This window comes from Podarcis tiliguerta (assembly GCF_965153285.1).
Source record: "Podarcis tiliguerta genome assembly, chromosome: 2".
Taxonomy (NCBI): Eukaryota; Metazoa; Chordata; class Lepidosauria; order Squamata; family Lacertidae; genus Podarcis; species Podarcis tiliguerta.
Genome location: NC_139535.1, coordinates 116,776,434 through 117,061,171, shown reverse-complemented (window position 1 = coordinate 117,061,171; position 284,738 = coordinate 116,776,434). Strand labels below are relative to the sequence as shown.

The 284,738-nt window shown below is 46.9% G+C and overlaps 7 protein-coding genes and 2 long non-coding RNA genes across 33 annotated transcripts in view; 6 read left to right on the top strand and 3 right to left on the bottom strand.

Moving 5' to 3' along the window:
* Window positions 1–10,640, top strand: part of MBD6 (methyl-CpG binding domain protein 6) — a 29,111-nt gene extending 18,471 nt beyond the window's left edge. The window contains exons 7-13 of the mRNA XM_083428195.1: window positions 964–1,502; window positions 2,428–2,569; window positions 3,474–3,655; window positions 4,575–5,066; window positions 5,906–5,955; window positions 6,065–6,140; window positions 9,037–10,640. Of these exons, the coding sequence (XP_083284321.1) occupies window positions 964–1,502; window positions 2,428–2,569; window positions 3,474–3,655; window positions 4,575–5,066; window positions 5,906–5,955; window positions 6,065–6,140; window positions 9,037–9,111 (1,556 nt within the window). The 3' untranslated portion in view covers window positions 9,112–10,640. The remainder of the gene's footprint in view (window positions 1–963; window positions 1,503–2,427; window positions 2,570–3,473; window positions 3,656–4,574; window positions 5,067–5,905; window positions 5,956–6,064; window positions 6,141–9,036) is intronic.
* Window positions 10,641–12,651: 2,011 nt separating this feature from the next.
* On the bottom strand, window positions 12,652–51,685 carry DCTN2 (dynactin subunit 2). 2 transcript variants are annotated; one of them, XM_083428301.1, is made up of 14 exons: window positions 51,511–51,685; window positions 49,607–49,675; window positions 25,123–25,219; window positions 24,227–24,288; window positions 23,299–23,397; window positions 22,855–23,015; window positions 21,165–21,318; window positions 19,085–19,150; window positions 18,336–18,374; window positions 16,919–16,996; window positions 16,742–16,813; window positions 15,358–15,460; window positions 14,581–14,672; window positions 12,652–13,175 (listed from the first exon to the last, which is right to left on the bottom strand). In XM_083428301.1, exons 1-14 carry the CDS (start codon window positions 51,544–51,546, stop codon window positions 13,089–13,091), a joined length of 1,215 nt encoding a protein of 404 aa, XP_083284427.1. In that variant the 5' UTR covers window positions 51,547–51,685; the 3' UTR covers window positions 12,652–13,088. The 2 variants fall into 2 exon arrangements, with proteins under 2 accessions (XP_083284427.1, XP_083284428.1); XM_083428302.1 differs by lacking the exons at window positions 49,607–49,675; window positions 51,511–51,685 and adding an exon at window positions 47,432–47,454.
* LOC310671950 lies at window positions 17,003–17,951 on the top strand. The gene is made up of 2 exons (XR_014508309.1): window positions 17,003–17,478; window positions 17,548–17,951. It is a non-coding gene; the product is annotated as an uncharacterized lncRNA (long non-coding RNA).
* A 6,817-nt stretch (window positions 51,686–58,502) lies between the features above and the next one.
* KIF5A (kinesin family member 5A) lies at window positions 58,503–126,422 on the top strand. 5 transcript variants are annotated; one of them, XR_014508264.1, is made up of 30 exons: window positions 58,503–59,085; window positions 91,440–91,527; window positions 91,646–91,719; window positions 92,060–92,164; window positions 94,702–94,750; window positions 94,943–94,998; window positions 96,278–96,365; window positions 97,728–97,852; window positions 98,057–98,161; window positions 100,179–100,327; window positions 101,279–101,427; window positions 103,665–103,840; window positions 104,025–104,093; window positions 105,380–105,586; window positions 106,821–106,967; window positions 107,779–107,967; window positions 109,262–109,379; window positions 109,963–110,021; window positions 110,262–110,371; window positions 111,239–111,340; window positions 113,036–113,096; window positions 113,202–113,273; window positions 114,172–114,276; window positions 120,603–120,819; window positions 121,801–121,954; window positions 122,631–122,713; window positions 123,033–123,060; window positions 123,275–123,401; window positions 124,907–125,293; window positions 125,584–126,422. XR_014508264.1 is itself a non-coding variant. In XM_083428221.1 (30 exons), the coding sequence occupies exons 1-29, from the start codon at window positions 58,957–58,959 to the stop codon at window positions 123,351–123,353; spliced, it is 3,114 nt and encodes a 1,037-aa protein (XP_083284347.1). In that variant the 5' UTR covers window positions 58,503–58,956; the 3' UTR covers window positions 123,354–123,401; window positions 124,907–126,422. The 5 variants fall into 5 exon arrangements, 3 of the variants coding, with proteins under 3 accessions (XP_083284347.1, XP_083284349.1, XP_083284348.1); XM_083428221.1 differs by adding an exon at window positions 118,741–118,761 and having other exon boundaries at window positions 124,907–126,422; XR_014508265.1 differs by lacking the exon at window positions 58,503–59,085 and adding an exon at window positions 84,591–84,731.
* On the bottom strand, window positions 125,149–204,155 carry LOC310671915 (rho guanine nucleotide exchange factor 11-like). 5 transcript variants are annotated; one of them, XM_083428371.1, is made up of 5 exons: window positions 129,881–130,155; window positions 129,314–129,417; window positions 128,691–128,866; window positions 128,531–128,571; window positions 126,364–126,480 (listed from the first exon to the last, which is right to left on the bottom strand). In XM_083428371.1, the coding sequence occupies exons 1-3, from the start codon at window positions 129,904–129,906 to the stop codon at window positions 128,697–128,699; spliced, it is 300 nt and encodes a 99-aa protein (XP_083284497.1). In that variant the 5' UTR covers window positions 129,907–130,155; the 3' UTR covers window positions 126,364–126,480; window positions 128,531–128,571; window positions 128,691–128,696. The 5 variants fall into 5 exon arrangements, 3 of the variants coding, with proteins under 3 accessions (XP_083284497.1, XP_083284496.1, XP_083284495.1); XM_083428370.1 differs by lacking the exon at window positions 128,531–128,571; XM_083428369.1 differs by lacking the exon at window positions 128,531–128,571 and having other exon boundaries at window positions 128,701–128,866.
* PIP4K2C (phosphatidylinositol-5-phosphate 4-kinase type 2 gamma) lies at window positions 135,249–172,114 on the top strand. 3 transcript variants are annotated; one of them, XM_083428304.1, is made up of 11 exons: window positions 138,524–138,657; window positions 139,534–139,628; window positions 145,419–145,516; window positions 148,007–148,103; window positions 153,308–153,451; window positions 155,933–156,079; window positions 161,940–161,978; window positions 162,987–163,100; window positions 167,287–167,542; window positions 169,538–169,641; window positions 170,200–172,114. In XM_083428304.1, the coding sequence occupies exons 3-11, from the start codon at window positions 145,452–145,454 to the stop codon at window positions 170,278–170,280; spliced, it is 1,047 nt and encodes a 348-aa protein (XP_083284430.1). In that variant the 5' UTR covers window positions 138,524–138,657; window positions 139,534–139,628; window positions 145,419–145,451; the 3' UTR covers window positions 170,281–172,114. The 3 variants fall into 3 exon arrangements, with proteins under 3 accessions (XP_083284429.1, XP_083284430.1, XP_083284431.1); XM_083428303.1 differs by lacking the exons at window positions 138,524–138,657; window positions 139,534–139,628 and adding an exon at window positions 135,249–135,519; XM_083428305.1 differs by lacking the exons at window positions 138,524–138,657; window positions 139,534–139,628 and adding an exon at window positions 139,831–139,915.
* DTX3 (deltex E3 ubiquitin ligase 3) lies at window positions 173,405–192,666 on the top strand. 3 transcript variants are annotated; one of them, XM_083428314.1, is made up of 5 exons: window positions 173,405–173,831; window positions 179,905–179,979; window positions 185,228–185,961; window positions 189,452–189,669; window positions 190,195–192,666. In XM_083428314.1, the coding sequence occupies exons 2-5, from the start codon at window positions 179,967–179,969 to the stop codon at window positions 190,268–190,270; spliced, it is 1,041 nt and encodes a 346-aa protein (XP_083284440.1). In that variant the 5' UTR covers window positions 173,405–173,831; window positions 179,905–179,966; the 3' UTR covers window positions 190,271–192,666. The 3 variants fall into 3 exon arrangements, with proteins under 3 accessions (XP_083284440.1, XP_083284441.1, XP_083284442.1); XM_083428315.1 differs by lacking the exon at window positions 173,405–173,831 and adding an exon at window positions 174,467–174,489; XM_083428316.1 differs by lacking the exon at window positions 173,405–173,831 and having other exon boundaries at window positions 179,978–180,418.
* A 3,800-nt stretch (window positions 204,156–207,955) lies between the features above and the next one.
* LOC310671952 lies at window positions 207,956–224,631 on the bottom strand. The gene is made up of 3 exons (XR_014508311.1): window positions 224,581–224,631; window positions 208,859–209,203; window positions 207,956–208,597 (listed from the first exon to the last, which is right to left on the bottom strand). It is a non-coding gene; the product is annotated as an uncharacterized lncRNA (long non-coding RNA).
* Window positions 210,435–282,388, top strand: ARHGEF25 (Rho guanine nucleotide exchange factor 25). 12 transcript variants are annotated; one of them, XM_083428245.1, is made up of 17 exons: window positions 210,435–210,484; window positions 215,463–215,610; window positions 252,827–253,140; window positions 257,634–257,711; window positions 259,198–259,325; window positions 259,842–259,908; window positions 264,917–265,020; window positions 265,387–265,456; window positions 267,083–267,172; window positions 268,136–268,243; window positions 269,536–269,586; window positions 270,827–270,904; window positions 273,125–273,319; window positions 274,155–274,335; window positions 276,432–276,652; window positions 279,898–280,002; window positions 281,886–282,388. In XM_083428245.1, the coding sequence occupies exons 2-17, from the start codon at window positions 215,499–215,501 to the stop codon at window positions 281,994–281,996; spliced, it is 2,013 nt and encodes a 670-aa protein (XP_083284371.1). In that variant the 5' UTR covers window positions 210,435–210,484; window positions 215,463–215,498; the 3' UTR covers window positions 281,997–282,388. The 12 variants fall into 12 exon arrangements, with proteins under 12 accessions (XP_083284371.1, XP_083284367.1, XP_083284363.1 ...); XM_083428241.1 differs by having other exon boundaries at window positions 210,453–210,601; window positions 268,136–268,228; XM_083428237.1 differs by having other exon boundaries at window positions 210,455–210,601.
* The last annotated feature ends 2,350 nt before the right edge of the window (window positions 282,389–284,738 follow it).

The window sequence follows — 284,738 nt, the reverse complement described above, 5'->3', positions numbered from 1 at the left end:
GCGTATTAAAAGGAGACCATGTAGAATTAACCTTCCAGAAATTCTTGAAATGAAAATGCTTTCATGTCATGCTGAAATCTGTCCAATGTTGGTGCTTGCCTCCCTCCCTTCCACGGGGCTCTCTATTGCAGGGCCTGCTTCCCTGAATGCTGTTATGAGTGTAGAGAGTTTTGATTTCTAAGTTCAACTCCTGGCTGTGATGTAGCTAGCCTCTCCACCCTACCAGGTGCAGGAAATGGAGGCCTCCAGATGTTGCTGGACTATAACTCCCATCATCCCTGACCATTAATCATTCTGACTGGGGCTGATGGGAATTGGAGTCCAAGAACATCTGGAAGACCACTGATTCCCCATCACTGCTCTATACCACGGTGACTCCAATTAACAGGGGGGCTTTTCTGAGCTGGGAGATGAACCTTGCCGCTTGCTAATGTATACAGATCAGACTGCTGTTAAGGGGCAGGTTTAAAGGCTGGCTACCCTAATGGGGAGCCCAACAGAACTGAGTGGCTGGATGGTGGTGTCTCAGGAGGTGCTCTGCAGTGTCACAGAAGACTTCATAGCCAGACTGTCTATCTGATGCCTCAGAAGCAGGATTATTATAATTCCATGGGTTGGTGGGGAAGGTCTCTTGAGCCTGAAATAATTGCATGGCAAAAAATGTAGAGGTGCAGGCAGTGCCATGCTGAGATAAGCATCCTCTGTTGAATTTTGTCTGCCACACAACTGCAAAGAAGGTGGTGAATTAAGGCTGCAGTCCTGCACGTGCTTAATGAAGGAATAAGTTCCGTTGAGCTCAGCAGGATCACCTTCTGAGCATACATGGAAGCCAGGCCTCTCGTGGGCCTCTTCTGAACAAGCCCTTCTGGGAAGGGGCAAGCTGGGACAGTGTATTGGGGAGAGAGTCCTTGAGGCGCCTCGTTGCTCTTCCTCAGTGTCTGTGCCTTTCTTGTCCCTTTCCAGGTGCCAGTTCCGCTTCACCTCTGACTCCCAAAGCCCCGCCGGCAGCCAGCCCTGTCCCCACCAGTGCAATGGAAGGCGGGGGCCTGGGCTGCCCTGTGGCCTCGGGCCCCGACCCCTTCCCCTTCCTGGCACAGGAGCAGGCGCTGCCTTTTGGGAACGCTCTACCTCCCGGGCTGCTCCCACTGGGCTCCTTCCCCTTCTCGCTGACGCTGGGCCCGGAGACACCACTGCCGCCTCTGAACCTGCAAGGGGACCCCGAGGGGCAGCCCTTGCTGCCTCTGGTGCTGCCCAGCCTGGATTTGCTGCACCAACCCAGCGGACTCCTGGCATCGCTGCTGGGGCTGCCAGAGGCAACGTGCGAGGTGGAGAGGGAGGCAGCCGCAACGGAGCCCCTGCTGGAGCCCTTCGCGGGCCTCCATGAAACTCTGCAGCCCCTGCTCTTCCCAGCACTTTCCACCCCTCCAGCTGTCCTAGCTTTAAACTCAGCACTGCTGGCGACCAGCCTGGGCCCTTCTGACCCTGGGCCAGGCCCCCCACAGGTAAGACAACTGCAGGCGGGGTTTGCCGGGGGCTGCTTGTTCCTTTTAAGAGGAAGGTAGAAGTTGCACAGGTGCAGCTTCTCCTCTCACAGGGCACTGGGGAGGAGGAAGGAACTGCATTTAGTGAATACCAGCCAGGCTCAAAACTCTTAAAGGGGCCTTTTGCAATGTGGCCACAGATTGAAAGCAGGTGGGAGGAGGAGATGACAGCTGCAGGAAGCATGGGGCTTGCACACACCTGAAAAGCAATGTTTTCTGTCTTTCTTTCAAACTAATGGTGGAACAGTTGTTATTGTATTTGGTGTCACTTTGCAGAGGCCCATAAACAACATCCATGGCTCAAGGAGTTTCCATAATTTGTCCATCGCCATGTGGGTGGAGGTGGAGTGATTCTATACCCCTCAAATACCACAGAGGGGTGCAGTGCAACTCTGCCCACAGAATCCCTGCCAATCATTGCTAGGACATCCAGCGTCAGGGGGTGGGAGGCTGAGCTCTGCCCTCACCAAAATAGCATCCCAAAGTGTAATACCGAAGTGCAGCATCAAAAGCAGGAGGACAGGGATTTACTCTCTAGGGAGGGGCTAGTAAGCAAAGGGCTCTCCAAGATCCATGTGGGACTGGGAGCCACATGCCCGCTTTGCTCCTAGTGCCCTGTGTCTGGGTCTCATTCTTGGTCATGCTGTAGTGTTATAGAATGCCAGGAATTAATAATGAAGAATGAGATCGACATTTGCAGGCTCGGCTGACCTGCCATATTGCAGAGATAGGAGCAAGCACGGCTGCTCTAAAAGAACAGAAATTCTGCAGAGGGTGGGATGCGGCAGCACTGAGCCATAGCAACAGGCGCTCTCCCCAAATCAGCTGCTGGGCTTGCCCTGCCCCTTGGCTCCCCCCTCACCCTCCGCTGCTTCTTCCGCCCCAGACTGGCCTGGCTGGCACTCCTGTGGCACCTACCTCCACCAGCGCAACATCGACGACTACTGAGGGCGCCCCCAGCACCTCAGGGCGGCTGCATCCCCTGATGCCTCAGCTTGTGAACCCATTGCTGAGCACCACACTTCTGGGTGAGTTAAACCCCTTCTTTCTGCAGGGCCAACTCCTGGGAAGGTGAAGAAATTAAGGCACGACAGGGCGGGGGGGGGGGGGCTAGCAGGAGCTGCAGCCACATACTAACCTGTCTGAAATGGTGGGACTGGGATTGAGCAGGGCCTGGATGTAGCTGTATCACGGCAGAAAGAAACAGTCCTACTTTTACAGCTTTGTATTGTCAGCCCTTCCACACATTCTGGTTTATTATTTGGACCTCTAGTTGAAAAGGAATCACAGCCACTGATACTACACATTCATTAATGCTCCACATAGGTCACCCCCCACCCCGGCAACAGAAACCATGCAAGGAGCCAAACTGACAATAAAAAAACCTGTGGCCAAGGTCACCCAGTCAGCTCATTGAGGTGGTGATGAGGAAACACCCCTCTGACTTCTGTTTACTTGCATTCTCACACTCGATCCAAAGCTGGGAAACTCAGCCACCCCAGAAGTTTGGACTCCAATTCCCATCAGCCCCTCTCAGCATGGCCTAGGCTCAGGGATGATGGGAGCTGTAGTCCAGCAAGATCTTGAGGGGAACAGGCTCCCCCCCCCCAAAATTGGGGTATTTTGGGCTCTCACGTTTTCAGGCTTTGGATTCCAGAAGTATTTGAAGGCGGAAGTGTGGAAGAGCTACATGCAGCTGCACATGTCTAAATTATTCCACTGCAGTTGACAGCAGGTGTATGTGTAGAAGTCCCTTTCACCCTTTTGGAGGGACAATCCTTTAGTCAGTATATATTGGTCAGGGGTAGAGAACATACGAAAACAGGTGATGTTACTACAGCTCTTGGGGTGAGGCACCTTGGAGCACCCCTGGGGACGGTTGTGTGAGAGTGACATTGTTCACGGCCTGGCCTCCTTCTCTCCACCATGTAGGTGACCTGTCAGGGCTGAACCCAGGCTCCGGCCCCTCGCTGATTGGAAACCCTCTTCTCCAGGCCCAGCAGCCGCTTCTGCCACCCAGCCTGCAAGGGCCACTGGGACTCCAGCTTTTCCAAGGGCAGCTGCCCCTGCTGGCCGCCTCCAACCCCCTGGCCTGCCTCCTCCAGAGCTTGCAAGTAAGTGGAGAGCCGAGGGCTGCATCCGGCTTCCAAGGGCGGCATTCAGAAACACCCCAGATCCAGTACTTGGGGGAAAATGCTTTTGAGTGTTCTTAAACTCACAAATGTACACAAATATGCTGCATTAGCATTGCTTACTTTGCTGTATTTGGGCTATTTTGGAATGTTATAGGATGGGTTAGGAGTGTTATGCTTGCCATTTTTTAAAATTGCATCTTTTCACCAAGTTGTGTGTCCTCCCCCCCCACTTACTTCCTGGTAGCATCCTCACAACTCTGTGAGGTGAAGAGTGAGTGCCAGGGGCAAGGCCTAAAGTACATAATTGACAGTAGTCAACAGCTGTTTGAGAAGGAAAAGCTGATTTTGGTAAGGGTGATCAGAAGTGTGAGGGTGGGGAGTTGCCACCCATCAGGATAGGGTTTTCCTGGGCTCTTGTTCATGTATGTTTACATGTAACATGTATTTTAGGCCAGAGTGGGGATTAGACCCTGGATCTCCTTAGTCAAAGCCCAACACTGTCCAATAGGCTGGTTCACTGGGATGGCAAAGGATTAAAAAGAAGCAAGGTGAGATGAGCAATTGAAGCAGGAAAATAGAGCCCCTGTCCTTTGGGGAGCAGGGGTAGGCACACCCTGGGTGCTGTTGCACTCCAGCGCCCATCAGCACCAGCCAGCAGGACCAATGGTCAGGGTTGATGGGAGTTGGAGTCCAACATCTTCTGCAACACCACAGGTTCCCCACCGCTGGACTTTGTGAAAGAAATATTAACACAGGGTGCTGCTGAAAAGACGAATGTTTTGAATACTGAGGCCAGCTTTAATGGACTCAGCAGAAGTGAATTTAAACACGCTTTTGGAGAAGCAGTCTTTGCACAGTTCTGACGGATTTCCTCCGCTGCCTTGTCTCTTTTTGCCAGCTGAGCTCCAGCTTTGGCGTCCCAGAGAAGTCCGTGCAACCGAGTGAAGCCCCAGCCCCAGCCTTGGCCAGCGGGGCCCCTGCAGCAGAGACGGAGCCCGGCCACAACACTGCGTTGCCCCCCCCTTGCACGGACGCTGCCCCTACAAGTGCCTTAGAGCCGCCCAGAGCCCTCGAGCCAGCCAGGCAAGGACAGCAGGAGGCCCCCCTGGGGCAGGAGGCCAGCGGCTCGCGCTCCCCGCTCAAGCGGCCCCGTCGCGGCACGGAAGACCTGAACGGAGACTCCGGCAGCAGCCTCTCTCGGGGGCCGGGGCGGGGCGGCAAGTCTGGACGGCGAGGGGGCGGGCGGGGCAGGGGCAGGCGGCACTTCAACGGCCAGCTTCCCGACTTGGGCGCGGGGCACCCGTCCCATCCTGCCTGGCGCTGCAACGGGGAGATGGTGGCCAGCAGTGCTGAAAGCCAAGCGGGCCCTTTTGCTGTCCAGGAGATAAAGGTACGTCCGGTGCCAAAGCAAGGGGGACAGGGAGTCAGGGGGTGGCTGGGAAATGGGCTCCACCCTGACTTGGCTAAGGGGTGGGGGAGGGAGCACGGCTTCAAGGCCCCCTTGCTATTCAGAGGCAAGCTGTCTCCTGCTTTCCTGATGCTGCGGACAATGGGATGGCTCCGCCATGATGGACAGCTACCCATCCATATTGCTGGCCATCTGAGTTGGACACCACATGCTGGACTAGGTAGACCGGAGGCCTTTGTGCACCAACGCACTTCTAACGCTGCTGTTTTCAGTACAGGGAAAGCCTCTGGTTTGAGCCCTTGCTTCTGCATTGGCTATGAAGGGCCTGTTCCAGCTGAGCAGCAACAGTGTTCAGTGAGGCTGCTAGGGAGCTTCACACACAAGCCTCAACAAGACTGAATGAAGCATTGGGTTTGCACACTCACACTCACACACCCGACACCCGACACCCTTGCATAGCCAGGAAGAGGGTGTCCATCAAGTCTGACTTTTATCTCAGTTTAGCATTACATTCAAACTGGGGGTTCTGATTTTTAAAAGACAGACCAGTTTAATAAGTTAGTGAGTTTGAAGTTAGCTTGTTATGAAACTAAAATTGACAGAGCTCTTCAGGGCCACTTGGCAAGAAGAGGTCAGGGGAGCACATGAACCTTGTGGGATATTCAAAATGGCCTTTGCATAATGGTCCTGAGGAGTCCAGAGATTGGAAGATGGACAAACTGGGTGGAGCTGAGTGGGCAAATGGATGGCTCCAAGGACACTGGGAGCAGGAGGAGGGGGTGGAGATGCAGATGCTCACCTTCCAGTCATCCTTCTTGCAGGGCCCTCCTGGAAGGCGACCAGCCCGACGAGGCCGGAGGAGAAAAAGCAGGTGAGGACTATGTCCCAGAAAGGATGGGGCTCATGGCAGAACCTAGAGCAAGGTTGGGGGCCGCTGAAAGCTTCTTCCTTCTCTTTAGTCCACCCTTGTTTATTTGCAGTGGTGCCCGGCCCAGCGCCCGACCTGAAGCTACACGGATCCGGGGTCCCAGTGCTGATCCAGGGCCCAGCCCATTGGTAAGTGCCACCCCACCCCACCCCAATGCCACCTCCTTCAGAGTGGTAGGCACCAACCTGTCTTGCAGCCAGGCTGTTTTCTCCCTCCTCCCGTGTGCCTGGACACCACACACAGCCCATGCATCACACCTAGCGGGAAAGGGTTAACCATGCACTTCTCCAGGCCTCCTGTCCACATTTGTAGGTCGCAAAGACTCAACCAACTGCTTGGGGTGAAAGAGAACCCAAGGGAGCAACCACAAGTCACCACCTCATGCACCCCCCTGCGTGGCACCCAAGTCAGAGCAGAGGCAAACTATTTTCTCGGCAAAGTGCTTCTCAAAGTCACAGAAGGCCAGCAAGGGTTCCTCCAAGCTGCTCCCTGGGTCCTAGAGCATGATAGACCTTTTGGCCCACAGTGAAACACCACTGGGTGGCACCAAGGAGGCGTAATAGAGCAGAGAACCCATTGCACTCTCAGCCACCATCCCTGCTACACACAGGGGCAGGCAATGGCCTGTATTCTGTCAAACTAACCCCGGGTCTTCCTCTTGCCGCTCCCCTGTGGCTTCATTGTGGAGCAGCCATGTGTCCTGCCTTACAGAGGTCAATCCTCTGGGTGAAGGGCGGTCTGCTCCAAGGCCAGTTTAAAGATGAGAAACTGTAAGGAGGCTTCTCCTAACAGGATTTTCTAGAAGATAATCACATTGAAATTGCCCATGGAAGGTTGGCACCTGGGCAGCTGACTGAGCAGGCACACACAGCTCACATGATCACAGTCTTGTCAAATGCATCTGACAAGATGCATTTCTGTTTCAATAACAGTAGTTCCTAAATTTGCATTGGTACATGTTAGCACCTGCAATGTTTTTGCATAAATATGTACCCTCTTTTGTCCCCCCCCCTTTTTTTTGGTGGTGAGGGTGATGCCTTTCCTATTTGGGGGCAATGCACAAGTGGCCACCCCCCACTTCATTGCCACAATTTATGTCTTCAGATAATCATTTCCTTTAAAGCACTTACTGTCGCTGAAAAGCAAAAATATCAATACACTGTGTGGATCTGATTGTGCCGCAAATGGAAGAGTCTGGCTTCTGGTGTCCATTGGCTTCATCAGGATTTTTGTGTTTTCAGTTTAAAATAAACAATTGATCAAAAAGCTTTCTACATTTTGGAGATGAGCAAAAAACAAAACAACCGGAGAAAAGGCAATGCAAATTCATCTAAAATTGAAGACTTAAAAGGTGTCCTGCAATTTTACATTATCACTCCCATGCCCTGGTGATTTTATTCTTTGTTTAAAACATTTCCATGTCACTTTTTGAAAGTGCTTAAGGCAGCTTAGAACATGATGATTTTAACTATTTTAAGCTCAAAGCTGTGTGCACAAAAACAGGGTAGAAACCTGTAGCTACAGCAGCAAAACCATCATACCTCTCCCCCTGCCAGCCATTACCTCCATGTCCAAAGGCCTTTTAGAATAAACAGGCCAACACACCCATCACTGGATATCAACCGGACAAGCCCAGAGCAGGACCTCTGAGGAGGCAGCAACGTCAGCAGATCCCAGGACGGGCAGAGGCTGGGATAAGTGGTTCTCTGGACATCTTCCCTAAAACCACAGGGCAGCAGGACCCAAGAGAAGCTGACAGGAAGCTGATGAAGTCACCAGGGGAAATTCCCAAGGGAGGGTGACTCCAGGGCACTGAGGGACTATGAAAGCAGCTGGAGGAACATTGGAAGCTTGCCCTAAGTTAGAGGATTTTAAGTTCGAGCCTTTGCCTTTCCTTTTTGTTGCCAAGAGGGAGAAATTGTTTGGAGCAATGGCTGACGTAATTGCTCTCGTGACAACGCTCAGAAGTGGAAGTTACTTCCTTGTGCCCCAGCCCAGGAAAGGGAGGCACAACTTTTTGCAAGCCCTGCTTCTCCGCTGAGGGAAGGTGGAATAGGGCTGTTGAAGATGATCTCAACAGCAGAGATGGGTAGAGTATGTCATTCTTGTAAGGACACACTGATGGGAATCTGGATTTCCCTGAGGGGGGAAATCTGCAATCTACTAAGTAGCCATTGCCACAGTCTGCCGAGAAAGCTTCATTCACTTCAGTGGGGCTTGTGCTGGAGAACTGGATTGTGCCCCACTGGCAAGATTGGTTGTCCTGTCCCATTCTGCCAGCTGCAATGACACCTGCATTGACTGCTTCACCCCTCCCACCTCTTGCCAAAATCCATTTAGTTTTCCACTCTGCTACTGTACAGTTTTGCCAGCAGGAAAGAGTATTGGGTGTTCATTATGTGTTCATATTCGCATCAACCCTCCGGAACAAACCAGTTTTTTGTATCAGCAATTGGCAAGGAGAATTAGCAAGGCCTTTTCTGTTACAACCCCAAAGCTGAGAAGAGAGTTCTCCAGAAAGATACATCCTCAGCCCGCATCTCTTCTTGGCCCTCATCGTAATGGGAGGCTCACGGTTCAGTGGTAGAAGGCTAGAGACCTTTGACATGCCAAACATATGCTCTGCCTCTGAGCTATTACCCTTCCCCTTAGTTTGCTGCCTGGACCCAGGAAGGGATTTCTTTTGCACTCCATCCTATTCCCACCCTTTGTGCTATTATCACTGGACTAGGGCTGTCCCAGCTTGCCTTAGCTATACCTTTTAGTTTTAGTACCCACTGCAGAGTTTAGTTTTATTGTTGCATGTACATCCTCCTTCTGTTTTATGGGGCGTTTTGCCTGCTGCCTCTGCCTTCCTTCTTCCACACCCCTTCCCTCTTTTTACGCCCTGGAAATAAATGGACTTTATTTATAACAGGAGCGCCCCCTGCATTGGCATAGATGCAGCGCCTGCCTCTGAGCTCTGCCCACTTAGCAAGCTGAGCTTTAAACACCTCCTTCACTCTCTTTCTCTTTTTCTGTTAGGTTGACTACACTGTTGCTCGTCGGCCACGGCCTGGCCGACCCGTGAAAAACAGGAGGAGGAAACTGCCCACATAGCACCACCTGAACCGGAGACCCCCCTCGCTCCTAGGCGATCAGAGCTTAGGACACCTCTGGCTGCTCCCTCTCTTCCCCCCCACCCCCCTTAATCTCTGGTGCCCACCCCCTGGACATGGGGCGAGGGGAGGGAAATACCAGCAAGAGGATCGGCTGCTGCTGCTGGGCTCTTTGCGCCTTAGCCGTGAATGTGTTGTAGCTTCACCAGTTGCCTGGGTCCCAAATCTCTCCTAAAAGGGACCCCTGAAAGCACAAGGTGCATCTCTGGTCACAGCATTTGTTTTGGGATGTGGGTGGGTGGGAGCAAAGGCTGGGATGGGAGCAAAAGGAGCACTAGAGCTGGACACACCCATAGCACTTCTTGGAAGCTTTTCTTCTTTCTTTCAATGACCTGACGGGGAGTCCCTTGCCGCTGTGTAGTAGCTGCCCCCTCCCCTGACGCTGGCGAGATTCCCCCCCCTCCCCCCCCCCTCGGTTGAATCTCAGAACCTCAGCAGGAGTAGCAAGGGCCATGTGCTCCAGGAAGAGGACATCCTGGCCCTTTCACTTCCCACCTTACCTCAGACCTGTGTGCGCTTCCGCGCCCAGGTGAGAACCAGCTCAGGGTTTTAATACAAGAATCAGTCTCTTTCTCTTTCTCTGCCTTGCCAAAAACACACACAAGATCCTGGCCCCTGTGCTAAAGGTACAAAGCAATAAGGAAAAAGAAGCCACGTTTTTGAAGGGAGGATTCGTTCCCTTCCATACTTCAGCAATTCATTCACTCCCCGCCACCACACTCCCCCCCCCCCCACCTCCATTGAGACGCTACTGAAAGAGAGGGGCCACGAGGCAAAGTCCGGCTGGTCAGTTGGGCTTGCTCTTCTCCTTGGCTCCTGGGACTGGTAGGGCTTCAAGTTCTCACCCCCCCCCCTTTACACACACAAACAAAAAAGCAACCTTTGCCTACATATTTTTCTCTCTCTATAGAAATCCTCAAAAGAACACTCAGGTCCTTGCCCAGGGAGAGGAGTTGTTTGTGCTCTAACTAGAATTGGCCCAGCTTTGCCCCTGCACCTGCTTCTCTAGCCCCCTCCCTGCAAACATACACACTACAGCCTTCATCTCTGAACGACCAAAACGCTCCACGCCCCAAGTACACCACCACCTGCCCCCATGTCTGGTTGAGAATCTTGACGGATTATGCAAAAGCACTGTGTAGATACTGTACAGTTCGCGCTGTCTCCCCCTCCCCTGTGCACTTCAAACCAACCAACCAACTTCGGCCTTTGTTTTGTATAAATAAAATTTTTAAAAAGGAATTTGGAGGGGGGAACTATTTTCCTTTTTCGAGCTTAAATTTTGTTTTGTAAAAAAAAAAAAACAATTACACAATTGTGAATTGTAGCTTTTCTATGGGAGCGACTTTTAATTTAACAGATGAAAATATTTTGCCGCTTAGATCGAAGTTACTGTTTCTTTACTTGTTTATTTTTTTGGGGGGGTGTGTGTGTTTTGTATCAAGTATTAAAATATGTATTTAAAACAAAGTCTTGTGGGGTTGGTCTTTTGTCAGCTCAGCTCACAGCTCTGGAAGCAGGGTGGTGTGCAGCCCGTATTTTTAAGAGGCTGAAAACACCCTGCCTTAAACTAAGTCAGACCGCCGGATGAGATGGAAATAGGGTGGTGGTCTGTGTGCAAGGGAGAGCCGAAGGAAGGAGGAGCAAGAGAAAAGGAAGTGAAGGTGAAAATGATATGTGCATGCAAGATGCACAATAGGAGAGAGGCTACAGCATGGAAACGGGTGATTTGTGTGCAACACAGAGTTGAGAACAGGAAGGGGGTTTCAAAAAAGCAGAGCGCAGGAGGCATGGGAAATGAAAGCAAGTGCATGCAAGGGCCTGAAGAATAGGAAGAGATGGTGGTTTTGTAATTTGGCAGAAGGTGAAAAAGGTGCTTAGTCACGAAGTAGTCCAATGTGGAAAGAGGCAGATGCAGGAGTTTACCATGGGAGTGGATCGTGTGCAAGGCGGGGGTTGCCTAAAAGGAGGAAGAATCAACATGGGTGTGAAGGTGAAAATGGGCGCAGAGGGGGTGTTGCAGAATAGAAGTGGCTTCAGAAATGGGGTTTGGAAGGTGAAAATTGAGCTTAGTTATGTGAGCTGCAAGAGGTCATTTTTGCACATACTGTAGAGGGAAATGAGGAGTAGATTGGGCTCCTCAGCCTCATCTAGAAGGAAAACACTGATCCTAAACCTCTGCTGCCTTCCGGGACATCTTTGGGAGAAGAAAAGGCTAAGGAGTAAACCCGACACAAATCTTAAGTGGAGTCCCTACGGCGGCTGGATGGCTCCTTGTCTGCCTCCTTCCAGCATCTCCTGCAGCCAAGCTGATGCCAAACCTATTGCTCTGCTTTCCTTTGGAAAACATCAGTGAGGTGGGGGGGGGGGGTCTGGGCAGCCCAGGACCTCCAGACACACTGCCCAGGCTTGTGCCCCAGGGAGGTCACCGTTGGCTTCAGTGCTGGTTTCACCCCTGGCGGCACACTCCCTTGTTTCTCAAGACAGAACGATGCCAACCACCATAGTTGCACGAGGGTGGGAAGGGGAAGCTCTAGGGAGTTAATGTGGGGGTTAGTGAACACAGCAGGCAGGCGGAGGCACAGCTCCTAGTATATTTGCTTATCTCATGATATATGATGGATGGGGAAGAAATTCAAACATAATGGAGTGAATGCACTAGTCAGCCACAGCCCAAACAGGGCTTCTGGTATGTGAGTCTTTGAAGCTGTACAGTGGTACTTGGGTTAAGAACTTAATTAATTCTGGAGGTCTGTTCTTAACCTGAAGCACCACTTTAGCTAATGGGGCCTCCTGCTGCCGTTGCGCCACCACTTTGCGATTTCTGTTCTCATCCTGAAGCAAATTTCTTAACCCGAGGTACTATTTCTGGGTTAGCGGAGTCTGTAACCTGAATTATCTGTAACCTGAGGTACCACTGTATATCTGTCCTTCATCACACAACCAGTATCTGCTGTAATAACAAACAGCTTTAGCAATGACCTCCTAGTCAATGCGACTGCTACCCAGCATAGATTATTCCGAATGAGCAGCAGTGAATGAATCCCTCCACCCTGAATGTAATATGTGAAGTGGTGTCACTTCAGTTCTGGGAGTTCAGTGTAGGCTGTGCTATTTCACTAAAGGAGAGGAGATTGGAAGAGCTTGTGCAGACTTCCCAAGGGTGAAATGGGACAAGAACTTAAGAAGAGCTCTCTGGATCTCACCAAAGGCCCATCTAGCCCTGTTGTCCACAGAGGGCATTAGATGTCTTTGGGAAGCCCAGAACAAGAGCAAGGGAGCAACAGACCTCACCTGATGCTTGTCTCCAAGCACCTCATACTCATTGCCAAAGTGTTTCTGGGCAAGCCAAAAGCCATTGTAACTAGGAGCCACTGACAACCTTCTCCTTCATGAAGAGCACAATCTGGAGACTACAGAAAGACAAGCACATGCAACCTGTTCCACACACACACACACACAAAAACCAAGTACAGAGCACTAAGCATAAGTGTTTAATGACAGTAAATAATTATACAACAATACAATCTGCTTCCATGCCAGGCTGAGAGGTAAGATAATCTTTCCAAGTGGAAGGCTCCGAGCCAAGCAGCAGTGAGTACAACTTCCCAGGTGGATACCCAAAGTTGGTTCCCTCTCTAGCACACCCTCCCTCCAATCTGGAATGCAACACTGCCCTCTGCAGTCAGCATCAATTGCCACAGGGGTGCAAAGCATTGCAAGAGGTGGGGGGGGGGGCGCACACACCTGCCCTCTAACAGAGATAAGCACTCAGTCCACCAGCCCTCATCAAGGCTGAACTCCCACTAAGTGCACACGAGAAAAGGGACAGAGGTAGGGAAGGGACGGAGCGGTTAGTGCTTATTTGGACAGCAGGCAAACCTCAGTTCCTGCCTTTGTAGACTTTGTTAAGGGGATTCACTTGGCAAGCTTCTGCACCCGTGCGTTAATGGTGGCAAAATTGTCCTCCACGGTAGCCAGGTTCTCCTTCATAGTCTTCTGAACCTAGAGAGAGATGGAGGGAGAGAACATGGATAGACGCCAGCCATATGGAGGGCTTTGCCTGAGCAGATTAATAATAATAATAATAATAATAATAATAATAATAATAATAATAATATCTTTATTGTCATTGCCCCCTTTGGGGACAACGAAATTACTTTACTGCTCCATAAAAACACTAATTAAACAATACAGTATGATACAGCAAGGGAGATTAGTTGACTTTCAAAGTCCGGGCTTCCCATTCAGGGCCGAGATCGCTCTGGAGAAGAAGCTGTTCTTAAGACGGCTCGTTCTTGTCTTCATCGTCCTGTATCTCCATCCCGACGGCAAAAGCTCAAAGAGACAGTGACCAGGATGCGATGGATCTTTTACTATGTCCAGTGCCTTCCTATGGCACCTTGTGGTATAAATCTGCTCTAAGGTGGAGAGTGGGCAGCCAACAATGCTCTCTGCTGCCTTAACAACCCTGCACAACCCCATCCTGTCCTGGGTAGTACAGCTTCCGTACCACACACATAAGCCATAAAGTGAGCACGCTCTCAATGGCACAGTGATAGAAGGCAAGCAGCAGTTTCTGCGGAAGATGGTTTTTCCTTAGTATTCTCAAAAAGTATAGTCTCTGCTGCGCCTTCTTCACAAGCCCCCTTGTGTTGACACTCCAGGACAGATCCTCTTGTAATTCAATGCCCAAAAATCTGGACGTTGTTACCCTCCCCACACAGACCCCATCAATCAAGGGAAGATGTTCCACCATGGCTACCTACCAGCATGTGAGCCAGACCAATGAATCACCTGGCTCTATTTAGGACACACAAATGCCGCAAGATGGTTTTCAAAGTAGTCCGCATACACTTTGGTTTTCAACCTGCTGCCTCTCAGGGTGGCAGTACTCTCTACAGCAGCGGCAGGGAAGCTGCAGCCCCTCCCAACTCCCACCAACCCCAGCAAGCGTGGCTAAGTGGCCAGGGATGGGGGAAGCAGAAGTCCAACAACGTCTGGAGGGCCACAGGTCTCACTCCCGCTCTAAAGCAGCTAAGTTGCCATTTTCTAAACGTGTGGATGGCAGGACAGTTTCCAGCAAAGATGTGCTCCCCCAAGCCCACGTTCCCAGCATGTTTACACTCCTGTCCCAGTGACATCTATGCTGGTTTGGCCATGTCCACAGAATGGACAATGGCAGGATCCCGCAGGACGTGCTCTGTGGGGAGCTGGCTTCAGGCACGTTGCACTACGAAGTCTACATCTCATAGTTGTGGTAAAGGGATCTGTGCTGCAGTTTATTCTCAGAAACAGTGGAATATACAGCTGGGTGCTCTCCCCACAACTAGGTGCACCCATGCGATCCATACTGGCCAGCTTGTAGAGACCCGAGTAGTCCCACCAAAGCCAAAGCCCCGAAACCCACCTGTGTCAGCAAAGAAGCGTTGTCCTTCAACGAATTAGAAATCATCTGTTGGGTAGTGTCTAAATGAGTCAAGAGCTGCCCAAACTGCATGGCTGTAACAGAGAAGAATCAAAAAGTCAGCTTGGGGACAGGAAGGACAGCCACCCAGTTCACTGGGGCAATGGGAGGCCCAAAGTCTCGAATGGTGGAGGGAAGAAACAATACCAACAAAGGAAGAATGGCAGACAAAGTTAACAGAATATATAGAAATGGCAGGACTGAAAGACAGAAAAAGAGATCAGGATAAAAAAACTATTTGAGGAAGATTAGAAATGTTTTATGGATTATGTAGAGACATAGTGTAAACATATTAAGAAGTTAACAGTAACATAATAAATAAGCAGAATAATCGGAAGTCATAATAGAATCTGTTGTGTATGAATCTTTTTTTTTTCTTTTCTTTTTGTAATATGTATTGATCTTGGATTGTTTTTGTCGATTGTTTTTTTGCGATATAAATTAAGCATAAAAAATGAATAAATTCAGCAGTAAATGTGAAGACGAGGAAAATGAGATATAGGGAGAAATTAGAATATGGGGGGGGGGAGGAGTAATAAAATGCACAATTGAAGGAGGGGAAGGGGAGTCAATATCAATTGTGTATTTCTTTTATTTGAAATGTTATTGTTTCAAGTGTAAAAAAAATAGAAAAAAATGAGAATGACAAAATAAACAAACACAAATGGGAGGCCCAAAGGCTGAGTTACGAGAATGCCCCTGCCTGGCTCAGAGGCTCACCTTGCTCATGCAACTGCCGCACAGCAACCAGGCGCTGCACCACCTCGGGGAGGGAGCTGGCCAGAGGGTTCCAGCGCTGCACAGTCTCATAGAGCTGATGCACCTGTATGGGGGGGGGGGGAGGCAGAAAGTTATCGGGGGGGGGGAATCCAAGTGGGAACCTGGTCTTCAACTTTAGGCCAATCATCTTCCTCCATCACCATCCCTCCAAAAAACTCCCCATGTGTTCATGAACACATACACATACTGACGACAAAATGTAATCTAGTTTTGCTCACAATCTCATTGCTTGGCTGGCAAAAGCAGAAGTCTGTCAACAAAGGGCCAGTGCACAAATCATGTTGCATTCATCCCTTGGTGACACAGCATCAAATGCTGACTTGCTCAGGTGAATGAGCCAGCAGAGCTCTGAACACCAGACAAAATGTTCACATCACAAAATGCGGTGCTGAGGTCCTGCTCACAAGCTTCTTGTAGGGAGCTGGCTGTCGAATATGAGAACAAGATGCTGGACTAGATGGGCCTGATCCAGCACAGCTCTTAACGTTATGTTCTTATGCTCTATGGTGGAGCTCAGCTCACACAATAAAACAGGCAGACATCACATGTTGAGTGATCAGATGATGCGCACACGTGGGAAAAAAGACATAGGCTGTGTGGTAAGCCATTCCCAAATGTCACCCCCTTTTCTTTATTCAGGATTTTCTAGGGCACAGAAGAGCTGCAGTCTTTAATTTACCAGGGTGTTGTGTTTGTGTGTGAATCACCAAGACATAGCCTGGCAGGGAATTTATCCCATTGGCTTGTTCAGAACATCCACAACTGATAAGTCTCTACCCTTCTTCCTCTTCCAGAGTTGGCAGAAGCCTTATGAACCCACAGTGCTCTTTGCCACCGGGATCAGGAAATCACACTGACCTGATCGGTAATGGCAGGCCAATGCTGCCCTTACTACTACTGCTGCTGCTACTACTACTACTTTTATTATTTATACCTCACTCATCAGGCTGGGTTTCCCCAGCCACTCTGGGCGACTTACAACATATATAAATCATGGTAAAATATCAAACATTAAAAACATCCTGACACAGGGCTGCCTTCAGATGCCTTCTAAATGTCATGTCGTTCTTTACCCCCTTGACATCTGAAGGGAAGGCGCCACTACTGAGAAGGCCCTCTGCCTGAAACTTCACTTCTCACAGTGAGGGAACCAGCAGAAGACCCTCAGAGGAAGACCTCAGGGTCTGGGCTGAGCAATGGGGGTGGAGATGCTCCTTCAGGTATACTGGGCAGAGTCAATCAACAAGATGCTTTCATACCAATACAGAAAGTGGAACTGTGGGTTTTATCGTTTGCCCAGTTACAGAGAGAAAACACATCTGACCTTGCTTTGAGTGTCTGCATCCTCCACCGTGGCCTTGTGCTTGGCAATCTCATTCACTTTTCCCAAGACGCTCTACGAATGAAGAACTGCCATTAGGAAAGCTAGACCCTGCCAGAACTTTCAAAATCACTTAGTCCTTTCCACGTGCCCTAAATGCTGTGGCTGAAAAAGACTCACCTGTAGCCTTGCCTCCACCTGGTCCAGGGTGGCTACGTCCAAGGAGCTGACTTTGGCCTGCAGGATCTCTACAGTTTGCTATGGAGAGGATGTGACATGGGGAAAGCGTTTTAGAGGGAAAAATACATGTAGGCAAAACTTTAGTTGGCTAACTCAAATCAGTGTGTGGAATTAGTCCCGGCCCTCAGGCTGGCCTTTCCTACCATTGGCTCTTCCTGCCCAGGCGACATTTGTCCCAGCCAGATCCAGTGAGCCCCCCCCCCCCCCCCCGGAATATCATCAGCTCTTTGAGGTAATACATGGGGATGCGTCTATGCTGCAATTGTACAGAACAACAACCAACCACCAGTGGAACACAACCTTGGATGGAAATTTCAGCTACTCAAGAATCTTGTATTTTTTCTTAAAGACAGCATATTTCTAGTTTTCACTGTTGTGAATATATGCTTCATACTGCATGAATAATGCAAATTGGAATCTCAGGTACCAAAGGCGTAGTTTAAATAGGTTTCTGATGGTGCTGTGTTGTGTGTGTGTGTGTGAGAGAGAAATTTCAGCAGGTGCTGTGTTTTGTGTGTGTGTGTGTGTGTGTGTGTGTGAGAGAGAGAGAGAGAGAGAGAGAGAGAGAGAGAGAAATTTCAGCAACCTACATAGCTCCTCGGCCTTCTTGAAGACTAGCAAAACTAGAATAGATTATGTAAAATAGCTTTTAAAGACAGAATTTTGCAAAACATGAGAAATATTTAGTAAATTTGCAAATATTGTTTAGGTTGGAAAATTTCAGTTTTACTTGGCACAGATTACCTCAGCTCAGTAGTCAAAAATAAAGAAAAGGAACTTAATCCACAGAGACATAGAACATTTTGTCTAGAACAGGGGTAGGCAACATAAGGTAGGCAACCAGATCCGGCCCAATCGCCTTCTAAATCCAGCCCATGAATCAGCATGTTTTTACATGAGTAGAATATGTCCTTTTATTTAAAACGCATCTCTGGGTTATTTGTGGGGTGTAGGAATTCGTTCACTCCCACCCCCCCCCCAAAATATAGTCCAGCCCACCACATGGTCTGAGGGACGGTGGACTGGCCCACGGCTGAAAAAGGTTGCCGACCCCTGGTCTAGAACATCTTATAGAGGGAGGTGCAAACCTATTTCCCTTAATCCTGGCCTAGAAGCTATTTTTCCCAACGTTTCAGCATAGTATCTCATTCCTTTCCATTTACAAACTAATGTGCTTTGTACATGTACACACACACACTTTGCACAGCACTCATCAAGCCCAACCTGGCCTCCCAGCAGCTACAGGATAAATTAAGAGACAACCTTCATGCCCAATCTGTAAAAGCAAACATCCCCTTTAATTCCTTTCCAATCCCAAAAGGCACAGGCCACTTATAAACTTCAGCCAACAGCTTACCATAAGACTAGCTCCTTGCAGTCCGACAGACAGAGGATTCTAGAGAGAGAAAATGCGAGGGGGGGGGGGGTTGATTAGGATAGTGCTGGCCAGCCTTTGGCAAGCATGGCACAAGCCAATCTGCAGTGTGAGGCAATGCCACTGCATCACACTCAACAATAGCCATGTAGTTCCTGCACTCTGGGCTGGAGCAGCTTCTAGTCCAGCAAGTCTGACTCTATGGCACGGCCAGGGCATTCTGCTCTCGCCCAGGAGTGCTACAAAGTCAGCTGCCTATGCCACTTGTGGATTTTCAGCCACAGGCTGCCCATGTACAATTTAATTCATTCCGGCCCTGTAACCAGCTCCAGGCATTACACCTCCTGGACAATTTTACAGCACGCCTACAGGGCCAAAGTAGATGCTGCTCTAAATGCATCACTGGAGAAAATCTCAGGAGTGGCTAACGAATGAGGCCATGGAGTTCATCATAAAATCTAGCCTGCTGTTACACCTGTTCCCATTACCCCTTAAGGAGCCTGCCAAGTCAGGCATTGGTCCATCTACCTCAATAGTGTCTACACTGACTGGCAGGAGCACTCCAGGACTTCAGACCAAAGTATCTCTCAGGCCTACCTGGGGATACTGGGTATTGAACTGAGACCTTCTGCATGCAAAGCAGATGCTCTACCACTGAGCTATGGCCTCTTCCCCCTTGTCCCCATCACCTTCTCCGTGGACCCAGGGCTTCCACTGCCTTTCGGCCTCACCTGGACATCCTGCTCACAGCGAATTGTTGCTTCCAGCTCAGCCAATCGCTTCTCCAATTCCGCAATCTGGAAAGACCAGAGGGAGCAAATGAAGATGCGTTGCGCTCCCCTCCCTCCCGAGAAGCCTCTTTGAATTGCAGGGCAAAGCACTTCTAAAATTCCCCCTTGACCAAGATGTGTCATTTTCAGGTGCCGTTAAGGGCAATTTGACCTATGGGGTACAACATGCCAGGAAATTGCCCATCACAAGCCCCATTGAAGTGATCAAGACCTGTGCAAGAACATGGCGCCTTGACTATATTCACTTTCATGGGGCTTGCCAAGGAAAACTTCCTGGATGGATTGGACTGGGTGGTGGGTGCACGTGCCTATTTAGATTTCATACATCAAGGCACAAAACAATTGTAAGTGTGGATGGATGGCTCAAGGAATCTAAAGCCAGGTGAAAATTCCAGAAGTTGGAAAGCTTGAAAGTTTGTCCAGAATGAGATTATATTACCTACTATACATGACTATGACAGAAATACACACCAATCATTTCAAATCAGCCACAAAGGTTCCCCCCCCCCCAAGAAAAAAGTTCTCCACTGAGACTGACACTCCACTACAACTTCATTTCTTTCACTTAGAGGTTGCCAACCTTCTTGGGCACATTTGGAAGTTTGAGAAGGTGTTAGGGGCACCATCACAAAATGACTAATGTGTTGTGTGTGGCATAATCCGAAACTGGGAAAATGAGAGAAAGGAATCCAAAATGGTGTGGGCATGCCCTCCCACCCCCACCAATGGGGGATGACAACACCTGCTTCAGCCACCACTGCACTTGCTTACAGAGAGAAGAACAGATGGAGGGATGGGTGTCTGATGCTGGCATCCAAGGAGATATGGGCATGCTTAAGGGAGAGAGTATTCCACAGTCCTCCAGCAAAATGAAAAATCTTATCTGGATTTCTGCATCCCTGTGTCCCTTGCTCATCTGCTCAACGCTACAAGACTTTGCCTATCACTCCCTCCACTTCTTTTGAGCTCCTTCCTAGCCATTTTAACAATGGTATTTTTGTGTTGCCTAGAATGGACGGCCAAAAAGCAGGGTACAAATACGATTAATGACACCTTTTCCCACCACCACTTCAACCCCAGCATGAAGTACCTGGACCTGAAGCAGGCTGGAACCTACAGCCAGATATTTCTTTTCAACAGTCCCAACAGAGTTGCAACCCACGTTCTGGGGAACCCTGAGCCCAGACTGTATAGAATATTACCAGGAATATATTATCACTGTTTCCCACTCCCGCCTTCCTAAGCTTTCATGACTGTAGAATAAGTAAGTCAATAACCCCATTAACTCTAAAGCACTCAGAATGAAGTCACCGAGACTGCTGGGTGATGCAGATGTTAAAGGATTACCGAGAAAGTGTGGGGAAAGCAAAGGAGCCAAAATAAGGTTCATTACTCTATGATGCTCTATTCTGCTATGGGGTGAGAAAGGCTCAAACTTTGTGTGCAGTGGGGAGGGAAGGAGAAGATTCACAAAAATGATCTATGCTTCAAGATCTCCATGAGCCCTGTATATACATGCTGTGTGTGGGACAGGGAAGCAGCTTAGGAAAAAGGCTCTGCATTCTGGAAATTCCTTTCTTCAGTATCCAATACATTAGCTTCATACAGACGCACAAGCCAAGTTGATGTATGTCATAAGTCCCAGAGGAAGGGAACTATTCCTAGACATTACCGAGACCCTGATGCTCCCAGTCTCCAGCTCTCTTTAAGTGAAGACACATATGGACACAAAAATGCTCTGGAGCTTTGGGTCCTTGTGACGTCACAAGTACTAACCAACCAGTGCTGTGCACAATAGGCGTTTCCCCACTCAAATCAAACACCCCATAAAGCAACAGAATGCTCTCCTGCCCCCAGAGCTGAGCTTGGAGAGAGAAAGGCACTTGGAGAGAGAATGGCATACAATGAGGGCCCTGCTAAAGCACCTTGCTGCTGTACCAATGTAGCATCAGCTCATCTTCCTAGCGATTTCCTTATAAGTCCCAGAGGGGTCTCAAAGATCAAATACTCCTGTTCTTACCTTGGCAGCATGAGAGAATTTGTCCTGCTCAGGCCGGGAGTGCAGTTCATAAGTCACCATGTTTCCTGGGCCAGCCGCAGTTTTCGCTGGGCTCTTCCCACTTGCAGGGGGCACCTTAGTACTCTTGGCTGTTTCCAGTTGAATGAGCAAACGCCTGACAAGTTGAAGAGGCCACAAATGTTTAGAGGGCACATGGTTAGGTCCCCACTGACTACACTGGCTAGAACAGCTACCGCCTGCTGCAATGGATTTTGGATCAGAGATTGGAATAATGAGGGGCATGAGCATAATTAGAAGGGATGGGGAAACTTTTCTCCTCTGTATGCTTGCAGCCGATGTCAGTTGGGAAATGGTCCATGTTTAGAAATTTACTTTGAACACGGTATACAGCAACTGGGCAACTCATCAAATCTAGAATGGTTGTTTTCAACTTTTTCAGATGACCATCCCTAGAAAGCACATATATTTCTGCACGTAGCTCTTCAGGCATGCTAAAATTAGTATGTTAACCATTTTCCCTGCTTATATTTTCTTCTTAAAATCTGAATAATGGAAAGGGAAAGGTAAGCTATTGTGCTGCCATGTATTTAAATATTTACAAGTATTCCAATAAAAATAATTTCCAGGTAAATCTTTGAAAATAGCATTTAAACCACACTAAGTGCACTTTATTGATTTCCTTCCCTGCGGGAAATTTATACAGACTGCAAAACTAACAAGACTAAAAAAGATGTTTTACTAAAAGAAAAGTCAAAAAGATGCACTGCATCTGATCCCCATCAATTTAGAACCAGTGGGAAATTCTCCAGGCAATTTCCCCCAGTTCACACCCAAAAAATCACAACTCTCTTTGATGGTCTGCATTATGCAAGTTTATCTATAGGTATAATCTACTCCCTTAAAGCAAGGATGGGTTGCCTTGTGGTTGTTGTGGGACTCCAGCAGCCCCAGTCAGCCTGGTCAATGGTTAGGAGATGATGGGCCAACTCAACTCTCCACCCTTGCCTTAAGGGGATGAGCTGATGGCTCCATGGCCCCATCCAGTCCTATGATCCCATCACAATCTCAGCACTCCTGCTAAATGCAGACAATGTGCTCCACAGAGAGATGTACAACTGATCTCAAGCTTGCCCTGAAGTTGACACTCTTGGCCTTGCGTGGCCTACTCTGAGGTGCAGAGCAGTGTTAAAAACTGAGATATGAAAGCTAAGAGCCCCTTAAACCTAGGTTATGGGCACAGCAACGGAATGTCTAGGTATGCTTTTTTATAAGAATACAAAGCTGAAAATGAATGAACTGCAGCTAAAACATTATGTCCACTTTCCACATGGTCCCCTGCCCACCCCTGTAATATTCTTAAGAATGGGTCTCTTCTCCAGTCAGAGAGTAGCTGGAAGTGGGGAGGCAGAAAATATCCCCCTTTCCTTCCACTCTGCAGTTTTAATATGAAATCTTAGGTGCAGTACTGTGCCCAGAGCTCAGACACTGCTCACACTAATTAAATTCCTTGTTGCAAAATGTGCCTAAGAACAATGTGAATTTCGAACACTGGTGCAGAGGGCCTGAAGGCAGTAGTCAAGGGTGAAGGGCTGGTTCAGATGGACTCTTATGAAGACATGTTTTTCCAGGGCTAAGCAGCTTGTGGGACTAAGCCCTGGGCAACTGCAGTGCTGACTCCACCGTGACTTACTTGGCTAGAGCACCATCAGGATCTGTTAAGTTGATGGCTGCATCTGGCCCCAGCAGTTTCTCCAGGTGGGTGGAGACAAGTTGTTGTTTCAGGCTGGCCACCTGCTTAGCAAGGGCAACTGGTGTCAGTTTCTCCTCGGCAGCCGACTCCTTCACGGTGCTCTGTGGAAGAAGGGATAGAAGCTTTGAAAGCCTGGCATTCAGTAACTGTTTGGGGCACGGTCCTCTCTGACCCTGGGCTGCTCCCCCTTGTACTGATACTAACCACAGCAGTAAAGCACATCGTCTCAAGGCAAGGACAACATATTGGATAACAAAGGCCTTCATTTTGCATTTGGGCCCGAGGACTAGACCAAGAAGATGGGTGGGTCCAAATCAATAGGGCCCACAGAGGAGCTGCAAGGGGGCCAGAAGGAAACAAGAACAGAGACCACCTTGATCTTACCTTGATCTTCTCTACTTCGGCAGTCAGCTCCTGAACTTCATGCAGCAGACGCTGGTATTTCTGCTGGGGAGTCTCCTTCACACCAAGGCCTTCCCCTAGCTTAAAAATAAAATAGGATTCTCAGGTCAACAGCAACACCAGAATTTTTAGGGGGAAGCACAATTCCATCTCACCCCATCTCCTGTTGCAAGGCTGGCTCTAGGAAGGGCCATTCTCAATTCTTTCTGTGAGAGAGTTCTTATATAGTCTAGATCAGCAATGAGAAGTCTTTTTCAACCTGAGGGTCACCTTCCCATCTGGGCAACTTCCCAGAGGTGACACATTAGTGGTTGATGCGGCCAAAGGCAGAACTGAGCAGGGCAATTAATGGGAAGTTCAAGAATGCCATGGATTCCTGCTCCTGTGGAGCCCGTGCCACGGGCTGGTCATCCATGGCAATGGCTAACCTGAGGAAGGCTGGTGAATGGGAGGTCTTGCCTCCTAGCAGATTTGGACTACAAGCCTTTCCTGGCCCTGGGCCCTTAGGAAAATAGGTGGTGGATATAGAGGAAGCCCTATTTAAGGCTCAGTCTGGGCTTGATGCTTGTTGAAGCAACATCCAAACCTGCCATGTGTAACTTCCATCCCAGGCTCCAGCTGGAGCTACTGAGAGTTCTCCCTGCCTTGCTTGTTGGTGAACCTTGACCTTGCTTATATGAACTGACCCCTCTATCTGAACTTGCCTTGCTGGATCCTGGGCCTTGGCTAGACTTGACTTTTCTTCTTGGATCCTGAACTAATACTGGTGCCACGTGACCTCCTGCCCTGACTGTGTGCCTAGCACACGCCTCTACTTAAGGCTACAATCTCATTCTCCAGCTGAGATACAGCTTGGTACAGAGCAAAGGTTTTCCTTTCCGTCTACAGTTCATCTGAGTTAGTTACTTACCATTTCATAGTCTCCAGACTCATAGCCAGTTCTCTTGGTTTTGCTAATACGATCAGAGAAATCTAGGAATCAAAAGGAGGAACGGGGGAAAATCTTTCTGTACTTTTAGACTGAACAGCCTCAAGTTTCATGTTTTCCATTAAAATTAAGTCACAGGATTCACAATTGGAGCTAGTAGTTCTTTGATCAGCAGCTCATATTTGTAGAACGGCCTTTTGACTTTTCTACCAACTTCTCACAGACTTCATACCAGGGCCAAGACAGGCCCGGCTGCACTACTGTGCCTTCAAGTTTTAGGAAGACTATAAGAAGCTTTCTTATACCAAGCTAGGCCTGTACTATATTGTCTATACTGTTTGGTAGTGGCTCTCTGGGTTTTCAGACATGGGACATCACCAGCCTTACCCAGAGATGTCAGGAATTGAATCTGGGACCTTCTGCACAGAAAGCAAGGGCTTGGCTAATGAGCTTGATCCATCATCTGTAAGGACCAGTGTTCAAAACTGCAAAAGAAACCCTGTTGCTTCCTCTGGTTCAGAACAAACCTGAAGATCTCCATTCAAGGGCACACTAACATCTTGTACGTCCAACACACACACACACACACACAACCACTGAAAAATAGTCATGCATGCATTGTGCTGCATCTCACATCTGCAGGCAATGAGACAAATGACTGGCAGACATAAGCTAAACTAGGAATAAGTTATTTGAAATGTTCAGTATGTATATAACCTTATTATTGTAAATTATTAAGGCATTTTAAACAAGGATCCTTGGGTTCTTTTGAGGATTGCTTTGAATGTTTTTCTTTGGTACATTTTCTACTCCGGATCTACTGCTCCCCCACCACCCTGGACACATACTCAAGAAAGGGCCTATGGAGAAACACTTACCTAGTCCTTTAGTGCCCACTCGCTTGTCCTTAAATTTGTCATAAGCCGCATTGGGGTTGACTATGATATGTTCCACACTGGTGCTAGTTAGCTCCTCCTGTGTAGAGAGAAAAACAAACAAATATCAGAGCACCCAGCCTTATTTTTCTCCACCTCCCCAAACCACCCTCCCAACCGCAATCAACAGATTCCAAGCAATCTTCACAAGGGCCAAGCAGAACAGAGGAGATGCTCTGTTAGCAAACCTGACACTCTTGGTAGTCCCAGCAGGCAGTGCTTAGTCCACAGAAACCACTAATGGTGCTGAGAAGCAAGGAGAGCTATTCCCCCCCCCCCCCACTGGCTGGAAAGAAATAACTTGGGTCAAACAGGAACTTCTCTCCCCTTAGGTCAGGAGCCTGTTTTGGCTCCTGAGCTGTTCTGAAACATGGAGCAAAGAAGATGAGTACTGTTTGAGGTAGCACTTCTGCTTCTGAACTGTTCATTCTTGTGAACCTTTTATGAAAGGAATGAACACACATGAGCCACTCAAAAAAGGGAAGATGTAGACGGCCTGCCTGATGTGCAGGGTGGGTGGTGCAAGCTGACATACCACCTAGACATAGGAAAACTCAGCCATGTGACTCTCTGGTTCAGAGCATGGAGGTCTGCAAAACACAATGCAAAGCTGCTGGGTTCTCTCTGTAGGTGAAAGACCTGCTGGGATTGCCTGTGGAGAACTACATCTGCCTTCTTCACCCTTAATAGGCAAGGATAACATGGTATGCTAAAATCAAGTACTGGTGGGCACCTCCCCATACGCAAAAACATCCATATAACATTAGGCCCAGGAATGCCCCAAAGGATGGAGACAAGAGTGTGTTATGAAAAGGCTGCTGTTACATGGCCAGGCAGATATTGACCTGGTAAAGCAGAGTGTTCATTTAAAACAGGAGTGAGAAGGGTTAAAAGGGGGATTATATTAATAAGACTAACAAACCATCTGGCCTTTCTGGAGGGATTATGTGACAGCCCCTACCCCTTTTTCAAAACAGGGGGGAGGGGAAAACAGCAAGGAAGGGGGTGGAATTCAGACAATATCCAAGTATATTTTGTTTCCCAATAACGGGTCTCACAGCTCCCTGGGTGAAGTGGCTATCAAATGCCAGCCAAAGCAGCATTTCCATTTTCTTTCTGTGAAGGAGATGTGCGAGAGCCAATGCCAGCAATCAACATACAGGCAATCAGGAAACTGGTTCAAATAAGAATTTAATTAAAGTGCAGGGAGGAGGAGAAGGCTGGTTAATTACCCACAGAATTTCCATTACATTTAATTGCATTAGATCCCACTCCAGGTGAAAAAGTGACACGCAGGTTCCAGAGGTATGCAGGGTTACAAGAGAGCAGCACTTTGCAGAATATTCACATGCCTAATCTAGGCTGCTGCAAATGTAACCAACCCAGGGGTGATAAAAATACAGGTTTATTAGTCATGACAGCTTAATATTACCTCTGGTATCAGAAAGGCTGTCTGCCTCTTAATACCAGCAGCTGAGGACCCTGAATGGGAAGGGGCTTGTGGGCACACATATACCGTATTTTTTGCTCTATAAGACTCACTTTTTCCCTCCTAAAAAGTAAGGGGAAATGTGTGTGCGTCTTATGGAGTGAATGCAGGCTGCGCAGCTATACCAGAAGTCAGAACAGCAAGAGGGATTGCTGCTTTCACTGCGCAGCGATCCCTCTTGCTGTTCTGGCTTCTGAGATCCAGAATATTTTTTTTCTTGTTTTCCTCCTCCAAAAACTAGGTGCGTCTTGTGGTTTGGTGCATCTTACAGAGCGAAAAATACGGTACATATACATATTACATATACATGCACTGCCCTTCACCTGAGGATCACAGGATGGTTTACAATATAAAAACACAAAATACGTAGCATAACAATAAACCAAACAATAATTACTCCCCTGCCCAGTTTAAAAGGCACAAGATTTGTTTAATTAGCTGAAGTCCAGGAAGAAGAGGAAGGTTTCCATCTGGAAGCTAAAAATATGTAATGAAGGTGCCAGGTCCCAGGGGAGAGAATTCCACAAACAGGTAGTGATAACAGAAAAACCCCTGTTCTCGTGCTGCCACGCCCTGGACTTCTTGTGGACTGGACACACAAAGAAGGGCCTCAGGTGATGACTGCAGGGCTTGGGTCAGTTCATATGGGGAGAGGCGGACCTTGAGGTATCATAGGCCTCTGGTTAGCCCCTATGGAAAACAGGATGCTGGACTAGGTGGGCCTCTGGCTGGTTCAGCAGGGGCTCTTCTTACGTTCTTACAGCTGAGATGGTTCCACTGAAAGGATTTTAGGGCTATCTTTGTGTCCTGCCACAGAGTTCTGCAAAGGAGCAAGCTGTGCATAGCAGAAACACCAGGTGGGGCTAGGTTTACATGGTGGCTTTGCTACTTCAGAGCTTCCAATCAACACACTGACAATGGTTTTTCTGCAGTGCTTGCAATTCAGGCTGTGACAGAATTCAGGAGGGTTACTTGCCAAAAGGCACAGGGGTTTTAAGGTGGAACCTGGCAGAACCAAGAGCTATCCAAACTGGAAGCAGCTTGAGTACAAAGAGACCTGAGGCCTGAGGGAAGCAGAACAGGTCAGAACTTAGCTCCCAAACACCCAGCGTCTTGCTCCAAGAGGGGACAGCAAGGGAACAAGACAGCTATGTGTACATTAGGATGACTAGCCATTGCCCTGCTAAGGTGTGGCAAACTGCCATAAATCAATGAGGTGTCTCTCCATTGTTGTGGCTGGGTGCATTCATTAACCCAGAAAAACCAAGCTGTTGTGAATCAGAGGCAGCTTTGTGCCATATCTGAGATGGGTCCTCAGCAACAACCTCCCACGCCAGCTGAGGCAATTGTTGAGGGTTGGTTTTTGTTGTTGTTGTTTTTACAAAAATGCCAAAATAACCGTGATTTTTTTTATTGACTTGCCGCCTTTTGGAAATCCCCCCCGACATCAATTCCGCCTTTGAAATCCTGGTAACGTCAGCCCTACCCTAGAAAAGAAGGTCCCTTCTCACTTAAGGGAAGCACCACTCCCCATCTGAGCTAGAGCGAGCTCTGCTATTGACTCCAAGTCAGCCTCTCCTCTTGCTAAGTGCTAGAGAGAGGCAGGCATTCTGCCAGTGCTCTTGGAAGCAGCGCGGTGGCTGTAATGGGCTCTGATGGGAAATCTATGGCTGCATCAAGGCCAGACTCTTTTTGAAGAGCTATTACAAGAGCCTCCCATCCTTTGGTCCTGCACATTAAAGACGCTGGAAGAGGCTGTTCTCAAAACAACGGCAAAAAATAGCTGCATCAGATTAAAGTGGCTCTGAAATCACAGCACAGGAGGCAATTGCTACAAGCAAACGAATATATGTGCTGCACCAGGCAGGTGTTATCTCTACATGACCTTTAAAGGACGCCTTGAGATCACTGCATCCAAAGACTTCTCACCAGCGCCTACAATGTTGAACACCTTTACTGAAAGCAAGGTGCAGATACAGCCTGAGGACCTTATCAGGCCCTTTGGGACTCGCACTTCACCCCACCTTGCTCTGTGGAAATGAATATACTATCATCTGTACTGACAAGTGGGAGTTTGGAAATTTCTCATCACAGGAAATTACTTTTACTTTATCTTTAAATCTTACAGTAAACTGTTTTAAAATGGCAACTCAGTGGAAAATTCATAAACTATTAAATAATTAATGGCAAATGTTGGATATTGATGTTAGAGGTGACCTTGTCCCGTGATGATGTACAAAGGCAAATAAATACTGGAATATTGCTATCCACAACAATGAACTGTCACCCATCTACAGATTACCTACAAATCATTTCATGGACCATTGAACAATACAATACGAACACTCAAAATACCATATTTTTCCGTGTATAAGACGACCCCTATTTTGTTGAACCCAAAATTAAGAAATCAATATTTTGAACATCAAACAGAACAACTTTGATATTTTATTAAATATTCAAAGCACCGGTATATTTAGTACCATATCTTTAAACATCAAACAGAACAACTTTTTTTTCTTCATTTAGAATGCCTGGGAGTGCTCTTGTTCTGCCTAACCTGGCTTGCCGAAACGGTCCGCATTGGTTGGCGGAAGTGGTAAGTGAAATGAATGGCAGTTCCGGCAGCTTCTTCACAGCAACTGGGGAGGATTTCTTTAATTTGGCACATGTCCAGGGTTTTTTGTACTGAGTGGGTGCACTCCCTTTGAATGGAAACTGGGAGTGGAGTGTGCTGGGTGGTAGAAGCCCACAGGCGAGAGCCAAAGTGTGTGTTTCTGTGTGCAAGTGTGTGTGCAAGTTAGGAAGGGAGGCTGGAGGAACTGGGAGCAGCAGCGGCGGCAATGGCAACATGTCAAGCTCATGATGCCCGGCAGCTGTCCTGCTCTGCTGCCACCGCCAAGGAAGCACCAGATGAGAGATGAGGAGCTGCTGGCTGCCTCTCCAGCCCTCTTGGCTCTGGTCAGCTGCTCCACTTGCAACCTCCCAGGCATGTACGCAGCGGGTGCCGTTCCTGGGCCTTGGACGAGGAGGGAGCAGCTGCAGGGCCTGCTCAGCCCCCTTTTGGTTGGGTGGGTGGGTGTTTGGGGGGCACCCCCACTTTTTGGTGCATTGTCTGGAGTGCCTTTTCCAACCTGTGCTCTGCTTTTGCCCTTTCGGTGGTTGTTTGTAAACCTCCCACTGCAAAAGTGACCCTCCTCATCCTCCTCCCTTGCAGGCTAATTTAGATAAGGTGTGTGTATGTATGTGTGTTTCCTCCCGAAATAATATCTTGAAATATCCCTAGGCTTCCTACACTACTGGTAAGTAGTGTTTTTCTTAACCATCCGTGTATGAGATGACCCCCAATTTTTTAAAGCAAAAAACATCTGTCTTATAAATGGAAAAATATGGTAATTTATTGGTAGCAGCGAGCCGGACATCTACTAACTATTAGAAATTAATGCACAGAAACTATAAAGGAAGTGGGTAATGAAAATCTGGAAGACAATTTAGTAACATTAGTATCTACCGTATTTTTCCGTGTATAAGACACCCCCATGTATAAGATGACCCCTATTTATTTGAACCTTTTTTTTTTTTTTTGGAAAAAACACACCCTAAAACAGAAGTGAAAGTCTGGATGATCGGCGCCGGCAAGTTGTTGATCTTTTTGGGGGCAATTGCCCTCATAATTTCCAGCATGAGGTGCATGCAGTACACCATGGAGCAGAAGCAAAGGCAGCAGTTGGGGCACCGCAATGTCCCCCTTGGTGGCAGCTGCTGCTGCTGTGGGGAAGCGAGGGGAAGGAGGCTCCCAAACAGGATACCAAGGAAGAGCCGGGGGAAGGCAGCGCCCACTCTGCACCATGCCATTGATCAAACTGAGCTGAGGAAGGTGGTGAGCGGGCTGGGGGCAGGGTGGGAGTTTGAGAGGGGAAGAGGGGGAAAAGGAAAGAAGGACAAGGGAGAGGTAGCTGAGGCAGCTCTCGGCGGTGGCAGCTGCTCTTGATCTGGTGGTCGAGGCAGCAGGAGCTTCAGAAGGCGAGCATGCAGTCCAGAGGGGGAGGAGAAAGGGGGGACGGCAGCAGGAGGGACCGCCTCAGCCCCCCCCCCAAGCCAAAATCCCAGACATATGCTTAAATATTTAAAGAAATCCCCCCAGGTGCCCATGTTCCGTGTACAATATGACCCCCAATTTTTTACTATTTTTTTTTTTAGCAAGAAACCTCGTCTTATACACGGAAAAATATGGTAATATGGTAAAAGGTCACCAGTTACGTTATGGGCTGTGAATGAGCTATGCACACCAGTGATTTGCTACATAAATGCTAGAACAGGTGTAGCTGACATGGTGCTCTCTAGCACAGCACATGGCCATTGCAGCAACTGGGAGGAACATCACTCTCAGCGATTTTCAAGCGTTTTGTCAGAAAAGAAGTTTGGGAACCACTAGCCCTAGGTTATTGCCCAGAATCTAAGCTATGTGCTTCTGAATGCAATGCTCAGGAGCTTGGTGGCAGAAATGCATGTGTTCCTTGGAAGAAAAGCCATTATGGCAAGAGTGTCCTCATGGGACAAAGCTTGAAAGGCACTGCTCCATGGTATCACAGCTCCTCCCCTTGTTTTCAACAGGTCTACTCTTTTACCAATTCCTCTTTTTAGAACATAAAACTAAGCCTCAAGGCAACTCACACTTAGCCATGGTTTTATAAGAGGAGGCAGGCAGCAGCAGCATTTCACAGCAGGCCCTGCAAACTGCTGGATTTTAGCAGCAGTTGCTAATATTTGAAAAATCTCCTCACCCCCGATAAAGGACTTAAAGCACTATTTAGAAAACCCAGTTCATCTTAGGGGTCCTGGACTGTACAAGCTTTGATGCACTACAGTAACATGTCAAGCAGCAATTACAAGCAAATCCCAAAATGCCTTGGCGTGGATTCCACCTAGAGTTCACAGGCCATATCCGAGCTAAGCAGCCATAATGACTTTAAGATTAATACAACAGTCTGGAGGAATCAGCTGCATGTTGATATTTAAATGTACGCACTGAGTCCTCTTAGCAACTATATAGTCATTTCATGCTACTGGCACATGTGCTGTTTTTGTTTGAAAAGATCAGGATGCTGTTCTTAGAGAATGGCACACAGAGCTACTGCTCCTTTGGTCCCAGAGGAAAGAATCTCACTTCACCCATGATGTTCTTAAGGGTACCCCCAAACAATTTTAAGTGGACACCTTCAAATGTGACGTGTGGATAAAGTGTTGGGAAACCCTTCTCTGAATTTTAGCAAATGCTGCCTATCCAATCACTACACCATATTTCTTTTTAAGGAAACTGTAAGTTCTGTTTCAATAGCAGCCACTGAATTCTGCATGAAAGGCCCTATTACCATATGTTTCGCTCTGTAAGACACACCCGACCATAAGACACACCTAGTTTTTAGAGGAGGAAAACAAGAAAGCAACGCAAAGCCTTTTGAGTGAAGAGGGAGGAGCGCTCCCACTGCGCTCAAGAGGCTTCAGCGATAGCTGCACAGCCAGCATTTGCTCCCTAAGACGAACACACATTTCCCCTTACGTTTTAGGAGGGGGAAAGTGCGTCTTATAGAGTGAAAAATACGGTATGTGTGTCCCAATGCCTCAATGGAGCCAACCAGAACGTGACAGCTGCACCAAAGTTTGTGTGGCAAAATACAATTCCATACAATTGTAGAGTTGCAAGGACACTCTAGTCCAACTCTGCTCAACTACAGCATCCCTGGCAGAAGGTACTCAAACCTCTGTTTAGATACTTCCAGCCAAAGAAGAGAGCCTGCCATTTCCCAAGGTAGGCTACTGCACTACCAAACAGCTTCTACAGTTATGGAAATTTATCCTGAGGCAGTCTCTCTCAAACTCTTCCCCTGATCCCTCATGGACCACTTGGAAACTGCCAGGTGTCTCAGTGGATCACTTAATAAACTTTCTCTTTTGTCCTAGAAATTAAAGCACAAATGTAACTCATGCTTTAATAACATTCCCCCCTCCAGTGCTGCTTTATGACCATCACAGACCCTAGGCTAGTCTTGCTAGCCTGTTTGAGAGCATATGCCCTGGTCAAAACAGCCTAGATATCTGTGTGTGTGTGTGCGCGCGCGCGCGCATGCGTGCATAACTGATCAGGTACAGAGCCAAGTACAGCTATTCTCAATTGTTCCCCTTTTTTATTTGTTGACTACCTGCATGGAGCCCATGGACCACCAGTGGTTTGCACATCACTGTTTGAGAACCTCTGTCTTGATATTTAGCTGAAATCGGCTGTCATTTCCGCCCACTGGTTCTAGTCCTACCCATTCTGAGGATTGCTTCCAACCCAGGGCTAAACCTAAGAGGACACAGCACCCTCCTGAGACATAACCAAAGTTGGCCATGCCTACTCTGGAGCACCAGAGACTGTCACAACTAGACAGTCCAAGCTGGAGGGAAGGCATTTATGTCCCCCAAATGTTTCCTTTGGTTTTACATGACAGATGGAAATTTTGTTGTGGACTGATCAGTCTGACTCATCTCTGTATTGTTGGGATGGGGATTAGAACGTGATGTCACCCCAGATCAGACTAGCTAACAATCTTGATTATTCATCTGATATTTGGAACAACGCACATGGTTTTGGCCACCCATCTCAAAGGCTGGGAAACGTGCAGGAAATGACTGCCATGAGATGTTGGTGACTGCCAATGACCTAGATGGATTTACAAGGTTCAGGGGGGAAAATCATGAAAATATTTAGCTAAGTGGAGTCTCCATGTTCAAAAGCAGTATGACTGTCAAATAGTAATTGCAGGGGGTCAACACTGGGACAGGGGGTTATTACACTCTTAGTTTGCTTATGGGCTTTCCAGAGGCATCTTGTTGGCCACTGTGAGACGCTGAACTAGATGGACCTTCAGTCTGATCCCATAGGGTTATTATTCTCTTTTGCTGAAAGTGAACTTTGCTCTGAAAGACTGATAAGATCTAAAGGGCATTTCTGCATTTTAGTCATTTGTCATCAGCGTATACAAGATGACATCCTGCATATTACCAGCAGCTAGGAGGAACTGTTATCAGAATTCTACCAGAGCCAGCCCAACCATTAGGGAGAGTGCAGCGGCAGATTTAAGAAGCCACAAAAAGTGGCAGATCAGCCAATAATTTACTTTATTAGAAGATGTTCATTTTACTCGGGTGAGCAGGAAGCCATTTGGATTTTGTGTCACAAGCCACAAAATGTCTTTGCAAAGGCCATGAGAAGCAGCTTACTGCAACACACAGAAAACCGCTTTTTTCAAGCCCTCCAGAGTGGCAAGATTTGGCAAAGACAAAAGGTTAGCAACTAGAAGTTTATCAGCACAAACACCAAAGCAGACGGAAGGCGCAGCTCCTTACCAGCTCCTTGTGTTTCCACCAGAGATGGAAAAAGGAAGGGGGGAGAGTTAAGAAGGAGAGGGGGAGAGAGATGGGGGAGAGGAGGGGAAGAAAAGACAAAAATTGTATTAGAAGGTTGTCACATGCACTACACACCAAAAGTTCAAACATATTTGCAGCACAAGAAAACCCATCTCTGCCAAGCCTGATCCCCCACTCCAGTGTTTTATTGCTTCCAGTACCTTTGGTGGTACTTTTGGGGAGGTCGCAGCAAAGGGGGTTTCTTGAGAAGGGAAGTAATGAAGTTATGCATTCCCATATACCATGCAAGACTGCTATACGGTTACTGAGTTAAGAAATACGGCAGCGAGATGTTAAGGTGAAGCCGCTATGCTCAAAGCGCATGGGGGGAAATGAGATGGAGCAGTGAAAGTGGCATGTTAGTGCTGGCAGAGAGCATCCAAGCAACTGCTGTCTCCTCCTCCTTACCCTGCTGTAAGAGTCGAACAAGAGCCTTCCTAAATGCCTCTCCTTCCAAGAGGGTGGGTGGCCTTCAATAATTAACAGGGAAATGTTGGTTTTGCTGCAGTTTTAGATGGCGCCCCAACAGATCAAGCACAAAGGCCCAAGACTTTGAAAGAGAGGCATCTGAAGGCAATTATGGAAAGCAGAAGGTGGGAGGAAAAGATCCAAGAGAAGAACTGTCTCCTTTCATCCCTCTAGTTTGGGGAAATGAGATGCCAGTTTTTAAGCAGGGAAGTATCTAAGGCTCTGGAGGGGAGGTAGAAACTTCAGGGGTGTCTGGCTGTAATTCTCACTCTTATCTGCTTGCTTGAGGTTGAAAAGAACCGGTGAAGAAGTGATACTGCTTAATTCACACTGAACTTTAAACAGGTCTAGAGCTGCCAGATGCGCCCATGTTGCCTTTTCCATTTGCCCTGCTGCTTTTCCCTGGGGAAACCCTTGGTTTAGCACTGAATTGGAACAAACAAGAAATCAGGTTTTCTGCAGATTACTCATTTGTTCTGAGCTAAAGAGCAGGTTTTCCAGGGGAAAACAGCAGCACAAAAGCAAAGCCACTCAGATCCGTGTGGGACAAGTGGAAAACTGCTCAGACCCATACTTTCTGGGCACGGGACAAGCAAAAGTGTGGGGTAATAGGATATCCTAGGATGCAGTTCTTCACAAATACAAATACACTGAGAGAGCTAAAAAGGCCTTCCAACTGATAGAACGATGATGCGCAAGTGCTTAACCTCTGGAGACTTCGTTCTGTTTGTGTGTCCGTCTGTCTCTGTCTGTCTGTCTGCCTCTCTCTCTCTCTCTCTCTCTCTCTCACACACACACACACACACAGTGTGTTAACTTGCTCCCAGAGCAAAACAAGCCTTTGGTTAACCTAAGTGAGGCTTTGCCTTGGTTTGCCTTGCTGGCAAAATGCTCAACATACTCCAATTCTGGTTCAAATCCCAGTTTATCACTGAAGGCTGGGATTGAGAGCATGTCAAAAGTGTCCTTGTGCCTCAGTGCCAGACAGGCAGTGGAGAGAAACAAGCAGGTCCTTCAAACTGGTTTTTTATTCTCTCTACTTTAGCAAGCTGGCCACAGAAGCCAGCATCATCTTCCTAACTCTCTACAAGCAGTGACACAGCTATGTGATTTTAGACTTTGCACTTAATGGTACTGGATGGCAGCAGGTGGAGGGAGAACCTATTTAGGGGGTAATTTGTATTACTTCAGAAGTGGTGACCTGGCCTTGCTGTATCTGCCAGCCCCTCCTGCAGCCCATTACTTCTGCCCCAAAGCCTGGTGGCACCCACTGCCAGCCAAGGATTCAATTTGCCTTTATTAATGTTAGTCTCACTAGCTACCCAACTGACAGGGTGGGCTGGAAATGACTCGCAGGTGGCAGAGAAAGCCAGCTTGTTTTTTAGGAACCAGAGAGAGCCCTCATGCTGCAGTCTCTCCAGATGGCAAATGTGAAAAACTTCAAAGAGCATTGCTTGTCCCAGAATACCCAGGGGACTGGAAAAGAGCCTCCTCAGGAGCATGCAGATGAAATGTGGAGGGGGTGGAGAGAGCAATCAAAGCACGTTTTACAGCAATGTGAGCCTCTCGCATATGTATGCATGGCTGCAGTATATCAGCTTAGTATTATTGTGCTCTTCCCCATCTTCTGGTTGCCTCTCCGCCCCCCTTCTTGTTGAGGTAACAAAGCACCCCACAGAAAGTTGCCACTTCTGCCTCAAGCACTTGCTGTTGGCAGACACAAAAGTGCCCTCACATTAGAGAGGCTAAGTTGGAAGAGGCCCAGTGCAAGCTCTTCCTCTCACCTGTATATTCCTTGGAGGAGGAGGAGCCAGCAAAACAGAGTGCTATTTGGTATGCTAAAGGTGTTGAGGATTCTTCCATACAAGTCTATTTAAGTCCTACGGAAATCAGTGGGGCACCCACACTCTTAAGCACACAGGTCCCACAAATTTTAATGGGCATCTAATTTGACCATTCACGGCTTCCCTCCCACACAGAATCCTGGAAACTGTAGTTTACCCCTAACCAAACTACAGTTCCCAGCACCCTTTTAACCATGGTTCCCAGGATTCTTTGCTTGGGAAGCCATGTGCATAAACTGTATGCTGTGGATATGATCCTCTCTCTATCCAGGCGCTTCACTGGGCTCCAAGAGTCTTTTTCCTTAGTAGAAAACCTATTGGCATCATCAACCCAAACACATAACAAGATTACAGCATCCTTGTGCTACCTCGGGGGCATCTGCACAGGTATTATGGCCTACATTGCCTCAGCTGTGCATTTCCAATATAGGGCAGCCATCAGCAAAGCCTTCAGTGCCACTACAGTCAGAGTCTGCCCAAGGCTTCCCCACCCAAGGCAAGCAGAGAGGCAGCTAAACAGAGGCCACGTGACCAAGCAAGGAGTTGTCTGTGGCAGAGGGAACAAAGAAGAGGCTGGTATCTGCCTCCTGGGCTGTGAGGTAGGCTTGAAAGGAGCCATTTTTCTCAGCCTGACATTTAGCTGACACAGACATGGATCTGAATAACAGCAGTTTTAAGCCTGTGCTAAACTTTCCATATTGAAATCAATATGGTTGGTGAGGGGAAGGAATGCTTAACTTTGGCAGAATCGTGCCTAGCTTTCTTTTTAAGTCCTAACAAAAGCAATAATGGGATGATTAAGACATTTGACAGTCTCAGTTTTTTTGCTTCTGCTGAAATCATCCCCAAATTGGAGCGGGGGGAGGGGACCCTGGGGAAAATAGGAATAAAATATTAAGTGTTCTAAGAAAGGATGGGCTGCGTCTTTCATCTTCAGAACTTCCCTTCTACATTCCACTCCCTTGTGCCCTTTCACCTCCGGGCACACAAATCTCCCACAATGCATTTCACATGCAGTGATCTTATAGAAAAGCAGGATTAAGAAAAAGGATTTCAAAATTTCAAGGACCAGTATTAAAGATTTAGGAATCAGGCCTGCATAGGAATGTATAACACATACCCTTTAAATTGTCAGATATATGTATATGTGTATATTTAAATCATAAAAATGCATAATCAAAATAAAATTTTAAAAGTAAAATTTGTCAGATACCCTTAGAAATCAGGTGTTTAGGATTTTTCCAGCCCTGACTTGACATAGTGACGCAAGAGCACCATAAAGGCAGCTTACAGATCAAGCTGGGTGGGAAAGACTGTCAGGAAAATCAGTGTTTCATCAGGTTTGGGTCTCCCTCCCCTCCAGATTTGATTTTGCACACTCAGGGCAGGCTGTTACACTTTCAACAGGCTTGGAAGCTGCTCAATTCTCAGAATGAAAACACAGTTATCTTCCTACTTCACTTCTCTTCTACTTCCTTGCTCATTATTCATTCTGATATTAGCCTAGCTCTAAGAGGGGTTGGCAGGGATGTGTATGCAGGGGCGAGGGGTGAACCTAACACGGCTGAAATGAGCGAGTCCATCACGCAGCTCCTGCTCATGGAACTCCCAGGTGACCTTGGGCTAGTCGCTGCCTCTCAGCCTAGCCTACCTCATAGGGTTGTGCCAAGGATAATATGGAAAGGAGGGGAATCATGTGTGCCACTTTCAGACCCTTAGAGGAAAGGTGGGGTAAAAATACAATAATATATAAATAGCTAACATCTTGTTAGAAACAGATTGAAGAAGTCTTAAAGAACTGTAACTTATGATCTGGTGCAGATGCAACAAGTGTAATGATGGTTCCCTGCCAACCATGCATAGTTTGCAATTGGCAATCCAGCCTCATGAAAGCCTGCCCTGTCCCCCACCTCCTCTCAAGCACAATTCCCCCCCTCTCTTCCCTTGTCACCTTGAACCTCAGTTTAACTGCTAAACTTCAGTGTTCTATCAGCACCAGTATCAACCATGGCTTGCAAACCCAAAACAAACCTCGGTTTCAATCTCCAGGTAAGATGGGAACTCTAGTCAGCAGGACATCATTGGAGATGCAATTAGAAATCGTGATTAAATCTGACAACAAGTATGGAAGAATCCACACTGGAGAAGGGAGGAGGGTGAATTCCTAAGGCTGGCTCCTGCAAACCACAATTTTGATGAAGCCAGTATTATATCTGCATTGGGTCTATTTAGTCTTCTTCTCTTATTGCCATGTCATCTGCATATTATATGGTGGCAAAACCATGTAATTTTAAAGCCAGGGTTTACCACACTGTCCATGGCACGTGCATTCCTATCACAGATAGGACGGAGAGCTGAGAAATGAAGGGGAGCCATTGTACTGTAAGAATTGGAAGAGAAGGCTGGGCAGATCTAAACTCTGGGCAATGCCTTGCCCTACTCTTCAGAAGCTAAAACCATGATCCAAAACATTTGATAAGCCATGTTTTGAAAACAGATCAGTGTCTTATTTTCAAAAGCAGCCTAGAGTTATACTTATGGGGGTGTTAATCTGCATTTACACACAACGTATTTATGGATGTACCTGAAATACTTGTCTCTGAAATGCTTGTCGTAACGTTTACGAAAGCCATTGATATAAAATTGATTTCCGTGCATAGATACAGATTTCAACCGGACTGCAACACTATACTCACTTAACCTGTGAATAAGTCCCATTGAACTCAACAGGGATTACCTCTCAGTAGTCTCATGTAGCATTCCACCATAAAAATTACTGTCCTGAGGCTTAGGTGTTTCCTATGTGACATGCCTCAGACCCACCCAGGGTCATGACTCTAATTTTGCTGAATATCTAAACTGATCAGTCAAGAACGAGTTTTGTAAGGGAAGGAACACTTGCGAGATCCAGTGGGTTTAAAATGCAACAGACCAGGCATTCAAGCCAAACCATCCCTTCCAAGTTGGAAACCCTGATCCTAAATATCAGATGTGGAAGTGGAAGGAACTTGGCTGTTGCTTGTATGGCAAGGAGTGGGAAGAGCTCAGAGGCATGCATCTGACATACTTCAGAACTAAGAACCAGCACTCCAATGCAGATTCCCAGCCATGCCTCCATCCTGCAATGCCTGATACATCCTGCCCCTGCCAACCAACCTGCCTGGTTCTCCTATAATTTGTGCCACTTCAACACAAGCTACCTTTATTCCCCAGAATAAGGCTGGGCGATAACTGGTTTTCAATATAGTGATATATTACCAGCAAACATCATGATATATCAATATAGCATGATATCTGAAATAAAGAAAGAACTACGCAGAGGCGAAAATGCCAATGTCCTGCAACTGCTACTACTTAAGGGTCTAAAACTGATAAATGATTATATTACCAATCACCTCATGGTCACTTTCAGCACCAGGCAAGCCAAAATGCATCCCAACAGGACTTTCCATTGTCCTGAATACCACCATTTGGTTGTTGTTGTTTAGTCGTTTAGTCGTGTCCGACTCTTCGTGACCCCATGGACCAGAGCACGACAGGCACTCCTGTCTTCCACTGCCTCCCACAGTGAACCAAAAGTCCTGTTGGGATGCATTTTGGCTTTCCTGTTGATGAAACTGAGTGTGTAATGATTGATAATATAACCTAAGTAGTGGCAGTTGTCAGGCCATTGTCCTGTTCAGCTCTGTATAGTTCCATCCTTATTTCAGACATTGCGGTAGATTGCAATGTTTAACTGGTGACAACATTGAAATGTTTAGCTGGTGAGTTATCACAATTTTGAAAACCAGATATCACCTAGCCCTTCCACACATTGTGACTTGTGATATATTGCCAGCTCAAATATTATGAAACACTTCAAACCGATTTTGGACAATATACAGTGGTACCTCTGGTTACGTACTTTATTCGTTCCGGAGGTCTGTTTTTAACCTGAAACTGTTCTTAACATGAAGCATCACTTTAGCTAATGGGGCCTCCCGCTGCTGTCACGCCGCCGGAGCACGATTTCTGTTCTCATCCTGAAGCAAAGTTCTTAACCTGAGGTAATATTTCTGGGTTAGCAGAGTCTGTAACCCGAAGCACCTGTAACCTGAAGCATATGTAACCCGAGGTACCACTGTATTGATATATCGCCCAGCCCTACCCCAGAATCTACCATTTTACCCTTCAGAGTGCAAAAATAAGTATATTAATACAACTTCTATTATACTTTTCCTTTTCTCCTGAATCAACAGGTTGAAGTAAAATGAGGCTCCCTACTTCTCTCTCTCTCTCTCTCCTTTTCTTTTTCTTGAAAAAGCCTAAAATCCTGAATTTATTGCTTTCCTCTGCTCTGTGCAAGAACCCCAGTGAAAAGATTAGAAACCATGAATCATTCACAAATATTATATATAAAAACAACTCTTGATTAATAATCATTGTTTCCCCACTGCCATATTATAAACAGGGATTTTAAAGTAATTAAAGAAGAGAAAAGTGCACAGTTACCCACATGCAAAACACAAAAATTCTAGAAGCATGCAGAGAAATAAAATAAGAAGAAGCATTTTTAATGGTCTTACTTGTGCAAACTAGTGTCCAGGCAAGGTGGTGTGAGGGGTGAAGGGGAAGAGCATTAGGAAAACTCAGATAAGTTCAAGTGTGCAACAGTTCAATACAAACACAGTTAAAACAGTTATCAGGCAAATTCACAAAATCATAAGGCATCCTCTAGGCAGCTGCAAAGGAAAAAGCCTGTGGAACTAATAGCAGAGGTTAACAGAGCTGGATCAAAGGCCCCAAAAACCTTAGCGATTACATAACCTTCAAAAACAACATTAAAAACACACAAATGTCTTGCAGGTGCTTGTGGTACTCTCACTATAGCAACATTTAGTCCCAACTTTTGTGTCACAGTACAGTATGGGCAGAGATGTATTTGGAAACTGGGAGTTGCTAAATCAAAATGCAGCATTGTTATTCTCTACCTGTCATCCGAAGTGGTACAGCCTATTTTACCACCTCATTCCCAGCATCTTCAGGGCAGGCCTAATTCTGAATGGGAAACCCACCTACCCACCCTATCAGTTTCATGGAGCTCTGCTCAAGCCCATGGGTTTCCCATAGACCAGGAACCACACAACCATAAACCAGGGCTGTGTGTATTCTGCAATCCTACACCATCAAATATTTTAGCTGTGTGCAGAATTCTACTTCCTGAGAATCTCCATTTTTGTTTTGAGGGCTGTTTCTTTGTCCTTATAACTGTGAAAATATAGGCTGAAGGTATGTGGGCGATGCTTTAAGGGCAAGGGGCACACTGGATAGGATATGTTGATTTGCATTATTTAGACAACTTACAGAATTCAGCTTGCCTTGGGCAAGAGTAGAATACATATAGCCATGCCCATAATGCAGGAGCAGCCAACATGATGTCCTGCAGACATTGCTGGACTGCAACTTCCAGCAGTCCATGGCAAGAGATGATGAGCGCTGTGTCCCAAAGCATCTGGGAGGCACCACCCTCCCTACTCCTGCCATAACCTATTCTTTCCAAAATTGGCCTCAAATAGCTTATACCCTCACAGTACATCCACATCCAGAATCTGACATATGACCAATCACACACACAAATGGACATTCATGCTGTGAGCTTTTAGAATTTCCTCAGAAGTGGACATGTGATTCTTGCTTCTTGCCACTTGGCTGCCATTTTCCTCATTGAAAGGATTTTTTTTTAACAAAAAATTGTAAAGAACGTCATTAGAATTTTAACTTTAAAGCCCAGTGACTGACACCGAATGATAAATACCTACGTGGTTCTCTTCTCTCATATTTCATATTCATATCTTGTCCATGTCCTTCTCTCCCCCCACTTCATTCCTTCTAGGAATCTCTTCTATGTTTATACTGTAAAATGTCATGTCCACTGGTGACATTAATAGTAAAGCCTTCCAATACAAAACATATTCATTCTGAGAAAACAAAGTGTTATGAGTTCATGCCATAAACTCTTCTTCACTCAACCTCCCGCTCCTCTCCACACCCCAGAACCCTCAGAGAAAGAAGCCCATGCTCCACCAGCCTGTCCTTCCCTGTAAGGTTAGCAAGCAGTGATGCCTGCAAAGAAGAAAGACTTTGCACACCTCCCCCAAGCACTGACCTACTTTCAAGGAGTGAATCATTTATAGGACGAAACCTTTATGCCAGCTCCCATCAGAGGAGCTCCTGTGCTCCCAACTTTTCATCTGGACATCTTTAATGGCAGCCTCTTAAAATCCGTAGCAACTAGCAAAAAGAGCACTGCTTCTCTCTTTTGCTTTCTCAATGGCAGCCTTCTACCTCTCCCAACTCAGAGATCTGTCATTTTTGAGCATTTAGAAACTATTCAAGTGAGGAGAACAACAGTTCCTGTCATTTATTTTCATGGAATAGATTAAAAACTGTGATTCTGTCAATTGCAATCCAATCTGCAAGCAACCCAATCTGCAAGCACTGCTTCAGTCACCATGAAGCAAGCAAAGCCTTGAGCCTGTGCGTAGCCAATGTGGTGTTTTCCAGGTGAGTAGTGGGCTCCGATGTGTGGCCCTCCAGATGCTTTTGAAGTTCAACTCCTATCCGTCCCAGCCAGCATGACCAATAGTCAGGGGTGATGGGAGCTGGGAGTCCAATCACATCTGTGTCATTAATGCCCAGGTAACCCAATGGATTGAATACTGTTGTGTTATATGGGGCTGCCACTCCAGATATTGTTGGACTCCAACTTCCAACAACTTCAGCCAGAATGTCCAACAGTCAGGGGTGATGGAAGATGGAGTCCAACAACTCCTGAAGGTCCACCAGTTCCTCACCCCTTCCCTTGCTGTAGATTCAAAAGGGACCCCAAGGGTCATCTAGTCCAACCCCCTGCAATGCAGGAATCTCAACACATGGTTCCCATCTAATCCGAAACCATATTGGAACTTGCTTAGCTTTGCAGATGTGCTAGCAGTTTTATTCCTGCCCCAATGGTCGCCCTCCCAACTCATGAAGGGGAATTGGAACAGTGACAGGGCAGCAGAGCTAGTACACGCTCCCCTGCTTTTATGTGTTTACTTCACACACATAAATAATGCCTTCCCACACACATCTTTGTACCCCTCAATTACCTTTACCTTTAACCTGCCACCATTCCCCTCCCTGGCAAAACAACTTTCATGCAGTATAAATTCCAGCCCAATATGGGGTTTAAAAATCAAGTGCAGTTTTAGTTAGTGCAAAGCACATGATGCTATGTAAAAAAGGTGCAACTTTCCTTAAACAGCTATGTTAATTATTCACGCTAAATATGGAATCTTAATTTGATATGGTGCAAGATTAGCAAGATTCTGAATCCTATGCAGAAAACCACATGTTCCAGCCATAAGGGCAGGGTCAAAATGTTATATATTTGGAATAGGTAGCCACTAGTATCAAATGTTTAGGCACCCAGGTGCTGGGGATATATGTCAAGACTACGTAAGGGAACTGGTGCCTCAGCTGTTCCCCTCAGCTAGCATTGCCAAAGTAATGTATTATTCAAACCCTCCTCCCTCACCCTCCCCTCCCCACAGCCAGTTACTATGAGTTACTATGTACCTCATGCAATTCCTCTCAGGAGTATTGCATGCTTAGAAGGAAACACAGCTTCCGTGCAGCCCACAGCAAAGCATTTAAGGGCAAGCAATACCAGGTTGCATGGCTGGTTTTCACAGGGAGATAGGACTAAATGCTAAAACACAAACCATGACTGCTGGAGTTCAGCATCTATTTACTAGTATCCCTCCTTGACAGAGAGGGTGGGCACTACGGAAAGCCACAAACCAAACATTTTGTAGGATATGCAAGAGGAAATCACATCCAAGACTCAAATATGAGCAGTCATCACATCTGAAACATCTTGTCTACGCAGCAGCACTCATGGAGAAGCATTTCCACAAACTGCAAGGGTAGACATGATAGAGGCTCTTAAAAGTACGACTGATGCAGAAGAAAGATTTTTTTTCTCCCCCCCTTTTCACAATACTAGAATTTGGGGTCACCCACTGAAACTGGTTGGCAGTAGGACCAAGAAAGACAAGGGGAAGTAATTGGCGTGTGTGTGTGTGTGTGTGTGTGTGTGTGAAGTTATAATTCCCTGCTGCTGAACAGCTCCCACACAGTGTGTAATTTAACAGATGGAATTCATAACCACAAGAAATGGTAATGGCCATGGCCTTAAGATGCCTTGTAAGAGTATGCTAAATTCTTCAAAGATAAGTCTATCAAGGGAGGTTAGGCATAATAATTAAATTGACTCTCCATTATCAGAAACTGCATAGGCTACACAGGCCAACAATTCCATGCCCCATTTTTAAGCTTCTTAGAAGCAAATGGCCGGCCATAGCTGGAAACAGCATTATAGACTAGATCAGTGATGGGAAACTGGTGGCTTTCCCACCAGGTGATGGACTTCAGGGGGTGGGAGCTGTCCATCAGCACCAGCCAACATGGCCAATAGCCAGTGATGGTGGGAGCTGTAGACCAGCACTATTTGGAGAACCTTAGGCTTTTCACTTTATGAATGTAAAACAATGACCCAAGTTCATCTGGTCTAGTGTTGCCTACTGCAACCTTTCCCTTTCTGATGCCCTCTAGATGCTTTTGAGTACAAGTCCTAGCCAGTATGGTCAGCAATCATGGGAGTTGTAGTCCAAAGCATCTGGAGGGCACCAGATGGGGAAGGCTCTCCAGGGTCTCAGGAAAAGAAGAGTCTTACTCAGGGCTAGGACCAGAATTTCTTTAATTGGACCTGCAGGAACAGAACCTGAGACCATCTTGCAGTGCTACCATTGAACTATGGTCCCTCTTCTGAAAAGCCATATGGAAGACAAAGGCTGGCAAACAAAAATTCTGTCTCAAACTCATCATGCTTTGCATTTTTAGCCTGCATCCGCAGCATTTCCCTCGAAAGAAAATGCAATGTATCATTTTTCCAGCCTTAATTTTTTATTTAAAAACTCACCTTTCCTCTAAAAAGGTTAGGGTGTCAGAATTAGGAGTACAGGCAACTCCCAATTTGTGCAGGGGTTGCATTCCAAGGTACCACACATTTCAATGAAATTGTGTATATTTGAAACACCATTGAGAAACCCTGCAAAGACCCTGTTCCAACACTGCCCCGCCCCGCCCCGCCCCTTTTTGTGACGTTTTCAGGTCACTTCTGGGTTCGGCATGCTACATAGTTGCACACATACTGAACACGCACGAATGGGGAGTTGTCTGTATTCCATTGCATCCAGTATGGCACATGTTCTTAATAACGGGGGGACCCAAATGGCAAGATGACTTTACTGCAGATGTGGCCGACCACATTCAAAATAGTGATGCACAGCTTGGAAGGATGCCCACAACCATTCGGGGATGCAACTGCACTGAGAGACATGCTTAAATAAGCTGCATGTTGATTTCTGGACTATGGCAAGCCATTCTTGTACATCCACTGCCATATCCAGGAGCCTGCTTTGCGCACCTTAGTGTAGAGTTTGGATTTGGATTTGATATCCCGCCTTTCACTCCCTTTAAGGAGTCTCAAAGCGGCTAACATTCTCCTTTCCCTTCCTCCCCCACAACAAACACTCTGTGAGGTGAGCGGGGCTGAGAGACTTCAAAGAAGTGTGACTGGCCCAAGGTCACCCAGCAGCTGCATGTGGAGGAGCGGAGACGCGAACCCGGTTCCCCAGATTACGTGACTACCTCTCTTAACCACTACACCATACTGATTCCTTCATGTACAGCCACAGCTGCATGGGGGCTGTTTTTCCATTATGTTCAATTTGAACTCAAGCCAAAAGATGGGTGTCCATCACTCATTTTAAATCGGATGGCTGTAGACTGCAATTCTAAGCATTATTATATGGATCTAAGTGACCCTGAAATCAATGGGAGTGATTTCCAAAGTTCACAGGACAAGGAACCCAGAAGCTATAATTATAATATTTAGATTTCAAATAAGAATTTAGCTACTGGAGAACTATTCTTCCCCATTCTGATGCACATCCAAGGAAAGTCATACTAGTGAGTCTATGTGCTGCTTTCATGGAAATGGTCTCAGACCTCAAACAGCTTGAGAGCTACTACTTGAAATGGCTGAAAATCATTGCAGCAGAAAAAGTACTAAAGTCCAGGATTCACAGGAATAGGGATACTTGGCCCCCTAGTCCAGCATCCTGTTCTCACAGGTGACATGCAGATGCTTGGGGGAAGCCTGCAAGCGGAAAATGAGCACAATGGCCCCTCTCTCTACCTGTGAAGGCACACCTGACCCCTCAAGGTCATGACGGTTGGCCATGACCGATGGTGGAGACCATGCACAACTGTAAAAGTTGGTTCACAGGTTGGGGGAGAAAAGGTCTCCAAGCCAAAAACTGTCTCACACCCCTGTCCAAGGAACTAAGGAGCAGTTACACATGGGAGTATCCTATTTCATCTTCACTTTCTGAGACAGATTAGCCTAAAAGAGAGAAACTGGTCCCAAGTCACCCAGCAAGCTTCCTGGCTGAGTCATGTCCCTTACCTCTAGTCCGGGGTCAGAATCCTTTTTCAGCTGTGAGCCGGTCCACTGTCCCTCAGACCATTTGGTGGCCCGGACTTTACTGGGGGTGGGTGGGAATGAACGAATTCCTATGCCCCACAAATAACCCAGAGATGCATTTTAAATAAAAGGGCACATTCTACTCATGTAAAAACACGCTGATTCCCGGACCGTTCGTGGGCCGGATAGAGAAGGTGATTGGGCCGCATCCAGCCCATGGGCCTTAGGTTGCCTACCCCTGCTCTAGTCCAACACTCTAACTCACTACACTTCATTGTTACAAGTAATTTTAATTTTTTATGGGCCATTTTTCTCAAGTTTATTTTTGTTTATTTTGTTCTCTTAAGATTGGTAATCCAACACAAGATTTTGAATCTTTATTCTGTCCTATTGCGAATAAGGGAACGGAAGACAAGACCTGGAATATACCAGCATGGAGATGCCACTGCCGCACTGACCCTTGCAAAGTTCAGACCAAATAATGAAGATCAGTCAGCCCAGCTAGTTAGTTGTGACAAATCATTCAATGCCAATTTAGGAGAGAGGGAAGCATTTTCTTTACTATGGAAAGCTTAGAGCAGAATTACTTGTTGAAGGAAAGTGGCAGCAAGTGAAAGGTTAACCACCCACTGCTTCTCCGCAGCAAATACACACACTCTCCACTTTGTGCCTTGGTGAAAAACCCAGAATTGCGAATCTGATGCTACAGCACTACCCCAAAACAGCTGGAAGGACATACCAGTTTTCAAAGGCCACTGTTCAGATATTGCCTTCTCCTTAGCTATGAAATCCAGAAGCTCCCCGCTACCCCTGAACATAACACCCCTTTTGTAAAATGAAAGCTGAGATTATTTTCCTTAGGCTTTTCTCAGAATAACCAAATTTCATGTTGCTTCATATTATCTGTAGCCAAACAAGCCACTCTATACAACTACAGTTGCAACAATCCAATTGTGTTTAAAACTAGGGACAAACAGCCTCACCCATAAAACACACTTTTTGCCCATCCTTATGCAAACACTGTAGCTAAACTATGATGGATTCAGATCTTGGTAGAAATTCTACTAAAGACCACAATGTAGCATAGGTGCTGTTCACTGCTCATCTGGACTGAGCAAAGATTGATCCAGGTGAGTAAACAAAGAGAAGCACCCACCTACTGCTCCAGCCGATACAGCACCTGGCCATCTCACATTCTCAGAAAATTAAGAACAGCAAATACTGTAAATGAAATTAAAGTCTACACAAATGGGGGTGGACATAACGTATAGGCATGGCAGCAACAGTCTGATGCTATTGCTGGTTAACTGTAAGAAGTGCTGGAAACACTTTTCATTATAGATTTTAGATTTCATCAGAGATAGATTGGTGTTAAAATAGAATTGTTACCAATGGAAGAAGCACCAAGAGATGTACGCATCACAAGAGAACTAATGTTCAAGGAAAACTCACAGCACAACTCTATACATGTCTACTCAGGAATATATCCTACTGAGCTCAATGGGACTTCTAGTTCCTCTTTTAAAGTCATCCAAGTTGATGACTATCACTGTTTCTTTGGAATGACATACTTGTGCCTATTTTCTCAGCTCTGGACAGAGCCCTGATTCCAAAACATCTGGTGTTTGCTCCTGAAATCCAAAATATTTTCCAGCCATGAACATGCAAAAAGATTTATCCCCCAATATACATGTGAAAACAGCCTAGCTTATACCACGTGCAAAACCAAACCTCACTCCTGGCAACACTGTTGGGTACAAAAGTCTAGAACTAGACTGTCAGGATTTAAGGTTAGTTTGCCATTTCTAATTTCAGATACCAAACTGATGTTGATATATGAACAAAGGGGGCACAAGTCATCTATCACTCTCTTACAAGCAATTAATGTATTTTTCTGTATCTCCTGAAATCCATTTTCCTGGACCAGGGCTGTCACCATAGCATACAGTTGTTAATACCCTATATTCATTTCAGCAAGGGTCCCATAAAAGAGTTGCTATTTAAAATCAATGAATGCCTCCAGCATATGGTTTTTGACCAAAATCTTCAAGATTACTTCAGAAGGGCTTTGCACTCTGAAGATAAAGGCATCCAATTTCATGTATTTTGTCAAAGGCAAACACAGCTCTTTCCTGGCAAGCAGGAAAGTTCAAAAGCTTTCAAATCTTCAACTTTTCTACTAATAATTTAAACATCTAATCTCAATTTAAAGGAATGTTATTAAGGAGCAGCACGAGCCCTCCTTAGATATCCATAGTTTAGAAATATTTTGTAGAATCCGATTAAGAGGAAATTATTGTCACTGGGGAGGATAGATGTTCACAAAATGCATTATTTTTTGGGAGCTGCTGAATGCTTTCCACCTTATTTAACCTTAAGAATGATTTAGCTATCCAGATCCTTTTAAAAAAAGATTTAAGCTACCAAATTCTATCACATACCCACCCCATACACCCTTTCACCCAGTCAAATCCACAGCAGCATTAAGTAGCACAAGTCACTTTGGTCAAAAGAAACATTTGGAGATGGTTTGGGGGCTTGGCACACCCACATAACACAACCAGAACACTACTGAAGACATGAATAAGTGTCACATGATCTTACCGCATCAAACTCCGCTTGATCGTCTTCTGGGAGATCACTTGTTTCATAAACATCAGGCTCATTCCTGGCCTGGAACACACAAAGATAATCCAGTAAGGCCAGAGACAAAGAGACAGAAGGTCAGAACAGACCCAAAAGTGTTCTAGGCAATGATATGCCCTCAAAGCAGGAATGAATAAACTCTCATCATCCAGACAATCAGAGAACAGAAGTAAACAAGTAAATCCACAAAAGTCACAAACATTGGTACTAGCCCACCGGCCCTTAACTTAAAAAGAACATCTATTGCCTAAAACTGTAGATTTCAAAACTTCTATCTTAAGGGAATCCTTTCACTGTGGACACATCTTTTGAGGATTGCTGGAGAACATGCTAGGATGAACACTCAGCTCATTCGAGAAGCTGGTCAAGCCTGTCTGAACTTTGAGAAGGTCCTAAAGCACATTAAACACTGCTTTCTTCCTTTCTAGGGAATAATGGTAGTGGTGGTAAAGTTCTCATTATAGGATACCTGTCTACTACTACTGAACTTACTACTAAGGAACCTGATTAGCCCACATTAAACCCCAGGGGTGAGCACATATCAATCTCTGATGGGTGTCACTAGAATATAACCTTACTGTACAAAGAATCATACCATTTGCTCCGACAACTTTTGCATCTGAGCACGCAGCCCCTGAAATATTCCCCACAAAGAATGTGGCTCTCGGGTTAAAAAAGGTTCCCCACAATATAAAATAGAATAAAATGGATGGGACATGTATAGATAGGATATGTTGCTCTTTACATGGGACCTCAAGTCATGCCACTGTCCTTCCTGAACAACTGAGCTGCTCTATCACACACTCCATAGAATGTTTGGGGAAAGAACCAATTCACAAAACTATCGTGAATAACGTTCTAAATTCCCAGGGTACAGCATCCCTAACTGAATAAAAACACAACTGTCCGGGCATCAGCAAGAAGCAGTTCAGCAACTAATCACAGGCCCCCATCTACTAACCCTTTACTGAATGTGGCCAGTGGGTCACACTGCGAGGCAAAATGATGCTCAAATGCTAACAGTTACAAGCTTACAGAAATTGGGTAATGGGTGAATGCACCCAAGTTTCCCTCAAAGGATGTGGAGACCACCAACCTTAGGAAGCTATTTGGCTGTGGATAAAATCCACAAGGAAATCCACATCCCAATGAAAGTGGAAAAAGCGAATGGGGGTGCTTTTGGAGGGGTGATGGCTAACTTGGGCTAGGCTTCCCCATGGCTCATCAACAGAGCACCTGCTTTGCCTGTTCATATCCCTGTCTGAAATCCTGGACAGCCACTGCCAGTCAGTGTAGGCACTACTGTACTATATGGACCAACCGCCTGACTCAGCACTGTATGTATTTGCTTGTTTTTATTTTGTAAACTGCCCTGTGATCCTCGAATGAAGGGTGGTGTGTGTGTGTGTGTGTCTGCGTGTGTGTGTTTTTTAAGGCAGCTTCCTATGAGATTTGTCACAGCCTCTCGCGGCTGAGGAGAAAGGCACTCTGCACATCCTCTGGAACACTACTGTGAACCACCCTGGGATCTTCGAATGTAGATACAAATATACATATAAATATAATAAGAATGATTATTATTCATTACACCACGTGTTTTTTTGATAAGAGTCACGGACTTAGCCCTATTTCGGCTCCCACTCAGGATCCAGGCCCCTCCCGCCCCCGCCAGTTTCTTCCCTCGCTCCCTGAGGGCAGACCCCACCCCGCCCCGTCCCCAGGCGGCCGCCGCCGGCGCCCCAACCACCCCCCCCCACGAAACAAAGCGAAGCGAGGCGGCCCCACCCGCCGCCGCCTTCTTCTTCTCCGCCCTCCTCTGCCCTCGCCCCCCGCCCACCCCGCTCCCTCCCTCGCACACTCACAATGCCGGGCAGGTCCGCGTACTTGGGGTCAGCCATGGCCAGGTAGACCAGGGATGGGCAGAATCCGCCTAGGCCGGGCGGTGGTGGGGGCGGGGAAGGAAGAAAACCCAAATATCGCGAGAACAGGCAAAACAACCCAAAACCACCTCCCAGTATAGTACAAAGGAACAATGAGGTAAGGGCGTTCGGCCGCGCAGTGCCTTCTGGGAGTTGTAGTCGCCGAAGGAGATGCGGAATAGGCGTTTTTCGCTTGCGTGTTGCTAGGGGACGGAAAATGTACGCTGCTGCTATTATTCTCGACGTATGCTCACAACTGATAACGCAAAACGAGGGTTTTAATTTAAAAATAAAATAAATCAAATTTATGTTTTCCTTTCGGCCATCGCAGGTATTCAGGGAGCCTCACAAGAAAGCGACCCCTCTGCAGCGACGCGGGGAGCGTGACCCGTTTGGCTGCCCTCAAGGGACCCCGACTCTGCTCTGCAATGGCGTGCGAGAGGCCGTGAGGCCCCAAAGTCTGCCACTGCTTCCACTATACTAGACCATTACGCTTTCCCCGCTCCCCATTCCTCTACAGGTTTTTTTTTCCTTTCAAAAGGAAACATTCCCTGTGGTCACTGAGCACACTCATTCCCTCCAACATTTCTCCGAAGAAAATAGGGACGTCCTAAGGAAAAGCGAGACATTCTGAGATCAAATCAGAAACCTGTAAATCTGGGACTGTCCCTAGAAATAGGGACACTTGGAGGATCTGCACATTCAGCTGTTTTTGGGTCGTTGTTCCCCGATTTCATACTTTTGCCAAACCTGAGGTTCCCTGAGCCTACTTATGCATGGATGGGGACGATGCTCTGCACTTGTAGAATGAGTTAGCTTTTTAGTACATAAAAGCAGTGCTTTTTCCTTTAAAAATGTTTAGGGGTACTCTCATTTTGACTCAAGAAAATCACCATTTTATAGGAAGAATAAACACAGGATATGGACAAAAGTACAAAGATTCACAAAATGTTTAGGGGTATGCGGCCCCCCCCCCCAGTAAAAAAGCACTGCATGAAAGATTCTCAGTCCTCTGCATGTGAACTTAGGTACAGTTATTTAACAGGGATGAATGACTTGAGACACCCCAAGCCTTTTAATAAATTATTCTTTATATCAATTATCAACTCAGGAATATACCCTTTTTGTGTTATATATATATATATATATATATATATATATATATATAAAATAAATGTTCATAAATGTACCAAGCAAACATGTACATAAATATATAAACCACATGTCTCAAGCAGCACAGGAAAAAAGCCCTAGAACCATTTTGACTCCTGAACTGACCAAATGATTTCTCTGCAAGGTCGAAGGAAAATGGAAATGCCTCCCCATTGCCTTTTCATTCACAAATCCTGTCTGAAGGGTATGTCTGTGTATGAATAGGCTGAGCCTGTGACCTGGCTCAGGAACTAAGTATTTATCATTACAAAAGACTGGCCAGGCTCCCCAGGAAATCCAATCAAGCAAGCATTAGCAGGTAACCTGCCAGACAGGAGTTAAACAACGCACTCAGATTTCTGTTGTAGACTGCCTTTTCTGTGATGTAGGTATGATGTCTCTGGGGGTGGGCTTGGACTTCAGGGCTGACAATTTAAAATGTCTATATAAGGTTGGACACACCTTGGTTCTGGGTCCTCCTCCTTCTCCTGCGTGTGATGGGGGCACCCTGTTGCAACAGTTCAATAAAGATCAGGCTTAGTAGCTGCTTTGCTTCTCAATATTCTCTGGTTGGCCTCTGTTATTTTCTCCGACCGATGGAGAACCTGCAAAGGACTCTATAAGGGCTCTTGTGTCCCCCATTAGGGAATAAGGGCAGATTTATGTTTATTACAGGGTCAACAGCTTACACTCTTCAGGTCTCTAGCAAGCACAATCTGTGCCTCCCAGCCTGCTGGGTACAGAGGTAAAGGAAGATACTTTGTTGGGTCGCACCCACAATCAACATGCAGCCCCAACAAAGTACCTGAGACAACAACAAAAAAGTTTGTCCACCACTGATTCAATATTCAGCTCAGCAACTCATTCAAAAACAAAACCAAGACTGAGCTCTTAGAAAGTTGAAGTTACAGCCACACCATACATTTGAAGCACATCTTTCCCCAAAGAACCCTGGGAACTGTTTTCTAAGGGCACTGTAGTTCTGTGAGTAGTAAATTGTGGTTCCCAGGATTTTTATTTTTATTTTTATTGCATTTGCTTTAAATGTATGGCGTGGCAATAAGGGATGGTATTAATGTGATAGGTATACTGTTACTCAGTGTTCCTCATCAGGACTGGAGGACAGGCTGTTGAGTGAAATGTGTCATCCATCCTTCATTTTATATGTCTTTTCTCATTTTGTCCTTCAGTTCTGGTTTGCTGATAGTCAAGAAATAATGCAAGACTAATCCTTTTAAGACGGCTTATAACAACATATGATACTTGCACCTTTTCCTCTTGATGTATGCGCATTGTTAATTATTCATTATGACTTTTTATTAGATCTGTGCATCTAATACTTTTAAGCATTTTTTTTTTGTAAATATAAAATACATTAAGTAATATGTTTGAATGTTGAATATGTAATTGTATAATGGATAAAACAAACACCATGAGCTGTACTGCTGAATAAGTGTTTAAAGGTTATTGTATTTGTATTTTTAAAAACCATTAAAGTTTTGTTTTGTTTTGTTTTTTAAAAAGTAATACGAGGTTTGTGTGTTGAAATTAATTCAAATGACCAGAGCTTGCCAGACAAACAAAGCCTGAAGTTACATATTTCACAACAGATCCCATAAAATACTGAGCATGTAAGCAAGCTTCACTGAACTCAATGGAACTCACTTCTGAGTAAACATTGATGGAATCACACTGTAAGCAAAAATATTATCTCTCCTGGAACCTGCAAGGCTCTAATTGTTTTAACTATACTTTAAAGTCTTAAATTTAAAACAGAATATAAAGAGGGAGAAATATATCCTCAAGAAACATTTTGGACAGCTGGACACAAATTTGATCTTGGTATCAAATACATGAGCAAAAAACATTTGAGAACAAAAAAACCACACCCCATCATGAATTAGGAGTTGTTTGTTTTTATTGCCTCCTTGTTTCCGACCTCCATCCCCTTTCTTGTAGCATCTCTTTAACTATATTTCTACAATACTGAGGACTCTCTCCCCTCATTATTCTCACAACAGCCCTGCATGGTTGGTTAGTCTAAGAGATGGTGCCCAAGGTCGCTCAGGGGACTTGATAGCTTAATGGGGGGTCTGAACCTGGTTCTGCCCAGTCTTGGTCCATCACCACACTGGCTCTCAATGCACCTCTTTTCCTCTATTAAGTATTGGAGAGAATGACATAACTGCTACTGACATAACTGTGGTAAAACATACAGAGCACATCCTATGAATTGCCTTGTTGGTTCAGATCAAGGACCGTTTAATCCAGCCTCCTGCTTCCCAGGAGAAGCCCAGACAGGTGCCTCTGGGAAATTGACAAGCAGGGCATGGGCCTGACCTCCCTTATCCTCACCCGCTCCTTTTTAAAGCTTCATTCAGCTCAGCTCATCTGGAAGGAAAGGAATCTACTTTGCAAGTCAGTGCAGCTGCTGCACCCTCGTCTTGCTTGGGGCCTGATGCAAGAAGTGACTGCACTTCTGGTACTGCTTTCCCTCCACACGTCAGCCTCAATTTGATTTCTGCAGTTTTTGCTGCGTCTGTCCAATTGGCCCCCAGTTTCCTGGAAGAGTAAGCAATGTTGATGATTCAAAGGTTTTACCAGATATATATCTCCTGGGCCAGGGCATTATTCAGAGGCTTAGAGAAGGCAGATATGGGGGGGCGGTGTATGGGGAAGGGATGTAGCTCAGTGGTAGAACACCTGCTTTGAATGCAGAAGGTTCAAACTCCAACATGTCAAAGTAGGACTGTCTGAACTTCTGGAGTGGCTCTGCCAGCCAGTGTAGTTACAATACTGAGCTAGATGGATCAGTGATCTAATTATAAGGCAGTTCCCTATGTTCCTGACAGAGGACGACTGCGCTCTATACATGTATCTGATACCAATGAAGGATTAAACATATATTAGAACTATGAGCCAGCAGAAGATCAGACTCTAAAAGTCATACCAAGGGTCCACAGAAACTGCAGGCCAGCACACAGAGTTTGATCCGGTGCCTTTTTCTGCATGCTTTGTTCTCATATTGTTTCAGAAAGGGTGGATTTGAAAAACTCAGCTTTAAATGCAAACCAAATTTCTCCCTCAACTAAAGTTGGTCTGGAGCTCTTACACAACAAACTTGTGCTGCTGCCACCACAAGTGGAAAGCAGAGTCTGTAAACTGTCACCATTTTAGAAGGCCTTCTTAGGAGATCTTGCCCGAGGGCACCCTAAAATTTGAAGCCAGCATTGGTTATAAACTTATAGGACATGGGCACACATTAAATAGGCAACAGTAGTCCCATGAACATCCATGGGGGGGTATGCTGAACCACAACCCCCAGATTTCCACCTTTCTTGCATTGGTAGAACCTGAGATATGAGGTGACATGTACTGTACATTTATCTTTTCCTCCAAGAAACTAGCCACCTCCATCCTCTTAGTGTTTTACTTTACCCCTCCCCCAAAATAACCACAGACACCCATGAGTAGTTCTGAGAAAGGGGAGTCCTTCAGAACCACCATAATTATAGATCTCACGGGTCAAAACCCATCTGAGCAGAGGGCTGAAGAGGTTGGGTGCAAAACCAAACACAAACATATACCAAGTAAGAGCCATTGGACCAAATAGCTCACTACTGTGTACACCAGGAAAGCAGAATCTGTGGCTCCTGCTGTTGAGAATCCAGCTCCCATCATCCCCAGCCAGCATGGCCCAACGGTCAGGGGTGATGGGAGCTGGAGTCAGTCAAACAGCAACTGGAAGCTCACAAGGACCTGGTCTCTGGTCTACACCGATTCCTTTCCTAGGTTACAGACAGGAATCTTTCCTGATCCTATGCTGGGGAATCAGAAAGCTAAGACTTTCTACTCCATCAGAATTAGCTGTTTTGTGGGTGCTATATTTAATTTAGAGAGACAGTGGGTGGATCTAGACAAAGAGGAAAACCCCCGCTATTAATAAGTCAGAAAATAAACAAAGGAAAAAAAACCTATGTAAAAATAACATAGAAAATTTGTTTGCTCTCTGGCGCCATCTGATGTTGCAGGTTTATAATGCATTCATTTTTGACGAATGTAGCCGAGTCCACTAGTGTTTAATTTTCCTTTTAAAAAGATAATCCAAAGCAGGATTTACTTTACAAAAAATAAAATGAAACAAATAAACAAATTTGAAAAAGCAGCCAACAATATGTTCTTATGTTCAGCTCACCCCCTTCACATTTTTTCCTTCCTTGTAGGAAAGGCGTTTAAGTCCCCTAATAGTTTAGTTGCCTTTTCCTGCATTTTATCTGGTTCTGTGCTGTCCATTCTGAGATGGGGTGACCATATGTGTACACAACACAGTTCTGCTTTCCCCATCTCAAAAAAGAAGATATTTATTGTTTCTCCAGCAGCAATCTTGGCCTTCAGGTAGTAAGAACCTGAGAGGCATGAGAATGTGGCCTCTCCCATGGTATTTGTGGAGGCAGTCTTGGTTTGGGTTGTTTGGGTGCTTTGGAAAAATGAGAAATCATATGAGCAAGTATAATGCATGTCACCTAGTATTTAGGTGGATGACATCTTCAGTCAGACTGACATTTATTTTAACCTGGGGTAATTTCAGACCATTGCTATTGTCAAGTGGGATTCAATCGCGCGCCAACAAATTCAAGATGTGCAATTAAAGCTGATTTGGCGCTATTACACAACAAACTGACTTCCTTCCAAAATCAACCTTTTCGTGATTAGGAAAAGTGACAGGGAAATGCACTGGAAAATGTGGGATAATATTTCTTTGACGCAATGTTGTCTATCCTCCCTGCAAACAGAACGAATGCACAATAAATAGGCAATGACATCTAACGTCCCCACAAACTTTGTGCAAACAAATCAGGATGAATGCTTGATGAACAGGATGCCTGGAACTGACTCTGGCCTCAGCCTGAGGTCATGTGAGGAGGGGCCTAGAGCTCAATCAATGGAAAAACACCTACTTTGCATGTAGAAGGTCTCAGATTCAATCCCTGGCATCTCCAGTTTAGAAAAGGATCATGAAGATGAGGGAAAATATTTGTCTGTGACAGACTTAGGAAAGCTGCTGCCAGCAACGCAGACACCACTGGTCTAAATGAACAAATAGCCTGATCTGTTACTAAGCAGCTGCCTCTATTCCTATATACTATGGAGTGATAATAAAGAAAGGGCATCTGAATGCATGCTAAATGTCCCCCCCCCTCTCAGCAGTGAATAATCATAGCCAGTGCCAACATAGTAGGCATTAGGGCAGTGCAGAGTGCTTTTTGAGACATGGAGTCTAAATTAAATGAAAGAGTGCCTAGGAAAAGGGTGCAGATCCTCACTTTTATTATTTACTAATTCATCCCATTTTTACCCTGCTTTGCCTCCCAAAGAAGCCCAGGGCTGTGTATAAAGGGGAATTTTGGCAGGTGCTGTTTTCCTAAACCCAGCAAGCGAATCAGCACTTGCCCCTTGCCTCCAGGAGTCCAGCCCTCCTTTGCACCAGGTCAGGGTTCAAAAGGAACAAAGCAGCTGCAATTCAAAACCCGAGGAAGGGGGCACTGGCTAAGGCAAATGTGGGGAACATCACACCCAGCAGCAGAAAGCAGCCCTCCAGTCTTCTCCATCCGGCGCTGGGGACTCTCCCCAGGCCACAGCCTGAGTCTTTTTGCCTGGCAGGATTCAGGAATGTGTCTTGCTTGCCTGGATGGAGGTCAGCGGAGATGCAGGGAGGGGGGAATACATTTGTTGCTCCTCCCGCTTTTGCGTCTGGTCCCGCCCACCCTTGACATGTGGCCCTCAGAAGGTTTCCCAGAAGGGAATGCAGCCCTTATTCTGAAAAAGGTTCCACACCCGCGGGCGAGGACCAGCATGTTTGCCTCCACCTTAAGTCATCAGAACCCGCTCCACCTTAAAAGCTATAGCATCCTGGCTCCAGCTGCCCATCCCTTTGCTCGCTGCTGATGCTGCCGATGCCTGCAGCACGAAGGAGGGAGATATAGGCACTGCAAGCAGCATCCCAAGGTAACGCAGGCGCGGAGGACGCACCAGCCCAGCTGAGAGAGCCCCATTGCTCTGCTGCTGTGGGGTGACAATCCAGGGATCTCGCTCTCCCGTTCTGCAATCTGCTGAAGCCTCGTTGCACGACGCCTTCACCTTTCTCTGCCTCTCGGCTCCCCTTGGGAATTGCTTCTCCTCCACCTCTTCGCCACAAAGGCTGCCAGGACGAACAGGGAGCCCAATTGCCCAGCCAGCATGACGACAGAAGTCAATGAATGTAGCATCAAAGTGCTCTGTAGGTTCCGGCCCTTGAACCAGTCGGAGATCATACGGGGAGATAAATTCATCCCAGTTTTCCAGGGGGATGACACCGTCATCATTGGGGTAAGCAAATGCTGGGGGGGGGGGCTGGGGGAGCAGCTGCAGGGATGCTTCTCAAAAGAAGGGGCATCACCCCCTCCATCACTGCCCTGAGCCAGGCCTGTTCAATAAGGTGGGTCCATGTCCTTCAAAATCTCCCGGATCACAGCAAAGCCCACCTGTAAAATAACCTATAGCGTATCCATTTGCCTAGAAAATGGGTGCTGGTGATTGTGACTTTAGAGTTTATTTCAATTGTTTGGCTGCTACTGCTCCATCCTTAGTGCTGCAGCCTTAAAACCACTGGGTGTGGCTAGATGAGCTGTTGGTCTGGCTACTCGGAAGAAAGGAGGGATCCCTGGGAGCTGGGAGGAAAACAGCAGCAGCAACCATGTCTCTCCCCCCCCTACACAAACCCTTTGTACCCCATGAATTTATCTTCTGTTCCCAAATTTTAAAACTTAAATCCTCTGAATCTGCCCAAATTATGCTGCCTCCTCTGAGGTTATTCTCTTGAAGGGCTGCAAACTGACCGGTTGAGATAATCTTGTTTGATTCCCACCATCATCTGTTTTAAAACCAACCCCCACCACTACCACAGTGACTTACACCATGTTAAGTTACACCAGTGCAGTGTAAGGATGGGGGTTCAAAGTGATGCAGGTGGCTTGCTGAGGAGCCTGTAGGTTGTTTACTCAGAACTGGCAACGCCCCGTCCCCATAGTCTCTGTGTTCATCACTTGGTACAACGCTTGGCTTTTGACCTCATGATGCTCACTTCTTTCAGTTGCTAAAGACAACCTCCATTTCAGGAGGGCAGGAAGTGGGAGTTGGTTCTCCTGGGAAGGTGGCTAGTGACGTTCATGTCAGCCTCCCATGATGAGCCATGGCCACGGAGGTTTTTTAAAATATCTATCAGTGGTTCAGTATCCTGTGGGAGGTGTTGCACAGTCTTGGGTATGTGGTCAAAAGGGAGGGTGTTCATTTTGTGGGCTGCCCAACAGATGGCTACCTACCTCACCCATCATGTTTGAAGAGACTGATCTGCTAGTGCAGTCATGAGCAACTGACCCCATTGATTCTTGTCCATAAAGTGAAAAGGGTAGGCGTAGGACCTCCCCAAGGTGACCCCAGCTGTTGAAGGCATATGCGGGAATAAGAAACCACTTGCCCATCCCAACTCCAAGTCTGTTGCACAACTCTCTGTGGTTTCTGGGTGCCTTTCAATCCCTCTGCTGCAGAGAAAGTTATTAATCTGTGCTAATGGGACTGCCTGACTCCTCTCTCACTGCACAGGCGAATGGAGCCCTGGGATATCAAGTTTATTTTCCACCTGGGTACAAAGGGTATCTTCTCATGCCTGGGCTTGGAACAAGATGGTATTTTGGAGAAGCCTCTTGATTTAGCACAGTTGTGCTGCAAAGTCATTCCTGCGGGTGTTTGAGCAGAGATTTTCCATGGAGCTTCTTAAATATCAGGGGCCTCTTTCCCCCAATTAGCATAGTTTATTTCCCTTTCTCTTGACAATTCCTGGCCTGCAGTTGCTACTTGGCCACTTCAACCCGGCTCAAACCATTTTGAATGGTTCCCCCACCCTGTCCGCCCACCTGCTTTGTTTAAGGCCAGCCTCAACACCAGAGTGTTTAAAATCTGCTTATTTTAAGAGGAATTCGGGTGTGCAAATTAGCCACAGTTGGGTTTTTCTGCTTTTTACCCTGGCAAGCAGCAACCCTGTTCTCTTCTGCCTCTGGAACAAAGCACCAGAAAGGCACAAAAGCCGCTGCAGGGAGCAGGCAGCAGGATGCGGTGCCGTCTTGCTTGCCTGCCTGGGCTCAGCTGCTTCGTCATCCCTCAGAGCAGTGACAGGGAAGGAACTGCCAGCTCCTTCCTAGGAACCACTCCCCTCCATTGTGCTTGACTGTGGTCCATCACTGGGCAGCCTGTTTCCATGAGGATCCCTTTCTTCAATGCCCTCGGAATCTGTACTCCTTCTGCCTTGCAATACTCCTTTCCGGACTAGATTACACAAGCGATCTTGTATAATTTGCAACCTTTGGATGTGGTGGCAGCCGAAGCTGCTCGGTGTTTTGCAAACAATGGCTTCTCACTGGCTCCCGGCTCCATTACCAGCTTCGTACTTTAGGGTTCTTGTGATGGATGGGCTGGAAGGGAAAGTGTGGGGCGGGGGGAACATGCCATTCTCATCTGGTTGATCAGTGTTTCTTTTCCTTTTGTTTTGGCTGAACGATTTTATCCATCTGGTGCCAAACATATCCAGGCTGGAGGTGGCTCTTGCAGGGAACCACATCAGCTGCACAGGGGGAGAACTGGCTGATTAGCTGCTGCTGTTATAACTGGGAAATGTATTATGGGGAACCTGAAAGCAGCTCACAATTTTGTGGCATTCCTACTGACCCTAATATTTTCTAATGGACCAGTATAGCTACATGTCTCCTCTTGCCATCGTGTATCAGGTTGGGGAAAACTGGGCCACAGCATCTAGATTGGGTTGGGAAGCCTGTGGTGGTTCTTACGTTGCTGGACTAGAGCCTCCATCACCCTTGCCATGCTGGCTGGGACAGATGGGAGTTGGAGTCCAACAGCATCTGGAAGGCCACTAGTTCCCCACCCCTGACAGAACAGCTACAGTGAAATCATAGTTGGAAGGGACCCCAAGGGTCATCTATTCCACCCCCTGCAATTCAGGAATCTCAGCTAAAGCATCCATAACTGATGGCCATCCAATTTCTGCTTAAAACCCTCCAAGGAAAGAGGGGGCCTGCTGCTTTGGAAGGGCCTCTCTGTTTCCAGAAGGAAACATTTTGGTTTCCTGGCTTAGCCTGGCTACACCGGCTTCCAGTGGGACACAGTCATGATGTGGGAAAACCATGCATTCAGAGAGGTGTGTGGTGGGGGAAAGGATTCTGGTCTGCTTTGCTATGGTACTTTTGGTATCTTACTCATTTCTCTACAGCTCTTTTTTTATATACAAAACACTTTCACAACTCTCATCTTGTTTATCTTTGCAACAACCCTGTGAGGCTAGAAAGAAAATGAGGAATCGCCTGCCCAGCCAGAGTCTGTTAATTGGTCCTTATTTTATTCATTCTCAGAGCAGCCATTTTAGGTAGGTTGCTTAATAGGCCCTTTTTACAGGCCGGCAACTAAGGGTGAGCTGAGAGCAAGAGTGTGACTCAGCCAGCAAGAGGTGGAACTACACATACACACAAGGTTCAGTGTAAAGATGCTTGAAGAAGTCAGTCTTTGCAAATCCCTGCACAAACATCCTGAGCATGGATTGGAGCTTACCTCTCCAAGAGACCTTTGTCTGTGTGGTAGGATCACTTGAAGACCCTTCCACTGTGAAACAGATGCCAGCCTTCCACTTTGTCCCTTTGATGGCATTCTTTGTGCACTCATTGATGTAACTGCCTAAAGCCTACACTTCAGATTGCTTCGTGTTACAGAGAGAGAGACCCTAACCTGGTGTGGAGTTAGCTAGGGAACAATACCTCTGTAATCAGAATGGCAGGGCCTTGACCAGCCTATGAGCCCATTTAATGACCCTAGATCATTAGTTTTCAACCAGTGTGCTGTGGCTCCCTGAGGTGCCTTGAATGATGGTCACGGTGTCAAAGGCAACACTGGCCTCTGTCCCTCTTTCTTTCTCTCCCTCCTCTGATGCCCTCTTGCGTCTCAGCCTCTCAAAGTCTTGCACAGCTGTTCGTTGCATCAGCCCTGGCTACAAGCTCCCCAGGCCAATAGTGCCTCTGGGGCTGGCCAGGGGGGGCTTCCCAGGCCCTTGTGGGGCAGTGTGAGGAGGCACCTCTCTTTGGGGGCAGAGTGGAAGCTCAGAGACCAGGGGCAGCAGCTGTGGCTGCCCAGACTGCAAAGGAGAGGGGGACAGAGGGGAGGCTGAGGGAACACTCCACAAGGGATGGTGTTCAAAAAGAGGTGAGGGGTTGCCAGCTCTGCAGGCAAGGGGTGACATAACTGGGCTCCTGAGCCCCACAGGGGTGCCCCAGCAAGAATGTAGTTGGTCAAGGGATCAATGGACTCAAAAAGGTTGAAAACCTCTGCCCTAGATCTGGGGATGTGCTTTTGCAATCACAAGATTTCAGTATAAGTATGGCCTACTTCTCACAGGGCTTGTAAGCTTACATCTGGGCTATGTCATTGTAGCCTACAGGTGGGAGGGTTCTTTAATTTTATTTCAGTCTCTGTATCTTGCCTTTCTATTTAAAAAATAGAATAAAATTGAAGGCAGCAAACAAAACACACAAAGTAAAATAATTACCCAGAATCATTACAAGTCACAATAAAACAGCATAACAATTAATTTAAAAAAAATGGTTCCAACATGAATAATCAGAATCTGGTTTAGAAAGTAGTGCCTTGCTTGGCAGCCTACCAAAAGGGGAGCAGTGATGGGGCCAGTTTGGTACAAGATATTGCAAGATCTTGGAGCCTACCTCATGTACTTCAGCTGGCAGGGGGCAGGGACAGAACTAAGAGGCAGAATTTTGGTGTTTCACATACTGAAATGATCCTGTGCACATATACAAATCCCCACATAGACTAGAACATTTCCACCTGGTTCCTAGTTTTCTAACTTCCCCTTGACATGCTAGTTTTCATTGTGCGGGGATCTGTACGTGTTTGTACGGAGGAACATTTAGGCAGGGGAGCTCCCAGTTGAAATCTGAAACAGCTCTGCTGCTTCAGACACAAATTGACCATACTGCAAGACGCCTAAAAACAAACAAATCCCAGGTCTACTACAGATTTTTCAGTCATTGCTCTTGTTCTATAAACTGCACGTGGGATTGCAATTGTATTATCCGCTCTACAGAGTCCATAGGGTTTTTTGTGTTTTTTTTGGTGCATACAGCATTCTGCTGTGTTTGCTCCAACTGCAATGGCAATAGTGACATACATGGCAATGTATACATTCCTGATCACCTGCCTGATACATTGCTGGACACATCAATACCATCCTTCTTAGAGCCAAACCACCTTTGAGCTGTATGTAGCTGCTAATCCATCTGTCCTCCATTTGAATTAGACCAGAGTAGTCCACACCCACGTGGATTTGAATTGTATGAGGAGCAACTTTGGTCTTTCCCTCTTACTGGTAGGCCTCAGCCTTCCCTTTCTTATTTGTCTCTGCCATCTGATTGGTTGATTCTAACATGCCAGTTGTATGTTGAGTCTAACATGCCAGTTGCATAGGGATAGGGCATGTGTGCACACCTTGTTTTTTGTTGGTAAATCCTGACCAAGAAGTGTGTAAAAGCACACAGTGGGGTGTTGGAAATTTGCTTCTGCAGTTTTTTGGTTTTGTGCAAATCTGATAAAGAAAAAACCCAGATGTGCTGGAAGCAGTTATGTACACAGCAAGAAAATAAATAAGTATTTGAGGAAGGAGAATAGCAGAAAGTAACAATTGAGACACCTACACCAAAATGCCAAAACAACTTCTGTGATTCCAAGTGCAGTGGTTTGGAGCCCAGTCCGTCCCCCCCCCCCACCGCCCAGTTTCTTGGATCATCCCCTTAATTTTCAGGCAAATAGTCCCTTCCAGTTCTATGGCTGTATGAGATTGGTGTTGTCTGAGGGTAATGTCATGTGCACTACACACATGAAATAGGAACCAAGGCAGCTGCAAAGACATGGTGAACTCTGGGGGCATAGTAGACAAGCCCTAGTTGTGGTATTATGCTTATGAGTGGCTTGGTTTCTATGTACTAACTATCCACTAAGAGAAAGGAGACAATGGACTGGGACTGTGTAGGCTTATGCCCTTTACTTTGCCAGAGAATTGCTTACCCGCGTCCCCAGGACCGAGAAGAGAATAAAAAAATTCCAGGAAAGTTTCTTCTTTGGAGAAAAGAGTTTTATTGCAAATCTGTGCACAGAGACAGCCAGCAGAATATAGTTTCTGAAATCTGACTGTGCAGCAATACGCATCTGCAAGCCTTCTTATACTTTAGAGTATTTACCCACCTCCCAGACCTCCCCCCAAAACTTCCCCAATCAGCTGGCAAGTTTCCATCTTATTCCTTATATGGCACATCTATATTTGCTGGCTAAGGCCGCTAGCTAAGCACTTCTTAAGCACCCCCTCCCACCTCCTTGTACACGTGTTTGCTAGTTAAGCATTCCCTTCGTATCTCTTCTTATCTAAAGCAGAAGCAAAGCAGGAAACATCTTGCTAGTGGTTTTTAGTTGACAGCAGTTTTTGGCTAGGCAGGAAACGACCTTCTGACCTTTAACTAACATCAGCAGTTTCAGATAGCTGGTTAGACAGGAAACGGCCTCCTGACCTGTCTGATTTAGACTTTGCAAATAACTGCATTTTTGGGTTTGAGCTTGTGTAACCATCCTAGCAGAGTGCCGGAATTTACTATGTGTAGATAATATTAATGATTAACCGTTCCCCTCTCCCTTCACTCCCTCCTCTTCTTCTGAACAACCTAATACTTAGGTTCGTTCTGGGGTATGGGCCTATACTCCCTCATCACAGCGATGACTGTGGGTCCTAGCTTCCGTGACAGGAGTCTTTGCATCATTTGCTGCAAGCATTGCAATAAGCAGGGGATACAGAGGCAAAGAAGCAAAAGGATTAATAGCGGTCCTGCTAATAATACTATAACATTCCTGAGCCAACTGCCATCAGGGAGCCAGGAATACATCCAACCCCATGCATCACTCCCTGTGGCTTTCAGCGGGTTTTCAGCTATCATTGTTTCCATGTGGTTGATGGTGGCTGAAATATTTGCTGACTGGTCTGAAATGTACATGCAGCAATGGGAATGAATTAAGGCACAAACTCCGCCCTTAGAGGCAAGGACTACATCCAAAGCGTAACGATTTTGAAGGACTACCTCCCTTATCTCTGACATTTCCTTATTAATTGCTTTTAAGGCCGAGATGGTGGAGTTAAACAAAGCCTCGGTCCAGTTTGCCAATCTATGCAGATCCCGGTAATTCATGGCTACACCCAAAGGGGGTAGAAGGGACCTAGAGACGGCTGTGCCGGTATACTGGTTAATAGGTGATTTCGCGTCCCTTTTGTTACGCAGACGGACTGTTGGGAGCTTATCCATCTTATACACCAGGGGTACGACTACTCCTAAAGTACAGGTTCCAGAAAAGGCAGAGGGGATTTCTTTGTAGGCTCTTGTGCCGCAGAGCAACCACAAATCAGACTGGAGCAGGCAGTTAGATCTGCTGCGCGCCGTCATCCAGGTAAACCAAGTATAAAAATCGACACACATAGCATCATAAATGGAAGTACCTTTTTGGAAGCAGGAGGATCCGTTAATATACTCATAAGTCCAATTGCAATATGGATAGTGACCTAAAAAATTGCTGCTGTTATGATTGAAACGGAGACAACGAGGTGCCTGTTCCATGAGTGACAGAAACACTGGGGGTGAATAGGTGCGACCATCTGACATAAGATTACTAATTCTAAATGACTCATTTATTGGAATACTATGCAGTAGTATGCCAGGCTTCTTAAATTGTGGAGGGATATGCATACAAACCCAGCATTCAGAAAGATTAAGCATAGAAGAGAAACGATCTATATCTCTAACATAGGTATTATTACTCCAAATCTGATGATAGGGTTCTGACCGGCCGGTTTTCCGTATATGTGAGTCATCTCCCAGACCCAACCCAAGTAGGGCTAGTACCAGAAGGGTCAAGGGGATGGGGGCTGGTTGTTCCCTCCCACAAAATCGGTGACGCTCATGCCAGCAAAAGAAAACACACATCCATATGACAAGAGCGGTTGAGATAACCCCTATCCACCAACCCCAATCCTTCCATGGTTCCTCCCACCAATATTCAGGGGGTGTGCTCATTGTTGAAGAGCTCACTGATATTTGTGCCCGACTATCTGTTGAGTCTCAAGGATGAGAGTCCACTGGTGAGCTGATACTCCCACTACGTGGGTCAACTTTTCTGCTAACCCTGATGGGTGGATTGAACCACTTGTTTAGCAATTTCAATGCACACCTGGTTAAGGCTCCCACCCCTGCAATACTTGCATTAAGATAGGTTCCGTCCCATCTATCGCCTGCATTAAGAGTAGGACCTGGTCTATCAAATGAGGTTGGTACAGTGCTCTACCTCCCATATAACAGTTGACTACCCTCCCACAACAGCAAAAGCGGTCCAGAACTCGATAGAGTTCGAGCGTCTCTGCAACTTCCCGTATGAGCACTATCCACGCATGCCGGACAGTGGTGTGGGAGAGGAGCCACAACGGGGCAGTGGGGTGTTTTAAGACGGCAATCTCATCAAATCCCAGTTTCCAATAGCCATAGAGCACACCATATCTTACCACCGGTAAGACGAACCAGTCGTAGCAGAGTCCATCAGGCCAATAAATGCGGTATGGCTCAGTGGGGTCAGGGCTGTGGGACATAAAGCAGATAACAAAAAGAAAAGATAAAGTCCCTATGGAAATATTAAATGTCCTGGTGAGCTTCCTGGGTTAGTCCTGGCACGGAGTTGGGGACGCTGCCCGCGGGCGCCCCTCCCATCCAATTCTTCAGCTGTGCGTTGAGATATCAGCTTCCGGTGTGATATCAGCAGAGCGGTCGTCTGCCAGGCGTCTGGAGATGGTCAGCCGAAGGGAGTTCTCTGGATCTGGTGTTACTGTCCAATCCGAGATGGCTTTCTTCACTCGAGTATGGTGGACCCACGGGGTGATGCCGGCAACCTTCACAGCAGTAGGAGTAGAGAGTAGCACGGTGTATGGTCCCCTCCAGCAGGGCTGTAGGGGGGCTCGCTGCCAGTCTTTCACCCACACTTCATCACCTGGCTCGAACTGATGGAACGGTTCAGTCAACACACATGGGGTGCGAGCCTGGGTCCACCTGTTGAGATAAGAAAGAACTCGGGAGAGTGACTGTACATAATTATTCAGTTGCACATCTTGGCTAACATACGGATTTAACATTCTAACATATGGGACTGGTCTCCCAAACAGGACTTCAAAAGGTGACAAGTGGGTCCGTTTTGACGGAAGACTGCGGACCCTGAGTAATGCCAAGGGCAACATGGCCACCCAATTAGACCCGGTTTCCTGTGTCAGCTTGGACAGCTGATTCTTTAGAGTTCTGTTCATTCTCTCTACTTTTCCAGAACTCTGGGGTCTATAAGCAGTATGCAGCTTCCAGTTGATCTGGAGCGCTTTTGCCAGTCCCTGTAGGACTGCATGAACAAATGCTGGTCCATTATCAGATCCTATGGACCTTGGCAATCCATAGCGAGGGATGATTTCCCTAAGCAGGCACCTGGTTACTTCAAATGCCTTTTCAGTCTTTGTGGGCCATGCTTCGACCCATCCGGTGTAGGTGCACACTGCTACCAGCAGGTAGCGGTGCAGTGCACAACGGGGTAATTCAGTAAAGTCCACGACAAGATCTTCCATAGGTGCCGTTCCACTGTGCTGAATCCCTGGGGGAGCCAGTGGTCCGGCTCTGGGATTATTCTTCTGACACAGCAGGCATTTCCTGGAAATCTGGGCTGCCAGTTGGTAGAGGTGGGCTATATAGAAGCATTTTTCCAGCTGCTTGGTTGTAGCATCGGGTCCTATGTGGGTTGAATCATGGTACCTCTGAATTATTTGCCGCGAAAGAGACTCTGGAATCCATATCCTGTCATCAGGGGTAAGGTACCATCCTTCTTTGGTCAATGTCAGTTCCTGGGCGTCTGCAGTGTCCTTTTCCTGCTTGGTATAAGCTGGCTTGTCAGCGGTGCTTAAAATCTCTTCTGGGACTAGTGCTCCGATAACCGGGATGGGGGCTAGTTCCCGAGCTGCTTCCTTGGCCACTTTGTCTGCCAATCGATTTCCTCTGGCCACTTCCCCTGGTCCAGTTGTGTGTCCATAACAATGGATAACCGCTACCGCTTCAGGCTCCCATACAGCATCCAGAAGGTTCAACAAAGCTTGTGGGTGGGCCACCTGGTTTCCTCTGGAGGTAAGCAAACCTCTCTCTTTCCATAAGGCTCCGTGGGCGTGTAAGGTCAGGAATGCATACTTAGAATCAGTATAGATGTTTATCTTCTGTCCCTTTGCCAGGCTCAGGGCTCTGGTAAGCGCAGTTAGTTCTGCCAGCTGGGCCGATGTTCCAGGCGGGAGTGACTTTGCTTCGACCACCTGGTCGTCCAGGGCTACCACTGCATAGCCTGCTTTTCGCTGCCCAGCCTCGACAAAGCTGCTTCCATCCACAAACCATGAAAGCCAGTGGGGGTCTGCTTTGTCTTTGAGATCAGGCCTGCTGGAATATACTTCGTCCATTACTTCAATGCAGTCGTGCGTCTGCTCCTCACCTTCTCCTACCGGCAACAGGGTAGCTGGGTTGAGGGCGGTGGTGACCTGGAACTTCAAACGTGGGTGCAACAATAACATCTGACACTTCCTCATCTTCGCTTGGGAGAGGAAATAGGTACCCTTCATGTCAAGCAGTGCTGGGACTGCATGCGGAGTCACACAAACAGTGTCTTGGCCAAAAGTAAATTTGTCTGCTTTGTTCAGTAGGGTGGCTACTGCCACAACTGCTCTCATGCACGGCGGTAAGCCTTGTTCTGTAGGCGACAGGCGCTCAGATAGGTATGCCACGGGCTGCTGCCAGCTTCCCAATTTTTGGCATAGCACTCCCTTTGCTGTTCCCTGGTCTTCATCCACAAACAGGGAGAAAGGCTTCTCAGGATTTGGGATACCCAGCGCTGGTGCTTGCTGCAATGCCCTTTTCAGATCCTTGAAGGCCTGCCGTTGCTCCTCTCCCCACACAAAGGGGTCCTTTTCAGTTCCTCTGGTTGACTCGTGCAGAGGCTTGGCAATTGTGCTGAAGTCAGGGATCCATATTCTACAGAATCCTGCCGAGCCCAAGAAACCACGAAGTTCTCTGCGATTCTTTGGCTCTGGAATCTGGATAATGGCTTGCTTCCTTTCTTCTCTAAGGGTCCGTTGCTGATGGGATATATCAAATCCAAGGTATTTTACAGTGGGTAGGCATATTTGGGCCTTCTTCTTAGATACCCGGTATCCTGCTTCAGCCAAGTGATTCAACAAATCCTTGGTGGCTTTCATACACGTGTCCTCGTCTGAGCAGGCCAAAAGAAGGTCATCCACGTACTGTAACAAGACCCTGTGTGGGCTGGTGGGGAAGCTAGACAGGTCCGAGGCCAATGCTACCCCAAAAAGGGTTGGAGAATTCTTGAAACCTTGTGGAAGTCTCGTCCACGTATATTGCACCTTGGTGCCTGTTCCTGGATCCATCCATTGAAATGCAAACAGGGGCTGACTTTCCTCTGCCAGACGGCAGCAGAAGAATGCATCCTTCAAGTCCAGTACCGTGAAATAGCAGGCAGTAGGAGGTATTAAACTCAACAGTGTGTAAGGATTGGGCACATTGGGGTGGAGGGTTTCCACGGCTTGGTTGACCAATCGGAGGTCTTGGACCGGACGATACGAGTTATCTTCCTTCTTCACCGGCAAGAGTGGGGTGTTCCACTGAGATTGACACTGCCTCAGGATGCCATGGCGAAGTAACCGTTCCAAATGTACCCATACTCCTTCTGCAGCTCGCCGGGGGATAGGGTACTGGTTCACAGCCACAGGGTTGGCGAAGGGTTTGGGCTTGACTATTATAGGTGGGATGTTCTTTGCCATTCCGGGCGGGTTGCCTTCTGCCCATACACCAGGGTTTACTTTTTGCAGGAGGTCTTCTGGAATAATCCCCTCCTCTTCTTTTACCATCATTAAGCGCCAGTGTTCCCTTAAGGGTACTTCTAAGGAAAGCTCTCCTGTTTGCCCTGTAGTCATTGTCACTTCTCCTGTCGGTTGAAAGGAAATCTGGGCTTGCAATTTTGATAGCAGGTCTCGGCCCAATAATGGGATGGGACACTCTGGTATATATAAAAACTTGTGTTGGACTACTTGGCCACCCAGGCGACAGACAACAGATTGCAGGAATGGGGCTCTTTGTGATTTGCCTGTAGCTCCTATTATGTTAATTGTTTGCTTGGTGGGCTTGGACACTGGTACTGGCAAAACAGAGTGGGCGGCTCCTGTGTCAACCATAAAGGGGATAGTTTGGTTCCCTGTTTGTATTTTGACCATGGGCTCACGGGAACCTAAAGCAGCTGGGCCCGGTCTGTCCTAGTATTCTTCCTCCTCTCTCAGGCTCATCATGCCGGGCTGCCTTTGGGCTGAGGGGTACCAGGGAGGTCCCTGTCCACGTCCTCTACCCCTGCTGGCATTTGTCGATGACCAAGGTCTCAGTTCCTGTCCAGGTCCCCTGGGGGTTGGGCCTGGGGCTCGTTCTCCTCGTCCTCTCCCTCCTAAGTGGGCCTGTGGGCATTCTCCTTTCCAGTGCCCTTCCTGCCGGCAGATGGCGCACTGATTCCTCCCCAGGCGGCCTTGCCCTCCTCCCCGGGCACTTCCTCTTTTCTGAGGGATGGGTGCGGTGGCCTGTAATGCCATCAACTTCTTTGCTTGATACTTCTCCTTTTTCTTTTGTTCCTCTTCTTCCCTCTGATTGTAAGTGGTTTGAGCCAGTTCTAACATCCACTCAAGGGTGTGGCCCATGAACCCCTCGTGTTTTTGAATTTTTCGGCGGACATCGGGCGCTGCCTGAGCTACAAAAGCAGCCTTTACAATAAGGGCGTTGGCAGCCTCATCTGGGTCTACAGGAGTATACTGACGGTAGGCTTCCTTCAGGCGTTCCAGGTAAGCCCCTGGGGCCTCTTCATTCCCCTGCACTACCTCTCTGACCTTCACAAAGTTGGTGGGTTTCCTGGCTGCCCTTCTCATACCATTTAATACGTTCTGGCGGTAGGTAGTGAGGGTTTTCTGGCCATCAGCAGTCTGATAATTCCAATTCGGGGTACTATCAGGGTATCCTGTTATAATGTCTGGATCCGGTGTTCCCTGTGCTCTCATGTGTACTCGAGCTTCAACATGGATTCGCCTAGTTTCTTCTGTGGTTAGCAGCGCATCCATCAAATACTGCACATCATCAAAAGTGGGATTATAGGTTTTAAAAATCCCTTCAAACAATTTTATAATTTTAGCTGGATTCTCCTCAAAGGAAGGATTTTGATTTCTCCAATTACAAACATCTGCACTTGAAAAGGGTATATGCTGGACCGTGTAGGTCCGTGGTGCCTCCGCCCCACCAGGCCCTGGAGGTCCCGGTGGGTCATAAACCCTTCGGAGGGGCATTACTCCGACCCCACCCTTTTTCTGTGCCTCATGGGACTTATGGAAGGCTGCCCTGGTTGCTGCTTCTATCCATTCCTTCTGCCATTTCTTCCCTTGTGCTGAGGAGCATCCTGCTGCAGCCAACACGTGGGGGCTAACATCCACTTTTTCCGCATAGGGTTGTACATACTGTTGCAATCTCAAAGACTGATACTGAGTCCACTCTCTTCCCTTCTTTGCTAACTCAACCAATCCCTTTACAAATTCCTCATCATCCTCTTCTTCCTCTTCTGATTCATCAGCCTTGGGGGGTTCAGGCTGGGGGCTAGCTCCTTCCGGTGCTTGGGGACCTGGGCCTGGGGGAATTGCTAGAGGGGCAGTTGGTGGAGCATAGGGTGGTGGCGGTTTGATGATTCCCCCCTCCTCATCTTCTGGGTCTGGTATCACCGGGGGCTTTTCTGCCTTCCCTGCCGGTCGAACTGTACAAATTGTATTTCGTGGGGCGTCGCCTTGGCAGGCTTTCAACCACGGTGGATTCTTTTCTACATTGGTTTTCCAAGTAGAAATGTAAGGGATTTGGTCGGGGTGGACATTCAATATGTTCTGGTATAATGGGCTGATTAGTTGCAAATCAAAGCTTCCTCCTGACGGCCAATTAGTTTGTGCGGGCCAGTCAACTTCACATAATGTCCTCATTCTCTGTTTTCGCAATCTGATTCCCCAATCATCATGCTTTGTGGCCGCTTTCCAGTTCTTTAAAAAACATTCCAGAGGACTACATTGGCTTGCCCCAGACCCCATTTTTATTTTCAGATACTCCGCACCTGACTGGGCTGTAAATTCTTTCACAATTCACACGATACAGATTGTGGTCTGCACGAGGTCGCCCTGGCAGAAAACGCACAACCCTGCAATCGCTCGGCCAAGGGGAGCGCTAGGCCCCGACCCACACTTGACAACAATTCAGTCACTGGAGTATCTGACATGCAACATATAACATACAAATCACACCATTATAATTTCAACATGCAACACACAAAACACACCAATACAACTTCCCCTCTGTTTCCCTTTTACCCAACCTTACTGGCGGCAAACTACTGCAATCGGCCAGTTCTCCCCTCTGTTTCCCTTGTACCCAACCTTACTGGCGGCCCTCTGCACAACCAGGTGAGGCTTGATCAGACCTCGCCCCCCTTTTCCTTGGGGCCCACGCCCTGTCCCTTGGGCTTACCGTTTTCCGCTGCGGATTCCCTCCTGGCCAGTCCTCTTTTCTCCCTCGACCGAGGTCCCTACTCAGGAGCGGTGTGGCCGGCTTCTCCCACGAATCAGTAGGGTGCGCGCTGAAGCCTGCGGACTCCGGTCCGAGCTGTTCACCTGGTCGAGCCTGGCTCTTCCCGGCCCCCTTGGGGTGGGGCAATTTCCCGGCCAATGCACCAAGCTGTAGGCTTATGCCCTTTACTTTGCCAGAGAATTGCTTACCCGCGTCCCCAGGACCGAGAAGAGAATAAAAAAATTCCAGGAAAGTTTCTTCTTTGGAGAAAAGAGTTTTATTGCAAATCTGTGCACAGAGACAGCCAGCAGAATATAGTTTCTGAAATCTGACTGTGCAGCAATACGCATCTGCAAGCCTTCTTATACTTTAGAGTATTTACCCACCTCCCAGACCTCCCCCCAAAACTTCCCCAATCAGCTGGCAAGTTTCCATCTTATTCCTTATATGGCACATCTATATTTGCTGGCTAAGGCCGCTAGCTAAGCACTTCTTAAGCACCCCCTCCCACCTCCTTGTACACGTGTTTGCTAGTTAAGCATTCCCTTCGTATCTCTTCTTATCTAAAGCAGAAGCAAAGCAGGAAACATCTTGCTAGTGGTTTTTAGTTGACAGCAGTTTTTGGCTAGGCAGGAAACGACCTTCTGACCTTTAACTAACATCAGCAGTTTCAGATAGCTGGTTAGACAGGAAACGGCCTCCTGACCTGTCTGATTTAGACTTTGCAAATAACTGCATTTTTGGGTTTGAGCTTGTGTAACCATCCTAGCAGAGTGCCGGAATTTACTATGTGTAGATAATATTAATGATTAACCGTTCCCCTCTCCCTTCAACTGCAGTGTTGTGGCAGAGGGGATGATGGTTCCTCATCATCCTGGGAAAAAGTGACAAGTGGGGTGCCACAGGGTTCTGTCCTGGGCCTGTTGTTGTTCAGCATCTTTATAAACGACTTGGATGAATGAATTGAGGGGATGCTCATCAAATTTGCAGATGACACTAAGCTGGGAGGGGTAGATAATGCCGCAGAAGACAGAATCAGAATCCAAAATGACCTTAACAGATTGGGGACTGGGCCCAAGCTAACAAAATGAATTTCAATAGGGACAAATGTAAGGTTCTGCACTTAGGCCGGAAGAACCAGATGCACAAATATAAAATGGGGGACAGCCTCCACGACAGCAAGGGATCATCAGCGAACAAAAAACAAGGATGACGGGTAAATCATCCTTGCAAATTCCCTCCAAGGACAGGGGGAATGGGCATCACTCACAGTCTGTCTTGGTACCTGGCTCTCGGTCAGGCATGGAATGTGGGAGGCCAGGAGCCACTGAGTGCAAAAACCCTCCTATGCAGCCCTTAGGAATCAGAGGTTCTCTGTTTAATTGGATCTTTAATTGGTTTAAAGTACTGGCACATGAAGGGAAATGGCTGCAACAACATACTTCGGAATATATCAGCTACATGGATCAAAGGTTTGAACTGAGATAAGATTTTCTTCGGTGTGAGAGTTGGTTGGAGAGAAGGAAGCCCATGGTTTGTTTATTCTAAGCTTCTTTTAAGATTTAGCAACCCTCTCTGGAATATAAGATAAAAAGATATTTACAAGTGAGGAAGGGACGTTGGCGTAACATTAATATTAACAAGCAAAAATGGAAGCTGTGTGTGATCTGAAATGAAGAAAAGAGGGTGAGGGGAAGCTCAAGTATGACTGTGTTGGAAAGACAGAGTAATTCCCCTCACCTCCATTTAAAAACAACAGACAAGGAAAAAGAGACTGAGATTCGTGTGTGTTATTGACAGAATGTAATCTAAGATAAAGTTTGATTGGGCCATAAATCTCTTGCTGGAAGGAAAAGAATTTGGGGGCTGTGATAAGAACGCTGCAGAGATTCTGAGAGTTGGAAAGGAGTATTAAATCTTCAGCGCATTGGAAACTGCCCACCTTTTCCTAGGCTGAGGGGGAAATGGCAAAAATCTGTGACATGTTTTACTAGAGAGACAGACTGTTGCCTGTTCCGAGACAAAAGCAAGGGACAGAGAGATAAGACCTCTGAGAAACTCCAAGATTCAGTTCCACCCCAAGCCATGATGGGAGAAAACAACAGCTGTCCATAAATGGACAGAATGAATCTCCATGGATAGAACAGTTTTCACACGCAGGGCAGAATAAAGAAAATAGTTTGCCTTCCTCACTTGAAGCTTTATAAATTAATATATTGTAGCATCACGAATGGAAATCATTAATTATGTAGCTGTGGACTAAGGGATCATTATTATAACTGAAATCTAACTGACATTAATTAAGAACACAGTGATATAAAATCGGAAATGCACCCAAACCATCATGTGGGGAGCCACTTTAATTAAAATGTATTAATTTGATGTTGATTGGCATTTTGTATAATTGTTGATTGTATAATTTGGGAATTAATTGTGATTTTTATAATTTGGCTATTAGTGGGGGTATAATGGAAAACCAATTAAAAAAAATTAAACATAGGGAAATACTTTCTGACAATATGAGCTGTTCGAGAGTGGAACAGTCTCCCTCGAGAACTGGTGGACTCTCCTTCCTTTGGGCTTTAAATCAGAGGTTGGGTAGCCATCTGTCATGGATGCTTTAGCTGAGATCCCTGCATTGCAGGGGGTTGGACTAGATGACCCTTGGGTCCCTTCCAGCTCTGCGATTCTATGATTCTAACTCACAACCACAGCTGCTGTTTGTCCCTAGGAACTTTATTCCTGGGGCAAATAGCACCTGTAGGGGCTCCAACCTGAATTGGGACACTGGTGGGCCAAAGATTCGAATTGCTTCTCCTCTATACTGCAGCCCCAACCTGGATCCTCCCCCTTGAAGTCACTATTTAATAAATAACAAAATAAACATGCAAGGACCATTTGTGTACTTAACATCACTTCTAGTTTTGCCTTTAAAATACAGAAGAGGAGTGCTAAGGCAGCCTCCCCAAATCTGGCACGCTTGAGATGTTGCTGGATTACACTTCCCATCACCCCTGACCACCAGCCATACTGGGACTGATGGGAATGGTCATTCAACCACATCTGCAGAACATCAGGTTGAGGAAAGAATTTTGTTTGGGGAGCATCTGCAACTAGCAGGCTGCAGTTGTAGAAGCAGCATTGTCAAAAAATCTCTTTCTTACCTCTGTTAAAAAGGCACAGGAGACCTGGAACTTTTCCAGTTGTAGCAAGCTACAAATTTGCTAATGCTGTAGTGGAAAAGCTCAGGAGGAAAGGAAGTGTCCGATTCACCCAAGATTGTCCCATCAGACACCCAGGACCTGGAGACCTCTTAAGAGAGCTGGTTTCAGGAATACATTTTTATAATCCATCTCAAATGCAGTCCCACCTGGTTTAAATTCAAGTCTGGCTTTGCCTCAGATCATACAAATCTTTTGCCTTTTAAAATCAAGTTATTTCCCTTTGATCTTCTTCTCTGTTATATAATATCGTCAATTTGGATAGTGACTCACAACGCAGGTCTAGGCATTTCCACTCAGAACAAAGTCCTGTTGAGTTCACCAGGACTTTCAGACACGGGCACAAGACTTGCATAAGATACCCGATTCTCTTGTGGGTCATTCATACAGATTAATATGAAAGTGGAGAGAGAGGGGTGGGTGGCTCTATGGGGTGGTCTTTAGCAGGGCTGGATTAGTTGTTACATTAAATGCACTTCAGATCAGAGCACCAGCCCAATTAGGGTTCTTTGCTGCAGTTAATTACTGCAGTGTGTGAAATGAGTGCCCACTTTTCACTGCGCTGGATTTCTTCAATATTCTGTGCAAACAGAATATTAGGCTGCTCTAAGGCAGAAGAGCAGGGGCCATATCCTACTTAGATGTTTTTTAAAAAAGAATATTTGTAGCCTAGCAACCACAAAGAGATTACTCTCTATGCTGCAGATAATTTCACAGTCATGTGGAGGGAAAAAGGTGAGGCTGTGTGGCTACACATTTGTAGCCACCACGAATGATAAAATGTGCCGATAAATGATAAAATGAAACCTCCAGGTTTCTCTGCACTTCCAGCATAGGTGGTCATCATCATCATCATCATCACTTTTAATTTGTATACTGTCTTTCTATATTACAATACCCAAGGCGGTTTACAAGCTGAAGAAACAAAGAATGTACACCTTATAACCAATCTAATACAATACAAAAATATGATACTAAAACATAACAGTGTATTTTTGGTCTTTGTTGGAAGCCGCCCAGAGTGGATCCTATGTAAGTAGTTCTCTTTTAGCGCGTAACTAGCTGTGAATTTTAAGTTTATTTCCCACAATGGTTCCCACAGGTTCAAATCAATGTTATGACCCACATCTTGTGCCCATTTAATTATAGAAGATTTCACAAATTCTTCTTTCATTTCCCAATCAAGTAATATTCTATACATTTTAGATAATAATTAACTCTAGATCTTAATATATCTTCTTAGAATTGTGATGTTTTTTCTGCAAATTGCAATTTCTTGTCTACCTTAAATTTTGAATTGCTTTGATAATAATTTTTAGCCACTCCAACACATATTCTTTAATCTCGTCCTTTTTTTATTTTTTGGTTCTCCCAGAAGATACCGTGTTGACCATGCACACTAGATTAAGTGGCTGTAAAATGGAACAAGCGCATGGAAGATAGCTATTGTGGCTGATAGCCGCTGATAAATCTATTTAGCAATTTGCCTCTGAGGATCAGAAGTCAATCAACAGGGCTGCTTTCTTCATGCCCAGCTGACAAGGGTGTTGGAAGCATTTGCCTGGCCACCATTCCAGGAAGAGTTCTATGATGTAATCCTCCAGGTGTCATCATATTCTGTGACTCATAAAAGGAATACAAATATAGAATCTGGCTTATGGTGGCAATGCATTTGACTTCTACAGGCACTGAGGACCAACAGTTATGTGGACAAAGGCACTGTCAACCACAAGCACCAAGGGATTATTAGAGGATATGGTGGAGAAAAGCCCCAAGACAGCTTCCAGGCTCAGTCCCAGTTCCTTCTCCACTCCACAGCTACAGGCTGCCTGCCTCTCTGTGCATGTGCAGAGTACATTTCCCCTCCCCAGGGAATAACTGCTGCCTAGTTCCAATACGTACATCTAGGGTGAGAGTAGACTTGATCCTCAGCACTTTTCACTTTCAATTAAGTGGTTGTCTGTGCGGAACAAGGTTCACTCGCCCAATAGAACTTTCCTTCCTCCTCTATACCCATGAATCTGCTCTGTAGGATTGGGGGGCATGCGGGGGGGGGGATAAAAGGGGGAAATTCTGGTTTCGTTTGTGGATTTCGTTCCTGTAATAAACATAAATCTGCCCTTATTCCCTTATGGGGGACACAAGAGCCCTTATAGAGTCCTTTGTAGGTTCTCCATCGGTCAGAGAAAATAACAGAGGCCAACCAGAGAATATTGAGAAGCAAAGCAGCTCGTAAGCCTGATCTTTATTGACTGTTGCAACAGGGTGCTCCTGTCACACGCAGGAAAGGAGGAGGACCCAGAACAAAGGCGTGCCTGCCCTGATATAGACATTTTAAATTGCCTTCCCTGGAGCTCAAGACCACCCCTCCATACATCATACATACATCACAGAGGGGTGTAACCCAAGACCACCCCCCCACAAACATCATACCTACATCACAGAAAAGGCGGTCTACAACAGAAATCTGAGTGCGTCGTTTATCTCCTGTCTGGCAGATTACCTGTTAATGGTCACTTGATTGGATACCCTGGGGAGCCTGGCCAGTCTTTTGTAATGACAAATACTTAGTTCCTGAGCCAGGTCACAGGCTCACCCTATTCATACACAGAGATACCCTTAAGAAAGGATTTGTGAACGAAAAGGCAATGGGGAGGCTTTTCCATTTTCCTTCGACCTTGCAGAGAAATATTTGAGGTCAATTTGGGAGAGACAAAATGGTTTCAGGCCTTTTTTGGTGGGGTTTCAGACATGTGGTTTATATATGCAGTTATGAACATTTATCATATATATATATATATATATATATATATATGCTTTCGTAGATTTTCACGGGTACAGGAATGCAGGTTTTGGTGTCCTCGGGTGTCTTCCCGTGTAGAAGTTGGGGTGTCTAGGCGACGTTTCGACGAGGTCTCACTCGTCATCTTCAGGCTGGTGCTTTCGGCTTCTTGTTACTGGAACAGAGCAGGATCTCAGTGTTTGAGTTCCTATAAATACTGTTGAGGAGGTGTGGTGTATAGCCTCCAATGTTCTGGGCAGAGAGGAGGTTCCCAGGCTAGTGTGCCTTTTCTTCTTTTGTTCCTTAATTACTTGAGGGATATCTTGAGTGATTTCTTGAGTGATTTCCTGAATCCCACTTAGGTGGGTCATTAGGTGTGGATTAGTTGCTAAAGCCTTCGTGTCTTGAACTCTTGAACTTTGTGAAGAGTTTTTCTGAGAAGATGGCTGTACTGCACTTGGTTGTGCTCTGGCTTGGCTTCGTGTATAGGGGCGAGCTGTGGTTTTGTGGCCTGTGCCAGCCAGATCTGTGTAGGGATTGCAGGGGGGTGCAGCATCCGGAGGTGCCACCCTGGTTTGGCTACTGGATGGTGTCTGTAATTTATCTGTGGAGAGGGTCTGGGTTTGGGTCTGGTGTGGTTGATTGGTGATGGCGTTCTGTGTGCCTCTGGATCTGGTGTCAGATTTTGTGGGGAGGGCTAATTTCCAGATGTCTGGCAAGCGGGATGTGTCGTCACGCTTGTTCATGTTGTGAGGGTGTTTCTCTATCTCGATGGCTTCCATGATTATTCTCTTGTGGTGATGTTCCATGTTAAAGAGCAATTTGGAATCTGCAAAATTAATTTCGTGTCCTGTTTCTTTCATGTGTTGGAAAAGAGAGGAAGTTTTTTCTTCTTTTTTGACGGCATTCTTGTGTTCTGCGATCCGTGCATTTATTCGTCTGTTTGTTTGTCCAATGTACGTGGCTGGGCAGACTTTGCAGGGTATTTCATAGACCCCTTGGTTTTCCAACTGAATTACGAAGCTAATCCAAAAAGAAACACCCCCCAAAAACCAAGACACAGAAGAAAACAATGGCATAGCCCTCCTTCCTTATATCAAGGGCACTACAGATAAAATTAGCAAAATCCTCCATAAACACAATATCAAAACAGCCTTTTGCACCAACCAAAAAATAGCCAATATCCTCAGAAACCCCAAGGATAAAATTCAGTTGGAAAACCAAGGGGTCTATGAAATACCCTGCAAAGTCTGCCCAGCCACGTACATTGGACAAACAAACAGACGAATAAATGCACGGATCGCAGAACACAAGAATGCCGTCAAAAAAGAAGAAAAAACTTCCTCTCTTTTCCAACACATGAAAGAAACAGGACACGAAATTAATTTTGCAGATTCCAAATTGCTCTTTAACATGGAACATCACCACAAGAGAATAATCATGGAAGCCATCGAGATAGAGAAACACCCTCACAACATGAACAAGCGTGACGACACATCCCGCTTGCCAGACATCTGGAAATTAGCCCTCCCCACAAAATCTGACACCAGATCCAGAGGCACACAGAACGCCATCACCAATCAACCACACCAGACCCAAACCCAGACCCTCTCCACAGATAAATTACAGACACCATCCAGTAGCCAAACCAGGGTGGCACCTCCGGATGCTGCACCCCCCTGCAATCCCTACACAGATCTGGCTGGCACAGGCCACAAAACCACAGCTCGCCCCTATACACGAAGCCAAGCCAGAGCACAACCAAGTGCAGTACAGCCATCTTCTCAGAAAAACTCTTCACAAAGTTCAAGAGTTCAAGACACGAAGGCTTTAGCAACTAATCCACACCTAATGACCCACCTAAGTGGGATTCAGGAAATCACTCAAGAAATCACTCAAGATATCCCTCAAGTAATTAAGGAACAAAAGAAGAAAAGGCACACTAGCCTGGGAACCTCCTCTCTGCCCAGAACATTGGAGGCTATACACCACACCTCCTCAACAGTATTTATAGGAACTCAAACACTGAGATCCTGCTCTGTTCCAGTAACAAGAAGCCGAAAGCACCAGCCTGAAGATGACGAGTGAGACCTCGTCGAAACGTCGCCTAGACACCCCAACTTCTACACGGGAAGACACCCGAGGACACCAAAACCTGCATATATATATATATATATATATATATATGTATATATATATACCTTAAATTTTTTATTTCATTTCCCCACATAAATACCCCACTTAGTGCTATGTATAATTCCACCCGTAGAAATAAAGGGTGGTATTCGACTAAGATTTGCTCAGAGTAAACCCACTGAAATTGATGAACATGACTGAGTTAGGCCTATTAATTGCAGTGGCTCTGCTCTGAGTAAAACTTGGTTGAATCCCACTCTAAATGTTGCCAATGTGCCCATGACTGGCCTCCCACTGCTCATCACGGGGCAATGCTTTCAACATCCCTCCTCTGTGCTTGTGTATCTTCTCATTCTCTCCCAGCTCTTCCTCTGGTTTCCTGTTGCTCCAGTCAGGGTCTCTGTAATGCCACACCCGCCTTGTCCCCAAAGCCACTTTCCTGCGCCAGCATCCCAACACAGCTGAGCTCTGATTAGGCCACTCAGCGCCAGGCGCCTGGGCTCTCGCTAAGCAGATTAGAGGATTTCTGCCGCTTCCTCCATCCCTGGGAGGAGCAGGCTAAGAGGAAATTGATTCTAAGCTTAGCAGATCCAGCTTTGGGTGCCACAAAGGAGAGTGGTGGCAATGGCAGCTGCAACTGGAGAAGGGACCAGGAAAGGAATTCCACCACTTCAAGTTAAGGCAGAAACAGGACACAGAATAAGCAGTCTTGTATTTGTGTCCAAAAGGAATAGTATTCTCATTTGTTTTTTTGTCTTTTGGGCCTGGTGTGTGTGTGTTAGTTACAAGGTATTTGAAGGATCTGAGACACAAAAGAAATGTGCATAAGTGTATAGAGTTCCTCTGGTCAAACTGCAGCATGCCCAGCTGTTCTGTGAGCTGGGGATGGAGAACCTGTGGCCTTCAAGAGGTTGTGGGACTCCAGCTCCCATCAGCCCCAGCCAGCATAATAGCCAGGGATGATGGGAGTTAGACTCCAACAACAAGTGACAAGCCACAGATTCCCTGGCATTGCTGTGAGCAAAGTAAAAAAGGATGGAATTCAATGTCACACTATTACCATTGTTCCATCAGCACAAGCACTTTGTTTGCCAGACAGAACAGACTCCCCTCTCCCCTCTGGAGCACTGCTCTGGGTGCTATCCTGCCTCCCGCAGCCAGCTGGGGGCACATGGGGGGAAGAGGTGAAGGAATGCCTGTTGCACTGGCTCTTGGTAGTACAACTATTTAGTTTAATTTATACCAATTTTTTAAAACATTTAAAAGAAATGGATGAGGGGCAGAACATCCGTGTCTCAGTACAAAATAATTTGGGCCACCCCTTTCTCATTCTAGATTTTTTTTAGCAGTATTTCTATTATAAAATATGAACAACTTCATAATAATCAAATTAGATGACATTCAATATTGCTGAGACTCATTACATCCATATGCCTCAAAATCTTCTCAAAATCCAATTACGTATTCCAAATTCATGGTTGTTACCCATCTGACTAAACTGACGACATTTGTTGCATTCCTTGGGAGATTCTGTTTTCAGCTGTTGCCATTTTATGGTGCCAGAAGGCGCATAATGGTTAGTGCCACTGCAAGTATCCTATGGGCTGGGCAGAAGGCTAATACATGGTTCAGAATGGATGCCAGCTTCTTAGTGTGCCAGACCTTTGGGAGGGGGCACATGTCAGTGGTGGGTGGGGCCAGAGGCAAAAGTGGGTGGAGAAACTAACACAAATTTTACCTGTGTACTGCAGGCCAGTTTCTCTACACATTCAAGACCTGCCCCAACCCAGAGGTTTTTTCAAAGCTGAAAGACACACTCGAGCCAGACCAGAAATACAGTTAAGGAGAGGTGTACGAGGGGTGGTGCATGGTGTGGCCTGGGGAGAATCCTAACAGAGAACTCTGGAGGTGCTGAGCCCCTGCTCTTGCTCCATGCCCCTCCCTTAACCTTCTTGCTGCTGCTCTCTCCCTCTCTTTGCGGTTCTGCTCATCTTATTGCTGTAGTATAAGACTCACTTTTTCCCTCCTAAAAAGTAAGGGGAAATGTGCATGTGTCTTATGGAGCCAATGCAGGCTGCACAGCTATCCCAGAAGCCAGAACAGCAAGAGCGATTGCTGCTTTCTCTGTGCAGCGGTCCCTCTTGCTGTTCTGGCTTCTGAGATGCAGAATATTTTTTTCCTCCTCCAAAAACTAGGTGTGTCTTATGGTCTGGTGAGTCTTATATGGCGAAAAATACAGTATATGCTGCCCTTTATCCAAAGATCCTAGGGTGGTGTACATTAAGAACGTAATTTAGGCAGGATAATAATAAAAACACAATACACATAATGCAGCACAATAATAACATAATCATAATAACAGCCCCCCCCCCATTTAACAAGCCATAGATTATTTAATGGCCAAGGGCCTGGGTAAAGAGGAATGTTTTTACCTGGTGCCTAAAGACGTGCAATGATGGCACCAGGAGAGCCTCTCTGGGGAGAGCATTCCACAGTCAGGGAGTCACAGTAGAGCCAAGGGCATTGCTTTGATAAGGCCCTGACTAAGCATCTGGTTGGGTGGCAGCTGTGGCCCGAGGCTCCTCCGCCTCCAGTTGCTTAGATCTGGTCATGCAAGGGAGCCAGTCTTTCAAAAGCTCAAAGCCCTAGGAAGATCTACGCTCTATTACTCTGCTAGTTCCTGCCTGCTGGGTGGCTGGGCCCAGTTGCTGCCCTACTCAGCAGCATCTGCGGCAGAGGCAGATGAGAACCAGCTGGCTGCTGGCTCTTTCCCCTCCTCTGGCTGGACACAGGCAGCAGCATCACAATAAGGAGGCAGTGTGTGCTGCTCTGACAAGGCTGCTACCATCACAATGGCCTGGCTGTCCTGCTGCCTTTTACTGTTGTTGCTCATCCCATCCAGCAGTGCCAGTTTAGATGCTGAGAAGCCAAGCGAGCTTGAATAGACTTGCTTCCTGCAAGGCAGTGAGAATTAGTCAAGCGCTGAATTATCTCATCACTATCAAACATCCCTGGGGGAATCGCATTGCTGTAAGTGATCTAAGTGCTTATTCCCATTTTAGTGATTACAAACCAGATGATTCTTTTGTGACCTTTTCCCTATGGGGTCTACCCCAGCCTGGAAACGTAAGTAAGCGCCAGAAGCCCAAAGGAGCTTCCCCAGCTGCTAACCTCCTCTGATGATCCCAAGAACTCTTGTGCTGACAATTTTCCAATGAAAGACGGCAAAGAGGCTATGGAAGAGTTCAGCACATGGTAATGGGAATCTCGGTGGTCTGAGGCTGGCGCCTGCCTAGCATGGTGAGCTTTCTGGACACAGTGTGTCTCCAAGCCACAGAAGGTTGGTGGGGAAGGTTATGCAACATCAGCCCTTGCCACTGGCTGGCTGGCTGGTAGTATGAAGCTTCTGGATTGGTCAGGCTTGCTGTAACTGCTGAGTGGCCTGGCTTTCTTCCCTTGCTTTTTTCAATGAAGAGTCGCACTGCTACAGGCACTTGCTACATGAGGCTGCTTCCATCTCCTTCATTCACAAATCCATTTCATCACATTTCCAAATTAATCTGTTTTTTTAAAAAAAATTAAAAATACAACTTAAGTATGTATTTTATTAGAAAATGCATATTTACATATGTATTTTATCTCAACGCATTTCTAAGGGTTGTAATCAAGTCCTACTCAGAGCAGACCCACTGAAATTAGCAAACCAGTGGCCAGCCAGATACCCCAAAGGGAAGCCCACAAGCAGGACATGTGTGAAATAGCACTCTCCTCATTTGTTATTCAATGGGTCTACTCTGAGTAGAAGAAGAAGAGTTTGGATTTGATATCCCGCCTTTCACTCCCCTTCAGGAGTCTCAAAGCAGCTAACATTCTCCTTTCCCTTCCTCCCCCACAACAAACACTCTGTGAGGTGAGTGGGGCTGAGAGACTTCAGAGAAGTGTGCCTGGCCCAAGGTCACCCAGCAGCTGCATGTGGAGGAGCGGGGAAACAAACCCAGTTCCCCAGATTACGAGTCCACAGCTCTTAACCACTACACCACACTGGCTGAAGATGAGCATTGAATACTACCCATTTTTAACATGGTGGGGGAGGCATTCAATGTCATGTGCAAACATTTCCACTTGTCTGGTGGAACAACAATATCACCTCTTCTCCCCACGCACACACACCTGAGCAATTGGGGAGGTGTGGAGGGAGAAGAGGGAGGGAAAAGCCCCGCTGTGCTAGAGGAAGGCTTTGCACAGGCTTTTGCTAGTGGGACCAGTTAGCTGAATCCACCATTGCATGGCTGTAGCCAAGGGGGAACAGGCTCATAGGAAACTGCACCCAGCTTTGCTCAATTTCAGAACTGGTAGGTGCAGGGGACAGCTTTCTTGGCTTTTTGTAATTGATGCAGGAGTGGCTTGCAGATGGGGCACTGTTGCTTACCAAGAGGGACTGGCGCAGTGCAGTTAAACCAGTGGAGCCAATCCAGTGCTCCTGCCAGTGCATTGACACCAGGATGGCCTCCAAGTCATCTTGCCCTTCTTCCTCCCAGTGAGCGCCAGCAGCCTACCTACCAGGAAGCTACCTGAGCAGCTCTGCCCCACCTGGCAAGCCACTTCAGTAAAACAGAGCATTTTTGTTCTTAACTCACGGGGTTTGTTTTAAATCAGGGGTGGGAATATTGTTGGACTCCAGTTCACATCATCCCCAACCAGTGTGAGCAATGGTAAAGAATGATGCATGATGCATTTTTTAGTCAATGTTTGGAGGGCCACAGAGTCCCCTATTCTAAAACATGCCTATTTACTAGGAATAGTCTAGAGGACATTCCCCCCCCCCCCCCCGTTCTTGTGAATCAGCATTGTCTCAGCTATCTGCATCGCTGGTTGTCAGATGCTAGTTTTAGTACCCTACAAAAACTAAGCATCTGAGCCCTATTCTGATGATGGTGGGGGTTGCCTTGCTCTCAATAAGAGCGTAGCATGGGAGCATATTTCTAAAAAGCAAAATAAACTTTAATCATTTGATCATATCTAATAATACAGGTTGGTGTATTAATCCAGGAAATGAAAGAAGAAAAAGTCAAGGCTTGTGTCAAGGTTGTGTGTATTCCATACTTCAGGATCACACCACACTATTGCAGAATTCAACATTGGGCACAATGCAATATCCTGATAATTGCTGCATAAGCCCTCCCTCAAGCATATTCTAGTCAAGCTCTTACGACTGTGAGGATAGATAGATCTGAAAATGTGTGGGCGATGACTTGCGAAATCTTAGAAGCCAGAGCAGGGACTAGTGTCTCTAGATACCTTCTCATTGCTCTATGTGTTACATTGCTAGTTTATGCAGAAATAAATTATGCAAACTTGCTCCATTTTCACTTACAAAACTTTAGCATGTTTTGGTACAGAATTCATTGTGAGCACAGTCCTCAGTGCATCTACTTTTAAAGCTCTCAATTTTTCTCCTAATCTAAATTTAATTATTTCTCTGGCTCTCTTGCTAGCTGTAATTTTTACAGCTTAGTCTGAACGATTTTATTCTTTATTTGTTGTACTCTAGACTATCTTTGTTTGGTATTTCAGTACAAATTAATTTTTTTTCTGCATGAAGCAGTATAGCAGTTGGTTTGCACGTTGTGCCTCTTTAAAAATTATCAATCAATCAATCAATCAATCAATCTCTGATTATGGGATTAGTTGGGGAAATAATTTCACAGATTCAAACTTCAATTAGAATAGGACGATTGAGCTGTTCTCATTATTTCCCATTCCAGCTGCAAAGGATTCCTAGAGGATAACAAGGATTCCAGGATAAGGACTTACTGAAGGTTGGAGGATAGTTTCATCAGTGGCAAATATTAGGTTGGGCTAATTGTTGTCTAGGCTTGTTGGCCTCAAGCAAGCTTACTTTCAAGTAAGTCTGCTTGTGATATTGCCTAACGGAGAAAAAAACATCAACCTTTCTGATTGAGGGGGTAGGAATATAAGCAGATTTGAAAAGAAGTGGAGAGCCTGTAAGAAGCTACAATGGGTGAGAGTATCCAAGCACGGCATGTTTGTTGTTGTTGCTGTTGTTGTTGTTTAGTCATTTAATCGTGTCTGACTCTTCGTGACCCCCTGGACCAGAGCACGCCAAGCACTCCTGTCTTCCACTGCCTCCCGCAGTTTGGTCAAACTCATGCTGGTAGCTTCGAGAACACTGTCCAAGCATCTCGTCCTCTGTCATCCCCTTCTCCTTGTGCCCTCCATCTTTCCCAACATCAGGGTCTTTTCCAAGGAGTCTTCTCTTCTCATGAGGTGGCCAAAGTATTGGAGCCTCAGCTTCAGGATCTGTCCTTCCAGTGAGCACTCAGGGCTGATTTCCTTCAGAATGGATACGTTTGATCTTCTTGCAGTCCACGGGACTCTCAAGAGTCTCCTCCAGCACCATAATTCAAAAGCATTGATTCTTCGGCGATCAGCCTTCTTTATGGTCCAGCTCTCACTTCCATACATCACTAGCACTGCATGCATGTTAGAGAATCCATTTTCTCTCCCTGCCTCCCCTGCCTTCATTGCTTTGACAAGGAAGTTGAAATGAAATCAGTGATTCACTCATCAGGCTGTAAATAATGAAGAGCTTTTCCCAGGCTAGTTAGTTGGAAGGGGGCTGTTATCTCAGCTTGTCTCAAGCTGCAGTGTAGCTGTCTCAAGAAAACTGTACGGTACATCAAAGGAAAATCACAAGAGCATCACTTCCTATTCTTCTACCCCCTTGCAAAAAAAAAAAAAAAAACCCTTCTTTCCCAAGTTTATTTAAATAATGTTTCTCCTAAAAATAGAACAGAAGACTTCTGCATAGCTGTCAATGTTTCTCTTTTTTTAAGGGAAATCCCCTTAATCCGAATAGGATTCCTCACAAGAAAAGGGAAAAGTTGACAGCTATGGACTTCTGCGTCCACAAAATGTGATAAGGAAAGGAAGCAGGTGCAGAAGAATGATAGAAAATAGTCTACTAAATTTGCAGAGAATGAAGTGTTTTCATGGGTTTGTGCTCAGATGGACTGTGTGATGTTAAATGCTTCAGAGTCCATGGTCTCCAAGGATAAATAAGTTCAAAAACTAAGCCCCCAATGCAGACCAGACAAGCCAAGTGCAGCTACTTATGAGGTTTCCCATTGCATACAGGATCAGGCTCCCAACTCTCACCTGCCTTTCCTAGGTAGAACAATCACCTCTTCCCAGCTCATGCATCCCAAACCATCATTGATGGCCCCTTTCCCAAGGCTCCAGTGTTCGTAGTGAAAGGTCTGGGGTTCTGCTGCTGGACCCTTTTTAACATAGCCCAAGGCCACCCTCAAAGGCCAGGTCATCCCAAATCCTAGTGCAATATAGTTGGGGAAAACTGGGGAGGTCTTTTCTCAGGGCTCTCTCTGCAAATGGCAGAAGGGACTGTAGTGGTGGTCTCATTCTGGGTCTCCCCTTCTCCAGCAGGCCACTTACCACCTTCCCTCTAGGGTATTAAATTCCTGAGCCTCCATAGCCCTTCAGTAGGCCCTAGTGATGGCAGCTGCTCCCATCCCCACCTTGCTTCTGCCTTGAGTAGCAGCAGGTTTGGCTCCTGGAGAGGCAGATTGGTGGCACCTTAAAGGGAAAGTCAGACAAATAACTTGCCCATGAGTGCATCTGTGCTGATGGGAAAACATCTGACTGTGTCCAGCTGTCTTGTGAAAACAGAGAAACCAAACTTTCTAAAGGGCCCACTGTTGTTAAGCTTCTTCATTATTCTAGCTCAGTTTCAGTTCAGGCACTCAGATTTTTAATAACAATTGTGACACCTTAAAGGCTAACAAATTTATTGTATCATAAGCTTTCATGGACCAAAGTCCACTTTTTCAAATGCATGAAGTGGTGTTCTGAGTTGAAGATATCTATATGCAAGTGTTTCTCAACTTACACAGGGTTGCGTTTCAGGGGTCGTGCCAAAAGGCAAAATAGTGTATAGTCAAAACAGAATGCATCAGATTGTTAAGCAATTACTGCACAGAAATACTTCAGGTACATATTATCCTGCCACAAGTCATATGAACAGAAGGAGAGTCTTGCTGGATGAGGCCAGTGGCCCATCTGGTCCAGCATGTTGTTCTCACAGTGGTGAACCAGTTGCCTGTAGGGAAGCTTGCAAAGTGAGCCTGAGTGCAACAGCAGGTTGAAGTGGACTGAGTGCCCCAAAGAGCTAGTAAGATGCTTGAGCTGTGGCTGTGCTGTAATCGTCACAGGGTGGAGCAGCAACATTGGTACTGGGAAGTTTTACATTGCGTGTGCCTGATTTTAAGAGTCATCTTTTGGCAGTTCTTGGGAGAACCATATCAGAGCTACAGCAAATGGAGGGACAGAGGCCACTACAAAGAGGCTTGGCGTTAAGAACAGACACCAAATCTATGTTTAAAGGCATCTAGCAGTTGGACAGCTCCCTGTTCTCAGAGCAGTCTGTGCGCAAGGGCAGAAACTCAGCCAGTCCTTCCCATGTGCGCTCCTTGACACACGTCTTGTGGCCTGGCCTGGCTCTGCTGGACCCTTTCTGATGCATCAGGGAAGAGCTGCAGACCCAGAGGATCATTTTACACAAAAAACCTGCCAATTGTCAGAACCATAGTGTCTAGACCAGCCTTTCTCAACGTTGGATTCCAAACGTATGTTGTTGGACTACAAATCCCATCATCCCAAGCTAGCAGGACCAGTGGTCAGGGATGATGGGAGTTGTCATCCAGCAGCATATAGGGGCCGAAGGTTGAGAAAGGCTGGTCTAGACTGAATAACACATACCTTTGGTAAAGTAACCCTCTGGTGCCTTTGTAGGATTTCACTGGATTCCCACCTCCTTCTGGCTAGGGGGGAAGGGACTTGCTTGCACAAAAAAGAGTGTGTGGACAGTATATAAAAAATGAAGCATCTCCACAAAGCACGTAATGCTGTTTGTTTTGTGGCAAGACTTAGCAGAGTAGCATAGCACCAGGGATAGCAGCAGGACAAAAAGGAAGTAAGTACTGAGGGAATGGGGGCTTTTTAAATCCACTTTTCTTATCCAAGCTCTGTAAATAATTAGATCTCCCAGAGGCGATCTGTGGTGTAATACTTTGGAAATTCCAAGGTAAGACTATCTAGGAGGAGTGGAAGAAATATGTATGTATGTATGTATGTATGTATGTATGTATGTATGTATGTATGTAATTATAGATCCCCTATACCTTCCATTGCATATGGGTGTCTAAATAAACAATGTAGTCATAAACAGTAAGTGGGGAGGGGGGGTAACATAAAGCATCTGAACAGCATAAGCAAGAACCAAAATCAATCACAATTTAAATTTTCATAAAGCCCTCCCACATCTAAACAGGTTCATAGTGAGGTGCTTAAAGATGTAACCTGCCAGCTTTCATGGGGTAGAGAGTTCCATAGCCTAGGTGCCCCTGATGATAAGGCCTTGTCATGACATTTGGAAAACAAAAATAGGGTTGGGAGGGTGATTGTAGTAGGGGACCCTTCCATATTCAGGTCTGTGCAGATTTACTTGGGATTGAGGCACACTGGAGTTGGGTTTGCGAGTAAGAATGCATGGGATTTGGTTGCTGTTGAGCTGGTTGAGTATGGAAACAGAATAGGTGGAGGGTGAGGTGTGTGCTGCGTGAGTTAGATGGAATGGGCATTTCCTATAAGCCTCTGGTGTTCCTAGGCAGCCCTTGACCTCTCTTTTCTCTCCCCTTCTAGGGCAAGCCTTATGCCTTTGATCGTGTCTTCCCACCCAACACTACCCAGGATCAGGTGTACCATGCCTGTGCCATGCAGATTGTCAAAGGTTAGTCTGGGTGTTGGTAAAATGGTGGGCATTTAGTAGGAGTTGTATAAAGGAGCAGGAAGGGCGAGGCAGAAAGCCAACTGGGGAAATAAATGAGTCCTCTTTCTTTCTCTTGCAGATGTGTTGGCTGGGTACAATGGCACCATCTTTGCTTATGGGCAGACATCCTCGGGAAAGACTCACACCATGGAGGTGAGAAGGCATATAATATAATATAAGGCATGGAAAAAAATAGGTCATAGCTAGGAAGCCACTGACAAGATGGCCCTGTCATAAGTTCAAGAAGCAAAAGTGGAATGGGGTGAGGAACCTGTGGCCCTCAAAATGGTATTGGACTTCAACCCTCATCAGTCTCAGCTGGCATTGTAGTCCTGGGGTTGCAGTACATCAACAACATCTCGAGAGACCCCTGTGGTAGGGGATCCTTGCCACTTTACCACCTGGAGATGGGACTATTTATCCCCTAAAAGTTTAGCTCTAAAACATTTGAGGAGATCCGTTTGGCTCATTCCTGATGTTTCTGTTCCTCCAGGGTAAGCTGCATGACCCCCAGCTCATGGGAATCATCCCTCGCATTGCCCAGGACATCTTCAACCACATCTACTCTATGGATGAGAACCTGGAATTCCACATTAAGGTCAGAGGCATACGGAATAGCGGTGGGGCCAGGGGTATGGGCAACAGTGGTGGGTACTGGGAACAAAGGGTCTGTATTTGCAATGGGTGGGATGCTCAAAGGAGATGGTTGGAAAGGCACATCTTTTTTATATATATAAATAATTTTTATTAACTGGCCAATCAAATCAAATCACATCACATCACATAAATTCCAAATTACAAAGCCGAATTTTAAATTTTGTTGAGGGGACCCATATTTCAAGATCCGAAGGGGGATTCTGATCATCTTCTTGCTACTGCGTTAATGTCCAAATCAGTCCAAACAAAGTTCATAATTCTATCCAGTCTTATCTTGCTGTTTCCACATCACATCTTGTTCATATATTGTCTCTTTTTTCTTTATGATCTCTTCTGATAGTCTCCTTAAGCCGATAAACACCAATAATAATCCTGTGTGAATTTTTCCGTTCTTCCAATCCTCAAATCGAGATGGTTTCCATATATCATCGCCTTCATAGATAACATCGCTTTTTCCATCTTTAATTACAGAACTGTCGTTCTTAAGTCCCTCTGAGGAGTTTCACCCACAATATAAAAACAACTCTATTTCTCTATTTCTCCTCCCAGACTTAAGTCCTCCGACAGAACTTCCCAATATGGCGACGGCACTTTTAACCGCGTCATTCCAAAGCCCTTATACATTCCACGCTCTTCTCAAAACATGCTTTGGTTCGAAAGTTTATCTCCACACAGCCTTAAATCCACAGCTTAAGTCCTTAAAATGACATTTCTGACTTGGGGGGGGGGGTTCTTGTTTAATCACATAAAAGAAAGAAAGGAAAGTTTTTTCCCCCTCCCCCATCAGTCCCTTTGCCATACTGAGTCTTGGCATATCTTCTCATGATTTATACTTGCTCCTCCGACTCGTCTTGTTTTATCAGAGATCTCTTCTGTTAGCAGTCTTTACTCCCCCTCCTTCCTTGAAATATGTGCATTCGCTTCATCCAAATTGTTTCTTTTGAAGTTCTTGCAGCTAGTGGCGCAGATCAGAGACGGCGTCCAGGAGCGCCAAAATCCCACAGGAGGGCATTGTGCCTAGTGCCCCCATCCCACAAATTCGGGGGTGGTATAGGGCACAGCAGGCAAGGGCAGTCCCACCCCACAATCCTGGGGGGCTGGGAGGCTATTTACTCCCATCACAGCCTCCAAATTACCTCGTGTGGGTCGGAGAGATGTTATTGTCAGCCATCTTCTGATGCGCCCCTAGTGGCCCCTCCGGAAAGGCACATCTTGGTCAGGGAGTCAGATCCTCTGGTTCCAGGGCTGGCAAAGGACCTCAGGGAGTTGTCAGCTGGCGAACGTGGAGGGAAAGTTCAATAATATTTCTTGGGCATGAGCTACCCAGACAAAACTAGTGCAGAGGATCCAGAAACTTTACAGGAACCATAGCTCAGTGGAAGAGCACATGGTTTCCATGAAGAAAGTCCCAAGTCTGATCCCTGGCATTTTCAGTAAAAAACAACAACTAAAAATCAGGTAATGGGAAATATTCTCTGCCTGAGATGATGGAAGGAGCCACTTCCAGTCAGAGCAGACAAAGCTGGGCTAGACAGGAAAATACCCTGGCCTGGTATAAGGCAACTTCCCATGTTCCCATAGGCAGCAGTGACATGGGACAGGTGCTTTGGGGTCCTAGGATCAGAAGGATTTGGGTCTTATAGGGTCCTGCAAATCAGCTAGCAAAAGGTTAGTCTCCACTCCTTTCACCCTCTGGAGCAGGGAGCCAAGGCCTGATACAAAGCATTCCAGGGAAGAAGGGCTTATTCATACTGGTCTGTACCTAAAAGCTCTGTGTCCATGTGTGTGGTTTATTTCTTTTAGCTTTCCCCTTGAAAACCCACTATGTAGTGCTCAATTGGAGTAAATACCAATTTGGGTTTTCCATGGGTGAATGTTTCTTCTGAATCAGCTTTAAAGAACAGGTTTTAATGGGGAAAGCTCTGGAGCAACAACCACCACAAAAGCAGGGATGCTTGGACATGGAGCTTTAAAGCATGGACCTTTGTCTGGAGAGAGTGGGGCAAAAGGTAAGTGTGGAGAAGCCCTCAGTTCCACTGTTGTATTTAAAGAGGCTATAAAGGTCAGGACTGAACAAAGGGGCCAGTCCTCAACCACAGGGCTCAGGCTCCCCCTCTGTTTTCTCAAGGAATTGTTGGCAGTTTCATCCACACCCTACATGTAATGCATATGGCATCCCCCAAAGAATCCTGGGAACTGTAATTTGTTAAGGATGCTGGGAATTGCAGTTCTGTGAGGGGTAAACTACAACTCCCTGGATCCTTCGGGGGAAGTCATGACTGCTCAGAAACTGCATAAATATGATTTAGATTAGATGTAACGGTGTAGATGCGTGACCAAAGTGTATTACTTATTCTCACTTTGAGCACAGTGGTTCTTAGAAAGGTATGTGTTCACAAGGATGATAACTGAGGGAAGATTGAGGACCCCCACATCTTAATGTCTGTTCTATTTAATTACTCTCTCTCCCCATCCCAGGTTTCCTACTTTGAAATCTACTTGGACAAAATCCGTGATCTGTTAGATGGTGAGTTATCATGTTGAGGGGAAATGGTACGGGCAGGGCATTGAAAGAGTAAAGGAGAAGGGCTTGATAGGAAATAGTGACATGGCGGGGGGATTTTGTCAGGGGCGCTGGCCCTGGTGAAGGACTGAAGGGAAATGTATGCTGCTGGATCAACTGTGCCCTCTCTGAATGATCTCCCCTCCTTGCCCATAGTGACCAAGACCAATCTTTCCGTTCACGAGGACAAGAACCGGGTGCCATTTGTGAAGGTGAGATTCCTGGGAAAGTGTCACACAGGGCCCACTCCTGGCCAGAATGGAAGGGAGAGAGCACGAGTGGCCTGAGTGTTGGGTCAAGCCAGTGGTTACCAGGGTTTACAGTAAGATTCAAAGGCTTGTGCTTGGATACATCCAAGTTTAAGTTAACAAAAAGGCAGTGTGTTTTGAAAGCAGTTACTGTGCTGGTCATTAAATCTCATAATAACTAGAGGTGTAGATACTTCTGTATAATTATCATGGTCTAACCATTTTGTGGGGTAGAAAAGCAATCCCCACAATTTTCTCCCTTTGTGTATATCCTAAGGCCTCCTGCCCCAACTTGTGCCTTACAGGTAGTGATGAACTCCAGCTCCCATCATCCCTTGCCATTGGCCACGCTGGCTGGGTCTGATGGACATTATTATCCTAAAAAATGCAGAAGGGCACTAGTTTAGGGAAACTTACCCTAGGGCTAGGGACGCAGGTGGCGCTGTGGGTTAAACCACAGAGCCTAGGACTTGCCGATCAGAAGGTCGGCGGTTTGAATCCCCGCGACGGGGTGCAGTGGCGTTGCGTGGGTTGTCAGCACCCGGGGCAAGGCAAGTAATTTGCGCCCCCCCCGCTGCACTGTCCCTCCCCCAGATAGTCCCTCGCTCTCTCTCCGCACCGCACCGCACGCCTGGCACCCTCCCCTCCACAGTGGGCGGCGACCCGGCGGCTCGGATCAGATTTGCACAGCCAGCACTGCAGTGAGAGAGAGTGAGAGAGCCAGGTAGGGACAGAGAGCTGCGAGTGTGAGCGCCCCCCCCCAGATGTTGCGCCCAGTGCGGCCAGCCCCCCCTGCACCCCCCACGCTACGCCACTGACGGGGTGAGCTCCCGTTGCTCGGTCCCAGCTCCTGCCAACCTAGCAGTTCGAAAGCACATCAAAGTGCAAGCAGATAAATAGCGGGAAGGTAAACTGCATTTCTGTGTGCTGCTCTGGTTCGCCAGAAGCGGCTTAGTCCTGCTGGACGCATGACCCGGAAGCTGTATGCCGGCTCCCTTGGCCAATAAAGCAAGATGAGCCCCGCAACCCCAGAATCGGTCACGACTGGACCTAATGGTCAGGAGTCCCTTTACCTTTACCTTTACCCTAGGGCATCTGTCTACGGCCAGAAGACAGGGAAAGCTGCCCAGGTTGAGCTGCATGAGGCATGGTGGTGGTGGCAGCTTGGATTAAAAAAAAAGAGAGATGAGGTCAACATCACCATATATACTATGACAAATGCCCTTTTCTTCTCCCCCCTCAGGGCTGCACTGAGCGCTTTGTCTCGAGCCCTGAAGAAATCCTGGATGTCATTGATGAGGGGAAATCTAACCGTCATGTGGCTGTTACCAGTGAGTTCTGAGGAATAAAAACAGGCCAGAGGGATTATGATGGTGTGGTTGGGTGCATGGGGAGCTCTGAACTAGTTCAATACAACCACATGGGCTCTCAGTCAGAAGTGATGGATGCTAGCTCAGTCAGTGGGGCATGAGACTTTTAATCTAAGGTTTGTGGGTCCGAGCCCCAAATTGGGCAAAGGATTCCTGCATTTCAGGGGGTTGGACTTGATGACCCTCATGGTCCCTTCCAACTCTACAGTTCTATGATTCTTTATGGAAAGGATGGAGGTTCCCATCATGGACTTTGGGATAAAGAGGGCCAGTGAGCTAGACTGTGATAGGTAAGTAACATACCAGGGAGCTGTGGTGGCAATGGGGCTTCTGTGTAGCATCAGTGCTTTGAGAAGGTGTGTTCTGGCTTCTGCGAATCTCAGCCAAGTCTTAACAGAGTCTCTAATCCAACTGTGAAGTCATAAACAACAATCTTGCTGCACCCTAGAGGCAGTGTGTGGTGTTGCAGCCTCTTGCTTCCAATCATGCCTAAGTCACAAAACATGGACCTGCTATTACACAAATAGCATAGAATGTGATAACATTCGTCCTGGGCTTACAATTTCAGCTGCAAGTCTGCATGACTGAATATTCCCCCGTTTATCAAATAAACCCTTTATTTTTCTTAGAAAAATAAGATAAGCGTTCTAATATAGCCTCACATTTTGTGTTTTCTGAGCACAGTAATTCCATTCTCACCCCAGCCTTTGGGAAGTAAGAAATATCTGAGGAAAATGTTTATGCATTTGTATGTGTGGATTCCAGGCCACACACAATACCCCCTTTATCCAGAGAGTTGGACAAGACATGATCAGGCCATTGTTGCTCATACTGTGCATGCAGTGGTTCGCAGTTGGAGGCAAAGTGCCTCTTAATACCAGTTGCTGAGAACTGCAAGTGAGGAGAGTGGCTGAGGCGCTCAGGCCTTGCTGTGGGCTTCCCACAGGCATCTGGTTGTCTATTGTCAGAACAGTGTGCTGGAGGACTATGGTGAGCCTTTGGCTTGATTCCCCAGGGTTTCCTCATGTTCATCTCATTCTTCTCTCTGGTCAAATGGCTCTTTGAGTGGTTTTTTCCTAATGCATTGACATCTGTTTTGTCCAGAGACCACAGTGAAAAAGACACAAGTGTGTGTACAAACAATTGGGTAACAACACCTCTATTCTGCCTGTGAAACTATTTAATTGAATACCACCCTAGGCCTAGATAGGCATCGAGTTGGGGAATTTTTTTTCCAGCGCAGGAAATCCCTGCTCAGAATTTCCCTATAGGGAACCGGCTTGGTTCTAGCGCTCCCATGTTCTCACTGTTTTGCCCCTGCAGACATGAATGAACACAGTTCCCGCAGCCACAGCATCTTCCTCATCAACATCAAGCAGGAGAACATGGAGACTGAACAGAAACTGAGCGGGAAGCTTTACCTGGTGGATCTGGCTGGCAGTGAGAAGGTGCTGGGGTTTTTTTCAAGGGGGTGTAGGTGCCAGGTATCCCTGGCCCAGTTGTAGAGTCAGGCAAGGTCTAATTTCTCCCATAAACAGAAGATTTAGCTGTCCCATGTTGGAAATCTATACAGATCCCAGCAATGCCTCAAATAATTATACTTATCAACAATTATTCAACACAGTAATCAAGCTTCTCTTTTTTCCTGGCAGGTCAGCAAGACTGGAGCTGAGGGAGCTGTCTTGGATGAGGCCAAGAATATCAACAAGTCCCTGTCAGCGCTTGGCAATGTCATCTCTGCTCTGGCTGAGGGCACGGTGAGCTCTGGCTCCTTGGGAGACAATAGCTGTGCACTATTTAGACTGGAACACCAAACACATGAAGCTGTGGTGTCTGAGCATGTTCAGCCAGCCTTAAATAGAACAAACTAGAGCAACATACAACCAGCAATGCTCAGCAAAGCAGGGCAGCGGTGCTTACCTGACCTCCTGTTACTGCCTCACTGTGGCGTCCTGGGAGGGATGAAGTGGTGGAGAGTTTGGTGAGGTGCAAATGCGTCTGTCGGAGTGCCAGATTGGCCTCACTCACCAGCCTGTTTGCACCATGCTGACCTTGCCACCACCTCTTCCTTCCTCCTCTCCCTACCAGTAGTACACTGCAAGGACTTGGATAACAGGAAGTAAGCTAAGCCACCTCATGGACCACTGCTGCATACATCCTGTAAGCTCTCCACAAGACTCTTGTATATCCTGCAGGCTGCTATTAGAGCTCTGAGAGTTTCGCAAAGAGGTAAGTGTGTAAATGTGGAGGCAAATGTGTTGCATTCAGGCACAGGAAAAGAACAGTGGGGAGTCTCCTTAACTACAGCCCAGCTTTCAGATGCCCACTTAGACCAGGATAAACCCTGCTGCAGGCTTGTGTTGGGAGGTCTGTCAGAGAGCTGTATATAACCTAGTAAGTAAATAAATAAATAAATAAATAAAGTCACCAACATTTGTATATAGCCTAAATTTAGTAGTCAAAGTTCAACAGGCAAAGCAGCAAACTAGTTAAAATCCAGAATCAACAAGGTGTTATATCATTAAATCTCTGTATTATTATCTGAAGGTAATTGGAAACATAACCAACATACAAGTGGATGTTATCTTGAATTGTCTCTCAGCAGCAAAAATATTGGTACCATGATATTTGAAGAGAGCACATATGCTTTCCGTTAACTGGAAAAAAGCAAGAATGTGAAAATTAAGTGATTATTCAAGGTTTCAAGAGGGAATGTTCTCCACCATGGATTCATGGCAAAGGCAGCAGGTGCCTGTGAGATTTAGGGTATAGAGGTTCTACAGTTGTGGGGAGTTCCCCCTTAGGATATATTTTCTATTAAAAAAACAAACCCAAATAAATTAAATTCTGCAAACCTTTGATTCTCCCAAACCTGTTGACCCCTCTGTCTTGTGCATGGATTATGCCATTTGGCTATATGGACTGGCACTTTGAGATCACTATGAATATACAATCCTAGAATTCTAAGAGTTGGAAGGAACCCAAGAGTCATTCAGTCCAACCTCATGCAATGCGGGAATCTCAACTAACCATCCATGACAGATGGACCTCTTTTTGCTTAAAAACCTCCATTGAACAATGTTTACTGGTCAACAACTATAATGAGCTAGCGGCTTAATACTTGATGTTGTTTGGGTTGTTTTCAAAAAGAAAATTGCCATTTTGAAACCAATGGTTAAAATCAGTGCAGTTTTGAAAGGTTCGGTCTGGCATCTTGATTTAAAATGGTTCCCAATTGTATACAGAGATGAAAACCTGCTGTTTTATCTTAGGAACCACCATGCAAACTTACAATATCTTTTTTTATTATTTTAATAAATTTTATTAACAATTTCAACATAACAAATTATCAAAACAAATCATCTTCATTAATTTCTCCCCCCCACCTCCCCAATGAACCCTCCCTCCCTCCTTCCCCTCCAAGACGTCCCCTCAGCTCATCTCACTGATTTCTCAACTCATGTTTTTCTCTGCATTCTGTAAAATGGGTTACAATATCTTAAGAGGTTTATTCAAATGCATATTGAATAAACAAAAAAAGCAACTTTCCAAAATATGTAGTAGATTAACTACCATTGGTTGAGAAATATCCAAATTTTTATGGATAAATTTATATTCAGTAGTAGATTGATTCCAAAATGACTTGGGTAAAATGAATTTTCCTTTCCCTTCTAAGAGGGTGCCGTGGTGTGTTTTGGGGTGTCTGGTGGCCAGTTTTGCCAGTGCATGAATGCCAGTAAGTCAAATGTGCCTGCTTCGTATTGTCTTATGCAGAAGAGCTACGTGCCCTACCGGGACAGCAAGATGACTCGCATCCTCCAGGATTCCCTTGGTGGAAACTGCCGCACGACCATGTTCATCTGCTGCTCACCTTCCAGCTACAATGATGCCGAGACCAAATCTACACTCATGTTTGGGCAGAGGTAACTACCCAGCCACATCCTGCTCCTTTCATTGAGTTCTGCTGCAGGGAAAGACAAAAAATGAATTGTTAAAATGCTCGGGCCGTCTCAAACACCTCAGGCCCACAGAGGCTGAGGAATAGGCCCCGCTTACGCTCCTGTGATACTTGCGTCAGCTCGTTGGCTTGGAGGTAGCAGTCAAACCGAGCAAGGTAGGAGTCCCAGGATTCAGAGGCTGGCGCAAACGGCGGTAGAGGCACAAGTGAAGCCATGATTCCGATGCCGGTGTGAAGGGCGATGGATGGAACACCGAGCTCTAGCCAGAACAGTCAGCTCTGAATTGGTTCTGTTCAGTGATTTCGCTCAGTGATTCAGCTCAGTGATTCAGCTCTGCTCAGAGGGTGGCTGCATCTGGCTGTGCTCTGATGTCCATCGATCCCACCTTCGTCGCCAGTGTTAAGTTGTGGGCGAACATATCAGACGACACAGTGATTTCTCCAGAGCAGCTCTTTATTGTAAGCTGGACAGACTGAACCCAAACAGCTCAGCCGGCCTGCTTTTATAGGAGCCGGCTGTCAACATTGTAGCAACAACAACCAAGGGTTTCCCGCCTAAAATAACTGACGTGGACCTGAGTGAAAACTATCTACAGTATCCCCCTGCTGGCCCAGGGTGAGAACATCAGTACATAACATGAATGTTGCTGGAAAAGTTGCAAGTCTTAGAAACACACACAGTTTTTCTTCAGGCTCAGGGAATTTAAGAGCAAAAGTTTGGGGGAAAGTAGATTTTTCCCTGGCAAGGCAAAATTCCTAATCACTTGGAATATATGGGGTATGCACTACAGCTGGAAATTTATCTAACAATAATTCCTTCTCTTCAGGGAGCCCTGTATCTCTGTGAAGGGTATTTGGCATCCCTAACACAATTATCTGCGTAAAGGATCTTACGCTTAGTTCTGCCCCACTGCAGGGCCAAGACAATCAAGAACACAGCATCGGTGAATCTGGAACTGACAGCTGAGCAGTGGAAGAAGAAGTTTGAGAAGGAGAAGGAGAAGAACAAGGTCCTGAAGGAGACAATTGCCAAGCTGGAGGCTGAGCTAGGGCGCTGGCGCAATGGTGAGCAGGAAATCTGCAGGCTGTGTTTGGATTGCAGATCAATCTACTTCTGTTTTGCATCTTTTTAAGAAGGCATGGGACTTTCTTTTTTTATAATGCTTTTTATTAGTTTTCTTACATTTTACAAATTGTTCCATTTCGTACTAACAAATAACAGACACACACAAAAAATTAAAGAAAGTAGGAAAATAATAAAAAAGGAAGAACATACATACATCCGTAAGTTCTTAAAAGAAAGCTTATGCCACCATATTCTGAATTTCCAATTACTTAGCTTTCCCAATAGACTTCCGTCTTCCTCAATGCAGGTCTGTCTTATCTTTTTCTTAATCTGCTTCTTTGGTCATTTCTTCATTTTCTATGTTATCTATTTGCTATACTTATAATCCGTCTTGTAATTTGCGAAATTTAATCAAAGCTTGTCCAGGTTTTTACTTGCGGACAATTTTTTAAAAAAAATATTCTTTATAAGTTTCCCACTCCTTTTTGAATTTTTGGTTTGGCTGTCTCCTAATTGTCTCTGTCATTTTTGTCAATTCCAGATAATCAAATAATTTATCCTGCCACTCCTCTTTTGTTGGTACTGATTCTCCTTTTCATTTTTTGGCAATCAGTATTCTCGTTGCTGTTGTAGAATATAGAAATATTCTCCTTTTTTCATCTGGAATATCTGAATCTAAAATGCCCAAGAGGAAGGCTGCTGGTTTCTTTATAAAAGTTTGCTTAAACATTTTTTTTCAATTCCTCATAAATAATATCCCAGAAATACTTAATTTTTTTGCAGCCCCGCCACATATGAAGCAATGTCCCTTCTGCCTGTTTACACCTCCAGCATGTATTAGATCTCATTTTATACATTTTGGCCAGTTTGCTGGGAGTTAATTACCTATAGAACAGCTTCAATAAATTTTCCTTTAGTGTATAACAGGCTGTAAATTTCCATTCTTTATTCCATAATCTTCCCCATGCCGACAATTGGGTATTCTTGCCAAAATCTTTTGCCCACTTAATCATTACTTCTTTCACTTCTTCATCTTACACCTCCCACTCTAAAAGAAGCTTGCATATTCTAGATATTACTCTTTTTCTTATTTCGTATTAATTCTTTATCTAATTTTGATTCTTCTGTTGCAAAACCATTTTTCCTGTCTATCTTAAAAACCTCATTTAATTGGTAATATTGTAGCCAGTCTGTTAGGTGATGTCTGATTTTTTCACTTACAATTGATTATCTTCTTCTAATAGTTCTTTGTACATGGCCCAGTTTGTTTCCATATTTTTTCTTTTCACTGCAATGGCCTCCAGAGGGGATAGCCACCACGGAGTTTTTGGTTCCGATAAATCTTTATACTTCTCCCATAACTTATATAGTGACTTCCTTATGATATGATTCAGGAAGCCTCTATGAATTTTACCTTTTTCATATCTCAGGTAGGCATGCCACCCAAAGTGATTATCGAAACCTTCCAAATCTAGTAAATCTGAGTTCTGCAATGTCATCCATTATTTTAGCCAACATAAGCAAGCCGATTCGTAATAAAGTTTCAGGTCTTTCAAGGGACACATCGCCATCCACATCCACCCCATGTATTTGGAGTGGGAGGTGTCTTCTGGCACAAGTGGGCTTGTTCTTGTTGAAAGTTTCCCCTTTGGGAAACTGCCCCACCTTCTTTTAAAATGATACAATAATAATTGCACATCCTCCCATCATAAGCAGCCATCACACAAACCAAAACAGTGATGGTGGAGAAACACTTGTAGCAAGAATTATGACCACGTCTGCATCTGGGGACAACCACAGCTGATCTTTGCTCCCAGCAACCTACTATCAGTTTCTTTCAAAACATAGTACAACATTCCACACAAGCACTTTGTTACAGCACTACTAACAGTATAACATTTTAGATTCACTGTAAAATAGGTGATATTGATTACTAGAACACATATCAGTTGATATTGTTTAAGTTGAAATAAATAAACTAGAGTCATATATGATAGCACTTTTCAGGGTACGGGTATTAATACAAAATATAACCACCTTCCAATTCTTCAAAGTGCCAAAGGCAGGAAACAGCAAACAGATTTCTTAGGAATGGCCAATCTTGTGGGGTGGCACTGCGGAACTGCCTTCATGACAGTATCCAAATAAGGTGCTTCTGCTTATTTAAATCATGTGGGGATGGGACACAGTGGAGTTTTTTATTATTTTAATTGCTGTTTTAAAACAATCCTCCCAGGTGAGAATGTCCCAGAAACAGAGCAGCTGAGTGATGATGAGAAGGTGGTGCCTGATACCTGTGATGAGATGCCTATGAATGATAACAACTCCTCCATTGTCATCCGGATCTCAGATGAGGAGCGGCACAAGTATGAGGAGGAAATCCGCAAACTCTACAAGCAACTTGATGACAAGGTCTGAGGCCTCCCCTCCTTCCTTTATGCTGTTCAGCCTCCCCTCCCCCTCGGGTCGCTTGGATGCTTGGAATTCTACCCTCACCTCAGACCCTGAACTTTTCTCTCCATGTCTGGTATCTTGTGTCTGTGGCAGAGCACGTGGTGGCTACCACCACTGAAATGTTTGTTTCCTCTCCATCTAGGATGATGAAATCAATCAGCAGAGCCAACTGATGGAGAAGCTCAAGCAGCAGATGTTGGACCAAGAGGAGGTGAGCAGTGCTGCATGTGTTTGATTACAAGAGTTTGCTTATGTGTTGCCATGTATGTGCATGTGTGCTGGTGTGAACGTTGTCTCTCTCATTGCTATGTTCTTTCTATTGAGTATATCATCTTTATACTTGCATGCTGCATTCATACCTGTGTCAGCATCGCCCTTGAGCCAGTGTCACCAACTGGACTCATCCACCTCAGCCCCGACTGGGCTAGGCGAGCTGGGTAGCACTTCCAGAGACCACCTTCCTCACAGGAACAGGTCTAGGTGCCGTGGACTCACAACTCAGAGCTGTGAGCACCGCAAATCACTCCAACAAGAAGACAGTCGTTGTACAGCAGAGTACAGCAGAGCATAAATCACTCGGACGACAGCGCTGAAGAATATCTTCTTTTATTCACTAACAGCTACTGTACTATACAAACTATATACAAATGGAGATGCTGGACTGCACTGAGTGTTACAGCTGCTCTCTGCAGCGACCTTATCTACACAGAGATAACACTCAGTCTTTTCCTCTCCCTGACTGACTCACTCACTCACTGACTCTCTCACTGACCGACTCACTCATTGACCAACTCTCTCTCTGATGTGGTGCTGGAGCAGAATAAGTAGATATAAGAACACGCCTCCTCCTCTCTGCAGAATCAGCAGACTGCTCAGGAGATTCTTGGGTATGGGAGGGGTGAAATCTCCTCAACCTGCCCTGCCCTTCAAGGAACTTATGGTGCCCCTTCCTATTTTGCCTTCACAAGAACCCTGTGAGGTAGCTTAGGCTGGGGGATTTGAACTCTGGTTTTCCAGTCCAATATGCTAACCACTACCCCATTCCAGCTTGCATGCATTCTCTCTCATGCTCACTCGCTTTCTCTTCATCTTCGGGCTCATCCACACTTACCGTTGTGCCACATTTCTAGGCACCTGTCTGAGCATGCTTTTTTTTTCCCCCTGGAACTTTCTCCTCAAATCCTCACTCTTTACCACTGAATCAGAGCAAATGACAATTAATGGAAAACCTGCATTGCCCTTTGTCCCAATTCAGAATTAGAGAGCAGATTGGGAAAGAGCAGAGCTGAGTGTAGAAAGCATGGGGCAAAAGGTAAGAGTGGACGAGCCCTCTCTCTCGACACTCCTCTATCTCGCTCTCTTCGGACACCTGTCTATCCCACATCATCGCTATTTGAGCCTCCTGTTCAGTCCGTCTTGCTTCTTTCTTGACTGCCCTTGACAACTTTTGGCCTACTGGGTCCTTCCTTATCCCATTCTCTGCCTCTTCCCCACCAGCTGCTAATGTCAACTCGTGGGGACAATGAAAAGGTGCAGCGTGAGCTAAGCCACTTGCAGTCAGAGAACGACTCAGCCAAGGAGGAGGTCAAGGAGGTGCTGCAAGCTCTGGAAGAGCTGGCTGTCAACTATGACCAGAAATCCCAGGAGGTAGAAGAGAAAAACCAGCAGAATCAGCTGCTGGTGGATGAGCTGTCCCAGAAGGTGGTAAGTGCTGGGATGCCAGGTCCTTCCTTGGGGTTAGTAAACCTTGAGATCCCTTGGTAGAGGAGGATCAGGACCACATTGAATCTTGGCTTAGTCCTCAAGAGTATAGTGTGTGTGTGTGTGTGTGTGTGTATGCATATACTCTGCAATTCTGCAAAAGCATAGGAAAAGTGCACAGTGCAGAACTGGGTGAATTCACCTTCCTGAAAATTTCAGCTTTTAAAATAAGAATCAAGTATCTACCCCTTATGGCTGCAAAAATATTCTTGAAAGCATCTGACCAAGGTCTGCTAAAATCTCTGGAGTCTGAAGAGCACTTAAATAAAATTTCCTGTTGTTGGGGATTCAGTCCTCCACATAGCACCTTACTCCTCAGCATAACTAGTACTAGCAGTATAAATTACTCAAAACAGTAAAAAAGAAATACTATTAAGAGTATGAGAATCTGGAGCTTGATTTGCATAATTTATACAGATTGCAGAATTCATTTATTCTTGGTGCAGAATGCTAATCTTTCTTCTTCCAAGTGTAGAATGTACTCAGTCCTGCCTTTGAGTGAACTCACAACAGTCTTTCAGTGAGGCAGAGCTAGAGCAGAGAAAGCCCCCATTCACCCTTAGTCTTCTGATTGCTGAGGCACTTCAATTTAGATCCAATTTCAGGTCCATTGCTTCCAGCCAAGCGCTCCTTGCAAGTGCTCCTTTGAAGGCTTTGTCCAGTGGCGGACTTTGGGTTCTCAAATTTCAGTGGCATCCTGCGAGACGCTAAAATTCAGTGCTCCTCCACCTCGCACACTCTGTTCTACAGCATTGTTTTGGTGCCCCCTGCAGTGCGACACCCAGTGCGACTGCACCTGTCACACTACACTAAAACGGCCTCTGTTTGTCCTGCAACATGTGACTCAAGAGTTCCGTAGAAAATGTTGACCTAAACTTTCAGGAATGGATTGTACTAGCATTGTGATATGGCATTTATTTCCCTCCGAGGCTTGTGTTTGCAGAATCTGGTCCACTTCAAATGACAGAGCTGGGAGGGAAGCTTTAACCCAGCCTTTGCCAACCTGGTGTCCTCCAGTTGTTCTGGACTATGACTCACATTGCCCTAGCCATCCCATCAGACTCTGCTGATGGGAGTTGTAGCCTAACCCTTTATCCTGCCAAAAGAGAGGGTTCTGGGTTTGCAAATCAGAAGTTCAGTTTTCTTGGGTTGGCTGAACCATCTTCTCACCCTGCAGGCCACCATGCTGTCCTTGGAATCAGAATTGCAGCGGTTGCAGGAGTTCAGCGCGCATCAGCGCAAGCGCATTGCTGAGGTCCTCAATGGCCTCATGAAGGATCTGAGCGAGTTCAGCGTCATCGTGGGCAATGGTGAGATCAAGCTGGTAAGAAAGAGGGGAGACACCTGGGAAGAACACCTGGTGAGAATATACAATATTGTATGTATTATGGACCTGTAAGAGATTCCTAGCTTCAGCATTGGCCCTTCCCAATTTTACTTTTATTGCAGAAAATAGCAACACAAGGGTTAACTGGAGTTGATGGTGCTACCTCTGGGCAGGCTGGTACTATAACTGTGTGTTAAGCTGTGAGGCGGGATTTCTACATACCAGGTCTGAAAAGAAACAGGACAACATGGAAAACCATTGGAATCCAAGTCTTGTATCACGTGTTAGCCTTAGAGTAAAACTCACTGAAATTAATAGACATGGCTAACTTAGGCCCATTAATTTCAATAGTTCTCCTCTGAGTTAAACCATTCCCAGCCCAAAAAGAGGGAATGAAGGGTGGCAAATCCATATTAAATAGCTAATGTGGAAGCAACCAGTTTGAATGGCTCTGCTTGCAAGGGTCATGTGGTTGAACTGTGTGCCCCAGACAGTGGCTGCTTCAACACTGTCGGTATGTTGCAGGGTGGTTTTCAGCCATATCCCTGCAAATTTAGGGTATTCAATTAAACTGGTTTTGCTGCTCTTGTCCATCAAGCCCACTTTTTAAAAAATGAACTTTTTGTGGTAAGGAAAATGATAGGGAAATGCCCCGGGAATCATGGGATAACAATTGCTTGAAGTGATGATTTATACCCTACGGGCAGACATTTTGAAAAAGAGTCAGGGTGAATGCTCAGCAAACAGATCTGGCTGGAAGAGGCTGGTCAGTGTGTTCATACCCACTCTCCTTCTCCCCCATTCTCAGCCAGTCGAGATCAGTGGTGCCATTGAGGAGGAATTCACCGTTGCCCGGCTCTACATCAGCAAGATCAAATCGGAGGTGAAGTCTGTTGTGAAGCGCTGCCGGCAACTGGAGGGACTGCAAGTCGAGTGTCACCGCAAGATGGAGGTGACAGGGCGAGAACTGTCTTCCTGCCAGCTCCTCATCTCTCAGGTCAGACCTGTGGGAGCCAGGACAGAAGAACTGCAGTCATGGGGAAGGGGGGCTTTGAGAATGTGGAACAAGTTAGGGAACCTTTTTTGGCTTGGCAGGACAGACCTTGACAGGTTGGTGATCCTGCCCACCATTCAAAGCTGGCCTGTGCCAGGAGATTGTGATCAAGGAGGACTGATCTCCTGCTTTCTGAAGGCTGCACCAAGAGTCCCTTGCAAATCCAAACCAAGTGGATTGAACTCCTCATGCACCTGCAGATGTATGAGGAGTTAAATCCTGTTTCCTGCTGCATGAGCAGCCAACCAGCCATGTCTCTACTGCTACACACCTGACAACAGGTGTGGGGCAGCTGGATGTGGTTTGGAGAAAATGGCCTCACAAGCTGATTGGGCCAGATCTGACCTGCGGGCTGAAGATTCCCCACCCCTGAGGTAGAAGGATTGGGGGGAGGCCCTCAGTGTTTCCCAATACTAAAAAACAAAAGCATCCGGAAGCATAGGCACTGATTGCCCTTGCCTTGACCCAGGGAGACAGGCTGGGCTTTGCTTTGATCCAGGGCAAATGGGGGCAGCTAGGGTAGTGCATCTTTCTCTAATTCAAGAGCAGTGGTGGGGCTCCTGTGGTCCTCCAAGTGCTGCTGGACTCCCAGCTCCTGCCATCCCCAGCCAGCGTGGTTAGCAGTCAGGGATGATAGGAGTCTTAATCGCTTGAGGGCCCACAAGCTCCCCCTTGCCTGTTCCAGATCCTTATAAACCAGAGTGCAAAAGGAAAGTAAATCTGACCAAGAAGATATCTGACTTAACAGGCTTCCTCTTTCCTCCTATTGGGGGCAGGAAGGAGATCACTTATAAGGTGGTTCCATCCCATCTGCTCAGGTGACTTCTACCTAATTCTAGCAGCTTTTGTGGTCTTGGATGAGTTCCTTTCCAATTCAGAGAAAGCATTCCAGCAGGGTTGGATCCGTTCGCTTACCTCTCAGCTGAAAGGGATACATTTGGTTGCACTCCACAAAACTAATGTTTGGGGAGGCTGGCAAGCCTGTCTCCCCAATGTGAGGACTTTGAGAGCCATTGCACACTCAGGTTTGCTGTGGGGTACACCCTTGACAGTAGCTTCAACCTTGCTCTCTGAGAAATATGCTAACACCTATTTGCTGTCCTGTCCTGACCATGGGGCATGGCAGGTGCTGTAGGGTGGCTCAAGGTCAAACCGGATCGGCTGTTAAATGCACCTTTGTATTTGATGTACCTGTAAAAGTTATCTCTTGCTTGTTCTTCTCCCTGCAACCCCCCAGCATGAGGCAAAGATCCGCTCACTTACGGAGTACATGCAGAGTGTGGAGCTAAAGAAGAGGAACCTGGAGGAATCCTATGACACTCTGAGCGAAGAGCTAGCTAAACTGCAAGCCCAAGGTTAGGCTGTGCCTTGGCTTATATCTGATGCAGAACATGTGAATGGTTGCAACATTTGTGCCAGAAAATGGTGCTTGTGTGTGTGTGTGTGTGTGTGAGAGAGAGAGAGAGAGAGAGAGAGAGAGAGAAAGAAAGAAAGAAAGAAAGAAAGAAAGAAAGAAAGAAAGAAAGAAAGAAAGACGGAGACAGCTGCATAATGTGTTTGACTGTTAAAAGCAGAATCCTTGATCATCTGATTACACTGGGGTCTGCAATCTAGTTTGCTGGCAAGCAACCTTCAGCAGATTCAAGTGCTTTTTTCATTTTCAAAGTGTTTTATGGTCTTCATTATTTACTCTCACAACAACCCTGTGAGGCAGGCCATTTTAATTTCTACTGTACAGATGAGCTAGTTGATTAGGTGTGTTATTCTTTAAATGGACATGGACTCCACCCCATGGCTGCACAGAGGCTGAGAGATTAAGCTGTGACAGTGACTTGCACGCTCAAGAGGTCCCAGGGTAAATTCAAGGGATAAGATGGCCATGTCTCTAATTCTGGCTGTACCCCAAGGATTATTTATCCTCCTCCTTCTCTTTCACAGAGACTGTTCATGAAGTGGGCAAGGAGAAGGACTTGATCCAGGATACAGATGAAGTGAAGGTTCGTATCACAGCAGTGTCCTGCCTGGTTCAATCCCCGGCGTCTCCAGGCAGGGCCGAGATAGCCCCCTGAAGAGCCACTGCTAGTCAGTGTGGACATTACTGAGTTTAGATGCACCAATGATCTGAATCAGAATAAGGCAGCTTCCTCTGTACTTGTGGAGAGGACCCAAGGTGTGTGCTGCCATGTTCCTGGGTTTGGCTTTCTGCCTTTCTGACCTGTTTCATCCCTATCACACAGAAGGCCCTGGAAGTGCAACTGGAGAGCCACCGTGAGGCCCACCACAAACAGCTGGCGCGACTGCGTGATGAGATCAACCAGAAGCAGAAGATCATCGATGAGCTCAAGGAGTGAGTCATCCTGAGGATGGGCCAAGTCTCTTCCATGGGTGGGATGTGGTGCACCACGTAGTGTGGGTGGGTCTCGTGATGAGACAGGCTGTGCAGACGTTGGGAGACTTGGCGTACTAGCAGGGCCTGGGTGGGGGGCTGTTGTGGGTTGGAGCTGAGGCAAGGCTTGGAAGGTCTGGGCTTCTGTGAGAAGTGGAGGAGACAAACCAACCACAGCCACGTAGCTTATAGGAGGTAAGAACCAGAAGGAAAGTCAGAACCAGGAGTGAGGCAAGAGCCACTTTGGGGCTAATGGCAATGCAGCTCAAAGCTGTTGTGGTGTGTGGGATGCAAGTCCAAGCCCCTAGTGTGATACAAAGCTAGCTGAGTGGAGGTGTTTAGGAAGCACAAATCCAATAAGGAGCTCCAGGCAGCCAATTCAGGGCTTGAGCCAGGCTCTCACAGCTTGGGACATATGTGCACCACAAACTTGAACCAATTTTAAATGTGATTGTTCCCCCTTCTAAGAGTTGGGGTTCTGACAAGGAAGCTGGGATTGACCAACCCCCTCCCCTGAAACAAAACACCCTCCACTTCCCAAAGTTATTGGGTTTAACCTGGTTAAAAATCAGGTTGTCAGGGCTAGGAATGTGTCCAAGACTGGTAGCGGTGGAAAGGCTTAAGCAAGTGGGTGAGTCAAGCAGCAGTGTCTGTGCTTTGTCCCAATTTGGGGGCTCTTTCGTCTCTCTCTGCCTCAAGCATTTAACATTTGCTTCCTGTGTTGATCTGAGGGGGATAAGACCTTTAACAAAGCACGGGAGTCAAGTGACGTGTTTGCTGTCCCTGAGTTAGTGTCCCTGTTTTTCTCTCTATTCTATCCCTGCTTAGCTTGAACCAGAAACTAGAGCTTGAACTGGAGAAACTGCGTGCTGACTATGAGAAACTCAAGAGTGAGGAACAGGAGAAGTCCCAGAAGCTACAGGAGCTGACGTGAGAAGACCCTCCCGCCTTTCCTTTCCCAGACACTTTCAGCAGACTCTGCTCATCCCAACCAAGGAGCAAACCACAAGAGAAACAAAAGCCAGCATCTGAGAGCAACCACCTCTGTCTAGACCAGCCTTCCCCAACCTGGTGCCCTTCCAGGTGGTTTGGACTACAATTCCTACCAGCACATGATGCTGTCTGAGGCTGATGAGTACAAAACATCTGGAGGGCACCACAGAGGGAACGCTGATATTGACCTACTGTGCTTAGAGGGTGGAGGGGGCAGAGCTAAGTGGTGGAATGCATGCTTAGCATGTAGAGGTTCCCAATTTCAAGCCTTCACTTTAAAAAGGAGAAAGTGTTGGGAAAGACTCTCTGCCTGAGACCCTGAAGAGCTGCTGCCAGTCAGAGTAGACAATACTAGCCTAGGCAATCTCCTAGATTTCTCCTGCTTTGACATGCCACTTCAAAGGCTGATTTCCCATGCTTGACAAGGTAGTCTGGGAATGAGAGAAACGTGTTCACAAATATGGGTGCATTATATAGGAATACTTACCACTGAAGCAGAGTTGCCTGCAAATCTCTTTTGCATGCATACTTGGTAGCAGACTTGTGTGGAATGGTCCTCTATTGCAGTTACAGATAGGAAACTTTAAAAGGAGGAATAGAAATGGGTGTAAGATTGATCATTTTCCTGGTAAAAGAGGAGACCAGTGCAAAGCACTGAAATTGCTCCTTGATGTAGAAGCTAAATGTCAGAATGCTCTTCTCATTTCTCACTCCTGCTATACTGTGCACCTTTCTCATCCCACCGCTGACCCAATTGCAGGAAATGTGATGAGAGCTGACACTCTTTCTTCCCCAAGCATTGGCCCCAGTGTTGACAAACTCTTAACAGATTTTAGGAGCGGGCATTAGCCAAGATTCCGCTTTCCTAAACCATTGTGCACAATCTCCTCCACTTCAAGCACCCCTAATTAGAGATAAGCACATAGCTCCACATGCAGGTTCTGTGCCTCCATGGAATAGGAAGAATGCTCTGTAACATTCTAGAGCTCTCGCTAGGGAAGTGGTAACTCAAATCCCCTCTCATGAGAGATTTCTACCTGCCTGTGCATGCCTTGAGACTAGGGGTAAGCAGCTTCCTGCTCAGTTCTCCATTTTTCTTCCACCACCAAGTCCCCCCCCTCCCCAATATCCATGCCCTCATCAATGGGTGATAAGGACCAATGGGCGAGTCACCAATATGGAGGCTGTGGGCACACATGTGTCTGCAGAAGCTTTCATTGGTGCCCGCAGGGTCTCCTCCAACTTGCTGGAATTAGTCTCAAAAGAAGCTTTCTTCTACCAATAGATTCCCCCCACCCCAGCCTAATTTGGGAAAATTCGGGGGGGTTACAGGAGGGGAGGAGAGAGTTACAGCATGTGTGTGGCACCCGCCACAGTTTATCTGGTTTGCAAATATGTCCAGGCCCCTCCTAAAATTTGCCCACCTCTTGATCATGGTGATCAGGGGCCTGATTTGTGCCTGCCTCCCTCCCTTGCCAGATGCTGGGGTCTAGTCCTTGACATATGGGACAGCAGATCCTTGCACTGCCAGTTCTGCTTCAAGGAGCGCAGCTGGACCCTTTCTGCCATGAAATGACTTCTTCCCCACACTCCACATACCCCTTTGACCATCACTGTCCATCTTCTTCACAGATTTCTGTATGAGCGACATGAGCAGTCCAAACAGGACCTCAAAGGGCTGGAGGAGACTGTTGTAAGTAGCTAAAGGAGAGGTGAAGGATGGGGGCAGGGGGGTGGGCTGAAGCCCTCAGTCTTGTCTCACCACTTCATCCCTGCCTTTCTTTTCGTACCCCTCCAGGCCCGTGAACTCCAGACCCTCCACAACCTTCGCAAGCTGTTCGTTCAAGACGTCACGACTCGAGTTAAGAAAGTATGTTGTCGTTCTTTTAGCCAACTTCATTGTTTATTCAGCATTTATACAGGGTTCCCTAGGGAAATCTGTTCCCCTCCTGACTCCCACCTCTCATCAGCCTTAACTTGCATGGGCCAGTGATCAGGGATGAAGGGAGTTGTAGTCCAGCAATATCTGGAGGATGACAGGCTCCCCACAAACACTTTAGAGGGTTGAGAACCCTTCACATACACTCAGAAATCCTTATAACAAATGTTTAAAGGCATGTGAGTGGTGCTAGCCCTATGTTGCACCCTGAAGGAGTGGGCTAAGCCTGGGAGATGGTGGCTCACCTAAGGCCATCATGGCAGAGGCAAGATTTGATCCAAGCACTTCCCGCTTCACAGCTCTGCTCTACACTAGCTGCTTACTTCTGAAACCCTTGGCTTCTTTCAGCAGCACAAAAGGAAATCTGGTTGAGCCCTTAGTCAACTCTAAAAGTGACCAGTGCTCTGATTTTAAAGAGGGAGCTATGGGGCCCCAAACCTGCCTGCAGGCCACATTCCCCAGGAAACCCATTTCCATTCTTACTGGAAATTCAGCAAGTCACTCCACATGCTCTGGCCCATTCAGAGCCAGCTGTGTCTCCCATTCCAGGATACACCAGTATGCTGCAGCCCTGTCCTTAATCCTATGCTAGCCTCATTATATCATTAATAACCACCACCACCACCACCACCATAATAGCCTCCTTATTATTCTGGAGCAAGCCACCCAAGGAAGCCTCCCAGAACCCTGCCTATTTTGGGGCTGGCCAATCAAACGAAGGGACTGGGTTTGGATTCTGGTTGTGTGGCTGCATAACTTTGGCTGGGTTTTCTATCCCATCCCATTCACGCTCCTAGAGGTACAAGTTCACTCTGTATTTGCCTTCCAGAGCGCGGAGCTGGAACCCGAGGATAGCGGGGGGGCTCATTCCCAGAAGCAGAAGATTTCCTTTCTTGAGAACAACCTGGAGCAGCTTACAAAAGTTCACAAACAGGTGAGTGGGTGGATGGGAGCTGGAGAACCATCATAAGTGGGGTGGGTGGATGGGGGTGGAGAACCATCTGGGCAAGGTAAGACAGCTGGTGAGTGCAGCCCTGTTTGATTATTTATTTATTTATCTACACTCAGCCCTCTGGGTGGGAAGCCTCCCCCCCCTCCTTCCCCACTGCGCATTGTCTCTGTGTATTGTAGCCGCTGTGAATGTTTCTTCATGACACCCTCTACTTTGCTGGAAACGCTATCTGGATTTTCTCCCAGTCCCACCCCCCTCCACTCGCAAAACTGGCTTGGCAGAAAGCACTGCATGGGTGGCTCATACACTCATCCTTGCTAGATATATTGTCTCTGTGGCTATCCCCTTCCCCGATCAAAGCTTGCTTACACCATTTAGTACGGTTTCTGCTTAGTTCAGGGACCAGGGGACCAGGGACCAGATGTTGTTGGACTCCCAACTTCTATCAGGTCCAGCCAGCATGACTTATGGTAAGGGATAATGGGAGTTATAGCCCATCAACGTTTGGAGGGTCACAGATTCCCCATTCGTGAATTAGACCCTCTCCCCCTTCCACCATACCAGAGCCACTCCTGCCAGCGTGGCTCTGGTATGGTGCCAGATTTAGATCCTGGGCAGCTCCTAAAATAGGCACAGACTTCCAGTTTGTGCTGAGCTATCTGCACGTTTGTTTTGCCCACCTGCAACATTCTGCCCATCTTACTGTGCCACTGCCGAGAAATGCTTGCCAAGCAACCCCCCTGCAGTGGTGGTGTTTGGGCTGAGAGTGGCGTTTGGGTCTAAGTGGGAAGGCTCTGTGTTGTTTAAGTATCTTTCTTCTGACTGTGTGTATGGGGTGCTGATGTGGGCAGGGGTGACCTGTCCTATTTTGCAACCTGAGGTGAAGCGGGAATGTGCCACCTCCTGCCCTACTGCCATGCCGCAAGATTGCTAGACGTCTCGGAAGTAAAACCCACCCTCTGGCTGATTGACACTCCAGGCTAGCCAGTGGTTCGAAGAGAACGGGGGAACTGTTTCCTGGAGCAGCAGCTTCAGCCAAAGAGTGACAATGGCAACAACTCATTCAAAGCCAATTCTTTGCTTTGCCTTCTCAGTAAGCGGCTCCCCCTCCCCCTCCCCCCCATTTCTTTCTCACTCACACTGGCTTTCTTTTGCTTCAAACATAGTTAGAGAGCTCATCTCAGCTAAAAGAAAAGAACTCACCCAGAAACTCACAGATGGTACCTAACACCACAGAAACCAGTGCTGATATGCCCAGGAGCCTCACCAAAATGCTGGATAGGCTGCACCTCCAAAGGCCCATACCTTCCCATGTGGTGGGAATGCCCCATAATCCAACCCTTTGGGGCAGCAGTCCTACAAAATAACTAAACAGGTATTAGAAGTCGCCCCAGTACTGGCCCTATTGAACATTTCCCAATATAATAATGCCCACTCACATTATAAAGAGCTTATAACCCACCTACTCTCAGTAGCCAGAAACACCATAGCCGGGCACTGGAGAGACCTGTCAGGAGTGAACATGGACCAATGGTATCAAATAGTATGGGAAATACCCTTACTAGAAAAGCTAACCAATAAACTGAAACTGACACAAATATGGATAAATAGGAGAAGATGCCTTCACCCCAGTATGGTTCCCCTTCATCACACAGCCCAACAAGACAACAATAAGAATACGCTGATAGCATATGACTCAATATGGCCAACCTGATCCAAAAATCCATCCCCTCACACACATATAAACAAATCTCACTACAGCCAACCAAAGGCAACCAACCAAATCCTAGGCCAGTCCCAACTTCTCTCACCACCAAGGAAATACAACAGGTTAATAGTAAGAGACAGTAGTGATGTATGGAAGTGAGAGCTGGACCATCAAGAAGGCTGATCTCCAAAGAATTGATGCTTTTGAATTATGGTGCTGGAGAAGACTCTTGAGAGTCCCATGGACTGCAAGAAGATCAAACGTATCCATTCTTAAGGAAATCAGCCCTGAGTACTCACTGGAAGGACAGATCAGGAAGCTGAGGCTCCAATACTTTGGCCACCTCATGAGAAGAGAAGACTCCCTGGAAAAGACCCTGATGTTGGGAAAGATGGAGGGCACAAGGAGAAGGGGAGGACAGAGGACAAGATGGTTGGACAGTGTTCTCGAAGTTACAAACATGAGCCTGACTAAACTGCGGAAGGCAGTGGAAGACAGGAGTGCCTGGCGTGCTCTGGTCCAGGGGGTCACGAAGAGTCGGACACGACTAAACGACTAAACAAAATAGTAAGAGAATCCACACAAATGACGCTGACACAAAACCCGGCACATACACTAAGTAGAAGAATAGAAGCATTACCATCCCACCCTACCCTCCTCCCTTTCCCCCTCTCTTCTTACCAACCTTATACTGTATGCAACACTAATATCCCATAACAAATGAAACTGATCTATAGGAAACACAGCTTGAAAAAAATAGACAATGCACGTATTTTTGTAAAGTAAGAAATGTTTAATATTTTTTTAAAAAAACAACAACAACCCATAGAGAGCTTTCTCTCTAACCTAAACTTGCTGAGGTAGCCAGTGGCAGAGAAACCCTCAAAGGAAGCATGAGGTTGCCCACCTACACACACACACACCCCGGGCCAACTCTCTCTCTCTCCAGATTCCTCCTAACTGTCCCTTATTTTGCCCATCCAAAGGTGGCAACTCTATTTAGAAAAGTGAAGTGTGCATGTGCTTGCTCTCTCTCTTGACCGTATGTGTAAAGTGCAGGGACAAGGGTAGGGAAGTGGTCAGAGAGAGTGCTGCCAATGTCACACATGAAAAAATCCAAATATTCTCACTGGCCTAAAAGGTGGGAAACCTCTGGCGTAATAGTCCTGCAGCCACAGAGACAGCATTTGAGCAGCTTAGTAGGGGAAAGGTAGAATATACACTTTGCCTGCAGAAAGACCCATGTTCTTCAATTCACAGTATCTCCAGGCAGCTTTTTATATACCAGTGGGCATGAGGGTAATAGGCTTAGAACATGTAACCTGGTTGCATGCATGTGTGCGGTCAAGAAGGCATCTTTTGTTCTTTTTCACCTCTCATGGCTTCTTACATTTTATTCTGTACCTTCTCCAAGGCTTCAGAGTAATAAACATGGGGTCAGGCCTACACGGTTGAGCGAGTCCAAATTCTATATGTGGCCTGAAAGAGCTTGCCAACAGCAAGGGAAATAAGATTCACTGGTGGAAACTTGCAGTCTGAGGGGCACTGATGCCAGGGCAGCCTAGGGACAACACCAACCCAGTGCTGATGTTACAGATGTGAAAGGGGGTTCTATGCCAAATCCACATGCTCCTCCCATCCACTTCCTCTCCCAAAATGTTGTTATCATCTACAATCACCTGTGTTTTTTTGAGAGGGGGTTGTAGAGAGGGACACTAGAATTGCTTCCAGACATCCTGTTTATTGAGCAGCCAACCTGATTTGTTTGCATAGAGATAAGTCAAAACTGGCTGCTTATTGAGCATTCATTCTTATTTGTCTTCATTGATGTGATGCTGCTTCAAGAGTTACCCCACCCCTTTCCAATGCTTTCTCCCACCACTTTCCTTATTGCAAAAAGTCATTTTTTAGGGGAAGTGAGTTTGTTGCACAGGAGTGCCAAATCCTCTGTAACTGCCCAACCTGAATTTGCCCATATGTGATAGAATCCCACCTGAAAGCAGTGGCAGTCTGGAAACACCCCAGGGCTCCTCAATTGTCCCCTGGCTGCCATGTGATCAGCCGTTAGTGATGACTAATGTGAGTCAGGCCACCTTATTTTCTTTCTCTATTACAAACAAGACTCCTGTGCAAACTGGAGGGGGTTTTGGTAGCTGGGCAGGCTCCAGATCCTGAATCAAATGATGGGGCAAGGAGGAAGTGGATATTGATCATGAGGGCTTGACATGTGTTTAGAGGTGAATGGCTCTTTTACAGTTCTACCCCCTTTGGAGACTTGTGTGCTAACCACTGGAATGGACTGCTTCAGTCCAAGGTTGGGTGGGAGCAGGAAAACAATGAACCTCAGAATGGATGCTGAACTGACATTTGCTGTATTCATTTCCTGCCTTGCTTCCCAGCCCAGACTTTCTCTGGATTGTTTGTGTGTCTAAGCTTTCACATCCTTCCATTATCCCTGCTGTTATCTCTTTCCCCCATAGAATTCTCTGTACTTAGCAGATGTTGGGCTGGTGTGTCCTACCCAACAGTTCAGCCCCAAAAAGAGGAGTTCCCTTGCTTGCAGCTCTAGGAAGGAAGGTTGGGTACCGTCTTCATACAGTCAGCCATCGGCACACTCTGTTGCTGGGGTGTTTAACTTGTCCCTCTCTGAGTATACAGAGCAGGGTTTGGCTGGGGACTCTGTCAGGGTGCTCAGTCACTGTCTGTGTCCCCCTTTTCCCCTCGCTGCTGCACCCTAGTTGGATCGCTGGGTCTCCAAGGTACCGTATGGCCTCTCCCCCATGTTTATCTGCCTGCTGCGCTGGGCAGGAAATGTTTGCACTTGGTGACCAAATTGGGAGCACATGCATATGGGGGGGGCAGTCAGGTGTCTGTTTCCTCCTCACCATTTCACTGCCATGGCAAGCCTATCCACGTTGACAACTGTGGCATCATCTGGTACTAGGCCTCTCACTGCTACCATGACAACCCCAGTCACTGTGGCCTGCATGGCTGACACCATGGCCCCATTCTTGGCAATCTCATGTGTGTGACTTCTACGGCATCTGGCAGTTCTGCTGCCATGGCAACACTGACCAGTTTTTGCCTGTCCATCAGCAGCTGCTACAAGGGAAAGAAACAGTGAAATAAAAGTGAGTTGCTCCTTTCTAAATTCTCAACAGCGGCTCTCTCTCTCTCTCCTCTGCTTCAGGAATAGGTGGGGGTGTTGTAAAGATTGGAAATAGCTAGGTTTGGACTCTGGAGAAACTCACAGATCAAGGCCCTGTGGTTTTCTGGAAAGGCATGATTCATAAGCCCCTAGCCCTCCCCACACCCCCAATATCAATCTCTCAGATGTGGGAGTCAAATGTTATCACCTCAGATATTTTCTCCCTCTCCCTTGGAGGCTGTGCTACCCAGTGGCTCCCCTGCTATTTTTTTTTATATATAATCATGCTGGTGGCTGCCCCCCCCCACGCTTATTCACCTCTTGCTGCCGCGCTCCTGACCTCCTTGCATGCTGCTCACCCACCTGCCTGTAGATTATAGAGTTTGTGTTTGATGGGAGAGCTAAAGGATTGCTTGGGCCTGGAGAAGGGAGGCGCTCACCTTCAGACCCTCAATTTGCACCTCATGGTATTCTCCTGTGCTGCAGCATGGCGCACGGCTTGGATCTGTGACACTTGGGCAAAGACTGGGACCCACCAGCTTAGAGAGAGCAAGGGGTGGACGCTACTTTGAATGGACGGGAGCTTGTCACCAGCATCCAGGCTGAATATAGGTTCTAATGAATACAGGTTCATATGTCTTTGATCACAGATGGAGTACATTTGGCACTCCAGGTGTTGTTGAACTCTAGCTCCCACCTGCCCAGGCTAGAACAACCAGTGGTCAGGAATTATAGAAGTTGGAGCCCAGCAATATATGAAAGGCTATAGATTCCCCAATGCTGCCTTTAATACAGAGGTGGCTAACCGGTTACTCTCCAGATGTTGTCAAACTCCAGTTCCCATCGTCTCTGACCATTGGCCATGTTGTTGAGGTGCTGGTGGGAGTCTAACAACATCTGGAGGGTGACACTGGTCAACCACCTCTGCTTTAATAGATGTGCAACAGGAGGAATGTTCCCCCCCACCATATTATCATAGCCCTGCTATGGTGGCAGAAACTATATTTACTAAAAATGCCCTTCTGTGCAACCCTTTCAATGTCTGAGAGCTCTGCCATCTCTTCAAACTAGGAGGCCCAAGACTAGTTCCACAGTATGGTCTCACGGATGTGGTGGATTCACTAGCTGGGTGTTCAGACACAGGACAAGAGTAAGAATCCAGATGCTCAGAGGCCACGGATGCCTTCCCAGAGATGAGGGGGGTGTTTAACATTCTTGCAGAACATATATGGTGTGAGAAGTGGGCATGTGAAGCTTCTGGGACCGGGTCCAAAACAGGGCGCAAGGGTTTTTCTGGAAATGGGAGGCAAATGCCTGGAGGACTGGCAGAGTAGAAATGCATGGGAGTGAGGGCAAGGGCCAGTGGTTTGGGTCTTCAGAGGCCCCTCTGCCTCCTCTTCTTTATCCATCCTCCCTGTTTCTCTTCTCTCCCTGTGAACTCATGGGGCTCAGCTGGTTCGCGACAATGCAGATTTGCGTTGTGAGCTTCCTAAACTGGAGAAACGTCTTCGGGCTACGGCTGAGAGAGTTAAGGCCCTGGAGGGTGCACTGAAGGAGGCCAAGGAGGGTGCTATGAAAGACAAGCGCCGCTACCAGCAGGAGGTGGACCGCATCAAGGAGGCAGTGCGCTACAAGAACAGCATGAAGCGCAACCACTCTGCGCAGATTGGTAAGCAAGCAAGCAGCAAGTGGAGGGGGGGTTGCATGTGGAAATTGCTGGTACTGTGGTAACCTTATGTATGCACATTCAGATGTTGCATCTCACTGTGTTCAGTGAGGATGGCTCTCTGATAAGAATTGATTATTTGATTTCTATTCTGCTTCATATATTTAAAATATTTCTAAGTGGTGTACAAAAAAGAAGCAACAACAGACAACTTAAACATCTTACACAAATAGGCAGGTACATATAAAAATGTTACATTATTACAAAGTTAATAATATATAAAAATCAGTATCAGTTCATTTCCATCCCAGCCTCTGGGTTCTCACCCAGGGCCAAACAAACTCAGCTCACCCACAAAAGTCTCACAATGAGATGGGTTCCTGGAGACAGTGGAGATCACCCTAGTCTTTGATTCTAGACTCTCTTTTTATGGGCAGTTTAAGGTGGGAGGAGATGGAGGGTAAGTTCTGTTGCACAAGTGCAAGTCCTTGTACAAATGGGATGACTTGTTGGCTAGAACCCTGAAGTTCTTGTGGTAGCTTACGACACATTTAAAATACAATAAAATGGACAAGAGTTATTAGAGTGTGACATAGGTACTATTGACATTCCCGCTGAGTCTTCTGGTCTGTTAATGGCTGCCAAAGCAATCAGAAGCTGAGTACTTCACAGGGCAGGACTTCCTCATTGGGTTGCTCCAGATGTTTCTCATTGCGGCTCTGGTGTCAGATGCAGGAGGCACTGGAGGAGTAAAAGTGCTAGAGGCCTCCCCCCCCCCCCTCTTCAGATGTTCCAGCTAGGAAACTCTATAAAGTACCATGTATGTTGATGCTGCTGTGGACATTGATAGCTGGTAGGAAGGAAGAAACTTGCACACTGGCTGTTCTAAGAGCCGTTGGCTAAGCTACACGGGGGAGGAGAAGCACAGAATGAATCAATGAATTAGTATGTTGTGCTATGTCTGCTATCTGTGCCCCTTTGCAGCCAAGCCGGTGCGGCCAGGGCACTACCCAGCTTCATCCCCCACCAACGCCTATGGCGTCCGCAACCCTGAATGCATCAGCTACACCAACAGCCTCTTCCAGAACTATCAGAATGTCTACCTGCAGAATGCTGGCAGCACCGTGCCTGACAGCTAGTGAGTATCCTTCGCCTGTTCAGAAGAAGAATGTGCAAACTACTTATGGCTCACTAAAATCCCACCCTCTGGCTTAAATCAAGGCCTACTTGATAGGCTTGCCTAGTCCTATTCCCAGGCCAACCTTTTTGAACCAAGAGGCAAGGCTTTTTGTCCTCTGGTTCATATTCTGTTTTCCACCTCACATCAGATCAGAAACTCTGGCTCACCAGTAAGCAGCTGCATACCAAGGATAAAAGAATTTTATTAGACTGAGCTGTTGCTGGAGATGATTAAAAAACCTCAGCTTGTATAGTTCAACCTACTTTAAAAAAAAAAATCTTAATAAATGTTCGTGGAGATATGAACTATTGAAATAATTATTGCAGTCAGGAAGGAAAATTGTGAAATGGACTTTCTTGCTCCCACTGATGATTTTATGAGATGTGTACCCACCCCGTTTCCAGACTATATGCAGTGACTCCCCCAATGGGCATATGGTCTCCTTCTATTTGCTAGTCAGATCTTGCAAGCACTCATACTCCATGCCTTTCCTCCCCAAGCCCATTAGGAAGCACTTTGCTTTGGAGTCCTCCAATCAGCCCTTTCCCCCCTCCCCACCAGACCATAGGTGGAAAGAGTCCCAGACTTCCATTCAGCCCTCACAAATCACTTTCTCTGCTTTCCACCCACCCAGCTTTACCAATGCCTCTTCCAGCAGTGGGAGCAGCTCCTCCAATGCCCCTCTGACCTCCTATCAGAAGCTCAATGTGGATAACGGTAAGGGGCTGGGCAGTGAGAGATGCATGTACAGTCATGGGGCAGGAGAGTGCCTCGGGGAGATGTATACATTCACTTCTTTGAACTGACTGTAGTTGCCTCTGATGGCTGCCTGGGATCTTTGTAGAGCCCACCAAACCAAGAGTAAATTTTTGTACAGCAGTATTGGGTATATTGTGGACAGCGTTTATCCTCTTGGGAGTGGGACTGACTTCTCTTTGCACACCTCGGGGTCCCTTCCAACTCTACAATTATGTGATTCTAACTTTAATGCTGCTGTTTTTATCCTTCTATGTTATTCACCTGGACCATTGCCCAGGAAATGCCACAGACATCAATGATAACAGGTGAGAAACTGCAGGGTGGAACTCTGCTGAGGGAGGTTCCTTATAGATGGAATTATAGATTGGTTCCTTATAGATGGAATTATAGATTGGTCATTCAGGGTGGCTGGATACCAAAAAAAGACTATCACTTTCTGTGTGTAGGCATAGGGGGAAAGTTGAATAAGTGGGAGAGGGGATGTCTGAGCTGCCATGCATTAAATTTCCCTTCCTGTAGAAGTGACCTGCCCTGTGGGGTTGAAGCTGATGAACAAGCCAAGCTCTTCCCACTTCACCAGGAGACTGCAGCCAGCTAATAGCAGCGGCAGCACCAACTTCCCTATCGGGCCTCAACACACCATCAGGTACAGCCTCCTCTTTTCTCCGCAGCAGCTCATCCCCTTTTCTGGGGCTCTTTTAAAACTCTGTCTTCTCAGGAATCTAGCAAGCCTTTCTTTCAACTCTCTCCACCTATGCTGTTACTTTCTCTCAAGATTTACCAAGCTGCACAGGACCATAGATAGGAACACAAGTACTCTCTCATTGTGTGCAACTTTAGAGCCCAAACTAACTAGGAGACCGCTTCATTAAAAAGAAGCCTGGCACAAGTAGGACATCCTATACCTAAAGCATCCTTTAAAAAGGACTCCTAGAGATGGTACAGATCCCACTATTAACATTTCACAGCTTGCCCACCATCTGACATCCCACCCACCTACCACACAAGCAGGAAGCCACAGCATGACTATCAGCAACAATGCAAGTGTTCAAATTTTCTCTTTAAATGTTGCATCAAAGGTAAAATTACAGAGAATGTGTACATAGGAATATAAGGATATAGGAAGTTGCTTTTACCAAGGCAGACCAATGGTCCATCTAGCTCAGCATTGTCCATGCTAACTGGCTGGTGTTCTCCAGGGTTCTAGACAAAGGACATTCCCAGCCTTATTTGGAGCCATTTCCATCCCTACAGTTACTCCCTGAAAGACTGGGGAGGGGTATATATTTGCCCTCTCCTTTATTTTCTTGTTAAAAAGCTCTCTGCCTGAGACCCTGGAGAGCCACTGCGAGTCAGAGTAGTCCATACTCCATCTTGAAGAAGGTAGTGGTGCGTTCCTTCCTTATGAAGACTTCCCTGTACCCATAAGTGTTAAATCACCCAGTAGTGAATACCTCATTTTGAGTAAGGTGCTAGAAAGGATGGTGGCAGCACAGCTTCAAGCTTGCTTGGAAGAAATTGAGTATGCATCCCAGTATGGCTTCAGGGCTGGTTATGGCATGGAAACTGCTTTGGTCACCCTGGTTGATGACATTTGTCAGGAGAGAGATGTGGGGAGTATGGCCCTACTCATTCTCTGTGATCTCTTAGCACTTTTAATACTGGTGACCATGGTATCCTTCTGGAGTGGCTCAGGGAGGTGGTGCTGCAGACGCTGTACTTCAGTGGTCCCACTCTTACTTCCAGGGGCATTTCTAGAAAGTAGGTATGGGGGGGCACCTTTCTGTGCCATAGGAGCTGTCCTTTGGTGTCCAGTAAAGTTCTATCTTGTTCCCCATACGCTGTAACATCTATGTGAAGCTGCTGAGCTGTCATTAGGAGATTTGGAGTGATGTGTTACCAATATGTGGACCCAGTCTAGTTGTGATTGCAATTTGATTTGAACTGTTGCTAATACTGTATTTTTTATTACTGTAACCCAGTGGTGGTGGGACTAGTAGTAGCAATAATAATAATAATAATAATAATAATAGTAATAATAGGTGGAACCTTCCCCTTTTCCTATACATGCAGCTGGAGTGCAGGAGCCTGGTGTCTTGAGGCCATCCCTACTTACTCTTCTCTTTCCCTTCTTTTTCTCTTCTCTTTTAGTTTCTAAATGGGACGGAAGCCTCAACTCTGCATGCTGCAGCCTGGCTTTCCATGACCTCTGCTGCAAATGGGCCCTGTTTGTGTGTCCTGCTCTCTCCATGTCCTGTATATTTATCCAGCTGCTGCTTCACTCCCACTGTTTCTCTGTTCTACTCACTTAACTCGACAATGATATATTTGCTTCTTTCATCGGGCCCCCTGCTCCTTAGTCCAGGAGCCTGGTGCCCCTTCTTCTTTCCTGCCTCAGTTGCCTTAAGGGACTGGCTGCCACTGAAGAACCCAGACATAGAAGCACCCTGCTGTAGGAACAAGTTTCTGCCTAAGAGAGGGACAATAAGGCATCCCCCTCAAAACTTACTGATCCTAGCCTGGCAATGCTGGACCCTGGTGTCAACTAGGCCTTGCCGTGCCCTAGGAGAATTGATACTCTCCAGGTTACTAGCTAGATGGGCTGAAATCACCATTTGTAGTGTTAGCTGACTCTGCAAAAGAAGGCCTGGAGCTTCAATACCCAGCTGTTAGTCCTACTGGATGTTCCCCAAAGTGGATAAAACTTGGGCAAGTACCTTGAGCTTTTTTGGAGCCCACTATGGTGCTTGAGCCTCAACCTTCAAGGGATTTGATTTCCAGTTTCTCCTGCATATGCCTACAGGCTGAGGGTCGTTGTGGCACTTTAGGGATGGCTAGGAAATGGTTTTCTGCAAAACAGAGCTGCTTACTTGTTGCTTTCAAAGCTCTGCTTGCCATCTCCTTCAGTAGGTACAATACAAATGCTGCCTATTCTTTGAGAATGAGCTGATCCCTTGTTAATGAGGAAGGGTGATCAGCTGATGTTTTACCATTAGGAACAAAGGAGGGAGCACATCATGGGGACTGTACGGTGGAGGAGGAGATGGGCAGCCCCTGCTTAAGCCTGCAACTGGGCATGAGGAACACAGGGGCTCTATTCCATTCTATAAAGGGGAGACAAAGTTGTTTGGGGGGGGAGTGGGGGAAGAATACAGTTTCCAGAGCAGACAGACTGGATGTGGTTGTCAGTTCTGTAACATGTCCCAACCAACCAGAAACACTGCACATCCAAGTAGGCAGGCTAGGGGGTCTAATGATTCTTCAAAGTGGGACAAAAACGAGGCTGCTATCAACACATTTTTGGTTGCTCCTTTTTTGTGTCTCTTGATAGCTGGGTCAGTGGCCTTTAGTCTGTTATTTCTATTTATGTCCCTAAGGGGAACAGTGAGTCCACTGCACATCTTCAATTAATGTCACCACTTTTGAGTCACGCAGAGCAGACAGGGTTGTGGGAGCAGTGGGGAGATGGCAGCTCTTATGGGGGACTTACAGGTCTCTTTGCTGTCAAAATGCTTAATGGCAATAGCCTTGTTTTGGCTGCCTTGCTGGAGCTGCTAACACCCTGTAACTTTATTCCTGTCTGCTCAGATCACACCAAATGTTGCATGTCAGAATATTAAGAAGTTTATTTAAAAAATAAATGAACAAATATGTTAAAAAATAACAATTTTGCATTCTGTCTCTTCTTGTACATAAGTTGAAGGAGTATAGCTGGACAGGATGAACTACAAGAGGAACAAAAAGGTATCTAAGGTGTGCGAGACAAAAAATATCAACTCAGTAGGTAGTCTGGCTGCAGTCTGGCTAGTCAGACTTAGGTTGCTGTATGAGCTTCACAGAATTCTTCATGCTACGTGATGGGCATAAACAAGTTTTGAGATATTCAAAGCATAAGAAAGATGGTGCTGGCTTCCCTCCTCAGGAGGAAGATGGGGAATTCCCAACATAGAATTATATTACATTGCCAACTAAGTGCTCCACACAATGCTATACATCCTAGAACAGGCATAGGCAAAATCGGCCCTCCAGATGTTTGGGGACTACAACTCCCATGATCCCTAGCTAACAGGACCAGTGGTCAGAGTTGATGGGAAGTGTAGTCCCAAAACATCTGGAGGGCTGAGTTTGCCCATGCCTGTCCTAGAAGATAAAACGAAACAATGGGTTCACTTGGAGACAGGCACAATCGAAAACACCCCCACCACATTTCTCCAAAACAAACTAAAGAAAATCCCCACAACACTAAGCAGGTTCACATGAAAAAGTAGGTAAACTGTCCCCAATCCCATCCCCACTAATCCCCCTCGCTCATCACCCACTATTCCATCATGCAGCACAAAACCTCCAAATAAAGACTTGGCAAGCCAAAGGCCTATATTACCTAAAACACCTACAAAAATAACATACCCATATCAACACAAGAAATACAAGACAAAATAGGGGACACTCATATACCTTTGCTAACACACCACCAACTTGCACACTTTTTTAAACAATCCCACAGTAAAATCAGTAGTCATTGGCCCTTGACCACCTTCAAAAACTTTCTCCTGGCAGCAGAGGAATATGGCAGGGGCTTGGTATCCATAATATACAAAATACTGCTTCAGAATCCCACAAACCCCCTCAATGCAATAAAAAAACAATGAGAGCATGACATAGGCTATGAAATGAACCCTATCCAATGGACTTGAATGTGGTCTACAGCTCCCTTTAAAGCCATCTCATCTGATAAAGGATATCACATTGAAACTTGCTTACAGATGGTACCTAACGCCACAAAACTGGTGCTGATACACCCAGGAACCTCCCCAAAATGGTGGAGTGGCTGCACCTCTACAGGCCCATACCTACACATACGGTGGGAATGTCCCATAATCCGACCCTTTGGGGCAGCAGTCCTACAATAAATATACAAAATAACTAAACAGGTATTAGAAGTCACCCCAGAACTGGCCCTATTGAACATTTTCCAATATAATGCCCACTCACATTATAAAGAGCTTATAACCCACCTATTCTCAGCAGCCAGAAGCACCATAGCCAGACACTGGAGAGACCTGTCAGGAGTGAACATGGATCATTGGCACTAAATCATATGGGAAACACCCTTACTAGAAAAGCTAACCAGCAGGCTGAAACTGACCTGGGGACAATTAAAAGAGCGTGCCTTCACCCCAGTATGGTTCCTCTTCATCATATACACAGCCCAACACGACAACAACAAGAATCTGCTGACAGCATATGAATTAATATGGCAAACCTGATCCAAAAATCAACCCCCCCACACACTTCGAATGTAACTGATCTATTTTAAAAAAAGACTCTATGATTAATAAAAAATATTTTTAAGAAAAAAGAAAGGTAGTGCTGAATTCCCAAATGCAGATTGAAACAAATCTGCATAAGCAATACTGTTCTAGAAAATAGTAGTTGGGAGTGGGCAATTTGCACATTTAAGTTACAAATGATACAGTCCCAGGGTATGATCTGAGAGCACATGAGACCACTTTGTATGTTGAAGCTACGCAGGTCTGGGTCCAGTCAAGGCTTAGATGAGGTGACCTGGGAACTGCATGCATGCCACCTTCGGTTCAATGATGGGAGAAAGGTGGGATATAAATGTAAGGAAATAAGATAAAGTGGCTAAAGTCATTTACACTGTTGATAATGGACATCTTACAGAATGTCCCATATTTGCAAAAAAAGAATTATGATTCCAAAAGTGGACACGTGGGTGTGTCTTAGCAGGAGAGGTTTTTTTCTTCCACTTACCCACAGTCTTCTTTTTGCTGCAGACGCCCCTCCTGGATTAGCTGGTGCTCCATAAGGTCAAGGTTTTGCACAGCAGGGGCAGAAAAAAGGCAGCAATTCACAGAGGGGAAGAGCGGGACAAGGCCAGGGATCGGAGGGGAGGGTGAAGGGGAGGCTCTACCTGGAACTACCTGGCCAGTGGCTGGCTGCTCTTGCACAGAGATCGGTCGTCCAGGCAAGTCTGTTGGTAGACTTGCAGCTGCCAGTGGTTCTCTGCCTGCCAATCCTGAATGTCTTCCAGGATCTCCTTGACCTCATTGCGGGCCAGGCAGAGATACTGGTGCTCATAGGTTGACTCTGAGCGAGGAAGGTGCAAAGAGAGAGAGTGGGGCACAGAGGCTGCCTGCAAAGTTGGTTTTATTTAAAGCAACTCCCAGCACAAACTAGGAGCAAGGCTGCATTTAAAAGCAAACAGGTCTGGAAGGCAGATGAGCAGCAGCAGCCCAGATGCATAAGGCAAACAGATCCTTGTTTGCTGGTAGGAACAAAGTGGGCTGCTGAACAACACCTATGCCCTACAGCCTCAGGGGGCACTAATGCAAGCAGATGGGGGTTGTATAAACACAGAGCATCGTCTCCCCCCCCATCACCCTCTTAAGTGCTGGCTTACCCTAGTAAGGCAGGCTCAATGCAGCTCACAATCTCCCAAAAATAGAAAGCATATCAACATGGAATCATGGAGAGATGCAGCTCTCCTGGGACACCCTCCCCACCACACAAAGACATGGAGAAAGAGAGCTATACCATTGGTGCGCTGGATGATCTTATTCAGCAGCAGAGGGTAACTGGCCCGGCACTGCATCTCACAATCCAGGAAATCGGTCAGTTGGTGGTCGTGGCATTCAGGGCTGCTCTCAATTTCCAGGGAAAGGGAAAGAAGAAAGCAGACAACATGTTTCTGGACACCAGAGAAAGTCAGCCACCTCCAGGGTCACAAGCAGCAAAACCAGTGGGGTGAGCCTTGCTGCTCAGCTCCTGCCTGCTTAGGGAATTCTCTGTTGGGGCAGGTGGGTTGCTGCTGTCAGAACAGAAGGCTGCCCCTCATTCCAAGGACACCAAACCCAGGGAAAGCCCCCAGAACCCCTGCAATCTCGCACCACCTGGAGATTGGGGTTACCCCCTAACCTACACCATCTGGCTAGTTCTCCTGCACGTTTGCATTTGCCCAGGGAGTGGGCAGCAGGGAGAAGAGGACAGGCCTCCTGCCCCTCCCCTCGCATGGGAAAAGAGCCCCCCCCCCCGGACAGTGGCCAGCTAGCAGCTGAGAAGGCCCCTACCGTGAGCTCAGCCTCCTCTTCTCACACAGCTTACCTGGATGACACGCCAGAACCGAGCATCCCTCTGCTACTTCATTTTAAGGATCTCCAGGGCCCTGGCCTGCTGCAAGCTGCACTTCAGGGTGGCCTGCCGGAGCTCCTCACTTGCAGCCACACCAAACTGGCGGGAAGGAAGGCAGGAGGGGGGCAGGGGAGCGGAAACACGCCTGGTGAGCATCAGGAAATCAAGGGCCAAAGTCCACTGGAGACCCACAAGCAACCCCCTCCCAGTTGCCACCAGCCTCTCCGCCCTGCTCTGGGATCCTTACCTGTGAATGAGAGGCCCTTTCTCCTGCAGATCCTTCATTTTCCCCAACAAAGAACCTAGGAGGAGAGGGAAGAAACACGGGAGGGGAGGTTGAGCAAGGCAATGGGAGTGGGGGAATAAAGAACAACCCCAGCAGGGACAGGAGGGGGATGGAGACGGCCTGCTCTTTTTTTAATACCACTTTCTCAGTGCTGGAGAGACCAGGAATCTCATTTATTTATGTCATTTACACCCCACCTTATCCTCCAAGGAGCTTAAGAGGGTGTCCATGGATTCCCTTCTCATTTAATCCTCACAACCCTGTGAGGTAGGTTAGGCTTAGAGGCAGCAACTGGCTGCCACCTCCATCCTCCCCTGCCCAAGGATGCCTCTGAACAATCCCCATTCCTGGGGGGGGGCACTGTGCTTGCACTCCTGCCCTGCTGCTTGTGGGCCCCCCTGAAAACAGGCTGCAGGTCTAACTGGGCCCCTTGGGCCTGATCTTGCGGCAGAGCTCTCTGGGTGCTGTGCTTCTATTTTTGTCCCTTCTCCCTCTGCTCCTGACCCACCCAGGAAGAAGCAGAGGCCTGGGCCAGCCACAGAATGGGGACCAGTCTGGAGGGGAAGCAGACTTACTATGGATCTTAAGGAGTTCTCGTAGATTGGGGACAGCTCCTCCTGTGATTGGAGTTTATCCTGATACATCCACTGGTAAAACAGGACCACCAGAATTTCTTTATTTTTAAATTTCTATACCGCTTTATATTTTTACTGAAAAACTCAAAGCGGTTTACAGCATATTAAGTAAATCAATCAATAAAACAATAGCCAGGCGATGTTCCTCTGGCCTCATGAGGAGCCTCTTCAGTGGGGCTGGTGAGTGTGGGCCCAGCCCCCTGGGCCAGGTGGAAAGGGCCTTAAGGGGAGCAATATGAATGTGCAGTGAGTGCAGATGGGAGGCCTCTGTCATAAACAGCTCTGTGCAAAGAGGGCAGAAGGGGAAGAAGGTTAGGTAGAGGCTGAATCCCAGCAGGGTCTGGAAAAGAGGCAGCTAAAGCGGGTTGTTCTTTCCAAAAAGACTTGGGCTCTGCCTGACAAGGAGAGATGGATCCTGCTCTCCTCCTGAACTGGGAGCAGAGCCAAAAGAGTGGCCATTGGTGGGGTCCTCCTTGGCCCAAAGTGACCTCCACACTGTCCAGCAGGTGACTCTCCAGCACCTCAGGAAGGGAGTCTTTCCTTCCCAGGCCATCCTGGAGATGCTACTGCACTTGGGGCTCATGCAGGCAAGGCAAGTGCTGCACACTGAGCTATGGCCATTTGCCAGCCTGGACACCAGGAAGCAACCAGTAGCTCTGGTGACTTTAGGGCGGCATGACCGGTGTGGCCACGCTGGGCGCCGCACTGCAAGGGGTGCCAAAACAATGCTGTAGAACAGAGCGCAAGAGGCGGCAGTTGGCTGGGGGAGGGGAGGAGTTGCACAGGGTGGCACTGGAATTTGAAAGCTCCAAGGTCACCACTGCCATTCTGGGTCTTGTTTGGAGAAAAATTATCTCCTGGCCATTTTTGAGAACTCAAAGGTTGCAGGCTCCCCTTGGGAGGGAGAAGGACCCATTTCCCAGCAGATCGCCCAGGCACTCCCTCCCTCCCTATGCTTTAAGAAAGTGAAGATCCCCCTGGACTCCCTTGCCCAATATTTCTGAGGGAGACCTGAGGAAAGAGCCACAGAAAGACCCTCCTCACCATGGATGGCTTCTTGGCGGAGGGCCTCCCGTGCCGGAAGAGAAGCGGCAATCTCCTGTCTCTCTCCATAGCCTTTCATCGCAGAATTCTTCTTCCAGCTGCGAGGGGAGGGAGGGGTCTGCCTTGGCTCTCAGGTCGGAGACTCTGGCTCTTCTGTGGAGGAAGGGAGAAGCAGGGGTCTCAAGTCTGTGCTATAGGTCTCCAGCCCTTGTTCAGGGCCAAAATAAACCTCTGCCCAGTCACCCAGTGTTACGATGCTAAATTACCCTGATGTCTTCTACATCAAGCCTCCCCAAACCTGGTTCCCTCCAGATGTTGCTACTGGACTCCAACTGTTGCAGTTCTGTTGCAATTTGGATGGTGACAATAATGAAAACTCAGAAAATTCATCTGAAAACTCCTTGGGGAAATTGCTGGCTCATGTAACACACAGCATGGGGGTTAGAAAGGTCAAATAACCAAGGAGCATCTTTAAAAACTAGGCATGTGGCGGGGGCACGAATCTTCAGGATGCCTCCCTCCTTTCCCATGACTTTACCTCTATGCCACCATTATGCACATTATGCAAAAGATCTTCAGAACCAAAAAGGCCCAGAAAGTCAGTCAAACAGCTTTCAAGACAACAAAAGAAGAATGGCTGCTTTATGGGCGGCTGACTGATTCAACTGGCTTTCAACTGACCCAGGGATCCTTTTAAACAACTCACCTGGCCTCCTAGGAAACCAAACATTCTGCAGGATTCCACAGCTGGTTGTGAGGTCAGAGCCTGAAGAAGGACTGGAGCCAATGGGCTCTGGGATCCAGGAACGCTTTCCCTGCCAGGCCCATGGCACCACTGGGCAACTTCAGGCAGCTGCCAAGCGTGTGGCCCACCCCTGCATTTACCCCCAAGCAGAAGGCTCAGGAAGCTGGATCTAGGCTCCCCTTAAGAGTTTTCCCCAATTCTCCCAGCTTTGCATCCCTCTGGATAATCAAGAAAATAAGGCAGGCCATGGCTGGGGTCCAGTTTCTGGCCCCTCCTTAAAACTCACCTGTTTGCCCAGGTGTTGGCTGGCTAGTCGTTCATCATTAGGTCACGGTGTATTATAGGTTCCAGTGGGCTGAATCGTCTTTAAAAAAATGGGGGGGGGGGCTTTATTGTATTATGAAGCCACCTTCTCTGTCTGCCTAGGTCAGGGGTCAGCAAACTTTTTCAGGAGGGGGCTGGTCCACTGTCCCTCAGACCTTGTGAGGGGCCGGACTATTTTTTTTTGGGGGGGGGGGGAATGAACGAATTCCTATGCCCCACAAATAACCCAGAGTTGCATTTTAAATAAAAGCACATATTCTACTCACGTAAAAACACCAGGCAGGCCCTACAAATAACCCAGATATGCATTTTAAATAAAAGGACACATTCTACTCATGTAAAAACATGCTGATTCCTGGACCGTCTGCAGGCTGGATTTAGAAGGCGATTGGGCCGGATCCGGCCCCTGGGCCTTAGTTTGCCTACCCATGGCCTATGTGCTCACCCACATTTGCCACCTCTAGGTATCTTTTTAAAATATGTTTGTGCAGCTAGAGGCCTTTCTTGGTGCTTTATTGTATTATTAAGTGAAAACTCTACATCTTCTCCACGGAACTCAAAGTGGTGCACAAGATGCAATCCCTCTCTCCAAATTATCCTCACAGTAATCCTGTGAGGTAGGCTAGGCTGAGAGCTCATAACCTGGTCCAAGGTCACTCAGGGAGCTTGATAGCCAAGAGGGGGCTTGAACCCTGGACACCTGGGTCCTAGTCCGGTCTGGACACCACAGTATATTAACCACTTGGATGGCTTTAAAGGAGGATCAGACAACGGAGAACAATGGCTACGAGCCGTAGTTGCAATACTTTGCCTTCACAATCACAATCAGTAACACTTTGGAACAGGGCCGACCCAATACATTTTGGCTGGGGAGGGGGGATTTTCCGTTCTGTCACTCTGGATGTTGTCTTAAATCTTGTTAGTTCCTTTCCTTCCCCAACAGCAACTTCCTGGAAGCAATGCTGGCTTAGAAAATAGAGAGTGGAGGGACCTGCCCCCAGCCTACCTCACAGGGTCGTTGTGTGGAAAGCGTAATGAAACAATACCAGCCATCCAAAACCTACATTAAACCAGCTAATCTGAGACAGGGAGGGCAGGACTGTAATGCGTGGACTCGGAAGTAGGCTCCCGCCCAGCGCTTACGGAGCGTGCAGCCGTCTCCCTCAGCGGAGACAACGGCCCACCTGCCCTGGCTCCACGCCAGGCTCCCCTTCAGGAATGGGTGCGAAGGCTGGGCAGGTGGGCGCTGGTCCGGCCTTGCACGGGAAGCGAGGTGCAGCTCATGGGCCTGCGAGTAGATATATGATGGGTAGGCAAACTAAGGCCCAGGGGCCGGATCTGGCCCAATCGCCTTCTCAATCCACCCCGTGGACAGTCCAGGAATCTGTGTTTTTACATGAGTAGAATGTCTCCTTTTATTTAAAATGCATCTCTGGGTTATTTGTGGGGCAGAGGAATTCGTTCTCCCCCCCCCCTTCCAAAATACAGTCCGGCCCCCCACAAGGTCTGAGGAAAAGTATATGATAGCCATCTTCCAATGTCTAAAGGGCTGCCACGTGGAGGGTGGAGCGTGCTTGTTTTCTCCTGCTCCGAAGGGCAGGACTCGAACCCACGGCTTCAAGTTACAAGAAAGGAAATGCCGACTAAATATCAGGGAAAACCTTTTGTCACTACGAGCTGCTCGGCAGCAGATCAGATTCCTCGGAAGGTGGTGGGCTCTCCTCCCTTGGAGGTTTTTCAGCAGAGGCTGGATGGCCATCTGCCCTGCCCTTAGAGGAACGGCTAAGGGAGCTGGGCATGTTTAGCCTGGAGAAGAGGAGGTTAAGGGGTGATATGATAGCCATGTTCAAATATATAAAAGGATGTCACATAGAGGAGGGAGAAAGGTTGTTTTCTGCTGCTCCAGAGAAGCGGACACGGAGCAATGGATCCAAACTACAAGAAAGAAGATTCCACCTAAACATTAGGAAGAACTTCCTGACAGTAAGAGCTGTTCGACAGTGGAATTTGCTGCCAAGGAGTGTGGTGGAGTCTCCTTCTTTGGAGGTCTTTAAGCAGAGGCTTGACAACCATATGTCAGGAGTGCTCTGATGGTGTTTCCTGCTTGGCAGGGGGTTGGACTCGATGGCCCTTGTGGTCTCTTCCAACTCTATGATTCTATGATTCTATGCCCTGTATGGTCTAGTTGAGATTCTTGCATCTGTAATGAACTCTCTCATTCTACCTATGATTCATCTGCTACCGGAAGTGCAGGTCATTCTCCCTCCCTCTGTGCGTCACTTCGCGCTTTTCCTCTCTGTCCCAGCCGACTTCCTTCCCTCCCTCCCTCGGGTCACGTGACGGCGGCATCAGCTGATCGCCGCTTCCGTTGCCGGCGGCGAGGCTGAGCGAGCGGCGGGCAGGGCGGCTGAGCGGGCGAGGCTGGCAGCGGCGGCGGCGGCGCCCGGGGATGGCAGCCTCGGTGGGGCCGGGGACCCGCACGAAGACCAAGAAGAAGCACTTCGTGCCGCAGCGTGTGAAGGTGCTGCGCTCAGCCGACCCTCTGCTGGGCGTGCTGGGCTGGGGGATCAACCACCAGGTAACGCCTCCCGGTCAGACCCCAGAGTGGGATGGCTCAGGGGGTAGAGCGTGGGACTCGTAATTCAGGGTCGTGAGTTCGAGCCCCACGTTGGGTGAAAGGGTCCTGCAATTGCAAGGGGTTGGGCTGGATGATCGTCGGAATCCCTTCCAATTCTACCCTTGACCCATGTATGTGGGATGCGGCGGGCAGCTACTGAGTTGGGGCGGGGCGAGATCTACTCCTGGTAGGTGGGAGAAGGAAGGAAGATTCTTGTTTAGGATCCATTCACAAAACTGTCCTGAATTGCAATAATTTGCATTTTTCTATTGTGATCTTTGGATGAAGGACAGTATACAAATTATGATTATTTGCATGCCTAATCTCTCTGTAGCAAAACAACAACCCCCAAACTCCTTACAGACCATAAGACGTTATTATGGCACATGCTTTCACGGGCCAGAATCCCCTTCATCACATGCACATAAAGCATTATCCTGATCCAGAGGTATTTGGCAACTTTGGTATCCAACACATTCCTTCCCACCACCACTCATTACCTCTTTCTTTTTATCACTTCACCATCACCATTCTTCAAGATGTAATAGCTTATAGTAGCTGCCCTCTTCTCTTTTCAGTTAATCTTCCCCAATACCTGGTGCTAAGAATTCTTCACTGTGTGAATACACTGGCTAGCAATAATTTCTGCTTTGTTACAGTTTATATTGGCTTTACGTTAATGTAGGCACTTCCTCGGCTATTGTGAGCTGTTTTAAATGCGTGTTAGGGAAGTGTAGTATTTGCTTGAAAATGAAGCATTCCAAAGGCAAATAAACAGCATCAATAAGTACATTAGTCAAATATTGATATTAAACTTATTTCTCCATGTTCTCTGGGGACAGTGCTCTTGATGGCTAGGCTGAAGCAATCATTGTGTTGACACTGAAGGGGTGAATCAACACATTCATCTCTTTCCCCTTTTCTGTCTTGTCCCTTGCTTCCAAATCTGGTGGGTGAGGACTGCCCACCTGATAGGAGGGTGGCTAAGAAAGACTCTCAACCATACATCGCACAGGTATCCTATTTGCCATAGTTTCAGGGAGATTTTCCTTATTTACTTCAAGGCTCACCCTTCTTACATGCCTGTGAATAGCCCATGTGCTTCTTCAAAATGTGGAGGAGAGACAGGTGTTCTGACCACTTTAGCCTTGCAGTAGAAAAAGAGAACATTTCTTCAGTTGGAAGAGTGTAGTTGCAGGTAGCAGGCTTCTGGTAACCAGATCTGAAACTTTCCTGTATTCATCTGTTGCTCGGTGATAATTTCCTTCTGCCTGGGACTAGCAGTTGGAGTTTTGGAAAGCAGTCAGGTAGCTGCTGTGGGACTTTCTTGAGATCAAACAGGTACCTTCGTTTGTTTTGGTTTGATTATGTGTTTTGTGTCTTCATTTTGTGAACCAGCCTGTGATCTTCAGGTGAAAAGCAGTATACAGATATATATACCATAAATAAATGAATACCCAGGTTGTAGTCCTAAACACACTTAACCGAGCAGTAAGCCCCACTGAACACAGTGGAGCTTACCTCTCACTGAACGTGCAAAATATTACTCTTTCAGTCATGTATTTGCGGACCGGCTCTCAAGGAACTCTCTGGGTGAACCTGACATCAAAAAATATTTCCCTCCATTTGAGATCATAATCTTGGAATTTTGCATTAAAGGATTTTCACCAGCGAACAGAAATGAATGAACAAAGAAGTAGACGGATTACTTCTCAAAATGTCACTTTTCATCCTCCAAATACTCATCCCCTTCACTTGCTTGCTTTTTCATTTGATTCTTGCAGGGTGTTTGAGCCCCTGAGTCCCTTCAGACTCTATGATTCTGTGGCTCTATAAAGTGATAGCTAATGTGGTGCCCTCCAGATGCTGTGGACTACAGTTCCCATGGTCCCTGACTGTTGGTGATGCTAACTGGGGTTGATGGGAGTTGTAGTTCGCAATATCTGGAGGGCACCACATAGGCTATTCCAGGTTGATACCAGCACTTCTTAGTTTTAATCTCTTACCAAACAATGCCCTTCTCCCCATCAGACTCTCATCTTTTGAGACCGTAGTTTGGGGAATCATCGGAGAGACAGAGATGCTGAAATGTCATCAGTTACTCAACATTGACTATCCTGCCATTGTTACTGGGCAAATACACTTCTTCCTCTGGGACCTGCATAGTTTTTTGCTGTCATTGTTAGGTATCTGTACTGACGTATCTGAAGATTGCCTTCCCCATTTCCCCCCAATCATTGTTGCGTCCAATTCTATGGTTGGTCATCTATTCTCTTAACATTTACCTTTTAGTCTCCCTTGTGGGACTGAGAGGCATGAACAGCGGAGATGTGTTGGGACTAACAGCTGAACTGTTGTCTTGTGGAATCCTCTTTCCATCCTCCATTCTTGCTCTTTTTATTCTGTGTTTTTGCTCTTGACCTGCTACCAGTATCCTATGCTAGTCCTTTTCATTAGTGAGTGGTATGCTTTCTCAACTCATAGAAGCTTTGTTGGGAGTGTTTGTGATGGCAGTAGAGATTATATAAACCCTCTCACCATATTGGGGATTTTTTATAGGACTCTGACTGGCTGAAGATTGATTGGCCAGTTAGGCTCCCTCTCATGCATCCAAAGCTTCTGGCAAAGATTATTTTTAGACAGTAGACAGAACAGCAAAACTGTTATCCACACTTAATTGGGTATAAGCTTCACTAAACACTGTGGGACTTATTTTCAAGAAAACGCTTGTAGGATTGTGCTCCGACTGATTTCTCTATCCTTTGTCCTTTTTGTCACTTAGATATCTTTTCAATTTTTACTTTAGAATGTTTACATGCTGTCTTTTAGATTAAAAAATTCATCCAAGCTGGCTTGCATGTTAAAAGTGCGTCATCAGCTGTGACAGAATAAAGCACACATATGCACACCCAACCTGAAACTCCTGAAAGGCAATTCAGATGACGCATTCTATACAACATACTGCTATATGTTATATAACATCAGCAGTAAAAGATTCCTACAGCTGAATAATGCTGCCTGTCCACAAGCCACCTGAAACTGTTCTCACAGCACAGCTTTCCAAAATGATTATTGTTGTGGACTTCTCAAGGTCAACAGGTAAGGCTTTCCAGAGTGCCATGCCTTTGTTAAGGCAGTACTTCCCAGGTGACTACATATAGTCTAAAATTCAGGATGGTAGTCAGCATTTTGCTCTTCAGCACCATTATTTTCATATTCCTTGTGACAAGGGGTTCACCAATACTATTTAGCCTTGTTTTGGTCCCATTGGGAGGTGTGGTGTTTCCTGTTCTTTACTGAAATCCCTTGCTGAAGTCTCCTGCGAACTTGCATCAGGTTCTTTTCTTCTTCTGAGTTAATAGGGGAAGGTATAGAATGAACTTTACATGTCCAAGTATGGCTCAATCAAAATTTACTTACTTTCTCTTTAAGAAGAGGATTTGTGGCTATGAATATGGAGATTTGCGCCAAGTACGCTACATGTAGATTCTTGGTGTTCTTGGCTTCTGTCTCCACAGTTGGAATGCACATGTGATGGAATGACCAGGTCAGTTGGGCCACGAATGCCCTGGTGTGCTCTCATATTAACAAACTGGGATTGCTTGCTGAGGGACTCCTTTCCATGGCTCACAGGAACATGAGTAGCCTGATTTTGGGCACTGCAAAAGTGTCAAGAGTGCAGTGCTCTGATAAATGTATTAAAGCATCATGAGTGGAAGCTGCAGTTCCTGTAGCACACTCTGCAACATCCTCTGTGACGAGCCTGGCTTCATTTTTCAGCTCCAAAATAATGTCACTCCCCAGACCTTGGATGTGAAGGGAATTAACCAACACCTATAGGCCTAGAGTGTGTTTTCTGTAGAACAATAGTGGCATCTCTTTGTGAGATGCTTGCACAGGTCTTAAGCTGTCTGGCTGCATTCCTTTCTTTTCCCTCCCTAAGCTCAACTGACCCTTTCCCTCTGATTCCAACAGTTTTACGACCCCAAAGTATTGGGGGAGGGCGGAGCATATGAGCTCTATGGCACAACACCAGGATAATTCAGACTCCGGAATGAAGGAGGCGGCTGGTACGTGGGCCTCATAGCATGCCCTTCTGCCTTGCAAACTGTCTTGATTGCCGCAAGCATAAGCCTCTTGATGAACAAAAAGCCAGTTTGCTTCCTTCCGTTTTGCCCTTCAGTGCTTCCAAAGTGTGATTGCAAAGCTTGTATTTGTGCCTAAAAATAATATGCTGTGTGGCTCGTGTTTCCTCCCCTTCTCTCTTTTAAGAAACGAGATAAAATAGAATTGGTGAAGTTAAGTCTGCCTTGCGTGTCTTGGGTCCTTTTCACTTGGCCTGGATGGAAACTTTCTGGTAATATATCTTGGCTTAGGTGTTTCCAGATCATTCTAACCTCTTAACTCTGTGTGTGCAGTCTTCTTCTGTATGGCTATTAATGTTGGTGGGAGATAGCTTCCATTTTAGAACTGGCTTACTAAATTGCAAGCTGCATTAACTCATTTAGAAGCATTGACTCTGTTCTGACCCTCATTCAGTGCTGGGAATGATACCAGAGAAACTTGATAATTATGTATGGAACAGTTTAAATATGCATAGCATCATACAGTCCCAATCTCTCTCTTTCTTCCTCGCAACAGCCTTATGAAGCAAGTGGTGATTTTTCTTACTGTTTGAGAAAGTGAAGCAGTCTTTGCCCTTGGACCACATTGGATTCACTGGCATTCGCAAGGCATTGCCTCTTGACCTCCGTTCACCATCTCTGCTCTCAAACTAAATGACTGAATGTGCAGAATAGCGTTTGTGGGTATAATAGTAATAATAATAATAATAATAATAATAATAATAATAATAATGATGATGTACAGTCGTACCTTGGAAGTCAAACAGAATCTGTTCCAGAAGTCCGTTCAACTTCCAAAACATTCGGAAACCAAAGCACAGCTTCTGATTGGCTGCAGGAAACTCCTACCACAAATCGGAAGCCACTGAAACTTCCAAAAATAGTTTGCAAATGGGAACAATCACTTCCAGGTTTGCAGCATTCGGGAGCCAAAATGTTTGAGAACTAAGGTGTTCAAAAACCAAGGTACAACTGTAATGATATTTATACCCCGCCCATCTGGCTGGGTTTCCCCAGCCACTCTGGGCGGCTCCTAGCAGAATAGTAAAAATACATCAAACATTAAAAACTTCCCTAAACAGAGCTGCCTTCAGGTGTCTTCTAAAAGTCAGATAGTTGTTTATTTCCTTGACATCTGATGGGAGGATGTTCCACAGGGCAGGTGCCATTACCAAGAAGGCCCTCTGCCTGGTTCCCTGTAGCTTTATTTCTCGCAGTGAGGGAAAGGCCAGAAGGGCCTCAAAGCTGGACCTCAGTGTCTGGGCAGAACGATGGGGGTGGAGACACTCCTTCAGGTATACTAGGCTGAGACCGTTTAGGGCTTTAAAGATCAGCACCAACACTTTTTGAATCGTGCTCAGAAATGCACTGGGAGCCAGTGTACGTCTTTCAGGACTGGTGTTATATGGTCCTGGCAGCCACTCCTGGTCACTAGTCTAGCTGCTGCATTCTGGCTTAGTGGTAGTTTCCGAGTCACCTTCAAAGGTAGCCCCACATAGAGCGCATTGCAGTGGTCCAAGCGGGAGATAAGCAGAGCATGCACCACTCTGGTGAGACAGTCCACGGGCAGATAGGGTCTCATCTTGCGTACCAGATAGAGCTGGTAGACAGATGCCCTGGACACAGAATTGACCTGCGCCTCCATGGACAGCTGTAAGTCCAAAATGACTCCCAGGCTGTGTACCTGGTCCTCAGGGGCACAGTTATCCCATTCAGGACCAGGGAGTCCCCCACCCCTGCCCACCCCATCCCCCCAAAACAGTACTTCTGTCTTGTCAGGATTCAACCTCAATCAGTTATCCGCCATCCATCCTCCAACCAATTCCAGACACTCACACAGGACATTCACTGGTTCTGACTGGAAGGCGAGGTTGAGCTGGGTATCAACTACATACTGGTGAACACCCAGCCCAAACCCCAATAGAACTCTCCCCCTGCATACACCCCCCCATCTGCTCCAGATTCCCCCCCCCCCCAAAAAAAACCTTGTGTAACAGATTGGGGGCAGTGCATGGGGAAAGGAAGGGCTGCACATACAGTGATTTAGTTAGATACAAACCATAGTATATTTTAACACTGGTTTATTATGATGTTCAAATCAATGCACTGTTTATGTATTTGATAGGTCAGACTGCCCCATGTCAGAAGACTTCCAGCTGAATGAGCTTGCAGTCACAACCCTGTGCAAATAATTTGCCTGATCATTTTGCTGCAGTTACTGTTTTCTCTGAAGCATATTGGGTCTTGCAGTTTTTTTGCCACAAAGGATCTATCCCAGATTGGTTCATTCCTGTAGGCCCGATAAATAGCTTTGATCTTTCCCAGAAACCTGAAGTAAGGAAAAGCTACAAACTCCATTGGTTCTCTTGGTGGCTGACAATAACTGGAGTGCTCTCAATTTGAGTCTAGTCCAAAGGCACATGACACAGTTCTGCGGTTTTGAAGCCAAGTAGGTCAGGCCCTTTTAGGTATTTTGACGGGAGACTGCATGGGAACTGTATGTAAACAGCTATGTACTCTTTGGAGGGAAAGTGAAGTGAAAGTGGAATAAAGTCATGAGGAATAGTGTACTGCAAGGATCAGGAATCTGGACTTCCAGATGGGACGAACTCCCATGACCCCTGACCATTGCCCATGGTGCCTGAGGGTGTTGGGAGTTGAAGCCCAACAGCAACACTGGAGGACCACAGGTGCCCCCTCTTTGGTCCTATGTATGCAGGGTCGTCACACCATATTCAGCATTAGTCAGTATACGATACCTACTATTTTGTTCTCTCTACTCAGTCATCCATGTGTATTCTGTACCCACTGACTTGGCCTATGCAGTGTGTATGCTGTGATTCTGGGGCAGCACAGAGAACATGCAGAATCCGGTGGGATTCAACTTCCTGAATATCTAACCTTTAATGTTTGTAAAGACAAGTTTCTAGACCCTATGGTTGCAATTACATTCTTGAAAATGTGTAGGTGATGCCTGTGGAAATAACAGACGCCAGCAGAGCTTCCATGTCCTCCAGTAGACTTTTTTTCTCCCCCTCCCCCCGGCAAAGACAGAACATTTTGTTTTTTCTTTCTTTTTTTAACCATTTTTTGCAGTTTAAATTTACAAAACGATATTGAGCAAATTTGCTTAATTTGTGTAATTTATATGTGTTGCAGACTTGAACCCTTCATTCCATAATACACAATCCCCAACAAAGCAGGCATCACAGTCCGGTCCCCCCATAAACAAGACATGCTGGATGCCTGCAACCGGTCAACTCATACATATCACTTCAGCTTAGGACTGGTTTTAAAGTTACCTCAGCACTGCAGCTTCCGCTGCAGAAGAAAGGGCTGTGGCAACTGAAATTCAGGCTGGCCCCTCAGCATTGCCATCTCCCTTGCCAGCAAACAGTCTCTCACACAGAGGCCAGGCCCAGATATGTATGCCGATGAGTCACCTTCACTCATCTCTCCATGATCATATCAATACAGATCACTTCCTGATCTTTTGTAGCAGCCCAGGCTGCTGGTACATTTTCCGTGTTTTTCCTGGCTTGTGAACTGGAGGGTGCTTAAAAGAAACTCCCTGTGGGAGATTCACTCTCCTAAATGTGGAAGCCTACACAACAATCAGTTTAATCCTTCTCTTTTGGACTCATTCTCATAATCAAGTTTCAGAGGTGATTAACTCCAGACTGTTATCACAGAGTTTTTATCCTGGGATAAGTCCATGGACAAGAATTGACAGTCCAGTTTGACCATAGCTCCTGAGTTAGTGACAGATCCCTAAGAACTGCCTTGCCAAAAGGTCTTCCTAGCCTGGGATTGTGTCTCCTGCAGTGGCAAGCTAGGTGCCCCTAAGGAAAACTCACTGGAGGAGCACAAGGTGGGGGGAGACATCCTGAGAGATGCTGGTACTTGGGGTGATGAATGTGGGCATAAAGTTTAAAACACGCCCTCTACCCTTCTGATTGAACACCGCTTCTAAATGCTATCTAGAACAAAGGAAACTGTGAGCTGTGGTGGATGGGCTTGTGAGGTACAGAAAGACAGATGTATAAAAGAGAAGCAACTGTATGGGCAAAGGGCGACCTCAGGGCAGCAGGGTGGGGTCAGTAATGGCAAAAAACCATGGATCCTTATGACTTTTTAAAGGCATCTCCTCCAAACAACCATCAAATTGAACCTGCCATTGGTTTCTGTGGCTTGCATTGTAACCCACCCTTCCCCAAGCTATCCAGCACTTACTGCAGCCACTATAGTACGTGGATTTGTTCCAAGGGTCCATGTTTTGTGCCATGATGGCATTGACAGGTGCTGAATATGTACTGTATTTTTCGCTCTATAAGACGCACCAGACCACAAGACGCACCTAGTTTTTGGAGGAGGAAAACAAGAAAAAATATATTCTGAATCTCAGAAGCCAGAACAGCAAGAGGGATCGCTGCGCAGTGAAAGCAGCAATCCCTCTTGCTGTTCTGGCTTCTGGGATAGCTGCGCAGCCTGCATTCGCTCCATAAGACGCACACACATTTCCCCTTACTATTTAGGAGGGAAAAAGTGAGTCTTATAGAGCAAAAATTACGGTAGTTTTTACAGGTCATTCCATGGAGGTAGGCAGGGCTTTCTTTTAGCCAGAACTCTGTTCCGGCACCCCTCAGGTGGGTGCCATTGCCATTTGAAGAGGACAAGAGAGGTGTTTGTGGTGAGTTCCAGCACCTATTTTTCTAGAAAAATAGCACTGGAGATAGGTACGATATTTCTTTTGATGGTGGCTTGGAGTAAATCCCAGGTAAAAATTATGCAAATACAAGAAAATCCATTTTTCAACCCTACAGTCTTCCTTTCCCATGCTTTGAGGCAACCTATTTTGTGACTATTTGACCCCTGGACTAAAGCAACATTTTCTTCACCGCTCTTAATCCTCACCATAACCTTCCTCCTTGGTTGTCTCCATCTGAAGCCCATTGTCTTGACTGGCGGTTCCCTGCTATGAGTCTCTAGCTTAGTCTTCCTAGGCTAATCCTGTCTGAACTGCTGTATTAACTTTGTTGATAACCCAAACGTTCCTGAATGCTCTTCCTGTAAGTATATACTGTATACATTTTCATAGGTTCTTGATGCAACTTTGAACTTAATTTATTGTTGGTTGTACGCCACGCTAGGACCGCATGAAGCTGCCTTAGAAAGATGCCTAGTACTGCGCCAGGCCACTGGTTAGTCAAGCTCAGTACTGCCTATGCCAACTCATAGCAGTCCTCCAGGATTTCAGACCAGGATCTTTCCCACCTGTACCTGGAAGTGCCAGAGATTGAATCTGAGACCTGCTGCATGCAAAGCAGGTGTGCTGGTACCCCTGAGCCATGGCCCTTTCCCAAAGGTCCACCCTGCTGATATGCTTTGACAGGCTTCCTCAACCTCGGCCCTCCAGATGTTTTTGGCCTACAACTCCCATGATCCCTAGCTAGCAGGACCAGTGGTCAGGGATGATGGGAATTGTAGTCTCAAAACACCTGGAGGGCCGAGTTTGAGGAAGAAGCCTGTTCCTGGAGAAACTAACAGCATAGCTTTAGTGCCCAAGTCTTAGGTTGCAAATGGCATGGCATTCGGCCAGATGTCACTTCCTCCGGGGGCTCTTGGTAGACAAGAACTCTCCTCTCAAGGCCTTGCCTTGGTGCTGTTACATTCTCCTGACATGTGCTGCTTTGTACAAGAGAAGCCAGTGGCTTCACATTTGCTTTCCTTCTTTAGATCAATGAGCTGAGTCAAGTTCCCCAGCCAGTGATGCTGCTTCCTGATGACTTCAAAGCGAATTCTAAAATAAAGGTGAACAATCATCTCTTCAACAGGTGAGGACCGGTGGTGCATATGTCTAGGAGCAGAAAGGCACATAGTCTTCCTAGCCCAACTTCAGATTCCACCCCTGCTGCTTGAGATCCTTTAACTGGAAGTGCAAGGTATTAGGCTTGGGACTTTCAGTCATGATGGCTATGTATTACCTCCACTATCAGAGGCAGTATACCTCTATATACCTGTTGCAGGAGGGAGCTGTGGTGCTCAACTCTTTCTTGTGGGCTTCCCTCAGGCATCTGTGAGAAAAGACTGCAGATGCTGTACCCCAGGGACATCGTTCCTCCGAATGCACATGCTATAATACAGGGGAAGCTAGCATAGCACCCTCCAGCTCTCACCATAAGTCAACTATTAGCAACACTCTCATTTTAAGAGCATAGCCTGCACATGGGCGGCGGTGTAGGTGTCTAGGTCTCCTATGACTGTGCCGCAGGGGAGGACAGGTGTTTTCTGTTAAGGGCCTCATTCCTTCAGGATAGCTGGTTGGGGACTGCATGTTAGCGATGGATGGAGGGCACTCCAAAAATGTTATGGATTATTGAACCTGAATGATGACTGCCCTTCTTCCATCTTTACCTTCGCTCAGAATTTCTAGTCCCAGGCCAGCCTACTTACTCTTGGGAAGAGTAGTAAGCCCCCACTTGGTTTGAAAGGTTTACTCTCAAATAACTGTACAGAGATTATTGTTTTTAATTCAGCAGACCAGTGCAGCTACTGCTCTAGAAAGCATGTGAAAATAATTCTTTTCTGACTTTGGTGTGACCGCACACAGAGAGAGCAGAAACCAAGAAGAAAACGTCTTTTTCCCAAGCTTTGATACCAGGAAAAAGATTTGTTAAACACATCAGTTTACTTCTGTCAAATAATATATGGCCCTTTTTATTCTGAATCCACACAGGAAGAGAGGGGTGACGGTGGGGAAACAGCTTTTTAAAGCTATGGAAATTACCGTATTTTTCGCCCTATAGGGTGCACTGGCCCATAGGGCGCACCTAGTTTTTTTTTTTGGGGGGGGATAAATAAATAAATAATTATTCCCCCCCCCCCCAGCCATGGGGCTGGGGCAGAGTAAGCCCAAGCTTCCCCCGACCCCAGCCCCCAGAACAGGCTGCTATCTGCAAGCCTTCGGAGCTTCCTAAAGCCTGGAGAGCGAGAGGGGTCGGTCAGCGAAAGCCTGCATTCGCCCCATAGGACGCAAAAACATTTCCCCTTCATTTTTGGAGGAGAAAAAGTGCGTCCTATGGGGCGAAAAATACGGTAAGGAGGAAGGTAGGACCGCTGAAGGGATGGAAGGGTGGGGTGGTGTCAGAAGGTATTAGGAGCTGCATGTGGCCACAGGTTACCCACCTCTGTTGTAGCACTCCAGAAAGGCCAGCAATTGCTTGATTTGAACCTTCCTCCAGGAAAAGTACAAAAAAATTGAATAGCGTATGCAAAGCTGGACAAAAAAATCATTTCCCACTCACACACTGTCCCCTCTGCCTGGTATTTAATGCTTAGTATTAAAGGAAGATTGTTCTGCCCGTCTGGTCATGAGACCATTTGCATAATAATGGAGGATTACACCCTGTGGTAGAGGATACTAATGGGCAGGGGATTATGGGGCTTGGGTCGCAGATTACTGAGATAATGCCCAGATTGACTTGGTAGCTATTACTAGGCCTTGCTCACTTGTCAGAAAAACTGGCCTTCTGGTAAGGAGGCAGAAGTAGCTTGGTTGCGTATAAGACTGGGTTGTAATGGGCTGCTTCTGATGGAGAGCTGGTCCCATCTACAGCAGGAGAAGGTGAGGCCTGGACCACAAACATAGCAGAGTCGGAGGTGATGGTCTGGGCTGTACCACTTCAAACTGCTGCAAGGTGGGCAGAATCAAACTTCATCATGCTTCTTTATTTGTTGAAACCAAAACCCACCCTGTAAATAGAAACTAGCGCAACAGGGAGCGAACAGGCTGGGCTGCAGTCTTCACTGATGCAGTGGCGGTGCAGGGGGGCCGGCCGCACCGGGCGCAACATCTGGGGGGAGGCGCGCTCGCGCTCGCAGCTCTCTGCCCCTACCTGGCTCACTCACTCTCTCTCACTGCTGTGCGAATCCGATCCGAGCCGCCGGGTCGCCGCCCACTGTGGAGGGGGGGGGTGCCAGGCGTGCGATGCGGTGCGGAGAGAGAGCGAGGGACTATCTGGGGGAGGGACAGTGCAGCAGGGGGGGGGCGGGCGCAAATTACTTGCCTTGCCCCGGGTTAGGGGGCGCAAATTACTTGCCTTGCCCCGGGTGCTGACAACCCACGCAACGCCACTGCACTGATGTGCTAGGTTCTTATTTTTGTGCAGAAGGGGGGAGGCTTTTCTGTTTTTGTTTTTTCATAGAAGTGCATTCAGAAATGTGATTCTCCCCACCCCAGTTCAGCTCCCTCCTCCAGCTCACCCTGCTGCATGTGCAGTCCGAGTTTTGGAGTAGCAGCTAACTCTGTCACTCGACTCTTGCAGAGAAAACCTGCCCAGCCATTTCAAATTCAAGGAATACTGCCCGCAGGTCTTCCGCAATCTTCGCGAACGTTTCAGCATTGATGACCAGGATTACCAGGTATGTGGGCCTCGTCTTACACTTCAGACTCTTACAAGCCTGCCCAAAACTTTAGGTACTCAGCTGCAGTGTGCAGGCAGTATCTCTGCCTCCGACCCCCTTACTGCTGTCATATACTGGACTTCAGAGTGTAATGCACGAGGCTGAAAGCCTTCTTGACCAAGGCAGCCTTGTTGTGGAACTCCTTTCCCAGAGATGCCCTCCAGGCCTGCTTTTGGAGAATCATAGAATCATAGAATCATAGAGTTGGAAGAGACCACAAGGGTCATCGAGTCCAACCCCCTGCCAAGCAGGAAACACCATCAGAGCACTCCTGACATATGGTTGTCAAGCCTCTGCTTAAAGACCTCCAAAGAAGGAGACTCCACCACACTCCTTGGCAGCAAATTCCACTGTCGACCAGCTCTTACTGTCAGGAAGTTCTTCCTAATGTTTAGGTGGAATCTTCTTTCTTGTAGTTTGGATCCATTGCTCCGTGTCCGCTTCTCTGGAGCAGCAGAAAACAACCTTTCTCCCTCCTCTATGTGACATCCTTTTATATATTTGAACATGGCTATCATATCACCCCTTAACCTCCTCTTCTCCAGGCTAAACATGCCCAGCTCCCTTAGCCGTTCCTCATAAGGCATCGTTTCCAGGCCTTTGACCATTTTGGTTGCCCTCCTCTGGACACGTTCCAGTTTGTCAGTGTCCTTCTTGAACTGTGGTGCCCAGAACTGGACACAGTACTCCAGGTGAGGTCTGACCAGAGCAGAATACAGTGGCACTATTACTTCCCTTGATCTAGATGCTATACTCCTATTGATGCAGCCCAGAATTGCATTGGCTTTTTTAGCTGCCGCGTCACACTGTTGGCTCATGTCAAGTTTGTGGTCAACCAAGACTCCTAGATCCTTTTCACATGTACTGCTCTCAAGCCAGGTGTCACCCATCTTGTATTTGTGCCTCTCATTTTTTTTGCCCAAGTGCAATACTTTACATTTCTCCCTGTTAAAATTCATCTTGTTTGTTTTGGCCCAGTTCTCTAATCTGTCAAGGTCGTTTTGAAGTGTGATCCTGTCTTCTGGGGTGTTAGCCACCCCTCCCAGTTTGGTGTCATCTGCAAATTTGATCAGGATGCCCTTGAGTCCATCATCCAAGTCGTTGATAAAGATGTTGAATAAGACCGGGCCCAAGACAGAACCCTGTGGCACCCCACTAGTCACTCTTCTCCAGGATGAAGAGGAACCATTGATGAGCACCCTTTGGGTCCGGTCAGTCAGCCAGTTACAAATCCACTGAGTGGTAGCATAGTCAAGACCGCATTTTACCAGCTTCTTTACAAGAATATCATGGGGCACCTTGTCAAATGCCTTGCTGAAATCAAGGTAGACTACATCCACTGCGTTCCCTTCATCTACCAGGCTTGTAATTCTGTCAAAAAATGAGATCAGGTTAGTCTGACATGACTTATTTTTCAGAAATCCATGCTGACTATTGGTGATCACAGCATTCCTTTCTAGGTGCTCACAGATTGTTTGCTTAATGATCTGCTCCAGAATCTTCCCTGGTATTGATGTTAGACTGACTGGGCGGTAATTATTTGGGTCCTCTCTTTTCCCCTTTTTGAAAATAGGGACAACATTTGCCCTCCTCCAGTCCGCCGGGACTTCGCCTGTTCTAAATTTCTGGAGAAATTGCTAATGCTTTCCCCGTTAGGCTTCTGCTGTTTTAGAAGAAAGCTAATGAGAAGGTGTTTTCTTACTGGGTTCATTCAGATTTTATAGTTGCTGTTATTTTATTATATATTCAGGTTTTATAGTTTTGTGATTTTGTCCAGGTTTTATAGTTTTTTTAGTACAGTATGTATCTGCTAGTTTTAAATTTAAAATCATCCATGTTTTTCGAACACTGAGAATGCTGGTTCGAAAGCAAGTTTGAAATTCAGCTAATAAATCAGAGTGTAGACTTCCAGTGTGGAGCTAATTGGGAGGGTTATAAATTGCTCAGCTGGACACACTGCAGGAAGATTGCCGCATAAGGCGCAATCATAGGCTACTAATAAGCTCACTGGAGGCATTGGTTGCAGGCATGTTCCCATGAGAGAAATTGATGTTTGAGGTGGGATAAGGCCAGTGTTCTGACTGCAGCCATAGATTACTGCCTTTGTTCCTGAATTTGCTTGCCCAGGCACAGCAGTAGTTATGACACCTGTTACAAATAGCCAGTTGGGTACTGAGTTGTGTATGAACACCCAATGGGAGTTGGAAGGCTTAAGAGAATGAGCTATTACCGTATTTTGCGCACCATAGGACGCACCGGCCCATAGGACACACCTAGTTTTTTGGGGGGGAAATAAAGAAAAAATATTTTATTTCCCCCTCCAGGTGCGGGGCTGGAAGAGGAACAGGAACAGCGGGAAGACGTGCTCCACCTCCCCGCTGACCCCCGAGCTTGTGGGGCTGGCGATGGGGAGAAGTGCGCTGAGCCCGGGACTGGAGGCAGCTCTGCGCAGCCATCGGGAGCCGGGCGGGACTTCGCGCCCGGCTCCCGATGGCCGCGCAGAGCTGCGCTGAGCCAGGGACTGCAGGCAGCTCTGCGCGGCCATCGGGAGCCGGGCGGGACTTCGCAACCTGCTCCCGATGGCCGCGCAGAGCTGCGCTGAGCCCGGGACTGGAGGCAGCTCTGCGCGGCCATTGGGAGCCGGGCGGGACTTCGCGACCTGCTCCCGATGGCCGCGCAGAGCTGCGCTGAGCCCGGGACTGGAGGCAGCTCTGCGCAACCCTCGGAGCTGGTCTCCCGAGGGTTGCATAGAGCTTCCTGAAGCCTGCATTCGCCCCATAGGATGCACACACATTTCCCTTTCATTTTTGGAGGGGAAAAAGTGCGTCCTATAGGGCGAAAAATACAGTAATTACAAAGTCCGCACTCTGAACCTTACCTCTGCCATGAACTGCTCTCTAGATAGCCCCGCTCCTGTCTGCATTGTGAGGGTAGTGAGGCTGGCCTACTGCATATAAGATGGTTGCACGAGTTGCATCAAATGGATGTTTGTGGCTAGTGATGTTAAATTCTTGAGAATAATCTTTTGGAGAACATTCTTGAGAATATTCTCGATTAATGAGAATATTAGAGAATTTTCATTTAAAATAGGAGAATATTCATTTTAATGCATTGAAAATGATATAATTACTTAATATACATGTTTGTTCATTGGTAAACCTGTTCAGATGGCAACCAAAAACTGTACAGATACTTTTATTCAATGGGGCAATGCAGTGAATTCACATTCTTTGATTTTTTGCACCAAACTTGAAATTGAAAATGCAACGTGAATGACTCATGTTAATCACTGAGCCTGCCACTAAACGTATATTTACCATCCAATTTGAATTCAAATTATGTTGTGTATGCATGAAATGTAGCTTTTAAAGTAAAAGGAATATTTAAAAATGGCACTGCAAAACCAATTACTGGCACTGAATAAAAATATAGAAACGTCAACTGTTTAAATCAAGGCTACCTCGCATGCTGTTACACATAATTGTATAGGCTTAGGTACTTTAAGTGTATAAAGCATTAAAGCTACTTTCCTTTTTTTTTTTAAAATTACACTGTATGGCCAAGGGTATACAGTTTCTAAGAATAAGGTCACACCAAACTAGAAAAAAAGGCTATCACATATAGTTGAAATACATACAGATTCAAATATTCATCAAATTAAATGAATGGCATTTTTAAAACTTAAAAAAATATTAAAATGTTTTCTGTAGCTCACATTTCAGAACTGCCCATATTGAAAGACACAATGCCTAGTAATGTAATTGGACCAGGAAAAAAAAATCATTATTCATTACTTACACTGGCAATATCACAGCTTGACTTATTATTTACTAGATTTCTTTAATGTGGGTTATAAAACTGGTTCCTACACTAGAATTTACAGTTTGTGGAGAATATTCTCCACAGAATTTTCTAGCAGAAAATATTCTCAAGAATATTTGCATTCTCGAGAATATTCTCACCTCACATCACTATTTGTGACTTGCATTCTCTCTATTGGAAGAGGGAGAAGAGGAAAGATAGCATATGAGACATCACAATAGAAGGGGAAAGAGCCCCCAGCAGCTCCCACAGACCCCTTGAACTGGCCATTTCTCTCTGCGCATTTTAACCCTCCAAGTTTCCTTTTCTTTAAAGGGAGCCAGAGTGAGACTTCTGGGATGCAGCATTTGAGTGTACCCTCTTTAATGTGTTCTTGGTCTGGTTTCCATCATGTGAGCAAGGGTAACAAACATGGGGCCTTCCAGATGTTGTGGACTACAGTTTCCATCAGCCCCAGCTAGCATGACCCAATGGGCAGTTTTGTGGCCCAAAAACATCCAGAGGGCACCGCTCTGGCTTTGCACTGAAGCAAACTGAAGCAGGCAGCAGAGCTTCTTTCCTGGACTTCATAAAAATTATTGATCGCTCAGTTAGTAGAACATGAGACTCTTAATATCAGAGTTGTGGGTTTGAGCCCCACCTTGGGCAGAAAGATTCCTGCATTGCAAGGGGTTGGACTAGATGGTCCTAGTAAAAGGTAAAGGTGCCCCTGACCACTAGGTCCAGTCGTGACTGACTCTGGGGTTGCAGTGCTCATCTTGCTTTATTGGCCGAGGGAGCCGGCGTACAACTTCCAGGTCATGTGGCCAGCATGACTAAGCCGCTTCTGGCGAAACAGAGCAGTGCACGGAAATGCCGTTTACCTTCCCGCCGGAGCAGTACCTATTTATCTCCTTGCACTTTGATGTGCTTTTGAACTGCTAGGTTGGCAGGAGCAGGGACCGAGCAACGGGAGCTCACCCCATCGCAGGGATTCGAACCGCCGACCTTCTGATGGGCAAGCCCTAGGCTCAGTGGTTTAACCCACAGCGCCACCTGTGTCCCTAGATGGTCCTTGTGGTCCCTTCCAAATTGATGATTCTATCATTCAACATTTCCTGCACCACCTCATTTCCCTAAGAGCCTTTTTAAAGGAACGGCTGCCTTGAGGGTGGCTGTCAAAGGGGACGTGAGGGAAGATCTGGAGCCCAGAAGTTTTGTTCAGCTTTTTGCTACTCCATTGCTAGGGAAGGTTTATCTTTAACTCCCTTGTTGCCCACCCTTATCAAAAAGATAAATCAGCCATGCCAGGGTCATCGGTACAGAGCCTTGTTGTCATTGGTTCATTCTCACTTCTTCAGGTCTCGCTGACACGCAGTCCGCCCACTTATGAGATTGAGGGTGGGGGGCGCTTCCTCCTGTCCTACGACAGAACGTTGGTGATCAAGGAGATCTCCAGTGAAGATGTGGCTGACGTGCATAGCCTTCTGTCTCACTACCACCAGGTAAGACGAGAAGGCAAGCGGGCTTCTTTGTATGGGGTTGCAGGCATGTGATGTGGACTCTGACTTGGAGCGTAAAATAAGTTCACCTGAAGGATGCTCATGGAAGCAAAGGGCCACCTGTGCCTCACCCCACATCTGTTCAGTGGGGCCCATTGATCCTCCAGAGTGACTTATTGGTGTGCAGGTAGCTGCACGACGGGAGGCGGGGACAGGAAATGGTCTGTCTTCCTGTGAACTTTTTAAAATTAACTTGGGATCCAAACCTCCAAACTAACCTCCACGAGAATATATTAAATAGCAGTAAATATAAAATCTTAGTGCACTGAAGAGCAAAACTAAGCAAGTTTGCACAGTTCTTTCTGCTAGCCACGGACAGGGAAAAGGGCTTCAGGGTTCTGCGTGGCTCCTGCCCCCTGACCACTGGAGGTTGTTCTCCGTTCCTCACCTACTTCTGAGATCTGAGCAGGCATTGCTGCCATGCTGTCAAGCTTCTCTCCATAGCCTTAGGAGCAATTTTCAAATGGAAAAATACTGAAAGCTAACATTTAAGGAATGCCGAGTGCCCTGCTAGCTAAGAACAACACCAGTGTTGTTTGTGAAGCACCTCACAGATGTGGGCACTGTACTGAAGTTCAAAACACAAAATAGGCCCTATCCTCAGGCTGCCAAATTCTTCATTTGGGCCAACTAATAATAGGTGGAAGGAATACAATGAGACCTGTTCATCAGTATTGGTATGGAAGCATTCCATATAGACAGCCATGTTGGTCCACTAGGATGAAAAAATCCAAACAGCAACATTATTGCAGTACCTTTAACATAACAAAGTAAAATTCGTAAAGTAGTGAGTAAACCTTTGAGTCCACCACGACTCTTTTTCAGATTACATGTTAAGCATTTATAAAAAAATGTGGTGAAGAATATTGCTGGCCATGATGAAAAGCCCTAGTTTGTACTTTATAATAGCTTTAGGATGAATTGTAATAATAATAATTTTATTATTTATACCCCGCCCATCTGGCTTTGTTTTCCCAGCTCATCTGGGCAGCCTCTAGCACATATAAAAACATAATAAAATGTCAAACGTTAAAACTTCTCGATACAGTGCTGCCTTCAAATGTATTCTAAAAGTTGTGTAGTTCTTTATCTCCTTGACATCTGATAGGAGGGTGTTCCACAGGGATGGCACCACTACCGAGAAGGCCCTCTGCCTGGTTCCCTGTAACTTCACACCAGCTTCCTTAGGTTAGGTTATGATGCAAAACAGATTGCAGGTTGATGTGTTCCGGGGTGAAGAAAACAATGGCTGCTCTCCTTTAAAAAAAGAAAATCAAAATATTGCTGACTTTTTATATATGTCTCTAGTGCTCACCAGCATGCGCAGGACTCATAAGGCAGAGTGGAGAAGTAAAGAAAAGCATGGCAATGTCTGTATTAGCAAGGCCAGAGATTAATTACAGATGATGCACTAGGAAAACTGACTGGATTTTCACTGTCTGCCTCTGTGTGAGTGGATGGGTGGGTATTAGTCCCCCTTGAGCCGCTGTGATGGAAGATCTAGAGTGCCTTTTAAATCTAGGCTGGATATACTGTATTTTTCGCTCTATTGGACGCACCGGACCATAGGAGGGGGAGAACGGGGGGGGGGGGGGGAATTTCTTGTTCTCCCCCTCTAAGTCAAGGTGCGTTCTGTGTGTTCAAGGTGCGTTCACCCGAAGCCTCCGGAGCCCAGCAGGAGTTCCCGCTGGGCTCTGGAGGCTTTGGGTTCCTTTTGACCTGGTCTTTGACCGGGGCTGGCGGGGGGGGGGGGAGTGCTGCTTTCTCCCACCTCCAGCCCCAAAGACCAGGTCGGGGAACAGCGGGAAGGCGACGCTCCGCTGGGCTCTGGAGGCTTCAGGTGAACGCCGAGCTTGTGGGGCTGGCGGTGGGGAGAAGCGCTGCAGTGCACCCCAGGCTTCGGGATGCAGGCTGCTATCCCAGCGGGCACTCCCGCCGAGCTCCCAAGGCTTGCGGATAGCTTCCTGAAGCCTGCATTCGCTCCATAGGACGCACACACATTTCCCCTTCATTTTGGGAGGGGGGAAAGTGTGTCCCATAGAGTGAAAAATACAGTACTTGGTGCTCAAAAAAAGACAGTGGTCTTGTGATCAAGAGAGGATGGAGGTTAATGAAGAGGGAGTAGGACCCAAAGAACGGGATAGCAAGCCAAGTGCTGAGGAATAGTCCTCATTGGCAAAGGATAGCTAGCTGAGTCTGTTGCACCCTGACCGACGAAAGCCCCAACAAGCCAAAATGCAGGAGAATTGTGGTTTGGGGACTGGGACTCCAACAGAGAAGAATACAATTCCATTTTTGGATTTGCCTTCCTGAAGTCGTCCTCCTACTGTGCATAAGTCTTGTCTAAGCTTTTGGTGATCTTTGTTCTGGGCTCACTAGACTTAGCAAATGGTACTTCCTGAACATCTTGTTTCCTTCTTGCAGTACATTGTGAAGTGTCATGGGAGCACCCTGCTGCCTCAGTTCCTGGGTATGTACCGGCTCAGTGTGGACAACGAGGAGAGCTACATGCTGGTCATGAGGAACATGTTCAGCCACAGGCTCACCGTGCACAGGAAGTACGATCTGAAGGTAACGGGTAGTGGAGGGCTGGCGGGAAGTGTGCGCCAAGGCTGAATCTAGACACATCAAAGAAGCATTTCAGTTAAACGCGTTGCAAACTTTGTATGAGAAATCAGGTTAGCAAAAACGGAACTCCACAGCGCCATCTGGTGTCACAGTGTTAGAATGCATAAACAACACATATAAAGTGATTTTTCTTTGCCAATGTAGCTGAGTCCCAAGTCTTTGGTCCTGTTTGTCCATCTTTTTCTCCCTCATTTGCCCATGTATGTGCATGATGTTTGCTCCGGAAATCTCCAGAGCTTTACCAATTAGCTGTGGAAGTTGCAATATGTAATGCGTGGTAGTTGCATAATGCTGTGTCTAAAATGCTAATATGTCAGACAGAGCAATGCTGGGTTTTTACACCAGAGGCAAAGGTTGTCATGGAATTATGTCACCAGTTTCTTATTATTGGCCCATATTTATTCAAAAGTTTGCAGTCTCCCCCCACCTTGGCACGCCTGGCTTTCAGAAGATGCTTGAGTAGATGGTGTCATTATACGCTTTAGTCACCAGGTGGCACTGGGTGTAGTTGTATCTAGGTGGAGTCAGTAATTGCCTGTGTGTCTTCTGTTCTTCTTTTTAAAAGGCCATAAAGTTCTTATCTAGCTTTCTGGCACTGTATGCCTTCCATGACATTACTGAATTTCAGATCATCCTCACTTTGCCCTGAGAGTACAGAGCCAGCGCAGGAGATATAAAGGAAATACGTCATCAGGCAGGAAGCTGGAAAACACAGTGCTGAGTTGCGGCATCCAGGTTTTCTCCTGAAAAGCCTTGTTTGCAAAAGAATTCTGAAAAGCCTTGTTTGCAAAGAATTCTGCGCCTCTGTTCTCCATCTGTAAAGTAGACATGATAGTCACTACATAGTTGTGAAAACATATGAGCATGCGTGGAACTGTTTATAAAAAGATTTCGCACACACTTTTCAGCATCAGGTCCCAGAATCTAAAATTCAGTCATCTGAACTTTTAAGTGTTCGAAACAGTTTAAAAATGAAACAGAGTCACTGAAATAGGCTGGGTCCTGTGACTGTGATTTGCACCATTCCCACCTGCTGTGTGAAGTGGCAGCCACAGAGGCCATTGTTCAGAGGCAGGGTGTGCAATTTGCACCCACAAGCTCCCTTCTTCAGCCCTCCATCTCTTTTAATTATCTCTGGTAGCAGGAATGAGACAGACATCTGCTTGTAAGACATGAGAAATTGGCTCAATTCAGGTGATCCTCTCTCTGCTTATTAAGTTGAGATGCCGTTAGTTCCAGGCAGAGTTTTTGGCTGGATGTAATTGCAGCCTGATGGGTTCATGTGTACTGTAGGCAAAAGTTTGGCTTCCTCCAAGGCAAGAGTGGGGAACCTCTGACCCATGAGCCAGCCTTTGCCTGCCAAGCCATTCCCCCTCCCCAAACCACATGCACCCATCAAGTGATGGGTGGGAGAACAAGGTTTCAATCTGTATTGGCTGCACAATCCTGTTCTCAGCAGGCTAGGCAGCAAGATTTGAGTGGAGCAAGATCTGGGGATTTAAAAGGGAAGGAGGAGGAGGAGACTTGGCAAAAGAGTCCCCTTCTTTTAAGTCTCCTCCCACTTCCCTTTTAAGAGCAGCGCAAAAGGGATTTTGACAGGTGGGCACCCCCATTTACCTGTCAAGATTTGACCCGTGAAGCAGATCCTGATACGGGTCTGGCCCATGGAGCCAAAAAGGTTTCCCACCACTGCTCCAAAGGGAGCAAGACAAAATCAAGCACAAGTTCAGATTCTGGTAAGGCAGAATTCAAGCAAAGCAAAAATCAAGTTCCTGGAAGGCAAAGTCAAATAAACTGGGTAGCACCCTGCATAGTTGGGCCTGAAGCTCAAGCCTGAGAGGCATATGAGCAAACTCAAATATTGCTTCAATAAAACAGTGAACAGGGTGGTGATACAATGACTACTGCCATCGACACAATATCTGTAAACAAACAATGAAAGTCCATAAAAATGGCAAAAGTAGTTTCTTTCCCAAATAGGTTTTATCTTAAAGAATAGCAAACATAGTACTAAGAGTCCACTTGTAATATACCAATGGTTCAGAGCTCAGACGTTGTTCCAGTAATCCTATGTTTCATTGCTGAAGAGCTTAATCATCAAGCTTTGTAGCAAATAATATACAACAACAACAATCTTTATTATGGTCCAGAGACCCAACAAAAATAATATACAAGAGAAGACAGAATGTAAATGACTTAAAGCAGGGGTATATCTGTCCCCATCTGCGTGTTTCCTTTGGGAGGAGCATAGAAAGAGGACGACGTCCTTCACTTTGTTAAACCTCCTTCAAATATTGCTTCAGCAACCTTCAAACCTAGACTTAAACAGAGGCACAGCTTTGTCCGGGTGACTAGCTCTGGCTCTGGCCAGTGAAGCATCTTCACTTGACAGGGCCATGGCTTCAATAGCCATTAACCCTGGTGCAGAGGGAGGCTGAGGTTCTGCTGAACTGTACTCTAAGGGCAACAATGTGACTTCCGCAGGCTAGCGGCTTGCCAACAAAACAGAGAAAAAAGCAGTATTTACAAATGTTGAATGACTGAATAAATAGCTTGTTCCTTCATCTCTCCTGTCTTGAGCTGCCTGAGGCTTTCCTGACAACTTGCACTCCCCTTACTACAAAAGCCTCCCCTCTTTGGCTTGCAACCCCAGTTCCAAACTCTCCTCTTCTGGACATCCTTAGTCCTCATTCCCACCTGAAATGAAGCCTATGTGTGTTCAAAAGCTTTTGCTTCTATTTGTTCCTCGTATCTCCTTTTCCCTCCCTCCCCACCCAACCAGGGTGCCTAAATATAGATCATAAGCTGCTTGGAGCAAAGGACTGTCTTTTGCTTATGCTGCTCTGCAAAGCACCCTTCACACTGATAAATAGCTCCATCTCCAAGGCAGGAATCCTTTGCTTCCCTCTTAGTTTGATGACGTATCACTTCTAAGGTCAGATAAATTTTGGTTTGCTCCGGTCAGGAAGTTCCCTTTTGGGCTTCCACCAACCATCTTGATCAAGCCAATTAAAACATATTTGGCTGAGTTGCATCTCCCAAGAAGGGCATCCGCTTCTGATTTGAAGGCAGCGCGTAAGAGAGGATCTATTCCTCCTTCCTTGACAATCTGAAGGCTCCTGCCAGCCTGCTGAGCACATTCTCATTCCACAGCCCTCCTCGTGTCCTTGCCTGGCAGAGGCATTGCCCAGCATTAGGCGGACAGTTAAAATAGGTTGTGGTACAGACCTTCTCTGATAGCTCTGTGCTTCACGCTCTGCTCCCTCTTCCAATTCCTATTAAGCAACATGTGGCTTGCTGTGCTGATTAAATGTTCTGATATTGCAATGAAATGGCCCCCTCAGGGTATTTGTTCAGTACATGGACAGTATCAAACTCAGGGTCTCTCTCTCTCTCTCTCTCTCTCTCTCTCTCTCTCTCTCTCTCTCTGTGTGTGTGTGTGTGTGTGTTGGAAAACCAAGCTAGGAGAATGAGATGAATCATGTCTGCCCCTATCTTCCTTCAGCCTGGCTGCACATCATCAAACTGACCCAGAGCAAGGTTACATAGATCTTTTATAGTGGAGTTAACTAGGCCCTTGTTTGCAGTTACGAACATTTTAGAAGATGCGGCTGGAGGGTTGAACTGCAATGAGGGCCACAGTATAAAAGCAGCTTTTGCTGGAGGGCCACAGCTGAGGTGCTTATTATAAAGGAATGCAGTTGGAGTAACTTGGATATGTTGTTAATCAACCTGGATGGCTGATTATTTACTTATTAAGTTTCTATACAGCTCTTCGTCTGAGGACTGCAGGGCAATATACAATATAAAAACATGAAAATACATAACATGGTAACAAAAACAAACAATACACCCACCCACCCACACAGTTTAAAAGGCCATATATTGTTTAATTAGTCAAAGACCTGGAAAAAGAGGTATATTTTTGCCTGGTGCCTAAAGATATACAATGAAGGTGCCAGGCGAATCTTCCTAGGGAGCTCAGTCCACAAGTGGGGACCCACTGCAGAAAATGCCTGTTCTCTTGTTGCTACCTCTGGGCCTCATGTGGAGGAGGCACACAAAGAAGGGCCTCAGAGGTCGGTTCATATGAGGCGGCCCTTGAGGTATTGTGGTCCTGGGCTTTCTAGGTCAAAACCAGCACTTTGAATTGGGCCTGGAAGCGAATCGGCAGCCAGTGCAGTCGGTCTAGGATTACAAAATAGGCATTGCCTGTGAGGTTTTCAAAATAGGATCTCTCCTTTCAGGGCAAAATACCGGATTTAACCCACTGAGTTGCTTCCCCTTCTGATGCCCAGGCTCTGCTGTTTGTCAGCTCCACTTTTAGGGCCAGCAATGTGCTAGGTGCTGCACAGAACATAGCAGCAGTGTAGCCCTGGTTGAGAAGACAGATGCTGTGGCCTGCAGTGGAATGCTGCAGTGTGGAGTGTTTCTGTTCGGTGCCTGCAGGACAACTCGTATTCTATTCTCCCTCTCATGTTGTTTCCCCCTCCCAGTCCCTGCCCGCAAGCAGCCAGTCAGCGTTCTGTGGCCACTGAGCATGATTGGACCTCACTGTGTTGTTTTGCTCCCCCCATGGTTTTTTTTTTTGTGTGTGTGTGTGTTTTAATAGTTCTTGTGCAAGCCTTTGGGGTTCCCCCAGACCTGCTGATACCTCCATTCTGTACTTGCATCAGGCTGCAAGTACCATTGCATCCTTAAGCCTGAAACAACACCCTTGTGGTATAATTTTTGCGTTTTGAAAAATGCCAAGAAAGGTTTCCATCCTAGCATCTGAAGTCTTATTTAAAAACAAACAAACAAACAAACAGCAGCAGCAACAACTCAGCTACTTTACTGCCCAAGCAGAGCTTTTGCAGCAGGTGAGACCTACCTAGGTTCATATTTTGGCTACATCAAAAACTCTCTGGGTAGCCTTGGCAAGTCATGCTTCCTCAGCCTCTTGCCCTCCTCCTATGAAGTGGGAGAGAATATAATTGCTTGCCTTATATGGTTAAAATGAATAGTCTGTAATTTGCACGGTGAAGGGTGTTATGCAGAGTGCCATCGCCGCTGTTTATGTTGCAGCCTTTTGATTCCTGACTGTGCCCTCTGCCTATCCTGATGGAGACACAGATTTCTTGCATCTGAACTGGTGCCTTTGTGGTCGGCAGATGGTGGAGGACAGTGTCCGTAGGTCTTATCTTGCCCATTGTAATAGCCCCTGGGGACAGAATTATGGCAGGTATCTCTGTGAAACTCAGTTTCACAGAGGAACAGTTTGAACAATATTGTTTTTATCTCACATCTGGTCAAGGCAGGACAACATCATAATGTATAAAAACACTGCTTTTACTGTTACTATTACTTGGATTTCTTACCCACCCTTTGCCATGAGGAGCCAGGGTGTATCACAACAATATAAAAATAAAATATCAAAGTCAGTTGCTTAAAATACACACACTATGAAAAATAGAACATTGATCTTTTGGTTTCCAGCTTGTTTAACTGATGTTTATTCGAACGCTGTGGGCTGGATTCAACCAACGGGTCCTGGTAGCAGAAGCCAGTGCTGGCACAGCGGGGCTTTCCCCACACGCCTCTTCCTATGTGCCCCTTGTGCCTCCCTCATCTGCCTTGGGGGGTCGGGGGGAACCCCCAAAACAGCACATGGAGTGAAGAGAGGGAAGATTGTCTTGTCGAGCCCTGATGGAACAATCTCCTTAGCACAACACCCATTGATTTCAGACTTGCCCTGAAGGCCATGTCCATTTGTGTTTATGATCCATGCTCTTAATGTTTGTGTTTCTGCTTTTTTTCCCAGGGCTCCCTGGTGTCCCGTGAAGCTAGTGATAAAGAGAAGGTAATTTGAGATTATGGCTTTCTGGTGAAAGGTGGTGGCTCTCCCTCTGTTTTGATGTGTTGCGAAGTGATTTTTGGCTTGCTGGCTTAAACCTCAAGATGATGATAGACCTTCGTCTTTGCAAAGGAAGATAGAGGCATGACCTGAGAGCATATTTATCTCTTTAAAAAATTAGGCAAGGGCATATATGCATTTACATTGCACTCCTGGTATCTGCATGTGCTAGGAAGAATAAACAGACCTTGACTAAACTAGAAGAAGTGGAGACTATGGAGGCTTAAAATATGAGCAAAGGGGTATTACTGGCGAGTTGTTTCCTTGGAATAAGTTTGCAGGATTAATGTTTGCATTGACATCAAATTCCAGGGGGTTCAAAAATGGAGATCAAGAGGGGAGGGGCTATAACTCAGTGGTGGAGCATGTGATGTGAATGCAGAGGATCCCAAGTTGAATTCCTGGTATCGCTGGTTTAAAAAAGGTTCCATTAGCAGGGGATGGAAAAGGACCTTAAAAAGAAGTTGTCACAGGCAATTCCAGGCTTAGGTGGACCAATGGTTGGCAGCATCTTATGGAACTAAGTAGCATTTAACATTATAGTCAGGACTTCTGTGGGCTGTGATTCTGCTGGAAGCCCAGCAGAACAATGTAGCCATGGGCACAGAATTCAGCTTCCTGAAAATCCTTTTGAGGCAGGGGGTAATTCTGCAGTGATCTCCTGGCCAGGAGATTTATTGCATAATAAAAGTCCATGTTGTTCTTGAAAGTGATCTTGCTGAAAACTGGGAGTTAGTTATGTTTTATTATTTATTTAAAATAGTTAGATGGTGCCCCATAACCATGTTGTGCAAGGGCTTGCAAGAAGGTTGAAAGCAAAATTTAAAAAAATTCTTTCAGTGCGCTTCTTCCTTGTTTTGGCTCTGGTTCTGCCCTCCAAGTCTAGATTCAGCCAGCTGTTGACTCAGCTCCCAGCCTCCTCTTCATTCGAAATATGTTTCTATTCCTTTCTAGGGCAAGGAGCTACCAACCCTCAAGGACATTGACTTTCGAAACATGAACCAGAAAGTGTACGTTGACGAAGAAGCCAAGAGGGATTTCATGGAGAAATTAAAGAGAGATGTGGAGGTACTGTGGCTTAGGGGGCCTAGCTCTGATACAGTCACAGCAAGACAGGAGTAGCTGGTCAATGCATATCAGTAGGAAATGATCCATGGGCACAGAAAGGGATTTATTGACAGAACAGGGACTTTTGCAGGAACTACACAGCCACGCTTTGAAACAGGCTCCATTTTTGAGCAATGTTCCCTGATAAAGAGCTTATTCTAGCCCCAAATGTGTTGAGTTTTAATAGGCTTTCAAGCTAGTGTCAAGAAACAGGGGTGCTAGTGCAGTGTTGCATCCCTGCCCCCCTTTCCTAAGAGCTATGTGTAACTATTTGTTCAGGGATGGAGAGTTGGATCCGGCGAGCGGGATGGATTCTGATCTCCCACGCAAGCTAGTGGGCAAGTTTGACTTGACAGTTGCCTGTCCTCTTCATGCTCGTGCAGTTTGGAAATCAAGTTGCTCAGGCCAAGGTGCTGTGCTTTGCAAGGCCAAACAAACAGCGGATTGCCAGGGCTGGCATAGGTCGTCGGGGCTTCCCAAGTGCTGCATGTTGGGCTTTCTCAGAGCTTTGCAAGTGTCGCCAATCAAATATGTTACTTGGTGTATGGCTGCAGTTCCCAGAGTTCCCTGAGAAAGATGATTGAATGTCAAAGCACGATAGGAATTGTAGCTCTGCGAGGGAAATAGTGGTGTCCTAATAGCTCTCAGTGGGACGTGGGTGGCGCTGTGGGTTAAACCACAGAGCCTAGGGCTGCCGATCAGAAGGTCGGTGGTTCGAATCCCCGCGATGGGGTGAGCTCCCGTTGCTGGGTTCCTGCTCCTGCCAACCTAGCAGTTCGAAAGCATGTCAAAGTGCAAGTAGATAAATAGATACCGCTCTGGCGGGAAGGTAAACGGTGTTTCTGTGTGCTGCTCTGGTTCGCCAGAAGTGGCTTAGTCATGCTGGCCACATGACCTGGAAGCTGTACACCGGCTCCCTCGGCCAGTAAAGCAAGAAGATAGTCGGCCACGACTGGACCTAATGATCCGGGGTCCCTTTACCTTTAACAGCTTTCAGCTGTTACCTCAGCTCTCACCATGGACAAATTACAGTTCCCAGGTATGGCGGAAGCCATACCATTTTAAGCCACACCACTTTGGGGACCACTTCAATCTGTACAGTGCAGATAGAACTGTTTTTGGGGATGGCAGATCTTCCCCACCCGCCCCAAACCAAAATTTGCTGCAATGAGATGAGGTTAGGTTCCAAGACTAGAAAAATGCTCCCAGCCACTATCTCATCAGCTATTATATTTCCTTGGGGACTGAGTCTGCAGAACTGAAAATGCTTCTGCAGTGCAAGATTCACCCTATTAGCCTTAATGACTGCTAATAGCATGTGTGGGGGGTGGGAAGGCTGCAGCCGCTCGGAGTCTAATTTCTAACCCAGTATTCTGCGCAGCCTTACCCCCTCCATCAGCTGAGTCCCACCCTGACCTTCCCCCCCACCCCACCCCAGCTTAGAGCTGAACATCGCTTGTGACCCAAATCAGGGAAACGATAGAAAATTAGGTTTCGTGATTTACAGAACTTGAAGCATTTTTGAGGACAGAAATTGGAGTCGCCTAGTGACGGCCCCTAGGAATAATCTGCCTGGAATTTTCCTCAGCACGGATGCCCTTCTGCTAGTTGGTCTCTGTGAAATCGTCTGCACAGGCCACATGAGCAAAGAGAGGGGAAGAAGGCCTTGAATTCTTCTGTTTGAATGCCCTGCTTCTGTACTCTGGTGTCATCTCATATACATAATGCTTCCAAAAAGGGTTTACAAAGTGGCTTACACCAAAATTCCCCTCTGCTTTCCTGAGGGGGACACCTGGTAGCGGCAGCGTATGCCTCGCATTCAAACTTACCTCAGCCGCAAACACCCAATGGTGTGTCGACCTTGGCTTCCCATGTGCAATAGAAATATTTCATTTCATTTCAGAATGAAATGAGGTTGGTTAGACTGGGAGAGAGAAGTAATAATAATAATAATATTTTTTTATTTGTACCCCGCCCATCTGGCTGGGTTTCCCCAGCCACTCTGGGCGACTTCCAACAAAGATTAAAAATACATTAAAATATCACACATTAAACTTCCCTGAACAGGGCTGCCTTCAGATGTCTTCTGAATGTCAGGTAGTTGTTTATCTCTTTGACATCTGATGGGAGGGCGTTCCACAGGGCGGGCGCCACTACCGAGAAGGCCCTCTGCCTGGTTCCCTGTAGCTTTGCTTCTTGCAATGAGGGAACCGCCAGAAGGCTCTCGGCGCTGGACCTCAGCGTCCGGGCAGAACGACGGGGGTGGAGATGCTCCTTCAGGTATAACTGGCCCAATGTCACCCATTGAACTTTGTGGTTGAGTGGGGGTTTTTAACCAAGTTCTCCCTGGGCCTAGTCTGGCACTAACTACAACTTTTAATACTTGAAATGTGCGTAACTTTATTTATGATGATGGTGACTTCAAAGATGGAAGCACAAGGGGAAACTGAGCCATATGATGTTAATATTCGCATGCACAAGGATTTACGGAGTATTAAATTTTATTGCATTTGCATTTTCCCCTTCCTGTAGCAGAGGTAATTCTTCCCTCCTCTGTTTTATCTTGACAACAATCTTGTGAGGTCGGTAAGGCTGAGATGATAGTGAGTTTCATGGTTGAGAGAAAACTTGAACGAGCCGTACAGTCCCTCCACCGAAAGAGCTGTTGTAGCATCCTGGTTAAGCACGTGAGATTTGAGCCAAGAAGTCCTTGGAACAAAATCTCAGATATGAATTCTTACAGCCTTGACCCAGCACCTGGGATCTGCAGGTGCTGCTGACCTGATCTGTGTGTAGTGCCATAAGGATTACTGAGGTAATTACATGAAGCGCTTTGAACATTCTCAAGCACTGTAGAAATGCAAATTATTAGCACTAGTAGTGGTACTGTTATGCCAGGGTGGCATAATGGTTACAGTGTTGGCCTATGACCTGGGCGACGAGGGTTCAAATCTCCACTCAGCCATGAAGCTCACCTTGGCCCAGTCACCATCTCTTAGCCTCACCTTCCTCACAGGGTTGTTGTGAGGATGAAATGGGTAGGAGGGGAACCATGTGCACCACCTTGAGCTCTTTGGAAGTACTAATAATAGTATTGCATCCATTAATACAAGTAAATGCTTTCCAAATAATCCCTACTCCTTCAGTGCTTTAACTTCTCTCTCAGTGAGCATGAGAATGCCTTAAGCACCTGAAGAACTGAGGCACATATTCACACAAGCGTGGACTGAGACCCTAAAGTAAAGCTCTCTAGGTCTCTAAGGCCCCATACTGGGGTGTGGGATGGTTTGTGGCCCCTTCCCTGCCTCTTGATGCCAGTCGTGTCACTTGCGCATGACATTTTTGGCTATCATTGTGTAAGTGTTCAGTCTGTGATGCTGGAGAAGTTTTGGTGGGTTTGCCAGCTTTCTCAGCATTATGAAGAAAATACGGATTACTAATGGTGCTTCAGTCAACTGAGCGGAGGCAGAACAAGGACAGGAGTCTGAGAGTCAAAACCTGGAGGCATTCCAGTTACAAAGGAGGTACACAGCTTTGAACAGCCAAGGCAATTAATCATGGGGACAGGCTGCCAGGAGAGGGTGGTTCTCTTTTCTCCCCCCCCCCCCCAAAGAAACACCACATGCCACCTTTGGATTAAAACTGCACTCCCTTTTTAAAGAAGAGGAAATGGTCTTTATTTTTCCTGATGAATCCAAAGTAAATTCTGCCCTCTGGGTTTTGCACTTACGATCAGTAGCTGAAAAGATCAGTAGCTTACAAAAGGTAATTTAATCCGTAGTTAACCCTTGGTATGTTTATAAAACAGGCAACCCTCGATTTGCACAAGGCTTTCATTCCGGATCATTGTGCGCAACGGCGGAGCATGCATAAGCCCCTTATGCTTCCTTTTCCAGCCACTTCCAGATTGCCACAGTGTACATGTGCACATGTTTATTGGACATGGGTATCTTGGTCGTTGCCTGTATTCTGTTGGAAATTATTATTCTATTATTATTCTGCATTGCACATGGGGTTGTCCGTTTTGCTCATGCAGAGACAGCACTGGATAACAACCAGTTTTTTAGAGGCGTTCCACTTGTAATAACTAGAAAGCAAGCCCATTGTTAACTTCTTAGTTTACTGACAATTGTGTCCATATGTTCAGTTCCTAGTGCAACTAAAGATTATGGACTACAGCCTACTGTTGGGGATCCATGACGTGCAACGAGCTGAACAGGAAGAAGATGAGGATGTGAAAGAGGAAGAGGAGGATGGAGAGGGGGAACCTGGGGGTGTGGCATCAGTAGGTTCCTATGGAACTTCTCCTGAGGGTATTGGCAGCTATCTCAACTCCCACAAGCCTTTGGGACCTGGTGACTTTGACCCGTACATTGATGTCTATGCCATAAAAAGTGCTGAAAGTAAGTAAGGACAAGAGGGAACTTCCCACAAGTCAACTTTGTCTTTAGTCAAAACACCTTAATTATCCTCTGTGACACAGGAGTCAGTCTGCCTACTTTGTGCCTTTGATTGCATATTTCACGGAAGGGCAATATTCCAGTCAATTATTTACACATTGCGGCAATCTATAACAGCTCTCCCTTTGCCCCCACCCTTGTGGAAGCTGCAAACCACAATCCTTGTTTTAGGTTTTGTGTCTCAACTAGCTCGTTCCCCCCACCCCCAAACAAACCATGACAAGAAGCTAAGGTTTGTTTTTGACTTCTATTTGCTATTTGCTTCTGTGAAACAAACCACATTCCCCAATTCAGATAAAACACTAGACCTAACCCAGGGATCCTGGTTTGTTGCTCCCGCTTGTAGAGAAGTGAAGTAGGAGTCATTTACACACTCATGGTTAACTATGCTTAACGGTGGTGCTGTGGGTTAAACCACAGAGCCTAGGACATGCTGATCAGAAGGTCGGCGGTTTGAATCCCCGCGATAGGGTGAGCTCCTGTTGCTCGGTCCCAGCTCCTGCCAACCTAGCAGTTCAAAAGCACGCCAAAGTGCAAGTAGATAAATAGGTACCGCTCCGGCGGGAAGGTAAACGGCGTTTCCATGCGCTGCTCTGGTTTGCCAAAAGCGGCTTAGTCATGCTGGCCACATGACCCAGAAGCTGTACGCTGGCTCCCTTGACCAATAAAGCGAGATGAGTGCCGCAACCCCAGAGTCGGTCACGACTGGACCTAATGGTCAGGGGTCCCTTTACCTTTACCTTTTACCATGGCATGCAAACATGGCTAAAAGAGAGTTTTACCATGAATGCTGTGGAGTTAACTGGGGAAGAAAACTGCAGAAATCAGAGACAGAACTTGACTAGATTGTTGTGTGTATGCATGCATCAGCAAGATTGTAGTGCAAGTATGTTATCTACCCTTTGGCACCAAATTTCAACGCCTTTTAATTTTTAATAAAAGTTTGTAGCCCTTGGGGGCGCACAGAAAAGCTGTATCAGCTAGTGCCTGCTACGATCTGAGATGTCAAACAGATTTACACAAGATACCCATGAACAAGCTTCCATTTTTTTGCCTTATATGGATCCTGTTGTGATCCTGAAGAGCTTCATAGGACACAAGACACAAGAGCTTCATGAGAGACTCTTCCGTTAAAAACTAGGTCTTGGAAGTCCTGTCTGGCCCTCTGAGCCAGACTTCTCTTCTTTCAAGTCATCACTCCTTCCTCCTTTGGGTCTTTCTTAAATGTGGAATCTAAATGCCAGCTAAACTACACACAAATAAGAAGATGTGTACATCTGCTCAACTTGCTTAGTTTTGACTGCAGAAAATGTGGCTTGTGGGAGAGAGGGTGGCACGCACAGCCCTTGCTGTGGGCGAGCCAGGTGGATATCTGCTTCCTGGAGAGGAGTCAGATTTGATAATAGGGATTCTGAAGTTTACTTCCTGCCACTGTAGTATTTTCTGGATAATGCGGTGGCTTCATCTGTAAAATGCAGGCTTCTTTAGGAAGAAACATGTAGAAGATGAATTAATCATTCTTGAATTGTTTGCTATACTTGGGGCAGGAAGGGATTCTTCCCAAATTTAACTGATATAATCTAATGTTCCTTATGTGGCTTTTTTTGTCTTTCCTCCCAGCTTGAGCTTGTTTCACTTTCTTGAGTTATTGGACGTTTTTCAGTTCTTATGCTACTTTGGTTTGGTGCATCCTATTAATTCCTACTTACGTCCCATGTACCCTTGACTGTGTAGTTTTATGCATTGGGGGGGGGGGAGTGCTGACAGGTTCCCTCCTGCCCCCACCCCGTCCTAAGATTTGGTAACTCGCATTTTGCCCTGTTGGAATCCAGTGCAGAAAGAGCCTCATGGCATGAGGTGTGTGTGTGTGTGTGTATGTGGTGGAATGCAGAGGGTAGCAGTGCCCATGAGCTTCATCGACTCTCTTTACTTTTCCAGATAGCCCCCAGAAGGAGGTTTATTTCATGGGCCTGATTGACATCCTCACACAGTATGATGCCAAGAAGAAGGCTGCCCATGCAGCTAAGACCGTCAAGCACGGGGTGAGTCTGGCCTGCACAGTTCTTCACAATGGGCCCCCTAGGTGTGGACTCTGGTGGCCCCCACCTAGCCTTACTAAATCAAAGAGTCAACTACATCACCTACGTGAGGATTTCCAGACTTCTGGTCAGTTTCATAGCATCCATAGTGGTGACGGTAGCCACAACCTAGAGACCAAAAAAGGTGGACTGGTGAGACAGCATCATCTTCAGGGTATGGGGTGATAAAAATGTCACACCGTGTGAATGATTTATTCCGAAGTCATTTTTATTGCATAATTGGCTTAATCCTTTTTGTGCCAGAGGCACTTCCTTGAAATAAAGTGGCATCAGTACTAAACTAGGCCAGGGTTGGGGGTTATATAATGCCAAAGGAGACATTGTAAAGCACATGTGTGTGAGAGAAATGGTTGATCAAGGCCATTTTCAGACTTCTGCTCAGATGTTCTCTCTTCCCTGCCCTTCCAATATATTCGCTCCTCAAACTGTTATTTTTCCCAGTGTGTGTGGAAAGATAGGGGCATTTTATGGTGGTTGTTGACACTTTGTCTTCCTTTTCAGGCTGGTGCAGAGATCTCCACGGTGCATCCAGAACAATATGCCAAGCGCTTTCTGGACTTCGTCACGAATGTATTTGCTTAGCAGTTGTGCAGTCTGTCTTGTTGGCTGAAGCTTCAGATCAAAGGCTTTCCTGCCCTCCTCCCCCCACCTGTAGTTCTCCCTCTCTCCCCCACCCCAATTCTCAGTAAGAGGGATGGTTTCCCCCCCTGCTGTTTGGGTCAGCAGGAGAGTTGGGTTGACTTGAGCCCCATTGTGGCTGGTCTGGGGGATGGCTGCTGAATCAAGTGCCTTATCTTTGACCTTCCGTCGGGATGAACAACCGTCCAGAGCACTAAAGAGGTTGCTGCTTTTGAAGGCAGCCTAAGCAGGAGAAAGATGGCTGGCTTCAGATTCATCCCAGCATTGATATTCTAAACTGTACAGGGTACACGCTACATTGGTGACTCTGGTCAGGGCAGGATCTAAGCTCGCACATAAGGTTTAATGGTATTTTATTCAGAGACAGAATAATATGCAATAAGAATTTAGTCTTGTGCCTTGAAAGAAGGGGGTCAAGTGGATTCTTCCCCATTTATGCAATCAATTCCCTCTGAGGGTGACTGATAGTATATATTAGCTTACCCCATGATACCCAGTGGTAGTGCCTCGGTGTTTCAAGGTCCTCCTCCTTATTCTTTACCACCCCTTGCTGGAAGGTTGTGCTGTAACCCACCCCTCCTGAGTGGTGTTGGCTCCTTCTAGCACTCCAGTAAATAGCAGAGGCTCTGATGAGCATCCTGTGAGCCTAGCACTCCAGTTCTCACCCCCAGCAGTGCAGCCTCCACTAAACCTTGTTGCCAAAGTTCTGCTCCTTACGACAAGAGCCTCTTCCACGAAGGGCTGCTTTCAGAAGTCCTATGATTCTCCCTCAGCCATCACTCCAAAGGAGGATTAGAACTGATTCAGGGTTTGGGAGCTACTTCGGGGCTGCCCGTGGGGATTTGAGAATGTCCTCTAGGTGGCTTGCTGTGCCTGCTTTGGCAGAGGCAGATGGGTGTGTGTAGGGGAGAAGAGACAGAATTATTCTGGCCCTGTGTAATATATTGCATCCAGCTGTTCCCCTTGCTTCAGTATGTACCAGACTGTGTTGAGTAGCTCTGCTCACTAGTAAGGCCTGTGACTGTAGAAAGTCCTGGCTTCCCAGCTCCACCCAAAGATAGCTTGTCCAGTTGAAGCCTCCAGAAAATGTCAAGGCGAAAGCCTTATCCGTTCCCTATTTTAGCATAGCTTTTGGGGACAGGATGATGTGGAAATGCCATGCCCAGGACGGGGGCGTTTTCAGAAACATTATGTGTGTGTGTGCACAATCTTGTGAAAGGGGCCCTAAATGTTTCCTTCTGAACTAACAAACTTATATGCTGAAGGATGTCAATCTGTCTGTCAGTAGCTGTGTGATGGGGCTCTCTGAGGAAGCAGTTTATATGCCAAGGAGCTGTGAGGTGTCTTAAAGAGAACATCCCTCTGTAATAGTGTATTCATTAGTTCAGCAGAGCACAGCTGTCAAAGTTGATCACAGGCCAGTTGCTCTTCCTGGCCTGGCGCACCATCTTAACACGCCATGGCAGCTGTTCTGGTAAGGAGAGAGGCTTATGGCCGGCTCTGACAGTGGCACAGCCACCCAGCTGGCTGCTTTAGGCCTAGAACTCGGGGTAGTGCTATGCTGTTCCATCAGTTCCCTCCCCTCTGCCCCCAATATTGTGGTTCTGCTGGGACTTGATGCCATTCCTTCAATGCAATAAAGCTTGTGCCATGGAAACATGCTTGTGCCCTGGGGCTGTTGTACTATCAGCCCCTTTTCAATGTTTCTTATTGTATAAGACGTTGTGTATTTCCAGTTCACTCTTGTATCACATAGAAATAAATTATTGAACCAGAAGTTGTCTGCATGCAAAAATCCAGCTGTACCTGAGCTGCTCCTATTCTGCCAGCATGGGAGAAGCCCAGCGGAAGGACAAGGCTGCTCTTGCTCGTTTGGACTAAAAACTGTACCCCAGTAGCAAAGAGAAAATGCTTACACAATCCCTAATATTGGTCGCTTTGCATGCCTGTACTGGCCATGGCGATGGTTCTGGACACAAAAATCATTATTACTGCTGGCAGCCAGGATTAATTAGGGGGAAGATGATGCCCATATTACTTGGGATGCACTTGCCTTTATTATGTGCTGCTTAATTGTCCTGGCTTGAACTTTCTCACTGAAAATAGTTTTGGAACCTGTGCCCTGGTTGTTGGCTGCCCTGCCTTTTCCAAGTGCCATGGTGCCTCTTTCACTCTCAGGCTTCATACATAATAAATCTTGTGTTCATGCATCCAGAAAGACTACCATCCTTTGCAACGGTAGTGCAGAATTTAGTGCAGACTAGAAGCAATCCTCAGCCTGTATATTTGATCAAATAAACACATCTACTGCCTTAACATCTTTGAATGCAATAGACGGAGAGGCTGGCCCGTGCTGCTGGAGCGTGCTCTCCTGTTATTAGATGTAAATGCTGTCTCTTGCTTTTCCAAGTGCCCACCTCCATGGAACACGAAGAGTGCCCGGGTGGAATGCAGTGAGCCTAAATGAATTAAAACAGAGTGCCTAAATACCCATTGCTGCGGCCTCCTTACTATTCATTGCTGCCAATCTTTATAGCCATTCAGAAAATTAGTATAGCTAGCCTGAGAGCTGGTGTAGTAGCCGAGGATGTGAGCCAAGAAGTTCCTGGATTCAAATCTTGTCCCAGTTGCAGGCTTGCCAGCTGGCCTTAGGCAAGCAGCTAGATAGGCCTACGTCTGCCTTGCTGATCTACTACTATAGAAGGCTAACGCCAAGCTATGCTTAGCAAGGGATTGTGAAGATCATGGAGAAGACGACAGAAGCTGCACAGGACACCTCCAGGTTTACTTCTGAGCAAGCTTCCACAGGAGTGGCGTCATCCCAAGATTGCCTTGAGCTCCATGGCACTTGCAATACAGAGCAGTGTGCCATTCATCTATACGGGTTTATTCCCTGGGGTTTATTCTCAAGTGAGGGCGCACGGGGTTGCACCTGTAACGATTGTGATTGTAAGAGCTCCTCCATCACTCTTCTGGATAAAAGCAGAGCCAGGCGGGCGGGGAGGGGGGCTGCCAATTTACTGGGCGCGGGTCCCAGTAACGGGGGGGGGGGGCGTGTTTCTGAGCAAGGGGGCGCAGCGATAGGATCGGGCTGCGTCGCCACTTCCGAGCTGTGGGGCGGCCGTGAGAGGAGGATGTCGTGAGCTGCTGCTGCTGCCGCTTTCCCCCCCTCCTCCTTCCCGCCGCCCACCTCTCCCGCGCGCGCAGCCGGCCGGGCCTCGCGCTCTCTCCGCAGCCACGTCGCGGTGTTGCTATGGCTATGACCACCATTCCGGCACCAAGCGGGCGCCACGTGACGCGCCCGGCGATGGCTGCTTGGCGGGGAGCGCGGCGCTGAGCGGCGGCAGCAGCAACCCCGCGGCACCTGGGCGCGCCAAAGGCCGCCTCGTCGTCGTCCTCCGCTCGCTCGCCCGCTCCTCCGCCTTCGCCAGCGCAGCCCGGGCCAAGCTTCCGATGGACGGAGTTTCCTCGCCAGCCTCGGATGCTCCGCTATGGTGGGTGCCGCCGCCGCCGCCGCCGCCTCCGGGGGGAGAGGAGGGGGCGGGCGGGCGCGCGCGGAGCCCGCTTGCGAGAGCGCGGCGCTTTTTGCGCGGGGAGCGCGGCGGGCGGGCGGGCGGCGGGTGCGGGGCTGGCGCTGCAGTTGCTGCTGCTGCTTTTTCTCGGTTCAGTTAAAAGAAGGACGAGAATGCGGTGCATTGACCGGGCCTCGTCTGCACATTCGGGCGGCCGTCGAGGCCAGCAGCTGCGGCGGCATCTTCATTGTGCGCTGCTGCCAGCTGGCTTTGCAGCGGGGTGTTGCCTGGGAGGGTTGTTTGGCGGGGAGGGCGGGTGTGCGCGCGTGCGGTTGCGTTGTGTACACACACACAGGCGGGGGGGGGGCACGTTACCAAATGGGTTCCCTCATCTTTGGGGGGGGGGCGCGGAGGGGCTTTTTGTTTGCGGGGCTTTATGTAACGAGGAGCCCGTCGCGCTGCCTGCTCGTCTACCTGTCAGGCGTCTCCGAATCGCGGAGGCGGGCAGGGAAAGCGCTTTCTATTCGCCTCCCTCGGCCGCCCCCCCCACCCACCCAGGCGAGGCGGTCTTGGGCCGAGGCAGAACTGGGTCAAGTGAGGAGGAAACTTGACTGCCCACCTTGTTTCTCATCAGGCGAAGGTGCGGAGATGGACACATTTTGTCATTCCCTGTTGCGCGTCGTGTTTCGGGTCTTTCGCCCTGAGGGTGGCGGGGAAGGGCTCTGGAAAACAGGGCGGGGTGCAGTGGGGTGGGGGGCTCTTTGGAGCTGGGGCGGGGATGGGGATGAAGCTGTATTGATGCGCACTCTGGGCCGGGGACGTGTGGAAGAGGAATGGAGAAATAAAGCCTTATTTTCCCAGGCATTGTCTTTCACCCCAACTCCCCCCGCCCTTCCCCTTTGTTCCGTTTTTATCCCGGTTTCTTCAAGGGAGTGAAGGCTGCTGGGCCTCCTCTTTGATAAACAACCCCGATGAATGGAGGAGGCAGCCTGCTAAGACTGGCAGCTGCACCCAGATTTGAGGGGGGGGGATGGATGGATTGATATAGAAATCTCTCTCACCCCCCACATACCCAGGGGCAGGGAGCCACCCTGAAAGGTGATTTTCTCTCTCACTCCCCAACCCCACCCAATTGCAGTAGCTTTCTTTTCTTCTATTCCCCCCTCCACTCCATGTTTGTTTTCCTTTTTCCTCCATCGCAGTGGCGGTGGGCTGGGGCCTTTTATCCTTATTGTACAGGTGAGGCCTGTTGAAATGTAAAGGCCCTGCTGTGCCCAAGGTCACGTAGGTAGAAGTGTCCAGATGAAATAGGGAGCAGGGCTGCTGTACACTTCATGGCTATGCAAAAAAACAAAACAAAACCCTTTTAACAAGCATGATTTCTCATCAGGACACAGAGGTGGGGAAAGCCATGCATGCTAAAATTCCCCATTCTCAAGTGGCAGAAATATAAATTGAACCCCCCCCCCCTTATAATATTCTTGTAAAGAATCCCGTAAAATGTGGACTAAACAAGGTAACTGTTAAGTGGATTTGTAGCTGGTGGACTGACCGAACCCAAAGAGTATTCATTAATGGTTCCTTGTCACCCTGGGGAAAAGTGACAAGTGGGGTGCCGCAAGGTTGTGTCCTGGGCCCGTTGTTGTTCAACGCCTTTATACATGTCTTGGATGAAGGAATTTAGGGGATGCTCATCAAATCTGCTCATGACACCAAACTGGGAGGGGTAGCTAACACAGAAGACAGAATCAGAATTCAAAATGACTTTAACAGATTGGAGAACTGGGCACAAGCTAACAAAATGAATTTCAGTAGGGACAAATGTCAGGTTCTGCACTTAGGCAGGAAGAACCAGATGCACAAATATAGAATGGGGGGACACCTGGCTTACTAGCAGTACAGGTGGAAAGGTTCTAGGCATCTTGGTGGACCACAAGCTAAGAAAATGAGTCAACAGTGTGATGCAGCAGCAAAGAAAAGCTAATGCTATTTTAGGCGGCATCAACATAGTGTCCAGATCAAGAGAAGTAATAGTACCATTCTATTCTGCCTTGGTCAGGCCACACCTGGAATACTGTTTCCAGTTCTGGAAAGTTAAGAAGGATGTTGACATGTGTCGAGGAGGGCAACCAAGATGATCAAGGATCTGGAAACCAAGCCTTATGAGGAAAGGTTGAAGGAGCTGGGTATGCTTAGCCTGGGGGGAAAGCAGACTGAGGGGAGATATGATAGCCATCCTCAAATATCTCAAGGGCTATCACAAAGAAAATGGAGCAAGCTTGTTTTCTCCTGCTCTGGATGGTAGGACTTGAACCAATGGCTTGAAGTTACAAGATAGGAGATTCTGACTAAACATCAGGAAGAACTTTCTGAAGGTAAGAGCTGTTTGACAGAGGAACGGTCTCCCTTGGCAAGTTGTGGGCTCTCCTTCTTTGAAGGCTTTTAAGCAGAGGTTGGATGGCCATGTGTCCTGGATGCTTTATCTGAGATTCCTGCATTGCAGGGGGTTGGACTAGATGACCCTTGGGTCCTTTCCAACTCTATGATTCTAAGATTGGGTCCTTTGCTACTGGACTGCCCTCACTGGCTGTCCCATATTTGCTGGTACAGAGGATTAAAGGCTACCTGTGGTGTTGCTGTTGACAAAGGGTAAATGCCTTGGCCTCCATACTGATGGTACCAGAAAATAGAGATGGAAAATCACCCCACCCCAACTGTTCCCCTGTGATCTTTCAAGGCATATCCAGTATTCCCAAATCCTGTGGTGGTGTTTTCCCTCTACTAAAGATCCAATAATGACTCAGTGCAGCTGTTAGGATTGAGTTAGTAGTGTTTCCTGTATGGTGCCTGGCCTGTGGTGATGGAAAACTGTGTGTGTGGTTGGTTGGTTGGTTGGTTGTTGTTGTCGTAGTAGAGTTCTCAACTGTTTAGTTGTAGAGTTGAACTCATTATGAGCTGGGTTTGTTCCTTCAAGATCCTTCCAAACCACAAGTGACTGCACAGACCTACTTGATTTTTGTGTGATCTCGATGGGTTTTTGTTTTGTTTCCTCAGCTCTAGTGTATTTGGAAAGGGTGGTGTGGTGACCTATGCAGCAGGAAGAGAGTTGGCTCACCATCTCTTGCCCTCATTCCTTCTTGTTCCCCCCTCCCCAATTTGGTCCAGGCAAAAGCTCCATAAAGACTTCCAGGACAAGGAAGCTTTGCAGCACCTGGGATCTCAGCATTTAGGAACATAGGGAGCTGCCTTATACCAAGTCAGACCATTGGCTGCAGCCACCAGTCTAGCTCAGTATTGTTGACACTGACAGGCAGGATTTCAGGAGAGTCTCCCAAACACGAGAGGTGGAACCTGGAGCCTTTTTCAGGCAAGGCATGTGCTCTACCACTGAGCTATAGCCCTCTCCAATAAAACTTACTAATTACTTCAGATATTTATAGCCTGCTCTTCATGCCTACAAAGGGATCCAAGAGCGAGTTACAACATTACACCCATGAAAACATCCCCCTTACTTAGGTAGAGAGCCCTGCAAGTGAGATTTGTACCTGGTCTACCCCCAGAACTGGAAGGAAATCCAGGTGAGTTGAGCTTGCTACATAGGCAGTTGTTGCAGATTTGTTCAAGCTTTCACAAAATAGGTAGAATGGTGGCTTTTTCTCACGAACCAACCAATGTTCCTGCAAGATTGGCTTTGGAAATGGTGAAGTAAGGCTCTCTTCCAGGCAAAGAAACTTTTGATGAATTGCAGCACCCACCCACACGACGCCACCAAAAGCATTTTCCAGCCATGTCTGAGGTCATCCAAGAGTTGCACTTGAAAGAGCTCCAGTCAGGATGTCAGTAGACCTCTTCCTCTTCCAGGTCTGCGCTGGGTATTCTACATGTTCTTCTTGTTGTTTAGTCGTTTAGTTGCGTCCGACTCTTCATGACCCCCATGGACCAGAGCACGCCACGCCAGGGTATTCTACATAGCTCCCAGCAACTCTGTACAGTGATATGACCCTGCCATCATCTTTGGGGATTGGTTTTCAGCTCTGTGGTGGGAATGGGGATCTCCTAGCAACTCTCAGTACCCTTAACGAACTCAAGGATACTTGGGGGGAAGCCATTAGGGGCATCTTACCCATAGAGGCTACTGGCATGGGGCACCAGGGCACCAAGTTCTGGAGGGTGCCAGGGAAGAGGCAGAGGCTGGACGTGGCATCTCCTAGCATCAGCTCGCCACCCTCGCCTGCCTCCGCCATGCCACACCAAAGCAGCGCTGTGCCCGGAGCCTCCATCTGCCGTGGCCACCATGGCACGAAGCGGCCAGCTGAGCCAGGAGGCGCCATTTCCAGCCTCTGCCTCTTCCCTGCGGGAGGAGCCACCCTCCAGCCACTGCCCGCCTCCAGCCCCACCGGCAGCACCGTCCTTCCTAAAAAACTATTGGAAACCAGGGGTGGGGTGGGGGTGGGCACCAGCGCCGGAACGACACCAGATATGCTTAAGACGGCCCTGGAAGCCATGACTGTTTAAAGTGGTTGTTGTTGTTTAGTCGTTCAGTCGGGTCCGACTCTTCGTGACCCCATGGACCAGAGCACGCCAGGCACGGAGCGATACTGATTTAAATGTGTAGTGCAGATGAGACAATAATAATGCAGTAGAATGGGGCAGTACTGATGTAATTGGGAGAAGGCTCTTAAGTGATTATTTTAATGGTCTGTGGTAGCAGAACAGGCAAGGATACCTTAGAATGAGCATTCAAAACCAGCTTCTGGGTTACAGATAAAAAGGTAAAGGTACCCCTGCCCGTACGGGCCAGTCTTGACAGACTCTAGGGTTGTGCGCCCATCTCACTTAAGAGGCCGGGGGCCAGCGCTGTCCGAAGACACTTCCGGGTCACGTGGCCAGCGTGACATCGCTGCTCTGGCGAGCCAGAGCCGCACACGGAAACGCCGTTTACCTTCCCGCTACTAAGCGGTCCCTATTTATCTACTTGCACCTGAGAGTGCTTTCGAACTGCTAGGTTGGCAGGCGCTGGGACCGAACAGCGGGAGCGCACCCCGCCGCGGGGATTCGAACCGCCGACCTTTCGATCGGCAAGCCCTAGGCGCTGAGGCTTTTACCCACAGCGCCACCCGCATCCCTGGGTTACAGATAGGTCTAATCTAACCACTAGCCCATCTTAAGCTTTGTTCTTTGGGTGTGTAAGGAAGAGCTGTGGCCAGTACATGATGGTAAGGGCAAGTTCTCCACACACACACACACACACACACACACACACTGTGGCACCTTAATTCCTTATTGTAATGCTATTTTTGCATTTGCAGTTTAAAATTGTGTCACTAGCTCATTTAATATCACACAGAAGTCAGAATATATATGTTGTAGTGAAATAAGAATAAAACTATTGCATAAACTCTAAATTTGGACTCGTGCTCTGAAGACAAATTCAGGAGCGAAGAACTTCTGCATCCCAAAAGGCTCAGTGAAACAATCCTTTATTAGGCCGAATTTTACAAATCACTAAAGCTGCAATCTTGTACACACAAGCACCTAACTCTCATTGAACTTCATAAGCACGGTAAGGTTGCAATCCTATAACCCTCTTAGTTGAGGGTGTTACCTCTTTAAACTCTCTGGTAGACAAAGACAGGATTGCGCCTCAAGTGCAGAAGCAGATGCTGATCTGCCCTAATCCTTTCCAGCGCAATCCTATGCATGGCGGAGTTCTGCGTGGTTTACTTCCAGGTAAGTGTACCTAGGATTGCGCCCGAAAGCAAAATGGAAATGCCCGGGTAACGTGAGGCAAAACGGCAATCTTTAAACTCTCTAGGTAGTGAGACGCATTGAACTCTTGGCAGTAAACAGGCGAGACGAAAAGGTTTTTGGGGATATTGAAGGTGAAGGCCTTGTCTCAGTCAGGCTTGAGGAAGCGCTTGCCCAGGCGCGCTTCTGGATGGAGCGCTGCGCTCGGGCGCAAGAAGAGAAGCTCGTCCGCGGCAGCTAAAAATATCGCGCAATTTCCCTCTCGGCGCAGCCGCGACCTAACCCGCCCCCTTCTTTCCCTTTGCAGTTTCTGATTCGCAGCTCGGCTGAACTCCCACATCCGGCTGGTCCTCGCGCTCAGCCTCTCCCATGGGCTCGCCAGGTACGGTGCTGCGATCTCCGGCGCGGGGGAAGGAAACCTCTCTCTCTCTCTCTCTCTCTCTCTCTCTCTCTCTCCCTCTCCCTCTCCCTCTCCCTCTCCCTCTCCCTCTCCCTCTCCCTCCCTCCTGGGCTCTTGGGGTTCTTTTGTGTCCCACGGACGTGAATTCCACATCCTCCCATTAGCTCCAAAGGCCCCTTGACTCTGCCGTCGTCGCCCGCAGGGGTGCATCCTTCTGCCTGAGGCCTCGACGCAGAGGCACCCCTCTTCTTTCTGGGTAACTCTGGAGAAGGGACCAAATCGATTGCCCCTTAGCGTCAGGGCAAAGGTGATGGTGTCCTCTCTTTGGGGTGCTATGAGCCTAATCCTTTGCATGCCAGATTAGGAAGTGTTCTTTTCCACCCAGAGAGAAACCCACCGAACTAACAAAGGAAAGGAGCAGGTAAGTCGCATGTGTGTCCAAGGGGTAAACTGGCAGGAGTGGCGTTCCAGAATCCCTTAGTTAGGACTAATGGAACTTTGACGAAATAGTGAGCAAGTTTTTGAGGCCACTAGAATACTCCACTGGGCAAGGCAGGGGTTGAGGGGGGCGGGGGAACTGGCTTGGTTTTGGAGTAATAATGGTTGCATTGGTCAAAATTTGATTTTTGGTTGTATAGTCTTGGGGTGTATAGTACATGGGTATGAAGATTGCCTGAATATCAAAATTTAACACTATACCACTGCTGCGTGGTTCTGAGAACATTTGTGTGTGTGCAAGAGAGAGACAGACAAGGCAACAGGCAGACTTGCTATTTTCCCCTCTAAACTTTGGGAAGGTAACTGCACATCTCCCATGTGGCACACACCCACCCACCCCCGCTTTTAGAGGGCAATGTGCTCTTCTTCATATCTCAGACCTTCCTGCAAGAGTTGGCAACCTGTAGCCCTCCAGATGCCATTGGACTCCCACCAGCCCCAGCCATGGTCAATGGTCAGGGTTGATGGGAAATGGAGACCAGCAACATCTGGAGGGCCACGACATTGGCCCATCTCTACCCTCTATGCCAAAGAGGTGTATCTTTAGTCTAGTTGGATGAAGGTGGCTGATTATGCTAACACAGCCTTTGCCAGCCTTGTGCCCTGCAGATGTTTTGGACTGTAACTTCCACCAACTGCTGCTAGATGTGCTGGTGGAAGTTGTAGTCCATAACATCTGCAGGGCACAAGGCTTGCAAAGTCTGCTTGAACAGGTTAATTTATTGTGAGTGTGTATTTGTCTGGGAACAAGCGTTGAGTTCTGCTGTTGGTTCCGGGGTTTCAGTCTGCCTATGAACTGTTTTTAATGCCCAGTTTTGAGAGTGTGGGGTGGTGATGGCGATTTATAAAAATGTTTGCTTGGAGGTATTAAAATGAAAACTCCAAAGTGCAGAAAAAAAAATGGGGCAGTGGAGCAGAACGTATAACTATTGATTCATTTTAAATGTAAAGCCCAGATGCAGTGACCACCTGGATAGGGGCCACTGTGTAGAAAGAAGACCGCTGCAAATCATAGACGCTGGTCATAATGTTTCACACTTGTCACAATTCTGTTGCAGTTTCACCAGAGTTGTGTTAAATCCTTGCTTTCATGGCTGCCTTGCCAGCTGGTTATTACTCTCCATGTATTTTACATGGCATTCTTAACTGTATGTTATTCTGAGAATTTCTATGCCGCTCTTCAGAAAAGCAGGGGGGGGGACGCCATCAACCTCGGGGTGGCATACACTAAAATCACAGGGTCCTTTATCCCATTCTTCCTGAAAACAGCTATCTGTAATTGAGCATTTATTCACTTAAAAAAAAAAAAAAGATGGGGAAATGGACGAGGGTAATCCTAATTCAGGGGTCAGTAAACTTTTTCAGCAGGGGGCCGGTCCACTGTCCCTCAGACCTTGTGGGGGGTCGGACTATATTTTTTTTTGGGGGGGGATGAATGAATTCCTATGCCCCACAAATAGCCCAGAGATGCATTTTAAATAAAAGGACACACTCTACTCATGTAGAAACACACTGATTCCCGGACCGTCCCTGGACCGGATTGAGAAAGCGATTGGGCTGGATCCGGCCCCTGGGCTTTAGTTTGCCTATCCATGTCCTAATTGAACATAGCCTTAACAAGGCTAGGATTGGACTCAATCTGAAAGGGAAGGGAATTCTCAGTGGTACAGTTAAGTCATTTCAGACTCTGGGCTTGTAGCCCTCACTCTGGGTTAAATGATCTGGAGGAGAGGGGATGGTAAGGTGTGTAACTTACATTTTAAAGTGAATTCAGTAAGCAAGCCCTGCTGCATTGGGGTGTGGCCTGCCTACCTGTTCTCCTGAGTGGAGCCCTGGTCTTCTGCCCAATGGCCCTGCCTTGAGGGCACCACTTGCCACCGCCAAGACACACCCAGTGAACTCGTGTCCGATTCTGGAGATTGTTAGCCTCCCAGGCACCAAAATTCCATTGTAACCCCATGAGGCCCAAGAAGAGTAGGGGATACCTAGGGCAACTGGCAGTGGAGGCAGATTTAGCAAGGGCATCTGGGAAGCCACTTCTCTGCTATTTGGCTTTGACTGGCTCCACCATGCATGGCTTCTGTGCTTGGAATAGAAGTCCTGGGCCAAGGGACTACATAAGATGAGCCTGCCTAGATCAGATGGATGTGGTCTAGCATTCGGCTCTCACAGTAGCCAGCCAAATACATATGGGAGGCCTGCAAGCAGGATAGCACACTTTCCACACATCATTTCAGGGGCAGCAGTTTTATTTTGCTTCTTATATTCTGGGAAATAACAAATTCAACGTCCTCTGGCCACTTCCCTCTTTCCTCCAGCACGCATAGTAGGTATTTGATGGCTGCCTAATTTTAGTTACCGGTAAGTTTTGTCTATTATTCAGGGTCATTCTCTTTCATACTTGTGGCTGTTATTTATTAATTTGTGGATCACCTTCCACGTGCATTTCTCAAGGCACCACAGCACAAAAAGAACAGAGTGTAGGTTTCGAAACCTCACAGAATGAACATTTAAGCAGAGGCCTTTTTATTTGGCTTGTTGAAACAAAAATAGTTTCAATTTTTCCCAGAAAGTACAGCTAGTGGGCACCTGTTGTGTCTTGACAGGAAAACTTTCCCACAGAACAGAGGCAGCCACACTAGTAGTATCTCTTCTGAGTTCCATTGGAGCAGGCTTCTGATATCTGATGTGGGAGCTTGAAGGGAAAACTCCCCTGTGGAACTCAGTGACTTACTGGGCATGTAAGAGATAAGGCAGTCTCTCGTGTAACCGGGTCGATCTGGATGAAACAATAAAGCTGCCTCTGTCTTATCACATACTAAGGGCAGTTATGTCTAACTGCCCTGTGAGAATTGTGCTGGAGAAATCAGTGAAAGACATCAAAACAACAATTAAAAACAACAAATTATGCTGACATTATAGAAAGTTAGGGAACAACTCCACAATGTCAAACATTTAAAAAGCAGCATTTTATGCACTTGAAAAAGCAAACTTTTGGCAGGTGTTCTTTCAGTGGTAATTTATATATATATAAAAATAATACAACGATAACCCCATTTCCAGATGTTTCAAAAACAGTTTATAAGAGAACAAGCTGAACTTTTTGAGGATGTCTTTTGAATAAATATGCTTGGGGTTGTAATATACTTTGGCTATTAAGAGCTGGGTATATTCCACCTCCTCTGTCCTGTTAGGCTGTCTCTCTGGATTCCTCTCCAAGATGATGTCTCTCAAAAGGCTTTGGAATCTTTTTTACTAATCTTTTATTCCTCATGGATTGCTGGTGGGTTCTAATTACCCAGTAATGCTCTGCTTAAGCTTGCCAAATGCCCCTTAAAGGAGTAGATAGTACAGATTTATTTTGAAAGGCTTGTTGGCCATTTCAGAACAAGATCATAATGGATGTCCTTTATTTCAAAACCCTGCAGTCTTTATAGTTTAATAGTTGAATGCATGGGACAATGTCCACTTGCACAGTGGGGTACTCTCCCCCCTCCCCTACCTCTGCACACCAAAATGTGCTCTGGAGGGTTGGGGGAACCCCTAGAACAGGTTTTGGCAGCGCACTTGGGAAGGAGAGGGGGGGGGCAGAGTCCTGTTGCAGAAGTGGCTCTCGTTCCATGCATGCATACCCCACTCAGCCCAACATTGAATTCTACCCCTTGCCCTAAAGTCAGGAGGAAAGCCATGCCTTATTGTGCAGCTGATGCTTTAAACATTTGACTGCTTCCCACACTAATTGACTAGAAGGAAGTTGCACTGTGGGAACGGCTGGTCACTTGCCACAAAGTGGAAGTGCTCTGTGCATGACTCGGTATCCAGGGAAGACCCACAGCTTTGCATGGGGAAGGCATCCTATTCAATCCCTCCTGGCATTTCCACTTAAAATATAACCTGGGAGCAGACAGGCCTCTGCTTAAGACCCTGTAGAGCTGTTTGTCAGCCTGGCGGTGCAAGGCCAGATGGCAGAGAGTGTGACCTTGTGAAAGGCGGCTCCCTGTGTTTGTTATGTCTCTTACCCTGCAACTTCATGGACTCAGAGAAATCGGGGGGGGGGGGGTGATAGGAAGAACAGCAACACTGTGCAGCAGTAGGCTGCTCTTGAAACAAACAAAATCCAGGCAATCCACTATAGCTGTAACCGCTTAAATCAGGGCTGGGGAGCCTGCAGGCCTCAGACATTACCGGACTTACAAATCCCATCATCACTGGCCATGCTGGCTAGGAATGATGCAAACTGAAGCCCAACAAGAACGTGTGTAGGTTGCCCCCACCCCCCGGAGGCTAAGCCTTCTGTCAGGGCAGAACTGCACATGAGGCACGCATCCATCCCTTTCCTCTCCCCACCCGCTTCATAATAGTAAAACGAGCTGTTAAAATCCTGGGTTCCCCCAACCTAGTTAGATTTCTGATTATTCAAACATTCTGGGAGTGCTTGACACAGGGTTGTATTAAGATGGGATTAGGTAGTACGGATGTGTTGAATCAGAACAAAGACGAAGGGATTTTGAATATCTGGGGGTCTGCTAATGGGTTTCTAGTATATGTCATGCTCAGCAAAACCAAAAAAACTTTTATCAGAGCAGACCAATAACAGCCTTCAAGTCCTGACCAGCTTTGTTCCGATGATGAGAAGGGCTGAATGTGAGTGTCTGGTTGTCTTTAATCCTGCCTGGAGCCACTTTCTGCAGCTCTGATGACTCTCTTCTTCCTTCTCTCTCTCTCTCTCCAGTATCGTTTGTTTTATCCAGGATGGCCGCTTGCGGAGGCACCACCAAGAATAGGCTCACGGTAAATAAACACGTCTGGGACTTCTTGACCAAGGAAAGCCCAGCCAAGCTGGTGAAGCTGAAGGAGGAGAACAAGGTCGGCATCTTGATTGATGGCGAGACCTCTGAGATCTACGTGCTGCAGATCACCCTGCCTGCCCACGGGCCGAGCAACGGCCTCTACCTGGCCCGCAAAGCCCTCAAGGCCCTGCTCAAGGAGACGGAGAAGGAGCTGAAGAAGGCCCAGCGCCAGAGCGAGCTGATGGGCTGCATGGCCTTAATGGAGAAGAGCCGAGAGCACGGCGCTGTGGAGCTTCACCGCCGAGGGGCTGCGTTGATATCCAGAGGGCAGCAGACCTCCGGGTCCAGAGTGGTCAGCGGCAGCGGAGGTGTGGCCAGCTGCTCGCGGGGAGGGGAGGAGGAACAGGACAGCCAGTGCCCCATCTGTTTGGGGGAGATCCAGAACATTAAGACTCTGGAGAAGTGCAAGCACTCCTTCTGCGAGGACTGCATCACTCGGGCCTTGCAAGTCAAGAAGGCCTGCCCTATGTGTGGGCGTTTCTATGGGCAGCTGGTGGGCAACCAGCCGGAGAACGGGCGCATGCTGGTCTCCAAGGACTCAAGCCTGCTCCTCCCTGGCTATGAGAAATATGGCACCATCATCATCCAGTATGTCTTCCCACCTGGCATACAAGGAGTAAGTAGGGTCTCTATCTGTATTCATGGCTGTGGTTGTGAGGGCCAGGGAAGTGTTGTCAGGGGGCGCATTCACTGCACTGAGACACATTGTGGCACATGCGGTGGAGGAGAGGGCACCTAGTGTCAGGGCAAGGGGCATGTTTTGTTTCCCCCACAGCGGTACCCCCACATACACTGTGTGTGTGTGTGTGTATATATATATATATATATATCCTCATAAGTGAGTCAACTATTTGCTTTTGTGGGTCATGCTAAAAGCGGTTTCTGAGAAGCACCATTGGGATGGGAATCTAAACCTGTTCCTGGTTGCCCCCTTGTTACTTGGAGGAAGGCAGTTTTGCCCCCCCCCCCCCCCGCAATACTGTTTGCAGCCTCACTTTGCTCTATAGAGCTTGATGGCAATTGGCTCTGCTTCTGTCTGTTCTGCCCCCCATCCCACACACTTCATATTTCTTGACTGCAATCCTGGGCACAGTCACATGGGAATGAGACCTGCTAAATTCTGTGTAAACTTGCATAGGATTAGTCACCTATTATCATTGTCTGAGTGGGAGAGCAAGGCCAAACTCACTGGCTCTCTCGTCCGGTGTTGTGTTGGCTGCCAGCCCAGCCTCCCTGCTGTCCTCGTGTCGTGTCTAAAGTGGGGAGCCTGCTGCAGTCGCGTAGGCACAATTTAAGCCCCTGATTGCTCAGACTCCTAAATCCCACAAGGGCATACAGAGCAGGCTTTCTGCTTCTGATTTCCCTAACCAATGCGTGGATTGTGACAGGGGTGTCATCCGCAGTCTACATTTAAAGCAGTGTCATGCCACTTTCAACAGCCATGGCTTCCTGCAAAGACTTCTGGGAGCTGTTGTTTGTTAAGGGTGCTGAGACCAATATTCCCCTCAGGGAGCTAAAATCTCCAGAGTTCCCTCTTCAAGTGTTTGTTAAGCCACTCTGGAAATTGTAGCTCAGTGAGGGGGATAGGGGTCGCCTAACAAACTACAGTTCCCAGGAGACTTTAGGGGAACCCATAACTGTTTAAAGTGACACGATTCTGCTTTATTTGTATAGTTCAAGTGGGGCCAGAGTGGGAACCGCCAGCAAGCACAGCCTTGTGTTCCTCTTCACACTGGGGATAATTGTAGGTGCTACTAACATGCAAAATGGGCTATAGTGACAGGATTCCCTCTTCCTGATGACTCTTAGTTCTGTGGGAGCTGGAGTGATAGGAAAATTCAGGGTGTAGAGACAACATGAGGATTTGAGAGGAGCCTTGAAGCTGGACATTGGAAGGGGATGGGAAAAGAAAAACCTTTGAGTGGGTTGCATGTAGATTGAAGGTGAATGGTGTCTTCTCCTTCCTGGAGGGGAGCTGAGAACATGGGGTACAGCTGTGTTTCTCAAGCAGGGGCCATATGGCCCCCTGGGGGCCCCAGGATATTACAAGGGGGCCCCAGGTGAAAATATTGTAAAGGGAGGGCCATTGCACAAGACTAGGGGGCTACAGAGGGAAGTGAAGAAAAAAGAGAAGTGACTGAGAAAAGAAAACAGAAAAGAGAAAAGAAAGCAGAGAAGTAGAGTGAACAGAGACGTGACCGTGCCTCCCAGCAGATGGACTGCCAAAGTTAAGTGCATGTGGCGATCCAGCCAGCCAAAGTAACTTTCAGTCAAGAAAAACACCATTTCGGGATAAAGAGTACAATATCTAAAAAGTTTCCAAAGCTTTGGGATAAAGCAAAATGGTTTTTATTTTTTATTTTTAAAAAAATTTAACCACGCAAATATTTTATTATTAAAATAATTCAACATTAATACATACATATTATGGATATACAAACATACATTTCATACAATCCTTAAAAATATTCATACATACCCACACTCAATCCCACAGATAATTCCTTTTCCAAAATGGTTTTTCATGGCATTTCCTACTTTGTATTTGGTAGAATCAGGTGTGTGGAATTTCATGAGTGTGCCTGAGGACATGTCTTTATTGAGCTTTCACAGTGTCTTCTCTTCAGGTTCCCAGCATGCAAATGGAAGCTCTGTTGTTAGCAGCTGTTGTGTTTGCTACTGGAATAAAAATGCTTGTTGCAGTCAGTGGAGGATAATATAATAAAGTCCCAGAGTTGGTCAGGTGATTTTGGACCATGGACTTAATGGTCACACCATCCACAGAGTGGAGCCTCTTTTAGATGGTAGGGTGTGTTTGAGTGTGACTGCTGCATTGGTGGGCCTTCCTGCTGGCTCTGCTAAGTGGATCCCTGCCCTGCTGGCACCAATATAAAGTCATTTTTAATGGTATATGTTCAAGGTATAGTTTCTCCCCCTGCATTATTTCTGTCGATCCCAGTGAACTCTCTTGATGGTATCTAGAATGCAAATGTGTATTCATTGAACTTAGGAAAATGTGCCAAATAGTGTTTTTCTATTGCCACCCAATTTAATTGTTGTTCATTGAATTTGTATTCCACCCTTCCTCAAAGGGACTTATATCCGCACAACAGCCCTGTGAGGTAGGAGTGAGCCTGAGAGATGGTGACTGGTAATGAGACTCCTCTCAGTGGGCTGCGTGGCTAAGGGGAGGAGTCGGAGACCAAAGCTGGAGGTTCAGTCTGCCACATCCTCCTCACTCTCATTCTGTGTGACTGTTCAGCTGCCCTGATCTTAATTACTGTATTTTTCGCCCTATAGGGCGCACCTAGTTTTTTTTTGGGGGGGGGTATTTTCTCCCCCCCCCCAGGCGCGGGGCTGGGACAGGGGAAGCCTGACCTTCCCCCGACCCCAGCCCCCAGAACAGGCTGCTATCCGCAAGCCTTAGGAGCCCGGCAGGAACTCCCAACGGTCTCCCCAGGCTTGCGGATATCTGCCCGAAGCCCGGGCACGCTCTGCTGCGCGCCACAGGCTTCGGGAAGCAGGCTGCTGTCCGCAAGCTTTGGGAGCCCGGCAGGAAGTCGCGCAGCTCTCCCATGGCTTGCGGATAGCTTCCTGAAGCCTGGAGAGCAAGAGGGGTCGGTGCGCACCGACCCCTCTCGCTTTCCAGGCTTCAGCAAAAGCCTGCATTCGCCCCATAGGATGCACACATATTTCCCCTTCATTTTTGGAGGGGGGAAAGTGCGTCCTATAGGGCGAAATATACGGTACATGCACCTGGTCCCATGCGCATCCCGATGCATTCATGGAGTGCTGCATTGTAGCAGAGAATGAAATCCTGCTTTGAAAGTGATAAATAGCCCATGTTTTGGTCTGCCGTTTTGCTCCCCAAAAAATCTGGTAGAAGATTTAAAATGGTAGCTGAGGTGTGTCATTTTCCCTCCTGCTGCTGCCTTCAGGAATCCCAAAAATCTTAGATTTCTGCAGAGGACCAAGAGGCCTCAGTGGAAGCAGGGTGATCTAAACCTAAGCAGGCATTTGTCCCTGGCTTCCCAGCCCTTCCAGTTCACCAACCTTCTTAGGTTAACAATGGATTCTCCTTGCCATGCCTGGCTCACCTTTTGCAGGTGGAGCATCCCAACCCTGGCGTCCGCTACCCAGGCACCACTCGTGTGGCCTACCTGCCCGACTGCCCCGAAGGCAACAAGGTGCTGGCGCTGTTCCGCAAGGCCTTTGACCAACGCCTCACTTTCACCATCGGCACCTCCATGACCACAGGCCGAGCCAACGTCATCACCTGGAACGACATCCATCACAAAACCAACTGCACCGGTGGACCGCAGCTGTAAGGACCTGTCATGGAGTAGTGGGGTGGGGGAGAGGGAGGGGGGATAAGTTGGGTGGCATTGAAGGTTGGGTCACCAAGGGTAGGTGAGTACTTTAGAGGCTGCTTGGGAAAGGGTTCGGGTTCTCAGCAAGCTACTCCAAGAACCAGAACCGTGGGGTTTAAGAGACATTACAGAGTCCTCAGGAAGCTGGCAGCAATAAGCAAGAGCTTTCTCTGGCTCCATTAACATTCATCTTCTGTCACATGACCACTCTGGGACCCTTTTGCTCAAGGTCCAGGTGCGTAGTTGGTTTTCCTGAACCCCAGAGAAAGAAGGATGGAAGGTTCCCTGGGGGCTGAGTTTATGCCCCTGATATGCTAGTTTTCTCTGGGCAGTGAGTCCTCCCCACCCCCTCCCCACAGTTCCCCATGCTCAGTCAGAAGTGGAAAATCTGGAAAATCACTGACCTAAGTGGTAAAACTCAGCTAAATTGCCAGGGCCTTGAAATAAGTTTATGACATTTGATCTCCGTTTCCCACCAGGTTTGGCTACCCTGATCCTACATACCTTGCTCGGGTGCAAGAGGAACTGCGGGCCAAGGGCATCACCAATGACTGATCTTGCTCCCGGCCACTGTGTCTCCAGGAATGGTGTGTTGTTTCTGCCTGGTCCAGCAATCGTGGAGAAAGCGTCCTCATCTCTCAGAGCAAAGCATCTCACAGTGTGATCTTGACCCAGGATGCAAAGTGCTGGGCATTCTGAGATGACATTTTGAATGGAATTTCTTGCCGGAAGGAGTTGGGAACAGAGGCATGGGAAAGAAGGCTGTGCTAGAGACCTGCATTTGAATTGGCTGGGTTAGAAAGTTCAAGTCAATCTGCACATTACACAGAATGAGTGAGTTGGTAGAGTCCTGGACTGTACCACTTCGAAATGTTTGCAGGGAGGGGTTTTGTTTTTATTTGATGACAATATGTTGTGTGGGTTTAAATAACATTAATAATAACAAACTCCATATCCAGGCATGTAATAAACAAGCATGTCAGGAAGAGAGCTACAGCAAAATCTTTCCCCCTGATGTGCTAGACTGCTGCATTTATTTGTTTAGAAGAATTTATACTGCTCAATCAAAACTCTCCTAAGTAGTGTACACAAACAGTGTGAAATAATTATCAGTGGTATACAGATAAAATTAGCATAAATTTAAAAACAAATACAACTAAATTATATGTTGGCGTAGGCTTGCTGCTTTTAAAAGGTGTTTAAAACAGTGTAATGACGGTACTTGCCTAATGTTAATACAAGCAGGTTTGTTGGTTGTCTTACATGGGAGAGCATTCAGAAATAAGATCTCCACTGGCACCTGCAACCTGTAGTAACACAGTCCAGAATTCTACCACTGCATCTTGCATCATAGTGATTTCATTCCTTGGACCAAAATAGATGTGATGAAGGGCCCATAATGTTTTAGGTTTGCTCCTGTGTTTGGACCATTCACATTTCAAGAGGGGGTTGTTTGTTTGTTTGTTTGTTTACTTACTTCAAAGAGAGCATGCTGATGAGAAGAGCCAAGCCTTTCCTGCCTCATGCTTCAGGCATTTTTTACTTCAGCCAGGGTTGATTCTGGTAATAACAGCCAGGCTGGAAGAAGAACTTCAGGGAGCTTAGCCACAGATCACAGTAGGGTTCTGCCATGGGTGGAGCAACTACCCCCCATCAAGTAAATAAATAAAAATACTTAACTAGCTGACCAATCGCGCCACAGGTAGCTCAGTTCTGCCCTCCCCCCCCCAACATAAATCCTGGCTACACGCATAGGTTCTGCTCTGCACACCATCTGTGTGTCCCTGTTGATGTTAAAATTAGACCTCTGCAGCCCTGTTTCTATTATGTTGGCCTTGAGTAGGTTTGGGAGGAAAACTGCTGGTGTGAGGAAGGCGCACCCATGAAAATTAGAGTGAAATGAGAGCAGTATAGCGAGAGAAAGCAAGTGAAGGAGCACAGTGTGTATATCTTTTTGAGAAAAATTGGTGGTTTACCCAGATGTTGGATTTTAAATCCAGATCTCCCACCTGTGAGGACATTGTTATATCCACTAGATCACACTGGATCTCATGTTCCTACTATGGGCAAGGGGTAGGGTTCTGTTCTTCCCATGAGGATGCCAAAATAAGGCCAAAATCCTCTCTGCACCTTCATTCCACTCCCTCTGTGCCCTCTAGCTCGCTCGCAGAATTTTTAACACTTTTGGGACTGCCTATTAGAATAAAATTAAACAAAATGCACTTGTAGAATTTGTATCATTTGGGCGCAGAATGTATAGTCCCTGGGGTCTGGCTTGGAGTGAGTGGGAAGCAGAATTAGCATGGATTTGTTTTGGGTAACTGATCAACGCTGGAGAAAGAGGCCTATGTGCTGGGACCTTTCGTACGCAGCCTCTTGTTCCTTTCAAACCCCTCGCTAGTCAGTGAGCGGCTCTGGCATCTTGGCACCCCACCCACCCATCATTCCTTGTGCTGCTATCTCCAGGATCGGCATCAACCCCAATTTGGTGGAACTTTCTGGAAACATTGGGACTGTCCTTTCAACGTAGAAAGCAGCGGCTCCTCGACTCTGGGCACAGGCGACATGCCCACCGGCCCTGTGAAGAGGATGGGTGGCAACGTTCGTGGACCATGCCTTGTGTGTATATATATACATATATACCTTCTGTGCTGGCATATCAGCTGTTGTGTAATTATTCCAACCAAGTCCTGTTTGGGACAAATCGTGTCGTTTGGGACTTGGCCAGGCCTGCTGACCCTTGTTGGCCGGCCTGTACGCTCTGGACTTTGGCGCCTACCTGTTGTTGAGTGTTTGCGGGAGGGTGGGGGACATCTCTTGGCTAAAGGTGAGCCTGTCGCCTCTGGCATAGACAAATTCCAAGACTGTCTCCTACGGGTGAGAGCTCCTCTCAGATGCGCAGTTTGGACAGTGGGGCTTTCTTTGCTGTTTTAAAGAGTTACCTGAAAATACGACACTTGTTCTCTTGATCTTTTCTGAAATTATGTGTTGCAGTTGTGCTTGTGTTTATTATTATTTTGATAAGGGGGTGGCATTTTTCCCCTTCAGCCTCGCTAATAAGTCTGCAAGGACCCACAGTGCTTCTTGCCCTGCCTACCAAAACAAACAAGATGAATTTTAACAGGGAGAAATGTAAAGTATTGCACTTGGGCAAAAAAAATGAGAGGCACAAATACAAGATGGGTGACACCTGGCTTGAGAGCAGTACATGTGAAAAGGATCTAGGATTCTTGGTTGACCACATACTTGACATGAGCCAACAGTGTGACGCGGCAGCTAAAAAAGCCAATGCAATTCTGGGCTGCATCAATAGGAGTATAGCATCTAGATCAAGGGAAGTAATAGTGCCACTGTATTCTGCTCTGGTCAGACCTCACCTGGAGTACTGTGTCCAGTTCTGGGCACCACAGTTCAAGAAGGACACTGACAAACGAACGTGTCCAGAGGAGGGCAACCAAAATGGTCAAAGGCCTGGAAACGATGCCTTATGAGGAACGGCTAAGGGAGCTGGGCATGTTTAGCCTGGAGAAGAGGAGGTTAAGGGGTGATATGATAGCCATGTTCAAATATATAAAAGGATGTCACATAGAGGACGGAGAAAGGTTGTTTTCTGCTGCTCCAGAGAAGCGGACACGGAGCAATGGATCCAAACTACAAGAAAGAAGATTCCACCTAAACATTAGGAAGAACTTCCTGACAGTAAGAGCTGTTTGACAGTGGAATTTGCTGCCAAGGAGTGTGGTGGAGTCTCCTTCTTTGGAGGTCTTTAAGCAGAGGCTTGACAACCATATGTCAGGAGTGCTCTGATGGTGTTTCCTGCTTGGCAGGGGGTTGGACTCGATGGCCCTTGTGGTCTCTTCCAACTCTATGATTCTATGATTCTACCTACACTTCCTTATTATTTAATTCCTGCCCTTCACCATGGTGACTTGCATTTTCAAACAATGTAATGTACAGTCTGATAGACATAACAGAAACAGGGAGGGGAGATGGGGAAGGGCAGTTCCGGGTATCAATTCTTGAATAACATCGCATTGATAGAACAAGCACAGGGGGAGGCAGTTCTGGGAGGGGAGGGACCCAAACTACAGTCCTAAGTAAGCTAAGGGCCTTGCCTGTTGCCTCCCATATCTGATATAGCAGCAGCTTTTAAGCAAGAACTGGTTCTTTCTCAGTTTTCAAAACGTTCCTTGCTTGTTCAGCTGGAGACGATTCTTACTATTGGTGACCAAGTGAGTGGCTGTATACAAGCCAGCTTTTACATTTATTTCCAAAATAAGATCTCAACCACAGAATTGATGAAGGGGGGGATGTTGCAAGGAAATTTAATTTTTCAATATTGTTTTAAAAAACATTTCAAAATCAGGTATTTCTCACCTAAAATTTTCTTTTTCCTTCAGTATCGCAACACCTCACATGTTATCAGCTCTTCGGTCGGGGGGGGAAGTATCTTAACAGTGTGGTGTAGTGGTTGAGAGGGGTAGACTCGTAATCTGGGGAACCGGGTTTGCGTCTCCGCTCCTCCACATGCAGCTGCTGGGTGACCTTGGGCCAGTCACACTTCTCTGGAGTCTCTCAGCCTTACTCACCTCACAGAGTGTTTGTTGTGGGGGAGGAAGGGAAAGGAGAATGTTAGCCGCTTTGAGACTCCTTCGGGTAGTGATAAAGCAGGATATCAAATCCAAACTCTTCTTCTTCATCATCTTAACATAGCATTCCTATGAATGCTTAAAACAGAGACAGGGCACCTCCAGAAGTTGCTGGGCTCTTGACACCCATCATCTCTAACCATTCGACATGCTGGCTGGGCTGATGGCAGCTGGAGTCCATCACCATCTGGAGGGCCATAGGTTGCCCACCCCTGACTTAAAGCCTCATTGAAAAGGATTTAACATGACACCAGATCAAACTACGTATCTCATGCAAGGGAGGGAGCAGCGAGCAAAAAATGGAAGCAATTTTTAATAAAAGAATTGTTGGTGGAGGAGGGGAGGCTTTGTGTGAGTAGCTTATTGCCAGATGAAAACCTTCAAAAATCCTTCATATTCTGGAGTTGTAAAGCTGGTTGTAGGGCATTTTAAAAAACAGGAAAGCAAGACTTAAAAGACCTAGCTGTTTGGATATGAGGCACAATGTTGTTTCTTTTATTGCACATGGAATATATTTGGCACAATTTGGATCCTTGCAAGTATCTGCTTCTTGCCTTAAAAAAACAGTAACTAAAAACTCTAGCTCCTGCGATAAGTTTCAGCATATTGTCTGCACTCCCCACCTCTTACTGGCTTGTTGCTGAATGTGCACTCAGATGGCCTGTGAAATTCCTATGTGGCCTGCAGAGCTTTGTTGTGTTGCTTCTGTTAATTAACCACTGTTTCTAAACCACTGAGCCTCTTGGGCTTGCTGATCGGAAGGTCGGTGGTTGGAATCTGCTCCATGGGGTGTGCTCCCTTTGCTCAGTCCCAGCTTCTGCCAAGCTTCAAAAGCACACCATTGCGATTAGATAAATAGGTACCACTGCGGCGGGAAGGTAAATGGCATTCCTGTGCGCTCTGGCTTTTGTCACCGTGTTCCATTGCGACAGAAGCAGTTTAGTCATACTGGCCACATGTCTTGGAAAGCTGTCTGTGGACAAATGTCGGCTCCCTCAGCCTGAAAAGTGAGATGAACACTGCACCCCATAGTCGCCTTTGACTGCACTTAACCATCCAGGGGCCTTTACCTTTTACCTTGCATGTTCCTCAGGTGCCAGGGTGACCTGTCCAATTCCACACAGCTCAGGGTAGCTGTGCCATGATCTCCCTAGCTTACTCCCAGGTAAGTGTGCACAGGATTGCAGCCTTGGCCTATCACACTGTATCAGGAGTGGGAAGCCTATCTTGGCCAAAGGGGCCTCTAGTTTGGCAGGGGTGGGGGTACACAAACTAGAGGCCCATTTCACAAAGTGCCTGAACTTGCTTCAAATGGAGGTATTCAGGGCTGTTGACATCTGGGGTCAATAAAACTATGCAGAAACCTTAAACAGGAGGTAAAAATAGGAATAGGGAGTTGATCTAATCCAAACCACAGAATTCAGCAGCTTGCTAGTAGTAAAGTTGCAAGGGATTTTGGTATCTTCTTCATGAGAAAAAAGATTTCAGTGATTCTCGAGGAGATCTTTATTAATCACATCTGGCCACTTCCTCAGCCTGATGCTTCCTGCGTCTTTTGCTCTGCTCTTCCTTTTGCCTCCCTCAGCTACTGAGTCCTGCTCAGGACTAAGTTTTAAAACACAAGTGTATAGTTAATAGGATAAAACAGGACCTTGAGCTCTGTCTACTTCAAGCCCCTCAGCGAAGGAAGCCACTGCTGCAGCGACCATTTTTAATCTCAACCAGCAGCCTTGGAGCTTCAGCTGAAAGGGATTTATTATTTCTTTTAAACTAGGGGCTCCGCTCATCAGCTGCTGCCATTCCCCTCACATTCCCTGGATGGCCTCCTGCCCACCCTCATGAAACTAGTGAGCTTGATGTGTTTGAAATGAGAGAGATGTTCACGCATGGGGGGGGGGGGGATTAAGAATTCAAAATTTGCCTCAGGAGGTTTCAGACCAAGTTCTGTCTACTGAACTGCTTCCAGTAACGCCCAGCCAGATTTCCCAGGGAACCTCCTAAGCAGAGCAAGATGGAGTCGGTCCCAGCTGGTAGCTGAACATCTAGTCTATTTCTGATCACGGAGGCACCATTTTGGCAATTGTGTTTTATAACCCAGCTAAACCAAATGTCCCTGAATGTGTGGTCATCACCACATATTGAGGCAATAAATCCACTAAGTGAATTATATCTTGCGTGACGAAATATTTCCTTTCCTTTCTCATTTCTTGGAATTGTTGCATAGTTTACCCTGCCTGAGCCTCTGCCGAAAGTACCCTGAGAAGCGCTGTTGCCAATGATCAATTTCCACATGCTCCCTGCCACTTCATGATTAAATTAAACTTCGTTTGCAATTCTGGGCCTACTTGAGTATAAGCCACATTGAACTCATTGGGGCTCATTCATGTGACTACATTGGACTGGGATTCACGTTCTTACTGAGAGAATGCACTGATATTCAGACGCTCCCAGGAACTCCTGAGTTGTGGACACTATGGCCTCATTCACACCATACATTTAAAACACTATGATGCCACTTTAAACAGTCATGGCTTCCCCAAAGGATTCTGGGAGCTGTAGTTTGTTAAGGGTGTTGAGAATTGCCAGGAGACTGCTTATTCTTCCAGAGCTACAGTTCCCAGAGTTTCCTGTGTCGTGGAATTGATTGGTGATTCACCTTGGGAATTGTAGCTCTGTGAGGGGAATCAGAGTCTCCTATTAACAAATTACAGCTTCCAGAATTCTCTGGTAGAAGCCGTGCCTGTTTAAAGTGGTATCATAGTGATATGCTGTGAATGTGGCCTATGTTGCTACTTCTGGGATTTTATGTAGAGGCTTTGGTCTTTCCCAAAATAAATAGGGCTAATGTGACCGTTTTAGAAAATCTGACCTGTGCTGGATTCCCTTGCCATTAATATTAATTGATGAATTGCTTCTCAAAGCAATTCACATGACAATAAATACTTATATAAAGCAATAACATGTTTAAAAGAATATGGGATAAAGCAGGACCTGGCGAGATGTTGCTTTATACCAGCCTTCACCAACTGGGTGTGAAGGTTGCTGAATCTTGGTTGCTCCAGATGTTGTTGGACTACAACTCGAACCAGCCCTAGCCATCACAGACAAACTGCTTCATTTCCAATCCTGCAAGTTTTTAAACCACAAATGTCCCAGTTCATTTTTTGTGTGCTGTTTTTGTTGCAGTGTCTTGAAGGAGTGTCCCTCCAGACAGCAATGTTGCAATAAGATTGGGGATGCATTGCATAACAAATAAAACTGAATGGTGTGTGGACAGTCCAGTATAAATTTAGCACTAATGCGTTATTATTTTGTCAGTTTCATACACCTGCCAAAAAACCCCTCTAACCCTCTCCCAACCCCTGGCAATCTGGAGTGGCCCCTCATTTAGCCTCCGCAGCTAACATTTCAAGCTTTGCATTTTGCTCCTGTGAGGCCAACCAGAAGCAAAGTAAATTAAGCCTTCCCCATTGATGTGCTGTGTTACTTTTCTATCAGCAGGTGGCACCATGAAGTCAAGCAATCCCCAGCCAAGGTGCATGACTTGCAGGGAGACAGGGGCCCAGTGGCAAAACAGGGGTACTGGCTGCCACCCAGCTACCCTCTGGCTAAGTGTGGATGCAGACAGTGGCGTAGCATGGGGGGCCACCGGGGTGTTTGCCCTGGGTGCAAAATTGTTAGATGGTGCAAAATTTCAACACCCAGTATTGCCTCTACAGCTGCGTGCTTCTGTTGCTGGTCTCCGTTTAAAATGGCTTCTCCATGCAAACCAGGAAGTAGCCTCTCCAGACAATGACTCTTCTTTTCTTATCTCTGCAGCTGCGATCTTCTGGGTGACTCAGTACATGCCTACTCTGTCTCATTCCCTGCCTCCCACCCACCCCCTCCGTGTGGCCCTGGGTGCTGGCACCCCGTGCTATGCCACTGGATGCAGCAACATGAAAGGGTGTGTGTGTCACAGCACGTCCCAAGGACTGAGAAACAGAAACACATGGTAAACATTAGAGCAAATCCTCTCTTCGCATGCGAGGCTTCGCTCCCAAAACTGGGATGGGAGCCTGGCTTTTGTACTCCCAAGGGCAGCAGCTGTCACCGAAGGCAGGAACTCGCCAGTCATCATTCTTACCCCAGACCTGAATCCTGATGCCTGCAGGCCTTGATCTGTGCAAGCGCTTTATGCCCCCCACTGCTCCCAGACCTCTCTCCCACCGCCACCTCTACAGTAGTGCCTTGCCACTGCCTTGCAAATTGTGTGCCTAGTTAGGCCGGCTATTTTTAACCTTCAGATGCATCTATTTTTATCCCCGCTCCCTTTGCGCCAGGGGCTCGTGGGCAGTGCTGATCCGGAGTGGCACTTTGGAAAGGCAGTTACAGGGTGCGCACACAAATGGGCACCCAGCCCGCTTTGTCGCTGCCTTGGGGGGGGGTGGAGGCTCACGGGGGCCTCTCAGAAAAGAGGATGCTCCAGTTCCCTTCAGTCTCCACCCCACCCAGACTGCAGCGGGTTTGGTCTCAGCCGAGTCCCTCTCCTTTGGAGGGGGGCGTTGATCCTTGCGCCTTCCCCATATTTGGCAATTTCTCTTCTGGAGCACAACCCAGGTTGGCTCCAGAAGTCTGGAACAGTCCTCCTCAGCTATGTGTTCAGGTCAAGATCCTTCCAGGGACATGGGAAAGCAGTTAATAATATATGTTGCTTCCTCACTATGCAGGCATGTACTAATGCTGATTCCCCCGTCCACTCAGCTCCATTGCTAAAGACCTGCAGCAGAGGAAGCGGGAATCTCATCATACTGGAAAAGATGCCATTGTCCTCCAAGGCTTTATAATCCGGTTGCTACCCTCCTGTGTTATGATGGCAGGACAGCAGGTGTATTTCTGAGCAACAGACAGCCTTGGAGCAATCCCTGGGGCAGGCAAAAAGACAGGCGTAGTTCTCACAGTGGGAATCTCCAGATAACTTCAGAGTATTTGCCCTTAAACCATAATTAACCTGGCCCTGCCCACAGAAATTCTCTATAATTGGAACTGTGCTGGGCAAATACAGAGGGATCAGTGAAAGACTCTGCTGTCTGCTCTTGGGAAGTGAGGCTGAGGCCAGAGTGCTGGACTTGACAAGATCCTTGGTTTCAGTGAAACATTCAGAAGCAGTTCTAACACTGAACATCAAGTGCTGGGAACAAACAGAGGTCACCACTGTAATGTCCTGCATGGCACATACCCAGCTGTCCTCTGGACAAGAAGCACACCAAGGGCGAGTTGTTGAGTTGTTACCAGAATTGTAAACCAATTCTATGTTGGGGTTTTTAGGTTAAATCTGGAAGGTAATTCTAGTGTGTTGCGGAGCTTCATTTGATGTATGCACACTCAGGCTGTGTACACGCCGTACATTCAAAGCAGATCTAAAGAACATGACCAAAGACCTTTCCCCACATTATCTCCCTGATAAAAATTAGATGGCCTGTGAGCACCATGTCAGTGGGCCACCTTCCAGGCCACGGATCCCTGATGCTCTGATGTTGCAGGTGCCACAGAAAAAATGTTTATGCCCAAAGAAGAGTATAGGGAAGCCCTTGAATGGAGAGCTTCACAAAAAACACAAAGCATGCCTGCTGTAACTTTTTAAATGGGCTTGGCTTCCTCACTGGTGGCAGCAGTCACAGCTATGGCATGTGTGCCAAGGCAATCTGAATGGGTGTTACCTCACTTTATACTGGAAATAACTACACAGGGTAGACTAGTCTGAGAGGGGGTGTCTCTTGCTCAAGGCCACACAGTGAACCTCCTGGCCCAACAGTGATTTGAACTCGGCCTTCCCACACCCGAAAGGGAGACTTGGGGTGGGTGTCTTTGCCTTCCCCATGACCCTTTCTCTGTTTAGGCACAGAGCAGCTATTCCTGTCTCCATTGGTGTGCTGGTGAGCTGAGATCCAGGGACATTAACAGAGAACTTGCAGGCACTGGAGACTTAGCAGACATGTCCTGAACCCCCCTCCCCCTTTCTTCCAGGGAACACTTTAGTCTGTAGCCTCTTGGTCTCTCATCCCTCACACTTTTCTCCGGAAAGCCAGGGACAGGGCTGTGCCTTTTTGAAGAGCATCCAGCCAGCTGTCTGCTGAAGCACCTGCTCCTGCTACTGCCTGGCTTGCTGCACCTCACAGCTGCTTGCCTGGATAGTCTCACTTCCCAGATGGTCAGTCAAGAGCTGAATGAACCAAGGAGAAAGCAGGAGACAGACAGAGAAATGGAAAGTTAGACACAAGCTGGACTGCCATAGATTCCTGCCTGGTCTCTTTCATGCTTCCAGGCGACCTGCCTGGGAGCATTCAGATGTGCAAAGTGAAAGTGGGTCTCCCCACCCAGAGAATCCATTATCACCAAGTTGGAGGTGAGAGGCAGAAAGCTCTCTTCAAATCTAAAGAGAGGAGAGGTGAGAGATGGCAGCAGCCTGAGAAGTTCCAAATGAGGAGACTTCCCCCCTACTTTGATGGGACAAATGTGGGTCCCATCTGAAGCAAAGCAATACACTGAGATGTCTCTTAGAATCATAAAATTGTAGAGTTGGGAGGGACCACAAGGGTCATCTAGTCCAACCCCCTGCAATGCAGAAATCTTCTGCCCAATGTGTGGCTCAAACCCATGACCCTGAACCCACGCTGAAGGTGTGGGGTTTGCAGCAGAGAGAGCTGAAAAACTACAATTTGAAGCAAGTGGGCAGGATCCAATGGTTTTGGATTTTTATTGTGAAAATTGAAATAAACCTTCCATTCTAATCAAACCTAAATTTGCTTTCCTGCTCAAGAACATGGAAACAGAAACAGATAATAAACAAAAGGAAGGGGTTATTATCTGGGATTAGAAACAATATTGTATTTGGTTGCTTTTTTAAAAAAATTAAATTCTAAAAAATGTAAAAACCACATACACAGAAAGAAACAAAAACAAAAAAGAGAAAACTAACCTGGTTGATCCCCCTAATCCAAACCACACCCCAGCCATCAGTTTGGAATACATGTGTGCATAGAGGAGAATGGGAGATTGTAATCTAGAGGATTCTGTGTTACAGGAGCAAAAAACTTGGCAGATTTGGCAACAACATGGAATATGTTCAATATTCTGCAATATTTTAAAAGTACTCTTCTAGCAGCACAGTCAAATGCAGCTGCATAGCTTTTTATCATTCCCTTTTTGACATTCAGTAGAGTGTATTGGCTACAACCATATTCTTGGAAACTACCTGCTTATAAAACCATTGTACTCATATTGACGTAAATATTCCACAAGACTCCTCCCTTATTCCCCCCCCCAATATTTCACACTTTCTCTTTTCATGTCTATCATTTTCTATTCCATTCACTTCAACCGTACCCTACCCACAAGCTTCATGGCTTGTTTATGGGTATTGTGAATGAGAAGGGTAATTGTGGGCATTCCCTTGTGAGAGCAGAGAGCTCCAGGAGGGCATGAACAAATTTTGCCCCACTGTTTAGTGTGAGCTTGAGTTGGAGGGGGTAGCAGCCGAAGTGTGAGTGCTGCTGCTATTTATAAATACATGCTTGTATATTTAATAGGTATGGCTGCTTGTCTGCTGCCCTTCTGCATTTTGGATCTGCTAGTTGTTATTAAGGTCCCCATATATCAGTTGTTTTTATATTGACGGTTTAAGAGGCCGTCTTACCTAATTATTCTGTGCTGCTTTAAAACATGGATTTTTGTTCTATTTTTTTGTCACTTTTTTATCACATTATGTTTTTCTAATGCTGTAAACCACTCTGATATTTATATATTTAGAATATGGCAGCAGTGCCAGAGGCAGCAAAGTTTCTGAATGTTGCTGGAAACCTCAGGAGGAGAGTGTGCTGCTGTGCTCAGGTTCTGCTTTGCAGGCTTTGTGCAGGCGTGCAGAGTTGGTCCCTGTGAGGACAGGATGCTGGACTAGACGGGCCATTGGCTTGGTCTACCACGGCTCCTCTTACTGTCTTAATGGAAGTTTTCTTCCCACTGCAAAAGTCAGGATTCCTCCCACCCATTTTTTAAAAAAACATTTCACGCCAGAGCTAACTACATAACAAACATCATGTCTCGTGTGGCCTGCAGCCCATTCAATTCCCTAATGGCTGCTGGGCAAATCTTGCCAAGGAAATGCATCCCACTAGCATTACGCCTGCCAGAGGGAAAAGTCTAAAATAAGAAACATTTTGGAGCTGTTGGGCTGAAATATGGAGCACACTGATTAGGGTTCCTCCCCTCCCCATTCTGTGGGGACTGAATAAGGTATCTTAAGACTGTGACTTAATACAGACTCCATCTGTGGCCTCTTCTCCCCCACCAATCTAGCTTGATACCAGAGTGTTGGAGACCTCGAAAGCTTGCACACTGTTTGACAGTGTTTTGGCTGGCCTAATAAAGGTATCGCACTAATGTGGATTTTGTATGGAGAGAAGTAAACCAATGAGCCTGGGGTTAAATGACCCACTAAGCCAAAACACAGCTCACCGCAGCACTTGAACAGCAGGAGCACATCAACTACAATTGTCTCTCCAGGAGCCCAGGCCTTCATGCCACGCCATGGTTTGGCCTTATGATGATGTCTACCAGATCATACTTTCTCCTTCTAGAGCAGAGCTTTCCAAACTTTTCATGTTGGTTAAACACCTTTTAGACATGCATCATTTCGCAACACAGTAATTCAGTTTTACTAGCTAACAGGAGGCTAAACTAACCCCTTTCTAGCCCCAGGAGGAGGGCAGGGATTGTTCGCACGACACACCTGCACACCGCAGCTGACACACTAATGTGTCACAGCACACAGTTTGAGAGCACAGGAGCTGAAGTAACTTTGTGGCTAAGAGGCTATGAGCAATGAATCAGAAAGTCCCTGGTTTGAATCCTCCCTTGGACATAAACTCACTTGCTGGCCTTAAGCAAACCACCTTCTCAGCCCCATCCGCTCCAACCTTACTGGGTTGTTGTAAAGCTGACATGACAAGTCAAAGTTTGAACATTAAGGGAGCCTACGACTTCTTGCAACAGCTCAACTGCTACCGCTGTATTTCCTGGCGCAATTCAAAGTTATGGTTAGGCTTTATAAAGTCCTTAGGTCCAAGCTATCTGAAAGACTGTATTCCCTCATATGAACCTGCCCAGGTTTTGAGACCTCCGCATGAGGCCCTTCTCTCCGTCCCACCACCCTCACTGGCACCCTTGGTAGGAGAACAGGAGAGGGCCTTCTCGGTGGCTGCTCCCAGGTGTTGGAGCTCCCTCCCTGGAGATGCTAGACTGGCTCCCTCCTGCCCTTCCACTGGCCCTTGAAGACTTTCTTGTTCCAACAGGCTTTGGGGGGAACAACAGCTTTTAATGAAACGGCTGATGCTTGTGGTAATTATTGGTTTAGCTTTAATAGATCATACACATTTACATAGTTTTAATCAATGTCTTAACTGTTTTTGAGTTGTTTCCCCCCTATGTTTTTAGCTGTTCTTAATTGTTGTCTGTAAGCTCCTTTGAGTCTCTGTCAGGGAAAAAGGCGGGATATAGATAAATAAAATCATCATCATAACCATAACAAACCTGGCAACCTCTCTTACATCCGAGATGTTGGCTCATATGATGGATGTGGGCGACCTGTATATGTTTCACTGGTACTGTTGCTGCAGGTTTTCTCCTCGCCTGGGCTACAAAAGCCTGAGCCGCCGTCGGGAAGAGGCGCAGCTCTCAGGCCCCCGGGGTTTCACCCAGTGGCATAGCGTGGGTTGTCAGCACCCGGGGCAAGGCAAGTAATTTGCGCCCCCTAACCCGGGGCAAGGCAAGTAATTTGCCCCCCCCCCCGCTGCACTGTCCCTCCCCCAGATAGTCCCTCGCTCTCTCTCCGCACCGCACGCCTGGCACCCTCCCCTCCACAGTGGGCGGCGACCCGGCGGCTCGGATCGGATTTGCACAGCCAGCACAGCAGTGAGAGAGAGTGAGTGAGCCAGGTAGGGGCAGAGAGCTGCGAGTGCGAGCGCCCTGCCCCCAGATGTTGTGCCTGGTGCGGCCGGCCCCCCTGCACCCCCCACGCTACGCCACTGGTTTCACCGCCCCGTTTTGAGGCGGAACTTGAGAGGCCCATCAGCTCAGCTGCGTTGCAGCCCCGTCCCGCCTGAGCGCGCAGGGAGCCAAGCGGCGGGCAGCGCCTCCTAGCCCAGCAGGCCGCCGAGGGGCGCAAGTAGGTCTCCGGGCATCCTGCGCGAAGGCTCTCGGCTCCTGTTTGAGCCGGCCAGAGTTCAGTTTGAGTTGGCGGGGGAGGTCTCTTGAACCTTTCCAGCTCAGGTCCGGGCCATGTAGACAGGTAATCAAGAAGCGAGGGCGCTCCAGAGCATGTGCAGACTGCATTCCGAGTAAGGCAGCCCTCAAGTAAGGCTTGAAAATAAGGGCCTTTCAGTCGGTAGGAAAAAAGAAATTAAGTACCTTAGAGGCAGAAGCTTTCCCCCCTCCCTCGAATGTCATGTAGTGGAATATTAGAGGGCGCCGAGCATGACCATAATAGCCCCCCCCCCCTCCAATTTTGCAACCCTAATCCGAAGGCAGCTTCCTTGTGGAAATGTGATATTCCAGCATAGATGTGAACTCCATCTCCCTTTTGAGATATTATCCACAGTTTTCACGCCTGGAGGAGGGTGAAATAAATGTTCTTTCTCAAGACATTTCTTATAATCTGGAGTTTCAGTTAAGTGGTCTTAGGAGAGTGCATTTGCAGTTGTTGCTTTAATATATTTAGACGGTAAAGCCACTGCTGCAAATGTCTAATTGTTCAGAACATTTCAGGATTCAGAACTGTTTATGGGTTTGGGGAAATACAGAGTAGAGGATTCTTCCAAAGAAAAGCACAAAAACTCCACCATTAATTACATTCTTGAAAACCACCTCCACACCTCTGGCTTGGAAGAGTTGGCAGTGGTTACTCAGTGGCCAAGCAAAAGCACTCTACACATGCTCAGAAAGGGCATCCTAAGATTTATTGCTCTAAACGCAGCAAGCCATTGGAAAACTGCTTCGGCCTCTGCCTAGGAAGCACAAGACAAGCAGAAAATCTCTCGGACCCGTTTTTTCTGGGCACAGGACAAGAGGAAGCCTTCAGTGACCAGACTACTCAACTAGGCGCCCCAGAGATGATTATAAGGCATCTTCCTGTACTCCTAGTAATGATTGATTATATTTCTGTGCTGCTTTTCATTCAAATGAATCCCAAAGCAGCTTACAAACAGTAAATAACAATAATTGATTGATTGATTATATTTCTGTGCTGCTTTTTATTCAAATGAATCCCAAAGCAGCTTACAAACAGTAAATAACAATAACTTGATAAAATGTAGTAGAAAAAGATGTTATGTGAGATGCACTCTGCAGAAGCAAACTCAACTGGTTTAACACCAGGTATGCAAAGAGGACAGACACAAGGGACCTTGCGCAGGAGAGAAGAGAGGGGAGAGATCAGTAGATTAATATTGTAGTCATCCCAGAACAGATAGGACCAATTTGGATGGCTCTGAAAGAGGCTCAGACATAATTATGAAGGAGAAGGATATCAATGGCTACTCAACTTTGCTCAACTATGTAGACCTGGACCTGGTGTTTCAATATATTTAATGTATTAGTAGATCACTTTAATAAGGGACACAGGCTGATAGGACTTGCCGATCAGAAGGTTGGCAGTTCGAATCCCTGCGACAGGGTGAGCTCCCATTGCTCAGTCCCAGCTCCTGCCAACCTAGCAGTTCGAAAGCATGTCAAAGTGCAAGTAGATAAATAGGTACCACTCCGGCGGGAAGGTAAACGGCGTTTCTGTGTGCTGCTCTGGTTTGCCAGAAGCGGCTTAGTCATGCTGGACACATGACCTGGAAGCTGTCTGCAGACAAACGCCAGCTCCCTTGGCCTATAGAGCGAGATGAGCACCGCAACCCCAGACTTGGTCACGACTGGACCTAATGGTCAGGGGTCCCTTTACCTTTACCTTTTAGATCACTTTAATGCAGGTTACTTATGCCTTAGCTGTTAGAGCAATCCCGTAAGGCTGAATGCAGCCCACTCCTGCTTTAGAAGGTGCTCTCAATCTCAGCTCTTTAGGGTGGCATATTCAGAATGAAGTTGCTGGCTGGTGGTACACCCTGCTTAGAAGGAAAATGAGATGGGGCAATTACCTGTGGAGAAGCAGGATATGCATTGGGGTGAAAAGACACCAGGGAGCTGTGCATGTGATGCCCCTCCCATACCCTTTTCCTGCAGCTCAGTCAGGCTCTTGCACAGAGGCAGTAATCTGGCCTCACCAATCCTCTGACTGAAATCTGACACTGCATAGATAGCTGTTCCTTCTGCAGGGCAAGCTATCTGCATTTGTAATTTCCCCAAAGTTGGAACATGGCCACTGCTGAAGCTGGTGCTGCGTTGCAGCTCTGGAGAATTTTAAAGGATCCCTTACTTAGGAAGCAGGATCCTTGCAAAAGATGCTGCTGTAAAATGTCTCCTTCTTGCAGCACGCTTACCATAACTGAGATCCTGTATGTCCACAACATCTCAAGGTCACCTGGCTGGAGAAAGCTGGGATAAAATACTGTACTGGATCAGAAAAGGTGGGGAATAGCGGTGTGTGGCCTTCCAAATCTTGTAGGACTGCAACTCCCAGATGCCCTGACAATGGTCAGGGATGATGGGAATTGTAGTCTAGCAACTTCTGGAGGGCTACAGGTTTACCAGCCTGGCCTTAGGGTAAGGTAAAGGTAAAGGGACCCCTGACCATTAGGTCCAGTCGTGGCCGACTCTGGGGTTGCAGTGCACATCTCGCTTTATTGGTCGAGGGAGCCGGCATACAGCTTCCGGGTCATGTGGCCAGCATGACTAAACCACTTCTGGCGAACCATAGCAGCGCAAGGAAACGCCGTTTACCTTCCCACCGGAGCGGTACCTATTTATCTACTTGCACTGCGTGCTTTTGAATTGCTAGGTTGGCAGGGGCTGGGACTGAGCAACAGGAGCTCACCCCATCGCAGGGATTCGAACCGCCAATCTTCTGATCGGCAAGCCCAGGACGTAAATAAGAATATGTGAGAGAGGGGTGCTGTTTTTGTGTTATTATGGTATATATCAAATTGTAAACCGCCCTCTGATCTTCAAATGAAGGGTGGTATAGAAATAATAATAATAATAATTAATAAATCAATCAAATTAAGAATCCCCCCACGTGCTGGTGGCTGCAAAGGCAAGCCTGATGATTGTGGGCATCAGCCCTGCTGGACGGCTAATCCTGGGAAGCGACTGTTGTTGTCAGCATGTGCTGTTGTTACAGGGAGAAGAGCTGGTTACTGAAGGGGGGGAAGGGGGGCTCTTTAGTGCTAATTCCAAGGGGAGGGGTGCAGTCTTTGTGTATTTAGCACAAGAGGCAGGCTTGGGGGTTCAGAACTGGAACGGGAGCCTTAAGGCAGGTCCCGAGCTATGCAGGGGACAGAGGCTGCCCAGAGAGCCTTGCATGGCTGGCTGGGGTGGGGTCAGGACTTAGTGGCTGCGTGGCAAGGGGGTGGGAGAGGGTACTGCTGCTCCCATCCCTCCAGGCTCCCCCCCCCCCTCTCACTCATGGCTCATGCTCTGCATTTTGGCTCCAGAAATGTGTTTTGTCTCTCTGGAAAGTGGGAATGAAAAACTACAGGAAATGAACATCCCGCAAGGGGGGGGGGGAGGCGGGGGAGCCCCATTACCGTATTTGCAGGGCTATAGTGGGCAACAGAGGAAGGAAGCAGTACCATAATTGCATTGCAGATGCAAAGAGGCAGGGCAGTTGCAGAAGCTGCGCCTTAGAGAGTATAGAAAAGAGAACTTTGGGTGACTTTGCAGAGCGGTGAGGGCGCCCTGGGGAGGTGGGGCAAACTCCCCAAATGAGAAAAGACCACAAGAGGCAATCATTGCCATTATTAAAACCCTTTAAAGGACATCAGCAAAGAAGGCATAGTGGCCCCCATATGATAATGCTAGGGAACAGGGTGGGGTGGGGATGTGGCATATAGGCCATACATTTAAAGCACGTGCCCCAGAAACAATGCGGGGAACTGTAGTTTGTTTAGGGTGCTGGGAATTGTAGCTTTGTGAAGGGGTAAACTGCGGTTCCCAGAATTCTTGGTGGGCAGTGGGACATATTTTAATTGTATGGTGTGTACACAGCCTAAGTCTTCCTTCTCTCTGAATGTAACATTGAGCTGAAGTTCTATGCATACTTACCGTATTTTTCACTCTATAAGACGCACCAGACCACAAGATGCACCTAGTTTTTGGAGGAAGAAAACAAGAAAAAAAATATTCTGAATCTCAGAAGCCAGAACAGCAAGAGAGATCGCTGCACAGTGAAAGCAGCAATCCCTCTTGCTGTTCTGGCTTCTGGGATAGCTGCGCAGCCTGCATTCACTCCATAAGACGCACACACATTTCCCCTTACTTTTTAGGAGGGAAAAAGTGAGTCTTATAGAGCAAAAAATACGGTACTTGGACCAAGCCCCATTAGCTCCTGTTGGATTTACTCCTGAGTAAACATGCACATAGATTAAAAAGAGCAACAGGGGACAAAGTGACCTAATCTTGGCTGTTGCTATTCTGATGATGCAATAAATGCCCCCTGACCATAGCTGGCCCTTTTGGGTGTCATGTATCCAAGAGGTGATGTAATACATAGCATAAGGTGGTATTCTGGATGCGGGTGGAGAACACAGATGCTTCCCACCCCCTGAAGCACATCTCAGGCTGCTCAATAGTGCACCACATCTTCTTTGCCAATCCCTTCTTGTTCTGTGCGATGGCCACCCTGAAGCTGTCAGATTGGCCAGATCTAGAAGAAAGGAAGAGGAGGCTATTGGTCTAGACTCCTGCAATCCAGTTTGGTTTGTGGGTAGTGGATCCTGCTGCGAAATTGCTCTTCCATTGATTCTGGCAGAGGGGGTTTAAATGGCTGTCTGGGGCCCAACTGCAGTGCTATTTGGTGGAGGAAGAAATGGCGGACTACAATGGCTCGCTTTCCTTTCTGGGCTATACAACAGGGGAGAGGAACCTGTGGCCCAGCAGACATTGTGAGGCCCCTACTCCTAACAGCCTCAGCCAGTGATCAGGCATGATGGAGCTGTAGTCCAGCATCTTCTGGAGGGCCTCAAGTTCTCCAGGCTTGTTGTAAAAGAATGATTGCTCAGCTGCATGTGGCAACCAGCTACGTGGCCACCTGTTCTCCAGGACACATGCCCCTTGTGTCCAACGACAGGACTGAGAAGCAGCAAGACAATGCTGAGTGCATGGGTCTCAGTGCAACCTGGGCTGAATCATTAAATGCCTGGTTTTACCACCTTCGTTTTCCTCCCACCTCTGCTGCGACCCCCAATAAGCTTCATTAACTACAAACCCCCAAATTTGGGATCCCTTCCAAACCCTTCGTAGGGTTTTGTAGTCAGATTGTAGGTTTTTGTAGGGTGAGCCACATGTTTTCTGGGGCTTCCCAAACTGAGTAAATGATTTTGTAGTTTTGTAGTTAACACCCAGAAAGCAACAATTGTCTGATTCACTTCAAACCTGTGCCAGTGTTTTGCACAAAACGGTTACAAGACCCAGAAAAGGTTTGGACGGGATCCAAAATTTCAGGGTTTATAGTTAACTAAGCTTCCTCTGTGTTTTCTTTAAGCCAGTCCCTGTGTGAGAGTCCTGTAGTTTCCTAGGGCTAGCTGGTTTGCCCCTTCTGCTGCTGCTTCCTCTACCACAGCGCTATCGATTTTTTCCCATATATAGACTGAGCTTCCAGCCATGGCTGTGCGCTCAGGCTTTGTCCATAGTGTCCTCTCTGCCCCTCCCTGTCCCTAATCCATTGCTATCTAGGAGGCTGGATCTTCCCAGTGTAAATAAGGATGATGTTAAAGAGATAAAGGGCTTAGAGTCCAGGCAGGGAGGGGTGCGGCTGGAAAGCAGCAGATTGTAGCAGGGAAGTTATGGTAGCTGGAAGCGGGCTGGCTGGGAACTGGTCTTTACTTGGCTGTCCCAGCACCAGCACACAGGCAGGGTGCCCAGTCTCCTCCCAGTCTCTGTCTCCCTTCCATGCCTCTGGCTCTGAAGCCAAGGGCGGAGGGAGAAGGTGAGCGGGACCCGCTGCATCATGAAAACCCCACCACGGGCAGGGGGGCGCACGGACCAGATGCTGGGGGCAATGGGGGATCTCCTGACATCGCTGGCGCTACCCAGCCAACAGTGGGTAAGGGGGAAAGGAGACTTGGCCAAGGCAGCGAGGCAAGAAAAGGGGCAGACCTGACTGCAGAGCGGAGGGTGTTTGGGAGAGGCGGGAGAGGCAGGAGATGGATGCACCACAGGGGTTGTCTGTGGGCCAGCTCTGTTGTTGGTTGCGGTCTGCCCAGGAAGGAGTGCTGTGCTTGAGAGGCGGTTCTGCTGCCATGCTTTGACTGTGCATTTGAGGAAAGGTGGGGGGTGGCAGGGATGGAAAGCAGCTCCCCAGCAAAGCAGGCTGGTCCTGTCAGAAACCCAGACCCAGTGTGGAAGAGACTGAAACTCCCTGGCCAGAAACTAATATGTTGCATCTGGCCTTTTGTACAGCACCTAGCACACAGACATCCCCAAAGGAACATTCTCTACTGATCCCTTGGCTGAGGCATGTCAGGGTGCCTTGTGGTGCAGATAGACACTTCTGTTTGTTTGCTTGTTTTGAAAGTCTGCCGTTGGCCCCAGATCAAAGGTTTCCCAATCCTGCCTGCCTAGGGCCCTTTCTCAATCCTCCAGGCACCTCCAGCCCTGAGGACGAGGGAGCGAGAGCCTCTCTCTGCCTTCTGTTTTCCTTGCTTCTGACTAAGCTGAGATCCCTAGGCATTGGGGTGAGTTTTCCCATTCCCCCCCCCCTTGTTATTTAATGATTCTTACTGGCCCCTGTGATGTGGCAATGTTCTCTCGGGGGATTTCTGTTCTGATCTTTTGCTCCAGGCTGGAGCTGTGCCTCCCCCACCCCCAGCGCTGATATCCTCAGTCTGGGATGGAAAAGTCAGCTTGTGGGGTGTGGGGTGGAGCAGTGCTGCAGGGTGGGGCAAGCACAGCTCGAGTGGAAAAGTAAAGTTTGGAAGGCTGGGCTTAAAAATATATATATTCTCTTTGGAAATCTCCAGTCTTTGCAGAACTAAATGGGCTGCATTGGACGAGGCTGGTAAGTTACTGGGAGGGCTTTTCACAGCAGAGGACAGTGTTCTGTGGCCTCTGTGGGTTTTGTGCAGTACAGTGGGGTTTTTGTAGGGTTTTTCTGAATCAGCGGTGGATGGCGCTTGTTGGGCTGGAAGGTTGGGAGCCCAGCCGTTAAGTGGGGCCAGAGCCAATGACAAGCAGTGCCAACCCATTCTTGTTTCGACCCCATTGTCCTCCCTGCTGAGTTCTACAAGGGCAATGCAGAGACTAAGGAGGAGGAAGATGTCAGGACAGGGCCCTCCTGGTTGCAAGGAGGAAGGCAGGCAGCTGGCGGCTTAGCTGAGGGCAGACTGAGGTTGTTGGGGCACTGCCCCCTTTGCCCTGAGGGACCGGCCTCCCCTGTTCTGAACTGTCTATAGTGGGGGTTTTGGCGTTATACTGGCTAGAGAGCCCTTTAGGTGTTTGGGGGGGGGCGGTGTCACTGGGGTACTCCAGTTTCTTGGTAGATCACACTTCATGGGCATCTTGACCCATTTTTATTAATGAGGCTTTTTAAAGGGGGGGGGAACCCATGCCTGTCACTGAGACATTGTTTCTTCATTGACTAAAATGTATTCTCAGTTTCAAATTGACTCTCTTTCACTTTCTGATTCGCATTAATGACAAGTAGCCCATGGCGTGCAGATGTCGAGCAAGAGATCACATCTATGTAATACTTTCGAAGCACCATTATACCACTCTAGCCATCCTGGAGAATCCTGGAGATTGTAGTTTGTCAGAGAGTGAGAGGTCAACGCCCTTCGAAACAAAACAGCGCCCCCTGTGGTTCTCAGGACTCCCCATTACTGTTGAAGTGATATAATCGTGATTTCAGTGCATGGCGTGGATGTGACCAGGGAGAGAGAGGAAGAAAGAAAGTACAGTAAATTCCGAAAGAGAAAAGTGCTTTCCAGTTGGCCAAGGTGATAGCTCTGGCTTCTCATTTGTGAGGCAGTTTGAATAGGTAAGAAACTGCTGGTCCAGGGGTCTTCTCCAGGTACTGAGAGGGACCTCTCCTGTTCTTACATTCTCCACATACTGCAATGTTCAGGGGAAGGAGCAGCAATTACAGATTATGTCTGGCCAGTAAGCCGAGCCAACAGCTGAGGACATCTGCCCAAAGGCCCTTTCTGTATCAACAGGTGGGGGAGAACATCCTTGAAATCCACTGAATTACTGAAGGCCGCCCCCCCCCTTAGTGGACTGCATCTTGCATGGTAGCACTTTACTAGCTCACAGAAATCTTTCCTAGCCTATTTGCACAGCCACGTCTTCCAGGTGCACTTTTGAAAATCCTTGCTGTTGCAGATGAACACACACTGGCCCGTCCCCAGAGTTTATCACCATGGAATCTGTAATCTGTAGCATTTTGCTGGCCAGAAAGAGAAAAGAAGTCAACTTTCTCCCCCAGGTAGTCACCTATAGGAGAACTTTTACTCACTGTGGATAACCAGATTGTGGGGAGGGGCTATTTGCAAGCCTGGTGTGATGATGCAGGTGGGTGTCTTCTAGCACCTGAGTTTTGCTGGATGAGACCGTGACCCTTCAGCATGGAATATGGGGTGGAGCACATGCTTTTCTAAGGGCACGGTTGCTTTATATAGGCTTACTCACATGCCAGAACCCTGATGCCTCTCCAGCATCTTCCGCCTGAGGTGCTCACATCCACTCTGCCTAATGGTAGGGCCAGCTCAGGCTACATGGAGTAGGGTGGCAAGAGACAAAGGAGCTTCTGTAACCTTTAACAGGTGTGCAAGCATACTAACTTGTTATGCCACAGTGCTGAGAGAAACTGTATCTCCTGGGATACTCTTTCTCCACACCTCTAAAAGATAGAGGAGTCCTGTCCTCCGTCGGATTTGGTCATTCTGATCTGGAGGTGTTTGAAGGAGATGTCAAATCCCAAGAAAGAGGCCACAACAGTGAAAGGGGTACCACAGAGTCAAGTGATTAGCAATAGACTGCAGGACAGACAGAATAAACTATTCCTCCCCGCCCACTATGCACATTTAACTTATTGGAACTCTCTGCCACAAGGTGTGATGGCTGCTGGCTTAGATTGTCATGAATTCATAGGTGATGCAACTGTTGATGGATGTTAGCTGCAGCTTAGGGATGTGGCCTTTCAGTTGTCTTGGACTACAATTCCCAGCATCCCTGACTACTGACCACACTGGCTGGGTCCGATGGGAGTTGGAGTCCAACAAGTTGGAGCCATTCCTCTCATGTTTGCACTGCTTTCACTTGAGGTTTCCACACATATTTGAGGCGAGTTAGGTGGCTGCCAGGCAGGGCCTTCTTAGTGATGGCACCTCAGTTGTGAAATTAACACTCCAGAGAGGTCAACTGGTGCTTACTTTGCTGTCCTTTTGGCACCAGGCAAAGTCCTTTCCATTCTTCTAAGCCTTTTATAGATTCAGTTTTTATCCTGCTCACTGTTTAATAAAAAATATAATAAAATATTTTTGGCTGAAATCTATTTGCTCTCCTTTTACCCTCTTGTTTCTGCTCTCCTCTTATCTACCTGTAAAAACCTCTTGTATCTTCCCAGTATCTACAAACCATCTTCCAGTTGCTTAGTCAAAAACCTACTCTAGGGCTCTGGCTTCCTTCTCTCACTCCAAAGAGCATTATAAAACACGGAAGCCTCAGATCTGCGATTACAAACTACCCAGTCATGCCAAAAGTCCATTTGGCCTGTAAGATAAGGCTATCAATGGATGCTGGTCATGGTAGCTGTGGTATATATTACCTCCAGGCAGGAGTGCCAACTTGAATAAAAGATGGGGAGGGAGGGCAGGTAAGCCCTGCCCACATAATAGAGCACAAGGCACAGCACACACACACACACACCATTTGAATGGTAATGCCCATCACCTTTGAGGAGAGACCCACTCAAATATCTTATTGGGGAGACCTCTGTTTGTAGGAGTTGGCTCCTGTGGCTCCAGGCTTCAGAGGACATCTGCCTCCCCTACCAGTTGCTAGAGACTACAGGCAGGAGAGTGCTGTTGCCCTCAGGTCCTGCTTGTGGGCTTCTGGTTGGCCATTGGGGTGTCAGAATGCCAGACCAGATGGACCAGGCCAGCTAGGCTCCAATTCAACAGTGCTTCCTAAAGTGGCCAGATGAATGCGTCCAGGACACCCAAAAGCAGGAGTTGAAGGTAATGGCGTGCCCTTGTTGTTTATCGTCAACATTTGGTATTCAGAAGTATATTTTCTCAAAACTTGGGTGTGCCTTTTAACTTTCAAGTTAATAGCTACTGATAGGCCTCTCTCATTCAGTGGGAAAAGAGAGTTCATTCTTAATCTCTGTGGGGCAAGACCTCTTTCTCAGCTCCCCTTCCCCACTCTCATCCCAATTGGGACCATCTGCATAATGTAAAATATGGACTGGACGCCTCTTTTTGCAAGGCTCTGAGAATCCCAGCTTCCTTGTCTGCTCTGATTCTCTTAAATGTAAGATTCTAGTCCTCACAGCTGAAGATGCTTGAAAATGAGTTGGCCACAAAATAAGAAGTAGAAAAGAAATGAGACCGTCATATTTTTCAGCTGCCATTATGTCTAAAGCTGTGTAAGTTTCTCCCCTCCCCTTCCCCAAGCTCTCAGATTTTTCTCATTTGTGGGAAACAACAAACAACCTGAATAAGAATATGGTGTGATGAGTGCAATATGTCTGCCAACTGTAGCTCTGGCATCCTCTGTGCTAATGAAAATGATCTGCAAACGATGCTAATTGCCTGCATCTAAAATATGCCCATTAGTGGCTGCTCTCCAGCTTGTGATCTATATCCCAGGACCTAGGCTGATCCTCCCCATAACAAACAGCTTGCACACATCCACCCCTAAAAACCTGAACTGTTTCCCCCCTCCCGGCCTATGCTTAATTGCAGCTGCCAGACCTCTGCTCCCAAAAGGAGGGAGCTGAGATGCAGCCCCAGGCCGCCAGCAGCAGCGCTGAGGCTTCCTTCAAGGACGACAGGGAACAGCAGCCCGTGGAAGTACAGCATGCAGCCCCTGAAGCCCAAGCCACAGAAGGAGGTGAGCATCATTGTCTCATGAATATGCTTTGTCCCGTGTTAAGCTGGCTCCCCAGCCTTTCCAGGGCTGCTGAGGGAAGGAGACAGCCTGGCCAGTTCCTTTTCTCTTACCATAAGGTTGCCAGATTTTTGTCAATGAATCCGGGGACACTTTTCAACTTTAATGGATTTTGTATGGGGACTGATTTGTAAATCCGGGGACTGTCCCTGGGAAATGGGGACGTCTGGTAACCTTATCTTACCGTGCTCCAAGCCCCCCTGTTTATTGTGCATTCAATACGGTTTACTGGGACGGACCTAAGCCTTCCTTTCCAATAAATGTGTGTCCCTTAGCTTGCTGCTGAAATCCTGTAAGGTTTCAAGCCGCAAATGCTTCTGCGGTTTCTTTATTTCTTTTCACCGTGCTTGGGTTGTGCTGTGGTGCAAAAGTGCCCCTCCAGACGGCAATAACATGGTAGCACTGAGGAGGCATCACACAGCATCTAATAAAGCGGAGTGGTGCATGGACCATCCAGTAAAACACCTTCCGCTAATGCACTGTGATTACATCAATGACACGTTGCTGAATACACCTGTGAAAGACCACCACTCTGGAGGGGCCTCAAGGCATGTTCCCTCTTTCCAGAGCCACCAGCACTGGCAGAGGAAGAGGGGTTCGGTTGGTGCGGCCCACCCTGGGTGTCATCCCTGATGGGGGGTGACGTCGCTTCTGCCCCCCTGGGATGCTTGCCCCATCCCCGTGGGTGGCTGGGTGCACAGCATGTGTGCCGCTCCAGGTGCCGGAGCAACTAGCTCCGCCTCTGGCCACCAGGCTTCCCTGGGGAGCTTGCTCCATGATTGGGCCTTAATAGCAGCTGTGCATTTATTGCCACTAGCCTAGCGCTGTCTATTGTGCCTGTAGCAGTGGTTCCCCAAGGCTCTTTCTAGCCCCCCTGCCTGAGCTCCTTTAAAAGGAGGTGCCGGGCTCTGACTTTTTGCAAGCATGGCGTCACCGTCTCCATCACTGGAATCAGACCCTTCTAGCCTGGTCCATCTAGCCCAGTATTGTCCACCATGACTGGCGGTCGCTCTCCAAGGTTCCAGACAGGGAATATTCCCAGCCCTTCCTGGAGGTTTGAACCTGGGAACTGGCACTGAGCTGCAGCACCCCCCAAACAGATTCTTTTTGGTGGGATGCCAGATCTAAAGCTGGTCCTAGGATGGTGGGGTAACCACTCACGAAAGAGTGGTTCTTCCCTTGACATTTAGAGGATCAAGCAGAAAACCACTTGGACCCATGTTTTCTAGGCAGGGTGCAAGCGGAAGCGTGAAGGAACCCTCCCAGCCAGGGCAGAGCCTTTCCTGTGTTTTGCAAACCTTGAGCCTCATTGATCTGCAAACCTCGGGCCTAACTGGCAGGAAGGGTGGGGTATAAACCAAATGAATGAATGAATGAATGCTAAATAAGCTGCTATTTATTGTTTGTTTGGTTTTGGTCTGAAGGGTGAGGTAAAAATGCTTGAAATAAATAGATACATGCAAGCAGCTCTTTCTGTTGGAGAAAAGCAGCTCTGGGGAGGGCAGTTTGAAGCTAAGAGGCACAAGCTGGGTGATAACTGTCCCCCTGGCCGCTTTCCCCAGAGCAGTTATTTCCCCAAAGGTCCTTTTCCCAAAAGAGGCTCCAGGCTCATGGTTATGGTAGAGGACCTGCTTTGCACCCAGAAGATCATAGACTGAATTCCTGATCTTTTCAGGTAGGGTAAGCTCCTGTCTGAACCCTGGAAGAGCTGCTACCAGCCAGTATGAAGCAGGGATGGGGAACCTGTGGCTCTCTGGTTGTTGCTGAACTCCCAGCTCAAGGGTGGTGGGAGTTGTGGACTAACAGTATTTGGAGGGCCACAGCCCCCCCCAACTCTGGTGCAGATTTCTGAGCTAGACAGGCAAATGGTTTTGATTCAGCACAAGGTATCTTCCTGTGTCTTTGCAAACCGACATTTGGAATCCTGCCATGCGATAAGCGGTGGAGGTAGGAGATATGTTTCAGTTGGAAATGGCCGGCAAAGCATCCATTCAAAGCATCTGCCTCCCCAGGTTGCTTTTAAGTTCAAAGCAAAACTGATGGGCTGTTATAGACGGGTATACATATATGTAGTTTGCCACTATGGTCCAAAGAAAACACGACAGTGGGAGATCTGTGCAGAAAGGAAGATTTAATATTTATTTCCCTAGTTTACAAAAACCCTCATCTCTGCTAATTGCCCTGTGGTCTAGTTGTACCCTAAATCATGTATGAATGATATTGCAGTGCATTCATCCGACTCTCAGAGCATCATTTTGGAGATTGTCTTCAAGGGATTTCCCCACATTTGTGTCTTCATAGCCTAAAAGCTGCTCCCCACACTGTTTCCACGCTGTGGCATAAATACATGTTTTGTCAGCTTGTCCCAAGTGACCAGTTGTAATGGAAGTATGAATAAGAAGTTGGCTGCAGGCTGCCCCTGGGCCAAAACTGTCTCAGTAAAGGTAACTGATCATCCTGGCAATCCAAATCCCCCTCCTGGGTCATCTGCTATGCTGTGCTGTGTTGCCTGAAATGGTTGGTGCTCCTGAAAATGTAGCAAACACCTTCGTATTGGCAAGGGGCTTGTTGTGTGTCATGTGTTGCCATTGTGTTATTGCTGATTTCCTATTGACTGAAGGCTAATTGAGATGATATATCGGGGAGGTTTTTTTTTTTACATCTTTTTCATGCTGTGTACCGCTTGAGGCTGTGGAAAGGACAAATCAACAACATGGAACTGGGAAGAGGAAATGGGGACAGAGAGGAACTGGTGGCAATGAAATGGGCAGCATGGAAGTGCAAGTGAGTTGTTCTTCCTGATAAGTGGGTGAGCCTTTATTGTAGGGATGCGGGGAAACTGTGACCCTCCAAATGTTGCTGGACTCCCTCCTCCTTGACTGTTGGCCATGCTGCCTGGAGCTTATGGGAGTTGTAGTTCAATAGCATCTGAATACCCACAGGCTTCCCATTACTGCTGTGGGGTCACCAGATATAGAGTTACTCTAATCTAAAAGTTACAGAGCATAGACAACCGAGGTGAAGTTATCCCTGTCCAGAGAGGGTCATAGCTGGGCCATCAGAGGAGGCTGATGGAAGGCACTCCATGCCACCAAGGCCACTTGCCTCAAGTGACAGAAGTGGAGTGCAACCCCATCCAGAACAGGTTGAGCTCCACCCAACTAGTTAGTGCCTCAGTCTTATCTGTTGGCCAGTCCATTTTTTTGATCAAGATGGGGGTCTTAAGAGGCTCTTAAGCACAATCAAATGAATTCCCATACCCTGTGAACCACGGATGCATGAGGAGCAAGTCTCTGTCCTTCAACCTTGGTCCAAGAGACACAGCACAATACATGCAAGTAGAATTCGAGTGGAAGTTTGTTTGTTTGTTTGTTTGTTTGTTTAGAGTAAATCATAGGAGTGGGAGCCGATCTGGATGAGGACTGCAGTGGGGGCAGGCAAGGAACCAAAGCCTACTTATCCCTCACCGGGGTGTGATCCAGACTGGGGTCTCGTGTCTGCTGTGTACTCTTGCAAAACAACATTTCATGAACACTGACTTGTCTAGAATGGCAAAATTAGTGAACCACCTTGTGGGGGCAGTTGTGTGGATGAAGCGGGTAAGCAATATAAAGGAGTTGGCATTCAAGGTCTATTGCCGTCAAGAAGTTGTTGCTGTTGTCCTTTCTATGGGACCTCTATAAACCAAGCAGCACACATAAAACAAAGTAGAAAGACACAGCAGGCTCTGCCCTCAGGCTTACATTCTGAGTAAAACATATTGTATGAGGGGGATGTTGGGAAAAGGGCAAGTTTAGAGGAAGATGAAGGGAAGAAGCCATTTCTTTTTTTAATGGGATTTTGTACAGTGGAAGGAAGCAGACACATGCCAGAAGGGGAGAGGATGTTCCAATGGTGGCAAGCTGCAAGGGAGACAGTGTGCAGTCAAGGAATCAGGGATTTGATTCTGCCTTTATGGGGCCCAAGACTTCCAAAGGATGGAGAAGGAGCATAGAAAAATATATATTTTTTGGCCGGCTGGCGGGGGGGGGGGGATAGCTCAGCCAGTGGGAACAAGAGAGTGAAGATAGAAAGAGGGAGACAAATTCAGGAAAGAGTAACTTGATCATAGCAACGAGCAGAACAAATTAGGCGAGTGGAATAATTAAAAACAGAGGCAAAAGGATTGATGGAAAAGGCAGGAAGACCAAGCAAGAGAGCAGCTGCAAGAGTCAGTTCAGGAAGGAATGGGGAGAAGGAGCAAAAGCTTCAGCTGGCTGTGGAATATTTGTTCTTAGAATAACTAACAGCTTGCAGGATGGTTTCCATGAACAACAGGCAGGAAGGGAAAACAAGCTAGGAATACTCCAGACCCATTTACATCTCTTTAGTGATGTCTTATGTGCAGAGATGAAAATAGGAAGCTGCCTTGCACTGAGCCATAGGCTATGGGTGGAATTCAGTGCAGCACTCTGGGAGCAAGGTCTGCTTGTGCAACAGGATTCCCCCCCCCCCCCGTCCTCTTCCTCCCCACACCCTCCCAGCTCAGTATTATCTGCACTGACTGGCAGTGGCTCCATGGTCTCAGAAAGGGGTCTCTCCCCCAGGCCCACCTTGAGATGCCAGGGGTGTAACCTGGAACTGTTGCATGCAGAGCAGATGCTCCACCCACTTGGTTACGGACCTTCCCCAAAGTGGGTGGAGGTGGAGGCAGGCACCCTGCCTGTTCCATCTGCTTGGCAGTCAGAGAGGTGGGAACAGGAGTGTTTTGCCTTCCTTGGTTCTCCAGTAAATGCCAAGTCTTACTGCTATTAACAAGTTTCTCCTCACATCTAGGGTGCCAGGGGAGGGGGGGCAGGGAAGGAAGTTCTTGTAATCCATGTGCCCTGCACATGAACCCCCAGCTAGCACAGCTGATGGTCAGGGATGATGGGGTTCGGAGTCCAACCACATCTGGAAGGTATCACATTGGCTACCCATTCATTGTTGTATGAAGTAAGCCAGACTCCAACAACCTGGATCTGGAAGAGGGCTGGTGGCCTCCAACTCTGTATTAGGGTCTTGGGGAGGAATGTTTTGTTCTGCCAGGAGCTGGGCTGGTGGCTCTGTTTCTCATCCAGAAGCAACCTTAATTGACCACTGCTGTGGCCTAAACAAGAACAAGAGTAGCCCTGCTGGCCTTAACATCCTGTTCTCACAGTGGCCAACCAGATGTCTCTATGGGAAGTCTGCAAGCAGGACATGACTGCAACAGCCCTCTGGCATTCGGAGGCAGGATGCCACAGAAACTGAAGGTAGTTCACCGCCAGCATGGCTAGTAGCCATTGATAGCCTTAACCACCTTCCTCTTTTGAAGCTATGCAAGCAGGTGGCCATCGCTGTGGGATAGCAAAGCTGCCGCCTGCTGTATTTCCAGTGAATCCATTATCTGCGGCTTTTTCTCACCCCTTCAGAAGGTTTTTGTCAAGTGGGAAGTAGAATAGCCAGCTAATTAAAAGGGCAAAGCTGAGATATTCTAATCCACTTGAGCAATAGTGATCAGAGGATGATCCCAACCCAGTCAGATGGGCAGCAAACAAATAATTATTAATATTAGTATTAGTACGTGGCAGGGTTGTTTCCACCCAATGTTTCAAATCTCATTTGCACGTCTGCCTACACATCTGTGCGGTTGGATGCCCCCTGTCTGTCCACACCAGAGGGTTGAGAAGGGGTGTGGATATCTTCATATGGCTTATGTTTTCAAATCAGATCAAAGCCGGTTTGTGGTAGAGGGGAAAACATATAAAAATGCAGTATTATTCAAGAAACTACAGGATAGATGTGGATTGGGGCTAACGCCATGAGTTCACGGCTCAGTGGGAGCATGCTGGACACAGATTAAACAGGAGTGTCTGCACAGCATAAGGGTGTGATGGCATGTGTGTGGCTCAGTCCCTTTCCCCAAGGATATTCTCCTGCACCCCCAGCTTAGTATTGCTACAAACTGATTGGACTCTGTTTTCCCCATTTACCAATGCTAACCCAGTGGGCATTTTAGAAGAAAAGTGTCTTGACATATGTCCATGAAAGATTGCCACACTCTCCTTCCTGCCCTGCCTCCACAGCAGATGTACAATCCACACACACACTGCTGCTCTGCTTCTCGTTTCTGCCACTCTTCTGTGCTCTTTTTATCTACTCTTCCCCAGTTGTTGCTGGACTACAGTTCCTATCATCCCTGACCATTGCTATGCTGGCTGGGGCTGATGGGAGTTGGAGTTCAACAACATTTGGCAAGCACCAGGTTGGGGAAAGCTGCCCTCTATCTCAGCTGATTTGCCATCAGATCTAACCGTGTGTGAGAGATCCAGATCTGCAAACATTCAGCCATTCTCCTGTTCCAGCGGCATTCTGGCTGCAGTGAGCCTGGTCCTCTCCCTTGCCTCCCTCCTTTCCCTAATTAATTTAACATCCACCCAATTAATTTAACATTCATTTCCTCCTGGGAATTGTATTTTGGAAGGGGAAGGAGGCAGATGAATAAAGCTTCTGAACAGATCATTCTTAGCACCTTCCAAGAAACCATGGCAGCTTATGTAATACAAAACCAAAATAAGTTTATGATCAGGGACATAGCATTACTAACATAGAAAAGGCTTGAGGAGTGACGACTGATGAGCATATAATAAGCTCTTTGAGAATTGGAGTTTATTCACGAATCATTAGCATATAAAACCTCAGGATGGTGTATGGCTATATGTATTATATTTATATAAATCACCTGCCGTATACTGTGTTAATCTTAAGGGCATATGAACATTAGAAAACTGTTTTGCTCTCTGGTTCCCGCCCCTTTCTGTTTGCTCTTACTCTCCTTTGTATCATTTATCAAAAAATATTGTTGACAATTGTAAACTTGTCTATTGATAGTGGATTGCCTTTAATTCTTTTCTGGATGTTTATATTGGAAATTAATATTTTGCACTATTTTTTGTTGCTGCTACTGCAAATATAAGCCTTGGAAATGTGGCTACAGGGTGAGGCAAGTACCTAAGACTGTCAGGGTGCTTATATCCAGAATTATAATTTATTTAACTGCATCTATACCCCACACCATTGCCAAAAAGGCTCTCAGAGCAGCGAACAAAAATCAGTACTGAGAATGCCAACAGGCTCACAGTCTAAAAAGGCATGACACACAAGGAAAAAAGAATGGGAGGAAGGAGAGGAAAGCAAGTTCAAGCACAAGTTCATAGTTGCAGCTGAGGTCAGTGGCTGCTCTGGTTGTCTTGTCTTTCGCCAGTATCGATAGCAGTAAGAAGCAACCGTTCCTGAGATCTTAAAACAAAAGAGCCAGGCTTTGAGCTGTGCCTGAAAGCAATGCTCACAAGAATCCTGTCCTTGTCTCCCCCAATATTTTTGGATTTACTGTGACAGAAAAGGGCCCTGGAATGCTGAGTTGGTAGAGTGGATTGTACCACATCAAATTGCAGGTGAAGGGTGTCCTTTCTGAATTCTTCCTTATCTAAGGAATTTTATCCCTGCAAGTAAAATGCACAAGGGGGAAAAGGTTCTGTCCAGACCTATTTCCTCATTTGACTGCTTGTGTAAACCAGCCCAACAAATGTGAAATTGAGTTGGGCAGGTTCAAAGTGCCCCTGGGAAGAGATTTAGCCTCTGGGCACCCCATTCTCCCAAGGCCAACACTAGCCATTGCATTGTGCTGATTCTAAGAAGCTAGGAAATGTCTTCAGGTGAATACTCAAGCAGCTTGTATAAGGGCTATATGCTTCAGCTAAACTCTCTAAGGCAGGGAGAGGGAACTGGTGGACTTCAGATGTAGATGGACTATGGCTCCCATCATCCTTGACTCCTGACTAAGTTAGCTAGGGCTGATGGGATTTGGAGTCCATCCTTGGTAATGAGGGAAATAGAATTCTGTTCCCCATACATGTTGTTAGGGGAGGGTGGTTCAGTGCATGTGGCAGGGAATGAGCTCTCACACACCCCTCTGTGTGAAAGCATGGACATGGTGGCCAAAGATGAATGAGGTTCTGTGTCTTCATATAATGAAAAGAAGAATTAACAGACCGTGCACTGGACTGGGACTGCTTTATAATGCAGCCAACATTTCAGACACTCACCAAGCACTTTTGTGTCACATTGTGGCATGCACATACACTGTCATTTTAACTTCACAACAAGCCTGCAAGGTAGGTTAAGAGTTAGTGACATGCTTCCTGCTTAAGCAAGGATTTGAAGCTGGATTTTCCCAGTCTTAGTTTGACAGTCTTAACCACCACCCTGACTTGGCCAATCGCCACATGGATCTGCTTCACTTGAACCTGGGGCTCATAAACGCAGCACTCCTGATTTGTGCACAAATCACAAAACGAATGTGTGTGTGTGTGATTGTCATGTGACTGTTTCCACATGCATTCTGTGTTCCTGCGTGGAATTGCTTTCTGCGTAGGAAACGTGGAACATTTGCAAGCAGCCCTGAGCTCCCACCCAGCACCCAATCACCCACCCTTGCACACTGGGGACAGGAAACAGCTGCGCAAGGAGGCCATCTCAATATGGGATAGATCCTGGGGGTGGGAGTAGGTCTGCCTGGCTCTTCCCACACCTATTTATGGAACCCAGATTGTGTGAGTGTGTGTGTGTGTGTCCCCGTCTGCATGCGGAAACAAAATGCAACAGGGCTGAACCCCCGCAGCCTAAAGGCAGGAGTTGTTTGTTGCCCATTCCTGGGCATTCCTTAACTTTGTGCTTTCTGAATAGTTGCCCCCCCCCCTTTTTCCCTTGTACGTGCGGAACCCCGCTTCTGATTTGTTCCTTCTCTCCCCCATGCGGGCACGATCGTGGCTGCCAGCTGCTGACCCCGGCGCTGCGCCCACGGAGTCTTCCTCTTCCATCTCTGCCCCCCGCCCGCCTCCCGCTCGCCCTTACCCTTCGCTCGCCTCCAGGGTGGCGGGGGACGCAGAGAGCTCTGCCGCCCCCTCGCCCGCCGTGGCCGCTGCAGGCTCCGCTGCTGCAATGGCTCAGCGGGCGGGGGGTGGAGGCGGCGGCGGCGGCGGCCTGGCGCTGGGAAGCTCTGGAGATCTCGGCGAAGACAGAAGGCGGGAGGCAGAGATGCTGGGGGTGGCGGCGGGAGAGAAGCTGCAGAGGCTCCTCCCCGCCCTGGGCAGCGCCAGCCCAGCCCTGTTGTTCTGTCACTGAGCGCAGGGCTGCGGTGGCGGGAGTCGCCCCCTCCCCTCCGCGGGCCCCCTTCCCCGCCCGGCCCGCCGCTGCCCCTGCTCCATGGCTGGCACAGTGGGTGACAGAGCCCAGCGCGGCCGGGCGGCACCATGAGGGGCGGGAGCCAGCAAGGCTGCGCCTGCCACCACTTGTTCCGCAAAGTCCTGGCCAAGTGCAGCTGCTGCCCCTCCCGGGCGCGAGGTGAGTGGGGTGGGGCGGGTGGTCCTGGCAGCGCCGCTGCTCCCCTCCCTCTCCACTTTCTCCTCCTGCACGGCCAGGGCCCTGATTCTGCCCTGTTGCCTGCAGAATGCGAGCCCGCTCTCCCCTGCCCACCCCCTGGGTGGGTGCCACCTGCCGGATAACCCAGCGCTGCTTCCTGAAGTGGGCACCAGCATCAAGCAGCAGGGCATGGGCGTTGTCCTTCCTCCCTGCTGGGCAGCCGCACCTGGTGGTCCTGGCTGCTGCCATCTCTTTGGAGCCACTCGCAGGCCCCTTGGACGGGGCATCTTCATCTCCTGCTAGCCCCTGGCACTAAAGGGCATTTGCTTTCTATGCTGGGCATCTCTGCGGTTCACCGGTGCCCAGGCTCTGAGGGATGACTTTCCCCTCGTGGTGTCTCTCGTTGACATCGCCCCCCCCCTTTATACTAGCCTTCCACTTTTTGCTTCCAGCTTCTTTGCTTTCAAGCAAGGAATGGCACAAGACAATGTCTGTGCGTGTGCCAAGCTCATCTTAGAGGTGTCCCTCCCTTGTGGCCAGAGTTGGTGGGTGCTCACAGGAAGATGGAGTGAGGTGGGGGTGGGTGGGGAGGTTCTGGGAAAAGTTTCGGGCAAGAATCAGGAACATTTGGAAAATGGGTGGTCCTATGTCTTAGCTGGCAAATTGGGGGTGGGGGTGGGGACAGAGGTGAGAGAAAAAGTGAAGGGTGTTTGTGGATTCTGTGGGTTCTGGTTGTTGTTTTTGTACACAAGTGTTATTTTTAGCATATTTGAATATGCATACATCATGCAGAAGAGCGCATCCCTGCTTCTGTGTGTGCATGATTGTGATTGTGTGTGCACCAAAACAGTGTATTTAGGGTTGCAGAGGTATTTGTGAATTAGAACTCTTCACGCATCTCTTTAGGAGCTGTGTGTGCATCTCTGTGTACATAGGTCTGTCTCTGTGTTCCACCATGCTTGTGGGAGGCTGTGTGCACACAGATGATGTGTGTGCATGGGTGAGAGTGTGTGTGTGTGTGTGTGTGAGGGAGAAGAGAGATACCCACACTGTGTTGGGGGGGGGGGAGGCTGTTTGCATGTGTGTAGAGACAGTTGAGCAGGAGGAAGGTGTGTATGTGTGTTTGTTTGTCCTTTGTGCCTGTGAATGCACATCCAGCAGGCTGTGAATGGATGGAGCTGTGTGTTGGGCTTCGATACCCTTTTGGTGTGCCATGCTCGGTGTGCAGGCTGGAGAGAGTGTACAGCACACTGCATGGACACGTTTTAAAAACAGGAGCGATGCAGATTACAAAGCACTTGGTATGTGGAGATGCCAAGCCAGCCTTCCAGGAGTTGCTGAGCAGAAGGGGTGGGGGTGGGGGTTATGGTGTGCTTCAGGAGCTGGCTGTTGGGTGCCGCTACTTCCCCACTGCTTGCTGCTGCCTCTGTTTCCAGCTGGACTTCATTGCCCAGAAAGTCTAGGTTAGGGTTGAAAGCCATTAAGCTTGGTGATGGGGAAATGAAAGGGTTATGACCTGAGGAGCTGTAGTGGGGATGGAGGTGGCGTAGAGCTGTATCCCTGGCATTCTAAGAGTTAAAGCTGATCTTGTATATGTAGGTATAGAATCATGGGACTGTAGAGGTGGCAGTGGCGTAGCGTGTGGGGTGCGGGGGGGGGCGGCCGCACCGGGCGCAGCATCTGGGGGTTAGGGTTAGGGGGCGCAAATCCACAGGTTAGGGGGCGCAAATTACTTGCCTTGCCCCGGGTGCTGACAACCCACGCTACGCCACTGAGAGGTGGAAGTGACCATGGATGTCATCTAGTCCAACCCCATGCAATGCAGGAATCTTTTACCCAACGTGACCCTGAGATTAAGGGTCTCGTGCAGTACTAAAGATAACCACAATCTCTTCTTATACATAGCTCCTTTACTGATCCTTATGCAGAGGCATAGCTGTGGGGGGCATAGCTGGGTTTTTTGCCCCGGGTAAAGCCTCCAGAGGGGTGCCATTGAGATAGTGTGCACGCAAATGCACTGGTTATGGCACTGGTTGTGTCTGTGGTTTTTTTTATTTCAGTGAATTCTTTCCCCATTGATTCTCTGCTTGTGACCATGGGCGTAGCCAGGATTTATGTTGGGGGAGCAGACTTCGTGTTGGGGGGGGCGGACTTCAGTTAAGTATCTTTATTTATTTACTTGATTTAGGCGGAGGGCAGCTGCTCCCCTGCCCCTCTTGGATACACCCATGCTTGCAAGTGTGGGTGGAGGAAAAGCACCATCTCTTCTTACACATAACTCCTTTGCTGACCGTTATGTCTAGAAGTCCCTCCTAAAGGCTTGCAGCCTGCCATGTGGAACCTCAGGAAGTTGCAGAGGATTCTGGGCCATGTGCTTGGAAGCAGTGCAGTGTCCTGCCTAGGCCTGTAAGGTCCCTCTGGATGAGAGTGCACCCCACAGCACACCTGATACTCCTCCCTTGAACATTGCAAAGGAAGCTCCAGGAAGCAAAAAACCCCCACATCTGAGCCTGAGAAGGGCCCAGTGGCAAAGAGCATCTACTTTGCATGCAGAAGTTCCCAGGATCGGTGCCCTGCATCTCCAGGTACATTTTGGAGAGAATCCTGTCTCAAACCCTGGAGAGCCACTGGCACTTAGTGAGCTCGATGGACAAATGATCTGACACTATATAAAGCAGCCACCTTTGTTTCTGTGAAGTTTGCCTCGTGAAGAATCCTCTGAAATGATGCAATTTGAACACTGGGCTTATTTTTGTGTGGAACAGAGCAAGATGCACAGTTGTATATCCATATTATATATGAATGTAAAGGTTCTGTGTGAATTGTGATCCTATACTTGGCTCTAGGGAGTCTTCTCATGTCTTCTGCCCAGGAAGTTCAGCGAGGTGTAGATGGTTCTTCTCTCTCCCAGCTTTATCCTCCCAACAATCCTGTGAGGAAGATTAGGCAGAGAGACAGAGACTTGCTCAAGCTCATTTGGTGAGCTTTGTGGCCAGTCAGGATTTGAACCTTGGTCTCTCAGATCCTAATCCAGCACTCTTATCCATTGCACCAAAGTGGAACTCAAGTAGAATCTTATTCTGGGTGCTCTTCTCTTTGGGTGTTGACTCCCCTCCAAAGGTAACAAAGTGTGGGGAAGACAGACGAATTCTGGCACCAGTCACTTATTTGGGGGGAGCCCCACCTTAATTCTATTGTTATGTTCAGACTCTAACAGATGAACATTTGGTTGGTATTAAATAACAGTATTAAATAACTCCCAGAGAGAGGTGTGGATTTTTATTTTTTAAAGAGTGTTTTATATGCTGGTAAAAGGGACCCCTGACCGTTAAGTCCAGTTGCAGACGACTCTGGGGTTGTGGCGCACATCTCACTTTACTGGCCGAGGGAGCCGGCATTTGTCCGCAGACAGCTTCCGGGTCATGTGGCCAGCATGACTAAGCCGCTTCTGGCGAACCAGAGCAGTGCATGGAAACACTGTTTACCTTCCCGCTGGAGTGGTACCTATTTATCTACTTGCACTTTGACGTGCTTTTGAACTGCTAGGTTGGCAGGAGCAGGGACTGAACAACGGGAGCTCACCCCGCCGCGGGGATTCGAACCGCCGACCTTCTGATCGGCAAGTCCTAGGCTCTGTGGTTTAGACCACAGCACTACCCGCTTCCATACATGCTGATATAGTTCACCTACACCTGTAAGTAGCACTGTGATTCTTCTTATCCCAAGCGTTGGGTTTGTATCTTTTCATTCATTCCCAGGCGTTCTGTGGGTTTCCTTTTTCAAGTTCTCTGCTCCATTTCCACTGGGCCTCCAAGGGTTCCCAAAATTGGTTGCTGCCTGATTTCTTTGATTTGAAAGGATTGGAATTAGGCCTCTTGGGTCCGATGAGCAGCTGTAATGATGGTGGCTGTGGTCCTTAGTGAAACTGGAACAGAAGCTGCGGGATCCAGGAAGCTTGACTTCTGTTCCCATCTCTGAGAGAGCAGTTGGGACTTGTGGAGAAGCAGGAACTGGGAGAGTAAAAGCTGGTATTAATTTCCTCTTCCTGTTTCAGAGATCAGAGGTGGTTGTCCATGTCCTTTTCCCACAGTCAACTGGATGCGCAGAAGGGTCCATTGCTTCCACATTCCCAAGCCCCCTAAGCATGGTAACGGATCAAGTGAGAGGCAAGCTAAGCTTCTATTGAGGAAAAGGGGGGCACTTGTATCTAGGAGGGGGGCCCCCACATTTAGATCTCCTGGTATCGTTGTTGTTGTTGTTGTTGTTAAAATTTCAGAGAGAGGAGCTCTGTGTTGGGAGTGCAGGTTTGAGGAAAGAGTGCCTTTAAGCATGTGCAGTCTGCCTTCTCTCAAACCTTGGAGTGATTGCAGCCAATTCCGGTGCATGTCGTGGGATCTGGGGCAGACACATTTCAGCCAAGCTTAAGACTCTGCACCCCTTACTTTAGAAATTAAGCATTGTGGAAGGATGAGGGTGAGTAGGCGGGACAGACCAGCTCCTCTTGCCTGCTCCGCGCCACAGGATGTTCCTTGAGAATCTGACCCTGGAATAAATCCTGGCCCAGGCCCAGGCTTCCGTGACTCACCATTCACGCTGCAGCTGGCTGCTCCGGTTACCAACAACTCCCCCAGTTTAGATATGGCTGGAGCTGCTCCCAGATCGGGCGGTGGGGGGGGGGGGGAGCGCTTGATATACACTGCCCCCTTCTTTTTCTCCCCACCTCCCTGCTCCCTCACCCATGGCCTCAGCAAACAAGGCATGGAAACATTTCCTGTGGTGAACGCTGCAAAATGGGTGGAAAATCTGTGAGGCCTAGTGTGAGGAGGCTTTGGGGCTTGAGCCAAGCCAGGTATCGCCAGGGCTTAGGTCCGGGAACTGGTCTCATGAAGAAGGCAGGGACTCTGAGCTTGTGCCGAGCGTCTTTTCCTCCACATTAAGACGGCTACATGATTTGAAATAGAAGGAAGAGTTTCCAAGTCAGACAGGATCAGGTTTTTGGCAGGCCCCAGGCTTGGCATTTCTCGTTTTAGAAACTCCATTCTGGGGTGGGGTGTGTGCCTGTGTGTTTCTTCTGTCAACCCTAAATAGAGAAAGAAAAGGAACATCATCAATCAAATAATTGCGTTTTTATACCACCGCCTTTCTGCCAAGGCAGCCAACATGGTCCGGCTGGATTGCAGTGAATTATCAGTCAGCACTTCTCTCTACCTCTGTGGAGTTTAATGCATTAGAATTCAGGTTATGAGAGAACAGAAGAAGAGCCCTGCTGATTCAGGCCAAAGGCCTCTCTAGTGCATCTTTCTGCAAGAGAACAGCAGCACTCGTGTGATTTCCAGCATATTGCCTCTGGAGGTAATAGAGTCACAATGACTAGTAACTATTGATAACCTTATCCTCCAGGGATTTGTTTAATCCCTTTTAAAGCCATCCAAATTGGTGGCCACCACCACAGCCTGTGAATTCTTTAGTTTATGTTTGTGGTGTGAAGAAGTACTTCGTTTTGTCTGTCCTGAACTTCCAAACATTTGGCTTCCCTATATTATGAGAGAGGGAGGAAAAACTTCTCCATATCTGCTTACTTCACACCATGCATAATTGTTCACCTCTATCACTCAACTTTTCCCCTTCAACTAAATAGTCCCAAATCTTATAACATTACCCCTTAGGAGAGTTGCGCCAACCACTTTATTCACTTTTGGCTGTTCTTTTCAGCTAGTATTTATTGGTTTTACTTATCTCTGGGGAAGGAGCATTGAATTGAAGTATCAGAATTGGAGTATAACTCCCTTTGCATTTTGCCAGCGAGGAGCAGACTGCCTGAGCAGTCACTGAAAATTCCAACTGGGCAAAGATCTGCTGATTGGAGCCAGGAGCACCTAATACTTTCTACCCAATACCACTCCTGGTTGCTCTGTGTTAACTGATTCAGAATATAACTCCCGCCCACTAAGTGCCATACCTGCTGCCACAAACATGGATTAGAATCCTCACTTTGCCCCTAAGCATGCAGTGAAAATCTGGGAGAATATCCAACCTTTCCACCAGTTCTTTAGCCACTTTGAGGGTGAGTGCTGCAAGGTGGTTGCAAGGTGGTAGATAACATGTTAACTAAACCTTAGTAAAGGCATAGCCAGGCTGTCACTGTTTTCAGGTGAAATTAAATCACATGCCACCCAAATTCATGTTGCACAAGTATAGTTGGTTAGGAAGTCTAGCACAGCAAACCTGTTTCCCCCAAGATCAGACTTTCTGTGATATGGAAAGTGATGGGAAAATGCGGTGGAAAATATGATAATGCTTTCTTTGATGCAATGTCATTTAACTTTCCTGCGGACAAATCAGAATGAAAGCTCCTTAATTAGCCAAGGTTGTCTAATCTCACTAAAAAAACAGGATGAAGGCTCAATAAACAGGCCATCTAGAAGCACCTTGATCTTGAGCATATGATGGCCAAGTAATCTCATTATAGGCATTTGTATCTCTCTTCTCCCTTGAAACTGCTTGTCAGGTTCAGAATCGGCCTTACTCCGTCTCCTCTCTCTACTCTGGTGGGTATCCTCCTGCCAGGTGCCCAGAAGCTTCTACAATTCCTGTCCCAGACAGGAGTGGAGTTGGATGCTATTAGCAGTCTGGATGAAATGGAAGCAGCTCTGCTTATTACCCCACATTCCGTCCTTCCAAAACTACTGCTGTAAACAGTAAATAATTCAGGACGCTGGTCCCTTTATTTCATAGTATAAAGCAGGCTTCCTCAACCTCGGCCCTCCAGATGTTTTTGGCCTACAACTCCCATGATCCCTACCTAGCAGGACCACTGGCCAGGGATGATGGGAATTGTTGTCTCAAAACATCTGGAGGGCCGAGGTTGAGGAAGCCTGGTATAAAGGAATAACCCAGCAAAAGCTGCCATGTAATAAGGATTAATGCACAAGACGCCATTTTGCAACAGCCATCTATTTGGGTCATCATGCTGATTGTATAGTTTGTCTGATGAGTAGAAACCGCCATTTGGATTGCCACAGTGAACATGGAACTGCGATGTGATGAAGAAAGAAAGTAGCTGTAGCAAGCAGACCAGCTGTGCAATATCAGTCCTAATAAATGAAATAATAATAAATGTACCAAGTCAGACCATTGGTCCATCTAGCTCAGTATTGTATAAACTGACTGACAGCTCTCCAGGGTTTCAGGCAGGACAGTCCCAACCTAACCTGGAAATGCCAGGAATTGAAACTAGGAACTTTACATACAAACCTCTCCTTCACTGGAGGTTTTTAAGCAGAGGTTGGATGGTCATCTGTCATAGATGCTTTAGTTGAGATTCCTGTTTTGCAGGATGGATTAGACTAGATGACCCTCAGGGTTCCCTTCCAACTCTACGATTTTATGATTCTCCCGATGATCCATAGCCCTTTCCCAAGCTATTTTGGTGAAGGACTGTGCAAGCTTTTGAGTTTTGCTGAGCTTTGTCTAGAAGAATAGAAAGGTGACCTGTGTGTGTGTGGTTACTTCTAGCATTACTTTTTCCTTCCCTGTATTCTGAAGAGGTGTCTAGAGATCAACACAGATGAATAGGCTTTTTAAACCAGAAAATGATCTCTGAGGATGTGACTCAGGTTCGTGTCTGCCTGCCATCCTTTCAGATGGTTTGTGATACATAGGAACTGCCTTGCTCAATGAAACCAAGATCCATCTAGCCTGCTCCAAAATTCATTAGGCAGACATGTTAGGCAGATACATAAATTCTAAAGCCCCTATGAGTTGCTTTCCTTATGTGCATCTTGACCAGAATGTGAAATGCTAGTCTAACACATGGTTCTATAGAGAGAAAAGGGGTTCTTGCTAAAGCAGATTCTTATAGCCATTTGAAGTTGAGAGTGCTTGAAGTTGCTCTGCCTCAAGGTAACTTACCTGGCGACCTACTCTAAACCACGAGATTCAGTGTGTGCAACTTCTGGTCTTTAACAACCTGATAGGAGCTGAGGTCTGTGGAGCATCCTTTGGACCTGGGAAGGCAGGGCTATTCTGACATGAAGGTAGAGTAGTCTACTGGTGAAGGTCCAAACTAGTCATGATGTTAAATGCATAGTTGCATTTAAAATACCTAGTTCTTTCTTCTCCATCGCCCATGCAGGTGGTGTTCCTTAGTTCATTAACTAGTTTGGTTACCTTAGGGAAGCCACACTTCGTCAGACACTGCCTGCTAATCTGCAATGTGAATTGGTGCATGGTTTTTGAAACTTGAAGGCACTATATGCTGTATAAATACTAACTGTATAAATAAATTATAGTGCTGTATAAATACTAACTGTGGTTACAATAAACAGCAGGAATGGCTTTGTTTGCTGGATTTCTTTTTGCCCAGTTACTTTTCAAGATACAGGAGTGGGGCCAGTAAAATCAGGTGGCAACCCTATCAGTCTTTTCAAAGGGGCCACATATAACTATCCTGGTTTATTTCCCAGGTGCCCAGGGATGATTCTGTACTGGGCAGATGAGGTCACACTAGGCTTTGGTCACGGTATGAACCAGCCAATAATCTGCACTGTAGGGGTGAAGGTTTATGTTTCCCTGAGGTCAACATTCCCCTACATTGATGCCGATGCAGCATCTGCCGGTTGACACAACTGCAAAGCAGTGTTAAAGCTGGGAAAGAGGAGAAGGAGTCAATTATGGCAGGAAAAGAGATATGGCTTCAAGAAGGAAGAGGAGGAGGGCCTTAAAGTGCAACAACAAATTCTGCGGATGCATCTCAGACCCAGTTCTGATTTACAACTCCCTGAATCTTGTTGACTGTGTTTGAGTTATCCAGGAACGTGTATTGCTTCTCTGCTGATTGTGACTTATTTGCGGGAGTGCATGTCCCACCCCTGAGAAGATCAAGGCTGTTGAAGTTCTGAGTGGCTTTATCAGAGTACAGTGGTACCTCGCAAGACGAATGCCTCGCAAGACGAATGCCTCGCAAGACGAAAGAGTTTTTCGTTTTCTGAGTTGCTTCGCAAGACGGATTTCCCTATGGGCTTGCTTCGCAAGACGAAACGTCGTGCGCCTTTTTTTTAAACCGCCAATGCATTTCTACGGGAAACCGTCAATACGCAGTGGTGCTTCACAAGACGAAAAAACTCGTAGAACGAAAAAACTCGCAGAACGAATTAATTTCATCTTGTGAGGCACCACTGTATTCTCTGCATGCATTTGTTGAATTGTAGTCTGCTCATTGGGCATTCCCTCCACCTGCAGGTAAGGCTTAAGACAGCTGTTGTTTCCCTTGGGGTTTGTAATGCGGATGCAAAACCTGTGCTACCCAGAGTCCTTGTTCACATTACAAATACCTTTAATTTGTTTTCACTTCTGTTTGAATGCTAACAGAAATAGTGCAAAAGAGGCTCTGGGGTGGTGTAATGGTTCGAGTGTTGGAATGTAACCTAGGAAACCAGGGTTTGAATCTCTTCTCAGCCATGAAGCTCACTCACTGGGTGACCTTGGGCCAGTCGCCGTCTCTCAGCCTAACCTACTTCACGGGATTGTTGTGAGGATAAACTGGGGATGAGAACACTTTGGGAGAAGAGGTGGTATATAAATGTAATAAGCAAGCAAGCAAGTAAGTTTGCTTTCATGACTGACCTGACCATAAACCAGAGAGAATTCATTACCTCACACAATGTATTGTGGGCAGGATGGGGAGCAAATTAAAGGGAAACTTGTACCATTTTGGTGGCACCTACAGTATGGGAAAGAAGGAAGGAGCCGGATCACACAACTTTAGTGAGAGGAAAATGAGCAGATGAAGAACCTACCCATTTGACACTGACATAAAAACCCCATACATACGCTATGCAGAAGAAGGGAAATCATTACCCCGCTTCTCTCTCCTCACCTCTTTCTTCCCCCCTCAACCTCACAATGCCTGTGATAGCAATGTCTCCCCACAAATGTAACTGACCTATAGATAGGACTCTACGAACTGAAAACAGAGATGTTACAAGCAGTGCTATTTTCCTAGAAAAAGAAGTGCCAGAATTCACTATGAAGGGCTCCCTTGTTCTTTGGTAATGGCAATGGCATTGGTGCCCACCAGAGCGGTGCTGCAATGGAGTTATGCTAAATTCTTTTTTTTTTTTTTAATATAATTTTTATTCAGTTTACAAATAAGACAAATTAATACAATTCAAACAATTTATAAAACCATTCTCTCATTTTTGACTTCCCTCAACTTGGCTGGTACTCCTTCCCTTTTCCACACATTTCTTGGTTCATATCTACTTCTTAGATTAAATCTGCTTTCAATCCATAATTTTAACTTTCATTTTTACAAAGCTTCACTGAGCGTTACAAACATTATTTGTTTTTCACTTAAATTATGCATATATTCTGAGAATTTTTCCCATTCTTCAATAAATCTCTGATCTCGTCGATTCCTAATTCTTCCTGTCATTCTATCCAGTTCAGCAAAGTCCACCATTTTCATTCTCCATTCTTCCAGTGTTGGTAGTTCTTCTTGTTTCCATTTCTGGGCTAACAATATTCTCGCTGCTGTTACTGCGTACAAAAATAATTTCCTATCTTTCTTGTTTATCTCATTTCTCACAATACCTAGCAGGAATGCTTCTGGCTTCTTAACAAATGTATATTTAAACATTTTCTTCAATTCATTATATATCATTTCCCAATAATTTTTAATTTTCTTACATTCCCACCACATATGATAAAATGTACCTTCTTTATCTTTACATTTCCAACATTTGTTGCATCCTTTATACATCTTAGCTAATTTCACTGTGTTAAGTACCATCGATACATCATTTTCATCACATTTTCTTTTATAGTTGTACAAGCAGTAAATCTTAAGCCTTCTCTCCACAATTTCTCCCAATCCTCCATATGTATGTTATATCCAAAGTCTTTCGCCCAGTCAATCATAACTGATTTTATCTCTTCATCTTTTGTGTGCCATTCTAACAATATTTTATACATTTTAGCCATAATTTTATAGTCACTATTATTTCTTTCTGGAATTTCGACTCTTTCTCCGCAAAACCATTTAGTTTAAGCTTTTTTCTAAACATTTCATTAATTTGGTAATAGTGCAGCCAGTCAGAGTTATGCTAAATTCTAGGTGGAAAAAAACTCTGGTTATATGTACCTTTGCTATCCATGAAAATCTTTCAATCAAAACAATTTTTAAAAATATTTAGTGAGGGGATTGGGCCTGGTGTTTTCTCTTATAATCATTAGGGATAAGGGCACTTCTGTTGCTATTTTCAGGTGAGATTCAATTACATACTGGGAAATTCAAGCTGCACAATTATAGTTAATTGGGAGGTCTTACACAATCTGCTTCAGCCCCCCAATTTTGCAATAAGGAAAGTGATGGGGAAATGTACTGTAAAATGTGGGATAACACTTGCTTTTGACACAACCTCAAGCTTATCCGCATCAGAACAAAATTGGACCCAATGTCATCCTGGACGTTTCTCCTTTTAAATGCAGAGCTTTTCCTATTTTGACTTTACAGTGATTCAGTAAAAACATATTTAAAGTGTGGGAAGGTCTGGGGGAAAATTGAGATGGGGAGTATATTGTGTGGATGCCTCTTCATTAATGGGGAGACACTTCAGTATGAATAAACATCTTCCCAAAGTACTTACAGTCTGTGCACATGTATTTGAAATACATCAAGCACATCAGATTGGCACGACACTCTACCTATGAGTGTCATTCTGTCGCCTACTCATATGGGCCTTCTGTGCAGGAAATGAGGTGGCCCTCTAAGGGGACTGAAGGGATTATTCACACGGCCATTGGGTTGTTTTCTTTTGTTTTCCTGCCTGGATCCAGCTGCACTCATGGTAAATGGGTTTTCTGACCTTGATCAGAATCTACACTGCCTCAAACCTTCAAAAATGGGTTGAATGGGGCACAGGGACACAACTCCACTTGTAGCAAACTATTCAGATACCATATTTGTGAGGAAATTGGTTTCATTCTGGCAAAAATCTCTCTCACTCACTCTCTCTCACACACTCCAGAGTAAAGTGGTTTAATGCAAGCAGAACAATTGTGTAAATTATAACCTGTGACCCGCAAGATGTTCTGACTACCATAATCCCTGACTATGCCCATCAGGGCAGGGGCTGATGGAGGAGCTGGAGTTCAGCAAGAAGAAGATGATGATGATTAAATTAAATTTATATACTGCACTTCATCTGAGAATCAGTTTACACTATTTAAAATGATAGGGTGGCTAAAGGATGTCAGAATATGTAATTGACATTACGCAGCCATGAGTCGGTTCTTTTACTCTTGCTTGGTTGCTTCTACCGAGAAACAATTATTATTGCCTCTCTAGCCCTATTAGTCATGGTGGAGGGCTGGCTTGCTTTTTCTTTTTAAAAGATGGACACCTGTGGGGTTTCATGGAACTGTGGGGTGTTTGCATCTTATGCCTTCTGTGTCTTTAAAAAGCTTTCCTATTCACATTTGTGATACTTGGTAGAGCGAGGGCACCTGGTGTGACTCTGAAGCTGACCTTTGTGCGCTGTTAGCGGTAATACTCTGAAGGCACATCTCCCCTGAATCTACAGCTCTCCTTACTCCTTGCTGCAATAGTAAAAGGCTTGAAACTATTGTTCAATCCATGGTGGTGGAAATGCTGCTATTATTATCAACGGATTACACAGTGCTTTGTATGTGCAAAGAATTTTGCAGTCTTCATCTGTTTTGCCTTCTCAACATATTTGCGAGGTGAGTTGCAATTATTCCCAGATGGAAAAAACTGAGGTTTGGGGACGGGGGGGGGGGGGGGGGCAGGAGCGTCTTTGCCAAAGGCTGCTTAGCTGGTCTGTGACTGAGCAGGGATTTGAGCTGGTGTCTTTATTCCTCCTCCCTAACCACTAGACCACACAGGTTTTTTTCCTACTACTCTGTGGCTGTGACTTTCAACCTTTCCATATGTAGGAGTGTCAGCATGGGGTCTTCTCTCAGTTGTGTTTTTTACTTTTTTGATATTCTTCCCTGCTCTATCTGAAATTATAAATCTTTGCTGTTTCCATCTTTCCCCTTCCCGCCACCTTGTTTTCTCCCTTTCTGCCCCACTATTTCCTTTTTGTATCTGTGGCCAATGGCACATTGGTCAGGTCACAAAACTCCGCAGCTGAAGATCAGTGTCCTATGAGATCCCATAGATACAGAGGATATCTATTCTATTCTGAGTTTTCATCCCTCTCTCAGGAGAAAAAGGGCTACTGCTGATTATGCATTTTAATTCGTTTAAATGCATGCAAATTTAAAATGTCACACTGTTTTGCAAGGAGGCAGAGCTGAAAAGAATGGTTTTTTAAAAATCCTTGCTTAGTAACTCCCTAATTCTGTGGGTGGGTTGTCTGGTCTATGTAGAGCAATGGATTAAGGATATTCTGATTAAAAGACGGCTGACAATCTTATAGTGAAATTTTGGCATATATGGTGAAGACAGACACAATAGAAAACAAAGATTTGTGAATTCCTCAGCTGTGGGGGCAAGTCCAGCTTCCACCAGGCTTTACAATTTGAACTACTGTATAAAAGATATACATCAGTATAACAATTGCTGTTTCAGCCATCTATTTCTCCCCCCTTCCATTTATATGTTCATCTGTAATTTCATGCTTAAACATCATATTTCTGTGATAGTATTTAAATTGATATGTTAAAAACAATTGTACTAAATCACTATAAACCAGGCATAGTGAACAGGGGGTGTTTTGTGATATTGTAGGTCAATCAGTACAATCCACAGCTGGCTTCTGCTGTAAAAACTTGCTTCCCTTGAGTTTAGAACTTAATGTGCTGAGCCTGCTTGCAAATTGGTTCCATTGCTGTGCAAATGTTACACCTATAGAACAGTTATTGTTTCACTTGCTGAAGGTGTGTCCAAAACAGCATAGTCTGCAGCAAAAGAAGAAGGAAAAATGAATTGCAGGTGTAATCCACATCATACCTTTTGATCTATTTGAAAGCCACTTCCTTTTGTTGTTATTGTTGTTTACACATTTATTTATTTTTGTACAGTTGACCTGGGAAGAATGGTAACACTGTTCTCCCCCTCCCCCCCAGGTCATTTTTCATCCCTCTCTTCTGTGATCAGAGTGTTCTTCTATTTATTTAAGAGATAGAATCATAGAATCATAGAGTTGGAAGAGACCACAAGGGCCATCGAGTCCAACCCCCTGCCAAGCAGGAAGTGAATGATTGCACCCATTCAGTGCCAGATCCACCTTTTTGTGTGTGTTTACTTTGGCAAGATGCTCTTCTGAGGCTCCCTTCCAACAGAGAGAGGATGTGTAGGAAATGTGGATTTGTACTGGTACACTGAGAGAACACCTCCACTACAGACTTAATTAAAGAGATTTAAAAGAAATTCCCTAGGAAGTAAATTTGTGAGTGGGACTAGAAATCTCTCCTGGTTAATTCTCAGCAGCATCACTAAAATACAGTTCCCAGGATTCTTGGGGGGAAGCCCAAGACGCTTAAAATGCTCTACAACTAATAAAATTTTGTAATGTAAATATGTTCTGAGGGACAAAAGGGACATGAAACAGGGCAGGTGTGGTGGGTTTGGATGCACCCCAAGGGGTTGTAAGCCTGCCCCCTTGCTCTCAAGAGGTGGCCTCAAATTGAGTCACACCAATGGTCCATCTGGCCCAGTATTGTCTGCTCTGACTGGTAATCCCTGTCAAGATTTCAGACAAGGAGGTTTTCCCAGTCCTGTCTTCTGGGGATTGAAGTTGCCTGTGATGCAGATGCTGTTCCACTGAGCTGCCTCTCACATTGCTAGGCTTGTCATACCAGTTTTTACCACACACCTTCATACACTGTTTCCCCTATCCTCACAGCTACTCTTGCTGTTTGACACATGACCATAGCTCAGTGTAATGGCTCATCCAGACTTCCTTTTGTGTCATGTTTCTAGGCACAGGTCTGCACTTTAAAGCTCAGTGTCTGAGCCCTAGACGCCCCCCTCCTTTTTGCCACAAAATAATTCTGCGGTAAAACCTGAACGGCCATTTGTTCAAATTCAGCATTAAAGGTAAAGGTAAAGGACCCCTGATGGTTAAGTCCAGTCGCAGACGACTTTGGGGTTGCGGCACTCATCTCACTTTACAGGCCGAGAGAGCCAGCATTTGTCCGCAGACAGTTTTTTCCAGGTCATGTGGCCAGCATGACTAAGCCGCTTCTGGCGCAATGGAACACCGAAACCAGAGCAGCGCACGGAAACGCTGTTTAGCTTCCCGCTGGAGTGGTACCTATTTATTTACTTGCACTTTTTGGTGTGCTTTCGAACTGCTAGGTTGGCAGGAGCAGGGACTGAGCAACGGGAGCTCACCCCTTCTAATCGGCAAGCCCAAGAGGCTCAGTGGTTTAGACCACAGCGCCACCCGCGTCCCGGATCAGTGTTAAAGAGCAAAGAAAAAAGCACTTTGACACAGACCAGGAGAGCCCAGTGTGAGGCAAAAGATAAATTTGGGTGAGCCCATGGAGAATATGCTGTTTAAACAGAAGGTCCAATTGCTGGCATCTTCATTTTAAGAGAATTTCAGGCAGCAGAACTTGGAAATGCCCTCCTCTGCCCAAGAGCTTGGAGAAGAATCTGCATCTGAAAGACATACTGGACTAGACAGGCCAAAAGTCTGACTCAGGGGTTTTCCAGATGGGTCTTTGTTGCAGGGTCAGTGCTGCTCATGGTGGTGATGGTGAAGTTGGGGTCTTTTTTGGTAGTATCCACACAATACAAACAGCATCAAACGCCAGCCTGTAATCTCCTGCCCTCTAATTTAATATGGATTTGCCCTTTCTGTGGAAATTCCAGCAGATTTTTAATAAATCAGTTGCCAGCTACATGTTTCCAACATCTGTTTATAATATTAAGTTCCTGTCCAGAAACACCAACACTCTGTAAGTTCTGTAAGTGGGTCTCTTTCTGGGGCCCAATTCTTAGGTTGTCCCTGCAAATATCTAACCCGCTTGTCTTGTTTTTCACTGTAATAATGCAAGATATTCCCTCCACCTCATAAAAATAAACATATCTAATGAGGAAAGTGATGGCATGGTCTTGCCGGCTGTGGGAGGGACCTTATGTTAATCTCTCCACTGTTTTCCCTGGAGTGAATCTTAGAGTTAGAGTTCCCTTTTTGTATCCTCCTGCTATCCTGGCTCTAGTGTGTGGCCTTGCCATCCATCAGCGCTAGGTTGTGTCTTCTCTCCTCACTACCCCCTTTGCCCCATCCAATATGATATAAGAGTCTAGAGGCGGTGGGTGAGAATCTGCTTACCTGAGTTTCTTTTCACTTCTGGGGTATAAATGATTTTTTTCTGGCCATATTGCCTTTGGAGCATAGTTTGGGGTGAGGCCTTGTCTTGGAGGTTCACACAGATCATATAATTGGATGGGAACATGAGGGCTAGTCCAGCATTGCTGCTCTTCAATTTTAATTGAAATTTGATGAAGATTGTAAAAAAAATTAATTATTCTTTGTATTTTTATTTATTTCATGAGCCACCCTGGGTTCTCTGGGAAGGACAGAGATCCATCAGATTTCTTAAGGGGTTACTTGGAAAGGAACAGGAGTTTCTGGCATGCAACTAGATTGACTGTTGCCCATGATCATTCATCACTTCTTCTCTCAGAAATGGCCCATGTGCCTGAGGCAGACAATCCAAATTATTCCTCACCCAGTGGTAAAAAAACAAAACAATGGACAATGGACAATTTGCTTTTCTTTTATTGGTATCTTAAACTCTTCTGCCTGAGGCAAGTTGCCTCATTCTGTCTTATTTATATATGCTGTTTATATATTGACATTTCAGGCTGACCTCTCAAAGAATTGCACATAGAATCATAGTATTGTAGCGTTGGAAGGGATCTTGACGGTCATCCAGTCCAACCCCCTGCCATGCAGGAATCTCAGTGGAAGCATCCATGACAGATGGACATCCAGGCTCTGCTAAAAACCTCCAAGGAAGGAGAGTCCACTGCCTTCTGAGGGAGTCTGTTCCCCTGTCGAATCGCTCTTATCATCAGAAAACAAAATTATTTACAGTGATGAGCATCAACTAAAAATGTATACCGTATTTTTCACACCAAAGGACGCACCGGACAATAGGACGCACCTTGTTTTAGAGGGGGGAGAACAAGAAAAAAAAATTCTCCCCCTCTCTGCGCACCGACCCCTCTTGCTCTCCAGGCTTCAGGTTCCTTTCGACCTACTCTTTGGGGCTGGCGGGGGGAAGCCCACCACCAGCCCCAAAGAGCAGGTCGGGGAGCAGCACAAAGGCGCGCAGCAGAGAGGCTCCTGCCATAGCCGTGCGTCACCTCTCCAGCCGGGAGAGGGTCGCGGGGCTATGCTGTCTTCGCTCCATAGGATGCACACACATTTCCCCTTCATTTTTGAAGGGGAAAAAGTGCGTCCTATGGTGCGAAAAATACGGTACATACATTAAAACCAAGAAGGCAAAGGACTGCTTGCCTCAAATAAGCTGTCTTCTTTTTCTTCCCTCGGGGCAAGATTATGGTGAGAGTTAACAAAAATGAGGTAGGGTTGGCCTTTACCACTTCAGCTCATGCTGTTTTTATAATTGCTATTTATTTGTTTGTTTACTGTTTTTACAGTGCAATTCTCTACATGTTTACTAAGAAGTAAGACCCATCGAGTTTCATGGGATTTAGAGTGGCCAGGTGTCCTACTTTATGAAAGCCAGTCCTCTCTTTTGAAGACCTCTCTTTAAAGGTGTCTTCTGTTTGAGGGCTGCCCGACCAAGTCTGTTTTACAGATAAAGAGCCATAACAAGGGAGAGCAGGGGCCCTGAATTTGCCCATCAAAAGCATCACCTGGTCAGCAGACTCAGAAGCTGAACAGATCACCTGGTGTCTTCCTCACTATGGTGAGATGTTCTGAACTCTAGTGGAATTTTAGCAATTACTGGTATTTCAAAATCTGCACCTGTACATAGAAAGAACCATGTGCAAATTTCATGTAAAATGGTGCCCTCTTTTCCCCCCTTTTTGTGATGCAAATTATTTTTGGGGGGACTTCCTCTCAGAGAGGTGTGTCTAGGGCTGCTGCCTTGGAGACTGATGATCTCTCACTGTATCTGTTCAGCCAGAGTTCTTGCACAACATCTTAAGATACAGGAAGGAAAAGCTTTGCAAAACCAACAAGCCTGTTCCCTCCTCCCCCCACACCAGTAGCAATTCTCCACACCAGTCTTGTGCATCCCTCCCCTCCATGGGCGTAGCCAAGGAGGGGTGGGGGACAGCTGCCCCCCATCAAGTAAATCAGTAAAAAATACTTGACTAACTGAGGTCCCCGCCCTATAAAGCCTGCCCCCGAACACAAATCCTGGCTACACCCATGCCCCCCTTTCCTTTTTGATATTGGGTGCACACATCTCTTTTCCATGTTCAGTAACAGAAATAAAAGAAGCGGGTGGGAGCTCTGCAGGCAATTTCCCTGCTACCCTGGCAGCAGAAGCCTTGCAGCAAGACTGGCCACACACACACACACACACACACACACACACACCTTCTCCATTGTATAGTACTGGATCTGGACACTGTTACTCCAGTTTTTAGAATGAAATACATTTCTTTCATGATCTGAGTAGAAACACCTTATGGTGGCAAGGAGATTAAAGAGCTTTAAGAATATATCAGTCTGCACAATGTCTTCTTGAGTATGCACCCTTGGCGAACGCTTTCAAGAGGTTGTAGGAAGGAGGAGGATGGAGCATACAGTGAGAGCCTGAGATAAAGTAATTATTCTTGATTTCATTACTGGGGGGAAAGGGTGCAATCCACATGGCACTCCTTCTGTATGCCTGTGCATTTCCGTGAACTTCCGCAGCAGAACCTCCCAGTGGATTGGGCCCTGCATTAAATTGCAAACCTGCATACTTCGTAGGGGATATGGTTTAGAAAATACGAGCCTGCCTGCCATTAATGCTGCAGTTTCCCAGAGGCATAAAGTTGACATTTTGTGGTTTTTAAGAATTTTAAGATAAAAATCTCATATCTTAATCATAATGTTTTCAGCAGTCTGGGATTGATGATCTAAGAGCTGGCTGGATAGCTACATTCATGTTGCCAGATGTCCCTCATATTAGATTAATGCCTCTTATGCTTGAATACAGTGGTACCTTGGTTTTCGAACGTCTCCGTTGACGAACATTTCGGTTTTCAAACGCCGTAAACCCGGAAGTAAATGCTTTGGTTTCTGAACGTGCTTTGGAACGCGAACCAGAACTGTGGCTTCTGTATTGAGATTTCTGTATTAAGTTTTCCATTTTGAGGCTTCCATACTGAGATTTCTGTTTTTGAACGTTTCAGAACTCAAGCTGTCTTCCGGAATGGATTACGTTTGAAAACTGAGGTGCCACTGGATTATAATCCCCTGGAACAAAATGGAAGAGCCTTAACATTTGTCCAGAAAGTAGCGATAGAATCTCTTGTCACCATTCACCTAGTGTTCTTGGTTTACTCTTGTATCTTACAAACTGGAATGGAGGAAAGTGTCCTGTGGAAAGGGGGTGCATTTCCCCTCGGAATCTCCCATCTCCAATAGAAACCCTGTAGTACTGTCGTTGTTGTTTAGTCATTTAGTCGTGTCCGACTCTTCTTGACCCCATGGACCAGAGCATGCCAGGCACTCCTGTCTTCCCTGTAGTACTACCTTCTAAGCTACTTAAACCTTTGTGGCTCAGGCAGTTCCCAGCTTGGAGATGCTTTGATAAGGCGGTGAAAGCACATATTTGAATGGCTGAGGCTCATGAAGCTAATGTCAGAGCCATGTCAGAGCAGGCCACAGGCCCATCTTGTCCAGCACTCTGTTCTCGCAGTGGCCAACCGGATGTCCGTGGGAAGCTCACAAGCAGAATCTCAGCACATCACCACTCTTCCCACTTGTGGTTCCTAGCAACACAGGTACTCAGAGGCTGTATAGAATCACAAAATTGTAGAGTTGGAAGGAAGCACGTGGGTCATGTAGTCTAAGCTCCTGCAATGCAGGATTTTTTTTTTGCCCAACATAGGGCTCAAACCCACAACCCTGAGATTAAGAGTCTTGTGCTGTACCAACTGAGCATACTGCCTCCAGCACTGGCTAGTAGCCACTGATAGCTTTCTCTTCCACAAATTTGTCTAGAGGCAAGGGAACCTCTCTCTGTAAAATGTGGCAAATGTATTTAATGGGTGCTGCATCCTGTTCCCACAGTGGCATCCAGATACCTTTGGGAAACCCAGAACCGAGCAGGGCATGAGCCCAAAGCCATCTCCTGATGTTGTTCTCCAGTACCACTGCCTCCGATTCTAGTCTAGTACACAGCCATTGTGGCTAGCACCCATGAACAGCTTCAGCCACCAATGAATTTGTCAAAGATTCATGGAGGAGTTCTCAAGTCCATAAGTTATTTTGTCCTATAAGACAGACGCTCAGTCCTGCTTGGAAACCACACCCAATAAGTAAGAAGGCCCTGCTGTCCAATCCCAGTTATGGTCTTGGTTTGTTATGGAGCAGGCGAAAGGAGAGACAGAAAGACCCTTTCCACATGCTTACGAGTTTTTCTGTTCCGTTATTTCCCATGTTCTCGGGGCTGAGCCTGATGCTTAAAAATGGGCTCTGGAGCCCTGCCATAGTCAGCTCTGGGCTCAGATCAAGCCCATCTCAGAACCCTCCCTGGGTGCCGTTTTTTGATACTGACTGAAAATAGAATGTGGAAAAATTTCCCTGCTGGGTGGTTGTACCGCCTGAGGGAACTGTTGTCTTTAGAAATCCCTGAAAAATTGGTGCTGAATAGAGGGAGAAAATGTCTTTTTAAAATAATAATAAAAAAGCCTTTGAGTTCTGAGGCTCTCCTTCCCCCCACGTGGCTCCACCCACCAGCACATTCAACTCCTGAAAAACAGATGGTGGATGGCGCAGCCACAGCTACGCAGGAGGCCTTGCCAAAGAACGTGCCGTCCACATTCCTCCTCCGCCAGTATTAGGCTGTTGCCCCATGGAACTAGGGGGTGGAGGTGGGGAGGGAAAGCAGCAGAGGGACATTAGCTTGGTTAGCACGCAGCTAAGGGCGGCCTTCTCTTGTGGCACAAATCTTGTCTGAACGTGGCCATTTACCCCTTGTCTGCTATATTTCAGAGTGTGTGATGCTCCTGTGATACTGCTAGCCAATTTTTTTTTTTGAGAGGCCAGCAAGAATCAGATTGCAGGAGATGATGCATTTACAGACAACTTGTACAAACAGTTGTGACTTGTCGAGCTCAGCACCCGCTTTACACACACTAGTCACATATTGTGCCCAAATATGTAGCAACTTGTTCTTTTTTATATAATGCTAGGCCTGGTCAAAGTTAGTGCTGGCATTAGACAGGGTAAGCCTAAGGTGGGGAGCTATTTAATGGTGAAAAAGCAGCTAATGTTGTTGATGATTTAGTGTACAGTGGTATCTCGGGTTACATACGCTTCAGGTTACATACGCTTCAGATTACAGACTCTGCTAACCCAGAAATAGTGCTTCATTAAAAATTTTAAAAAAAATAAAATAAAGTTTTTTATTGATACAACAAGAAAAAAGGGGGAAAAAACCACAAATACCAAATTACACACAAGAATAACCATAGACACATAATTTTCTTAGCAAACAATAAAACATCTATTGGTCTTAACACTAAAGACCCAACCTCCCGTCTATTCCATATTTCAAATTCATATTACTTATTGCCAATACACACTTTTATCATATTTAAACTTATTCTTAATAAATCTAATTTCTTATATCTACCTTGCAACTATTACTGAAGTTCCTCGAATGCTGCCACAGAATTTAAACTACTATATTTATTTTTCTGATATTCTTTGAAAACCTCCCATTTTGAAACAAATTCCTGTTTTGATTTATTCTTTATTTTTTCTGATAAACCATCTAAATTGGCATATTCTGTCAGCTTTTGGATCCAATCTTGTATAGAGAAATAGTGCTTCAGGTTAAGAACTTTGCTTCAGGATGAGAACAGAAATCGTGCTCTGGTGGCGCGGCGACAGCAGGAGGCCCCATTAGCTAAAGTGGTGCTTCAGGTTAAGAATAGTTTCAGGTTAAGAACGGACCTTCGGAATGAATTAAGTACTTAACCTGAGGTACCACTGTATTATTTATTTTTATCACAGTGCAGAGTGCCATTTGGACTTTCTGCCTCAGGCACCAAAATATCTTGGGCTGATGCTGCTTAGTGAGCTTCTGGAGGACTGCCTTTGGCTTGATGAGCTCCTGAAGTTCTGCAAGCCTGAATTACAGTTGCCCCAAGGTCACTGGGTGTCTCAAGGTGCAAGCTGTAAACAAAGCTCTCTTATAGTTGTGGACTGGACTAGCACAGGAATCTTACGGAGAGTGTCCTCCACTGCACCTGAGAGCAGCAGACACAGCTCTGGCCTCTGACGAAAGAGTACTCTCAGGTGGCTGACACCAATGCCTGGAGCATCTTCTACCTGAGATGGTCAGCTCTGTCTGCCTAATGGTAGGGCTCGTCTTCCCACATCCTGTGGTCCCACACTGCCTAATCCACCCCGGTAATTAAAAACAAATAAAGAAAAAGCATAGGCATATCTGTGCAGTGCAACTTTTGACCTGGTTTTTGTGTAATGCTGAGCTGAATTATGGTGTACTATGAGTGCAATAAAATAAAAAAATTCCTTCCAGTAGCATCTTAGAGACTAAAAAGTTTGTTATTGCTATGAGCTTTCGTGTGCATGCACACTTACTGGAAGGTATTTTTTTTTATTTTGTTTCGACTACGGCAGACCAACAGCTACCTGTAACTATGAGCGCAATAGTGTGCAGATGCTCAGAGAGAAGATGGCAGCTAATTTACTCTTCCTCCAGTCTTTCTGCTGCAGTGCTGCTGTGACCTAAGCCATGGTTTGGCTTGGTGTAGTTTTCAATCCCCAGCTCAGTGTTTGTCCCACAAGCTGTAACTGTTTGTTTGTTTGTTTGTTTGCTTGCTTGCTTGCTTGCTTACCTATCCATCTGACTGGGTGACCCCAGCCACTCTAGGCGGTCTCCAACAAATTAAAACACAATAGGACACCAAACATTAAAAACTTCCCTGGATGAAGGTTTGTTCTATGGCTTACTGCTCACGGTTTGTCTTGAAGAGACAAACCACGAGCCCCAATTCAGAAAACACACTAAATCATGGCTTCACTCATAGCAGCAAGAGTACCAGAGAGAGGAGCAACACGGCAGCGATCTCACTGGGAGGCTACACAGTTTAAACGAAGCCATGGGTTGGCTGGGTGTTATGTGCAAACTGGGCCCATGTATAACGTGTAGTTTGATCCTTTGTTTGGGGGCTTTGTTTTCTATTGTGTTTTTACTATTTTTTGTTGGGAGCTGCCCAACGTCACCCGGGCAACCCAGTCAGATGGGAAGAATTGTTTGTTTGTTTGTACCTCCTCCAAAATACTGCATGTGCTACACTCCAACATGAGCTGTGAATTAAGTTTAGCTGTGATAGATCCAATTTTGAGAAAGAAGTACTGTAGTTAAACCTAGTGCTCTAGTTGAGAGTACAGAGAGTGGCCACACATACTCTTTCCAGATGTCATTTTAGACTGCCGGCATGCTTGGGTCTTGTGTTAGCTGTCTTTTTGATATTTTCTTAAAGAGCCTGGAACTAGAAATTGTGTGCTTGTAATAAACAAGCAGGATGCGGGTGGCGCTGTGGGTAAAAGCCTCAGAGCCTAGGGCTTGCCGATCGAAAGGTCGGCGGTTCGAATCCCCGCGGCGGGGTGCGCTCCCGTTGTTCGGTCCCAGCGCCTGCCAACCTAGCAGTTCGAAAGCACCCTTGGGTGCAAGTAGATAAATAGGGACCGCTTACTAGCGGGAAGGTAAACGGCGGTTCCGTGTGCGGCTCTGGCTCACCAGAGCAGCGATGTCACGCTGGCCACGTGACCCGGAAGTGTCTTCGGACAGCGCCGGTTCCCGGCCTCTTTGAGTGAGATGGGCGCACAACCCTAGAGTCTGTCAAGACTGGCCCGTACGGGCAGCGGTACCTTTACCTTTAATAAACAAGCAGGATGAGGCTGGGCGGAGGTCTAGAGTCCCATCCCTACTCAGGTGGCTGGTCTGTTTTTGGGCTGACCTGCTACAGATTGCAGATGGGGAGTCTTGGGTGACTGAATGTTCCTGCAGACAAAATAATTCTCTCTACATAGATTTATTTTTTTTAAAAAAAAACTATCTCCACATAGAAATTTAGAGTGTTGGAGTGGTGTTGGTGATGGAGACTAGCTTTCTGTGTGGTGGGAATTTTTTATGTGGAGGAGTATTCAATCAATATGACCTCTCATCTGCAGTCTGAAGCACTTTAGCCCAGATGCAGGTTTGCCACCTGAGTGGGAAGTTGGCCTAAGACTTTGGGAGAATGAGGTAGCAGGCTGCAGAGAAGGCATTGTTTGCTGCACTTTGCAGGTGCTAATTGGTTATTTTTAAGCCTAGCAATTGGTCCTAGCAATGTCATAGACATATGTACTGCTGGCCAGTTGCCATAGCGACATCCCTCACACTGTCATGTCAGTTTCCAAGGTGGGGTCAGGTGCCTGTGGCTTGACACATCTTGGGTTCCTGATGGAGGCAGTTATTTCAGGCGGAGGTGTCATCCCGCTGCATTGCATTATTGCCTCCTGCTGGGCGCTTGCTAGGCTCTTCCTGCAGAGTTCCTCTGGGGGAGCATGGCTGCCCTTTCCTCACCCATGCCGGCTGCCTGCTTCGCTTACGCGGACATCTTTCTGCACTTGCCCACCTACATGCATCCATGCCCATCTTTCTAGGCACATGGGGCCACTTCACAAGACCATACAGAAAATAGGCTAAAGGCAAACTTCTGCTGTTGAAGTTAAGCAGATCTGGCCCTCTTAAGTTAGTTAGACGGGACACTGACTTGGACCCACATCTGAGCCACTACTACATATGATAAGAGGGTTAGTTTGCATCTTCCTGTTGATCATTTCATGACTGCAACATCAAGTTGTTGATTTGCATGTGCAAACAGGCAATCTCAGACCCACCAGAACATTACTGGCAACATTCATGGAAGTTCATTCACAAATTTGGTACGGTTAAGTGAGAGAGTCTCTGAGTAGGACCAGGGAGACCCGGGTTCAGATCTTTCCTTGGCCATGTAGCCCACTGGGTGATCTCCTCTCTCAGCCTGACCTATCTCAACAGGGTTGTTGTGAGGCTAAGATGGAAAGAAGAGAAGTGTATACAGAAGTATATGGACTCCCGGTGGCAGGATGGGATCAAAGTGTAATAAATAGATTAAGCTGCCAGTCATCAGTGCCTGGGCTGTGTGTGTGTGTGTGTGTGTGTGTGCGCAACACTCATTTTTCTTAAATCTGATGACTGGTAGCTGAATGTGGGAACTGATTCTGTATAAAAGCCTTGCATTGTGAGATGATGTTGTGAAATGAAAGTTTCATCTGTGGATAGTGTATCTGTGACGGTCCCATTCACAAGTAGCTCGTTGATGGGGCAACTGCCAAATAATTACTAAATTGTACCCCAAGCATATAATAATGAAGTGTAGAGAAATGCCAAGTGGGGCACATGCATATGTGAAGTAGGTATAACCTCTTTGGAGGAAGAGCAAAGTGTCTGCATGATGTTAAACAGTAAGTAGGTATCTTGAGATGTGAGCTACTTGAATCTGCTGTCATAGATCTGTATGCCTGTGTTGTGTTTCTCCAGCTTACACCACCATTTTCTAATACAACTGCTTTCCTCTCACCAAATTTTTAAGGCCATTTGCTATGTTTATCACAGCTTTCAAGTGAACATAACCCTGCAATTTCCAGCTTTTCATTCTAAATGTTGAGATTGGGCATTACCATTTTCTAACAGCGCCTGAGTGACACTAATATATGCTTTTGACCACTTCCAAACTGTGTTGACGTTGTTCCAACTGAGTTTGCAAAGGAGTTGGAGGCAGAGCTGACCTCGTAGCCTGATCAGGCATCATGTGTATAAGAACCCAAAAGGTCATGCCCCGTAACAGGTGTGGAGCTTAGCAAAGTTTAGCAGATGTTCAGTTGCAACAAGGGGAGTGCAAGGCGATGTCTTCTTAATAAAGTGTTAATGGCTCTGAAGGAGGTAAGCTTAGCTGCTGAAGGAGCCATGTGGGGTTTTGCCCTGTGAATAGTGGTGAATTGACAGAAGCAGAAACCACCCACCTACTTCCCATGTGCATTCCAATGGGTCTCTGTTCTACAAAGTGGAGAAATTCATTTTAGCAGAGTGGAGGGTGGGAACCATCAAAAGTGATGTAATTCTGTTCACTTCTGTACTCACTTTGAATGCTCACACTGATAGGGCAGAGGCTGTAAGCTCCAGCAGCTATTTGAAAACGCAGAGCAGGTCTCACAGGCCAGGGCTACGATCTGGAGAGGCACACAGTACAGCAATCTTGGGGGGGGGGCGGTGTATTGGATTGTTTGCTTGATTTTGTTCTAGTTTTTATCATGTATTTGTGCTTTTATATTGCATTTATTTGTTGTGAACTGCTCTGAGATCTGTGGATGAAGGGCAGTATGCATATTTAATAAACAATAATTTGCTGAAGCTAAGGGGGTCTGGGTCTGATCAGTGCCTTGATTTAGAAATACCAGGGGCTTGAATCTGGGAGTTTCTGCCTGCAAATAATGTCATCACTGAGCTCTGGCCTGCTCCTTCTAACACCTTGGATTTCAGGTGGAGCAGTTCAGGTCAATGGGGCCCTCCAAGCCTCTCTAATGCAGCCCTCAGGACTCCCCCCAGGCCACACTTGCCCCATGTCCTCCTATGGACCCTCTTCAGTTGCTTTTGCATGTCCAGAATTGTCAGGATGCTGTCAGCGGCTCCCAGCTGGTTGCCCAGGAAAGTATAAGATAAGAAAAAGTTTCTTACAGTCCTTTTTTATTTCAGTCTTTCCAGAGAGAGGCTATAGAACCCAGCCTCCTGGTTAATGGCATTGTCCCGAGTGAATGAGGTCTCCTCATTCATCATGCTCATCATCTCCTCTACGGGTGCTGCTACCTGCCCTCTGTCTTTGAGCTCTTTGCTCTCCTACTTTTAAGGCTCAGCAGGTTCTGGGAGATGGAGGGTCTGGAATGTTTTCAATGATATGTCAGCCAGGTGTTGCTCTGGCTCTCCCATGGTTTCCCAGCTTTCCCCCTCATCTGCCTCTGAGCTGTGACCTCCCTCAAACCCCTGTCTATCTTGTCTTCCTCCTCCTCCATGGAAGGGTCAGGATGGCGAGGTCACCTCCACCATTCCTCCTCCGCCCAGTCCCTGACAGAATGTGCCATTGAACTGTAATGACAACCAGGCTTGCCTGGTTGGAGGGAGATGGGTATGGAGAGTGTAGCTTACTGTGCAAGGTTAAGAGTTGCATCCATTCCTCTACCCAGGTTTTGCCTCTTGCACGTGGCCCTTGAGAGGATGCCTGTGAGGGCTGCAAAGTGTTCCGTTCCCCTGCCTTGTGCATGCATTTGAGTGACCTTTTCTTAAATTGGGAGGAAGGGTTTCCAGACCAAAGGGTGTGCCTTCCTCCGGGAAGCCTCGAGACCAGCCTCTTTCCCCTTTAGGAAGCAAGCACAGCCTCTGCGCGTGTGCTTTGAGAACGTCACCAAATCAGTCCATGTACTCACTGCTTGTGCCTGTCCTCTCCTTGCAGATCCTTACTCCATCGCAGGCAGCGATGGCAGCATCTCTGCCTCCGTGGCTTCCATCCAGCCGCAGGCATCCAGCAGCTCGGCTCCCAGCTCCCCCGCCTCCCGCCACTCGGTCAGTACCCTCAAGAAATGGCTGACCAACCCCGTGCGCAAGCTAAGTGCCGGTGGGCTACCTCGGGGCGAACGCCCACTCAGGAAACAAGAGGGCCGGGCTCGGCGGCACGGGCGCCAGGAAGATCGCAAGAGCATCGACTTGGGCCTTCTGGGGCAAGCAGAGGGGGCCTTTGCTGTCCCGCCGCAGGAGTCGGTAGGCACGGTGAGAGCAGAGAAATGCCTGTCTTGCCATGAGCTAGAAGCTGTCTTGTTTTCCCTTCTGGACTAGCCAGCCACAAGCCCCCTGCAGATGAGTTTAGGCAACTGAGACAGAAACATGCCAGAAGCAGGGGGGCGAACATCCTACGCAGGTATGCCCATAGAGCAGTGTCCATCAGCTTCCACCAAACTAGCCATGCTGTCTGATGGGAGTGGCAGGCAAAAACATCTGGAGGGTGTGCTAGGTTGGCGGAGGCTGTTGCAAAGCAAACAGAGCACCTCTCTGTGGTGCAGTGGGTCAGTGTCTCTGGCCATTAACCAGAAGGTTTGTGGTTCAAGCCCACCCAGGGCTGTGGGCAGGTTTCCTGCATTGCAGGGGGCCGGGCCAGATGACCTTTGTCATGCGTTCCAGCTCTACAATTCTATGATATCAGTTGGACAAGTAAGCCAAGCCATGTGATGTAAGAGAAGACCACCAACAACCCCCCTCCATAATCTGCCCAAGGGAGCAGGGGGGAGGAAAATTGCAAAGCCAAATGTGGTCATTGGTGAAATCCTGAACACGAGCAGAACTCATTGACGACACCCATCACTGAATTGTCCCAAGGAATATGTAAAATGACAGATCTCTGTGCCATCCAGCATTCTTGCTTCATTGTGGCTTTTCTTTATGTCCGCAAGAGGTTTGGAAAAATAAACCTCTAATATATTGTGTGTGAAGAAGAAGGTGTGGGTTTCTCCTTTCTCATCCTAGCAGGTAACTACTGAAGCACCAGAGCTAAAGTACTTTCCCCTGCATGAATCTCCCCTGGTTACTAATTCTCCTCTGCAATTTCAATCCGTACCGGTTCTCTTCACCCTTCTCCTGCAGAGAGGTCGCTGAATTTCATTTTAATATGGAACCAGGCTGGGGAATGTGGAGGTCTGTCCTGTGAAGCTTGGTTGGCACTGTGTACCTGGCAGCAGCACTTAGCTCTGGCACTGCAAATCAGGGGTTGTCAACTTGGTGCCCCCCAGATAATGGGAGTTGTACCGCACAACATCTGGATGGCACCACATTGACTAGCCCTGCTGTAGACGGAGTTGTAGGGGGAACAGGAGGGGGAGCCAAAGGTCCATAGTGCCGATAAGACCCTTTGCTGTTTGCGGGCTGAGAAAACAATCTCTCTTCCTCTCCCCCATTTTGTAAGTTGCTCATCTCTGTGCTGTGATAGAGGATGTGGGTGTCCTCTGACATACTGTAGCTTTGAAGCACACCCTTTCCCCCAAAGAATTCTGGGCAGTGTAGTTTGCCTTTTGCAGAGTTGCCGTTCCCAGCAACCCTGAGCAACCTACAGTTTTGAGGGAAAGAACGTGCTTCAAATATAAAGGGTTTGTGTCACAGTCACAGCCTGATTTCTTTCCTGACACCAGATGGGGAAAAAAACAAAAAATGTTTCTGGGCCCATCTGAAAGTGCTTTCTAGTGATATCCTCATCCAAAACAATAAATTAATCCAAAGGATTGCCTTTTCTAATACGAGTCTACCAGTTTAAGGAGATCTTAAACGGAAGCCAACAGTCCCTGAAATATCTGGTTGGAAGCAAGGTGAGGGCCTTTCTGGTAGCTGCACCCAAGCTTTGGAAATTCCTAAGGGAAGCCTGCCTGAACACATTATTTTGTCTCCCCCTCCCAGTATAAATTCCATTTTTAACCCTTTTGTTAAGGGTTTTAATTTTGTTGGAAGCTGGTTGTTTTTATCAGGTTCCTTTGGGTGACATTTAGAAATCTCTGCTTCTGTTGGGGTTTTATTTGGGGGGGGAGTAGATTTTTAAGGTGTTGGTTTTTTATTTCATTGTTTTACCTGATAGTTATTGGACTCTTTTTGAGCAAAGTGAGGATATAAATCAGAACACCCATATGCAAACCCGAAACACAATATTTTTTCCGTTTTTGACAAAAATTGTCTAAGTTTACATGACTGGTGCCTGTTCCATTTCCTTGTTCTCACCCCCCATTGTGCCTTTTTGCTTTAAAACCAAACGCCATTGAGATACTTAAAATCCCAAATAATGGAAGGAGAATAGATGGTGCATAATTAAGCAGTTGCACTTGATTTACATAATTCTGATTGAAGGATTTAAGTATCCCAGTGGGAAATTTTGGATTTTTAAAGAATACTGGAGGAGGCAGAATAAACAGTCCTGATTACTCTTAAAGGCTAATGTTGCTTTATTCTTGCTGCATTAGGGTCAAACTACCTGAGGGGAGGGTTTAACCCCTCCCATGCCTCTGCCAGGACATTTTGCCCCTCTGCAGGGCTTACTTCAAGCTGTCAAACACAGCGGGGGGGGGGGGGATGGAATAAATTAAAAATGGTCAGGGAGGGGCATTTACAGGGGTTAATTGGTGGGTAGGGGGAAACATGCCTTGCCCACCCACCAGCCGTCCCCTGCCGATTTCCCTACCCCTGTATATAGGCAAAGGAAAACACTGAAAATAATAATAATAATAATAATAATAATAATAATAATAATAATTATACCCCGCCTTTCCGGCTGGGTTTCCCCAGACACTCTGAGTGGCTTCCAACAAAATATTAAAATACAATAGTCTTTCAAACATTAAAAGCCTCCCTGAACATGGCTGCCTTCAGATGTCTTTTAAAAGTCTGGTAGTTGTTTTTCTCTTTGACATCTGGTGGGAGGGCGTTCCACAGGGCGGGTGCCACTACCAAGAAGGCCCTCTGCTTGGTTCCCTGAAACTTGGCTTCTCACAACAAGGCCCTCGGCGCTGGACCTCAGTGTCCGGGCAAAACGATGGGGGTGGAGACGCTTCTTCAGGTATACTGGACCGAGACCGTTTAGGGCTTTAAAGGTCAGCACCAATACTTAGAATTGTGCTCGGAAGCTTACTGGGAGCCAATGTAGGTCTTTCAAGACCGGTGTTATGTGGTCTCGGCGGCTGCTCCCAGTCACCAGTCTAGCTGCCGCATTCTGGATTAGTTGTAGTCTCTGGGTCACCTTCAAAGGTAGCCCCACGTAAAGCGCATTGCAGTAGTCTAAGCAAGAGATAACTAGAGCATGCACCACTCTGGTGAGACAGTCTGCCGGCAGGTAGGGTCTCAACCTGCGTACCAGATGGAGCTGGTAAACAGCTGCCCTGGACACAGTATAGACCTGCGCCTCCATGGACAGCTGTACAATTAGGATCCTTGTGCCCTGGCCTTCAGAAGGCAAGGGGCTGTTCGAATTTTGCTATACACATTTGTGGAAAGGTGCTAACAGAGGGAACACTAGTTTGATCTGTAAATAGTACGGACTGGCAAATGCTTGCAGTGGTGGCTGGTCCACCAGAGCGGGGGAGGCACTGCTACACCAACCTCACTTTGCTCCTAGCACTTGCCTGCCTTTTTCTTCTTCCAAGAGTGGCACTGGCTGTTAGCTTCCTCCTCCTTAGGGCTCATCCAGACTTCCTTTCTTGCTAGGCTTCTACATCTGAGCTTCAAGGTTCCATATCTGAGCAGTTTTTGTTGTTGTCGTCGTTCTGGTCCTTTCCCTGGGAAAACCCATGTTTACCACTGAATCAGAGCAAACAACAATCATAGTTTGCTCTGATTCAGCAGTAAAATGTGGGTTTTCTCCAGGAATGCGCAGGGTAAAAATTAAAAAAAAGCTGCTCAGAAATGGATCTTTGAAGTAGAGACCTGTGCCTGGATAAAGTAAAGGTAAAGGGACCCCTGACCATTAGGTCCAGTCGTGGCCGACTCTGGGGTTGCGGCACTCATTTCGCTTTATTGGCCGAGGGAGCCGGCGTACAGCTTCCGGGTCATGTGGCCAGCATGACTAAGCCACTTCTGGCGAACCAGAGCAACACACAGAAATGCCGTTTACGTTTCCACCGGAGCGGTACCTATTTAGCTACTTGCACTTTGAAGTGTTTTCGAACTGCTAGGTTGGCAGGAGTTGGGACCGAGCAACGGGAGCTCACCCCGTCGCAGGGATTCGAACCGCCGACCTTCTGATCGGCAAGTCCTAGGCTCTGTGGTTTAACCCACAGCGCCACCCGCGTCTGGCACAATAGAAAGTGCCACACTCCCGTTTGCCCCGTTGCCTAGAGCAGGTCCAAGGGGTTTTCCGCTTGACCCACACTTTCTAGGAACAGGTCTGAGTGACTCTCTGCCCCCCAAACAGCAGGACCTCAGGAAGCATGGATAAACCCCTGGTCCCAGTATTGGTTCCTGCACAACTGAGCAAGAGAGAAGAATGGGGAGAAATTGAGAATTACATAGTTGGCTCTGCCTGTCATTGGCTCTGGCACCTCCCACTGTTGGCTTCCATGCCTTCTGCCCTAACACTACGAACATGGAATTTGGATGGCAGGTTCTAATACTGCAGTTCTCGTAGGATGACTGATGATTTGGACAGGGATGTGGGGGGGGGGAGAGAATTCTCTGTGGCCCCCAGAAGGCTGAGCTGGGCTGCCACCCTTGTCTAACATTCTTCCCTTGCATTACAGGATAGCACTGCTCATCTCCCAGACCTTTCCCTGTTCTCCAGCCAGCTAGAAGGGGATGGCTCAGGAAAAAGCACCCAGGTGAGCTTCAGGGTGATGGATGGGAGCAAAGTAAGAGGCAACGTTGTCTTGCACCAGGTTGAGGGGGCAACAATCCCCCCTCTTCTCCATGGGACCCCAGAGAGGCCTACTGTAGCTATGTGTCCTGCTTTACAGAGAACAGTCCTCTATTTTGAAGGTGGGGGGGGGGCAGTCCTATATTTGAAAATGTTCTCTTTCTGAGGGCTTCCCAGTCCATGCCTAATTTAAGGGCAAAAGACCATAAAAGGGAGAAAGCAGAGGCCTTGAAGTTGCCCATCAGCAGACTTCAGGAGACACAACTAGCGATTTTGCTCTTGCCCCACTTCTTTCCCAGGCAAATGCCAGTCCAGAGAAATCCCAAACTGATGTTTGCTGTGATTGAATGCTAAAGAGTGGTTTGGGGAGGTGGGGGGCTGCAAACAAGAGGAAGTGTGGAGAGGGGCACACAAGTCATTTTATGTCTTCCCCACCGTGGTGAGATGGACTGTATTTCCACAAGCAATTTCATGCAGATTGGTGTCCCTTTTTTGTGACGCAAATCATTTGGGGGGCTGGGTTGTGTCTGTGCAACGCATAGCTGGCCATCCTAGAACAGGCCCGTCAAAGCACCAGATTGTTTTAATGCCAGCAAAAATAGCAAGATGGAAAATGCTTCAGGTTCCAACAGAAACTGATTATAAATAAAACAACTGTGGAATGTGGTGCAGTTAATGAAAATGACTTTTTTGAGTATGACTCGGAAAAGAGGATGATATCAAGTAAATATGAAAACAAATGGCATGTGTTTATAAATTTTTGGAATTAATCTGAGGATTATGAAGACACGTTGCTTGGTTCCTTCACGGTTCTGTAAATGAATTTGAATGGTTTGTTTCTTTCCAATGTAGAGCCAGTATATAGGGCTACATAGCTGTCATAGATAGATAGATATAGATATAGATATAGATATAGATATAGATATAGATGATATAGATATAGAGATATAGATATAGATATAGATGATATAGATATAGAGATATAGATATAGATGATATAGATATAGATATAGATGATATAGATATAGATATAGATATAGATATAGATATAGATAGATATAGATAGGCATTTTGAATTAAAAAAAACAATGAGAATATGTTTAGGTGAATGTCATTTGATTTGCGGTTTATTTGAAATGTTTTCCTCCAAAATTAGTTTTCAGCTCTATTTCAGCACTTAATCAGTCACTCATTTCCAAAAGCAGGGTATCTGCTCCAAATTGGAGAAGTGTTCCTGGATCTATGATGGACATTCTTTCCTTCCCCTGGTCTTTCAGAGCCTGATGTGCTGTGAGTGAGCTTAGGGGAAATAGAAGATCCTGCTACACCTTCTTGGCCCACACAATATATTTTGTGTCTCATCATGGGTCCCCAGTGCCCCTTTCCCCAGTTAATCCACCCAATGTGATATGTTGTAAGCTCTTCTCTCTCCCCCCTTTCTCTCCTGGCAGGGCCCTGACTCTTCTCTGCTCCTTAGTGACCCTCCAAACCCCGAGCCCACTTCACAACCTCCTATGCCACCCCCAGCCTCTGAGGAACAGGAAGAGGAGGAGAGGCTCAGTGCCTTAGAAAAGAGTATGTAAGTGATTTCTCTTGTGCACCGACTTCCAGGCAGCAGTGGGAAGGGCAGGGGGAGGAGCAGCCTCTGCTGGGGAGAGCAGATGCGCAGACCTGGTGGGTACCAAAACCCACCCACAAGCGCAGCCACTATTTCACAAGTTTAGCGGATTCAGGGCCTTGGCGCCAAGTATTTTGAACACATGCCCCATAAAAGGTAGGCAGCTGTGTGCCTCATTTTTTCACTGCAAGGTCTTTGTGGAGTGGCCCCTGGCTGTCTGCATATTCATGCCTAAAAATGTATTGAGTATGATGGGTGAACCATGGCTGCGTAATGTTGGCCTGCTGCCTCTGTAACATGTTGAGCAGCTTGCTGGCAGGGGCCATCCTGTGGGTCATGCATGGGCCTGTGTTGAGGAGCTTGCTGGCAGCGTGCCTGTGGCCTTGAAAAGGGAGACTGGAGGGGGAAATGGAGGGGAAGGGGGTCACGCAGTGAGGTTCCTTCCCCTTAGACCTTGCTACTTCCTCTCCCCTGCAGGTTTGTTCTCAGGGAGTTGATTGAGACTGAGAAGATGTACGTGGAGGACCTGGGCCAGATTGTGGAGGTGCCAACATCCACTCCATTTTAGGCACTGATTCCCCTCTGTCCACCAACGGGGCCGTCTCCAGATTTTTGTGGGACCTTGGGCAAGAACCTGCTTGTCTTCCAGTGAGAGAGCACACGGCTTGCTGCTCACCTCTGTGTTTCTTGATCCGACCTCCCTGTTGTTGTCCTAGGAACCTAGGAAGGAAAGGTGGAGGAAGGATCAGGCTCAGTCCCAAGAGCCCACAGTGGGCTTCCCATATACCCAAGGCCCCTACCTAGGCTGCTGGCTCTTGCCACATCCCACCAGTCTGTTCCATATGCTGGTATTTTAGTAGTTTTATGCCCCACCCTTTCTGAAAGAAATAAGAGTGTTTCCACCGCTGCCCACACAGTGTTCCTTCTGGTATCCAAAACCACTGCCTTCTGTGAGCAGAAATCTCCCCGCTTTTCACACTTCTGCCCGAATGACTTTTGCCTGGCAGCAACATTGACCACAGACAATGTTAAGCAGAGTTTAATCTGAAAAAGTACCGATATTTGGACCCCAATAAGGATCTAGGCTTCTTGTTCTTCCTTTTTCGTTTTAAAAACAAGGGAAGATCCATGTGGCATTTAACTAAGTTTTCCTCAGTGTATACTAGGGAGACCTAACTAAGGGCTCATCCACACGATTTCTAGTCACAAATTGTAGAAATTATTTCCATAACTTGATTTTACATGGATAAATAGTCCCCCTTATTTGAGCTGAACTTGCTGTCGATCAATAACAATGATGAAAGATAAAATATTTTTATTGAAAGATGTTCCAGTAGCACCTTAAAGACCAACTAAGTATAAGCTTTCTAGGTATGAGCTTTCGTGTGTATACACACTTTATCAGATGCTCTGAAGCAGAGGTCTCTTCAACCTTATAGCTGTTGATTACTGTTAATGATGGCAGTTGGTTCCACAGGAAAGGGCAAGGGATTTTTAAAGGGATGGATGACCAAAATTAGCTTTAGCATGTATAATGGGACATGAATCCAATATCTCTATTCAGACCAGGTCTCTCCATAGTTTTTAGTTTGGTAATGAGTTGTAATTCAGCAACTTCTCTTTCAAGTGTATTTCTAAAATTCGTTTCAATAAGACAGCTACTTTGAGATCTTGTATAGAATGTCTTGGGAGACTGAAGTGTTTTCCTGTTGGTTTCTCTGTTTTATGATTCCTGGTGTCAGAAAAAACAGAAAAACAAAAAAGTTCTGATTTTTACAATCTGACGCCAGGAGTCATAAAATAGAGAAGTTTGACTCATTATGTGAAGCTAAACACACAAGAGGAAGCTGTCAACAGGTTGGAAGGTTTGCAAGAAGTTCAAAAAATATTCAGGGAGAAAAAACTTGGAGAGGGGGTTGTAAAAAAAAAAAAAAAGCTCACTGAGGACTGGACATGCTCTTTGGGCATTGAATATTGACTGGCTGACAGTTGGGTTAAGACGGCAAACTGATGGGGGAAAGGGAATGGAATATCCCTAGAAGTGGCCTGGCTGGCTGGCACCCTGAACATCCCATTGCACATCCCTCTTGTGAATTCAAATACTGAACTAGCTCTTCCATTGCTTCTGCTAAACTAGTCAGCTTTCTGTTCTGACTTCAATATCTCTTTCCTAGGCGGGTTCAATCAATTTAGACCTTTCTGTATGGGTTTTAGGTTCTTCATAATTTTTCAGCTCCTTAAATTGCATTTTCGTTTCTTGCCGAGTTTCTTTCAGAACTTTCCAAAATAGCTTTGGATTTCACTATCCTTAACAATTTTCCACCTAGGCCGCTTAACTCTTTATACCCCCCAGTGCCACAGAAGTTTAGAAGAAGACAGCAGCTCTGGTTCTTATACGGATCTTTTAGACGCTCCTCTGTTTCCATCACTCCATTGTGACAACTGTTCCTACATCTATTCCTGGTGATTGCCTTTTAATCAGTTACCAACCCATAGAAGGGTCCATCCATCTTGACTGCTAAATATCCTTAAAAACCTTTGGTGAAAGTATTTGCCCAATCTCTTTCTGAAAAGCCAAAGATACAAATCTCCACTGGCCTACCTGTATATACAGAGAATGAGAGAGATGTTTGCTGATGATTTCAAGGAATTCCAAAAGATTGATGAGGCAAAACTTCCCTTTGCAAAAGCCCTGTTTATACTTTATTTCCTAAATTTTTATTTCCTCATTCGTTTTAAAAACTGGATGAGGAGAGAAGCAGGGAAACCTCTCCAAGAAAGAGTGTGAGACTCCTTAATGTGCTTTTGGGGTGGGATGGGAGTGGGGAGGTTGTCCTCAGTCCAGGCTTATGATCAGTTGGGGGTCTGGGGTCCAAGGGCAGGGGCCTAGTGTTCTAGAGGAGGAGGCTGTGAATGCTCTGAGGGTTAAAGGTGGGGGGTGACTTCTTAGCAAGCATTGGTCTTATGTTCACAGTGTTGTGTGAACAGGGTTCCTCTCATGCAACAGAACCCACTCTTCTCTTCCCACATGCCTCCAAAATCTGCTTTGGAAGGCCCTCCAACCCTCTGGAGCAGATTTTGAAGGGGCTGCAGGGGAAAGGAGGGGGAAGTTGCATTGTCCAAGTGGAAGTCTTGTTATGCAAGCAGAAAGTAGCATTGGAGACACCCTCTGTATTTAACTGTTCTAGCCTTAGTTGAATCCCTGCGACGGGGTGAGCTCCCATTGTTCGGTCCCAGCTCCTGCCCACCTAGCAGTTCAAAAGCACATCAAAGTGCAAGTAGATAAATAGGTACCACTCCGGCGGGAAGGTAAACAGTGTTTCCGTGCGCTGCTCTGGTTCGCCAGAAGTGGCTTAGTCATGCTGGCCAAATGTCTGCGGACAAACGCCGGCTCCTTCGGCCTATAGAGCGAGATGAGTGCCGCAACCCCAGAGTCGTCCGTGACTGGACTTAATGGTCAGGGGTACCTTTACCTTTGCCCTTAATAACACTTTCCAGCAGTGTACCTGGGACAGGGCTGCCATTTCCTGCATCTTCCCTTCCTCCCTAGTTCCTTTTTAAAAGACTAGAAAGAGATTGACTGCCTTCCAAGTCCTCTCTGTAAGGAGGCTAATATAATAGTTCAGCAGTTCTTCATCTGTTCTTTAAGAACTATTGGGTGAATGCCACCTGGCCGGAAAACCTTGTTCCTTCTTAATGTTTTCACTTGGTTCTAAGACAGGCTGATTCAGCCTTGATAACCCTTCCAGCATGTTTTGAAGACTGAAGCAAACAATTCCTTCTGTTTCTCTGCAATTCCTCTGTCTTCCGAAAAGGTCTTGTTTTGCTTCCTTGCCATATAAAGGTCCCCCGGCCTCTTTCTGGTTTTCTGCTTCTGACACCTTTAAAGAAATAATGTATTGATATCTTCAGCAGTTTGTGCTTGAAGTTCCTTTCTGTCTCTTGCCACATTGTACATCTATGTCTTGGTTTGCTCATTTGTGCTCCTCCTTCATCTGGGCAACTGTTCCTCCTTTAATGAAAATAGTTTTGCCTTTTATAGTCTCTTTGGCTCTGCTGTTTGACTGTGTTGGATTACTGTTGAGCTTGTTTGGGCTTTTTTGCTCATCCGTGGTACATATTTTATTTGAGCCTTTATTGTTACATATTTAATACGACTTGCTATGTCAACCTTATTTTTCCATTTTGAGCATGCCTGTTCTCAAAATCAGGCCACCAGCCATTCCAACCATTTCTGCCACCTAGTTAAGGTCCTGGTTAAGCCATCTCAAATTATGCAAAAACTCAAGATTCCCCACCCCCAGCCTGTAAGCAAAAACATAGTGGTGCTAAAACCGGGGGGGGGGGGGGGGGAGCAACCAATGCCAGTCAATGCGAAATGGGGAGAATAACTACTGCACTCTAGTACATTGATTTAGATTAAAATAATTTGTTGCAAGCTCATTCTAATTCAATTGCCAAAATAAATGCAACGTGCCAACCACAATGTCCACGAGACAGAAAAATTAATGCCCTGTGCTCACCAATTTGTTCTCAAGCTAGGAAAATCAGAGTCCGACTCGCCAGTGTAGGAAATACATGCAACCATGGTCAACTGGAGCAAAATTACTGCTTCAACTGAAAAGTGAAGAAATACTGGCTGCCCATTGGTCAGTACAAGGAGGTGGGGGAAAGGTAGCAGGACGGCACTGCTTCCCTGGCTTGTCAATCATCCCAGCACTTTTTTTCTTTCTAGAGTTGGCCAAAATACTGGAAGGCAGGAACAGATTTGCTTTTACTCACCACGTTGGTAGAATTCTGCCTCCACTCTTTCCCCTATATCTCCATAAATAAAAGGGCTGGAGACATTTTTTTAAAAAGAGGGGGAAGATGCTGAAAATTCAGGGAAGAGCCCTTGGGTAGGGCTCATCCACACAGGAGTATAATGTTGCTAAGGACCTGAGATACTGGGGTTCAGAACAAATAATGCAAATTGAGCAACTTTAAATTGGATTTCCCTAATACATCTTGGGTGCCAATTTGGGATTCAATTGCATCTAATGCAGTGGCCCTCTTTTCAGCTCTGCAAGGCAGTGGTTTTTCAAGTGTTCAACTTTTTTGTGGTCAGACACCTAATGGGGTTGCAGAAGAGTTGGGGGGGGGGTGTTCTAGGCTAGGCTCTCTGTGCAGGGTGCTGCTCCATCACCCTTCCTTGTGGACTGGATGCACCAAAGGTCTTCTGCAGCTGTTCCAGTCAGGTGGGAAATCTGGTTAATGGCAAGCTATCTGTTGGGGAAGCCTATCTGCCATTTCTGTGGTGCTCCTTGAGGAATCCCTGATCAGCTTCTGAAGAATGCCAGGGTTCCCCTGAGCATAGTTGGAAAGCCATTGCCAAGGGTAATGTGGCTGCTTCCTCAGCGCTTCACACCAGGGTCCTGTCCATCTTCTGCGCTCTTCTGGGCACTAACTTAGCCCAGACACATTCCCCTTCATGCCACCACCCTAGCTCTGCCTCCCTGGCCTTAAAGAGGAGGCAGCCAGCCTTCTCTAGCCTGCTCTTCTGACTTCTGCAGGGCTATATGGCGACCATGAGTGCCCGTGGTATCCCAGAGGACATGAAGGGCAAGGACAAGATAATCTTTGGGAACATCCACCAGATCTATGACTGGCACAAAGAGTAAGTAAGCACCCATTCCTGGGTGCAGGTCATGCATTGGCTGTGGAAACCTCACAATGGGGCCGGAACGGGATGTGGCAAGGGACTCTTCTTGGATTACCTGGCCCAGGTGCTTGTGGCCTGTGTGGAACAGACAAGGTGAGGGGGAGCAGCAGTGGTCCACCATCATTGGGAATTGGTGGGCGGCCGCTCTCCTCCTGCCCCCAGCCACCCACTGTCCAGCCTTGAAAGAGGTAAAAGTACCTTTGAGCCATCCTTGGGAAACATTTGAAGTAGAGTCCATGGGAAGCAGGGGTGGCTGGGAAGCAAGATAACTTGTCCTGCAGATCTCACACTCTTTCTGTTCCCTCTTATCCCTGATCCCAGTTATTTACTCAAGCAGCTGGAGAAGTGTCTTGAGGACCCTGATCTTCTGGCTGAACTGTTCATAAAGCACGTGAGTCCCTGGCATTGCTAAATAAGAACAGAAGAGCTGCTGAGCTGAGCCACAATGGGTGGTGGATAGATGGACAGGGCTCCATCATATTCTAGGCACAGGAGGTGACAGTGGTATCAATCCTCTGTTGTTCATCACATATGCACGTTGCCTTTGAACACAGGGGCTTTTCATTGGGCTAGAAGCACTGTAAGCTGTTGCAGACTTCTGCCTTTGCCTCTGGAATTGTTTGTGATACAAACCCAGATTCGAAATGAAATGATAACTTGATAGCTACAAAATAATGAAGGGGAGGTTTGTCGTGAAGGGAAAAGCTGCTTACCTTTTTGTTAATTAGGTGATTGCTAATTGGTCCAAAACAAGTCAACAAAATTGTGCAGTTTACTAGGCTGGAGCATAATAAGGTCAAGGCAGTTTGGCTCTGACTGAAAAATTCTATCCTTTTTTTCTTGAATGAGATAGAGAAGAAGCATGCACACTGGGTTTTTTAAAAAAAGTTTTAAAAATAACATCATCATCAGCAATCCTGACATGGAGGAGCATGATTGTGTGAGAAGAGATAGCCTTGTACTTTTATTATTTGTAAAGTGCTACCTGGTGAATAATTTCAAATTCCAGGAGGCCCCCCTAACCATTCCCTCCTTGATATTATATTGTGTTTATTAGTGCTTTGCCTAGAAATGAGATGCTCCCATTGCCATCTCCTGCATTTTCCTAGATCTTCTGGCTCTATTTTGTCAAACTTGGATGAAGTGGACTCTAGCCTATGAAAGTTTATTATGCCATATTTGTCAGTCTGCTAAGGTGCCCTAAGAGTCTTCATTGGTTCTGAGGCAACAGATTTAACAGGGCTGCCTCCGCTGGAAATTATTCATATGTAAGAATAAATATTGCTGTTGGAAGGTTGCTTAAAAAAAACAACCTATTTAAGAGATGACTTCACACATCTAACAAAATAGACTCTAGCCATGGAAAGCTTTTCCCAAAATAAATTTGCAGTACTATCCTTACAGCAGAACCCTTCAACACGGTGTGCTCCTTGGAGCTGACTGCCCTAGTAAGTATTCTTAGGATGGCAGCCTTGGTAGCCTTTAAGATACTGCAGGGCTCTGCATTATTTCTTGTAAATAAGTCATAGTCCTGCATATCCAGATAAGTAGATATGAAGTGCGCCTATTTTGTACTTGGAGTACCTTCATCCTGTGGTAAGATGAAGCACTCATCAGAGCGACTGACTCGTTTAAAGTGATCATTACCAGTGTTGCTGAGCAGGGATTTGAATCTGCCTCTTTGACATGCCCTCCCCAGAGTCAAGTCAGTGTGGTGTAGTGGTTAAGAGCGATAGACTCGTAATCTGGGGAACCGGGTTCGCTTCCCCGCTCCTCCACATGCAGCTGCTGGGTGACCTTGGGCCAATCACAGTCTCTCAGCCCCACTCACCTCACAGAGTGTTTGTTGTGGGGGAGGAAGGGAAAGGAGAATGTTAGCCGCTTTGAGACTCCTGAAGGGGAGTGAAAGGCGGGATATCAAATCCAAAACTCTCCAAAGTTGCTGTGCCAGCCAAGACTACACACTTTAGATTTTGCCCCAAGTATTCTGCTGAATTGTTCCCCTGCTGTTTTTCAGGAGCGCCGTTTGCACATGTACGTTGTTTACTGTCAGAACAAACCCAAATCTGAGCATATTGTGTCCGAGTTCATTGACAACTACTTTGAGGTAAGGGGCCATGCGATTTGCTGCAGCTTTGTTGTCTCTGCTTGCATTGTCCTTGACTGCATACATGCGATACCTTCAGAGTGCGTTTGAAGCACATTCTTACCCTTCAAAGAATTCTGGGAACTGTAATTTATCCCTCGCAGTGTTGTAGTTCCTGGCAAACCACAGCACCCAGAATTCTTTGAAGGGGGAAATGTGCTTTGAACATCCTTTGAAGGTATAGTCTCCTGCTAGAATCCGCCTGCCTCCTTCTTTTCTTCACTGCCCCCTGCGCCCCCCAGGGCTCGTTCATTTCAAGCTGTACTCCAAACACGAGTAAAGATGCAAAATTGCCTTTTCTCTATTGGATTATTGGGCCAATATTGGCTTCTCTTTTTGGCAGCGGGTGTCTCTCAAAGGGTCAGATAGAGGTCTTTCTAAGTCTTGCTACTTGAGATCATTTATATTATTATTATTATATTACATTCATATACCAGCCAGGGATCAAACCGCCAGCGTACAAGCAGTTGCGTAGGAGTTGTGCAGTGGTCCAGTGGGTGGGGACCACCCTGGGTGTCATCACTGAGGGGGGTGACAAAATGGCAAAAATATGTGGTTTTGGAAAAATACCTTTAAAGCACATTTTGTCCCCTAAAAGAATTATGGGCACTGCAGTTTACCCCTTTCAGAGTTAAAGTTCCCAGAAAACCTTATCAAACTGCAGTGCTCAGAATCCTTTGAAGGGGTGTGTACGCTTTAAATATACTTTAAAGTTACAGTGTGTGCACAGCCTAGTGAGACTTTTGACGCATAGGATAAGGGGAAGGGATCTGAGGTCTTCCTGGGAAGATGAGTGGGATGCTTTGGGAGAAACAGGAAGATTTGGAGGTGTCCTGATGGAGTGGACAGGGCTTTAATAGGCAGGATGCTTGATCTCCCACACAGATCCACAGGATCCGATCTGCTTTGTTCTCTCCTTTCCAGGAACTGAAGCAGGAACTGGGTCACCGCTTGCAGCTCAATGACTTGCTCATCAAACCCGTACAGCGGATCATGAAATACCAGCTGCTGCTCAAGGTGCTAACGTGGGAGGTGGAGTGTTGCTTTCCAAATCTAAGGCAAATGTGTGTGTGTGTGTGTGTGTGTGTGTGTAGGGGGTGAGACCAACAAGTGCCTGACCTGTAGCTAAGGAGAGACAGCAGCCAATATGTCTTCTGCTAGGTATGATATCTATAGCAGTCTTTGGCAGTGTGGACAAGTGCAGAACAGTGGTCTGTTTAATAATAATACCTTTATTGTCAATTTACAACCTGTGTACCATGAAATTAACCAAGCCTCCCTCCCTCCCCTCCCCCCCCCCCGCACAAACACTCAATCTCATTGCACTCTGTGTGCTTGTTGCACAACACACCAACCCCGAAAGTCAGTTGCACTATATTATTTTCTGTTTTAAGGGAGAGATCCTGCAGCCTCATGTCACCTGCAGGACAGCAAAACAGTCCCAATGTCACAAAAGGAGTAGCTGGGGTCTCTGTTGGCTGCCTAGCGCCACCTGATGGGTAATGGTTGTATTTGTCTCCAGAGCTGGAACCAGGGTTAGGGCAGCTTCCAATTTACATTATAGCTGTCATATGGAGGCACTTGGTGGCTACAGTTCCTTGCAGAGTCCCACTTGCTCCCCATTTCCCCAAGCAATGAAAGGTTTGAAAGATAGCACTGCTGGGTTTAGTTCCCTTTGGAAGAAGAGAGCTCTTGAGACTTAAGGTTGTATCCAAAGTTGTCCACGCACAAGTGGGACAGACTCCTGCTTGCTTCCTCTGCCCCTTCCATGCATTCCCCACACCCCCAAATATGTTCTGGAAGATTGGGGGACAGATTTAGGGGGCATTGGGGGCTGCAGTGGGAGGAGGAGGGTAAGGTGAAGTCCTGATGTGCAAGCAGAAGTCAGCTTATGCATAATACCTGCTTTATTTACAAATATGCAAGGAGGGCATCAGTGAAGGCAGGTGTATTCCTATAAGCAGACAGCACAGTCTGAACCATTTGTTTCATAAGAACATAAGAGCCTGAAGCTGCTTCAAGCCAATGGCCCATCTAGTCCAGCGTCCTGTTCTCACAGTGGCCAACCAGAGGCCTGTGGGAAACCTGCAAGCAGGATCCAAGCGCAAGAGCAACACTCTCTCCTCCTGTGGTTTCCAGCATTGCTGTCTCCAACTGTAGAGACAAAGCATAGCCATCATGGCTGATGGCCATCTCGGTTGGGGGCCAGCGCTGCCTCCGGGGGAGCAGGTGGCACTTGGAGTTGGTTGCATGGCTTGGCTCCGGTGGAATCCCACTCCTACCACTCAAGAATGCCCTTGTTCGTTTCCTCTTTTCCCTCCCAGGATTTCCTGAAATACTATGGCAAAGCTGGCAAGGACACAGAACAGCTGGAGGTAGGATCCGGAGGCACTTGCAGCTGTTGCTCCCCAGTCCCACCCTTATGTGTGGACTGGATGTTATTACGCTGCTGCTTTCTTTCTTTCTTTTTCATATATTAATTTTTATTGAACTTTACAAGAAAAGAAAAGAAAAAACAATACATAACACTGTAAACACATTTATATACATGTTTTCCAAATTGCAAACTAAAAAAGAAAATAGTTTTCATAGCCAATATTGCCAAATTCATGCTTCAAACATTACAATATATAAATCCTTGTTAAAATATTATAAAAGACTTCCACCGCATTCACCACACGTCTCTTCGTTATCTTGCTCGCCTTTACATCTGTTCTTCAATCGTTTCCCTTCGTTAGATTCTTTCATAATCAGTCAAATCTTTATGTTCTCTAAATTCTTCACAAGGTTAGTCTGGGCACAACCAAACTTTCATATTTGAACCCTCCTTGTATAAATATTTGTTTAAGCATTCGCATTGTTTCTGAATTATAATTTTTGATTTATGCCTTATTAAATCCGTCAGTTTTGCTAATTCCAGGTACTCACATAGTTTACTTAACCATTCCCCTTTTGTTGAGATATAATTTCCCTTCCAGTGACTGGCTGCCAACGTTCTCGCTGCTGTTGTTGCATACAGAAAGATGTTAATTTTGTCTTTGGGGATATCCTTACTCAAGATTCCTAATAAATATGCTTCTGGCTTTTTGATATGATACTTTTATCAATTTTTTAATCTCTTCATGAATCATCTCCCAAATTTTTTTGATCTCTGGACATGTCCACCACATATGGTATAGAGTGCCTTTCATTCTATTACATCTCCAACATTTATTACTATTCGATCTATTTATTTTTACTAGTCTGTCTGGTGCCATATACCATCTGTGGTGCATCTTCATATAATTCTCTCTTAATGAATAGCAGGCTATAAAATTTATATATTTTTTCCAAAACCTTCCAGTTTTCATAATCAATTGTATATCCTAAATCCCGTTCCTAGTTTAGCATATTCTCTCCTTTGACTTTCAAATCAGGATCTGCAGAACTGCCTGGATCTGCATGGAACTATGGCCCGTCAGTCTAAACAGGGCAGGTTGTCCAGTGTTGTTTCACATGTCCTGCATCTCCTGGGTTTAATGACACTGGCGCTGCTCGCCATGGGTGCACAGCCAGCCAGTCACCAGGCTATTCTGGTCCACCGCTTTCGCCCAACTGCTTTCCTTTGCCTTTCAGAGAGCTGTGGAGGTGATGTGTTTTGTTCCTAAGCGCTGCAATGACATGATGAATGTGGGGCGTCTTCAGGGCTTTGAGGTAGGCCCTGGGAATCAATGGCTGGCTTGGAGATTCTACAGATCCCGGGGGAGCTAGGCTCTTAGCCCTGATTTTCCAATCAACTCTGCTGCAGAAGGCACCTTAATTTTTAGCAGTGGGGGCTGTTCAAGGAAGAGAACCTTATAATTCCTCTTCAACCAGGCCTTGGGCTGATTCTATGGCCTTTTAAATGTGTCTGTGGGAGAGGGGGTTATTGATTTATTTTTGTTTTAACTACTGTATTTTTCGCCCTATAGGACGCACCGTCCCATAAGGCGCACCTAGTTTTTTTGGAGGGAAATAAAGGGGGGGAATTATTCCCCCCCCCAGGCGTGGGGCTGGGGTGGGGGAAGCCCGAGCTTCCCCCGACCCCAGCCCCCAAACAGGCAGCTCTCTGCAAGCCGTGGGAGCCCAGCGCCGGCTCCCACTGCTTGCGGAGAGGTCCGCGAAGCCCGGACGCGCTGAGCTCAGCGTGCGCAGGCTTCAGCATGCAGGCAACTCTCCGCAAGCAGCGGGAGGGGAAAAAGTGTGTCCTATAGGGCGAAAAATACGGTATTTATTTTGTGCTTCTATCCTGTATTTTAATCTTGTGAACTGCCCTGAGATCTTCGGAAAAAGGCAAAATAATAATAATAATAATAATAATAATAATAATAATAATAATAATATAGGCATTTTAAAATGAGGGTCCTCCAACTCTGTGTACGTTGATCTGGGAATTGTGAGCTTAAAATATAGGAACAAGTGGGTAGAAAAGGGAGAGGTAATTGAAAGAATTAGGTCTCAGGGACTATCACACGTTGAATTTTTCAGCTTTCAGATTCCAAAAATGAGGGGTACTGAAAAGTTGGAAACATGACTTGGAAATTCAAAAGATATTTTGGTTAAATTAATATACCGTATTTTTCGCTCTATAAGACGCACCAGACCACAAGACGCACCTAGTTTTGGGGGGAGGAAAACAAGAAAAAAAATATTCTGAATCTCAGAAGCCAGAACAGCAAGAGGGATCGCTGCGCAGTGAAAGCAGCAATCCCTCTTGCTGTTCTGGCTTCTGGGATAGCTGCACAGCCTGCATTTGCTCCATAAGACGCACACATATTTCCCCTTACTTTTTAGGAGGGAAAAAGTGAGTCTTATAGAGCAAAAAATACGGTAGTTTTGTTTAGTAATGAAAATGTGTGTAAAATTGCATAGAAATTTTTAAAAACAATTGCCAAGTACTTGCATTTGTTTGTTTGTTTGTTTGTTTGTTTGTTATTAAGCATTACCTGACATTTTCAGAAAGTAAAATTAAAAATTATTTGGCTTTCTGAAAACAGTGTATGTGCATCTTCATTAAGCATAGACGTTTCAAGCCAAATGTTGTCCAATCACAAAAATTATAGCAGATTTGTATTCCTCACACCCAGAAACATATTTTTAAGGCCCCTCACTGAAGCAATTTGCCCTAATCCACACCCCCTTGTCCCACTGCTTTGCCCTGAGGAAAACTGCTCTTTTGTTGTTCTTTGGATTGCTGTTTGTCCTGATTTAACACTAAAGAGTGGCTTTCCCTGGGAAAGGAGTGCGGCAAGGGGGAGACCACTTGGCCCCCTCCTTTCCAGGCACGGCAGAAGCAGAGGTGTGGACGAGCCCTCAGACATGTTGTGAAATATGTGGCACAGCCCTTGCTGGGAATACACTGCTTTAAATGTAAGTGAATATTTTGGTGCTGCCTCAGATCTAAAAGAACCCAAACCTCTCTGCATATAGAAAGTTGCTAAGTAAAGAAGAAGGGTTCTAGGCTTCTCCTTGACAGGTTACTGTGTTTTTTCTCTATAAGACTCACTTTTCCCCTTCTAAAAAGTAAGGGGAGATGTGTGTGCGTCTTATGGAGCGAATGCAGGCTGCGCAGCTATCCCAGAAGCCAGAACAGCAAGAGGGATTGCTGCTTTCACTGTGCAGTGATCCCTCTTGCTGTTCTGGCTTCTGAGATTCAGAATATTATTTTTCTTGTTTTCCTCCTCCAAAAACTAGGTGCATCTTGTGGTCTGGTGCATCTTATAGAGCAAAAAATACGGTTGTTTTCTCCAGGCAGGCAGTTTTTGAGTTGGGTCAGAATTCAAAGGTGCAGCCCGTCATCTGCAAGTGGTAATTCTGAGTCTTCTGCTCTAAGAACAGGGCAGTTTTGTGCCTTCTCCCCAGCTGAGTAACTAGGATCTGCCCTCTCTTCTCCAGGGGAAACTGACTGCGCAGGGGAAGCTGCTGCAGCAGAACACCTTCTGGGTGACGGAGCAGGCAGGCGGGATCCTGGCCCGGGGCCGTGAGCGGCGCATCTTTCTCTTTGAGCAGATTGTCATCCTGAGTGAGACCCTGGAGCGGCGGCGTGGTCCGTATGCCGCTCCAACTTATGCCTTCAAGAGCAGCATCAAGGTATTACAGGACTAACAGCAGAGAATCTAGGGAAGCCTGTATTCCCGTACCCATAGCTGTTTACCCCCTGTTTCTGCGGTTGCACCGTGCATCTGCAGAATGTAATTGTGAGCACTGAATTTGGCATCCTGAGAGTCTATGCATGTGTATAAAATTTTATATGGCTAGAAATTGCGAGTGAAATTCAACGTGGTGTGCTATTGCAAACGTTCCGTCTGTGTAAGCGTTTCAGCTTGTGAGGCAGAACAATCCCCTTTTCTCCCCCAGTGCACTGTTCTGGGGGTTCATCTGACCCCTCCTCAGAGCCAATTTAGGGGTGCAGGCAAGGGGAGGGAGGAGGCCCATTGCAAAAGCCCTTGCACAGGGCTTCCACCGATGGGCTCATTAGGTGAATCCTGCCTTATATAAACGTATAGCCTTATGGCTGTGAAGATAGGATTGAAATGTGTGGGCATTGCTTGGCGTAATCTCGGGAGCAGAGAGCAGGGGTGGTGCAAAGCAAGGAAATATGGGAATTAGCTGGCTTTGCATTCTTTGTTCAGGTTTCGGAATGTAGCTTTTCTTGGCACAAGAATATAGGCTGGGCTTGGTGTGCGGAACGTTGATCTTTGTTTAAAGCACAGAGATGACACAGCCTTGGTTATATCCAGAGAACCACAGAATTTCTAGGACTTCATGAATGTGCAGATGTACCCAAATCTGTTAAATAAATAAATAAAGGCTCTTCCTTTTGCTTGACTGCCAGGCCCTCCCTGTTTGTCCATTTTATTGCTAATAACTTCTTTTTCTTGCTTTTGAATGGCCATTTCCTATCCACTATCCATCTCAATGCCAGGTCAGCTGTTTGGGCCTGGAGCCCTGTGTGGATAATGATCCCTGCAAATTTGCACTGATCTCTCGTGGCGCAGAACGGGGCACCATCCGTTACATACTGCAGGCAGCAACGTCAGAGATTGCCCAGGCCTGGGTGGCTGACATCAGCCTCATCTTGGAGACACAACGTGACTTCCTCAATGGTAGGGGCTTCAAAGAGATGGTCTGTTCGTAACTCTCTCAGGCACCCACTGCCCTTTAAACCACACCCAGTGATTCCTCAAGATTTCTTCCTTCATCTTCCTCACTCCTGGTCTGGATGGAATATGAAAGCTAAGATGCTTCCACAATGCTTTGCAGAAGTATAGGAAACTTCAGCAACCTTCTAGATGGTGGCGCGGGGGCAGGGAATAGACAATTTTCAAAGAGTAATTTGAATTAGGGCTACTGCCTTTCAATGAGTTTAAATAGTTTGGTTCTTTCTGAGTGAAAGAAATGACCTAGCAATAGGTTTGTTTAAGTTTATTTAAAGTGATAAACACCCCAATTCCATGCCACCATATCATATCAGCAGGAATAAAACCATAATAAGGGCCCTGATATTTATTGAGCATTCATCCTGATTTGCTTGCACAAAGCTTATGCGGAGGTTAGGTTACATTTAGCTTTTATTGAGTATTCATTCTGATTATTTGTGTGTGGGGGGGTGTTAAATGTCAAGGACCCTTCATTTGCTATGGTATTGGAGCACTTTAATCCACTTTAAATGGTGCAAACCTACAGTTCTGGTATGCAATTGACTCACTCCTGCAAAATCAGTAGGAATGTTCATTAAAAAGGTCATCTGGAGGTACAATCCATTCTATCTCTGTCTGTCTCTTTCTATATACCAGCCCCCGAACCCCAGCTCTAATATTACATTACCATCTTCTCATGTGTGTGCAAGTTAGGCCTTAATTGTGCAATCAAGTGATGTACACAGATGTCTCAACTAGCCATACATTTTTACTTCAAGCACAAGCTGTACTTTGGCCTTTGTGAATCGAGGCAACACACAACTTTGGCTCGAGTCCCAAAGTAGATGGCAGAGTGGAAGTGGACAGCCAGTAAGCAGGAGGTCACATTTGTTAACACTTTCTCAAAAAAAAAAAGCTGAGAGATTTGTATTCTAAATCTTTCTCTCTGATTTGCTGTGTTGAGAAAAGGTAGTGTGTCTCTCCCCCCCCCCCACACACACATAGGGGAGCAATCAAAAATAGGATTCCCACCCTTCAGTTTGAAGTCAGACCAGTGGCGTAGCGTGGGTTGTCAGCACCCGGGGCAAGGCAAGTAATTTGCACCCCCCCCGCTGCACTGTCCCTCCCCCAGATAGTCCCTTGCTCTCTCTCCGCACCGCACCGCACCGCACGCCTGGCACCCCCCCCCCCCTCCACAGTGGGCGGCTCAGATCGGATTCGCACAGCCAGCACTGCAGTGAGAGAGAGTGAGTGAGCCAGGTAGGGGCAGAGAGCTGCGAGTGCGAGCACGCCCCCCCCCAATGTTGCGCCCGGTGCGGCCGGCCCCCCCTGCACCCCCACGCTACGCCGCTGAGTCAGACAGTAAAGATTTCTACCCTGCCATTTTGCCTAATGTGTAGATCAGTTCTGAATGACTCTTAACTGTATGGACCATGTCTAAGAAAACTTTATTCCCCCAAGGGCCATGTTGCCCTAGGGGAAATCTGTTGGAGACCACATGCCAGTGTCGGCAGGGGCAGAGCCACCCCCCTCTCTTTCTTAAGATATTCACTGCCCCATAATCTCTCAAAAGAGAGGAATAAGTGTGTGGGGTAGTGATGATATTAAGAAATGGGAGTTGGGGGAGGGTGTTTGTGTATGGGATGGTGTTGCTTTTTAGAGCCGCAGTGCACCCTGGTGTGGCCTGTGGCCCCTCATCTGCTGGGCTGGGCTTCCTCCTGTCCCTGTCATGCAGTTTCCAGGAGCTGCTGTCTTCAGGCACCTCAAGCACATTGAAATGGTGGCTCCGGATGCTGCACCCCTCTCCTGCTTTTCGCAACAGAAGGATGAGGGGGCTTGAGACACCTTTTGACAGTGGCTTTTGAGCATTGGAAGCTGCTTGAAGCGCACCTGCGCAGGTGGGGCTGTGGGACTTCACCCGGTGGTTCCTGAATCACTCCCCTGAGGAGTCTTTTTCTTTTTCTTTCTTGCAGAAGATTAAGTTTCACTAATGAAATTCAGAGCGTTTTGTGTTTCCAGTGCGTGACCCTGCAGTTCATTGCCCCTTTCTGTTTCCTTGGCAGCACTGCAGTCGCCCATAGAGTACCAGCGCCGAGAGAGCAAAACCCATAGCCTAGGACGCATTGGAGTCCCGCATCACTCACTGCCCGGTGGACCCAGCCGGCCCTGCTCCTCCGTCTCCATGGACCAGAGCAAGGGATCCAGCCTCCAGCCCCACAACGCCTCTCTCCCCTCCCTCTACCTTCCGGGCCCAGGCCAGCCTGAGCAACAGGCCTATGTTGAGGTAAGGTAGGAAGGTCTTAAACGGAAGATCCCTGTTGAATTAACAGCTTTGTGAGGTTTGGCTGGCACAGGTGAAGTTCCTGTTCTAGCTTTGGAATGAAAGGGGCTAGTAATTGGCAACAGGAATTTGAAATTCAGTTCAGTGCTTACATTTGTTAAACCTCATTAACACATGTATAGTTTGCAAGAGCTACGTGAAGCAGAAAATGAAAACAATCATTTGTCATTAAAACAATCCACCATGTGTGCTGGCTTGAGATTGCATTGTACACATGCTGTCACAGAGACAAAGGAAGGTTATCTGTCCCACACAATTCATATCAGTATTGTCTAACAAAATTTCATTTTAAAAAATGCCCAAGGGGAGATGTTCCAAAAATGTAGGCATTTAACCTCATCAGAACACAAGAAGGGCCTGCAGGATCAGGCCAGTAGCCCACCTAGACCAGCATCCTATTTTCACAAGGGCCAGTCAGACGGCTGTGGGAAGCCTACAGGCAGAACTTGAGCACACCAACCACTCCTCCCTTCTTGCCGTTTCCACCAACTAGTATTCAAAAGCATTACTGCATCTGAGAACCGCCTTGTTAACAGCTGCTCAACAAAAAATGAGAAATTGGAGCTCAATGCTCAGTTAGTATTTTAGTCTCATTTGTAAGCCGTCCCGCAAATATTTATATCAAGGGGCAGTGTAGATAGCTTTAAGAATAAGAAGTAAAGAAGTAAATAAATGAGACATGTTTTCCTGTTCGGGACAAAATCTTGGGGTCTATTAAACTAGAGGATATTGACCTCATCCCATGCAGATGGATTTTCTCCTCGTACCCTTTCATTGATTAATCCAGAGTGGTAACAGCTAATGGATTGGAATCATCCGCTTGCTGCAGAAGCATGTGTTGAGCAACTCCAACTGTAAGTGTTAAGTTGGGGCGAACATATCAGACGACACAGCGATTCTTCCAAAGCAGCTCTTTATTTGCAAGCTGGAACAGAACTGAACTGAGGAGCTCAGTCAGCCTGCTTATATAGAGCTCCAGAACAATTGTAACTGTTGCAACTTTCTAAAACTATCTAATCACTGAACGTCACTTTCAATCCTTCATTTGCATACAAACTATCCAATCACTGAACGTCACTTTCGATCCTTCATTTGCATAACTATCTACAGTATCCCCCTGCTGGCCCAGGGTGAGAACTTCAGTACATAACAGTAAGAATATAATTGTGAGTGTGCTTAAGGGATGTTAGGGAGTGTGTGGTCTCTGTTAAGTGAGCTTATGCAACACAGTGTGTCACAGTTCCCCAAAGTGGAGACCAGGCTAGTGGCCCTTGCGCTGCCACCAGGCAGAAGTATTTATTTTTCTGGTTGCGTCCACCAAACAATCTAAGCTCACCTGGGTTTCAAAAAGAACGCACTTAGGTAGTGTGTGGCTTGGCTTTTAAGCATAGGGTGGGCAAGAGACCACAAGGCTTTGTGAAAGAGGTTTAAATGTTCACTAAAAAAGAAGGTTTTAACATCTGAATGGTTATGTACACACAAAACAATCACCAAAGCAACCTGAGTCTGGACACCATCTGTTGCCAAGAGTAATGGGGTGGGAGGGAATTGGGTCTAGGGCCTCTGTTCTGAAACTTCAAACTGGGCAGCAGGTATTCAGGAAAAGAGGGACAGAGGAGGGGACAGTTGAGTTCCCCTTGGGTGACTAACTGGAGAGCAGCCAGGGAGACTGCTAACTCTTTCCCAGACTGCCTGGGTGAGATGACGTCTTCATCATCTCACCTGCCAGACCCTCCAGATGGACAGGTGTGCTGCTAACCATTCCTCCCAGCATCATGGTCTCAGCCAGGCTGGTTCTGTGGCTTGCTCTGCTGCCGAGGTGATGGGTGAGAGAGGTAGAACTGGAGCCAGGCAAGAGCGAGGACATGTCTGCTGCTGATAAACAAAGCCTTTAATATCCAGTCCATAGATACTTGCATGCATGCATGTGAGAATATTCACACACTCCTCCAAACATGTTGCAGGGAAGGGGAGGGTAGAGGAAATTCAGAGTAGGTTTGTTACTCATAGACATAAGCAAGCTTCCCCCATTCTGAAACCATCCAAATATTGTTTGTGTTCATTAACCACTGCCAATATCATAATCATTTTTCTTCTTGTTACATTGACTGCCTCTCCTTCAATTTCCCTCTGTTTTAATTTTTCATTATAACTGTTGGAGTCATCTATCTGCTAAATAACCGTTCAGTAGTTATTGTTTTTTTTCCTTGGTTATATTGTATTATTTCTGATGAAGATTATCTGTTGTTGTGATTTTTAAAAATGTTAATCACTGAAACCTATAGCAAGTGGGGAGGAAAGACGAGGAGCCCAAAGTAGTGAGCACTGTTCTGTGAAGACAGTGGTGAAGACAAGAGTGCTGATTTCTGTTCTCAGATATGAGTTGGAGGAGGAGGTAGGAAAGAGTGCTGTGCTGTCTTAGGAGGCTTCAGGACTCTACAGGTTTCTGATTCCAGATTAGATGAAAAGGAGATCAGACTGATCTCTAATAGAGGCAGAGAGAGACACACACACACAAGATTTGCAAGAGGATGCCTATCTGTTTTCTTTTTTGGGAAATTAGATGACTTCATTTGATGAATTGGATTGCCAGAATCCCTTCCAGGTCAGGGGTCTTGTGAAACTATGACGTTTGCATGGCGTGCTTTCAATGTGAGATCATAGAATCATAGAGTTGGAAGAGACCACAAGGGCCATCAAGTCCAACCCCCTGCCAAGCAGGAAACACCATCAGAGCACTCCTGACATATGGTTGTCAAGCCTCTGCTTAAAGACCTCCAAAGAAGGAGACTCCACCACACTCCTTGGCAGCAAATTCCACTGTCGAACAGCTCTTACTGTCAGGAAGTTCTTCCTAATGTTTAGGTGGAATCTTCTTTCTTGTAGTTTGGATCCATTGCTCCGTGTCCGCTTCTCTGGAGCAGCAGAAAACAACCTTTCTCCCTCCTCTATGTGACATCCTTTTATATATTTCAACATGGCTATCATATCACCCCTTAACCTCCTCTTCTCCAGGCTAAACATGCCCAGCATAAGATGTTGTTTGACTTCAGCCATGCACAAGTTGACAGTTGACAAGCTATGCACACTTTCTCACATAATGTGACACCAAATTGAGAGCACCCATCTGTGCTGGAATGTTGTCTACTCCCTACCCAGATTAAACCCGGCTTGCTTTCTGCCCCCAGCCATCTCGCAGCCAAAGCTCTCCAGGACCCGGACCAGTTCACCTACCTTCCGATGGCTCCGAGGTGCATCTCTCCAATTCCTCCCAGCAGGAGTCCCTGCACACAGTGAGTTTTGGTAGGGCAGAGGAAGTGTTCCTTTTAATCTGAGTAAGGATTCAACATTCACAGTTGACATAACGATAATGATTCAGGTTCTGTTGCCCGTGGCCTTACTCATTCTTTCCATCAGGATTTAACTTTCATTGGGACTGACATTTTACACACACACACACACGTCCCCACCACCTGACCACATGTTGCCACTGTGCCACAGAAGCCTAGGAAAAAATGCAGAATCTGGCACAGGTTGCAGAATTCAAAGCTTCTGCCTATAGTGGCCTTCCCAGTGAGAAACCACTGACATTCTTCCAAAAGAATCCCAGGGTTCCCCAAAACACAGCCTGAAATTCATTGCTGTGTTAGTAGAGTATGTCCCCATCTCTTGCGTTGTTTACCATTGCTGATGCATTCATATGCCAGTAATTTTATTTCTGGAAAGCTTTTTGATGCTGTTCTTTCATTCCCACAAGAGATTTTGAAAGCATGCCATATACACTTTTCTTCCTTCCATTTACCTGCAATCTGCTCCACTCTCAGGCTGAGAACATGGGCAGACATTGCCTAATGAGCTGTCTTATGCTCTTATCTTTGGTTTTGCTTTAGAGCAGAAATGAAGAAACTGTGGCTCTTGAGAAGCTGTTGGACTGCAACTCCCACTGTCTCTGATCATTGGCTTTGCTGGCTGGGGCTGATGGGAATGTAAGAGCATAAGACAGGCATAGGCAAACTCAGCCCTCCAGATGGTTGAGGCTACAATTCCCTGACCACTGGTCCTGTTAGTGAGGGATGATGGGAGTTGTGATCTAGAATCGCTGTCCCAATGTATTTCTTATCAATAAAAAAAATGGTGTGGTGCAAGAAAATTTCTATTCTGAAAGTGCGATCCAAAGGAAAAAAAGGCTGAAAATCACTGATGTAGGAGATGAATTGAGGATTAAATCTGTAGATTAAAAGTTAAATTTTGTATTCCACATATGTGGGAGACATACAAAAAGTGGGCTGTCAAGCCATTTAGCAAAGTAAAACACGTACTGCATACATTTTTGCAGTTTATTAAAGTTTAGGAATTGGGCAATTACAGCTTTTTGTCCCTTTTATTTGAGGTTTGCTGACCTCCCCTTCTTCAACTCTGCTGCAGAGAATGACCACATAATTTAGTAAGATAAACAATTACATTTCAATGCAGGCAGCAGATACAATACAGGTAATAAAACTTATCAGGTACAAAATACAAAAGTTGGCTTCTATAGGCTGCATCTGTCTGGACCTCCCAGGTACACATTTGAACATGGTAGAAAGAGAATCTTCTCAGAGACAGGATGAAGTATAAAAGATTATCTCCGTGGTTACAGAATTCCAGCCAGAGGAGGCAAGGAAGGTAAGCACACAGAGGGTCCTCTCTAGGAAATTTAAGTGCACTCTTTGTGTACTAGCTCTGTCTTGTCTAGCAGAACATGCATTTGTGATTTGGCTGCAAACCCCACACTGTGGACAGAGGCAGAATACCAGAATATCTCTGAACAGTAGATCTAAGTGTTGGCAACAACAGGAAAAGTCATCACCTTCATTCCCTGCCTTGCGTGTTTCAAAGAGGCATCATGTTGGCAGCTGCTGAGACACAGAATGTTGGATTTGATGCACCTTGGCCTGATCCAGCAATGCAGTACTTAAGATGATTAATTTGCATAATTTATGCAGGATGCAGCTTTTCGCAGCACAGAATTGGATTACCCCGTAGTAGATATATTAAACCAAAGTATTACACTGTCTTACCTGTTGATAAGATAAAGCCAATGGGTGTGCAGTGGCAGGAGCTCTGCGGTGGGAGTCTTGCAAAATACGTCTCAGGAACCTTTCCAGAGTTTTCATTGTTCCTCTGTCCCTGACAGGCCCCAAGTGATGACGACGCCAGGCCGCTGCTCCCTGATCTTGAAGTCCCGGAAATCAGTTTCCCTCAAGGCTGTGCTCAACTTGCCCAACTTGATGAGGATGAGCTGTGACTCTTGGACTGTGAGAAAGCCCCTTTCAGACCAGTGGGGTGGGGGCTTTGACTGATCTAACTAGCTCTTCCCTCTTCTCCTCCTACCCTCCCTCCTTCTGCTGTCTCCAAGGGAAAGAGAGACACAGCAGCAGCATGGTGCAAACTCTTGCTGCCCTCTGGTCCTGCTCTGTTTGCCCAGACACCCCCCATCCTATGAAAGGGGCGCAGAACCCCCACATTGGGACCAGAGAGTGCCGCTGGTGGCCCTTCCCTTTCCTCCAGACCCCTGTATATGCATGCTGTGGGGCTGTACGGGCTTCAGGTCGGGGCTCTTGGACGAGGGAGTTGGATTGTGTGAATTGAGAATTTTATTTTGTTTGTTGTAATAATAAAGATTTTAGTTAAAACAAACAAGGAGACAAATTGCTCCAGCACACCTCTGTCTTCCTGCAGGCTCTTCCGTGAGCAACTTGCGCAACCATGTGCTAGATCCCCTTCTCTTGGCCTTGCACTTTATTTAGGGCAAACCTTAATACCTTGTTGGCCAGTTTCACAACATCTTCCTTTACCCTGCTTCCCCTCCCAGCACTGAAGAGATATACAGAGAGAGTGTACACACATGCATATACATACACATATATCTGTAATTAGAAATGAAAAATGGCCCTTAGCCTCTGACACACGGAGACGGGAACCACCTTTATTAGCAGTTTTAGAATCTTGCCCAAGAGTGTTTTCCCTCACTCTATTTTTTGAAAGAATGGGCTAGCCTAAGAAAGTTAGACCCAGTTCAAAGTTTACTTTTGAACTCACAATAAGTGACAAGATACATATGTGATACTGCCAAGTTGTGAACGTTGCGGGTACATTTTAAATGGCTGGTTGGTTGGTTAAACACAGAAGCAGACGCCCTTTCCCAATCGCTGCTTAATGTTTACTGTGGAATAGTCCAGCTACTTTAAGCTTGTGTTTGCTGTTCACAGTGGATGACTTAAATTTTGCCGTTTGTACATTTTTGCCCAACTGCTGAAAATACGAATCTGTATTGTGTGGTATATGTGTTTGGCTGCGTGCAGCCTTGGCATTATTATATTTAACCTATCCCAGATAATTCACAAAGTGCAAAAAAGAGAAGGAAGCACATTTGAAGGTGAAGGTGAAGATCAATTCTCATGGGCAAATGTGGTGTTAAGGAAAAATATTAGGAAGTAGTGTGTGTGTGTTTATACACGCATGTGCATCAGTGCAGATGAAGCTTTAAGTAGGCAAGTCTTCTCTTCTGCATGCACAAACACTGCGGTAATAACCAGGGACCATTATTTGGTGCTTGTACCCCCAAGCAACACTTTCTCCACAAGTTGAGACAGGGTAAAAGACCAGATCTAGGGGCGGAAGCTCGATCCAAGCCAAAAGCCTCCCTGTGAAGCCTTCAGTTTCAGCAGACGAGGAGCAGCAAGTTATACTTTGAAACCAAAAGGACTGAACACCTTTAAAAATGTTTGTGGGATCGCAACTTGTGTGGAGTATAGGAAAGCCTACAAAAGACACACAGCGCTGCCTCCGAATATATCTGACATCCAGAATCAGGTTACTAGCTTGATTCCAAATATCCTTTTGCCATTCCAGTCCATTTTTGGCCCTCACTGGAACCTGATTTGGGCTCACAAGGCAAGTCAGCATGTTTTGTTACCACAGGACTTCATTTATTGGTTTTGCATTTTCATTCTGAAGGAGAGGCAGTTGACGGTTTTGACACCACTGGCTGCTCTACTTCAAGCAGAAAAATGTTTTGGGATGATCCTGCTAAGGGACTTCTCTGTTATCTCCCATTAACATCAGAACAGACATCAAGAAAGACTCCCAAATCTGGGCAATCCCATTGTGCTGTTGCCTGCTAATAGGATTTGGCTTTACCTGACAGTGGAAAGGGTCAGGAAGAATGGCTTCTTCTATCAACTCCCTTCTTTTTAACAAGAGTCAGAAGTGCAGAGATGCAAATGAATGAAGCTCGGCTCTTTTACACATCAAAGGTAGCTCGGCCTATTTTAACAAAGGAGGATCTGCTCAAATGATGCTGATGGTGTTACAGACCTGCCTGTGAAGTCTGCAGCAAGAAACACAAAAAGCTATTTTCAATTAAGCAGTTTTGCACTTCTTTCCTGGAAAGTAGAACCTTCCTTGGCTACAATGGCTGTTTGGCTTATTTTGCACTGCCCTACACCAATAATGAGAGGCCATAACCTCTGCCATGTGAGAAAAATACTCAAAAGTGTGCTGTGTTGAGTTTCTCTTCAGATGAAATGTGTGTTCTGGTGATTTGCTCACTAGACAGGGTGAGGTGGCGGACTGCTGGTTTCAGAGTGTACCACCACATCTGGCTGAACATGTTTTTGAATGTTCCTTGTTTAAAGTACTACCAGCAAGTAGCAACCTAGCACTTTAGGCAGGAAGAATTTGCATTAGTGCTACCCCTAGGTGTGCTTCTTTAAAAAAGATGTTTTTCAAAACTGGAGGGGTATTTAAAAACAGGGCACCCACATGCACTCTACTGGTAGACGTCCCTTATAAGATGTTACAGAGAGGCAAAATGGGGGCTGAGGAAGGCATGGTGTACTGCCCACTGACTTCACCTCAGGCAACATGATGCCTCTTTCTGTAATGTTGCAGAGAGCACCTGCATTAAAGGATTAATGTGTGGGTCTTCCTGTCTTCTTTTTGGCTCTACGAAGAAACAGAATGTCACTCTGTAGTCTTCTTCATT

Coding starts and splice junctions, on each gene's coding strand:
- DCTN2 (XM_083428301.1), bottom strand. CDS start 51,546: ATGGCTGACCCCAAGTACGCGGACCTGCCCGGCATT. Junction 24,289..25,122: donor AGTGGGCACTAAAGGACTAG/GTAAGTGTTTCT, acceptor TTTGATTCCTAG/ATTTCTCTGATCGTATTAGC. Junction 19,151..21,164: donor AATTCTCTCATGCTGCCAAG/GTAAGAACAGGA, acceptor TGGTCTTTCCAG/ATTGCGGAATTGGAGAAGCG.
- KIF5A (XM_083428221.1), top strand. CDS start 58,957: ATGACGACAGAAGTCAATGAATGTAGCATCAAAGTGCTCTGTAGGTTC. Junction 91,528..91,645: donor TGCCATGCAGATTGTCAAAG/GTTAGTCTGGGT, acceptor TTTCTCTTGCAG/ATGTGTTGGCTGGGTACAAT. Junction 104,094..105,379: donor AGATGTTGGACCAAGAGGAG/GTGAGCAGTGCT, acceptor CTTCCCCACCAG/CTGCTAATGTCAACTCGTGG.
- LOC310671915 (XM_083428369.1), bottom strand. CDS start 129,906: ATGCTCGGTTCTGGCGTGTCATCCAG. Junction 129,418..129,880: donor GGTTCTGGCGTGTCATCCAG/GTAAGCTGTGTG, acceptor AATTGAGAGCAG/CCCTGAATGCCACGACCACC. Junction 128,867..129,313: donor GATCATCCAGCGCACCAATG/GTATAGCTCTCT, acceptor TTCCTCGCTCAG/AGTCAACCTATGAGCACCAG.
- PIP4K2C (XM_083428303.1), top strand. CDS start 135,391: ATGGCAGCCTCGGTGGGGCCGGGGACCCGCACGAAGACCAAGAAGAAG. Junction 135,520..145,418: donor GCTGGGGGATCAACCACCAG/GTAACGCCTCCC, acceptor TTCCTTCTTTAG/ATCAATGAGCTGAGTCAAGT. Junction 153,452..155,932: donor TTCTGTCTCACTACCACCAG/GTAAGACGAGAA, acceptor TCCTTCTTGCAG/TACATTGTGAAGTGTCATGG.
- DTX3 (XM_083428314.1), top strand. Junction 185,962..189,451: donor TCCCACCTGGCATACAAGGA/GTAAGTAGGGTC, acceptor CACCTTTTGCAG/GTGGAGCATCCCAACCCTGG. Junction 189,670..190,194: donor TGCACCGGTGGACCGCAGCT/GTAAGGACCTGT, acceptor GTTTCCCACCAG/GTTTGGCTACCCTGATCCTA.
- ARHGEF25 (XM_083428237.1), top strand. CDS start 210,506: ATGAAAACCCCACCACGGGCAGGGGGGCGCACGGACCAGATGCTGGGG. Junction 215,611..252,826: donor AGCCCAAGCCACAGAAGGAG/GTGAGCATCATT, acceptor CTCTCCTTGCAG/ATCCTTACTCCATCGCAGGC. Junction 270,905..273,124: donor GGCGTCTTCAGGGCTTTGAG/GTAGGCCCTGGG, acceptor TCTCTTCTCCAG/GGGAAACTGACTGCGCAGGG.